Genomic DNA, 213,645 nt, shown 5'->3' with positions numbered 1-213,645 from the left:
AACCCAAGTAGCTGCCCAGGTCATGTTTTCAGAGACTGTGGCATCATGCTGGGCACTCGCCATCTCCAGCCTGAGGGAGGATGCATAGATGGCGTAAATATCACACCTGATCAAGAGCAAAATGGATGCTTCCTTCTTTATGACCTCTTTGTCCATAGAACCCAACTCAATTGACTTCCTTTTTTGGTTGGGTACAAGTATTTCTTAATTTAGTAGAAACATAATAAATTATTACAGAGAACGAAATTTTATTTTACATGTATTGTACCTATACTCTCAACTTAGACTTTCTACAATACATCCTACCAAAAATTTTAGAAGCCTTACACCAATTTCTTTAGGCTGAATTGTAGCCTGGAGCTGTAGAGTGCACGGGTCGCAGAAATGGGAAACATTCCAGCTGATTTCTCATGTTCTGCTCTCCTTTTCTAGCTTGGATGACCTTGAATTTGAGCTGCTTCTGTGTTGCGCTAGGAGCCCCTGCAACTAAGGAGCAAGGTACATCAAAACTGTGAGATTAAGACCAGCTTGTCAAACCCTGAAGGTGGACTGTTAGATTAACCAGGACTTTCTCTTTTGCTGTTTGAGATTTGGTGAACCAGCTAACCCTTGGAAACGTTGGGTTTTAGAACATGAGAAACATTCAACTACGTATAGTAGCAGAAGTGAGATTTCTACCCGAGTGGCCCAATTAAACACTCTGAGAATATTTGATATCTACACAATTCCAAAAGAGTTGCCACTAGCCAGAAGTTCATAGCGAGACTTTGGAATTGGACTACTATGATTGAGGAGCTAAAGTTTTAATTTTAATGAATTCTAGCTTACATTTAAATAACATGATATGGACTCCTAGTTTAGCTTAAGTAGCCACACTTAACTAACAGATCCTAAGAACATAGATAAAAATCAACTCTCTGCATGTGTATACTCTTAGGTAAATCACTGACATTCTTAAAGCACAATCGAGTCACATAGATTTATTTTGTCACATTAAGATGCAGCAACATGGAGGCAGTTCAATGAAAGCTGTAGGTCTGACCGTTGGCAGAACTCTTGGTTAGATCTTGTGCTTTAAGTTGTCTTCATTGTGATTTTTTATTGGCAGGAAGAATGGGGACAGGATGAGTTTGACGTATTCATATCAGAGTAATTCCTAGGAAACGATGCAATTTGTTGAGACTCTCCTAAACTAAAACATATATATTCTTTTGCACCTGAGGTTTATACTCACTATCTTTCACATGTCTCTGGTTTTGGTACTGGTTTGTATAATTGGACTATGGTGACTTGAGCGTTGCTGTGATGTTAGAAGCTATACCATCAGAATTCCACAGCTCGCTAGGGTAACCCGCGGTGGACAAATTTCAGCATCACTTCCAGGAAGAAGGAACTGATGATCTATTAACAAAACTGAAGTTTTATGACCATTTCCCAACATATGAAGGGGCTTCAAAACTTGATGGAAATTTTCATTTTAATTTCAATTTAATTTATATTTTAATTTCATTTTCCGAAGGATTTTTAAAGACCTCCGTAGTACCAGAAGATGACCCCATACAGGTGGGAAGATGCTCAAAGCACAACTGGAGAGGAGCGCTTACTGACAGCAAGTCGATGCTGGCTCGTAGGGAATCCCTGTGAGGTTCCCAGGTTGTAACAGTTTATGGGAATACAAAGTTCAGTCTTTCTTCTCAGGAGCTGCTGGTGGTTTTGAATTGCTGGACAGGAGCTTCATTGTTCAATGAATAACCACTACACCAGGGCTCCAAAATAGAGTTGACTTGATGCTATGGGTGGAGTAACGTTTTCAGAACCCTTATTTGATGATGTTTCATTGCTTAAAATGATAAGAGGCAGCTGTAAACACACGTTAATGATCACAACGTGGAATGTAAAAGCATGAATCTAGAACAATTTGAATGTCTCAACAATGTAATGCAATGCTTGTACATGGATATCCTAGCACTGCTGAACTAAAATGGACAGGTATTGGCCAGTTTGAATAAGACAATAATATGGTCTCCTGTCCCAGCAATGACAAATTGAAGACTAACGGTGTCACATTCATGGCCAAAGAAAACATCCGAAAGTGCAATGTTGTCATTAAAGGGATAAAGTCCGTACACTGATAAGGAAGACCAGATAATATGATTACATTCAAACATAGGCAGCAATCATCACTTGTGCCAAAGATGAAGAAAATGAAGATTTTGACCAACTTCTGCAGTCTGAAATTTATCAAACATTTCATCAAGTTGTACTGAAAATTATTGGTGAACGGAATAGAAAAGTTGGTAACAAAAAAGATGACCAGTAGTTGGAAAATATGGTCATAGTGATAGAAATGCAGCTGGAGACTTCATAATAGAATTTTGCAAGACAAACAGCTTATTCATTGAAAATACCTTTTCCCAACCATATAACCTATGACTATCCATGTGGACTTCACCAGTGGCAACCTGCAGCAATCAAATTAGCCATCTATGAGGAACGAGATGTTGGACAACACAATATTAGCAGTCAGAAGAAGTCTAGGGGCTAATTATGGACTACAACATCAATTGTTCACATGCAAGTTCAAGTAGAAATGGAAGAAAATTAAAACAAGTCCACAATATCCAAAATATGGCCTTGAGTAAATACTTCCTGAATTTAGAGACCATATCAAATGTATATCTGATGCATGGAACACTCATGACAGAAGATTAGATAAGGTTATGGGGTGACATTAAAACATGATATATGAAGAAATAAATCAAAAGTGCATGAAACATGTAGGAAAGAAAATAAAGGCTGAAGTGGATGTCAGAAGGGTCTCTGAAACTTGCTCTGGGATACAGCGTAGCTAAAGCAAATGGAGGAAAAGATGAAGTTAAAAAGCTGCACAGCTGATTTCAAAGGGTGGCTTGAGAAGACAGTAAAGGATTACAATGAAATGTTCCCAGACCCTGAACTTAGAAAACGAGAAGGAAAGAGGATGCTCAGCATCCCGCACGCTGCAGGAACTCAAGGGGAAAAAATATCCAAGGCTCCATTGCAATACTTGAAGATTCTCTGGACACAATATTGAGTGACTCTGTAGGAATTCGAAGAGTGAGGTGGCATATAGAGTCACTGTATCAAAAATGGTCATTATTCAGCCATTTCAGCAGGTAGCATATGCTCAAAACTCTACAGCGTGGAAGAAAGAAACCCTAGCTGCACTGAGGGCATTGGTGAAAACCAACTGAGATGTGTCGACAAGTGAGTCCAACGTGAGAAGGGCTTATTTATATATGTTGAGCATTTGAAAAATAGCTGGCCATATTGGTGACCATTCCAAAGAAAGGTGATCTAACAGAATGTAGAACTTATCAAACAATAGCACACACAAGTAAAATTTCGCTTGTGAATTAAAGATGATTAAAACATGGTTGCAGCAGTATATTGACAGCTGACAGAAAGCAAGTGAGATTCAGATGATGTAGAATAAGGGTTGTCATGGTTGATGTCAAAGGAAATTTACTTGAATGAAGATAATACCAAAAAGATGTTCACATGTTAAATTGGATACCCAAAATTGGGGGGATAAAGGCATGAAGTGGCTTACAAACTTTCATGGGGGGGGCATAGTCACAGTATTATAGGATTAAGGTGTAGGTGTTACTTAATTGTGATCGTGAGGCTAAAGAATTACATACACCTGCCAAGTTGGCAAGGGGTGGATTGAGGTAGTTGGTTTATTGTGCCGACCTGGCCAATAAACACTTGTAGGGTTAATTAAAGGGTGGAGGGATAAATGGCTTGGTGAGCCTTGCCTTTTTAGTTCTTGGGTCTCTTGCTTTCTGATGGTTGGACCAGGATGCCGCTGCCTGAGCCAGTTCCCTGTTTCAACTGGCAAGGCTCACTTCCTGCAAGACATCCCCGAGGAGAAGCCATATGGACCTACCCCGATGCAGCCCTGGGTGCTGGAGCAGCCGTGTGGAGACCCCTGCCAATGCTTACACATTCATTGACTCAGCTTTCCTCCTGAAGTCAGCATCATAGTGTGTGTTTTGTGAGATGGAGGAGGATTTTGTGGATTGGTGTTGAATATATGGGCTAATGTTGAACTTGTGGGCTTGGGAAGCACTGGTTTTGGATGTTTTCTTGATGTGCACTTACCCTTTATATAAAACTCTGTCTTATATATATGTGTTTCTGTGGATTTGTTTCTCTAATGTACCCACTAACATACATGTGTTTTATTGATTATGTACAAGCATTCACCCATGTGGATGATAAGGAATTATGGATAACACTGGAAAGTACATACCCTTCATTGTGCTTACATGGACCCTGTGCAAAAGAGACAGTCTTTTGAACAGAACACAGGGATAGTTGGTGTAAGATCAATAAAAGTGTGCATTAGGGTTGTATCCTTTCATCGTACTTAGCCAATGTATATTCTGATCCTAGATAGTGGACTTTATGAAAGAGAACACGTCAGTTCTAGAAGAAGACTCATGAAGTACCTGTGATATGCAGTTAGTACAACCTTGCTTGCTAAAAGCAAAGAAGATTTAAAGCACTTATTGATGAAGATCAAAAAGCTACACCATAGATGATACCTCAATACAAAGAAATAAAAAATCTTGACAAACCGTATCTGTAAGCAACATCAGGATACATGGAGAAAAGTTTCAAGCTGGCGAGTTCATTGTACTTGGGACTGATCTCTAAAGAAAGACATTGTGCTTGGCAAAGTAGAGGGTCATTACCCTGAATGGCATGAATGGACAGATTGGTTACGACAATAGGTTTACTCGTAGCAATGATGTTAGGATCTTGCAGGAGTGGGCAGTGTTTCATTCTGTTGTATTTGGATTTGCTATGAATGGGATCCAACTGGATGGCACCCAAGAACAACAGGTATAACACATGCCATTATTATGTTAGATGAATTTCCCCCAAAAGGTTTTATAGAGAAAATAAATTTCTCATAGTTATAGTTGTTTAAATAAAAGAAAGATATTTCCATTTTGAGTTACATAGAAATTCTATGTGAGCCATCAGGACATTGCTTCAAATATTTCTGCTCACACTTCTGGGTGCATTGTGATTCCAAGTCCCATTGTGGTTGGGTGGAGCCGCGTGACTCTTCAGGCGAATGAGGTGCAAGAAGTGGTGTAGGCCACTTTCAGGTCAAGCATTTAATTATTGGTATGAGATCCTGCAAATCTCTTTTTTTCTCTGGCCCAGAAGCTGACATTTTTGATGAGGGTGCCTCGTCCCTCAACCTGAAAGAAATGAGCAGAGACCACCTAGTACCTTGCAGTGAGTGTACAGTAGGGAAAAGAAAGATACACTAAGTATCTGCAGTCATCAGACAGCCCCCTGTCTGTGTGTTGAACACATGTAAAGGTGTGGAAAGAAGATAGGAGTAACTCAAAATGTCAGTGGAGCTCAGAAAGAGATGGAGTATCTCATGCTGAATTGACCAGATCTCATGATAATCAACAACTTACACGATATGGACTGAGGACATCGAGAACACTTGGAAACTTTGGTGACTCAAGGAATTTGTAGATCCCTGATGGAACAAAGATCAGGGCAGCTTTTATTTAGAGAGGAAAATGGACTGAGTGCCAATGATGGGGCTCAACTGACTCAGAATCAATTGTCCTCGTGGCAGAGAATCCCTTCATATATGGCCAAAGATCAGTTGGAAAAGGGACTGTTAGACCAGCGTAGTTATCTTTGATGTGCATTTCTGATTCTTTAAAAGGGAACTTGAGCAATGAAAAAGAGATAAACAGCTGGAGGTTGGCAGAGATACATATTTAATTTCATGCGACTCCCATTTGTTATCCTGAAAACTGGCTTGAAATTTCTGTAGCAATTCCCATAATGGGAGACCTCGTAGATGCTAAAGCATATGGTGATATCAGACTCTTTTTATGTTAATCCTAACCTCATGAATATGACCTCCTAAAGGCATCACATAAATTATTCTTTTCATTAAGAAAACTCATAAAAAACCCTGTTGTTCTAGAGTCATTCCTTTAGGTCCAATATACTCTTTGTGATTCATTAGAATCATAATGTGAATTTATAATAGTTAATTTCAAATACTAATTACTAGAACACCATTATTAGTAGTGTCAATAATAATAATAGTAACAATTAATAGCTCCACCTTTATGCTCTCTATATTCCTCTGGTGCTGTAAGCAATGTTTTATTTACAGGTTTTCATTTAATCTTAACAATAATTGATTCCTATTTAAAAGACAAAACATCATCTTGGAGAACTTAGGGCAGGTCCCAGCACTGGCAGTGGTAGAGCCACTGAGGTTAAAGTCCAAGATGGCGTTCTTATTGTTACGCTACATGTTGTCTCTAAGACTAAGGTTTAAAACATCAACTTTAATAGAGTCTACACTTTGATGATTACATTTAGTTCAACATTTATATAAGGGCATCTCGTTTTTTAAATTGATATATTAATTTAAAAGAAAAAAATGTGCGTTTCTTTTGCAGCTTATTGTCAAGTAGATTGTGTCTTGGTCCGTTTTCTTGAAAAAGCGCCATACTTCAGGAAAATGTGAATGGCAAAATAAAAGTGGCAACTGCAGGTGATGCAGTATTGTTTTTAAAGGAGAAGTCTTGTCAAGGCCGCAAAGCTTGTGATATGTTCATGCCTGCAGCCTTCAAAGAGGGCTTTCTCCATTTCCTGGTAGTGGAAGAGCTGACAGGCAGGCTACTTTCTTGTAGTGTCTTTGGCCAACTAGGAAACCTGGAATACGTTTCTAAACCTTCCTGGATCTAGTTCTTCCTCATCTGTAAGTAGCAACATGGGATGAGAGAGCGGTAAGGTCACCTCAGTGGTCATATTCTATCATGCTTCTCCTTCTATGCAGAAATCTCAGAACGTATAGCTGGATTCACAGATGGGCCAGTCATGGATGGAGTGGAGGTATATTGCACCAATTTGGCTACTCTGAAACGATTGCTTCCTGAACTTCTTCCTGGGTAGAGTGTGAGCCACCAAGACATTTCGAATTTTCTCTGGAAGGTTGGGAGTGGAGACATAATGCTCCTCCTTCTTACCAACATGAGGGTGCAGCTCCCGCGGTGGTTGCAGTTCTTGCACTCCCTCTACTTTTGGCTGCCTCACTTGGGTGGCATAGGACAGTGATTAGCCTGCAGCACTTCCGAATCCCGCCAGACTCCCTCATTCAGCTTTCCCGACTGCTGGGTCAGGGGCAAGTTTAATTCTAGGAGTGCGGGTCCCATCTTCTTCATCCCACCCCCATCATCCCAGGTGGGAAGGCTCAGATACTCTGAGAATCTGATGGAGGTAGGTGCAGGTCCAACTTCCTAGGTTCTGCCCATTCCTGAAAGAACCTCTGGGAACTCACTTCTCTTGGCTCACCTCCACCTTCCAGGCTCTGCTGCCAGCCCTGCTGAGCTTCTCCGGATTCACTAGAGCCCATGACACACAAGTGCCTAAAAGCAAATTCCTATAATAAGTCCCCAATGATATAAATCTCCTAGTGGTTCTGCTTCTCAAATCCAACCCAGAGGGCACTAAACCAGCTCTGGAAAGGTAATTAGGTGGGAGAAATGGAATCTGGCAGAATTATTGCCAGGAAAATAGGAGATTGGAAGAAATTTTGGAAAAGCCATTTAGTGTGGCTGTTTAATGGGCTGACTGTGGAAACAATCCCTATGGACTAAGTTGCCTTCTAATAATTGGGGCTTCTAGTTGTGTTCAGGGCTCCTGGTTTTCTCCTGTGTGGGGAATGCTATTTAGGGGCCCAAACAAAATTGCTTGCAGGTAACAGAATGAGAATGCTGACAAGCGGAATTACCAATGTCCACTTTCCCTAAGCAGAATGCAGAATCATCTCTAAATACACGTTAAGACTTATTTTAAGAGGATCAACTTGAAGGACTTCCAAATTATTAGTCGGCCCCGGGCAACTTCATGTCTCTGTGTGGCGCTGAGGAGTATCTGCTGTTTCTAGTCTACTGATGCCCTAAGGTATGTGCTGACTTTTCAAAACTGGCACCTTCTACAATCCCCAAGGAAGCGGGCTTTCTTCTGCTGTGGGAAGGTTACAGCCCTCTTCAAACACCATTCTAAAGCAACATCTGCTCTTTCGGAGGAATGGCATACAGCTTCTTCGATGGTTCATTAAGTCACGTGTGTGGCCCATCGTTTGCTTCCCTCTCGGCTTGAGGAAGCTTCCAAAATGTCAAATTCCCAGAAACTAACTTGGGATGTGTGAGGCTCAGAAATCTCCAATTGCACGGGGCTGTCTCATTCTACCTCTTGGTATTCTGGATGGTCAACACCCGAGTATAAAAGAAAGGCCGAACGGTGGTGGGAGAAGGAGATTCACCCATAGATCCAAGCAGCGCGTGTTAAAACCAAACAGCAAGTTGGTGAGTCACACCAGACACCTGGGTCCTCCTGGTCCCTTGTGATGGAAGTGTGCGGGGAAGGGCGGTCCCAGGGACAGCTCAGCTGGTCAGGTTCCTCAAACACTTGTCACCTGCACACTCTGTTTGGCAGACATTTGGTGTTGACCAAGAAGGACACCCACTCTCTTCCTGGTCCCTCACTTCTCTTCCTGCAGCGAGTTTGCATCCGCTGTCTCGCTGAAAACCACTTGGTCCGAAAGAAAGTTTGCACAGCAAGACGGTGTGTGCGGAAACAAACGTTAAAGTCAAAAGTTCTGGCACCGTGAAACTTAGGACCTTTGGGGACTTTTATTTACATTTCAGCTTTTCTAGTGTTCATTGTCCACAGCCATAAAATAGAACAATAAAAATAGCACTCCTTGCGCTTCTCAGTACGGGCCAGACCCTGTCCTCAAGGGCGGGCACTCGCCAGTCAATCTCATCTTCACGGCACCTGTGGGCAGCAGGCAGATGGCACGGCCACGCGTGCCTTCAATCCAGCGACTCTGCCCCATGAAGACTGGCTGCAGGAGGCTCGGGGGGGAGGGGGGGGTAGGGGGGAGATAGGGGGCGGGGACGCACAGTTGCAAAAGGCAATTGGGAGACCCAAGTGGGAGAAGCCGAGGCTGCTGCCCCTGCCCAGCGTGTTCTCACCCCCGCAGCTTTGCAGGCAAGCACTTTCTCCTGATTGCTCCCTGAACTGGATTCTAGCCCTGCTTCAAAGAGTTACCTGCGCTTATAAGCCAGGTCGGGGTTACCGAGGCAAACAGAAAATGCACCTTGTTCCCTTTCCCCGGAAACTAGACCGGGCAAGCCACATTCCTCACCCTGCCTTCGATGCTGACCACCAGCGAACCTATAGGACAGGATAGAACTGCCCGTGTGGGTTTGCCCCTGTTGAGTGGAGGAGACAGCCCGTCTTCTCTGAGACCACACGATGGAGTGAATGGTCCCTCTCACCAAGGGTGTGCACGGATCCCATTTATATGGAACAAAGCTTCCTCTTTTCCCCCACCCGCCCTAGAATCAAGGTTTGTTTGCCTGTGAAAATGCGAACTGACAATCTAAAGCCAAGCCAAGTGTTGTTTATGTCTCTGAATGGAAACAGAAACCTCTCTCTCGCCACTGCAAAGGCATCCATTTCTTTGGCGCGTTCTCAGGGAGTTGAAGACTACGAATCTCCCAGCTCTCACAGGCACCGTGAAATCAAGCTGCTGCTCTTCTTTGGGGCCAGTATTTGAAAACCCAAAGGGTGTGGGCAGAAAAATTAGCGAGAATTTTCAAAAGTTGAAAGTGAGCCCCGTTTCATCATTGATAAAGGGTGATGCTTGTTTTATTAGCTTACATTTGGGGCACCCGGTGTTTTCCTGTGTGAGAAAGACTGAGCTTGGGTGATGGGTAAATGTAATTAGACGGTGCATGCACGCTTTCATTCATTCACTAGATGTTAAGTAGTTAAGACCACACTGGGCAGGCAGTGTCCAACAGGACAGCAAGGCTCCTGTCCTCAGAGATGCTACAAGAGGGAACAAGGAAAACGGGGCATAAAATAAGTCAAGGGTAAGATGATAGCCAATAGTGATAGGTGATAGGAAGCAGAGGGAACAGGGGCGGATTTAGATGCATGGTTGTGTCTGGGAGACTCATGGAGGCAAAGCAGTGCTGATCACCAGAGGGGCGGGAGGCCAAGGAGCTGGCCACGTGAGACTCTGTGGTCCTGCCTAGCAGCCAGCAAATCCACACTCCGAAGTAGTAGCAAGCTTGGAGAAAAGGAAAAGTAGAAAGAAAGTCAGAGTCACTGGAAGGAAATGAATGAGGGAAAGAGAGAAAGACAGCCGCACTGAAGGCTAGACAGCAGGACAGAAGGATGTGCAGAGCCTGCTGTGGAGTTCAGGTGTCATCGTTCGGGAAGCCTCTAGGAGTTTATCTCTTAGAGACCACCGACAACTGAATGGCCGATGACTTCAGAGGGGGAGTCAGCATGGAAATGGAGCATGGAGCAGACTGTGGTGGGGCTCACGGGGAGGACCGGTATGGACTGGGTGACACTGGTCGCTGGGGCGATGGAGAGATTGAGGCCAAATTGCAACAGCAGTATAGTTTGAAGTGGGCTGCCAAGGCACAGAGATGGATGGGAATCGGCGGAGCGAAGCCATCAAGTTTGCAAGGATGGTTCAATGCACTTGGGGCTGGAACAACCAGTCGGATGTGATGCTACTGACTAAGAGGAGAAGCCCAGAGGAACTCCAGGTGTGAGGACATGGGAGAAGTGATGTTTATATAAGTAGAAGATCGGACTTCTTATTCTAGACCTTCAGATTTATATTGGGAATTTCTCCTGGTTCCCAGGATCATTCCGGAAGCAAATCTGCGTGGGTTCACAGCGACAGTGAGCGCTTTCCTCTTCCAGAGCGTTGCCTCTGCAGTGAATGAGGTCCTTTCTCTTGGTTCCGTTTCCTTCCACCCCCAGGGGTGTTCTTTAGGGGGAATTCTTTGCTGCGGGCTCTCTATTCACAATTAAACAAGGCCCCATTCTTTGCTGTGGAAATAAGTGGTAACACCCACAAAGGTCTGCAATAGGAACTTGGATGTGCTTCCGGTGAATCGTGAAGTTCTTCGAATCTTGAAATTAAAGTGAGAAAAGGAAAAAACAAACAAACTGAGCAGAAATGGCCCCATGTCAAGGGTGAGGCTGTGTAAACATTTCTTGAGCATGCGTCTGGAACCTGGTGTGTATAGTAAGAATGGTAAAAAAAAAATCTCATCCTCCAAATACCAGTGCATATGCTTACGCTAATTAACAGCATCTCAAAGAAGACGCTTCAACCTGTTCTTGGTTCTCAGCCCTAACAGGCAGGCCTCGCAGGAGAAGAGCTCACTGCCTGCGAGAGTCAGTGAGGTTTGGCCTCACTGCTGACGATAATAGGTTTTGCTGTGGTAACGAGGTTAGTAACTGATAACCCTATTTCTTCACTGTCTTTAGAACTTGGAAGTCTGCCATAAACCAGTTCTCTTCTCTTTTTTTAGCCTTTCCAACATGCAGATTGTGTGTGTGCATATGTATATGCTCACACACACCAACCATGGACGAGATTTGTGAAGCAAATTGCTCCTTCATGTCTCCTGACAAAGTGCCTTTGATTACTTTTGCCACCAAGCTAGCAATGCACGCGGTCTCACCTGTAATGACAGTGCCACGCCAGCAGATGGCAGTCACATCACACTGCGCTTTGGCAGGAGGTAATAGCTTCCTGGCATGGGCAATTGCCCAGTTCATAGAGGGAGGGTCTGGGGCCCTCTATATACCCTGTCAGAAGGGGGACCTTGTTTGGAAACTAATTCAGGAGAACCCACCACATGAGTCTATGAATGTTGGCTTCAAACTGAAGATAGTCTTAGCTGAAAAGGGAAACACAACAGAGTACAAAATCCTCTTAAATAAATCTGTCAGAATGAGCTATGAGGTGATCATTTCAAGGTCTCAGGTTTATTCTGGGCTTAGTTTCACTGATAGGCAGATCAATAAAATCATAGCCAAAGAGCTGCATGAAGGCATGTTGGGAGCAGCTGCAAAAGTGTTTTATTTTCAGGTGTACTGAGCTCTAGGGCCTGGGCTGAGTAGAGAAAATCTAGAAATAACGCAGAGGAAAAGAAGTGGTTGAAATTTAAAATCTTCGAAAAGCTTTTGTTCTTCCATGGAGATGATTTAGGCAAAGGAGTTGTCGTTTTCTCTTGAAAATATACACAATAAGTGTGTTAGTCCGTGTAGACTAGAGAAACAAATTCATAGACACATGTAGGAAAGCTTTTTATACAAGAGCAATTGAACATTAAGAAAACATCCCAGCCCAGTCCAGGTCAAGTCCACAAGTCTGATATTAGCCCATATGGCCATTACCAATCTGAAAAGTCTTCTTCCAACTCACGAAACACATGCAAGGATGCCGAATGCAGGATGATCACATGCCAGTGGGGGAAGTCTTATGGATCCAGTGGTGGTGTAGGCATTTAAGCACTGGCAGGGGTCTCCATGTAGCTTCTCCAGCTCAGGGCAGTGCAGTTCCATGTGTCTTGTCAGTTGTAATGTCTTCCAGAGAGTGTACAGAGAGAGAGAGAGTCTCCCGCCTCTAAGAAGGAATACAGGAGTTCCCAGAATCCTCAGGAGATGGCCATGCCCACACAAAGGCCTCATTGGCTATGACCTCATTGACAGACTAGACTCCACCCCTACACTCTTAATCCTCTCAAACTGACAAATGACTATGTAACTACCACAACAAGACAGACACCATTCCAATGATTTCCACATATAAGATTCAGGGACGTTGATTGCATTTTCAATTTTTGCAACTGTTATTACAATGAAAAAGTTGCACTAACACAGGAATTTTGTGTTTGTTTGTTTGTTTCCTAAAGTGAAGGTTTTCACCAGCTAGCGAGGAGATTTCACTGTTATTGCTTTTATCTTGGCTGCTGCTTCATCTTGCTTTCCTTAGTGGCGGCCTCCACAACCCTGCTGGCTCTGGGTGCTCTTCACTGGCACACAGGAAGTGGCTGCTTTGCTCTTCGCAAAGGGGAAAACGACTTTGGAACAGGTGGAAGGGCTAAATGACATTCAGAACGCAGTCTTTCGCTATCCATGCAGTTTTGGTGTCTGAGAAAGAGGCATGCTTTCTCTCTTTTTACGTCTGAGCTGCTCCTCTGGGTGTGTCTCACCAGGAATAGTAGAGCAATAGGAAAGGGATTCAGGAAAACATCCATAATCCGCTGTGAGGGAGAAGTCTGAAATATCACGAAAATGAAACATACTGAAGGAATTTCCAGACAACTATTAAACTTAAGACTAGTGTCCACTCTCTCTCTAGGTCTATATCTATATAGTTATATCATCTATATCTATCTATCTATAATCTTGAAGAAACCCCAAACTTATTTTCTCCAAGTTTTAGGAGGGTAGCAGACAGAGCCCCAGGGAGCCCTCATGGAGTAGTTCATTACACGTGGACTGCTAACCCAAAGACCAGCCGTTGGAAACACCCAGCTGCTCTGGTTGTTAGGGGAGTGGTGGGGAGATGAGGCTTTCTACTCCAATAAAGAAGTCACTGTCTTCAAAGCACACAGGGGCAGTTCGGTTCTGCCCTCAAGGGTCTCCATGAGTTAGAATGCAATCAATGGAAGTGAAAAAGGAAGACTGAAAGCAGGTGCCAGCTCAGAGAGGCGCTAATCTTTCTCTGGCTGTTTTCAAAGAAGATCCTTGTCTCTTTGAGCCTCCTCTCCAGGCACATCCTCATGTGGCCTTACCTTCCTCTTCATCCATCTTTGTGATGGCCCTGCTTAGCTCATCACTTGCTCTAGGGGACATTTGACTGCTGGGTCTCATAAAACGGATTCATTTAAGGGAACACAACATTCCTGGGTGATATTGTGGATGAGTTCATGATACTATGGTGGCTTACATGCTGTGATCCTGGAAGCGATGCCATAGTTATTTCAAATACCAATAGGACTGCCCAGTATGGACAGGTCAGTGGAGCTTCCACAAGAAGAAAGACTAGGAAGAGGGATGGGGAAATCTACTTTGCGGATGTTGGGGGGGGGGGGGAAGGCCACTGAAAAGCTCATGAATATTAGTAGAACGTTGTCTGATAGTGCCAGAAGATGAGTCCCTCAAACTGAAATTCAAAATATTAATGGGGAGGAGCTGTCTCCTCAAAGTAGAGTTGATCTTAATGAAGTGGTTGAAGTAAAGCTTTCAAGCCCTTCCTTTGTTCATGGGACATGACTCACAATGAGAGTAAAAAAGCTATAAAGTTGCATTAATAATCATAGCATGGGATGCATAAAGTATAAATCTAGACAAGGTGGAAGTCATCAAAAACAAAATGGAATGCATAAAGACCACTATCCTAGGCATTGATGAGCTGAAATTGGTTGGTAATGGCCATTATTGAAACAGGCACTCATATGTCACTGTGGTGGTAATGATAAATTGAAGAATGGTGTCCCGTTGATCATCCAAAAGAAATTTTCAAGATCTATTCTGAAGTATGATTCTGTCAGTGATAGGATGATACTCATGTGCAATATGGGTTTCTTAATTTCTTAAAATTTCACATGAATCAGGAAAGTCAAACTAAGCAAACATGCCTTCTAGAGACCCTGGTGATTAGAATGTGACAGTTGGAAGCAAAGAAGTAGAATCAGAGTTAGAAACTATTTCCCTGTTGAGAGAAATGAGGCGGAGGTTGCATGATAGAATTTACAAGACAAATTATTTCTTTGTTGCAAATACTTCTTCTCAACAACATAAGGGGCCACTATACACATGGCCCTTGCCAGATGGAACATATAGGAATCCAATCAATTACATCTGTGCAAAGAGGCAATAGAGAAGCTCAGGCGTGGAGTAGACTATCAACTACTCACAGGCCACTTCAAGTGGAAGCCGAAGAAAATTAAAACAAATCTAGTGAGTCAAAATATGACCTTGAGTCCACTCTACCTGAATTCAGAATATATTTGATGCTTTCACAACTAAGGAATAAAAGTCAGATGAGTTAGAAAGCAAACAGCCATTAAACAGTGAGCAAAGAAAGAGGAGACTAAAATGGGTGTCATCAGAGACTCTGGTCATAACTTGCTATAGAATTTGGACAAGCTAAAGCAAAAGGAAGAATGATAAAGTTAAGGACTCAGCAGACATTTCAAAGGGTAGTTCAAGCAGACAAAATATTATAATGAAATATACAAAGATTTAGAGTTAAAGATCCAAAAGGGAAGTGCGTGCTCCACTTGACATCTCTTGAGTTGAAAGAACTAGAGAACAAAAAGAAACAAAACAAGGCTTACATTGTAATATTGAAGGGTTTGACAAACTATTGAACGATGCAGAGTCACTGTGCCAAAAAGAACTGGCTGATGTCCAAACAAACCAGGAAGGAGCCTCCAAACATCAATAACGAATGGTCCCAATGGGAAAAGTCAAAACTGCACCAAAGGTATTGGAGAAAATGAAGGCTCCAGAAATGGATGGAATTCCAAGGGACATATCCCAACAAACAGATGCAACACTGCAGGCGCTCACTCAACTGGGACAAGAAATGTGGAAGACAGCAGCCTAGCCAACTGATGGGAAGAGAAGTGCATTTGCCCCATTCCTAAGAAAGGTGATTCAACATCATTAGTTTCACACACACGGAAAATTTTGCTGAAAATAATTATATAGTAAATAGATTATATAGTATATAGACAGGGAACTGCAGAAGATTCTAGTTAGATTCAGAAAAGAATGCGAAACTGAGATATGATTGCTGATGTCAACTAGATATTGATTGAATGCAGAGAACACAAGAAACCTGTCTTATTGACTATACAAAGGCATTTGATTGTATAGAGCAGAACAAATTATGGTATACCATTTCCAAAATATGGGCATTCTGGAATATTTAATCGTGATCATGCAGAACCTGTACAGAGACCAAGAGGGAGTTGTTTGAACAAAACGAAGTAAACGGAATAGTTTAAAATCAGGAAAAAGTTGCATCTTCTCACCACACTTATTTGATTTTTATGCCAACCACATAATCTGAGAAGCACATAAACTGTATTATAGGAACTACAACATGGTGTCATGATTAGAGGAGGACTATTATCAACCTTCAAAGAACAGACGACACAACTTTGCTTGCAGAATTTGGAGAGGACTTGAAACACTTACTGATGAAGGTCAAAGTCTTTAGTACAGATTACACCTCAATACAAAGAAAACAAAAATCATCATTTGAGGACCTGATGCAAGGGGCTTAAGTGGAGAGCAAATGCCTTGAGAATGATTGGGGCAGGGAATGTATGGATGTGCTTTATACAATTGATGTATGTATATGTATGGATTGTGGTAAGAGTTGTTTGAGTCCCTAATAAAATGTAAAAGAAGAAAAGAGAAAAAAATGATTTAAAAAAATCATCATTAATAAGCAACGCCGAGATAAATGGAGAAAAATGTGAAGTTATCAAGAACTTCATTATACTTGGATCAATAGTTAATGCTCATAGAAGCATCAAACAAGAAATCAAATGACACATTGATTTGGGTAAATCTGTCACAAAATGCCTCTTTAAAGTGTTACAAGACAAGACCTTAGTTTGAGGATTGAGTGTACAATGGCATCATATGCACACGACAGCTGAATAGTGAAAAAGGAGAGTAAAGGAAGGCAACACCCAAGGGATCAATCATTCCGTAAAACTAATGACACCAGAGAACTGTAACCTCTTTTAGCCCAAGACCAGTAGAAATTGGTCTAATTGGTCTAAACGGTCTAATAAAACCAACAGTTAAGACCAAGACATATACAGCAAAACTCAAATTCTTTTAAAAGTTCTTGGACCAATAGAAACTAACGGAACAAAAAAACAGTCTTTGAACTTGGAACGAAAGCCATGCCCAGTGGTCACCTTTTATCTAAACAATAGATTGGCTTGTAAAACAGTAACAATGTTACTGTTGTGTTCTGTTGGTCCCAACTCTTAGGGACCCAATGGACAGCAGACCAAAACAACGCTCTGTCTTTTGCTATCCGCAGAGTCGCATCAATGTTTGAGCCCATTATTGTATCCAGTGTGTCAATGTATCTAATTGAGGGTCTTACTATTTTTTCCCTGACCCTCTACTTTACCAAGAACCACCAGTCCCCTTAACAAACAAAGGACTGATCCCTCCTGATAATATGTCCAGAGTAAGTGAGATGAAGTGTTCTTGCTCTCCTGGGATCTAAGGAACATTCCGACTATACTTTTGTGGTAGTTACATAATCTATTATCAATGTGAGTTTAAGAGTGAAGGCATGGAGTTTAGCCTGTCAATCAGGTCGCAGCTTGATGACCAAATTTGGAGGTGCTACGAAGATAAATAGCTCATTCGAGGCAGGACACACGGACACTCCCTGTGAGACATTATGGAGTTATGCTGATGCAGCCAGAACCCTGAGAGCTGGAGGAGCCATGTGGAGACCCCTGCTAGCACTGAGATGCTTCCACCACCACTGGATCCACAAGACCACAGGCCTGCAATCTTCCTGCTTTCAGCATTAATGTATGGCTGCATGAGTCTAAAAAGGTATTATTGGACATATGGACTAATATTGGACTTATGGACTTGTTCTAGACTGGGTTTGGATGTTCTAAATATACAATTGCTTTTTAATATAAAGCTCTTTCTTATACACATGAGTCTCCCTAGATTTATTTCTCTAGTCCACCAAGACTAACACAACTTCTTTCAAGACAGATTTTTTTTTACTGTTGTTTGTTCTTATAGCAGCCCATGGTATAATCAATATTATTTGTCAATACCATTCTTCAAAGACATCAGTTCTTTGGTTTTCATTGTCTGTGTTTTGCCTACATATGATGCACTTGAAAATAGCATGGCTTTGGTCAGATGCACCTTAAATCTCAAAGTGATATCTTTGCTTTGAAATACGCTAAAGCAGTGGTCCTCAACCTGTGGGTTGCGACCCCTTTGGGGGCCGAATGACCCTTTCACAGGTGCCACCCAATTCATAACAGTAGCAAAATTACAATTATGAAGTAGCAACAAAAATAATTTTATAGTGGGCGGGCATCACAACATGAGGAAGGGTCGCGGCATTAGAAAGGTTGAGACCTACTTCTCTAAAGGGTTGTTTCATATTTTGTAGAGTTAGTTAATACTCTAAAAAGTTATTTTACAGCATATTTGCCCCATGTTGTTGTGAGGTGCTGTCTAATCGGTTCTGACTCATAGCAACCCTGTGCACAACAAAAGAAAAGACTGCCCGGGGCAGTACCATCCTCACAATTGTTCTTATAATTGAGCCCATTGCTGCAGCCAACGTACTGTGTCAAACCCTCCCTGGAGGCAGGGATGGAGAGATCTCGTCTCATGTGCTTTGGACATATTGTGAGCAGAGAGCATTCCCTAAAGAAAGACATGGGCTTGGTAGAGTAGGGCAGCACAGAAAAAGGAGATCGACAGAGGGGTCCAACAAATGACCTATTGCAGCGATTATATGATTTCTTTTGACTGCTGCTTCCATGGTTGTTGACAAAAATAAACACAGAATTGAATACACAAAATGATTTTAACAATGGGAAAAGAACCTCTTCCTTTTCATGCAAATCATAACCCTTTGTGTGGGTGCAAGACCCATCACCAACAAGTAAGCCAATACCAAATCGGTTGCTATGGAGATACTTCTGATTCATGTATGCCAGAGTACAACCCAGGACTGTTAGTGGCTGAGTTTTTGGTCATCATCTCTAGAACTTCCTTCTGAGTGCCGTGGGTGAACTTGAACCTACAACCTTTCAGCTAGCAGGCAAGTGTGTTAAATGTTCATATCACTCTGGAACGCCTATCAAGGTAATTGTCCGCCTTAAGTGCTCAGCCCACCAAAGTCATCATACCATGAGAAGGAATTTTCTCCCAATTCTGGAATTTCCTCCTATGTAGGAAAAAAACCTCCGGGAACTCAGGAATGACAACATGGCTTCATGCGTGGCTTATTTGTGAGGACTGGCACAAGCACGATTTCCAACTCAAGATTCAGTCCAGGCGATTTCACTTTGGCGCTTCCCTCACTTAACCTCTTCTTCGCCACCTCCAATCAGAACTGGGGAATGCATGGGCGGTTCCACCCAGTTTCCTGTTGAGTTTTCTTCTTAATGTAATAACTGAGTGGTGCAAATGGTCATGTGCTCCACTCCTGAGAGGTTAATGGTTCAAATTCATCAAGCGATACTTCAGAATAAAAACATGGCAATCTACTGCTGAAAGATCACCGCTGTTGAAACCCTATGGCATATTTGTAGTTGCCACGTGCCATTGAGCCACTTACAACCCAAAGCCACACTACGCTTAACAGCAGGGAATACTACATGGTCCTGCAGTTCTACTCAAAACACGTCGGCTCGCCAGGAATCAGAATCGACTGAATGGCAATCAGTTTGGCTTAGTTTTCTTCTCATACCATCGGCACTGGAAGGTGTCTAACCAAGGCTTGGAACAAGCTATTCCCTGTTCACTTATCGCTGATCCCGCAAAATGGAACAGACTCAAATTTGTAAAATGGAGTGTGCTGCCCCAGCCTGTCCCGACAAGATCACGTAAGACAAAGTAGGTGCATAAGCAAATGTGGTGAAGAGAACTGATGGTGCCCGGCTATCAAAAGATATAGAGCCTGGGGTACTATAGACTGGAAGGTAAACAAGTGGCCATCTAACTGAGAAACAATAAAGCCCACATGGAAGAAGCACACCAGCCTGGGAGATCCCAAGGCATAGAAGGGATCAGGTATCAGGCATCAAAGACCAAAAAAAACCAAACAAAAATTCATAGCATTGTGAATAAGGAGGAGTGCGGAGTGGGGATCCAGAGCCCATCTGTGGGAAATTGGGCATTCCCTTGCCAAAGGACCACAGGGAGAAGATGAGCCAATCAGGGTGCAGTGTAGCAATGATATAACACAATTTTCCTCTAGTTCTTGAATGCTTCTCCCTCCCCACTCCCCCATCCCGGCCACTCTCATGATCCCAATTCTACCTTAAAAATCTAGCTGGAACGGAGGATGTACACTGGTGCAGATAGGAATTGGAAACACAGGGAATCCAAGACAGATAACCCCTCAGGACCAGTGGTTAGAGTGGTGATACCTGGAGGGTGGAGGGAAGGTGAGGGAGAAAGGGGGAACAGCTTACAAGGATTTACATATAACCTCCTCCCTGGGGGATGGACAGCAGAGAAGTGGGTGAAGAGAGACATTGGACGGTATAATATATGACAAAATAATAATAATTCCTAAATTATCAAGGATTAATGATGGAGGGGGGAATAGGAAGGGAGGGGAAAATGAGGAGCTGATACCAAGGGCTCAAGTAGAAAGCAAATGTTTTGAGAATGATGAGGGCAACAAATATACAAATGTGCTTGACACAATTGATGGATGTATGGATTGTGATAAGAGTTGTAGGAGCCCCAATAAAATGATTTTTTTAAAAAGGAGTGTGCTGGACTTCTCCCTGGAACAGAAAAATGTACAGGAGGAAACCCTGGAATGGAACACATGGGAAAGGCCTACGGAGCCCTTTTAAGAGATGACATTATGAGCAGGACTGTGGAGAGCAACAGATACTCAAAACACAGCCACCAGCCACCAGCTTTGTGGCAGACACTGCTGTGTCTGACTCTGCTAAGCTAATATCACCACCACCCCTCCCCCATGAGGGAGGTTAACTCTCCAGTAGGGCACCCACCATCCATAGCTTTTCCTGTTCTGATTGTCATTCCTTTGCACCCACTTTTACCTATTCGGGCTCATTGTGGCTTGAAATCTTTATCAGCCATGGTGCTTGAGCAGAGCCAGCACAGTTCTATCCTTTTAGACATTTTGCCCCGTTTGGCCGGGACCAAAAAGATTTCTAGCTTATCCCAGTCCTATAATTCTAGGAATGTCATACTAGTTCTTGAAACAATTCACACCTACTGTAGTTCCACTCTTTCCAACCTTGCATTTTCATTTCCTTGAAATTATTTTCACCTAGAGCAAGATTGTACTGGCTAAATCAGTCATGACATATACTTTCCATCGATCTCCACAAACCAGACAACACCATTGTTAGAACTCACAAATCACTGCCATCGAGTCAGTGCTGACTCATAGCAACTCCCTGTGTGTTTCTGAGATGGTAACTGTTCAAAGAAGTAGAAATCCAGTCTTTCATCTTCAGAGCATCTGGTGGATTTGAACTGCCAACTATGTGGATTGTAGTCCAACGCATGACCACTACACCACTGGGGCTTCTTTTTGTTAGGATTAGGAATGGTCCAAAATTCTTGTGTAAACATGAATTTTCACGAATGCCATTTTCTGCCTACCAAAAAAATCCTGTGCTTTGTCTTCTTTATTCTGCTAAGGTGGTGAATGTATTGCCTGACTTTCCCAGCACCAATGTGGCTTGATTTGGCTGTATCATTGTTATATGTCTTCTATCTCTCGTAGGAGCTAATAAGTAAAATTGTCTAAGTTCATTTCCCCTTGGAATAGTCTGCCTGGTTTGTTTTCAAGGTTAGGCTGATCTCATAAAAGGAACTGAGTAATTGTTTCTTGTTTGCTGTAAGATTTTTATGTAAGATTGGTGTAATTTCTTGCTTGAATGTTTCATATAATTCTCAATGATTCCATTTAGTCCTGGAAGATTTTCTTTGTGTGTGTCTTGGTGTGGGAACATTTTTAATGATGGTTTCAATTTCTGTAACAGTTATAAAAACATTCTGATCTCTGTCAGAAAACAAGAGATAGTTTGTGACATAGTTATTTATACTAAAAAGTCATGGTTTATCTGAAATTCAAATTTAACTAAGGATCTTGGATTTTATCTGGCAACCCTACAATGTCCTCATTTTATTTTTAATATCTGAAAGAGCAATGAGTGTCCCCTTTGATCTCTGTTAGTCATCTTTTATACCTCCTTTATTTCTTTCCTTGTTTTTCTCACTCAGTCTCATAGAGGCTTATCAATTTCATCAGTCTTTTTAAACAGCTAACTCTGGGTAGCTACAGCAAACAGCATGAGTGTGTGTGTGTGTGTGTGTGTGTGTGTGTGTGTGTGTGTCCCTATCTAACCTCCTCTGGTGTCTCAATTGCTAGTAGGTAGAGGTCAGACATGTCTCTCCCTTCCACCCTTCCCTACCCAATTCGACAGCAACCCTTTCTCCCAGAGTGCTCACCTTCTATACTTACAGACCATACAGAACTCACAGATAATACTCATGATTAGGAATGTGTGCTAGAGAATCTAACAAGTCAGAACTAGGCCACGTTAAGGATACAGTCATTGATTCACAGAAGCCTTCCCCAACCAGCAGCCAAGTTTTTCTCTGGTCTCCAGCCTCTCAGCCATATGGTCCGTTGGCCTCTGCCTCTTTGGACAGGAAGCCCTGCCTGCCTCAAATGCCCTCCTCTCCTCTCTGTGCTACATCTCTATTTGTCTCCCTGTCACAGTCTCTGTGTGTCAGAAAGAGCTCTTGAATGCACTTTTCTGATGGCCCTGGGAATCCTTTCTCTGCTGCTGCTTCAAAGACAGCTCATCCTTATAGCCAGGCAGGTGGTAATAAAACTGACCAACCCTCTATCAGTGTTACACATGGTTTGAATGGTTCTACCCAATCATATGGTGAGAGTTACAGAGACAAATGGATCAGAGAGCCATATTAAGAAATTTCACTCCACCACAGAAGCTTACTTCTGTACATGTTCTTTCTCGTTGTTTTCTACTCTTGTTTATTTGTTTGCTTTTCCTTGTTTAACTTTTATTTTACATCTCCAACTTCTTAGGATGGACAATCTGATCTATGGTTTTCAGCCATTCTTCCCCTCTTTCCCACAGTACATAAATGTGAATTTCCCAGTAAGCATGACTTTAACCAGTTCACTGAGAGTCTAGCTCAAGGCCTGCATTTTCCTTTTAAAGTGATAAGGGGCTATTTGTTTGATGCAGAATGGGGACAACTTTGGTGTTGAGTTTTTTAATGGGGTCCATTCACTGGGGAAAGAGGAAATTTGGAGAGGACAGAAGACTAAGTAGAAGGAGAAGCGAAGATGACTGAGAACAGACTATCGAGGGACAGCCGTCAAGAAGGTTTGTATGCTGGACCAAAATATGAACCCAAATTCACTGCCACCAAGTTGATGCTGACCCAAAACAATTCAACAGGACAGGGCAGAACTACCCATGTGAATTTCTGAGACTGTAACTCTTTGCAGCACTACTTCTGTCAAGTAGTGGCTGGTGGTCTTGAACTGCTGATCTTGTGGTTACTAAAGTAGCCCAATGAGGTTGCTGTACTAAGGACAGAGTTATTCTTACAGAGGATAGATAGTCAGAGAAAAAATAGCTTCTGGTTTATACTGTGTGGCAGGGTTCTCTGTAGAGAAATAAAACTAGGACACTTGTGATTTTATGGATAGATAGATAGATAGATAGATAGTTTTATACAGCTAATTAGTCCACACAGCAGTATATAGGGTTCAATTAAGCTATTTTTTGTGGAACAGTTAATACATTGGAACTCCTTCTACTCACCCACAGGGGCCAAGGTCAAGGAAGCAGTCAGCAGATTCCTTCCTGAGGCAAGGCAAGCAAAGTCTGCCCACACGCAACAAGCATCAGGTGGGTCACCAACAAGTCAGTAGCCTGGGAGCTTCTCAAAGCAGAACCAGATGGGATGTCGAATGCAAGCATTGCAATGCAAAAGAATTCACCAGCTTTAAGTTCAAGCGATGAACAATGTACTACGCACCAGCAGCGCGGTGAAGAAGCCTCAAGATCTAGCAACAGGATCCATGGGTTGGCCTGTCTCACAGGTGGTGTAGCTCACAGGTTGAAGCAGAAAACTAGCGACAGCAGCAGCACTAACACTCCGGCACTCTCAAATTGCCAAAGAGCAAGAGAGAGAGGGCTGGCAAGCCATTTACCTCTTTGCCCTCCATTCAACCTTCGCCTGATTAACCCTACATGTTCCTATTGGCCAGATTGCCACAATAAACCTACCTATCACAAACTGCATCACAGAAGTCAGAGCCAGGTGGCAGAAGCTTCTTAAAGGTTGATATTTTATAGCCATGCTTTCTGGCTAAAATTCTTTTGGTTAGATTTTGCATGTAGGGTTGTCCCTGGGTATGTATGCATACATGAGAGGATTTCAAAAAGGTCAAATAATTTTTTTTAGAGAATGTGATTTTTCTTTCTTTTTTTTTTTTAGAGAATGTGATTTTTCAATAAACTTTTTAAAAGCAAATTTTCTTTTTGTATTTGTTTTTTTTAAGTATGTTGTTGTATGCCCTTCTATTTCCCCACAGTGACTCCATGGAATTTAGAACTGCCCCATAGAATTTCCAAGGCTGCAAAACATGGAAGCAGTCGAGACTGCCCAGGAGTAACATCTTAATTGTCTGCTGATGGAAGTGTCATGGTAAATTTCTAAGGTGGACTAAGTATTTTTTCACCAAAAAAGAATAATAACTCCAAGTATGTTTACTGAACAGCCATCTTTAGAAACCCAGCCATGTTTAAGACGTCAAGAGGAACTCAACCTGGTGAGTATCCAAGGAGGAATTGCTCTTTTAAGTGGCTCATTGTTCTACCCAAATCCAATGTCTTAAGTCTGTCTCTTGCCTGGTGTGTTGGGAGAAAGCCAAGGAATTGTTACTGTTCTCTCAAGGAAATTTTTGTGGCTGCACAATTGGTGTGTTGGGTAGACATTAGCCAATTCCTTCTAAAATTTGAAATCTTCCTTCAAATTGCCATCATTATATTAATTCACGAGAAGACAGGTTTGAAAATCTGTGGTGGAAACAAATCACTTTAAAACCACATAACTCCATTCTATGGAGACACACCATGTGAGTCATGTTTTAATGACAGGAGATAACTTCACTATGTTTAATGCTGAAGTGTGGGTTGGGGGATGATGATGTTGCTGTTCACGGCCGCCACGGAACACGGCAACCCCGTGTGGCACAGAGGTTAACTGCCCCATAGGGTTTTCTTGGCTGAAATCTTTATGCATAAGCTGTTGAAACTCCTTACACAAACAAACAAACAAACCTGTGGTGTGTTGGACCTTGGCCTTTGCTCAGATTGTCAGCTGTCATGCCAAAGACTCACTAAAGAAAATCACAATTGAGGAGGGATTATGGAGCTTCTTGTCATGACTTGTGTACCGATTGACTCTTTCTTCTCCATCTCTGTCTGGGAATGGATCCTTGAAGATTTGGTCACCAATGAGCCATCCCAGGGACTGGAGAGGGTTGGAGACCTCGTTCATCTGAAATATATTGATGTTTGGATAGAGCTCGAGATGAGTCATACCTGCCCTCAAGGAGCCTTTGATGAGTAAGTGGATTAGGAATTAATTTAATATGTGCTTATAACAGAGCCAGGCATGGTAGGAATGGATTCAAAGACACAACTAGCACAGGTGAACTAAGGAGAGTCTGGCCAGTGTGGTAGCAGCAGAGATGACGCTGATGAGAGGAACGAAAGTGATCTACGGAGAAGAAAGGCATTACAGTTTAGAGTTCGGCTTGGAATGCCGGCACTGCTATTTTCTAGTTTATTAGTTAGGTCACCCATGCGGGGTATGTTTAAATTCTTTGTAACTGGGTTTCCTCATTTGTAAAACGAGGTAATGTTCCTTGCCTCAGAGGTTTGGGGGTAAATTGAGATCATTTGTGAAAAATTCTTAGTATACAGTGCTGCCTGGTAGTAAATGCGATACACATAGACTATACTTAATATTAGCGGTACTTTGACGTGGCTGAGAAGCTGCGTAGTATGGCTGAAACGCGTGCTGGTTTGAGACTGCCTGTCATTTGAATTCTAATGCCGCCTTATTTAGAAGAATACTCTGGAGGTGCTGGATTGACATGGTGATTGCAACAGTGGGCTCAGTCACACTTCCTCTTCCATGGACGGCACCTGGATGGACAATCGTTGTAGATCCCCCCCCCCCTGCTTTTTTATAACATTTTATTAGGGGCTCATACAACTCTTATCACAATCCGTACATATACATACATCAATTGTATAAAGCACATCTGTACATTCTTTGCCCAAATCATTTGCTCTCCACTTAAGCCCTTTGCATCAGGTCCTCTTTTTTCCCTTCCCTCCTCGCTCCCCCCTCCCTCATGAACCCTTGATAATTTATGGATTATTATTTTGTCATATCTTGCCCTATCCAGCGTCTCCCTTCACCCCCTTCTCTGTTGTCCGTCCCCCAGGGAGGAGGTCACATGTAGATCCTTGTAATCGATTCCCCCTTTCCAACCCACTCACCCTCTACTCTTCCAGTATCGCCCCTCACATCCATGGTCCTGAAGGTATCATCCGCCCTGGATTCCCTGTGCCTCCAGCTCCTATCTGCACCAGTGTACAACCTTTGCTCTATCCAGTCTTACAAGGTAGAATTCGGATCATGGTAGTTGGTGGGGAGGAAGCATCCAGGATCTGGGGGAAAGCTATATTTATTCTTCATCGGTGCTACATCACACCCTGACTGACTCATCTCCTCCCCTAGGCCCCTCTGTGAGGGGATATCCAGTGGCCGAAAAATGGGCTTTGGGTCTCCACTCTGCACTTCCCCCTTCATTCACTATGGTATTTTTTTTTGATGATTCCTTATACTTGATCCCTTTGGCACCTCATGATTGCACAGGCTGGTGTGCTTCTTCCATGTGGGCTTTGTTGCTTATAATTAAATTCTTTAGGGAAGAGGGGAGAAGGTCCATGTCCAGAATATTGGCGCCTTTAAAGGAGCAGGAGGGAGCAAAAGAAATACATTGAAACAGAGCTGAATCAGCAGCATTACAAAGAAAACTGGTTTTCAAGTGCTCAGAGAACTGCGCATTTTGTTCACAAAGACGTAGAGTGACAAAAGGAGAGGTAGCAAGCAGAGCCTGCTAGATCGGACAGCATACCTGCTGACATTCACCGTCTCAGTTTGTGTGGGGCAGTGTGGTCTCGGAGTGGATTGTAAGGGTTCAAAAGAAGAGAGAGTAGGGAGATGAAGAGGTGGGGTGGTCAAGACTATCCTAAAGCAGATACCCACCTGTCCATGCCATATAATATGGCTTGGCCTGATTGAAGAACCTAGAAAGGTCAAAAGTTTGCTGGTGTTTATGACACAGGGGGCAGCGATGTTTAAAGAATTCCATCTGGCACATAGACTGCACATTGCTCATTGTAGGGCACTCAATGCTGTGTGCTGTCAAACTGATTCTGACTCAGGGTGACCCTACAGATCAAAGTAGAACGCCCCCTGGGCCTTCCTCCACTATTGTCATTGTGGGAGGAGTTCACCAGGTCTTTTTTCTCAGAGCAGGGGCATGGGTTCCCACCCCTGACCTTTCAGTTAGCATATAAGCTTAACCTAGGGTTCCATAAGCCAATGTTAGCTATCGGTATTATTAACTTTCAGAGTCCTTAGCCACCCACTCTGCTGCCTTTTCAGAGTATTCTCTGAACCATTGTGGGTGACATTTGATTACACAGATAGGATAGGGATGGTAAGAAAGAGGACACTGGTCAAATTATTGATATACGCACATCAAATCAGAGAAATTCACAGGAAGCTTGCTTGTCAAAGAGCACATCCTTTCTCTTTCTACTTCTCTCTTGAGGTTGAAGTCTTCTGTTCTCGGAGGTCTACCTCTCCTTTCACATCTAGGGAGCTTTTTCCTCGGTGCGATTTCTAACCACCTTTATTCTGTGTGAAAATGTTAGTTGATATCTCTAAAGAGAGTCCCAGAAAACACTGCTTTCATTATTTCTACATTAGGCCCATCCTTTTACGTGGTTCACTGCATCAGACATAAAGCCACGTAGTCAGATTGTTTGATTCTAGCACAGGTAGTGAAATATCTTAATACAAAATTATAGGATCATAGAGCTACTCACAACATGGGCACTGGAAGTTGGTGATCTACAAGATGAAGAAGGGAAATAAGCAGGCAGGGAGGCATCAGCAGGTGGGGGATGGATTGGTAGTCTATATTGTGGAATACAAAGTTCACAGTCTGAAATGTAAACCCCCACCTATGTTACACTGAAAAAGAAAAGAAAATTGCTCAATTTCTTCATCACTAGCTTTAGTAGTTGCTAGATAAATTTGAATAATAGTTATACTGACTGACTCTCCCTGTGTCTGCATAGATATCATTCCTCACTGATAAGATTGTCCTTCAAGATAGATCTTGAGATGTCCTTTGTGAGGATGAATGCAACTCCATTTGTCTTGCATCTGTCATCCCCAACTTAGTAAGCCAGATGATTGTCTCATTCGAAACGGCCAGCCCCACTCCATTTCAGCTCACTCATGCCCAAGATAGCTATCTTCTTGTTATCCATTTTACTTTTGACAACTTCCAACTTTCCTAAATTCATTCTTTGTACATTCCAAGTTCCAACTGGGAATAGGGTTTGCAGCAGCGTCCTTCTCCTGTGGAGTCTGAAGGTCCCAGCAGCTTTGCTCCATCATTGGCCCGGGTTGACTCGGCACTGAGAAGGCAACTCTCCCTCAGTTGTATTTTGCATGCCCGCCCACCTGAGAGGCTCACGTTTCAGAACATTATCTGATAATGTTCTGCTACTACCTTGAGATTTTCTTTGCAGATTATGCCATGACAACAAACTGTTGTCCATTGAGAGGATGGTCCCAAACCCAGTCATTCATATCCTCAAGGTATTTGGTTATTTCTAAGATATTTTGATAATTTTTCCTCCTGTACACTCACCATATTCATGAATATGTTTGCAGTAGAGATAGATATACATATGCAGTTCACTTTAAAATTCATATATATATATATATATATACATAATCACCATCCTCTGTCCCCGCCCCCCCAACATACCTCTTCAGTCATGTGTCTGCCCAAGCATCCACTTACAGACCACAGTTACTGCAGGACTGTGTGTGTAACAGTGATTTCCTGTTCTTTTGACAGCTTCCCAGTGTCTTCCTCTGCCTCAATCATTTTCTGCCAATCCCTTTCTTAATGTATATTGCCTTCCCCTTTGCACAAGTTAACTCATATCTACTCTGTAACCTATGATTTCCCCTCCCTGCCATCCCTTCTCACTCCTGTTCATGTTGTGTGGTGCTGTCAAGTCAACCCTAACTCATAACAACCCTGTGTATAACACTGGCCCCCCAAAAAAGTCCTGCCCCATCCTCACAATTGTTCTCATGCTTGAGCCAATTGCTGCAGCCACTGCGTCCATCCATCTCATTGAGAGCCTTCCTCTTTTGTGCTGCCCCTCTACGTCACCAAGCATGCTGTCCTTCTCCAGGGACTGGTCTCTCCTGACGACATGTCCAAAGTAGGTCAGATGAAGTCTCTCCTGCATTTCCTCTAAGGAACATTCTGCCTGTCATTTTTCTAAGTCAGATCTGTTTGTTCTTTTGGCAGTCCACGGGACCCTCCCTACTAGTAACCATCAAATAACATTTCTTTTTCTGTGAAAACCTTTTTATGACTTTATATTAGTCATCCACATAATATTTGTCCTCTTGTGATTATCCAGAATGGCTGTTGGAATTTGTCACATGCTTTCTCAATGTCACTTGGTATGACCATGTAGTTCTTTTCCTTTGCTTTGCTCTTGGGTTGGAGTATATTGATTGTTTTCTTTCCAATGTTGAATAATCCTTGCACTTCAAATATGAGTTTCACTTGGTCATAACTTGGTCATAATGTTTATGTATGTCTGTGCGCATATACATTTAGTTAGTTATTTAGATTATATTGGATAAGATTTTGTTGAAAAGTTTTGCATCTCTGGTCAAATTATGGTTATTTTTGATTAGTGCACATGTATGTGAACATTAGATAATAAAGAATATGGTAGAAGTGATGTGTATGAATGACGGTGTTTATAAATATTATTGAGTATACTGTGGATTGCCTGATAAACAAATACATCTGTTTTGGAAGAAGTATGGTCAGAATACTCCTTAAAGCTAAGATGCTGACATTAGAAGAGTGAATTTAAAAAACTCTGGTACATACACACAAAGGAATACTCTGCATCCCTGAAAAACAGCGATGAAACAATAAAACACCTCAACTCGTGGAGGGATCTGGAAGACATTACGCTGAGTGAAGTTAGTCAAACACAAAAGGACAAATAGTGTATGAGTCCACTGCGGTAGGAACAAGCAGCAGGACTGGCATAGGCTTAAGCTTGAAGGCTCTCCAGTCTTCTGGCTTGGGTACCAGACAGCATAGTAAAAAGGGGGACCAATGCCAATGATCCATACAGCATCCATTTTAGGTAAGTATAGTGCAGGTCACTTGACCGAAGGGCACTTCAAGACAGCTTCAAATGGTTAGGGGAGAGAGGAAGGATGCTGTCTGTTGAGTGGTAGCCATGTGGATCTGGGGGAAGGTAGTCCAGAGAGGAAGGGCACTCTGTCAGAGGGAGGAGGTTTACTGATGGGACAGGTAGCAAGAAGTAGGGAGAGGGAATGGCCAAGTTTTGGGGAATGTAGGTGCATGTTTGTTGATGGGAACGAAGGGAGGGTTGGCTTCTAGGTTAGGGGAGGAGACTGAGGATGCTCTTGGGAACAATAGGTGTGGAGTGTCTTCAGTGGTGTGCAGCGAGTGGGCAGCCTTGACCTAGGGCAGTGGTACTCAACCTGTGGGTCATGACCCCGTGGAAGGTTGAATGACCCTTTTGCAGGGGTTGCCTAAGACCATCAGAAAACACATAAATATTTCACAATACATAATTATATATTGTTTTGTATTTAATCACCATGCCTTAATTATATTTAATTAAGTTCAATTTGTAACAATGAAAATATATCCTGCACATCAGATATTTATATTATGATTCATAACAGTAGCAAAATTGCAGTTATGAAATAACAATGAAAATAATTTTATGCTTGGGGGTCACTACAGCATGAGGAACTGTAGTAAAGGGTGGCAGCATTAGGAAGGCAGGGCATCTTGGGATATCTCAGAATTCAGGCTGGGTGTGTAGATCACTGGGACATTGAATCCTGCATCTTCAGGGCATACAGCAGACTCCAGAAGCTGCAAAGGTGAGACTCCAGGAGGGAACCCCACTGGGTAAACTAGACAGCTACCTCAGATACACTTGTAACCTAAGAACTCAAGCTGGAAAACACATGGTATCAGAGGAAGCAGAAGACAACTGTGCCAAGAGTGTTGTATTGTTGGTTGTGGACAAACATGGTCTTGCTATATCAATACCCTGCATGCTGTATTAAGATGCATACTGTTCCAGCAATCCTGTGATGGCTAATCTGTTATAGTTTTCTTATGCTAATGCATATTAGGGTGTATCTCAGAGGTGTGCCTCCAATGGGGCACATATCTTGAAGCTGTATTATTTGTTTCTCTGTGTTTTAGGAAATGACACCCAGCGATGTTGAGCCTTTAAGGAAAGAGAACATAAGAAGGGTGTGGGAGGAGGAGCAATATAGTGGGGTGGGAGCGATAAGAAAGAGATTACATCAGGAAACCCAGGAAGGAAAAGTATGTTTGGAGACTGATTATGGAAGAAATTGTACAAGTATGTTTGACATGATTGGACTGTGAATGAGAAGACATGTGTATTAATTCCCAAGTTACAGCAAATTAAAAATATATATTTAAAAAAGCATAGGTCCAGGAATGAGTTCTGAACTCACACTAAGTCCTAGCTCTAATTTAGGAACATTTAGTTCTTACACCGTGTCTCTGCTCGATACTCACCTTCATGAAATGATCACTGAAGATAAGGGTACAACAGCAAAGTGTGGTGAAGAAAGCAGATGATGCCCGGCTATTAATCGGAATAGTGTCTGGGGTCTTAAGAGCTTGTATTCAAAGAAGCAGTCATCTAAGTGAGGAGTCAACTAAGTCCACATGGAAGAAGCACACCAGCTTGTGTTATCCAACGGTGACCCTAACAAAATTCAAATATATGATGAAAATAAAACATCAGAGCTAAAATTATGAACACCCAATTTAGAGAAAGCTATGGAGGACAGTGGGAGCCCCAAACCCGTCTGCAGAGTGTCTAGTAAGACCAAGCCACTGGCAGTCTGCCCTGGCCAAGGCAAGAGTCCCAAACTGCCTTACTATCAGGCAGAGACCATTGTAATCTTGATTATGCTGGATCGAACTTGAAACCTGGCCAGTTGACCTCCCTGTAAACACCACCTGAATTTGTACTGGGTGAAAGTTCGTGCTTCTTAGTTGGTCCATGACAGAAATATCTTCCCTGACTTTCTGAATGTTGATGGAGTCTTCTCCCTCTTACATGTTATTTTTGTCTTTATACTAATACTAATATGATCTTATCCTTTATCATCTTAGTGTGATTGGCTTTTCATTGTTTTCTGTGGGGTTTCTCAGCTGTGGAGCACAGCTGAGGAGTGGATGTATAATAATAATAATACCTGACACAGTGTGTTATAGGGAATGCAGGGAGATAGGGAGGGAAAGGGGGTTGTAGTAGGTAAATAGTGAAGGCAGGAGGAGGGAGGGAGCACTGGAACCAACTGTGATTGCACAACTCATTCTAAAGGTGATCGTACAATTCCCCTCAATACGATTGAACGATTGAACTATTCGATTGTATGCTATGTAAATTATGTACCAATAAAACTGTTGGGGGCTGGGGGGAAGGCTAAGACGGCGAGACTTCATTTTGTGTACTTTGGACATGCTATCAGGAGGAATCAGTCCCTGGAAAAGGACGTCATACTCAGCAACATAGTTAACAAAAAATGTGGAAGACTCTCAAGGAGGTGGATTAACACAGCAGCTGCAGCAATGGGTTCAAATAGCAACGGTGGACCAGGAGTGGGTGGCGCTTCGTTCTTTGCATAGAGGGTCACGATGGGTTAGAACCACCTGATGGCACCTAACAATAACAACACGTCTGTGAGAAATATTGGTCTATAATTTTGTATTCTAGTGATGTCTCTGCCTGATTTTGGTATCATAGTTATGCTCAATTCACAAAATAAACTCAAAATATGTCCATTCTTTTCTATCTTCAGGAATAGTTTGAGTAGAATTGGTGTCAGATCTTCTCTAATTTTTTTTTGTAAAATTGACCAGTGATGGCATCTAGGCCCAGAATTTTATTATTGTTATTCAGAGTTTTAAAATGGTCTGATTCATTTCTCCACTTTGTTGTTTTGGACCTGTTAAGCTTTGAAGGTTTTCTACTGTACTACATGTTAATCTAGGTAGGCAGGGTGTTTCTAGAAACTTGTCCGTTTCTGCTAGGTTTTTAATTTTGATTAGGAGCAGTTCTTCATAGCACTCGGTCATTGTCCTTTTTGTTTCCGTTGGTTGTGTTGTGACTTCTTCCACTTCACTTCTTATTCAGTGATGTGCATCTTCTTCTTCTCGTTTGCTAGATTTGCCAGTGGTTTCCTAGTCCTGCCAAAGAACCAACTTCTTGCGCTGTTATTCTTTCATTTATTTCTGCTTGAATCTTTATTATTTCCTTCCTTTCCATGGATGTCGGTTTGTATTGCTGTACTTTTCTAATTGCTAGAGATTTGGGGTTAAGGTGTTAATTTTGACTCTTTTTATGATGTTTGCATTTATTGCTATACATTGTTCTCTGAGCCTTACTTGCTGTGTCTCAAAGGTTTTGGTTGGCTATGTTTTCATTCTCATTTGATTCAAGAATATTTATTTTATTTTATCAAGAATACTTTTTATTTCACTTTACTACTTTCTTTAATTAACAAGTCATTTTTAGTAGCATGTTGTTCAGTTTCCATGTATATGATTTTTCTCCTTAATTTCTCTATTATTGATTTCTAGTTTTATAATACTGTAATTTGAGAAGAATGTTTTGTAAGATCGTGAAGATTTTAAATTTGTTGAGGCTTGTTTTGAAGCCTAATACGTGCACTGGAGAAACAAGTATATTGTGTTTTATTGGGTGGAGTGTTCTGCATATGTCATATCTATAAGGTTGATTGTATTGTCGAGTCTTTGATAAGTTTTTTCTAGTTATTCTAGCCTTCATTGAAAGCAGCATATTAAAGTCCCCTACTAGTATTGTAGATTTGTATATTTCTTTCTTGAATTCTGTAAGAGTTTGATTAATGTATTTTGAGGCCCTTTTATTTGGGTGCACAGATATATATTATGGTTATATACGCTTGTTTAATTGATCCTTTAATCATGATATAATGCCCTTTTTGTCTCATCTACTGGACTTTGACTTGAAGTCTATTTTTAAAAGTATTTCCACCCTATCATTAAAAAAACACTTTAGTATTTCCTCCCTGTTATTAAAAAAACTTTATGAGCATAGAATTCACATATCCTATATTTCAATAGTTCAATCATATTAAAAAGAGCTGTGTAATTCTCATGACAATCCGTTTTAGTACATATATCTTCTTCCTTGTGCTCATTATTGTAAGTTCCCTTTTCTATCAACCTCCCCTGCCTTGCCCCTAGAAAACGTTTTTTAATTGATAGCTATTTAATTGAGTGCTTAATTGCCCAGCAGATCTTATGCAGGCAAACACTTTATGTGCCTTATTTCATAGGATTGGCCCATGTGTAAGTACTGATTTTGTAAATTGATCAAATCATATTTAGTTTTCTCTATCATAGCATAAAGTCTTCATAATCATCCTTTTTGAGGAATTATACTTTCCCATCCAGTGGAATCTTATTTCCAAATCATAAAGTTTTAAAGTTTTTTACCAGTTTGTCATTTGTCACCTATAGATTTACCTATCCTGGAATCTACATACAGAAAAAAAACATATAAAATCAAAACAAAAGAAATCCAACCTAACAACAATGATAGGATAAAACAACAAAAAAATCTTCAATCAATCAAAAGACAGAAAATATTGAAAACTGGAACAAAGACTAATTGTATCAAAAAGGAGACCACTAGCTAAGGTGTCACATTTTAACCTAACCACAACTGCAGTCATCTACTCTACAATGCACTCAATCTGATATCAAGTCTATTCCCATTCCTAGTCCATAATCAGAGGGGTTCACTGGAGGCTTAATCCATGTAGGGGGCCTTTCACTGTCATCCTTAGCCTTCTGCAAAGCCTGCTGTTCAGCATTTAAGCTCTAATACTGCTCTCTCCTCCAGATTTAGATTTTATTGTTCACAATCCTTGGATCACACAAGTTGGTATGAACTTAGTTGAGCCACCTGTGTTTTCTTATGGGGAATTCTGCTAGCACAGTAGGTTAAATGCTGGGCTGTACCCACAAGGTCAATGATTCAAAACCCCCATTTACCACTTGGTAGAATCAGGAAGCTTTCTACTCCCATAGAGATGTATGGTCTTGGAAACAGATCGGGGCATTTCTACTCTGCCCTATAAACTATCAATGAGTTGGAATTGATTCAATGACAGTGACTTTTAGTTTTTGCTCTTTTATGATTGCTCTTAGCTGGAAATGATTTTCCTATTGTTTAAATTTTAGACAAAATTTTGGAATTTTGCCTTTGTGTCTAAAATGTATCTCTTTCAGATAGCTTATTGATGAAGCCTGTTTTCTTATCCATTTTGCAGACTCTGACTCTTAGCTGTTGCATTTAATATTTTTACATTCCATATAATTATTAAGTGTTGTGAATTTATTGCCATCATTTTGATGTGTGTGTGCTTTGTGGTGTTGCATTTTTAAATTTTCACATAATTTTATCTTTTGAGTTAATTTTGTTCATGAATTTTCTTGTCATTTTCTTCATTGCTCTTGTTTTCATATTTCCTAAATCCTTGCAATTTTCCTCCTTTTTATTTTGATGAAATTTATCCATTTTCTAAGTTGCCCTATAATTTAGTAGTGCCTTCCCAAGTGTAAAGGTTTATTCTCTCTTAAAATCTACTTGAGTTCCTCTCCATATCAAAGTTCTGTAACTGCACTATTTCCTCTCTTTACCTTCTAATTGTGTTTGTTACAAATTGATACCTCTGGTTCCCTATTTTCAGTTTTATGGGTTTGTTTTACCTGAATATGTCTATATCCGTGTTGACTTCAGGGTGATTTTGTCATGTATGTTAGGCTCAGGTTGCTGTCTACTGTTGTTGATTGACTGTCCAAAGAACACCTTTTAGTATTTCTTGTAACATTGATCTGATTTTTACAAATTTAAAAAATTTCTGTCTATCTGGATATGTTCTAATTTTACTATTGTATTTGAGAGACAATTTTGCTGGTTATATGATTCTTGAGAAATCAGAGCTTAGTCTTTTTGCTTCCCCTTTTTATAGGTAATTTTTCTTTTACCCTGAGCTGTCAGAATTCTTTCCTTGTTTTGGAAAGCTTGATTATAATATGTCTTATTGATTTTCTTTTGGGGTCTATCCTGTATGGGGTTTGTTCAGCTTGTTGAATTCAAACTCTCATGATGATATGGACGTTTTCTCTTACAAATTCTTTGACAATTTTCTTTGGATTTTTGTTATTCCTTCCTGTTCTGGTATTCTGATTACACATAAATCATTACTCTTGATGATGTCCCACATACTTCTTAGACTTCCCTCAGATTTTTCAATTGTTTTAAAAAATTGTTCTCTGGTGGATTAGTATTGAGAGGTTTTTCTTCAAGTTCCCTTATTCTGTGTTCCATTGATGCAACTGTACTCCTTTGCTCTTTCAATGCATGATATATTTCTGAGACAGTTATATTAATCTTCTGGATTTCTACATGTATGGTTTCTAATTTTTCATTTATTTTTATAGTGTTTCGTTGGATTCTTCTAAAGTCCCTCCCCCCTTTTTTTTCTTGTGATTTTCTTGCTTTCATAGTTATCTCAACCTGTTGAAGAAGTCTAAATACTATTTTTCTGAAATTCCTATAAGGTAGTTCCCATACCTTTTTCCCCCTGAAAAGGGCCTTTTGACTCTATACAGTGTTCCCATGTGTGTTTCTTTGTATGCATCTCTGGGAGATTGTGGTGGTATTGTATTTGTAGTTAATTGATGATTGCATGTTGGTGGGACTTTAGTCAACCATCACTTGTTTAGTAGTGCGCATAATGGAGAATGTGGTTGTGTATGCTGTTTCGTTTTGCTGTTTATATAGCACAGTTGAGGCAAGGTTTTGCTGATGTTTTGGGATATCTATTAATGATCAGGTGATGCACAAGGGCTTTTACTCAGTAGACGTGGCTACATAAAGTATGGGCAAGACTGGACCATGTGCACATTGTTGCCTTCTTATGATCATACACTAGTGTGGACACTTGTGCTGGTCCTGAGAATGTGGAGGTGACTACGGCCATTCTGCATCAGACCAGCTGACAATTCACTCATATGTTTCCTCTCTGTCTGCTTTTGTTCAGCTTCTTCTCCTAGTTAGTATCCAATCTACCTCTCTATCCTTTCCTGTGAAGCTTAGAATTCATGATTATCATCCATATCTGTTTCATCTAGTCTCTTGTGTCTTTTTTGTAGAGAGTCTGTGTAGCCTGTCTGCATATTCTGCCATCTTGCCTAAAATAATGTGTTTTATGTATATATAGTTATGTGTATATCTATGTGGGACATATGTGTTTATTTTGAATATATATGACCACATGTTGAATATAATTAGTATATACATATAAAATCTTAGAGAATGGGGACAGCGTAATTTGTAATGGGGAAAGATTGTTATTTTTTTCTATACTTATCTCTGTGTTCTTACATCTAATTATTTAATAAGCATAGGTTACTTTTCAAACTAAAATAAATCTATAAACCAAAAAGAAAAACTAAATTTTAAATATGATCTTATGAAATGATAAGCTACATATAGCTTGAGAAATAAGCTAAAATGTACTCAGTGAAGAATTTAATGATAATTAGTCGACTTTGATGAATAAACTTAGCCTTGAAGTTAAAGGTTGCCAACAATAATTAGTCCCTATGCTGGGACTGGAGGAAGTAGCATTGCTATCTGTCTTTAAATAGAGTCAATCCCAAAGGAGATCTTCAGGGCACATGTGCCCTTGAATTTGATTACTGCATGGGGTCACACATTAGGAAGCTTATATATTGACAGGAATTAATTAATTATTGAGTTCATTAACCTGGAGGAGCAGGATTTGAGGAATGGCATTAATATAGCTAAGTGTTGTGAGGTGTAATGATGGAGGAGGGAGAGTATTACAAAGTTCCAAATATTATTGCAAGCTCCATTCATAGAATTCTGTGGGAAATAGATTTCCGGAAGAATTAGGACTCTGAATGTATAGAAAAGGCAGGGGGCCATCTGGAAACAAACTATAGAAATGCCCAAACCTTGAGGCAGATCATCAGTTTACAGAATGAGAATTCAGAGAAAGGATGAAGGTAGATGCTACTGGAGCGGAAATGAAGGAAGCTCTTGCAGTGTGTACTGGGGAAGCCAACAGAGTGAGCAGAGAGGACAAGTGCTAGGAGATGAGAACAGGACAGAGTTACTCATGGAATACCATCCCAAATAGAAATGCCTAATTTAAAGTTTACCTAATATTTGTCCTTGGTTATATTTAGTCACATCCCCCAGCTGATTGGACTCTTATGGGTACTTTATAAAGGGAGAAAGTCCAGATTGACATCTTGCATTTACATAATAACCCTTCATAACCAGGATGTTTTGCATCCAAAAGATTTAATGCATCTGATAAGTGCACAATAGCTTCAGATGATATTCCAAGGGTTTTAAAGTTCGTGGGAAAATGGAAGTAAAAGACGATGGAGTTTTTCCATAAACTTTTTGTAGCCCCATTGCATTTTAAGCTGTTCCTCTGAGATGTTTCCTTCTCCTTCGCAAAACAGAGCTTCTTGAGTGAAGGAAAAGATTTACTGCTCAAAAACCCCCCAATGTAAAACTATAAGTGATACAGCCAGACAGCAGTAAGAACAGGAGATCATTCAGAAGACAAGACTTCTTAGTTTGATTCTAAATTATATGGAAGTGCTTTGACACCTTACTTAAGTCATTTAAATTTTACAGGTCTTATTTACATCATCTGGAACGATGAAATCTGTGCTTTCTGTGGTATTTTCTAATATCCAATTCTACTAGTCAGGGGATTCCTTTGAAATTGACCCACATGGTTGTAGTTGGAAAGAGCTGGGGGAAATGAGCACAGAGAACTGAATGTCATGTAATAGAAGGACAGCGACCGAGAGTTCAGAGTTTGACTGACCTGGGTTCAAATCTGACTTTACTATGAACCAGCAGATGACTTTTGGAAAGCTTTTTCTCAGCCTATTTCCTCAAAAATAAAACTAAGAATAATGATAGGCATCTATTTGTGGAAGTGGTGAGTATTAAATGAGTTAACATGTATTAAAACGCCTGTCAACCTGGAAATACTGAAAATATGGTAGAAAATAATGCATGTATGAACCATTTTATAATTTTCTTTCTTTTATAATTATGTTTTCAGTCGTGGGGGAGGAAGTTGTAAACATGTCGGCAGTAAAAACACAAGTAAATTTGGCTGTGATTTAGTAACACATAAGGTGCCCTAATGGTACTGTGGGTTAGTCATTGGGTTGCTAACTGCAAGGCCAGCAGTTCAAATCCCACAGCCACACTGTGGGAGAAAGACAACACACTCTGCTTCCTAAAGATAGGGTCTTGAGAGACTCATACATTTCAAGAACGGTTTACATTCTGATATCCACATGGAAGCATATGAACACATGATTTTTACACATAAATAAGAACTATTCATCATATTTTGCCAAACTGCCATCATTACAGTTATTTCTGAGCCTAAGTTAAATAGTTTCTATGTACTGATTTCAAATAAAAATAAAATGATTTGGTCTTAGAAATCATCTACAGAGTTTCTATGAGTTGGAATAAACTAGGTAGCAGTTAGTTCTTCTTTTAAAGTAATAACCATTGCACAGCAGGGAATGCGGAAGGAAGCAATAATATTTGAGCAATGGGCAGAGGAATAGTTTGCAGACAGGGAATGATGACACTCCATAGCTAGACCCGTGGCTAACAATACTGTGAAGTTGTCAAAGAGCAAGGCATCGAGTTAGCCTTGGATGGGAACCTTGTGATTTGTCCATCCGCACCGCTCCCCTCAGTGACTGTTCTGTAGAGCCTCATGATCCCTTTTCTTCAGTAAGTGTCCTACGTTTCTAGCCACACCGGCACTCCCGAGAGAGTTCTGCAGAGGGCTTTCTGAAAGTGTCGAGTGAAAAACAATTTTGATCATCATTATTACCAAATGTGCATATTCATAGCCCACAGCTGAGCTGACACCAAGAGGTAATGAAATACTTACCACAGTGCTGGAAACAGCATGCAAGGCCTCCCTGTGGCCCAGAGGCAGGGGTCAGGCATGCCTGCCTGCTCCATCCTTCTTTATCTATTGTGGCACCCACCATTCTGCCCCTGGCACTCTACTTTTAGGCTGCACTTGATAATTCAGTGCAAAGGCCACACAACTCACAGACAATACTTACACTTTGGGCTGCTAACCACAAGGTCAGCTGTTCGAAACCACCAGGTGTTCCATGGGAGAAACTCTGGGTTTTATATGGAAGGAAACTCACAGGTGCAGTTCTCGGTCCTAGAGGTTTGATTTGAGTAGGAATTGACTCGATGGCGGTGAGTTTGGTTTTGATTTGTTTGTGGGAGTTAATAGGTAACTGTAACTCAGGATAAGTAAACAGTAAGAATAGTCACTGATCACAGCAATACCTGTCCTCAGTCAGCAACCAAGCCTCTCTCTGGTCCTCAGCCTCTTGGCTACATGGTCCCTTGCCTTTGTCTCCATGGATTAGGAAGCCCACCTGTCACTCTGTCTCCCAGGCACATTGACTTGGTGCTGTTCCTCATCTGTTTCATAGTCTCTGGTGCTCTGGTCTTGGCTTCCACAACTTCAGAGAAAGATAAGCAACATAATCTTTCCCTGGTCCTGAGTTTTCTCTTTCTATCCTACATGCTCTTCTACACAGAGGGTTTTTAAAAATTGGTACATATTTCACACATCACACAATTCAATAGTTCACTCCATTAAGAAAAGGTGTGCAATGGTCACACTCAACTTTAGAACATTTTCTTCTTTCTTACAGTAATTGTTGTTAGCTCCCCATTTTCCCGTCATGGATTGCACATACAGCAAAACATACAAAAATAAGAAATAAATAAAACCAATAAAACAGGGAAAAGTAAAATGGCAACACCTCAATTGAGAAGAAATATTAAAAACTGGAACAAATTTAAAATGAGTCAAAAGTGAGATCAAATGAGATAGTGTTACCTTTTAACCTACCCACACCTATCACCATCCACTTTGCAACAGGCTCTCTGTCTGGGAGCATGTCTATTCCTATCCCTGGCTATGATCAGGGGAATGTACCAGAGGCTTAATACATGGGGGGGGGGGACCCTGCAAATGGATGTTGGACTTCCACTACCATCCATACCCTTCTGCACCCTGAGTTCTTAGAATTTAAACTTTTATATTATTCCTTCTTCCAGACTTGGATTTTATTATTTATAATCACTAAAGCATACCAACTGATGTGCATCTTCCGTGTGGACATTGTTGATACCTCACTTCGATGGCTATCATGGTTTGGATGGAGCTGTGGTTGTTGTCCCCAAGGAAAACAAAAGATTGTGGCTTAAGTCACACCCTCCAGTAAAGATACATCCTACTTCAATCCTGTAACAGAAAGCAATCTCCAAATTAGGAGTGTAGCCATAGGCATGGAGCCTAGAATTATATCATATAAAAATTATGACTAGAGGTCCCATATTAATTAGTTACATCTTCCTCTGTAAGGCTTTATTTAATATGAAGAAATTAAGATCTTGCAAGAGGGAGCATGTACGAATGTGTGAGTTACCTAGCAATGCTGGAGCAGAAATAAGGCTTTTAGAAAGATACATCTAATTTCTTACAGTTAAGGAGGCTAGATGTCCAAATTCGGGATGTGGCTGTCATGGAATTTTCATTTGTATCTGTTTTCATTTCTAACAAGTGACAGCAATCCTTGGCATTTCTGATTTGTAGATGCAGCTTTCTGTCTGCCTCTTTCTTCATGTTTCCCTGTTCTTAGTCTGATCTTTTTATAAATCAGAAGTGACTAGGCTTAGGACTAACCCTAATCTGGTAGGACCTCATTAATATAATCAAAGAAAGCCCCTACTCCCCAAAGGAGTCATATTTACAAAGACAGGAGTGAGGATTTCAGCACATGTTTTGAGGGGATACTATTTAATTAATAACAGTATTGCTTGAACATAAATGTTGGGACTTGGCAATCTGTGACAAGCCAATGTTTGGGCCCAAATTAAACAGGCAACCCACATTTACTGACTGACTTCTATGTGCTGGAATGAGCTATGGTCCCTGCCCACGATGAACTTATGGGGCATCAATAAAGCACAAGAAGGAGAGTTTGAAAGGAAAACATGACCTCATGGTGATTGAGGAGCCCTCATGGGTTCAGTTAGCTTCAATAAGAGGTAGAGGCTTGAATCCACTCGGTGCTCCACAGGGGCAAAGACAAGCTCCATAAGGCTGGCAGGCCAGGAAAACTATGGATCAGGTTTACTCTGTCCAAGGGGGTTGCTATCAGTCACAACGGACTAGACGGTGTTCTTTCTGGAAACTCACAGCTGATGGGAGAGACCCGGGTGGAAGAAGAAGGACACTTTGTTGGAATGGTTATAAGTATTGGTGTCACTGGGCAGGAAGCAGGAGGAGGATATTTAAAAGTAACCTACTGCAGAGCTATAGTATGTGCTCTCAGAGAGCAGGTAGAGAAGGTCTAGGATAGTTATTTACAAAGATAATACAACAAAGCATTGCAGATGGTACATTCCTGGATTAATTCCAAAGAAGTCATATTTAAAACATGTCTCTGATCAGTGAGTGACAGCAGAAGTAATACACTTGTCTTAGCCTCAGTAGAGTTGCCTTCAAATAATTAAAATTTCAATTAAAAAAATGGCTTCTGAGGGAATCTGCTGGGCTGGTGAGATACAACGCTGAAAGGTCAGCTCAGAAAGTCATGGCGGCTGCTTTTTGAAATTTCAAAGGGAAATCTTCATAGGTTTTCTCAAGACACAAGACAATTATGGAAGCTAATTATGAAGAACTTTTAAGAACATTGAAAATTGCGTTGGTGAGGAAAAGCCAGGAATGTTAAGTCAAGGATTTCCCAGACCACGACAAGGTACCTGCTCATTCCTTGAGGGTCACAGGGTGTCCCTACAATCATTTTGTTGGGAAACCTTACCCCATGCTCCCCTCCAGGTGGGATCGGGCTCCTTCGGATTTCTTTGGTTCCCCAAACTCAAAGAGCATTAAAAGGGTTAGGCTTTGAGTCTGAGGTTGACCAAACTGCCACTTTGACTTGGCATATGGCAAAAAGCACAGGATTCTTTAGGAAAGGGTTAGAAAACAATGGAAGAAAGCTGCCATCAGAAGGATACAGACCTAAATATGGAGAGATTGAGAAACAAGGGTGTCTTCTCGTTTTGATATTTTAGTTTAAGAGCCCTGTAACTCTTTTTAACTCTCATATGGATATGCATATTTAATGAATTTTATTGTTTCTATTATTAAACTCCTCTCTATCAGCATATAATTCTGGATTCCTTATTGATGCAAAGAAACTAAAAATTTGGAGTACTGAGTCCACCCAGTGATGCCTTAACTGAGAGAGAGACTTGTGTATATATTTGTATGTATATAAACTCTATATTTGTTGTGATGGTGGTGGTGGTGCATGTTGTGTGTGCACAGGTCTCTGTTTGCTGACTCACTGTCATGAATGAATCTTGCTGAATACTTGTAGAAAATATTGGGGAGCCAGTAGGAGCCCAATGTCTTTCTCTCATTTCAATAACTAATTTACCGTTAGATTTCACATTAGGAACATAACCCAAGTCTTTTGTCCGAGTTCATCTAATACTTCTGTTACATTTTGGATTAGAATTGGTTCCCAGGAATGACATCCTAAAGGCCTGGTACAAACACATTTCGAACTGAACTGAAAATAGATCACAGAGAACTTCTATTTAACATGGTGGTTTCTCTGGTCACCTTCTTACCATCCTCACCCACTGTCTTGGCCTAAAAAGCCTCTTGTCTATCACCTTGATCTCATTCCCCACCAAGGATCAGAGGCATATGAGGGTGGCCCCATGTCAGGGTCATCCCTGGAAGAGCCATCATGTGTCAGCACACACGAGGAAGCAGGGGGAGAAAAGTCCTGCCTTTTCGGGAAAAGGCACATTTGATCTTTCCCGACCACAGCAGTGCAGGTTTCCTGGAAGCAGCTCAAGGGAGGGAAAAGGAAAATTAGAAGGCTTCATCTGAGAAGTTAGGGCTGAGCTTGAATTCCTAATTGCCAGAGGTCTTTTCCAAGAAGTGCATTTGTCTGTGGTGTACCAGCCTTCAGCTGGGTGGCTCCTGGATCACATCTCCTTTGTCAACCCAGCTGATGGCACCAGCGCCATTCATTCCCGGAAGGCAGTGCCCATTATCTCTGGTTTGCTGTTAAGCCAGTCTGGCCATACTTCAGAAGAAAATAATTAATATATTTTTCTCCTGTGTCAGGCAGCAATTTCCTTTGAGCCACCCTTCACATTGGGGACAGCTGACTGCAAAATAATGCAATAAGTTGTTTTTAAGCATTTCTTGATTTTTTTTTTCCTTTTGGGTGCCCATCTTTTACCCTATTCTCCTTACCTTGGGCCCCAGATGTACTGGGAGATTGTGTTTTCAGAATTGACTCCATGTTAGTGAGTGTGGTTTGGAGTTTGGTATTGTTTTTTCCTGGAGCTTTAATGGCATTGTGGCTTAAGCGCTGGGTTGCTGACTGCAAGGTCCGTTGTTAGAATCCACCAGTCACTCCTAGGGAAAAGATGAGGCTAGTTGTTCCTGTAAATATGTAGAGCTTCAGAATTCCTGGGAACAGGTCTTCTCTGTCTTATAGGGATACTGTAAGTTGGAATCAACTCCATGGCTGTGAATTTTTTTAATCTTTTCCCCCCTACGGCAGTCATGGGCATCTTCACTCTTATCATAGTAGTATCTACCCCACAGACAGGAGACATCCCTCATTTCGGAACAGTTCCCTTACTTTAAACATTGTCACTTCTGTGTTTCATTCTACTACATATCCCACGCTGTATTAGGTGCCCAACTATGACAATAAGCAAGGAATGGTTCCCACTGTTCACCCCACCAAAATCTGCTGTCAAGTTGATTCAGCTCAGAGCAACCCCAGAGAACAGAGGAGAATTGCCCTGGGGGGTTTCCCAGACTGTAATTCTTTACAGGAGTAGAAAGCCTCATCTTGTTGCTAAGGAGAAGCTGGTGGTTTCAAACTACTGACGTGTGGTTAGCAGCCCAGCAAGATCCCACTACACCACCAAGGGTCCTTTCCACCTTCGTGGGGCCCCTATTTTCATGAGACAAACAAGAAAATCCTATATCATAACAAAAATGCAAAGACAGCATAACAAAAATAAGCACAGAACCCTGGAGGAAATGATAATAGGTAGTGGTGTAAGGCCCCTGAAGAGGTGCGGGCCTTCGCTCAGGAATGAGCTGTGCTCTGTGTAAGACATGGAATGTGCTCCATCTAAGGAGGAGTAGTCCATTGGGGTCCAAACGATGAAACATTTTGTTATTAACTTACAGGTTGGCATCCTGAGTCCCCCCAAGGTCACCTTAGGAGAAAGGCTGGTGACCTACTTCTAAAATGGGAGAGCCATTGGAAACCTCCCAGAGGACAGCTCTATTCAGACACTCGTGGGGTCTCAATGCATCAGCATGGCCTGATGGCCCCTCGCTTGGCTTTGCTTGTGAGATCTGGATTAGTGTGAGTTTTAGCCCAAAGACTGTGAGGGAACCCAGAGAAAGTTATGCACAAAAATGGCAATTCAGTGTTGCAATTTGGAACCCCCCACTTTTTCAGCAGAGCCAGGGAATAAGACCACTTCCATTAAAGCAGAAAGTCCAATGAGTGCTGGAGGGGCCTAAACTGATGCAGTAGCGGTGTGGCTGGAGAGAAGGGGACTGATTTGAGATTTTGAAGTGACAGAAATGACACATTTTGGAGATTGCTTTAGGGATGATAGCGAAGGAGACTAAGGGGTCTAGAATGGCTGCGAGCAGTCTGTCCTGAAAGTTAGGGCTTCATGGTGCTTATACAACAATGCTGTGTGGTTAGTTACCATCTATTGAGTCACCTCTGATTCACCATGACCGGAGGTGTTTGGATAACAGTGAAGTGTTACCTGGTTCGGAGCCATCTTTGTGTCAATGTGCTTGAGCTTATTAATATACCACGGTGTAATGTTAATACTTTCCCACCTGAAGGGCTCGTCGCTAGCACTCTCCAAAACCCAACAAAATTCATGACCCTTGAGTCGATGTCGACAGGATAGACAATATGATGTTGTGATCCATAGAGTTTTGTAGGCTAATTTTGGAAGTAGATCACGGGTCTGTTCATCTCGGTCTTTCTGAAGGAAGTTCTGCAAAAACCTATCCACCATGGATGACCCCAGTGGTATTGGAATACTGGCTGAAGAGCGTCCAGCAACACAGCAAAATGGGAACCTCCATAGTGTGGGAAACTGGCCAGCAATATGCATGCTAGGAGGACTACAACACAGTTCAACCGATTAGGGACTCTCTCTCTCTCTCTTAATCACTTTTATTGTGAATTGGATGAAGGTTTACAAAGCAGAGCAATTTTCCATTCATGTGTTGTTTTCATGCCATTGATTGTATTTTTTGCAGAGTTATATCACTTATCACACTTTCTCCCTGTGTTTCCACTTTTTCTTTTCTAACCTTTGCTGTATTTTCTCCTTTGGTCAAGGCTGCCTAGTGGTTTTAAATGGTGGATTTAGATCAGAATTAAGGTGTGCTTATCTCACTCGTGTTATTGTTACCCGTAAAGACCTACCTGGCTAATACTGGAGTCACTGGGATAAGTTCAGTTCTAGTTATTACTGAAGGGTTACTAAGGGCCATGTTGTCAAGGATTCCACCCATCATTATCTGATCAGTACGCCTGATCTTCTCTATGATTTTGAGCTGTGTTCCTCATATTTCTCTCACTTTATGCAGAATCTTCTTACATGATGCATTTCAAAACAGTTGAGAGTTGTAGCTGGGCACCATGCAGTTCTTCAGGTCTCAGGGTTGTGGACACTGATTTTCATGTGACCCATTAGTCCATTATCATTGTTTCCATGTGTCGTTTATTTTCTTTAAAATTTTTAAATCATTTTATTTGGGGCTCTTACAGCCCTGTCACAATCCATCCATCCATCCATCCATCCATCCATTGTGTCAAGTACTTTTGCACATATGATGCATCTTCATTTTCAAAACATTTTCTTTCTACTTGAGCCCTTGCTATCAGCTTCTCATTTTCCCCCTCCCTCTCTCACTCTCCCTACCTTATGAACCCTTGGTAAATGATAAATTATTAGTATGTTCCTATCTCACATCATCTGCTGTCTTCCTTCACCCGCTGTTCTGTTGTTTGCCCTCCTTGGTGGAGGGTAATTTGTCGATCATTGTGCTGGGTCCATGTCTTTTGTTTACTTCGTTCCTCTTTCCTCTGCATTGGAAGAGACCAACAGTTGCATTTTAAATGGTCTTGCAGAGTTGTTAAGACCCAGAGTGATTCTCATTTTTATGATAATGAATATAGATAAGACAACCCAACCCGAACAGCTTATTAAATGAAACTGTGGCTTTCCTAACCAAATGGCATCATACTGCTTGATATTAAAATACACTTATCTTATTATTTATTTTTAAGTAGCATTGATAAGGCTGGTAGCACCAGAAGTAATAAATAAATGGAATAAATGTGCTTTCTGGGTTGGTGGGTAGGGCTGGCTGCTTATGGAGATATCTGGACTCTACAGACTGGGTCTCTGGCCCTTGTATTTACATTTGACCTAGCCCTTGATGTACACTGATTATTTTCACACTTTTTTAATCCCTAATTTTTATTCCTTCCTAATTTTCATTCATTCTTTCATCCCTCGTAACTGAATTTTACAAAAATACTCCTTTCTGTACAAACTGTGTTGATCATGGCGTGAGAGACCTCCTAGCTTTGAGTATTTATAACCTAAAAGGAAAAGCACATATGTTTATTCTTTGTGAAGCCAAGATTCTGAGAGAGTCTCTACCTCTACAGCAGAAGACAGGATGGGCTGAAGGCTTACTGAACCAAGTGAACATCCGTGATTCCTGCTCCTTACTAGACAGTTATACCCAACAGTATTGATGGCACTTAAGGAATATTGGGGGGAAATAAAACATTCTTAATATATTAATAAGCTCTGTGTTACCTGACTCCTATGCTTCTCTCAATGCAACTTTTCTGTGTTAATTTTCTCTGTATTTCTTCATCTAAGGTTATTAAGAAAAAGTCTTATTCTTCTCATTCTCCTAGTTCCACTGATGCATACATAATTCTATAAGCCTCCATGTTTTTGAAAATGGCGACAGCAACAAACTCTTCCGAGAGTCAAAGAAAGGATGGCAGAGAATGTGGTTATAGAGTGTTTATTAACTGGAGTAGGGAGCTATACAGCTTACAGTTTTGTGGTGCTGTTATAACGGATAGATGCACATTTTCACGATTCATATGATAAAGCGTCTAGCTACTAGTGCTCTTCATTCTGTTGTGAGAAAGAACAGATACTTGTTATGCAATGTGGACATAGGAAGTGGTTTGGGGTTGGTTTTGGCATCTTTGAGATGGTTTTGGATAAGATTTTGTTATGAAAGCTAAACTCAAGTATGATTGTATGCTGTAAGAATGCCCTGAATTCATTGGCTCCTAAACCCACACTGAAATCCTGCAGGCTAATTGATGTCAGAGGCAATTTAGAAAGAAAAGGTTAAGAGTGAGCTACTGAAAAGGATGGAATGGCTTTGATGACTGGTTCTGTGGATGTACAATTCAATTTTTATGCTAACAGGCAATGCTAAAGTCAGTTGACAGGGCCATGTGTCTCGGGTGACCCAAGAGGCATGCCAGGATTCCAACGCACCTTCGAAGGCAAGGGTAGGATGAAGAGGCCCCAAGACAATTACTCCGATAGGGTTAAGAATATGCTCACATTTGCTCATTCCATTCTAAATTGGGAAAAAGTGGATCAATTTACTGTTTTCTAGAAGGGTGAAATTCAATGACCGGGGGCAGCTGAGAATGGAGTAGCAGAATGGGAGGGAACACACATCTACTGGCCTTTCCCAATTCTACTGAGAGAGAACTGCTGGCCTTCCCCAATTCTACCAACATTAGAATAAGAAGATGGTGGTTTCTCTGAGAACATTAACCTGACCTTCTCACCTTGGCATCCTGAGGACTCACAACAGTTCCTGGCATATTGTAGTGCACAATGAATGTTTGTTGACTGAATGGTGATTGAAAAGCAACATTTATACGTAAGCCAAAAAGCCAAACACATGGTTGTTAAGTTTATTCTCACTTATAGTGATCCCAAGTGTAATATAATAGAACTGTTCGATTCAATAGAGTTTTCTTAACAGAAATCTTAAAAGAAGTGGACCACCAAGCCTTCCTTCGGTAGGGCCACTGAGCGTGTTTGAACTGCCCACTTTAGGTTAGTAGTCAGACCTAGACCATTTGCACCACCTCACGATCTATATTTACACTAGACATCCACATATCACCTTCATAATATTTACAATGACTCCTATAGCGAAACGAAGTTTGTCTCTCTGCCACTGATGTCAAAAGCCAGCAAGGTATTCTGTGAAGGATTAAAGAGTAAATATTTGAGGCTTTGTAAGCTAAAAGTAAAATTGAGATAGTGTGGAGCTACACAGCAATAACAAAAGAAACACATTTCTACAAAATGTAATTGATAAAGTTGAAAATATAATAATACCAATAATGACAATTGAGTATTCTTTTTGTAATGTAGTGAAAAGAATGGGTTTATTCTTTTGAGAATTTATTTTGCTTAACTGGGGTTTATAATTAGTGTTTCCTACCCTCAGATTCTATCACAATAGGTCATCTGTCAATGCTGATCTGTAGAGATTTTATGAATTTTTATTTTAAAATTGAATTTCATACACTTTTTGCTTATACAATATTATACTATTTTGATTTTAAAAAATGTTAAGCCTCCTATAAAAGCCATTCTTACCTTTCAGATTACACAAGATTTTGGCAGGATGAATTTGGCTGGTGGTTTATAACTTGCTGACCCCTGATCTACATGTTGTTTGGGGTTTTTTTTTATAAAGAATTTTATTTGTTTATATTTCTTAGTCTGTCCTGGGGAAGCTTTTGAAATTTTTATTTAATTGTACTCTTTGCAATAACTCACAAACCAGAGAAGCCCCTGACTTTGAGAATATTTCTTTGCTTTTAAAATGATGCTGTCCTGTGGGAATTGGTCTGAGAACCACCAAGGGATAAAGAGCCTCTTGGGATGCTCCTGGTTAAGTTGCTAGCTTCACCCCTAAACTGAGTATAGTTCTCAGCAAGACAGAGCCAGGGGACAGGGCTTCATATGGGCTTCCTCTTCCGGGGATAAAAATACAGTGACACGGACAGAATCCTCAGGAACTGCCCAGTGCACTGGATGCCCAAATTTGAAGTTATTTTCTTTCCCGCTGTCCCTTTGGTCGGAAATGCCTTCAATGCTTCTGGGTGTTGTCAGTGTCGCACCCTGTTGTCGTGCCCAGGCTGTCTCTCTTCCTTCCTCCCTCAGAACCCCAGATTCTTTGAAGTGCATGTCATCCACTTCAGTAGCCAGCCTCACTCCTTGTTGCTCTCCCAGCTCTCCCTTATGGTGACCTCAGCACTGGGTGTCATCCATTGCCCTGGCCTTCACCGCACAGGACACTGATTGAGAGCAGGACATCTAGAATCTGACTCAACTTAGAGTCTGGGTTGATCACTGACCAGCTGTGTGACCTTGCGGAAAGCATCGGGTCTCTCTGTGTGTCTGTCTTTTGAACTACGAAATGGCTGTAACAATAATAGCTATTTATAGGGTGGTTGTGAGGCATGAATGCAGGCTTTCTTTCTCTCTCTTGGCTCCTTTGGTTATTGTCTCCCCCCTGGTGAAGTCATCCAGTTTGTTAGCTTACAATGACACCCATTTGCTGAAATTAAAGACTCATTTTCAGACCTCCATCCTAAAAGTCTCCTTACTGAAGGCTGCATCAATACACAGATTCGCCCACATATCCCCACTTGGACATGTAATTGACATACTAATTGCAAAAAGAGAAGTATATTCCCCTTCACACATTGGCTCCGTTGTAAGGCTTCTCTGTAAATGACATGTCTAAGCTAGACAGTTAGAATTTGGGGTTCAATTACTTTATTTCCCTTAGATCCCATATACGACCTTACAGGCTTTTCCATCTGAATCCAACTGCTATTCACCATCCACACGCGTAAAAATTGAGTTTGGGCGGCTACTGTCTCATTTACGTTATTCTGCGATGGTTTCTTTCCTCACTCATTGAAATCCCCGTGTGTTTGTCCTTCCCTCACAGAGTCGTCATTCCAAGATATGCAAAAACACGATGTCACTTCCCAATTCCTTCTCATTAAAATGTCAAACTTTTAGCTTAGGTCTCCTAAGCTCCACAGACTCCAGATCTTGCTCACAGCTTACATCTCTTCTCATAGTGTTCAGCTTTACTAAGTCAGATTTCTCTCTGTTCCCTAAATAGCTTAAGCTTATCCCGTGTAAAGGTTTGCGGTTCCTCTTCTCATATAGACATATTCTTTGTCATACCCCTTTCCTACCTCTTACCTCCCTCTTCACGCAAGTCTCTACTTGGTTGTCTTTATCTTGTAACTCATGTCTACATAAAAACTTGTCCTAAAAGAGGTCTTCCCAGACAGCACTAAATAACTTGGTACCCAAACTGATGCATTGATGGATTTTCCTATTTTAAGGTCTTCATGATGCACTGATAACTGAAACAATGGCTTTGTTTGCTATGAAGTGCCTATCTTTTTACCCTATGAAGATGCCTAGAAGGCGAGAACTCCATTTGCTTCAACTCTATCCCTTTGGAATCTCAATACCGAACTCAAGCCCTTACTCTTAGTTTGGAGAACGCCGGCTCTGTGTGGATGTCATGTGCTCACCATGTGCTTTGCTCCCAGGGATCATTAGCTCAGTTGGGATCGAGGCAAACACAGGTGGTAGTCTTCTTACCATTTTTGTTTGAGAGAAACTCCATGTGCCCTTTTCCCACCACCTTCATCTCATTAAAGGCACAAGTGGTTTCCAAATCAAACACTGCTGTTGAGTTGATTTCAACTTATTGTAACCCTATAGATTTTCCTATAGGCTTTCCAAATAGATAAATGGTTAAGGAAGTAAGCTGCCGCATCTTTCTCTTGCAGAGTGACTGGTGAATCTGAGTTGACCGCCTTTTGGTTAGTAGCTGAACACGTAGCCACGGGACCAGCAGGGCTTCCACAACTTTTTTCGAAAGCTCCACACCTTGGAAGCTCCTTAGTTAGATGCCGGCTTTGATATCAACAGTGGATTTAGGCACATAGTTGTATCTGACCTCTGTTCGTGTCAGCTTCCTGTGTTATAAAATATTAATAGCCAGATCTAACTCTAAATTTTATTTTATGTAAAAACCACATCTCAGTACACAAATATAACCAATCATGATGGCTATTTTTTGGTTATTATTTCTTTATTATTATCTGTAATTATCTAAAGAGTACTGATGCCAGTGGAAATTAAACCTTTGATCTAACACGAGGACACCAAATTTCACTGGCATCTGCTAGTTGGGTCCTATCAGCTCTTTGGTGTTAGCTTTCTTTATATGGATGTCCTTGGGTGGTACAAATGGTTAAGAGTCTGTCTACTAGCTTGGCTAGTAAGGTTGGCAGTTTGAATCTACCCAGAGGCATCTTGAAACAAAGACAGCGATCGCTTCTGATACTCTCAGGAACACGGTGCTCTGAAACATGCTGGGTCATCATAAGTCGGCATTGACTGACAACTGGGTTGATTGTTGACTGTTTGGTTTTTCTTTGGTTTTCTATCTAAGGAGGGAACAAAACAAAACAAAGCAAAAATAAAGAAATAACAGTGGAATCAGAGTTCGTTCCAGCTCTGGGATGTATTGGATAAGATATTTAACTTTTAGTTTCTCTTAATTACTTAGCTTTTACATTCCTTAACTAAATGAGAGTAAAGTGTTTCAGGTCTTACCTCATGCTGTTTGTGCTCCGGTTGATTTCCATGAGCAGTGCCTCCAATTCTCCTGGGTCTTCTTGTCAACTATGTCCTGATCCTTGTTATCCATGTGGTTGTTTCAGGGATGGGAAGAGTTAATGGATCTAGGGGATGACACGGTCATCAGAACACTTCCCCCGGCATATTTAGAATTGATATTGTAAACAGCATCTTTCTAGGGCTAGTAATTGTAAGCTATAAGTCTTTGGAACTTCAGATAGTCTAGTTTCTTTCTAAATAGATAAAACTTGTCTTCAATAAGGGACATTGAACAATACCTGTGAAGACCACCCATAACAAAAACAGAACACAGTGGGCTTTGAACTGCTGGTTAACTATCTCTAAGGCTCTGATCGACTCCTGGCCTTCATATCTTCTGCCTGTTTAACCCTTCCTTGATTTTTAGTCAAATTTAGTCAAATTCCCCCCTCCCATTTTTTCTTAAATAAGTTTGGGTTCTATTTATGGCAATTACTACCATTGGATCCAAAATCAGTCCAGCTTTGTTGTGGCCTTTTGTAAGATACCTTCTCTGAGCCTCAGTTTCCTGAACTGTAAAGACAAAACAATGACTTAAAGCACCTGGCCAAGCATAGTGCAGGGTCAGTGATTCATACTCAGTTGCTGTTAATACCATTTCTCATGTACCCCTGCTAGTGATAGAATTGCTCAGACCTACTGATCTGAAGTGAATTGTGTTTCCCAAAGAAATGCATTGAATTCCTAACCTCTGAGCCTCTCAATGTGACCCTGTTTGGGTATAAAACCCCTGAAGATGCTAGGAATAGATTAGCCTCTAATCCAACCAGACTATTGTCCTTAGAAAAGAGGAAAATAAACACAGCCAGACAGAAGAACAAGCACGTGAAGACGATGTTGGGGATGTTGGGGATGATTAGAAATAGAGACATTCTGGAGGAAGAAGGTAAGACTATCTCCTGAGAAGATTGTTAAAGACCTTTGGTGGTGTGGTGGTTATGTATTGGGTTGCTAATGTTAACTCAGCAATTTAAAACTAACAGTTGTCCCTCAGGAGAAAGATGAGGCTTTCTATTCCCATAAAAATTTATAGTCTCAAAAAGGAACGGGGACAGTTTTACCCTGTCTCATCACGATTCAAAATTGGCTCAGGGGCAGTGAGTTTGATTTGGCTGGTGGTGTAGAGGGTCACATATTAGGTTTGTGAACACAAGGTCAGCCATTCCCACACATCAACCTCTCCATAGGAGAAAGATGAGATTTCCCATAAAGACTTATAGCACTGGAACCCAAAGAGATCGTTCTGCTCAGTACTATCGGGTTGACATGAGTTGGAATCCACTTGAAACCAGTGAGTTTGCAAGGGCTCAAGTAGAAAGAAGATGTTTTGAGAATGATGATGGCAATAAATGTACAAATGTGCTTGACATGATGGATGCATGTATGGATTGGGATAAGAGTTGTCCGAGCCCCCAATAAAATGATTTTTTTAAAAAGCAGTGGGTTTGGGTTTACTTTGGAGGCAGCATAACCAAGCTAGCTGACATACTGACTTTGATCTCTGACTCAGAACTGTGAGACAATATGTTTCTGCTCCTATAAGCCACGTCACCAATTTACTGCTGCAGCCTAAGGAAACTGACACCCCTCTCGTGTTCCTTCCATCAGTCTACCTTACAAACAACCTTTGTCAGGGAAACCCAACTGTCAATAGTACGCACCCACACAAAACAATGTCCCTTTGCTTCCACAGAGTTGCGTTGGCCCTCATTTAACCTATGCCAATAACAGAGAGGACGGGAAACAAAAAAGGTGGGGGGATATACTTTTAAAAAAGAGGGAGAGATTGCAAAGAGCCAACAGTTCTAGAGCTGAATACAATTACTAACACTCCTTGCCAACCCTCTACCCCACCCCCACTCACAAACCATAACTATAAGAAGAAGCAAGCTATGATAAAATAGTGTCATTTCAGTGTGGGAAAACAAAGCTCTGGGGGCATAAATGTTAGCGTTCTGCTGCTAGCCTAAAAGTTCAAGGTATGAAGCCATCCCGTGTCTTTGCAGCAGGAAGGCCTGGCAATCTGCTCCAGTAATGGGTGCATCCTAGAAAACCCTGTGGGGGTAGTTCTACATTGTCACCCAGGGTTGCTATGGGTCAAAAACAATGCAACAGTCCTTGCCAGTGCAGGCAAGCAATTCATGTGCTTGACGTTTCAGATTTAACCTTGCTTTCATGCACATGCATTGAAATGCCTGGGGTAAAGAACGTCTGAAGATCATTTGTAACCTTTGTTTTTGTGCCATCCTTTGCCTCTGACTCTAAGGACAAGAGCTGTCGATGGGCCAACATGCATGGGCTACAGTCAGCTCAGCAATCACGGTCTCTCTCAGACAACACACCTCCCAGAATTCGAGTAGGCAGAAAGAGTCATCTGAGGAGACCATCCAGGTGTGAAGTCAAACAGGACTGTGTTTTAGCACCTGTCTATGAATCTTTATCATGGGACATGTATGAAAACAGACTGACTTCCTCTCACATGGCGATGAGACATACAAACGTTGCCCTGCCTGTGCTGACTTCATAGTATTGTCCAGGCATAAACCTTCGAAGCAGGGTGGGCTGTGTCATCTTATTTCCATAGGGAACAACTCAGCATAAAATTCCAAAAAAGAAGCCGTCATTGTATTAGGGAGACTTTCCATCTTAACTATCCTCCAGCAACAAGTTAATCCATTACATAGGGCTTCAGTCGCTCTGACCACCAGTGGATTATTATGTTATTCAGGCACGCATTTTGCTCTTATTTCATCTTGATGACTCGGGCAGCATCTAGCTATTAAAATAGTTACTTCCTACTTTATATATTGATGTCCTTTTATAGATGAGATGCACAGCTGCGCACACACAGAGACACACACTCCCATGAAATAAAACAAATCTAATCTTTTTATTCCATCTAAGCAGGTCCTGACTTGTGGGGTTTCAAGCAAAGACACATGCTTGCAGGAAAAATCAACACTCTGTTCTAAAAAATAATAATGATAACTTTACCTTGAGGCCTCCCTGATGATCTACCTGTACTAATGACTATAATTAAAATTTAATGCTTGGTATATTTCCAGTTTTTGCCTCAGCTGCCAGGAAAGAGAATACCATTCATTGCCTGTGATAGAAATGGATTTTTTACTTGGCCCTAGCCTCTAGGCAAGCCTCAATTCCCTCTGTGTCATTTGGATAACTTTGTTTTCATTCCTATTTATTCCATTTTAGTGGTGTGTGTTTAGTTTTTCCAAACACTTTAAATGATTTTTAAAAGATGTTCCAATACATTTCAATAGTTCTGTTCAACCCCCCAAATTATTGAGTACTGTATCAAACATCGATTGGTTTGGCTATGTTGGGTTCTGCTAGTAAGGGGGCCAGTAGAGGGAGAATATTTTCTCCTTTCTTCCTCTTACCATGTGTTTCCTGCCTACTTTCTGCTCCTATTAGTATCATGCAAGCACTATTTCTTCCTTGAAGTACAGCAGAATTCCAAGTTCAATCCTTCCGAAAAGAACAGGGTCCATTTAAAACTAAGACTAGTTGGTTGGTAGCCCCACACCTACCAGGCCTACTGTGTTAGTCTGGGTACTTTAGGGAAACAAATCCACAGAAACTCATGTATAAGAGAGTTTTATATAAAGGGTAAGTGCACATCAAGAAAACATCCCAACCCAGTGCTGCCCAAGTCCACATGTCCAATATTAACCCATTCAACATATGTCCAACACCAATCCACAAAGTCTTCCTCAATCTCACAAAACAGATGCAAGGATGCCGACTGTAGGAGGAAAGCCAAATCAGTGAACGTGTAAGCATCTCAGCACTGGCAGGGGTCTCTACACGGTTGCTCCAGCACCCAGGGCTGCATCGGGGTAGGTCCATATGGCTTCTCCTTGGGGACGTCTTGCAGGAAGTGAGCCTTGCCAGCTGAAGCAGAGAACTGGCTAAGGCAGCTGCACCCTGGTCTGACCATCAGAAAGCAAGAGACCCGAGAACTCGAAACACAAGGCAAACTGAGCCATTTATACCTCTCCCTTTCAATTAATCCCACATGTGTTTATAGGCCGGGTTGGCACAATAAACTAATTATATCACCACCCCTCAGAGCCTCAGAAACACAGTTGTGGACAGTCTTAATCTCATAAATATAAATTACAGCTCTGGAAGGACCTTTCCCACCCTGGGTTCCTCAGAGTTATTAATCCCAACATCTTCCTTACTTCCTCTGACAAAAGGTGGCTGTTTTGTTGGAATTTCCACTTCTGGGATACTTGAGCATTCTCTTTGTAGCCTTTTAGGTTTGACCTTGACACTTTTCTAACTAATTGGTGCCTCTTTATATTAAGATCCCTCTTTATAAGTGAATGGTAAGGTTTTAGCTACCTGACTGACTCCTCATTGACACAGATACTGTGGAGCAGGCAAAAGTCTAAGAGCTAGGGGACAGGCGAACTTCAAACACGACTCCTGAGTGCCTATATCTATAGTATAGAGGTAGATAGGTAACACACACAAAGCTATGAACATTCCTTTCATGATAAAAACTCTTGGTTTAGAGAGACCATCACCTCTAGTATTAGCTTCGGTGCTCTTGGTTGGGGGGAAAATCAGGAAGGGTCTCTTAGGTCGCAAATACAAAAGAAGGATCCTCGAGACCATGGAGGGGTCACGTAGGCATCATTCCACCCAACTGAATATTTGGCTTATCCACCTCTCAGTGTGTATCTCTAGAAACGAGTGTACACTGATGAAGAGCAGTTGGATGAATCTCTATGTTCATTTTTGTTTCAAAATGGACTGTTTCAATATCATGGTCTAAATTTATTCATCTTTTTCTGAAATGTTGAATTTATTGTATTCATTATTTTAATGCACAGATTTTATTTTTTTTTCCTGAGGACACACAAGTGCTTAAGGCGGCATCTCACTATTCCTCGTAGGAAGAATTTTTGCTCCATCTATTAAAGCAAAATGCAAAAAGAAATCGCATGGCCATTTCCTGAAATATGGTATACATTTCTTTAGGTCTTGGAAATACTCCACATACATGAAATAGAGCTCTCCTGTCTGGTAAATTCCCCGAGATTACCACAGCAGACTTGTGAAGTCAGACTGAAAAGGTGTTTCTATTTTGGGAGAACGTGGCTTTTGGCAGCAGGTAGAGCCTACTGTAGACAGGTTTTTGAGAATGGGGTAGGAAAACTCATCTAAATTCATCATAGCCAGGAATAAAGGTTCTTGGAGCATTACTGGAAGGATAGTAAGCCTGGCTAAGTTTCCCTTGCAAAAATTATGTTTAGCACTCCCAAATGTGCCTAAAAATGCTTTCTTCACACTTGCTTTAATGTTTTCTGTTGTGCTTTTCACTCTTGATTTGAAGTCTACCTTCGACATGCTCAAAATAAGGTTGTTGTTAAACCAACCTGTATCTGAAATCCAGGAAATAGCTTGCACTTTGGCCCAAGTTAGAAACCACATCATGTATATTAATGCAATTTTTCTATTTGTTCCTCAGTTGTGGCCAGGCTTTTATTAAAAAATATGTGTAAGCCAGCAAATCATCATTTTTACTAAAGAGAGCAAATTATGTCCTGTAACGAAGAAGTCTGCACTTCCTTTGTCAGATTGATATTTGCCCAGAGTCATGCAGATGAAAGTGACCCAGCTTCAGGAAGAGGGCTCTCTTTTTTATAGAATTATGTCGAATGAGTTCTTTAAAGCTATTTTGTCACAAGTGATATTTTAAACAGCTTAATATGATAGGTTGTCCATCAGTTTGTCTTACTGTGGTGGCTTTTGTGTTGATGTGATGTTGAAAGCTATGCCAGTGGTATTTCAAATACCATCAGGGTCACACAACATGAATAAGGTTCAACAGACTATGAAGAAAGAATAAGCTGTCCAGAAGAATTAGCCATTGACAACCCCATGGACAATATCAAAACATTGTCAGCTACCAAACGCCTAATGAACAGAAGCACAATATTGTTAGAGATACTGCCAGATGAACCCTCAGGTTGAAAGTCACTTAAAATATGACCGAGGAAGAACTAGTGTCCCAAAGTAGACCATAATGAGGAGATGGAGGAAAGCCTGTAAGAGTAAACACTTTGGTGGGTTGTTATTGTTAGGTAACATCGAATCAGTTAGAACCCATAGCAACCTTGTGCACAACAGAACAGAACACTGCCTAGTCCTCCACTATCCTCACAATTGTTACTATGTCTAAGCCCATTATTGAGGTCACTGTTTCAATCCATTTCCTCAATGGTCTTTCTCTCTTTCACTGACCCTTCACTTACCAAGGATGATGTCCTTCTGCAGGCATTAGTCTCTCCTGACAACATGTCCAATGTATGTAAGACAAAGTATGAAACACAATTGAAAATGAGAAGAAACAGCTGAAATCAATTAACACCTGGAACATGTTGTGGACCATGTAAGAACATAGGAAACCTGAAAGCCTTTAAAAATGAAATGGACTGCATAAGAATCGATATTCTAAGCATTAGTGAGCTGCAGTGGACTGGTATTGGTCACTTGGAATCAGAAACAGATTCAAGAGACATGGCATTGCATTCATAATATACAAAGGAAATTGTAAGATCTATCTTGAAATATGAGGCCTTCTGTGATAGGATTATATCTATATGTAATATATTCAAGGAAATCATATCAATACAACTATTATCCAAATTTATGAAACAACCACTAAAGCTGTCGATGCAGAATTTTACCCATGTTTACAGTCTGAAATCAATCAAGCATGCAATTGAGATGTACTGATAATTTGGGGCCATTGGAATGCAAAAGTTGGAAACAAAAAGGAAGGAGTAGTGATTGGGAAATATGGTCCTGGTGATAGAAATGAAGCTGGAGATTGCATGGTTAAATTTTGTAAGACCAACTTCATCTCAAATACCTTTTATTCAACAACACAAAAGGCAAATATATACTTAAACATGTATGCACCCACCTAGAAACCTGTGAAATTTGTCAAACACTCCACAAGATGAAAAAGGCTCAACAATTATAGTAGGTGATTTTAATACACTGCTCACTAAGAAAGAAACATCACAGGGAAAGAAGCTCAACAAGGAAGCGACAGAAGAACTAAATTACATTGTAGGCAAATTGACCTGATAGATACTTTCAGAGCTCTCCATCCAAATGCAAAAAAATCACATTCTTTACAAGCCGAGTGGCATACACTTGAAGATTGACCACATGCTGGGATATAAGTCAAGCCTGTGTAAATTCAAGCACATAGACGTCACTCAGACTTCCCTCTCAGACCACTATGCCATAAGGCTGGAAATCAACAAAAGGAGGATAAGGAAAACAAGGGCAACCCATTGGAGGATGAATAACTCTCTACTGCAAAATGAATGGTTATTGACTGAAATCAGAGACAAAATCAGGAAGTTTTTAGAAACCAATGAGAGTGAGAATAGGAAATACCAAAATCTTTGGGACACCGCTAAAGCAATTTTCAGAGGAAGTTTGATAACGATAAATGCACACATGAAAATAGAAGACTTATGATTGATATGCTAGCACAAAGCCTCCAGTAATTAGTGCAGAGTCAACAGATCAATCCTACTAATAGCAAAAGAAAAGATATAATAAAAATTAGGACAGAAATAAATGAGTGGGAAAACAAGAAAAGTATACAAAAAAATCAATGCAGCAAAAAGTTGGTTCTTTGAAATGATTAACAGAACTGATAGACAGCTGGCAAACTTAACCAAAGAAAGGAAGGAACAGATATCAATAATCAGGATGAGGAATTAAACAGGGGAAATTACAACTGACCCTAGTGAAATTAAAATTAAAAGGCTAATTACACAGTACTACAAAGGCCTGTGTACTCCCATGAATTCAACAACTTGGAAGACATGGACAAATACTTAGAATAATAATCCCTCCCTAGACTATCACAAATGAACTTCAAGAACCTCAACAGACCCATGGCAATGGAGGAAATGGACAAGGTTATCAAGGAAATACCAACTAAAAATATCCCTCAGGCTAGACAGCTTCAAAAGAGAATTCTACCAAGCATTGAGGGAAGAATTAACGCCAATCCTATACAAACTCTTCCATAGCATAGAAAAAGACGGTAAACTTCCAAACTCTTTCTATGAAGCTAGCATAAACTGATACCTACGGTGGGCAAGGATCCCACAAGAATTGAGAACTACAGACCGATATCTCTAATGAACATTGATGTAAAAATTCTTAACAAAATATTGGCCAATAGACTACAAAATGTTTATAAAAAGAATAATTCACCATAACCAAAGGGGATTCATTCCAGGGATGCAGCGATGGCTCAACACCTGAAAGTCCATCAGCCTTATTCATCACATTGATAAAAAAAGGATAAAAACTATCTAATAATATCAATAAAAAGAAAAATCACTCTACAACAGCCAACACCCATTCCTGTTTAAGACACTCTAGAAGATAGGAATGGAAGGAAAATTCTTCAATAGAATACAAGGTATATATGAAAAGCATACAGCCAACATGGTAGTCATTGAGGAAAGAATGAAAACAATCCCACTGAAAAAGGGAACCAGAAAAGGATCCCCCGCTTCTATTTAACATTGTACTGGAGGGCCTAACTAATAACATAAGGTAAAGGAAAGCCACCAAGGATACTCATCTGGGGGAAGAAGAGACGAAATTATCGTTATTTGAAGATAATAAGATTGTATATATGGAAAATCCCAAAAGTTCCATAAGAGGAGTACTGGAAGTAATAGAGGAATGTGCTAGAGTGGTAGGATACAAGATTAATTAACAGAACTCTATTGAACTTCTATATACATCACACGAGTCCACAGAAGAGGAGATTAAAAAAGTAGTACCCTTTACACTAGCCAAGCACAAATGGAAATAGCTAGAGATATACCTAACAAAAAGAGCCCAAAAGATTTGTGTGAGGAGAACTATTACAAGAAACCAAGAGTGACTTCCATAAATGGAATCATATCCCAGGCTCATGGATCAGAAGACTTAATATAGTAAAGATGTCAGTCCTGCCCAAGGCACTATATAAATTTAATGCTATCCTGATACAAATACCAATGTCCTTCTTCAAAGAATTGGAAAAGCTGACTACCAACTTCATATGGAGAGGGAAGAAGCCCAGAATTAACAGAGAATAACTCAAGAAGGACGGAGTGGGAGGGCTTGCTTTACTTGACTTTAGCACCTACTACGCAGACACCGTGGTCAAGACAGCATAGGACTGGTATAATGATAGACATTCAGACTGATGGGGGAAAGATGAAAACCCAGAAATGAAATAATCAGCATACAGACAATTGATAATTGATAAGAGCCCCCAAAATATCAAATGGGAAGTGGATGCCCTCTTCAACAAATGATGCTGGAAAAAATGGGTATCTACCTGCAAAAAATGAAGCAAAATCCTTAGCACTCCATGCACTAGAATAAACTCAAGGGGATCACGGACCTTGAGGTAAACCCCCAAACTATTAGGGCCATCAATGAGGGAATTGGGGAAAATTTAAGAACTTTGGCCCACGGCATTCATAGCTATCAAGAATAGGGAAGGACACAAACACAAAGGAAGTGCAAATTAACAAGTGGGATATACTAAAGATAAAACACCTTTGTATATTGAAAGCCTTCACCAAGAAAGTAATAAGAGAGCCCACAAACTAGGAAAACATCTTTAACAATGACACATTAGACAAAGGCCATATTACTAAAATCTAACTACTCTGCTATCCTACAATTTAAAAAAAACCCAAATAACCCATTGAGGAGATGAGCAAAACACCTGAACAGAAGTTTTACAAGGTTGGAAATCCAAATGGCCAACAAACATGAGAAAATGTTCCCGGTCATCAACCATAAGGGAAATGCAAGTTACAACAATTATGAGATACCACCTAACACCCTCAAAGATAGTCCAATTCAAAAAAGGAAAAAAGCAACAAGTGTTGGAGGGGATGTAGTGAGATAGGAACTCTCATCCACTCCTGGTGGTCATGTAGTTATGTGCAGCCATTATGGAAATCAATATGGTGATACTTAAAACAAATGGAAATTGAGCTACCAGACAATCCATCAATCCCCCTACTGGGCATATACCCAGAAGAAGTAAAAAAAAAAAAAAAAACAGACTATGAGCACACATCTGTGCTCCAATGTTCATCGCCGCCCAGTTCAAAATCGCAAAGAATTGGGAACAGCCTAAATTTTCATCAACTGATGAATGGATTAAAAAGCTCTGGTATATACATACAATGGAGTACTACACATCCTTAAAAACAGTGATTAGCATATGAAGCACATCAATACATGGGAAGAGTTGGAAGAAATTATGCTAAACTAAGTAAGCTGTGGTAGTTATATAATCTGGTGACAATTTGAGAGGATTATGAGAGGAGTAGAGTCTGGCCTATCAATCAAGATATACCCAATGAGGCCTCTGTGTGGGCATGGCCTTCTCCTGAAAACTCTGGGATCTCCTGTATTTAACTCCTTGGTAGCAGGAGACACTTCTCTCTACTCACTCCCTACGAGCCATCCCTGAGAAGCCACATGGACCCACCCTGATGCAGCCAGGACCCTGGACCTGGAGAAGCCACTTGGAGATTCCTGCCAGCACTGAAATGTTTACAATGCTACTGGATCTACAAGACTTCCCACCCGTTGGCCTGTGATCTCCCTGCATTCAGCATCATTGCATGTGTTTCAGAAGTCCAAAGAGGACCTTATTGATTGGTGTTGGACATATGGGCTAATATCCGTCTTATGGACTAGATCTGGACTGGGCTGGGATGTTTTCTGAAAGTTCAACTGCTTTTGTGTATAAACCTCTTTCTAATATACATATGCATGTCTATGAATTTCTCTAGCCTACTCAGACTAACACACAAGCTAAGCACAGAAGGATAAGTGCAACATAAGTCCAATGAGGTAAGTTTAAAGAAGCACAAAGGGTATAAGGGAAAAGGCACCAGATGCATAAATTCCCATGACAAGGTCCAGGCACTCTGGCAGGATTCAGCCCCAACTCAGAGATGTGAAAAGTAGCCAATTGAAAAAGAGGGGGACAGGGGGTGGGAAAGGATGTAGATAATGGGGGAACAGGGACTAACCCACACACAGGAAGGGTAAGATTTATGTCTTCACAGGAAAGCAAGAAAGGCCTTGAAGACAACATACCAGCATGAAGCAGCGAACTAAGAGAAAGGTCTGTTGGGCTGCCCCAGTCCCAGCTATGTCTACTCCATCCATTACAGAGGATTCACTAGAGAGGAAGACAGCACTGAAGATACAGCCTGGAGAGAGTGATGGATCTGTGCAGACCAGAGGGAGAGAGAGAGAGAGAAAGAGAGAGAGAAAAGAGAGAGAACCACACCCTGGCCTCGAGGACAACATTCTTGCTTGGAGCAGCCAGTGCACAGAGAGGACCATGTGGCTGGCCCCACCATGAGACATAATGCCCCCTCACTGACACAGTGCTAAGGGGGACAGCACTGGAGACACCGTGAAGGTATTGTGCCTGGTCTGGCCACCCCATACCAGAGCGACACATGAAGGGAGCACAATGAAGTAACAAGGGAAGCAAAGCAATGAAGTCCCTGAGGAATCCTGAAAATGGACTTTGGAATTGGTGGGCAGGGTGTGTCACTTCACTAGATCTGATTGGAAAACAACTAGAGGGGTCAGCAGACAGACCTGGAACTATTTATAGGCTCTTTTTCTTTTTTTTTTCTCATGTCTATCCATATAAGATAGGCAGGATAACCAATCCCACGGAGAAAATAATGGGGCCAATGGCTCCTGAGGGGACACGGGAGAGGAGCAGGTGAGAGAAAGGGAGGGGGAAGTCAACAAACCGAGGGACAAGGGAACAGTAAGAGATCTAAAATAGATGGCAAGGAGGGGTAGAATGCCTAGTGGGTGTTGATCAAGTGCAATGCAGCTGAGAGAAAGTACGGAGAGTGGAGGAATGGATGGTGGAAATGATAGCAGGGCAGGGGGAAAGTGAAAAGAAACAGAGGAAAGAACTAGGAGGCAAAAGACATTTATAGAGGTACAAATAGGGTCATGCACATGTATAAACAAAGAAATATATTAATAGGGATATAGGTCTATGTACATTTAAATGTTAAGTATTAAGGTAGCAGATGGGAATTGGGTCTCCACTCAAGTCCTCCCTCAATGCAAGAACACTTCGTTTTAATAGCCTGGCATTTTGTGATGCTCACCTTCCCAACATGATCACCTAAGTAAAAATGGGTGCATAAGCAAATGTGGTGAAGAAAGCGGATGGTTCCCAGCTATCAAAAGATACAGCACCTGCAGTCTTAAGGGCTTGAAGTTAAACAAGCAGACATCTAGCAGAGAAGCAACAAGCCCACATGGAAGAAGTACACCAGCCTGTGTGATAATGAGGCATTGGTGGGATCAGACCCAAACAAACCAATATATTGATGCAAATGATGCGGTCAGACAGGATATCCAAAGCCTATCTGTAGACAATTGGGCATTCCCTCACAGAAGGGTCACAAGGAAGGAACAAGTCAGCCAGGATGCAGCATAGTACCAATGGAACACAACATTCCTCTAGTTCTTTAATGCTTCCTCCCTGCCACTATCATAACTCCAGTTCTACTTCACAACTCTGGCTAGAGAGAAGCATGTGCCCTGGTACAGATAAGGGCCCTCTACACATGGAACCCAAGACAGATAAACCCCCAGGAATAGCAGTGGGAGTAGCCATACCATGAGGGTAGATGGGGGGAGAAAAGAGAGAAATGGGGAACCAATTACCATGATAGACATATTACTCACTCAGCTCAGGGGGACGAACAACAGAAACGTGGGTGAAGGGAGACAGTCGATGGTGTAAAATATCAAATAATAATAATTTATAATTTGTCAGGGGTCTGAGGGTGAGGGTGGGGGGAAGAGGAACTGATACCAAGGGCTCATGCAGAAAGAAAATGTTTTGAAAATCATGATGGTCATCCAGGGACGCCAAAAAAAAATAAGAAAAGAAAATGATGATGGCAACATATGTACGAATGTGTTTGATACAACTGATTTATTAATTTAAAAAGAAAAGAAAACCAAAATACAACCTTGAATATATCCTATCTGAATTTCAAGAATATCTCAAGAACAGATTTCATGCATTAAATACCAGTGACAGAAGACCTGATGAGCTATGGGATGACATCAAGAACATTATACATAAAGAAAACAAAAGGTCATTATAAATAAAAAAGAAAGAAAAGATAAAAGTGGATGTCAGAAGAGAATGTGGAACATGCTGTTAATCATATATTAGCTAAGAGAAATGAAATCAAAGGGTTTAACTGAACATTTCAATGAGAAACTGAGAAGACAAAGTAAAATATAATGATAAAATGTGCAAAGACTTAAAGTTAGCAAACCAAATAGGAAGAACATCCTCAGTATATCTTAAGCAGAGAATTCAAGAAAAAATTCAATCCTGGAGTTGCAATATTGCAACATTCTGTGGGCAAAATACTGAATATTCCAGGAAGCATCACACGAAGATGGACGGACACACAGTCACTGCACCAAAAAGAACTGGCTGACATCCAACCACTTCAAGAGGTAGCATATGTGCAAGAACCTATGGTACTGTAGGAAGAAGTCCAAGCCGCACTAAGAGCATTAGCCAAAAACAAAGCTCCAGGAAGTGAGAGACTACCAATTCAAATGTTTCAGGAATCTGAAGAAGTTCTGGAAGCACTCACTATTCTGTCAGGAAATTTGCAAAACAAGTACTTGGTCAACTGACTGGAAATGATCCATATTTGTACCCATACCAAAGACAATATCATTGACATCACATGGAAGTAAAATTTTGCTGAAGATCATCCAACAATGTTTGCAGTATTATATTGACAAGGAGCTGCCAGAAATTCAGATCAGATTTAGAAGAGGACTTGGAACAAGGGCTATCAATTCTGATGTCTGACGGATCTTGGCTGAAAGCAGAGAATGCCAGAAAGATGTTCACTTGTGTTTCATTGACTATGCAAAGGCAATTGGCTGTGTGGACCATAAACAAACCATGGATAGTGTTGGGTTCAGTGTGAATTCCAGAACCTGCACATGGATCAAGAGGATGTTGTGTGAACAGAACAAGGGAGGACTTCATGACTTAAAATCAGGTTAGGTGGGGGACAGGAATATATCCTTTCACCATACTTATTCAATCTGTATGATGAGAAAATAATCAGAGAAACGGCATTATATGAAGAAGAACATGGTAGCAGGCTTTGAGGATGACTTATTGACAACTTGAAATGTGCAGACACAACCTTGCTTGCTGAAAATGAGGAAGACTTAAAGCACTGGCTGATAAAGATCAAGGACTGTAGTCTTCAATATGGATTTGATTCAAGGTAAAGAAAACAAAAAGATCTCACAAGTGGACCGATAGAGACAAGATTGGAGTTGTCAAAGATGCACAAGAAATGCTCTTGGAAGCAGCAGTCAAGAGATCCACGGACACATTGCATTAGGTCAATCTGCTGTCCAAGACTCTTAAAGTATTGAAAATCAAGAATGTCACTTTGAGGACTAAGATGGCTTGGCTCAAAGCAGATGAGGAGACTGAAGCTTAAAGAGTTTTAGGAAACATGGTTTGAGCACTGGAAATCAGATATGTCTGCCTCAAGGGTCTGCTTCCTCTTTGCTGTATCTACCATACTGCATGGCAGTTTTCAACTCTGGTGTACTTTTAGTTCTTCCAAGGTTTTAAATTCTTTCTGATGGATAAGTCTTTCAGTTGTATTGTTGTGGACATATATTTTGGAGGGGAAAATATACAGGTATCCAGAGGGTTCTGAGAATTTTTAATAGATGTTCCCTTTGTTCTGAGTTTTCCTGTATTCAATATCCACCTGATTAGGCCTTTCTCTAGGTTATAGACCCTTGGTAGATGTTAAAGTAATTCACCTCCTATCATCATCCATTTATGTGGACTTTAGAAAGACAAAATTAGCAGTGTTAGACGATCACAGCACATGCATATCAGGAATATTGTGAGAATTTTGAGTATTCCTATATTGGATCAGAGATAAGGCTGCAAGAAATCTGAAATTTATGCCTGGGGGACCATGTAAGTTAATGCTGACCTTAGAAAATATTCTCATTCTAGATTATTCCAAAAGGAAGGGCATAGGAGTCTATGTCAAATGACCAAACATTACCCCAGATAAATAAATTTACCTTTCACAAAATGTTAAGTACTATCTTTTTATCCCTTGAAAGTTCTATGAACTGGCAGGCCAACTTCTAGATAACATTTTTAAAAAATAGCCTGTTTTAAACACAGCTAGAAAATAACCTATATCTGCTGCTACTGACTCAATTCTGACCCATAGAGATTCTGAGAGTCGAGCTGCGCCATGGGGTGACAATGGCTGTAACTCCATACAGACGCGCCTTTCTCCAACACAGCAACTGGCTTCCAACGGGCAACTTTTGGTTATAGGTCAAGCGCTTTAACCATTGTATCAGCAGACCTTCTGTAGAACAACAAAAACAAAATAGAAAAGCAAGAGTAGTGCCCATACTGAGTGACAGGTGGAATATTGGGGTCTCCACCCAATACCGTCAAGTCGGTATCTAGTGACCCCTATAAATGGTTTCTGAGGCTCGGTCAGGTAACCAGAGCAGACAGCCTTATCTTCTCCCCCCATGGAGCATCTGATGGATTTGAAGCACTTCCCCAAACAGCACCACTAGGTTTTCTATTCTGACAGTCAGTGTCATTGACCTAATTAGCTAGGCGGCCTTGGTGGCATGTTCGGAAAGGAACCTGAAATCCTCGGCCTGTAAATGTCTCCATTAGCTCACGGAGGGTGTTTTCATTGGCCTTCAGTGCCGACTCTAGGTCTATTATGGTTTTGTTGATGGCTCACAGCGTCCTTGGCGCCGGGTGAGATATAGAAGAAGGTACAGGATCTGCCCAAGGCACTTGCAACCTAAGTTAGCAAAACAAATAGCTTGCTATTAGTCTTGACCTTGCTCGAAACTGGGCTTAAATATCAGTGGTGCTAAATTCCAAAATGTTTGTATTTATGCCCCATTGGGATGGGCAGGAATGCCATTGGCGGAGCAACTGTGCTGCCTGACTTGCTCCTTTTCTTCCATTTTTAGTGTGTCTGTCTTTCTTCTTCCCTCCAGGGCTTTTTCCATGGCTGGATTAAACACAGACGTGGTCTCCCAACATCCATTTGGATGTGATGTTTGCCCTCACTTCAGTTCCGTAGAGTGGACGTGCATTGATCTCTACCAACTGTGGTGCTAGAACAAAGCCCAGATAAATCTTAAATATGTTCTTTTTCTGTAGAAACAAGTATTTTTCTTACCCATAATTGGGTGGAAATCTGTGACATTTCAAGTAAAATAATGAATCTTCTGAGTGAAGGCCCATTTAGTCATGGATTGAAAAAATGTCTAAGGTATTCTGTCCAATATCTGTTTTCCATGTTATTGGTCTAGAAGAAAAAATATCACACCTCAGACTCTGTAATGTTCATTTCTCTGTGGAGGTTGGATGGGGAGGAGGACGCAGAGGATGACTTGCGGGGCAGAACTCAGAAAAGGGAGGAAGAAATGCATAATTTATAAGCTCCTTTGGCTTTAGGGTGGAGACTTTTGCTGAGTGGAATCTTTTGTGAGAAACAATGAATACAGCTGTTTCTAAGTTAAACTATTTTTCAAAACCTTGCCTCCAGTCTCTGTATAGCTCCTGCTTATAAGCACCGGAAGGGTACTCGGTTTGTTACACTCATCTAAGGCTAATAGAAATCAGCTGAGTAGGACTAATCTATATCAATGAAAACAGATGAACTATTGCTATACACGATTGAATCTCGCAGCCATATGTTGAGCAGAAAAAGACAGACGTAAGAGATCATTTAAGTGAAGTTTGAAAGCTGTCAAGCTGATACATGCTGCTCACATTCTGGCGAGTGTTAGGCTTGGGGTGACTGGAAGAGGGTTGGATAGGGTAGTCTGGGATGTTGGGAGTACTCTACTTCTTGATGTTGGTGATGGTTGCAGGAGTGTGCACTAATTGTGAAAATTCATTTACCTGGGCACTTGTCATTTATGGTTTAATTTTTTCCTGGAAATATTTATACTTTTAAAATTACACAAATAGTTTGCAGTTGTCTATTAGAGAGATGTTTGCATGCACATACGTTGCTATGGAGCAAGTGAACACTATTAATAAATATCTGTATTTGCTTGCTTTCTAAATTAGTAGGTGAATGATATTTAAGGGGATGATTATTAAGTAAATAGTTTCTGGTTACAGTACAGGAGCTAGTATGTTCTGGCTATAAAGGGAGAGCTAATAGGTCTCGAGGAGTAGCCTGATGGGCACCTCAGTATTATGAGCTAATATGTACCCCGATCCCAAATCAAAAGTGGTCAAGCTAAGGATCAATATTTTTAGTGGACTGTCCATGAGTTGGGAAGTAGAGTGTGGAGGCCACATTATGGCAATTCCATGGTGACAGATGAATATTCTCTTGGTAATGGTGAAGGTGAGGATCACTGCCATCAAGTCAACTCCAACTCACAACGAACCTATAGGACAGAACCTGTAGAACTACTCCTGGGAATTACCAAACTTTAAATATTTGGGGGAATGGACCACCTCATCCTTCTTGCATGAAAGATGGTTAAAAAATGATCCTCACTGAAGGACTCCTCAGATATTGAGAAGTATGATAGCTACTATCCCTAGAACCTGTCACCCTTCCTCATTCCTGCTGGCCAGTATATGAAGAAGCCAAACCTGCCCATTCCTTCCCCAGAAAAAAACAATTATTTTTTCATCTCTCACAGAACTGGAGTACACCATTGAAAAACTGTGGTCAACCTCTGTATGCAAAAGTTCAGAGAGGAGAAATAGGAGAGATGAGGGTGAAAGGAGAGGAGAAGGGAATATGAGAGAGAAGCAGAAGCAACCTGGAGGCCATGAACCTCGAAGGACAACATGTGAGGTCTTCCCCTGTCCTATATGGAAGTGAAAGAAACTGACTACATGCTATGTGCCCTGTTGTTATTAGTGGCCATCAAGTGATTTCCAAATCATGGTAACCCCAGGGGCATTCCACAGGGTTTTCAAAACTGTGACCTTTTGAAAGCAGATCACCAGACCCGTCTTTTGGGGCAGATCTGAATGGATTCAAATTGTCAACCTTTTACATAGTGGTCATGGGTTTTGTGCTACCTAAAGATTCTTTCGTTATATGCCCTATATAATTCTATTTAACTTTCATTTTATAGATGTTAAATGGAGCAACTTGGAGGCTTTATAGCATAGAAACCAGACTCTAGTCTATACTCCTTCATTCAGTAAGTTAAACTTCTGATGCTGAGTTCAATGATTCTGATTCAATGATTGAGATTAATGTAAGGGGCTGAGTACTTACAATGTCTCACATGCCTTTAGTTTATCTGAAAGACTCCTCTCCATTTGATCAATGCATATATGTCCGAAGCTAGTGATCTGTGCTCACTTGCATCTGCTACTTGTTATTGGCTCTGACCTTATCATTTTGGGTTCCAAAGCAGGGATGACCTAGAGCTTGGCAGAGCCACAATGGAGTCACTCCCGGCCACACAGACCCTCTGGTCACTCTGGTCTGGACTCATTCCTACTGACCACCCATGTTTCCCCTGCCTGACTTATCTGGAGCTAAAGCAGTCCCCAAGAGTAAAGATGTCCATGCCCCTTCAACTCTTGACCCTGATTTGTGTGTACTGGCTTCCTGTGGGAATTCTTGTGGCTTCCTTTTACCCTGGGTTTATATTTGATCAACAATTAGATTTTCTGTACTCCCTTCACTGACACGCAAAAGGTTGGGCACACAGACTTTGATCATATCCCACAAAACCAGTGGGCGGTGGAAGGGGATGGGGACATGTGTAAGTGAGCCACTTGGTCATTTAGCTCATGCTGCTTTCCCACAGGAAAAGTGTCTTCAAAATCTTTGTAAACAACTTCATGAATATTCACAAGTCTTTGAGCACCCATGTTATGCAAGTCAATTTAGAGGCTATAAAGATATGGTACTAAACCCTGGAATAAGGTAGCAATTAAACACTGGCTGTCAGATTCTGAACCAAGAGCCATGTTGGCTGAAAGAAGACAATTAGATACATTTTAAAAAGAACTACAAAAAGCTCATATCGAGATGATGGAGATAGTCACCTCAATGCAGGCCAAATAATTTTCCATACATCTCTGGGAGTGGTTCCAATTGCGTTCACGCTGACTCATGGTGTATTTGAAAAGAAGTATGCTCCAAATGGTTTTCACCGGTTGCTTTCTTACAAAGAGATTGCCAAAGCTTGTGTCAGGTACCTGTGGATACCTTCGTGCTTTCTGCTCGAAGTCCCTGTGTGGGGAAAATGCCTCAGGTGCAGGGCTCTACATTACAGGATGATGCTCGAATCTACCTAGAGGTGCCTCCGAAGATAGGTCAAGTGATCTGCATAAGCGTCAGGCATTAAGGTCCCTGTGGCACACAGTCCTTCTCTGGTACACATGGCGCCTCCATGAGTTGAAACCAATTCAGTGGCAATCAAAAAAAAAGGAGGGAGAGCTCATTTCTCTACAATCCAGAGGCAATGGTAGCTGATGTTACATGTAAAGTTCATCGTCATTGGTCAAATAAGCTAGAAAATGATAGCTGTGTGTGTGTGTGTGTGTGTGTATTACGTGGAAACTTTCTGAGCTCTTCTTGAAGTTCCAAGAAAGAGAAGCATTTTCTGGTCTCCCATATTTGTTGAATCTTGAAATTATAGTCTCTTCTAGAGACTGCTGGAAAATATGGCCGACTTCGTTTCATTTCACATTCTCTTGTCATTCAGGCCTGAAGAGAAATCTGGGTAGCTCACTGCAGTGGAAAAGTACCCAGAGAGAGGCCTAACACCCGGGCTTATCACTCATGGCTACTTCAGTTTCTCCTTCTATTGAAAATGAGTCACCCTTCATTACTGTCAATTAAATGAGCCAACTTGAGAGCCAATAACCTAGAGACTACACTGGCCAAATGACTTCAGATTGCCTAAGAGCTAGGGAATAAATCCAGACATAAGTCCTTTATACTCACAGTCAATAGACATTTCCTGTAGCTTTTTCAGAACTCTCAGCTCTGTGCCTTTACCTCGTGGTTCATTTTGTGTTGGCTTAGAGCAACCCAAAGAAATGGAGTAGCTTAACACTGGAAAGACCCCACAGGAAACTTCAGTTCGACATTTCCACTTAACAGATGAAGAATCTGAACTTGGGAGTTAGACGTTTCCTTTGGTTATAGTGCTAGTTCGTGCGAGGGACAGTGAGAGACTTACGGTCCGTCCTTCTGCTGGCATACAGATCCCCTAGGAGCCTTCTGAGATGTGATTCCTTTAATAACCGGCTAAGTTATGGGGAATGCCCAGGGCAATCCCCAGTCTCCCCCAGATCCACTTACTATTTCCAGTACTCAAATGCTGTACTCATTGCAATACTCAATACAACCGATCTTATCTTTCAGGGGAGAAATATGCGAGATGAACAATATGGGCTCAGAACCCCCATTGGTCTATTAGGGAAATTCTTGGCTTTGTCCGAAAATGACACAAAACTCTTTTGATCAGCGCTACAAGCTGTGATCTTGAGGGTCCCGGGAAATGATTGAGTTTCTCATTTCAGGGTTTCAGAATAAGGCCTAGGGAAACGGCACGATGTCTTCAAACCTCAGGCAATTTACTGTGGCTGCCCAGGCTTCCACAGAAAGGGTTTTTCAATTGGTATATTTATACTTTCTTTACTTAGTATTGATTCTAAATAAGGAGAAAACCCATCCTTGATGGGAAGTCTCTGAGTAAGAACAGATGAATGAAAGTTTGTTTTATCTTCCCACTTCCCTTTTGCTATGGCCAAAAAAAGCCTTCCCTTGAGAGGGAAATGGGATGTGTTTTGTGGCAGCCACAGTGCTCTCAGAAGAACTACGTGATGACGTGCTGAGGCGCGCCAAGGGAACCCGCAGCTCAGTCCTGAATCGGAGCGAAGGCTCCTCCTGCCTCCTCATGCATTCCGCTGTGAAATGGGGGAACCAGACCGTCCTGGCAGCTCACATTATTCTAAGCTCCCCAACTAGATGCAGTGTACTTCCCTGCAGGTTTGCCATGTTTTAGACTGGAAACACCTGCTTTGGAGAGCCAGCGAGAGAATAACCTTGTTTGGTTGGGTCTCGCCACAGATTCAATTCAGTGTATTTGTTGATTGGCTGATTGTAGGGTTTCGAAGGATTTGTGGATCACTTGCCTTCTTGAAGAAAATGAGTGGACATCATGAGTGACCTCGACAGGGTTGTGTAGACATCAATTGGCCTTTTCTGGTGGGTGGGGGTAGGGCTGGATATGGAAGGACATTATTAATTCTGATTGACTCCTATAGGAATTGTCATGGACCTTCAACACTAAGTTTGGGCTGAAGTTGACCTTTGTTTTGTGAAGGTCCAGGGATATTGTAAGAGGATTATGTTTGCACCTTTAAAGAACAATCTCCCCAACGCTCTGGGAATTCCACCTCTATTTGTATCAACAATGACAACCTCTTCATAAAGGTCTGAACTTGCAGCATGTTTTCTGTCGTCTCCCATCAAACCGGGCCTATGCTGATTGGCTTTTACTTGATGAGCTTCCCTTGTCTCCCTTCTCCTCCTCTTTGCCCTCCGTAGAGCCACTCAGTCTACAGAGTTCCTTACAAATGTTAGGAACAAAGCATTCCTTAATTCTTCCCCTCCTAGATAAATTGTCCTCCTACTCTGCATTCTACCATCATTTAGTTCTACCTCCAATAGAGTGGTGATTTCAGGCTACCTGACATTGTTCTGAGTTGTGGAAGGAGGGTTAGTGAGAGAGTGGAAAGAGAACCAACTTTGGAAACACAGAGATGGTTTTATTTCTGAAATGTTCTTGTTGACAAAGTTAGGAAAAGTTAATGAATCTTTTCATGTCTAAGATTTTTTTTTCTCTTTGAAATAGACATAATAATTATATGCTGGGTTTTGTAAGGGCAAGGTGAACTACTACATATCAGGAACCTGACCCAATACCTGGTATAGTCTAAGAAATTAAGCTGTTATTCTCAATAAAAATTATAGTGGCTGTTTAAACTTTCTGTCACTTTATCAGCATTCTCACAGTGTCTGAGAAACTCTCCCTGTTCCAAAGTGATGGTTTAATACAGAAATGATTCCCTCCCCAGGGGCGGACGTCATGCGTTACACATTGGGTTGTTAACTGCAAGGTCGCAGGTTGAAAACACGAGTGGCTCTGCAGGAGGAAGACGAGGGTTTCTACTCCCATAAAGATTTTGACTCTTGGTGCAGTATAGCTTGATGAAACGTACAACTTTCCTCTAGTTCTTTAATGCTCCCCCCTCCCCTACTAGCATAACCCCAATTCTACCTTATAAATCTGGCCAGACCAGAGCATATAAATTAGTACAGATAAGAGCTCACAACACAGGGAATCCAGGACAGATAGATTCCTCAGGACCAATAATGAGAGTAGAGATACTAGGAGGGGAAGAAGGGAAGGTGGGGGTAGAAAGAGGGAACTGATCACAATGATCTACATAGAACCCCCTTCCTGGGGGATGGACAACAGAAAATGTTGAAGGGAGACAGTGGTTGGTAGAAGACAAGAAAAAAAATGTAAATTATCAAGAGTTCACGAGGGAGAGAGGGTGTTGGAGGGGGGAAAGGAGCTGATACCAAGGGCTCCATTAGAAAGAAAGGGTTTTGAAAATGATGATAGCAACATATACACAAATGTGCTTGACATAATGGATGTATGTATGGATTGCAATAAGAGCTGTCCAAGCCTCCAATAAAATGATGAAAAAAATTTATACTCTTGGAAACTCAACAGGGCAATTCTGCAGGGTTGCCATGAGTCAGAATTAACTGGATAGCAGTGAGTTTGATGTTTATTTGGTCATTCCTACGTAGCTGCCAGAAAGATTTCATGAAATATCACCAAAAGAATTAAAAAGAGATAACTGTTTGATAAGGTAAGAAGATTATATGATATGATAAAATTGTTCCAGAGTATCTAATTTATTCAGAAAACTCGCAGGCCCATGAGGCAATATTGGATTGAATTATTAAGCCATATCTTCATTGAGAATGTGCTATATGTTGGTTGCTATGCTTCCAGGATAACAACGATCCTTAAAAGCAGTTGATAAGCCAAGAGTTCCCGTATGTAACTGATGCTTCTTGGGTGGTGAAAACGGTTTGTCTTCAACTAATAGTCTAAACATGGACCATTGGAACCCACTCATTGGTGCTGCAGAAGAAAGGCCTGGCAGTTTGTTTTCCTAAAGGCTGAAGCCAAGAAAACACTATGGAGAACCTAGTGGTTGGCAAAGTTGGCATTTACTCAACAGCAATAGATTTAACATGCAATTAGCTCTGTGCATAGGACTCTACACGAATGATTCATTGCAACGTGATGCCAACAACTCTTCAGGGTAGGCAGTCTGACAGCCCCTACTTTACAAAAATGAAAATGAAGTCCAAGGTGATATAGATGTTAGACTCAGGTTCAGGCAGTCGGCTTCAGCAGCAGATCCATGGTCAGTACAGTGCCATGTGTGATTTCGTTCCCAGGGACCCATCAATGCTCTGTAATTCATGCTCCAAGGCAGGCACATTTTAGGCTATTAAAGGTTACATCTGCTGGGCTTTCTGCCTTTTTAACTTCCTCACTTGTGCTTGGAAATTTTTTGAGCCATTGATGGCGCTCCCCATTACTTTCACTTGGAACTCCTCGGATTCATTCAGTTGGAGTTTTCAATCGAGAGGGAAAGTACCATCGTTAGATCAGGTTACTCACTGGCTCTTTAGAGGAGTTACACTTGATCTTCCCAAGAAAGCAAACACTTGACTGCATTTGAACAGTGCTGTGATGGTTCTGAAAGAGGAACTAGATGCTCCTCCTGCTGTCTCTAGCTTCTCTGCTATAATTCTGCAAACAGCACACGGCCTTTGCTCATGTGTTCTGTGTAGACTTTGTTTCTTTTGAAGTTGGCTCTGGGAATCCCAAAGAAAGAAGACAACAATAATATAGCAGCAGTCAGGACACAGATGTACAACAGCTCCTACATGTACAGTAGCATTCCTTGGATGCCACTGGGATCCCGAGGAGAAGGAACAGTTGGAAACGTGTCTGTTTTCATTGACTATGACACAAAACCCCGGGTGTAACTCTATTGGAATGACCCATAATTAGAATCATTATGGGTTTCCTTTGGGTCAAGGTTTCTGATTTTCTATTACATTGATTAAAAATCAATACCTTCGCTTAGGTGCTGTTTATCTAATTAACCCATGTACACCTCATTGCCATTTAGCAATACAGAGAGAGGAGGGAAAGAGACTAAAGCATTGGATGGAGGAATCTAAAGTATTTAGGGCACAATAGTTCTGTGCTCCCCTGCCTGCTGACCTGAACACACTCAATGGTTCTGTAGGAAAAAACCCTGACATTCCATTCCTGTAAAGATTACAGCTCAGGGACACCGACGGGCACAGTTCTACTCTGTCCTGTAGGGGTTCCGAGAATTGGAATAGACCGAGTAGCACCCAACAACAAGGTGTTGGTAACCAAAGTGAAGGAACACTTTCCAAAGGTGACACCAAGGAATCCCACCAAGAATTAGGGGTGAGGAGAAGGCCATTTACCCTTTCTTTCTGTGATCCAATTGTCTTATTTACAAATATTGTTACCATTTATTCATTCCTTGTTTAGCATGAACTGTTTTGCATGTGCAGGGCCCCATGTGATTTAACAACAGCAACAGGGTGCTGCCATCACACTGAGTTCAATTCATAGTTGCCCTACCATCAACTCCTAGTTGCCAGATGGCATAGGGCTACCTTTTAGGGCTTTCAAGTTGTAAATCCGTTATGAGGGCACATTGTCACATCTCTCTCCCAGGAAGCTGCTCGTGGGAACTATTACTCATTTGCTTAGGGACTGAGTGCTTTAACTACTGTACCAGCGGGGATCCATACTTCATATTCACAGTTTAAATCACTCTGCCACTGGGTATGTACTACTCCAAAATCCTGCCGAGGCCCCATTGCAAGGAGCCCTATCGGCATACCAGGTGGGGGATCGAGGAGGATCTGCTCCATTGCAAGGAGCTCCATCGGCATACCAGGTGGGGGATCGAGGAGGATCTGCCCCATTGCAAGGAGCCCTATCGGCATACCAGGTGGGGGATCGAGGAGGATCTGCTATCAGGCTGCTGATCAGAAGGGAAAATATATGCCCTCTTGAGACAGACCTGTTTTGTTTTTATCTTTCTATTTCTTATTTTTTGTCCCAGTCACTGTGCTACTCTGTTTTTTTTGAGAAAGCAGCAGCCAAACTAAACAGACTGCAGTGGCTGGGAGCAGGTGTGTGATTATAGGGACTAAGAAATAGTATCTTTCCAGTGATCCAAGAAACTGAATTTCATATGCCCCCAAAGCTCTGCTTTGAAGGGGAAGGAGGACAATGATGTTCTTCACTGAGCATCAGATCTCTTGTTATCTGTTAGGCAGATGGGCATCGCTGCCATCTTTTAATGTTCAAACCCAACACTGGTATCAATTGAATAAGAAAAAAAGAGCCACTTTTTCTCAATGGATAACTGTAAACCAATATTTTTGTTTTGTCTGTGGGAAACTATAATAAAATGAAACAGGCCTTCGAAACACAGGTTGTGCTATATAATTAGGAAGATACACATGGTTGTAGAAGTCAGAACTGCATGAGCCTTTAACCAACGACACACAAGAGAATATTATAGCCATCTATTGGTGAGGATATAATTCCAACCACGGCCGAAGGAACACTGTGCCCTTGATGATAGCCTGACTCTCATGTTTTGGTGGATATGTAACTTTGCCTGCTGCTGTGACGTGTTTTTAAAGTGCTCTCAGATGAAGATAGTCAGTATTCATTTCAGCTTCTGACATCAGTACACGGACATATCATGTAAAGGTCTTACTTATTTAACTTTGCTACAATACCAGCTTGACTATTTCGACACAAACGTGGTAAAACGAAGGTATAGAAGAGATGGTGGTGGTGGCGTGGTTCTGACTACTGGGTGAACCATGTTGGAGGCTTGTGTCTGAAACAATGTAGCCCCTCAATATGCTATATTTCCGCCAACCTATTTAGTAAGGTGAGTTAAAGAATATCTATTTGGAACAGGTTTCCCCTTGGCTATTTTTGCCATTTTAAAAAATGCTTATAGGTATCCCATCAATTTTTAGACAGCTGGAATATGCTACAAAGCCTGAAAATGCACACGTGGCAATTGCCACTGGGGCTCTGATTAAAACTACATATTACAGGCCAATCTATTAGAGACGTAAGAATCATCTTTCCAACTAAGAATGTCAGCTCACAGGATGTGTCTGCCAGTACATAGTGTAATCAAGAATTGGTTCTTGGAAAAGGTTTGTCTTAGTCAATGAGCGCCCAGAGTCTACAATGAAGAAACAAACAGACAAACAGTTTACCATCTTGTAATGAAAGTCAAGTCTGTCCCCACAGCCCATTTTATCGATGTTATGGTTGTTAGGTAGGTAGCCTCTAGTCAATTCCAGATGGAAAAACTACTCAGTCCTGTGTCATGCTCACAGTCACTCTTGACTTTGAGCCACTGTCTATCCCTCTTGCTGAGGACCTTCCTCTTTCATTCTGCCCCGTCTGCTTTACCAAGGATGATGTCCTTCTCCAGGGACTGGTCTCTCCTAGCAACCCGTTCAAAGTGCACGAGGTGAAGTCTCGCCATCCTTGCCTCTGAGGAAGGAGCAGTATGGCTGTATTTCTTCTAAGACAGATTGGTTTTTTCTTTTGATAGTTTATGTGATTTTCAGTATTCTTCACCAACATCATAATTCAAATGCATCGATTCTTCTTTGCTCTTCCTTGTTCAGTGTCTAACTTTCATGGGCACAGGAAGCAATTGAGAGCACTGTGGCTTGGATGAGGTACAACTTTGTCTTCAAAGTAAGCTCCTTGCTCTAATGCAGCAGATTTACCCCAAGTAATGTGTCCTTTGATCTCTTGACTGCTCCTTTCATGAGCATTGCTTATGGATCCAAACAAGATTACATCCTTGTCTTCAATGTTTTCTCCATGTATCATGACATTACCTATTGGTTTAATTGTGAAAATTTTTGTGTGCTTCACATTGAGTTATAATCCACATTTAAGGGTTTAATCCTTGACTTTCATCAGTAAGTGCATCAAGTTCTCCTTACTTTCAGCAAGCAAGGTTGTGTCATCTGAACAGCACAGGTTGTTAGGTCTTGTTTGTAAGAGGACTCACATTAGATCTTGGAGTACCTGCCAACTGAATCTGCTGACATTAAATTGGAGAGCCTTGTAGACTGGCTCTAGGTGGCAGGGCAGATTTGGAGAAGTAGCCGAGAGAACGGATTTGCCATGGCATTTCTGCAGGACATCAGAGTGTTAGAAAAATTCCAGAATCCTGAGACTCCATTTATTAGATTCTATTTGACACAGATTTGAAGATCAATTCTGTTGAGATGTGTAGCTTCCAGCTGAGGTTATGCAGAAAATGATTCCACGATTGCCATCCTATTTCACCAATTCTCATTCAGGAACATTTTCAGTAAATTGGGCCCCCAAATCTTGCAAGTGTTTTCTTTGACACCACATCTGAAGTAATACACTTTGTATTTTTTCTGAAATCCTTTTTCTTTCCTCTTCTTTCTTATAATGATGGTTTAATTTATTTTTGAAAGATTGGAAAAATATGTTCTATTATCAAAGGGTAGTTTAAAAGAAAGCAGAAAGATGCTTGTTCATGTTGTGTTAACAGTACGAAGGCGTTTGACTGTGCCCATCATAACTATGAATGACATCATCATACTCATCTAAAGTCTGTTCATGGACCGTCGCTTTTATATATTGTAGCATGGTATCTCTTACCAATGATGGGTAATCTAAGCATTCAAAATGTGCTTATTAAGCTACTGAAATAAAGTGAAAATTAATTAGAAAGCACACATTCTATTATAGCTGTGTGTTATTTATCTCTCATCCGTGATCAGCAGCTCAGCAGTGTGTTATTGTTGTTTGGTGCTATTGGCTTGGGTCCCCCTCACGGTGACCCCTTGCTACAGATTAGACGTGCCTATTGAGTGCCTGCTTTGGCGGCACATATCCTAGAAGTTTCTACTGAGTTTTCTAGGCTGTAACCTTCAGTAGAGCACTGCCATATCTTTCTCCCATGGAAACTTTGGATGAGTTCTAACTGCTACCCTCTCAGATAGCAACCAAGTGCTTAAACTGTGCTTAAGAGCATAAACAGGTTAAAAAAAATCAAATCCAAAACAGAAAACTGTACAATACATTAGAGTAAAACTTTTCACATATCTGGTGGGAAAATTAGAAAACTTTATGTATTATATTGAAACATGAAGTAAACTCATGAAAGGTCATGGCTGTAGTGGATTCTAACTTTTAAGAGCCCTTACTGGACTTGAGTAAAACTGCCCAGTCGGGTTCCCAGGCTGTAAGATCTACAGATGCTGCTGGGTTCCAATGGGGGAGCTTTTCATTGGCAACTGGGCAGTAAAGTGCATTTTAAGCAAATGAACGCACCCCTCGTGGCTACATTTTAAACCAACCAATAGGGGGAGAAAAATATGAGTGATGTTCATAATTCTTAGAACAATAATCTATTTGAGACCAAAATGACAGAATTTACCCACAAATAAATTTTAGAAGCGTAAGAAAGAAGGGTGGAAGGAAGTAGGAAACAGGGGGGAGCGTGTTTCATTATGTGGATTGTAATCGGTGATATGAGACAAAATGTGTATGGATTGTTAACATACAGACAACCAAGGGAAACCATTGTTGGGTAAAGCCAACCATCATGATTCTCTCTCTTTGGGTAGTACCATCTCCTTCCTTAAGGTAGAGGATCATGAGGTGGTATGTCCTTACCACAGGCACACTACAATTGTGTGGCAAAGGCCGTTGACATTTAATTTTGAGCATCTTATTCATACTGTAGTCTTCCCCTTGATGGACTTTAAATGACTACTTGGAAGAAACGGTGTGATTTTAGATTAATCTGTCAGGCTTTGAGAACTGAAACAATTTAATTTTCTCATAGTCATTGCATACAAGCATTGGGGGCAAATAGAAACGTCTCACTTGGGCCCAATGAATTTCGGAGGCAGTGCTCCTGTCTTCGAAACAACCACTGTCAGGACCGTATATTTATTTATTGGTTTTCATAGACTAGAGTGACATAGAAAATAACATTTTTGTCCTTGGTTTCATAAAACCGATTTTGTTCCACAGTGAGCCTAGGTGACAAAGGCGAACTCCTCCAAAGGGTTTCCTAGGCTTGAATTTTTGCATAAGCTAACGATCAGTCTTTTTCCAGCAGAGCTGCTGCTGGGTTTAGGCTAGTAGTTTTCCGCTAGGAGCCACAGACATGATCCTTATATCATCAGGGTTCCTGTGCTCAGATAAAAATATTTTCAACCACGGAATTTTCTCTAGCTAGATACAGCCTGGTTACAAGACTCAGCTCTGGCCAATGCGACAGAAGGTGAAATCTGCTAGAACGAGTGTGTAAGAGTGCTTGCGTTTTATGTTTTGCTTTGGTTAAAGGAATAATCTCACCCTGTGAATTCTCGTTGTCACGGTTGTAAGAAAGTTGCTCTACCTGATGGTTAATGTTAGTTATCAATTTGGCTAGGCCATGCTTGTCAGGGCTTGGCAGTTTTTATGTAATGATATAATCATCCTCTGTGATATGATCTGATGTGCTTAGGCAGTGCTGTAAGAGCAATTTCCTCACGAGTGTGGCCTGCATCAATATAGATGGATGTTCTGGCAAACCTCAAACACTTTGCTTTCAATCCTGCTTCCAGTTTGTCGTTATCAAGCTTTGGTTCTTAGAACTTGAGCTAGCAGACTGCCGTATTGTCTGCTGACCTTGGGATTCAGTAGTCCCTAAAACATGTGAGACAGCAGCTTGCCATCTGACCTGCTAATCTTGTGTCCATCAGCCCTGCAGCTCCATGAGTCAGGAGAAGTCTCCAAACCGGTGCCTGATCCACAGACCGGATACTTTCTTGTCTCTACAATTGCATGTGTCACTTCTTTGAGATAATAAATACTCTTTCTGTACACACATGCATGCATGCATGCACATGTACACACACACACACATACACACCAAACGTACAGTCATTGAGTTGATTCTGAATCATAGCTAGCCTACACAGGATTTTATAGGCTATAAATCTTTCCAGGAGCAACTAATTTCATCATTCTCCCTGGGAGTGGCTAGAACTGCCAACCTTGGGGATTAACAGTCTAATACTTCTCCAACATTGCCACTGGAGTTCTCTCTCTGTTTAATATTTATATATAACTATATAATAATATATATTAATAATTAAAATATATTATATATATTTCATTTTCTTTCTCTCAAGAACCCAGCCTGATAATGTACCTCCTATGAGCTCTAGACAGAAAGACAAGATGAAAACAAAAGATACCATGTAGCTGCATCTAATACAGCATTTCTCAACCTGTGGGTCATGATGCCTTTGCAGGTCAAATGACCCCTTCACAGAAGTCGCCTGATTCATAACAGTAGCAAAATGACAGTTATGAATAGCAACAAAAATAATTTTATGGTTGCAGGGTCCCCACAATATGAGGGACTATATGAAAGGGTCGCAGCATCAGGAAGGTTGAGAACCACTGCTCTAATAGAGCTTTAAAGAGTCTTGGTATTTAAGAACTTTCTTGAGCAGCTGCACCAGCCCTGAACTATCCAACTACAGAGTTTCGAATGTTAGAGTTAGAAACTTCTAACTTTGGTTAATCCCCTGTAATCCAACCTTTGACACAAAGAGAGACATGGGTATCCAAATGACATGGTGCTACCTAATCTGAAAGTTCTTCTGTTCTGTTGCTCCCGGGTGTTAGTTTCAGCCATGGGGATGCACTGGAAGAGTGGCTACTGTCATGGATTCCAATAGGACAGCAATGGTGACAGGCCCTCAGGGCACCCACCCCTCAGCAAACACTCTGGGAATCTGTGGACTTCACACATCCTGTCAGTGCTGTAGTGTCTCCCACCTATTTTCATCAGTCTCTAGTCAGATACTATCCACTATACAGAGATCAGCTCCGGCTAATTTTTTGCTGTTCTTGAAAATGTTTAGGATGCGTTTTCCTCTTGGAGTTGGAGAACATAGAACTCTTTGAAACACAAAAGTCTTGAAAAGAAAATCTCTCTTACGGCGCTCCCTCAGACCTCTCTAAAATTGTGCAACTCCATCTGATATCACAGTGGTGGATTTGAACCAGTTACCGTGGGGTCAGCAGTTCAGTATTTATCCAATGTCATCATGCCTCTTTCTCATAGCTGCTACTGACACATACGTTCTCTATAACATTAATCATTTAGTAATTAGCAGATCTGCAAGAACCAAGTTTATTCCTTATAGATATTTCTTGAAACATAAGGAAAAGAAAATAAGAGTTTTAGGACAGCATTCATAGATTTCTAAATTAGATGAATACAATTCATACATCAGGTGTTCGCATGCATTTTCATTTTTAAAAACAGTGCACTTTGCTCTTATTTCTTTAGAAATTCTGTTTATCCCTCTTTAAGTTGCCTTCAAAGAACTACTTTTATGAGTTTAACTTAACCCCAACTTTTTAAATGGTGACATTTTGTGACATATGACAACCTTCATTATCGTCCCCTTTTGCCCTACTCTTATGCTTTCACCTGCTTTAGCTTAGCCAAAACCTTGGCCTGGTACCCGGCTTGTGTCCACTACTCTCCCTTAAGTAGGATCTTTTAACCTCGGCATGGGAACATTCAGAGCTGCGTAATTCTTTGCTGTCGTTGGAGCTTTCTTATGCATTTTTGCATGGTTAAGAGAATGGTTTTCCCATATGTACATGTCAGTAGCACAACCCATATGTGAAAACCAAAAATACTGCCAAATATCCCCCCATTTGAAACAAAAAACAGGGTTTTATTCCATTTTGTAACATTTAAAACAATGTTTAATTGTAAGCCTGGATTACACAACAATAATAGAAAGAGCTAGTGGGTGCAAACACTTTTGTCGCCTTTATCCAGGGCAGTGCAGACTGTGTGTGATAGGGCGTAATCAGAGAAGAGAGCCGTTTCCTCCAACCAAGAAGAATGGTGTCCCGTCAATGGTCTGATGCTAATGTCAAACCTCTGTTGACTAACGAAACGCAAATTCGAGTATTCTAGCATTGGACATTTTGCACACCTAAACACCTGTCTTGATATTTCACATTATTTGATAAACACTGAGTCTATGACTCACCGCAAGAAAAAACCTTTTTAAAAGATAAATATTTGGGCCAAGGGTCCTCCTGTCTTCTGTTTCAGACGTGCGAGGTTGGTTGGCTCTCTCTAGGGGTCCAGGAAATGGACTGAGGAGGAATTTCACTGTGTGTCTCCATGACAGCATTTCCCCTGGAAGGAAAGCGCCAACGGGAGAGCAAACACAGGAGGATGCTAAGGCAACACAGGGTTCCTCACATTGGCTTGTTTCAATGGGACTCTTTGTAGTCCTTTGTTGATGTGTGTGTGTGTGTGTGTGTGTGTGTAATGTTCTACCATTCATTACTTCTCTTCTAGGGAGTGTCCTTGTTTTCAAAGAACATTGTGAACATTCTCTATTTTAGTTTAAAAAGAAAAAAATATATATTCATGTCTAATCCAAGGACTAGTGAAGTAGGAGAAAGATGTCTTTTAATTCTTGAATGAATCTCCCCTTTCTGTTCCTTTAACCCTTACTCCACCAGTCTCTCATGCTTCCTCATTTGTTGACCCGTGAGGAAAAGTGAAGATAAAATCACCAGTCAATAAAAGAAATGTTTTCTAAAAGGTGTTTCATCCCTTTAAAAATAATAATATATATCCACAACAATACATCCAGCTAAAAGTCAGCCTCAGTAGAAGATATATGGCCAATGCATATAAAGTTATTTCAGAAGAGAGAGGCACTTTATGAAAACACCAGTGGCAGCTAGCTCACTGGATGATACTCCTTTACCATCGACTGAAGAATTTAGCAGGCATTCCCCAGCCTTTAGAGTGGCTTATGAAAATGCCTTATAACTTTTAAGGAGCCCTGGCATTGTAGTGGGTTGTTAATCATAAAGTCAGTAGTTTAAAACCACCAGCCATTTCAAGGGAGAAAGATGAAGCTTTCTACTCTTGTGATGATTTGCAGTCTTAGAAAGTCACACGATGGTTCTTCTAAATTCTAACGGGTTATTCTAAGTCAGAATCAATTCAATGGCAGTGAGCGGTTGTTTTTTTTTTCCTTTTTCTAATTTTATAACTTTAATACCTGGATAGCATGGGCATTAATCAGTCTGGATAGTTTGGCATTAATGTCTTTAAAAATGAATCTCTCTTCCAAATTAGTACAGATTGAAATACATTTGCAGTAGTATTTGAAAGCTTCAAGACAGGGAGTCTATTAGGATTTCAAAGCCAAAACTGGCTCCCAGTGGCATACCTCCAGTAAGGTGCTCGCAAACCCCGTCTAAGTGGAAATTGTCACATTATTGATTTGGAACACTAACTTAGTGACCCTTAATGTGGTTAGAGGGAGTTCAAGGGAACTTTAGGAGCATTTAAAGGAAAATAAGTTGGATGTTCAACTATACCTTGGTAAAATCATGATTGAAGTCTTCACCAAGTCCAAAGTGTTAACCTGATATACGAATTATTTTCAAAAGACAGCAAGCTTTTAAAGTAGGTTGGTGGGATTAAAAAAAGAACTCTGGAAGAATTGTTCTTTCTGCCATCCTCATATATGCACTTGGAGAGCCTCCTGACCCCCCAGCAAGTCTCCCCTTTTGAGTAGAAACAGTTCATAAGGCAGGGGGGAAAAAGAAGGGGAAAAAAACTCAGAAAGAAAGAGATGAAATCTTTTGCCAAAGGCATGAGTCAACTTGGTTATTAACTCTACATTAGTTTGATTCATGAAAGCTAGAGGTGTTTATGAGATTGGAAGTACAGTTGGCATTTAATTTAGAGATTCAGAAAATAATACTCATTGGTTGAAAGAAACAAGCTCTGTGGATTTTATACTTTCCAAAGACTATCCAGGGATACATTCTCACCAACTATGGAAATAAGGCTAATTTGGATACCATGGATCAAAATTCCAAATGCATTGTGAGGTTACTTTGGAACAAGGTAATTGGCACAATTATGTTGATTTTATTATTATGCCAGAATAATATGCTTTTTTAAACCATCTGTTATCAGCATAATCCTATCCATGAGAAAGAGAGGCTTGACCAAGAAGAGTTATAGTTTAATCAATATTTAGGTTCTAATTTTGATTAGGTACATGTCCTTGGAAAAATCATTAAATTTTAGGTTCCTTCCTCCCACCACCACCCCACCATTGATAAAATGCAGCAATAACACCAGTTCTATGTGTTAGTTATATATCATGTTTGTCAATTTGAGGATTAAGAGTGGAAGGGTGGGATCTAGCCTATCAATCAGATCATAGCCAATGAGGCCTCTGTGTGGCCTTTGCCTTAGAATTCTGAGAAATCCGGTAGTTCCTCCTTGGAGGCAGGAGATGCTTCTCTTTCTCCTTGCACTCCCTTGAAGACTCTCTAATGACATGCTGACTTCCTACGAGACATCCCTGAGGAGAAGCCACATGGACCTACCCTGATGCAGCCCTGGGAACTGGAGGAGCCACCTGAGACCCCTGCCAGCTCTGAGATGCTTACAAGGCCACTAGAGCCAAAGGCTTTCTACCCACTGGTCTGTGATCATCCTGCATTCAGCATCATTGCTGTGTTTCGTGAGTTAGAAAAGGACTTTATATGCTGGTATCAGACATATGGGCTAATGTTGGACTTATGGACTAGATCTGGACTGGGCTGGGATGTTTTCTTAATGTAAAATTACCCTTTATATGAACTCTCTTATACACATATGAGTTTCTCTGGATTGGTTTCTCTAGTGTACCCAAACTAACATCCTATCAAACTCTTTTTCCAGCATGCTACTGGTATCCCTCAGATAATTTTCAATTTAGCAAAGATGTAAGGACAGACATCCTCAAGAGATTAAAAACCTCACTACCATGGAGTCCATACTGAATCACAGTGACCCGATAGGACAGGGAAGAACTGTCGCTGAGAATTTCTGAAACTGTCATTTTTTTTTTTACAGGAGTAGAAAACCTTGTCTTTCTCAAAGCAACTGATAGTTTCAAACTGCTGACTTTGCAGTTTGCAGCCCAGCACATAACTACTATGCCACCAAGGACAGACATTTAAAGAAAGAAAGCCAACCAACCAACTAAACCAACCAACCAACTAAACCAACCAACCAACTAAACCAACCAACCAACTAAACCAACCAACCAACTAAACCAACCAACCAACCAACCAACCAACCAACCAACCAACCAGCCAACTAAACCAACCAACCAACCAACCAACTAAACCAACCAACCAACCAACCAACCAACTAAACCAACCAACCAACCAACTAAACCAACCAACCAACTAAACCAACCAATAAGCAAAACAAGCTCATGGCCATCGAGCTGATGCTGACTCATAGTGACCCTGTAGGTCATGGTAGAACTGACTCTGAGAGTTTTTGAAACTGTAACTCTTGATGGGAATAGAAAGCCTCATCTTTTCCCCACAAAGTGGCTGGCAGTTTTGAACCGCTGACCCTATAGGTAGCAGCCTCACTTGTAACCACTATAGCAGTAGGGCTCCTAGGATAGCAGGTAAGAAGGGATGATGTAGTCATTGAGCGGCACAGAAAGTAAGCATTCACAAAAAACCAATGGCGGCGACGGCATGGATGGATGGCTACGAGACTTAGGGGAAAGGAGACCTAAACAGAACTTGCCTTTCAGTCAGTGCAACAACTATTTCCCAGGCCTCGTGCTGGCTACTAGATAGTCAGAGACAAAGGAGCAGAGTGGCTGCTTTCGTTACACTGACAATATAAAGAAAATACGGAGATCCTGAGAACCTCTGGTGCTGTATCGTGTTACACATTGGGCTGCTAACCACAAGGTCTGTAGTTCAAAACCACCAGATGCTCCTCAGGAGAAAAAGGAGGCTTTCTGCTCCCATAAAAAGCCAGTCTTGGAAACCCACAGGGGCGATTCTATCTTGTGCCATAGGGTTACTCTGAGGCGGAATTGACTTGAAGGCAGTGAGTTGGTTTTATTTTTAAAATAATTTTAATGGAAGTTCAAGGACAGATGCATTTGCAGAGGCTCTGGAATTCAAGGGAGGGGGCACACAAACTGGTGGGAGAACCTCAGGGAAGAAGTACTCTGGAAGAAAGGCATTGGATAAGCAGCAAGGAGGGGAGAATAATCAAAGAGCCCTGGTGTGTAGTCATAAAACATTTGTACGGGATGCACATCTCTCCAGTCTCTTCATCCACCGAGGGCTACTTTCTTTCATCTGGATTTGAAGAGAAATTTTTTTAAATGATGTCATTAAAGTGAACTTCCTTCACAGCCAGTGCAATAGCCTAGTGAAAGTGGCCATAACTCTACTGTTCGTCTCGGAGTTCCACATCCTGACCTACCGTGAGCGGGACCACTTTTGTGAATGGACTACCTCTGCTTGTTGTGGAGGGAAACTTCAGACACTATCTCAGCTTATTTAGCTCATATCTCTCTACAAACTACATAACTGCCACATGGCACCGTGATCATTTGTTTGTTTTTAACTGTAACTCTAAGGCTAGAAACAAGACCTTGATTCTCCTGGACTTTGACTGTCATGTAAAGAAATTGTCACCACCTAGCATCGTTAAAACATTTTACATAAAGGTCCTGCAATATCATGAATATCCTTCATCATAAACTCGATCTTATGTTTGGAAATTCGTGGGAAACAACAATGAAGAACAGGACTATCGTTTGGTATTTTGTGGCTTAGAATTTAGTATTTTTATGTTGACTTCTTTATATTAGCTGGATTTCCATGACTCTATTCCCTGGCTGGCACTTGTAATTATGTAGCAGTTAACAACTTCCCTGGGCCCAGCACATCCCATAATTAGCTGTGTCCTCTCCACAGCATATGACTCAACCCCCTGTGGTTCTTCTATATCAAAGGCCGGGTGGCCAGATTTTTTTAACCACACTATTTGAGCATGTAGTGGCAGATGGCTGCAAAACCCAAGTGCATCAGATTCTTTTGAAGAGCAGCCTCACCAAAAACAAGCAAACAAACAAACAAAACCAGACCCTGAGATTTATTTTTGAAAAAAGGAAAGAACTTTTTGGGGGGTATGTTTCCAAACCCTGCATCATTGTAAAATAAAAGTCTCCTTTACTTTTTTCCTCTCCCTTTTTTTTTGTTTGTTTTTATTCCTGGACAAACTAAAATAGAAATAATTGAGTTAGAACTTTGAGGGCAGTCTTGATGCAGAAGGCAGGCACTTGCTGGTCTCTAATCAGAGGTCTGTGGAGATCTGTTTGGTTGAGCGAAGGCACTGAGCTCACGGTAGAGTATCAAGGAAAGGGCATAGCAGTAGGACCAGGAAATTTATGTTTTTTTCCCCTCTTTTCCCTGCAGCTAATTAGGTCCTTAAAGCTTCCTGAGATTTGGTGTACCCAAGTACTATCTGGGATCATTTATGCAAAACCCCTATTATAAGTTTAAGATCTTATATTATTAAACCAGCCACAAAGTGGAGAAAGCCAAGGTCCCTTCTGTACATGCACATTAATCAACATCAACTTCGGAATAACCCTGGAGAAGGGAAAGACTCTGTGGATGGTCTGGTAAACTTATTACAGGCTTAGGGAAATTCTCCATCAGAGAGCTCCTTATTATATTTGTAATAACATACCAGAATGGAGAATGTTTTATTCACCAGGATTCCATAGAGGAAAACAACTATATTTGTTGAAGAAAATACTTGGAATGGAAAGTTGGATCCAACAGACAGAAATATGAGCTTTATTGTTCTGTGCTAAGTAGTGAGGTCGATTTGCTGGTGATGCTTCAACAGAAAAGGGCGAGAGAAGAAATGGAGCCAGCCTGAAACTGAGAGTTTTCCCTATTGCAAATTAATCCTCTTAGCCCTCAGATACTGAGCAGTCTCATAAATGTGTAATCGCTTGTGTGTGTGTGTGTGTGTGAGAGAGAGAGAGAGAGAGAGAAAGAGAGAGAGAGAGAAAGGTTTGTTGGAGAAGTGGTGCAGCCTGCTGCCCACTAAAGGTAATGTTGAATGGGTGTGAGGACTCAAGTCTGATCCTAGTTGTTGTGGTCAAATTAGGTGCCTCGGCTGATATTCGGGTCAGCTTATACTCGAGTCCATATGGTAATGTTACAGTTCACAAAAGAGTTCAAAATCATGGTAGATTCAGAGGAATTAAGGATCAGATCCTACCACTGCCACTGCTACCACCTTTGTTGGTACAGTACAAGTCCTCTTGATTCCCTTGTGGCACTGAAGAACAGTGCATCGTCTTCTGAGCATGACTCCAGGCCAAATATTCTCTTGCCCAGTGATAGCCACATGACAAGGTGTTGACCATTCCCATTTGTTTCAAGACTTGTGACATTCGATTCCAAATACTTAAAGTCACAGAGTGCAGTCATCTCAGAAAGCAGACTGCATGTCATCTTTCCCATTCCCCATCCGACTGTTCTCCTGTGAATTCCCTCCTAGCATTCTGTCTTTCTCTTCTCCCCAGCCATTCTTCCTCCTCTTCTCCTGGGGAACATCTCTACCGCCCCCTGGCTATTACTTGCACAACTCTCCTGCCAAATCCCCTCCTGGAGAGATTTTAATAAAATACAAACAGGCATCTCGGAGATTTCTAATTTTGTGTCTAAGCAAACATTCATTTCCTTTTCATAGGAGCCTTATAGTCTTCTCCTCCGCAATTGACCCTTACTTCCTAAGGCTTCTTTGGCATCTCCATCCTGTAACCATCTCTTCCTGGATCTTAACCATTTTGGTCTTCCACTACTTGAGGTGGATGGATGGCACAGGAAATTCAAATCAGCTAATTATATCACAAACAATTTTCATTTTAGAAATGGAGAGAGAAGCTGGGAAATGTGGCTCTTGCTTGATGCATCACTGTGATATCAGAAATGAAATTTAATGTGATGGAGTCAGTACTGGCCATTAAGTCAGAGGGGCTATATAAATCCCATTCCTACATGTCACGGCTCTCTGACTCTGAGCAGGTTCCCTACTTAATCACTCTGAACCTCAATGTGATAGTTATATAATCAGGTCAATTTGGGACTTGAGAGGATTAAGAGTGAAGGGGTGGATTCTAATCTGTCAACTGGGTCATAGCCAATGAGGCCTCTTTGTGATCACGGCCTTCCCCTGAGGATACTAGGAATTCCTCTATTTCCTTTCTTGGAGGTGAGTCTGTCTCTCTCAGCTCATTTCCTGAGAGACGCTCTACTGACAAGACACATGGCACTATGCCGACAGACCCAGTGCTCTGGGAACTGGATGAGCCATGGGAAGACCCCTACCAGTGCTGAGATGCTTGTATTGCCACTTGATCCCACTTTGCTGTGATCTTCCTGCATTTGGGATCATTGCATGAGTTTCATGAGTCTGAAGAGGACTTTATAGATTGGTATCGGACATATGGGCTAATTGCAGACTTATGAGCTTGATCTGGACTGAGCTGGGATGTTTTCTCAATATTCAACAGCTCTTGTGTAGAAACCTCTTTCTTATATGACACCAAATTATGTCATCACCACACTCAGTTTCTTAATCTGTAAATCAGGACAATAACACTGTACTAACTTCATAAAGTTGCTGTGTCAAATAAGATAAATACATATGTGGAACCGAATAGGTGCCCAGTAAATGGAGGCATTCGTGATACCAGGAATCTAAAATATGTGCACTGGGGAAAACAACCCTTGCAGAAACATATAGATAATTCTCTAAGACATTTTCTTTAAATGTTCTAAAATTAATTGTGGCAATTATTTCACAACTCTTCTTGACATGATTGAACTATTGAATTGTATGATATGTGAAATAAGTCCCAATAAAGTATACAGTAACTTCTTCCCTATGCCCCTTTTGGATTTTTTGAGCTTACCTCAGCAGACTTGTGTTGTACTTATCCTTTTGTGTTTGGCTTACTTTGCTTAGCATAATTTCCTCCAGTTTTTCACATGTGGTGACATGCTTCATGCATTCATCACTACTTTTTAGGGATGCGTAGTACTCCATGGTACGTATGTACCACAGTTTTTTAATCCATTCATCTGTTGATAGAAATTTGGGTTGTTTCCAACTTCTTGTAATTGTGAATTGCACTGTGATGAACACTGGAGCACAGATGTCTGACTGTGGTTTGCTTCTTGCCTCTTCTGGGTATATGCACAGTAGGGGGAACTGCTGGATCGTATGATAGCTCAATTTCCATCCATTTTAGATATTGTCAAATTGATTTCCATAATGGATCTATATAACTACAGGTCCACGAGCAGTGGACAAGAGTTCCTATCTCCCCAAGGCAACTTCAACACTTGTTAAGCTCTTATTTTTGAACTGGGCTCTCTTTGAGGGTGTCAGCTTGTATCTCATAGTTGTTTTAATTCACATTTCCTTATGGTTGGAGATCTGGAACATTTTGTCATATATTTATCACCAATTTGCATTTCTGCCCTTGAGAAACTTCCGTTCATGTCCTTTGCCAATCTCCTCAGTGCACAACTGGATTTTTTTCTTGTAAGTTAGCAGAGTAGTGTAGATTTTAGTAATAAGGCCTTTGTCTGATTTGTCATTACTAATGATATTTTCCCATTCTGTGGTCTCTCTTGGTGGATTATTTCTATGTGCACAAGTGTTTTATCTTTAGTATATCCCACCTGTCAATTTGTGCCTCCTCTGTGTGTCTTTCCTATTTCTGATAGCCTATTTATTCTCTGAGTCAAAGTTTTCAGATTTGTTCCAATTCCATCATTGATAGTACTAATAGTTTTGGATTTTACCTCTAGGTCTGTGATCCACCTTGAGTTTATTCTTGTGCATGGAGTGAGGTAAGGATCTTGCTTCTTTTTTCTGAAGATATGTATCCATTTTTCCAGGACTATGCATTGAAGAGGGCATCCACTTCTCATTTGATATTTGTCGGGCTCCTTATTGAAGATCAGTTTTCTGTATGCTGATGGCTTTATTTCTGGGGTTTCAATCCTTTTCCATTGGTCTGAATATCTATCATTATACCAGTACCACAATCTTTTGACCACTGTGGCTGCATTGTAGGTGCTAAAGTCGGGTAAAGAAAGCCCTCCAACTTTGTCCTTCTTTTTGTGGTGTTCTCTGCTAATACTGGGCTTCTTCCTTCTCCATATGAAGTTAGTAATCTTTCTTTTAAACAATTCTTTGAAGTAAGATGATGGTATTTGGATCGTGACAGCATTGAACTTATATAGTGCCTTGGGTAGAACTGACATCTTTACTATATTGAGTCTTCGGATCCATGAGCATTGGATGTCCTTCCATTTGTTGAGGTCACCCTTAGTTTCTTTTAATACTATTTTGTAGTTTTCCTAATACAGATCTTTTATTTTTTGTAGTCTGATATATCCCTAGATATTTCCATTTGTGCTTGGCTATTGTGAAGGACACTGCCTTTTTAATCCTCTCTTCTGCGGCCTTGTCCAATGTATATAGTAGTCTGATTGACTTCTGTTTGTTGATCTTGTAACCAGCCACTCTATCATATTCCTCTATTGCTTCCAGTACTCCTCTCGTGGAACTTTTGGGATTTTTCAAATATAAAATCATATTATCAGCGAATAACAGTAGTTTCAGTTCTTCCTTCCCCAGATGAATACATTTGATTTCCTTTCTTTGCCTTATACTGTTAGCTAGGACCTCCAGTGCAATGTTAAATAGGAGTGGGCACAGGGGAATCCTTGTCTAGTCCCCTTTTCCAGAAGAATTGGTCTCATCTTTTCTCCACTGACTACCATGTTGGCTGTTGGTTTTCATATGTAGCTTGTATTATCTTGAGGAATTTTTCTTCCATTCCTATATTCTTGCATGTCTTAAATAGGAATTGGTGTTGGATGTTGTTGAATGCTTTTTCCACATCTATCAATATCGTTATGTGATTCTTATAGTTTTTCATGTCAATGTGGTGAATGATACTAATGGTCTTTTGTATGTTGAACCATCCCTGCATCCCTGGTATGAACCCCACATGGTCATGGTGAATTATTTGTTTTATATACTTTTGTATTCTGTAGGCCATTATTTTGTAAGGGATTTTTGCATCGATGTGCATTAGGGAAATTGGTCTGTATTTCTCGATTCTTTTGGGATCCTTTCCCAGTAGGTATCAGAGTCATACTAGATTCATAGAAAGAATTTGGGAGTTTGCCATCTTTTTCTATGTTCTGGAAGAGTTTGTGTAGGATTGGTGTCAGTTCTTTCCTGAATGCTTGATAGAATTCTCCTGTAAAGCCATCTGGTCCAGGGGAATTTTTTGTTGGTAATTCCTTGATAACCTTGTCTATTTTGTCTATTGATATGGGTCTATTGAGATTCCTGACGTTCATTGGGGATAGTCTAAGGAGAGATTGTTTTTCCAAGAATTTGTCCATGTCTTCCAGGGTTTTGAATTCTTTAGAGTACAGTCCTTCATAGTACTGTGTAATTAGCCTTTTGATTTCACTAGGGTCTGTTGTAATGTCCTCGCTTTCATCCCTCATCCTTGCTATTGAAATCTGTTCCTTCCTTTCTTTGGTTAAGTTCACCAGCAGGTCTGTCAGTTCCTTTTATCCTTTCAAAGAACCAACTTTTAGCAACATTAATATCTTTCATAGTTTTCTTATTTTCCCTTCCCTGAATATCAGTCCTAGTTATTATTTCTTTCTTTTTGCTCTTAGTTGGAGTGTCTTGTTGACTCTGCCCTAGTTGCTGTAAATTTTGTGCCAGCATATCAATCATAAGTCTCTCTTAACTTTTTTGTGTGCATGTATTGGTATGGAACTTCTTTTGATGACTGCCTTTGCTGTGTCATAAGTTTTAGTATGTCATGTTCTCATTCTCATTGGTTTCTAGAAATTTCCCAATTTCATCTCTGATATGGGCCAGTACGCACACCTTTTCCAATAGAGAGCTATTCATCCTCCAATTGTTTGCCCTTGTTTTCTTCATCTTCCTTTTGTTGATTTCCAGCCTTATGGGACAGTGGTCATAGAGAGAAGTCTATATTATATCATTGTGCTTGAATTTATGCAGATTGGATTTATGCCCTAGCATGTGGTCTATCTTCAAATATGTACTGTGTGGGCTTGAAAATAATGTGAATTTTTTGTATTTGGACTAAGGGCTCTGTAGATATCTATCAGGTCAAATTGACTAATTGTTGTGTTTATATCTTTAGACTTCTTGTCGTGTTTCTTTCCCGGTGATCTATCTTTCTCTGAGAGCAATGTATTGAATTCACCTACTATGAATTTTGAGGCTGTGATTTCTTTTTTCATCTTCTGGAATGTTTGATTGACATATTCCGTTGAATGCTTGTTCGTGGAGTAAATGTTTAGAATGCTTAATGGTTCTTGGTCTATGGTTGCCTTGAGCATTATATAGTGTCCCTCCTTATCTCTTTTTGTGGTTTGCACTTTGATATCAATTTTATCTGAGATTAGGATTGCAACCTCTGCTTTCTTTTTGACTTGCTGTTTGCTTGGTATATTTTTCTCCAGCCTTTGATTCTCATTCTATTTTTGTCTGTAATTTTGAGATATGTCTCTTGTAGGCAGTAGATCGAGGGGTTGTGTTTTCTAAGCCAGTCTGTTAGTATCTGTTTCTTAAAGCCCAAGTTCATTCCATTAATATTCAGGATTATTGCATCTATCTGTGGACTCTGTGATATCATTTTATCCCTCTTGGTTGGGTGTCTTCCTACCTCTACTTGTTTTCCATGGGTTGTGTGTATGTGTGTTTGTGGTTCATTCTTGCCTTCTTTCCACGGTTGAGCCAATGCTATCTTGGAGGCTGTTTCCCCTTTGATGGTCTCTGGGTGGAGGTTGTGTGTATGCCTCTGCTTTCATAACTCTAGGATATATACCTAGGAGTGGAGTTGTTGGATCATAGGTATATCTGTATAAAGCTTTGCTGTTTTCAAAATCATTTTATGGGGAGCTAATACAGATGCCATATCATTTTATAGTTCAATCACATCAAGTAGTATTGTACAATTGATATCACAATCAAATTCAATAATTCTCTTCTTTCTTGATATAATTCCCCCTTTATCACCTCTCCCCCATTGCTGTCCTCCCCCACCCCTCAGGGGTCACTACTCTACTTGTCCTCTCTATACAGTCATCAATCCTGGGTTTCATATACTGTAACACAAAAAGCATGCAAAAAATTCTTTAAATGATCAAATACATCAAAAATAAACCCCAATAAAAAAACTATATAAAGCTTTTAGAAGAAGGATCATACTTTTTTTCCATACTGATTGTACTGTTTTACATTTCTAACAACAATGTCACCAAGATCTCACAAGAATTTGTTATTTTATGTTTTTCAGTCATTGCCATTTCACAGGAGTGAGAAAGTACCTCAATGTAGGAACTAGAATTGAGGACACCTTCTTGTGTAATAAATCAGCATCTGCTGTCCAATGGGGTCTTGTGAGGGGCTGTTTGAGTGCACCTCAGTGTTTTAGAAGTACTGCTTAGAAGTTATGACCCACTGATTCTCACCAATTTTTCTAAGTGGGTCCAACTGAATCTTACCATTTTGAATAGATTTCTTTGAATTCTTTATAATGAAAAATATTTGGACTATTATGACTTCTGTCAAGAATGTGGCAGAAGATAAAACATGTGTGCAGTGGAGTCATCCTCTAATGTATTCTGCCAGATCACTTTTACATGATCAGTGCTGAGGAAATGAAGCCTCAATAGGACAGTTTCTCACCGGAGGCATTGACATTTGCCATCTCTCCTGTAGGAGGGGAAGCATTTATGCCTGGACACAGCTATTATGCATTCTGAGAGTGAGGTGGCAAGCTTTCATGAGCTGCCCCAGAGCAAATTAAGAAGAGTTCTGTGTTAATTTTTTAATGTCTTTTTAATTAAAAGTGTCAAGCCTTAGTCCCAGAGCTTCAGTGAGAGAAATGAATTCTTCTCTGTTATCCTCTTTGAAATGAAAACCAATTTAAGGCAGCATTTGTTTTTATTACCCTCTGTTGCATTTTGTTGTTACCAGTTTTTCTATTTTGGAGTTTGTTGCAAGGTGAAACCCAGGCAGTGTCATGTTTGACCATTCAGATTTGCATCTGAAGTCAGAGAGGGACAAAGAGTGGACATTCTCTTCTATCAGGTAACTGAAGCCCAATAACACTGCATAATAATGCAGTGCACCCAGGCCAATCAACAACATACATTTATTTCTCACACATTTAAAAATTAGAGGGTTGGCTCATCTAGATGGACCTTGATTAGGGCAATTTCCTGCAATGGTGCTGATCTACCTGTCTCATCTTGATACCTGATGGTGAGTGATTCTTCTCATGTCGACGACAGAGGTGCAAGACCAGACAGAACTATACAAGGTCAGTGGCCACTGGTACAGATATGATCTGGACTTAGAACAGATACACTGTCCTTAACTACCCTATTTTTTTCAGCTGAAGGAAGTCACATGGCAAAACCAAAGTCAAAGAGCAAGAACATTTTATCTATCATTATTATTGGAAGAACTACAAAGTCGCATAGCAAAAATGTGGATAGAAGATGAGGTAACAAATTGAGACCATAAATATAATCAACAGAGCTGACCACATGGCCAACTGTTTTTGGTTTCTTGTGTTTTCTTTAATTCGAAGGTCTCTAGCCTTATGTTTCTGATAACAACAGAGCATCTGATGTGTGAAATATGATTGATTGATCTTTTTCTTATATGTGTGCTGAAAAGGGATCTACTTGACACTTTGATCTCAGATATAGCTCAGATATACATCTTTTATCATGTTCATGGATAATGAACACCACATTATACTAATTACAAAAAGCATTTCAGTTACCCAATATTATGGATTTTTCCCTTGCCTAATTAAATAGCCTTTCAAAATTGCTGAATGTAAATTCCAAAACCAAGCCAAACCCATTGCTGTTGATTCTAACTCATAGGCCAGAGATGCTAGTTCAGTGGGGCTTGATAGACCTAAGAATTTGCATTTCTTACCAGTTCCAAGCTGAGACTGCTAATCCAGAGACCACACTTTGAGAACTACAATGGAACTCTGTCACCATGCAGGGAGCAAAGAAAGGCAAACATGGAAAGAGGTTTAAAAAAAAAAAAAAAGCTTCACTTATGCAAGATGCTACACCTTAAGGCGCACATATTCCTCCAACAACGTTAGGATGTCCAATTATTAGAGAGGCTAGTCTGGGCTATGCTGCTAATAACAAATTAACCATGAACTCTTGGGGCTAAACACACATACACACACAAAATTTTTTATTTTACCTCTGTACATATTCTATGCAGGCTTATTGGGACTCTGCATTACATAGTCAGTCGGGGCCAGTAGTGGATGCTATGGTGTGCTATCTACACCCACCCTGTTAGCTGCTGGGATTGGCTCCCAGTTGAAGAGACCTTGTACATAGGAGCACGCGAACTCCTTACATGCAGCCAATATCCACTGACTAGACAATGTGGGGTACAAAAACCTGGTCCCTTTACCAAAGGAGGGGATAATTGTGAAAGGCCATCCTAGACCTAAAGTTTAATTGGGTTATCATCTTGTTTTAAAGGAGTCTCCTCAGGAAAACAGAGTCTGATTTTTTGGTCTAGTAAATTTATTGGCGAGTGCACTCAGATTCAATGTCTAGAGGGAGTGAAGAAACTGAGATACAGTAGAAGTTATGAAGGCCTGGAGAGTCTGGGGCTCAGATGAGTGCACATACCTAGTGGGGTTGCTCATAGCAGGAGCATCGCTGAAGCAGTGGAAACCCATCACTGGCATGCAAAAACATATCCGCTCTAGCCACAGGAAAGAGTCTCCATCAGCCTTATTACCAGGCAAAGACCATTGCAATCCTGATTATGCTGGATCAAACTTGACACGACCATTTGACCACTCTATAGACGTGACTTGAATTTGTTCTGGGTGCAAGTATTTCTGACTGGTTCCATGACAGAAATGTCTTCCCTGGCTTTTGGATTATTGTGGCTGGTCTTTTCCTTCTTATGCATTATTAGTATTTTCATCTGTATACTATTGCCTTTTACCCTTACCACCTTAGTTCAATTTTGTTTTTTACTGTTTGTTGCTGGGTCTCCCAGCTCAGAAGCAGAGTAGATCTATAATGATAATAAAGGACACAGGGGATATTGGGAACAAAGGGGCTGGGGAGGGCAGGGGTTAGATAGGGAGGGAAAGAGGATTTCGGGAGTAACTAATGGAGAGGACTAGAATGGATTGTGATTGCATGAGTCAGCTTTAAATAGCTTTAACTAGGGGGGAGGGCTCTAAAGTTGATGTGAGGCTGATTGTACAACTCTCTGTGATATGATTGAATAATAGAACTATTTAATCATATGATATGTAATTTACTTGCCAATCAAATTGTTGAAAAATACAAAAACATAGCATCAGTGGGTAGTTCTGATTCAGCTGGTTGAATCTTCTAAAAGCCACATTGGCATTCTCCTTGGGTTCACAATGCCCTTTCCACTCATCAGACACCTTGTAGAGGTCCCACATTAATCAGAACATCATTGTCATGTGGGGAAATGTTTAGCAGTGTGCTAATCCATTCTATCAGGTAAGTCAATAAAAATGTCTCAGAATCACTGGACTTAGGATTTTACTTCTAGGAAACACAGTGTCCTGATGACTTCTGAGAAACAGAATTGGGGTGGAGGGTAGGGTGATGAGATCTGGGAAACCAGGAGAAGACGTGCACGCTGTATACCCAGAACAAAGGACACAACTTGAGGGAAGCCAATGACACCCTCAAATTTTAAGACACTGTCATAGGAGAGAGGATATCAACTCAGCATGTTCACTTCTAGAATTATCCTAAACGAAAAGTGTGATCTATAAGAGGGAGGGATTGCTCCTGCTGCACTCCTGACGGTATCCCTAGAGCGTAGCATCGTACCTGAAAGTAGATGCCTAGAATATGTTTGACTGACTAGAACCAGTGGACAAAGAAGTGGAAAAAGAGAGATACAGGACTATCTTACGTTCTTACCAACCTCGTTATTGCTCAACGAGTGAAGTCCTTCCTGCTGGTCAAGTCCTGGCCAGGGAGTCCATTTCAAGTCCTAGTGTGCCTGCGTTGGAACAGAAGGCCTCATAAAGCCTCCAACTCTGTACACTTTTGCAGAAGCAGACTGCTGGGGTTCTTTTTCCCGAAGAGGAAGAGGGGCTGATGGGCTCAAACTCCAGACTTAGCAGGTAGCTCCAAAGTGTTCTGATCATGGCTCCTTCTTTCTACTCTCCAGCCCTAAACTACACTCCCTCCCACTGAGTTGATGCTGACTCCTACTCTAGTTGGGGATGGTTGGGCAGGAACAGAAAATATGCTGCCAGCTCGATAGGCTAAGAGAGTGTGATGTACAGATTTAGGAAGAAAGCTTGTATTAACTCTGTGAAGGAAATGTATATTCAAATGACATTTCACAGTAATCTCAGAAGGCAGCGTGGGCCTTTCTGAATCCACTTATGAATTGAGTAAATAATCCTTGGGATCCTGATGGTGATTTTTAGAGATCTCTATGCCTTCTAAGTAATCTTCTTTGGGTATAAAAAGCCAGTCTCATCCCTGATGCCATATGAGGAAATGATGTATAGAAATAGGACTGAATTAGTGAAGTGAAAGGAGAAAAGAGTACCAGTTTCAGGGTCAGGGAAATTGAGCAGGAAGCTGATATGTTACTTCTGATGCTAGTTATATTCAAGCAAGTCAGGCTTTATCTTATGATTATAAGGCCTCACCATAAGTGGCATTGATTTGCCCTTGGCCTTAGGAATGCTTTTCTGTTGGAGTTATATATCAAGCCCTCCTGGATGTGTCCTTTCACATAGGTCCTCCAATATCATGCCTACTTGACATGATTACTGAGCACTTATGGGTCTGCCTATTGGAAGATGTGTCAAGCCAAATGGTATGCATATCTGAAATGGCTATTATGATGACCTGCCTTTAAGGAATTCATAGATGCATATACTTTTCAGAAGAGAAGGCAAATTGTGACTTAGGAAGCTCTGTGGCAAAGTTAAAAATGACAAAGGCCTGGAGATAGAAAGAGTGGGAGTTGAATTCAGTGTCACCATTTGTGAAGCACATGATGTCAGGCCAGTTATTTATCCTGAGTCTCAAGTACTTTATCTGTAGAATGGGACTGAGAGTACCCTTTTCATGGGGCTCTTGTGATAATGTATGTAAGGCACTTAGCTTAAGTGTAGTACAAAAAAAGATTCATTTTTTCCCTTCCTGTCACAGAGAACACTTTAAAAAATATATCACCTATTTCTTTTTTTAAAAAACACTTTATTAGGGGCTCATACAACTCTTATCACAATCCGTACGTACATCAATTGTGTAAAGCACATTGGTACATTCATTGCCCTCATCATTCTCAAAGCATTTGCTCTCCACTTAAGCCCTTTGCATCAGGTGCTCTTTTTTATTCCCCTCCCTCCCCGCTCCCCCTTCCCTCATGAGCCCTTGATAATTTATAGATTATTATTTTGTCATATCTTTCCCTGTCTGATGTCTCCCTTCACCCACTTTTCTGTTGTCCATCCCCCCAGGGAGGAGGTTATATGTAGATCCTTGTAATCGGTTCCCTCTTTCCAACTCACTCTCCCTCTACCCTCCCAGTATTGCCACTCACACCCCTGGTCCTGAAGGTATCATCCGCCCTGGATTCCCTGTGCCTCCAGCTCCTATCTGCACCAGTGTACAACCTCTGGTCTAGATAGACTTGCAAGGGAGAATTTGGATCATGGTAGTGGGTGGGGGGGCGGGGGGCGTAGGCAGGGGTGTAGGAGAGGAAGCATTTAGAAACTAGAGGAAATCTGTATTCTTCATCAGTGCTACATCGCGCCCTGACCGACTCATCTCCTCCCCTAGACCCCTCTGCAAGGGATCTCCAGTGGCCAACAAAGGGGCTTTGGGTCTCCACTCTGTACGTCCTCCTTCATTCATTATGGTAAGATTTTTTTGTTGTTGTTCTGATGATGCCATATACCTGATCCCTTCGACACCTCGTGATTGCACAGGCTGGCGTACTTCTTCCATGTGGGCTTTGTTGCTTCTGAGCTAGATGGCCACTTGTTTACCTTCAAGCCTTTAAGACCCCAGATGCTATCTCTTTTGATAGCTCGGCTTTCTTTGCCACATTTGCGTATGCCCCTGTTTGTTCTCAGCTATCATATCATGGAGGTGTGCACACAATGATATGATTTTTTGTTCTTTGATGCCTGATAACTGATCCCTTTGGAATCACGTGATCATACAGGCTGGTGTGTCCTTCCATGTGGACTTTGTTGCTTGTGAGCTAGATGGCTGCTTGTTTATCTTCAAGTCTTTAAGATCCCAGACACTGTAGCTTTTGATAGCCGGCCATCATCAGCTTCCTTCACCACATTTGCTTATTCACCTTTGTCACCTATTTTTTAGACCTAGGACTGTGGTAACAAAATATTACAAACTAAGTAGAGAAGTGGTTGAAGTTGTCAAGGATTTTTGTCTTTCTTGGATCCACAATCGATGCTAATGGAAGCAACAGGCAAAAGATCAAAAGATACAGTGCATTCGGTAAGTCTGCTGCACAAGATTTCTTTAGAATATTGATGAGCAAGGATGTTCCTTTGATGACTAAGGTGTGCCTAACTCAAGCCATGGTATTCTCTATTGAATCATGTGTGTGAATATTGAATATTCACTAAGGAGGATAGTAGAAGAAACCATGCATTTGAATTGTGGTGCGGGAGAAGAATATCGAAAGGATCCTGGACTGCTAAAAGGACAAGCCATTCTGTATTGGGAAAAGGCCAGAGTGCTCTTTAGAGGCAAGGATGGGGAAACTTTGTCATGCTTACACTGGTCAGTAGGAGGGCAGTGGAGAAGAGGAAGGCCCAATGAGGTGGATTGACACAGTGACTACATCAATGCGCTCGGGCATAGGAATATTTGGGGGATGGTGCAGTGTTTAGTTCTGTTGTGCGTTGGGTCACAGTGGGTTAGAGCTGCCTCAGTAGTACCCAACAACAACAAGTGGCTTTAAAGAGGAACAGTATACTGTCTTACAATGCTGGGCGTTGGGAGTGTTCTAGATCAGGGTGTCCACCACAGGGATTCCCTCGGAAGCTTGGAGGGACCCTCTGTTCCAAGCTTCTCCAAGCCCGAGTTCTTCGCAGTTCACAGCTACAGCATCACATGGTATTTCTCCTGTCTCCTCTTGTCTCTGGTAATCTTCTTGTATCAGGATATCAGTAATTCAGGGATAGGATTTATTCCACTGCAGGCAGACCTCATGTGAACCCAATACCTTCAAGAACCTTGCTCTCAAACAAGGTCACGTTACCAGTACGAGGGTTAGAGTCCCAAGCATCTTTCTGAGGAGCACGATCTGCTGTATAGAATGCAATCATAAGTTCCTTTGTTAGCGTTAAACAGAAAAACAAAACAACTCACTGTCATCAATGCTGACTCATAGTGACCCGATAGGACATGGTAGAACTGCTTCTGTGAATTTTTTTCATTATTATTGATCATTTTCTTATACATATGTCAATTGTATCAAGTATACTTGGGTTTATGTTACAATCATCATTTCAGAAACCTTTTATTTCTGTTTGAACCCTTAGTATCAGCTCTTCTTGTATCCCCTTCCTCTTCCACCCTCCCTTCCTCATGAATCCTCGATCAACTATATATTATTATTATTTCATATCGTACACCATCTGTCGTCTCCCTTTACCCACATTTCTATTATTCTTCACCCTGGGGGGGGTTAATATATCCAATTTTGTGATCATTTCCCCAATTTTCCCATTTTCTCCTATCTGTGACTTATTATTTAATTGTTTTTCTTTATTTGTTCTAAAAATCTTTTTATTGGGGGCTTTTACAGCTCATATCACTCTCCATCCATCCACCCATTCTGTCAAGAACTTTTTGCATGTATGTTGCCATCATAATTTTCAAAATATTTTCTTTCTATTTGAGCCCTTGGTATTAGCAATTACCCCCTCCCTCCCCCACCCTCCCTCCCTCATGAATCCTTGATAATTTATATAGATATATATATATTCATGTCTTACACTGACTGCTGTCTCTCTTCACCTACTTTTCTGTTGTCCATCCCCCTGGGAGGGGGTTATATGGCGATTCTTGTGACTGATTCCCCCTTCATGCCCCATCTTCCCCTTCCCCTCCTGGTATCACTACACCTGGGAATTTTTGAGACTGTAGCTGTTTATGAGAGTAGAAAGCCCCATCTTTCTCACTCAGTGTGTCTGGTGATTTTGAACTGCAGGTCTTGTGGATTGCAGTCCAGCCTGCAACCTCTATACCCTCTTTACACAAGGTTTGGAAACACCAAAAACGCAGCATTAGACAGACTCTGAAAGGCTGCCAGGTCTGTGGCTTGAGTATGGGGATATGTGCCTGAAGGAGAAAGTATCAGGACCAAATGAAATTGGTGACAAACGGAGGGGACAGGAAGACAAGCTCCATCTCTCTAATGCATGTTTTCTGGGGAAAGTCCTAATATTTATTTTCATCTCTTGTAGATCTATTTATTTCCACTTTAGTGTTCAACCAGACACATCCTTTGTCCTAAACTTTATCACAACAAAAACTCGCCATAAACTTTGGAAAGACATAATTCCATTGATACCAGGGGTCAAAATGCAAGTATAGCTACAGAATCAATACAAACAAATATGCCTTGTGAAGACACTCATTGGAGGCTTTGTGACAAGTGGTTTCTGGAGGAGTCTGAGGCCAACAATGGTTTTATTCTGTTCTGCAAAGTAATTTGGAAACTATGTTTTTCTCTAGAGTGGCAGAATGGATCAACAATGGAGACCCAACATTGTAGAAGTTAGCCAGTCTGGGTTGTCTAGAATGATATTTAATACAGAGTTCAAAGCCAGCCCAGGCTGAAATGTTCCACAGCTTTGTTGTAATTTCCTTAAGCCAATAGATACCTCTTCTTCCTCATCTCTTGTGTTTGGAACTGTGAGACTAGTTAGTGGGATCATGTTTGTGAGTACTGCTTTGATTCAATTTTTGAAAATTATTCAAATAAGTAATGTAATAATCTGATTTATACTATCTAGAGGCGTTAACTGAAGAGAAAAATTAAATGATTATAGGCCTGAGTAGATGATTTATGAGTAAGGCCTTCAAAATGTAAAAGTTCTAATGGGGGGGGGAAATTTCTATAAAGGTTGAGATGGGAGAAAAAAATTATGTGGGCTGGTAAATGGTTCCTAGGTAAGATTAACAGGCTGAAAAAAGAAAACAATTTTGTCCCCCATTACAAGTATCAAGACATTCAGATTAATGATTTACTGCAAACTTCTCCAAAGAAACTTTATTCCCTCCATTCCCACATGGCCTGAAAACAAGATGTGGCAACGTGCAAACTGTTGTGAGGTAAAGGGGGTGGGAGATAGTGGTGAGATACAATGATGGTTGCTTTGGGGATTTTCAGAGGCAGACAAGGTCATTGGCTGCTGAGGTGAATGGCAAATAGTTTCTGTGATTCTATTGTCCACACTTGAATACACTAAAGCTTCCCTTAGGAGTTATACTGCCTCCTTCAGACTACCTAAGATTTATAGACACACACATTAGCAATTTATAATCTTACATAGAGGAGATAAAAAATTTCCATGATTTCAAACTGTACTCAGTGTGGGCAGTTCCACACCCGTGTTCAGAGAAGGTATGAGCTGTGTTATTCTCTTCGGGGGAATAGGAAGCTTCCCTGGACAGAAATTATTCGGTAAGGTCGTGATGCAGCAAGTACTTTAGAGTAAATATACAAAATGCCCCAAATCTTGACCAGTATTTCTGCTCTACATGAGCTCTGATGCCAAAAATGTACAAGGGAAAAAGGAGGAAAAACGCGAGTTTTGAATGTAGAATTCGAAGATTGCCCTTGTGTCAAAGTGAGAAGAATGACAGAAAAAAAGAGTGGTTTTCATCCAGCTGCTAAGCTAAGGGTTGGTAGTTCAAAGCCACCCTGCTGCTCTGTGGAAGACGGGCCTGGAGAACTGCTTCCGTCAAGATTACAGCCAAGGAAACGCTATGGTGCAAATCTAGTCACATTGAGAGTCACCCATGAGCAGCCAACAACCACCTCCCTTGTTCTTTTGGGTCAAGAACTGAGCTTATTCCAGTGCAGCAGCTCTCTACTGAGAAGCAGCCGAATGCAGAGCGTGATCCTAGGAATGAGACGTTCCTATGGTGAGTATCTTCAGGGGGGAGCTTCCACTGTGCTGGTAAAACACACAATGATTGTCTAGAAAAGACAAAATAGAACAACAGTAAAAAGAAAACCTCATAGAAGAATGAGAATGAGAAAGAAATCCCTTGAAATGAGATAATGGGTTTAGTTTTTAATTCCCTCGGGCGGTGAGTGATTATTGCAAGATTAATTTTCAAAAATAGGTGGCAATTATTATGAGAGGAGTACTTCTTTTCAAACTTATTTTTGGCATTGTTTCAATACAAATATAGGCATGACTGCGCAAGTTTAAGTGAATATATGAAATATTGTTCATTCTAGAGTAGTGACTAAATTTAGAGACGTGACTAGCTTTAAGTATGATATTGTACTTAAAATCACATGCATCTAAATATATGTAGAATTTGGGGGTCAGAAAGATGTGGGTCTGAGGTCCAGATATGCTGCTTTCCATGTGGGTTTGTATATATAATGTTTTAAAATTTTATTTCCTTCTTTATGTTGTTGTTGTTAGGTGCCTTTGAGTTGGTTCTGACTCACAACCACCTTATGCGCAACAGAACGAAACACTCCCTAGTCCTGTGCCATCTTCACAATCTTTCCTGTGTTGGAGCTCAATGCTGTAGCCACTGTGTCATTCCATCTCATTGAAGGTCTTCCCCTTTTTACTGACCTTTCACCTCACCAAGCATGATGTCTTTTACCAGGGACTGGTCTCTCCTTACGTGTCTAAAATATATGAAATCTCATCATCCTTCTAAGGAAAATTCTGACGGCACTTCTTCCAAGGGAGATTTGTTCATTCCTCTTGTAGGGCATGGCACATTCAATATTCTTTGGCAACACCATAATTCAAATACATCACTTCTTCCTTGTTTATTGTCCACCTGTTGGATACATATAAGATCATGGAAAGTATCATGACTCGAGCCAGACATTTAACACTTTCAAGAGGTTATTTGTAGCAGATGTGTCCAACACAAATTTTTAGCTCATTTTCTTGACTGCTGTTTCAATTGGGTGTTATTGCAGATCCAAGAAAAATTAAATTCTTTACAACTTTAGTCTTTTCTCAGTTTCTTATGATGCGGTTTATTGGTTCAGTTGTGAGGAATTTTGTTTTCTTTACTTTGAGGTGTAATCCATGCTGCAAGCTGTATTCTTGGCTTTACACCAATAAATGCATTGAGTTCTTTTGACTTTCAGGACTCAAGATCGTGTCATCTGCATCAGGCAGGGTGTTAATGATTCTTTCTCTAATCCTGATGCCACTTATTCCAGTTTGTTGGATGCTTTGCTCAGCATACAGACTGAGCAAATATTATCAAAAGATACATTATGAGACTTGATGCTTGATAAAACACTGTGTGAAAGATATTGGGTAAGATTGTTGTTGTTGATATTGTTGTTGTTGTTAGGTGCCATCACGCCGGTTCCACTTATAACAACCCTGTGTGCAACAGAATGAGCCACTGCCCAAACCTTCAGCATCCTCACCTTTGCTCCTCAGGTTGAGCTCACCTTCGCAGCTGCTGTGCCAGTCCATTTCATCAAGGGCCTTCCTTCTTGTCACTGCCCTTCCATTTTATCAAGAGTGCTATCCTCTAGGGTCTAGTCTCTCCTGATAACATGTCTCTCACAGAAGCCATTCTGCCTATACTTCTTCCAAGACAGATCTATTTGTTCTTTTGGAAGTCCAGGATACTCTCAGTATTCTTTCTCAGTACCATAGTCCAAATGCATCAGTTCTTCCTCATTCATTCTTACTCAGTGTTCAACTTTCACATGCATGCATATGAGGCCATTGAAAATGCTATAGTTTGAACTGGGTACACCTTAGTCCTCAAAGTAATGTCCTTACTTTTCAGTATTTGAAAGAGGTCTTCTGCAGCAGATTTACACAATGTAATACATCCTTTGATCTCTTGACTGCTGCTTCCATGAGCATTGCTTGTGAAACAAACAAGATGAGATCATTGACAACTTTGATCTTTCCCCCACTTATCCTGATACTGCCTATTGGTGCAGTTGTGAGGATTTGATCTTCTTTAGAGTTGTAATTAATGCTTAAGGCTGCAATCCTCGATCTTCATCAAGGCAAGTGTTTCACATCTTCCCCACTTTCAACAAGCAAGATTGTGTCCTCTGCATATCACAAGTTAATATCCCCCCAATATTAGCACCAGATTCTTCGTCACATAATGCAAATTCTCTGATAATTTGCCCAGCACACAAACTGAATCAGTATGATGAGTGGCTAAAACCCGGTTATATACCTTTTCTGATATTGAACCAGGCAGTATCCATTTGCTCTGGCTGCACAACTGCATTTTTATGGGTTCCAAATGAGGACAATTAAGTGTCCTGGAATACACAGAAAGCACATTGACTGCACCTGTGGGAAGAGATAATGGATAATCTCAATACTGGCAGCTAAAAGCAGGCCAGGGGCTGATTGTCGCGCGGGTGATTAATTGCTCATATGTAAGTTAAGGTTGAGGTTGAAGAAAATAAAAACAAGTCCACAAGAGCCAAAATACCACCTTGAGAATATTCCAGCTGAAGTTTGAGAACTTCTTAGGAACAGATTTGATGTCTTCAACAGTATGACAGAAGAACTAACGAGATGTGGTATGACTTCAAAAACATCATCAATTAAGAAAGCACAGATCATTAAAAAGACAAGGAAGAAAGAAGAGATCAAAGTGGATGTCGAAAGAGGCCCTGAAACTCGCTCTTCATCACAGATTGGCTAAGGATCATGGAAGAACTAATGAAGTAAAAGAAGTGAACAGAGAATGTCAAGGAGCATGTCAGCAAGACAAATAAAATGTACAAAGACCTGGCATTGGAACATCAAAAAGGAGGAATATGAGTGAGTACCCAAAAAACCTGGAATCTCCCCCACACCCCCAAAAACTATGTGTTTAAATTCTTTTACAAAACAACCTTATTACCTTCAAAGTACTTTCCATTACACTTAATACATTCATCAAATCTGCTATTCCATTCTTGAAAACATTTTTCAAACTTATGTTTGGATGGCTGACAGCAGCTCCCCTGATTTTTTGCCCTTCACTTTTCTTATGCTGTCGAATTGCTGTCCTTTCATGGCCCTCTGCATTCGTGGAAAGCAAAAGAAGTCACAAGGAGTGAGGTGAGGTGAGTTAGGTGTGAGGGGCAAGAGAGGAATGCTGGTTTTGGGAGGGATTTTTATTTTTGCCAAAACCTGGTGCACTGAGATGGCTGCATGAGCAAGTGCATTGTCGTGCTGGCAAACACAGCCTCCCGACTGTTAGGCAATCTTTTCAGAACCTGTAAATAGAAAGCTTAATTAACAGTCTGACCTGGTGGAACAAACTCCAAATGCACTATGAGTTGACATTTTTGTTTGTCAGATGTCTTGAATAAGGTTTGTCATCAATCGACATTTCAATTTTTTAAAACAGGAAAACTCCTCGTACACGTGAGTTTCTCCCAGAGCACTGTCCTTGTAAGCTGTGTTCAACAGCAAAACGGTTTCTGCAGCATTTTTCCTGAGCAGGAAACAAAATTTCTTGACTGCACAGTATTACCTTAAATTGGCAATCACAAAAAAAATGAGGTTTGAGTGAATCTGCTTTTACAAAAAAGTCACTGTGACCAGGGAGAACCTTACCAGGTGATGCCACTGGGTGCACTAACTCAAAGTGAGTTGCTTGATGCTCTCTCAGCATGAAAAATGGGTACTACAAAAGCTCTGCCCAGAGAAGCTTTTTTCCATTTTGTTTGTTTGGTAACCCCTTCTGAACTCAGTGTATCTTAAACTGAAAGATCTAAAAAAAAAAAAAAAGTCAAGTCCTGAGTTTCAACATTGAAAAATTCTATGAGCCAAATATTGACTGATACAGGAAGCTTCAAAGGAAGATGGAAAGAATATGCAGAGTCACCTTGATAGAGTCTATGGATAAGATGAAGTGCATTGAAATCACTAACAGTGGTTGGCTGGCAAATGTTTGAAGACTTGTTCCGGGGAATAAGAGCCCTTGGTTATAATATTTATCATTTTTCAGATGTAAATACTGACTGTTGATTTCAAGCTGCCAATGTATTATTGATTGTAGAGTTTGGAAATCATGTGGAAATCTGGCTCCCACAAACTCATGTGAATGAGTACCATTAAACCACTGGGTGCTAATGTCCCAACATAATGGCATTTAAAACTAACAAGCCTTATCTGGGAAAATAAACCGTTGGCAATTGTGATTGTCTTCTGTGGATTATTATGAGATATTACAGGGACTGCCATCTTCTCCTGGGGAAAAGTTAACCAGGAACAGGAGAGATGTGTCAGGCCTGCTATTGTGGGAAGGAAGAAATTCTTGTCTCTAACATGTTCATCAAATTGACTCAGCACTAAAAAGGTTAGATGCCTGGTGCACTGCAGATAGTATTGCTACATTGGACCAGGTGACATGGAAGCAGGCTTCAAAAGAAGATGGAAAGAATATGCAGAGTCACACTGAAAGATTCTAAGGGTAAGATGAAGTACAATGAATTCAAAACTAAAAAGTCAACAGTGGTTGGCTGGCAAATGTTAGAAGACTAGCTCTGGGGGATAATATATATAATATAATAATAATAATAATAATAATGATGATGGAGGGAATTATACCTGTTGGTTTAGTTCTTTGAAATTGGCTTGTGCACTGGGGCTTTTAAAAATATCATTTTATAAGGGGCTCATACAACTCTTATCACAATCCATCCATACATCAATTGTGTAAAGCACATTTGGACATTCATTGCCCTCATCATTCTCAAAACTTTTGCTCTCCACCTAAGCCCCTGGCATCAACTCCTCATTTTCCCCTCCCTCCCCACTTCCCCCCCACCCATGAACCCTTCATAATTTATAAATTATTATTTTGTCATATCTTGCCTTATCTGACATCTCCCTTCACCCACTTTTCTGTTGTCTGTCCTCCCAGGGAGGAAATCACACATAGATCCTTGTAATCAGTTCCCCCTTTCCAACCCACCCTCCCAGTATCGCCACTCACACCACTGGTCCTGAAGGGATCATCTGCCCTGGATTCCCAGTTCCTATCTGTACTAGTGTATGTCTTCTTGTCTAGCCATAATTGTAAGGTAGAATTGGGATCATGATTATGAGGGAAGATGAACCATTTAGGAACTAGAGGAAAATTGTATGTTTCATTGTTGTTATAACGCACCCTGATTGACTCATCTCCTCCATGAGACACTTCTGTAAGGGGATGTCCAGTGGCCTACAAATAGGCTTTGGGTCTCCACTCTGAACTTCCCACCTCATTCACTGTGATATGATTTTTTGTTCTGATGATGCCTGGTACCTGATCCCTTCGACACCTCATGGTCACACAGGCTGACATGCTTCTTCCATGTGGGCTTTGTTTCTTCTGAGCTAGATGGCCGCTTGTTTACCTTCAAGCCTTTAAGACCCCAGATGCTATATCTTTTGATAGCCAGGCACCATCAACATTCTTTGCCACATTTGCTTATGCACCCATTTGTCTTCAGCTATCATTTCATGGAGGTGTACACCCAATGATATGGTTCTTTGATGCCTGATAACTGATCCTTTCAGTACCTCGTGATCACACATGCTTCTTCCATGTGGGCTTTATTGCTTCTGAGCTAGATGGCCGCTTGTTTACCTTCAAGCTTTTAACACCCCAGAAGCTATATCATTTGATAGCCGAGCACCATCAGCTTTCTTCACCATATTTTCTTATTCACCGGCTTTGTCTTCAGCAGTTGATTTGGGAAGGTAAGCATCATAGAATGCGAATTTAATAGAAGAAAGTATTCTTGCATTGAGGGAGTACTTCAGTAGAGGCCCAATGTCTTCAGCTACCTAATACTAAACCTATAAATATAGGCACATAGATCTATTTCCCCATCCTCATTAATAAATATATTTGCATATATACATGTCTTTATCTAGACCTCTATAAATGCCCCTTGCCTCCCAGCTCTTTCCTCTATTTACCTTGACTTTCCTTTTGTCCTACTATCATGCTCAGTCTCCACCAGGGTTTCTGCAATTCCTCTTTGTTACATTACCCTTAATCATGCCCTACCAGGCCTCCTACACCTTCCTCACCACCGATTTGGATCACTTGTTGTTCCCTTGACCCTGGGTTTGTTAACACCACTACTTTCCCCCAGCTCCCCCTCTCCCATGTTCCCCCAGAACTGTCGGTCCAGTTGTTTTCTCCTCCATATAGTTCATCCAGCCTATGTTATTTAGACAGACCTGTGGAGATAATAACATGCACAAAAACAAGACAGAGCAAAAGCAAGCAACAATATAAAACAAAACAACAACAAACCAATGACAAAAAACAAAACACAACAAGAAAGAAAATCTTGTAGTTAGTTCAAGGACTGTTTGTTGGCTTTTAGGAGTTTTTTCCAGTCCAGATGTTGGGGCACCACACCCTGGCTCCAAAGTCCACCTTCAGCATTCCCTGAGGACCTCACCACTCCATTCCCTTGCTGTTCTGTTGCACGCCCCCTTAGTGTTTTGCCTTGGTGTGGCGGGATTAGATCAGGCACAATTTCCACACTGTGTCTCCGTTGTTGTCCCCTGAAGGGCTATGGGTCAGTGAAGAACATCATGTCTCATAGTGTGGCCGGCCATATGGTCCTCTCTGTGGACTGGCTGCTCTACTTGGGAAATTGTCCTCACAGCTTAGTGGGTCAGGATGTACTCTACTCTCTCTTCCTCCCCATTCATCTGCTCCTGTGTAGTCTGATCAGATATGTCCCTCTCCCGGAGCTGCAGATTCAATGACATCCTTTGAAATAAATTATTCTGGGGGTAGGGGCAGGTATCCACACAGTAGTTGGGATTGGGGCCAGCACCTGAGACCTCTCCACTGATTCCCTACTCCATGCTGGCATGTTGCATTCACATCTTGGAGCACTGGGTGGAAGTCTGGTCCCTCTTTCCCTGTGGAGATATAATCAATACCCTCCCCTTGGGTGGTTTAGTGCCCCTGCTACCCATTTCTTTTTTATTATTATTTTTATTTTTTTTCCTTTCCTCATCTCCTTTTTAGTTGGCTACCATATGTATACCTGTATTTGGTCTGGTCCCTCCATACCTGGTCCTCTCCCCAGGAATGTTTGCATACAGTAGTAGCTTTTACCCTATGCCCCTTTTGCATTTTTTTAGAGCTTACCTCAGCGGACTCATGTTGTACTTGTCCTTTTGTACTTGGCTTACTTCGCTTAGCATGATTTCCTCCAGTTCCTCCCATGCGGTGATGTGCTTCATATGTTCATCACTGCTTTTTAGCGATGCATAGTATGTATGTGCAATGAACACTGGAGCACAGATGTCTGGCCTTGGTTTGCTTCTTGCCTCTTCTGTGTATATGCCTAGTAGGGGGATTGCTGGGTCGTATTCTAACTCGATTTCCATCTGTTTTAAATATCACCAGATCAATTTCCATAGTGGTCGTACATACTTACAGGTCCACCAGCAGTGGATGAGAGTTCCTGTCTCCCCACAGCCCCTCCAACACTTGTTGTTTTCTGATTTTTTGAATTCGGCTATCTTTGAGGGTGTTGGGTGGTACCTCATTGTTATTTTAATTTGCATTTCTCTTATGGCTAAGGATCAGGAACATTTTCTCATATGTTTGTTTGCCATTCAGATTTCTGCCCCTGTGAAACTTCTGTTCAATTCCTTTGCCCACCTCCTCAGTGGGCAATTAGCTTTTTTCTTTTTTGGAAATTAGCAGAGTGTTGTAGATTTTAGTAAAAAGGTCTTTGTCTGATGTGTCCTTGCTAAAAATGTTTTCCCAGTCCGTGGACTCTCTTATTACTCTCTTGGTGAATTCTTTCAATGTACACAGATGTTTTGTCTTCAGTATATCCCATATGTCAATTTGTGCCTCCTCTGTGTTTGTGTCCTTCTCTATTTCTGATAGCCTCTGTATTCCCTGTGCCAAAGTTCTCAAGTTGGTCCCAATTCCCTCATTGATGGCCCAAATAGTTTGGGGTTTAACTTCAAGGCCTGTGATCTACCTTGAGTTTATTCTTGTGCATGGAGTGAGATAAGGGTCTTGCTTCATTTTTCTGCAGGTAAATATCCATTTTTTCCAGCACTACCTGTTGAAGAGGGCATCTGCTTCCCATTGTATATTTTTTGGACCTTTATCAAAGATCAGTTGTCTGTATGCTGATGATTTTATTTCTGGGTTTTCGGTTATTTTCCATTGGTTTGAGTATCTGTCACTGTACCAATACCATGCGGTTTTGACAACTGTGTCTGTATAGTATGTGCTAAACTCAGGTAAAGCAAGCCCTCCCAATGTGTCCTTCTTCTGTTAATTCTGGGCTTCATTCCTCTCCATATGAAGTTGATAATCAGTTTTTCCATTTCTGTGAAGAAAGATGAGGGTAATTGTATCGAGATTGCATTAAACTTATATAGTGCCTGAGACAGTTAGTTTATTGTGCCAGCCTGGCCGATAAACACAAGTGGGATTGATTGAAGGGCAGAGAGATAAATGGCTTGGTGAGTCTCATCTTTCTTGTGTCTCGCTCTTTGTTCATCGGACCAGTGTGCGGCTGCCTTGCTTCTTCTGTGCCTCAATTTACAGGCTACACTACCTGTGGGACGCCTCTCCAGTGGACTGTGTCACTGTAATGTGAGGTCCCTTTAAGCCCACATGACTGGAATGTACATCTCTGGAACTGGGGACTGCCTTTTGGTGACAGTTGATGACCTGCCTTGCTATTTGCTGGCTGTATATATATAGCTCAGCTCTCTCTAAAGAGGGCTAACTGGTGGCCCTCAAGACTTAAAGGACTGCCAGTGCCTGACAACGCTCTCACGGGAGTGAGTTGCATTTGTACTGAGCCATTTGTACTGCTTTATTGTTTAACTGTTCATTTCTTGTATTATATATCTATGTGTATATAATTTAACAGTTCATTTCTTGTGTTACTATCTATCTATTATATATATATATTTACTAGCAATCTGGTATTGTCTCTCTAGAGAACCCTGTCTAACACAGTGCCTTAGGCAGAACTAGCATTTTTACTATATTGTCTTCCAATCCATGAGCGTGGGATAATTTTCCATTTGTTGATGTCATTCTTGGTTTCGTGTAATAGTGTTCTGTAGTTCTTCCCATATAGGTCTTTTGTTATTTTAGTCAGGTATATCCCTAGATATTTCCATTTGTATTTCGCTAGTGTGAAAGGTACCAACTTTTTGATCTCCTCTTCTGTGGTCTTATCTGATGTTTATAGCAGTCTGATGGCCTTCTATTTGTTGATCTTGTATCCTGCCACTCTGTCAAACTCCTCTTTTGTTTCCAGTACTCCCCTTGTGGAGCTTTTTGGATTTTCCATATATAAAATCAGATCATCTGCAAATAACGATAGTTTCACATCTTCCTTCCCCAGACGAATATTTTTCATGTCTTTTCTTTGCCTTGTGCTGTTACCGAAAAGCTCTAGCACGATATTAAATAAGAGTGGGGACAAGACAAGGGGCCTCCTTGTCTGGTCCCCATTTTCAATGGGATTGTGTTAGATTTTTCTCCATTGACTATCACGTTGACTGTTGGTTTTTCATATACAGCTTGTATTGTCTTGAGGAATTTACCTTCCATTTCTATCTTCTCAACTGTCTTTAACAGGAATTGGTGTTGGATGTTGTCAAATGCTTTTTCTGCATCTATCGATATTACCATGTGGTTCTTATAGTTTTTTATGTTAATGTAGAAAATGATACATATGGTCTTTCATATGTTGAACCTTCCTTGCATCCCTGGTATAAATCCCACTTGGTCATGGTGAATTATGTTTTATATACTTTTGTATTCTATTGGCCAATATTTTGTTAAGGATTTTTGCATTGATATTCATTAGGGATATTGGTTTGTAGGTCTCGATTCTTGTAGGATTCTTGCCCGGTTTGAGTATCAGTTATACTAGCTTCATAGAAGGAGTTCAGGAGTTTGCCATCTTTTTTTATGTTCTGGAAGAGTTTGTGTAGGAGTGGTGTTAGTTTTTCCCTAAATGCTTGGTAGAATTCTCCTGTGAAGCCATCTGGTCCAGGAAATTTTTGTTGGTGATCCCTTGATAACCTTGCTTATTTCTACTATTGCTAAGGGTCTGCTGAGATTCTTGACATCCATCGAGGATAGTCTAGGGAGGGATAATTTTCCAAGAATTTTCCCATATCATCCAAGTTTTTGAATTCATTGGGGTACAATCCTTGGTAGTACTGTACAATTATCCTTTGATTTCATTAGGGTCTGTTGTAATGAACATATTCTTGCTATGAAATTTGTTCCCTCCTTTCTTTGGTTAGGTTTGCCAGTGGTCTGTCGATTCTGTTTATCCTTCCAAAGAACCAATCTTAAACAGCATTAATTTTTCCATAATTTTCTTATTTTCCCTCACCTGAATCTCAGCCTTGACTTTTATGATTTCTTTGCTTTCACTATTAGTAGGATTGTCCTGCTGACTCTGCTCTAGTTGTTGTAAATTTTTTGCCAGTATATCAATCATGAGTCTCTCTTCCTTTCTCAGGTGTGCATGTATTGCTATGAAACTTCCTCTGATAACTGCCTTTGCTGTGTCCCATAAGTTTTGGTATGTTGTGTTCTCATTCTCATTGGTTTCTAGAAATTTCCTAATTTCATCTCTGATCTGTGCCAGTACTCTCATTTTTGAGTAGAAAGTTATTCATCCTCCAATTGTTTGCTCTTGTTTTCTTCGTCTTCCTTTTTTTTTTTTCCATCCTTATGACACAGCGGTCAGAGAGAGAGGTATAGATGATATCATGTGCTTAAGCTTATATAGATTTGCCTTATGCCCCAGCATGTGGTCTATCTTAGAATATGTGCCATATGGGCTTGAAAAGAATGTGAATTATTTGTATTTGGATGAAAAGTATGTAAATGTCGATCAGGTCAAATTGTCTAATTGTAGTGTTTCGATCTCTAGCCTTGTTGAGTTTCTTTTCCTGTGATCTATCTTTCTCAGAGAGCGGTGTATTGCAGTCACCAACTTTAACTGTCGAGGGGTGTGATTTCCTTTTTCATCTTTTAGAATTTTGGGTTGACGTATTCAGCGGGCCTCTAATTGGGCGAATGTATGTTTACAATGCTTAGTGGTTCTTTGTCTATCATTCACTTGAGCTTTATATAGTGTCCCTCCTTATCTCTTTATGGTTTACACTTTGAGGTCAATTTGATTCCAGATTGGGATTGTAATCCCTGAATTTTTTTGATTTGCTGTTTGCTTTGGTATGGCTTTCTCCAGGCTTTGATTCTCAGCCTATGTTTGTCTGTAGCCTTGAGATGTGTCTCCTGTAGGCAACAGATTGATGGATTGTGTTTTCTAAGCCCGTCTGTTAGTTTCATTCTTTTAATGCCTGAGTTTAGGCAATTGATATTCAGGGTTATTATCTCCATCTGCGGACTCTTTGATGTCATCTTGTAACTTTTGTGTTGCGTGTTTTCCTACTTTTCTTTCTCATTAGTGTGTTGTACATGTGTGTGTGTATCAATCTTGACTTCTTTCCATCCCTAAGCCAATGTTATCTTGAGTGCTGTTTTCTCTTTGTTGCCCTCTGGGTGAGGTTTTTCTCTGTGGCAGTCTCTTATTTATGCTTGGTGACTATTTTTCTGCCCATACTCGGTCAGCAAGGATCTTTTGTAGGGCTGGGTTTCTTCTAATGTATTCTTTGAGTTTTTCCTTGTCTAGGAAGACTCTTACTTCTCCATCTTTCTTGATCGATAATTTGTCTGGGTTTGTGTTGTTTTCCTTCAATGTTTAGAATATGTTACTCCACTTCTCTTCTTCATAGTTTCTGCTGATAGGTAAGAGCATATTCTTATTTGGGAAACTTTATATGTGATTGCTTGTTTTTCCCTAGCTGCTCTCATGATTTTCTCCTTTTCCTCAAAATTGGATAGTTTAGTTATTATGTGCCTTGGTGACATCCTCTTGGGGTTCAATCTAGCTGGTGTTCTTTCAGCCTTCTGAATGGTGGCCTGGTTTTCATTCATTAAGCTGGGAAAGTTGTCCTCCAAGAATTCTCTCACTATTCTTGCAGATGACCTCTTTGTTGTGTCTTCCTCCGGTAAGCCAATAATTCTAATGTTGTTCCACTTCATAGCATCAGACATAGCTCTTAAGTTTTCTTCGGCATCTTTGATGATCTTATTAGATTTTTGTTTGCATTTGTTAAAGTCTGCTTGGCTGTCCTCCAAGTCACTAGTGCAGTTATCTGCTTCATCCAGTTGTTTCTCAAGGTCTGTATATCTGCTACTGGTTTTTGTTATCTCCTCTCTCATCTCTTGTATTTCCCTTTGGTATATGGACTTTATCTCCTCTATCATTTCATCCTTTTTTCTGTATTGTTTCCTTCATATCCTGTATGACTCCAAGCAGCATTCTGAAAATTTCTTTCTGTGACAACTCAATGTCTGCTTCTTCTATGCATGTTGTTATGTTCAGGACATCTTCTGCCATTGCCTTTTGTCTCTCCTCTTTTTTCATTGCGGTTGTTGGGGCTGATGGCTGTTTGCGTTGTGTTGCTTTAGATGAGTCAGGTGCCATTTTCCAGGGAGTCGAAGAGCACTGGCTCTCTCTGGACAACTTGTAGGAATGTTTCTTCGAACTGCCTACATCTTATTTCACTAGGGAATTAACTTACCGCTTTATCCTTCTGTGGCTTCCCTCTTAGGGAAGTACCCTAGAAGGCTCATGGGTTGCCTGCTTTGATGTTGCAGAGGTTGGGCAGAGGTTCCCCATCCATATCACAAGACACACACTATGATGCCGACTGCATGAGGAAAGCCAAATCAGTGAATGTGTAAGCATCTCAGTGCTGCCAGGGGTCTCCACACATATGTTCCAGCACCCAGGGCTGCATCGGGGTAGGTCTATGTGACTTCTTCCTGGGGATCTCTTGCAGGAAGTCAGCCTTGCAAGCTGAAGCAGGGAACTGTTAAGGCAGCTGTACCCTGGTGTGACCATCACAAAGCAAGAGACATGAGAACTAGAAAGGTGAAGCTCACTGAGCCATTTATCCTTCTGCCCTTCAGTTAACCCCACATGTGTTTATCGGCCAGGTAGGCACAATAAACTACCTCAATCCACCCCTTGCCAGCCTGGCACCTGTACATAATTCTTTAGCTTCACGATTGCAACTAAGTAACACTTCCACCTTAAACTGATAATTCTGTGAATATGTTCCATCACCTAGAAAGTTTGTAAACCAACCACTTCATACCTTTATTCCCCCAATTTTGAGGATCCAATTTATATACTGCCCACTTACATCAACCCAGTTCTCTGAGAAGACAATCATATTTTTCGACATGAAGAGTTCTCATTCCAGTTGGAATCTTGATAATTCTACATCCATAAGCAAAGTCAAATCCGGACAGACCATCCATAAAGTCAGCAACTATATGCACCAGTTCACAGGCTCAAAAATCTCCACCTGGCCGGTTTCTGGTCAACTCAATGTAGGCTGCTTCTCTCATCCTCTACAGGGTGCCCATTGGTCGCCTTGTCTTAAGACCATGGACTCTCACCAATACTCAACAAGCCTAATCCTCTCTTGCTAGGTTATGGACCTTAGGCCAGTCAACCCACTTTCATCTTCTCTTTTTCCTGTAAACCAAGTCCACAGGTGTCAGTGGCCACACTCAACCTGACTCTTTATTTCTGCATTTCTCCCACTTACACTCAACAAGTAGATACAGGTGGTCATTTCAGCAAGCATTTTAACCTACTCTCAGTCTCCCTTTAACATTCAGTCCAGAGAGGGGGTTTCTTCATGGTTCCAGATTTTTTTCCAGCTTCTGACAAAGACTACTGGTTCCTGAGTACTCCAAAGCACTGAGTGGGGCATATATTTTCAAAACTTTCTTTGCAGGCATGGCCTAAACCCATATAAAGATCAAATTTTAATGGTTGAAAGCAAGTGGACTTACAAATTTTCTATTTTTATATTCTCATATTTTTCCCAGAAAACAACCAAGTAAAGTGTGGTTTATCTGACCTCTGGCTATACAAAGAAAAACTACCATGAGGGAGAGGTCAAACAAACATCTACTCTCCTTCTTCTGATTTGTTTCTCCAGTACCCACTCCCAAAATACCATAATATGTTAGTCTAGGTACCTTAGAGAAACAAATCCACAGAAACTCATGTATAAGAGAGTTTTATATAGAGGTTAACTGGTCATCAAGAAAACATCCCAACCCCAATTCAGCCCTGGGTGCTGGAGCAGCCATGTGGGGACCCCTGCCAGCACTGAGATGCTTACACATTCACTGACGAGGCTTTCTTCCTGCAGCCGGCATCAGTACATCTGTTTTGGAAGATGGAGGAGAACTTTGTGGATTGGTATTGCACATATAGGTTAATGGGTTAATGTTGAACTTGCGGGCTTGGGCAGCACTGGGTTGGGATGTTTTCTTGATGCGCACTTAACCTTTATATAAAACTCTCTCTTATACATGAGTTTCTGTGGATTTGTTTCTCTAAAGTACCTAGACTAGCACACATGGGTTTTCAGAAATCTAAACATCCTTTACATAATTAGAATATCCCTGCTGGGCAATTCCAAACCAAATACAATACATAATTTCTGCATTCATTGGATCCCATGTAAAACAAATTAGGGTCTCCATTTCTTTCATATCAGACACTGTTAGCATAAGCCCTTTACTTCCATATGCTTCTCAAGGGGATCCATAGCCCCGAATGATTATGAACTATTTATATAAAAATTATTTCTGTATGTCATTTTGTTTTCGCTTTTTAAATTATATTTATGACATTGTACTCTTTTACTATTAGCCATCCCAAATACTCTTTGGAAAAAGTTATAACTGATGGGAAAATGTAAACAAACAGTGTAGGGTGATGACGGTTTAATTGACTTAAAATTACATGTCAAATTAAAAGAAAACCCTCTCTGATCTTCCTCCCACAAGTCCATAGTGGTGACCTCATGAGTAATAAAACACCAGGCTTCTCATACAGAATCCAACACAGAATCATCTTGCACAATACCTGACCAACACTCCTAAAAATCCTCAAGGTCATTAGAGATACGATGAGTCTGAGAAACTGTCACAGCTAAGAGATGCCTAAGGAAGCACAGCTAGATGTGATATCCTATCTTGAGAGGGTTCCCTGTACAGAAAATGAACATTCAGTTCAAAATGAAGAGATCGTATGCTAACATTTGGGGGTAGGGAGCTACATTTATATATGTGAGTGTATTATTATGGAAAACCTAACCATGACTTATGATGTGGATACGTTCTTAAAATGTGGAAGAAAGACTTAATTTTAGTTCATTTCACCTTGCTTTCCCAGGGAAGTTAGCCAGACTTTTGAGACCAGAAGCCACAAATACTCTCATTCTAACTGCAAATGTCATTTGGAGATGTAGCCTCAGTATTCAAACTTAAGTGTACACTTTCAGGCCTGATCAATGGACATCAATAAATTAATATGCTTACACTGAGGAGCAGCCATAGACCAATTCCAATTACAAGATAATTCCAATGACATAAAATTATCTAACTATGTTTGTGGAGTGGAGTCTAAGCTCAAATAATGTAGACAGCCTGTTTCATCCAGTGATACAGCTCACTCGTTATTGTCAGTGCTGGCTGTACCAGACATGTTCAATCATGTTGGGTCAGTGAATTAATGAACTACAGAAGAAGGAGGCTTTATAACTCATGATTGATTATAGCTTTTGAACCACCTGAGTGCCAATATTTACCTCCATTCTAGCATCCCTTGCATGCCTACTAGATTAAAAAAATCACCTTTGAAGACTAAGTTAATTTAACTTTAATTTAGTCAGGGGCTACCCTTATATATGCAGTGCACTTGGCTCTTGAGTACACCAACTGTTGAGCAGCTGGTGAGAAATGTGTTGATTCATTCTTATTAAACACAGGTTTGAAAATGTTCAAAGAAACCTTAGCAAGAGACAAAGATAAGATACAAGGAAATTAATGAAATATTTATCTTCCTGGCTGAGGTACAGTCTTTAAGCAGTGAAATTGAAGTTCAATCTATTTCTCGATTGTTCTTGAGAGTTATATTTTGCCTACCCATATTTGAGTCGATAATTCTAAGGGAAAAGATTATCTGTGTTTGTCATGTTTATTTTCTTAATTATCTGTATGAAGTTGTAATTCTCACTCCTAATCTAAGTGTTTATCTTTACAGACTAGTTCAAATTTCCGTGAATAATATTTTATAAGTCTACTTCTTCATTTATCAATGTTAGATAGTACCTATTGGTTTTAGAACATGAAAGATGAGAATCAGTTTGTGTAGTATTTGAGTTTTAATTGTAGGTAAGATAGCATGAAATATCATTAGCTAAATATAGAATTTTTCATAGAGATTCATTGCTATTTGTCTGACTACAGAAGGCAAACATATTTAATATTCTGGGTGTACTTCCCTGCTCCCTTCTTCTCAGGCAATAACCCATTTTTCAGATGTTGTAGGACCTGTTTACTATTGGCCCAGGCCTTTCCCAGAATTATATTTTCATCCCAGAACTCTGGGGTGAGAATAAAAGTGATTGATATCAAGACTCAAACCAAACCCACTTCCATCAATTTGATTCCAACTCATAACGACCATTTACATTGTACTAAAGACCGACTCCTTACCACAAGCAATGCTTACTGGAAGGGGGGATTCACATTGTACTTCTCCCTCAGGATAACAAAGTAAAGCTAAACTGCAGCTGAAAGACATCCTTACAGGCAATTTTCCCTTCCCTGTTTTGCTACTCTTACTTCTTTAATTTGTCTTCCTGAGGGGAGTGATTCCCATAAAGCATTTGCAAAAGAACCACTTTCTCAGGAACTGCTTTTAGGGAATCAAAGCTCAAGAGAGCTGAGGGTCCTAAAACAGGATTATGGAACTGGATATGAGCAACCAGCTGCTCATCAGCTCTCCATCACTGACCATAGCAACAATAACATAGCCTCTGATCTGCTATAGATGTGCAATTGTTATAACTCTCACTTGTGGACAACAGTCATGGGCTATCTGTGGAAGGGTGGCCTTGTTTACACGATATTCCTGGTGTTTGAATGGCACAGATAAAGTGTTCATTGAAAGGACCATGGAATTTAGCCATTGCTGCTGAGTGTCACTATGCATCAAAGAAAGAAAATGATAAGCAGATTGGTTAACCGGTAGTTTAAAATAAAAGTGTGAAAGCTGAGGGCTTCCTTGACTACCTTTCAAGAGGCTCTAAGCATCTGTATTCAGAGAACAGATTGCTCAAGAAGGACTATGCCTACACTGCTGAGTCTGATTCTGACACATCACGACCCTGTAGGATGGAGTTGCAATGTCCCAAGGGGTTTCCAAGGCAGCTGTCTTCACAGACACGCACTCCCATCTGTCTCCTCTGTGAAACGGCTAGTGAGTTTGAACCATCAACCTTTTGGTTACCAGCTGAATGCTTACCCACTGCATTACCAGGACTCCTTAAAGACTGCATGGTATTCGGCAATTAACAGTAAGAATGAGAAAACTCAGCCAGAGCAGACTGTATTCCACGTACTCTTGGGCTGAATCTGAAGCTAAGCATCCCTGTTTGGCTTTTGCTCTTTCCCAGTCTGCTCTTTATTTCCTTCCAAGGTCATTCTGAGAGTTTCCCCTCAGTAAAGCACTTGCACAAGATTTCCTGCCTCCAGCTCAGCTTCTTTAAAAGTCAAAACAAGATACTGGCTTACTGCCACTAGTCAATGATGCAGAAACATATTTTATAATCATCCCTAATCCTTCTTTATAATGCTTACTATTGACGATAGTATGTAGACTTCCAGAAATTTCTTACTGAAATATTTATATAAAAAGGAATCCCGTATGTTGTGTGTGTGTTCATACACAGATGCTTTGTGATGGATGTCCAAGTTAGTAAAAATACAAACACATCACTGTTTTAAACATATCCTCTGTCTGAATATAGAAATATTTCTTTGTTTCTAATATTAGTTCTAACAGTTGGCTCTATAAAGGTCATAAGTAAAATCATTAAGACACACTCATATGTCTTTGATCACTTATCAGAGTAGTGGAAAGGAAGTATGTATTAAGTCCTGTTCGCATCGTATTTAATCAAAAGTTATCTCTTTCTTTCTAGCAGTTTCTCTCTTCTTTCCGAGAAGCTGAGAAGCGTTGGCACTCAGATCAATGACTTCGGACAGCTAAGCCCACATAGCCAAACGAGGTGGATAATACATATTAGTTTCATAAAGGGGAAAATGATATTAAAGTTCTCAGAACAATAAAACAGAAGTCTCCTTTAAATGGAGCCGCCGGGAATTATTCATAAAAGGCTTCAAAGATCCAGAGGATTTCAGGCACAAATGGAGATTTAGAGGGCAGCTGAACTCTCTCCTCTTTCCATTTTCTTCCACTTCTGCCTCTATGGATAAAAGGAACATTGTGAACCGGCAGGTGTCAATGAGATTCTCAGGCAATAACTAGTTTATTCACAATTTTAAGACTCCAAAGAGAATTGCAAAAAAGCTAAGACATCCCTTTATTCAGGGAGAAAACTTTCCGAAGAAATGGAAAATCAAAACTCTATTCGAAGAAATTGGCTTTGAGGATGAAAAGTAAAAGTGGGCAGGCTTTTGCTCAGAGGCAGGTGGTCTCAGTGAGCACGCTGTGAGCGGGGCCAGAGCACCGGGGAGGATTTAATTTGCAGGTCACAGCCCCACGAGAAGTGTCTGTCTGGGATGACATCTCCCCTGCTACTTTTCAACATACTCACTCATTTCATTGGGCCCTAAACTGCGAGGACACCCAAGGCAGAGAGAGATGAAGCACTTTTAACTGAGTCTGACCCTCTCCACTTCGGTTGAACATGGCCCTGTCTCCTTTGTACCTCCACGGTTTCAGAGTCTTTTCTGTGACTTTTACAAATCCCGATTACTGTTGTGCCCACAAGACCAATTATCGCTGATATTGGGACCCAGTTATCAGAACTTCCAGCACCCCACCTGCCAGCTTGTCGTACAGTGGCGGCTTGCTGGGTGCTATCGTGCTAGAGCCATGTCCCTGGGATTTCAGATACCAGTAAGGTGACCAGCGGTGAACACATTTCCATGAAGCTCTCAGACAAAGACAGAGTAAGAAGAAAAGCTTAAATCAACCCACGGAAATCACGGGGCTCACCAAAGAACAGTGTCTGATGGAGTGCTTGATGAGCCCTGTGTTGCGAGGCACAGAAAGTACACATTACTCGCAGAAGTCGGCTTGAGTGTAGCAACTGCTGGGAAGCTGGCTGAGGACCAGGAGATTGTTGTTGTTGTTTGACACAGGGTTGCCATGAGCTGGAGATTATATGATCTCAACTAACAAGAATCGCTTTGGTCAATATTATTGCAGCCTTCTAGAATACCAGGCTAGAATCATTACCCACTGTGTTAGTTACCACCGAATCTGCTATCAGTTTGGGAGTTGAAAGGATGAAGAGTGAAGGGGTGGGGCCAAAAAAAAAGAGTGAAGGGGTGGAGTCTAGCCTGTCAATCAGGGCTTAGCCAATGAGGCCTCTGTGTTGGCATGGCCTTCTCCTGAGGATTCTGGGAACTCCTGTATTTCCTCCTTGGAGGTGGAAGACGCAGTCTCTTTGCTCACTTCCTGAGAGATGCTCTATTGACAAGACACATGGTTCTACGCTCTGGGAGTCAGAGAAGTTACATCGACCAACCCTGATGCAATCAGACCTCTGGAGCCAGAGAAGCCACATAGAGACCCCTGCCAGTGCTGAGATGCTTACAACGCCACTGGCTCCAGAAGACTTCAAACCAACTGATCTGTGATCTTTTGGTATTCAGCATTGTTGCATACGTTTCTTGAGTCTGAAGAGCACTTTATAGATTGGTATCAGACATCTGGCCTGATATCTGACTTATGGACTTGATCTGTACTGGGCTGGGATGTTTTCTCAATATTCAATTGCTTTTGTATATAAACCTCATTCTTATTCACGTATGAGTCTCTATGAATTTGTTTCTCTAGTCTACCGGACTAATACACCAACTATTCAGTGATCTTCACTAGGTATCTACATGGTCATTATTTGAAGAATAAGAGGGAAAAAAACATAATGAGAGGCAATATAGAAATATATGGGTTAATTATATTCATCGTAGTTGTGTGTACTGATTTTATAGCTCAGGTGAAACCAGCCAGGTGTTTTCTAACTAAGCGCAGTGCTGCCTTCATGCCCTTTTACCTATAGTTTATTCACCAGCTGGCTCAGACTTGCTGTGAAAGGATGAAACTCAGCTCCCCCAGAATGCAGTGGATTGTGGCTCTAGGGGGCATCAATGGTTTGGACTTGACTGCCCACTTAAAGGTGGACCATTCAAACCTAAGTGGTGCATGTGGAAGGAACGTTGCCAATGTGCTTCCATGAAGATTACCACCAAGAAAACCTTGTGGAGAAGTTTTCTGCAACATGGAGTTTCCATGAACCAGAATCACCTCCACAGCTAACAGTAGCTTATGCCTTCACACACCCAGAGATAGGGTTCATCTCTGTTTCCAACGTCTGAAGCTGTACATTGGTACACCCATTAGGTGCCACCCTTCTGTCTCTCTAGGTTCCTCATTTGCTGAGCCCCTGAGGCTTGCTTCCTTACCCAAAGGACAGATCTCCTTCCTTAGATCACATGAAGAGTTGGACCCCGTGGCGGGTTTTCTCTGGATGACTAGACTTCTGGGGCTCCAAGAGCTATTTCCCTCAGCTTCCTACCAACGGTTTGGGGTATGAAAACTATAGCAAACATTTCTGCCCAGGAGTAGGGAAATCACTAGTACAAGCACACCTTGTTTTGTTGTATTTTATATTAATATACTTCAGAGATACTTAATTTACTTTTTTTCATTAAAAGTTTGTGGGAACTGTACCTTGGTCAAGTTTCTTGGTGCCAGCTTCCCTACTGCATATCCTCACTTCCTATCTCTTACATTTTGGAAATTCTACCATAGTCCAAACTTTATCATAATGCACACTTAGGAGACTGTACCATAGTGTAAACAGAACTTTGTATGTGCTGGAAAACCAAAAATTTCATGTGACCCACTTAGTGGTGATAATCGCTTTGTGTGGTGATCTGGAAGGGAGTCATCAATCTACAAGGGATGGCTGCTGTTGGCATATGTTTTGCATAATTAACTCCATTGTACCTGGATTTCAGTATTAAAATATATTCACTATGGAAAGTTTTTTTTTTATTCACCTCCCCCTTTGCTGCATTAGAAAGGAAGGGGGGAAAACAACAAAAAAAAATTATTCCCTTATTCCGTTAAAGGTTTAAGCTCTTGCTGCCCTCAAGGAAAAAAGAAACACATATTTTTCATTTGCTAATAATCCCAGCTTTGGGTTTAATGGGCCATAAAGTTGTAATGTGGAAAACAAAACTAGTCAAAAAAAATCTGAGACAAATGAGGAGGGCAAGAAGAGGAGAAAGGGAGTGTCCCTGTAATACTTGAAATGAGAAAAAGTCTTATTCTCAGATAATAAAGAGAGAGAGAGAGAGGAGGGAGAGGATTGTAGGGAAGTGGCTGAGGAGCCACGTGAGCTGAGGGCCCTCCCCAGGAAGTTTCATGTCATCAAAAATCAAAACGAAGAAACCAGAGCCTGCTGCCGTCCAGATGGTCCCAACTCACAGCTCCCCAGTGTACCACTGGCTGTTTCTGCGCCTTCCTCGGATTGGTTATGATTGAGCCATTATTGAAGTCGCTGTCTAGTCATCTCTGTGAGGTACTGCCTCGTTTTTGCAGTCTTTTCACTTTCCCAAGATGATGTCCGGTCCCAGGGATTTGTCTCTTCTGGGAATGGTAACATGCCCAAAGTATGTGAGACAATTTCATCATCCTTATTTCTTTTTCTTGCCATCCTTATTTCTAAGGAGCATTCTGGCTGTACTTCTTCCAAGACAGATAAGTTTGTTCTTTTGGCAGCCCATGGCACTTTCAATATTCTTCTCTGATCCCTGTGGGCATAGTGGGTTACGTGTTGAAGAAAAATGGGGCTTACGACTTCCATATATGGGTTACAGCCCCGGAAACCCACAGGAGCAGGTGTACCCTGTCCTGTGGATCTGTGTGGGTCAGAAGCAACTCTATGGCGGTGAGCTGGAGTCAATTTTACTGCTACTATTTTTACCCTATATAGGATTTCCAAGTGTATGAATCTTTACAGGAGCAGACAGCCTCATCTTTCCCCCATGGAGCAGTTGCTGGGTTTGAACCTTAATCCAGTACCTAATCCAGGACTCCCTATCATGCTACTCCCCAAACCAATCCACTGCCATTGAGTCAATTAAAGTCATAGTGACCTAAGAGTCATGCCACCCAAGATGCCTAAAATGAAGAAGGCATGGGAAAGGTTACACCTATACTTTGTGATAGGAGGTTGGGCTGAACTAACTCAAGGGCTGGGAAGGTTTATGACCCATCACCTGGCATTTCACACTCATGAGTTCTTATGGTAAACAGTAGCCTTTAATGATTAGAGTGGATGAAGGCCCATTCTTTTATATCCTACTTTTTGCTACCAGTGTTACAATGTGTTATATGTTATAATAAAAACCAAACATGCAAATAGTGGGAAGAAAGCACAATTGATATCACTCAGTCTCAGATTGTTAATTCTATAAAGCCATAGATAGTATCAGCCTGGCCAGGCTTGAAGTAATATGATCAGATCAATATGATAACCACCGTGCTGGCAACTCCAAACACCTAAATACTAAGGCAGATACACAGTCAATTTCCTCACCATCTCCCATGCTATAATTAACATTTCTTGCCTGGGCTATTATTTCAATTTTCCTCAGTTGCAAGCTTGGTTTTTTTTTATGCCCTTGCTAGTCTCAGGAATTGGCGAGTTTGTGTAAGAAACGGGCATGATTCTCTGAGCGCCTTTCTGTCCTAATTCCTTTGGAAGGCAGCCTGCCACCAGAAAGCACATTGCTCTGTTCCTCTGTGCTTTTTAGTTCATTGGGGGTGGCACCCACCTTTGGAAAGAGCTCTGATGGCACTGGTGTTGGGATGGTTGCCAATCACCAGGCCAACAGTTCAGACCCACCAGTCATTCTACAGGAGAAAGATGAGCCGATCTGCTCCGGTGAAGACTGACAGTGTCAGAGACCCTTCATAGATCACTCTGACTTGGAGCTGACTGACTGACGGCAGTGAGACTGGGGGTTCTGCATCGATGAGGAGATGTGGTATCTAGGGCTCTCTGTGGCACAGTCCGAAAGCAAAAGCGTATTGCTACTGCATTCTTTTCCCAGTAATGCTTTGCTCTGTGACAAATAGCACAATCGAATGGGAAGGCACAGCAACCATGATAACGAAACCCAATATTTTGTGGGTGAGAAATCCGGGCAGCACATAGCAAGAATGTCCCTAAACCTGCATCGTAAGGAGTGAACGTTCACCAGGTTCTCTAAAGAGCTCAAGATCAAGGCGATCATTGCAGTGACACATCTACAAGGGGATCTCAAAATGTTTGTGGGAAAATGGAATTAAAAGGGTAGGAAATTTCCCACACATTCTGAGGCCCTCTCGTATCTGCAGCCTTGATTCTGCACATCAACTGGATTCCTCAATGTTTGCCATGTCACACCAGTGAAGGTCAGCATGTTTAAGACGGCTTTTTCACAAGTTAATCTTTACTTGGGCTGACAAAGCCGGAACACCTAGGACTAGAGGAATATGCCTTTCCCGCTTGACATGGCCACTCCACAAGGCTAGTGTGGGCTACGTCATATGACAGTGGTCTCAGGGTAGTTGGATTTAGCGTTGCTTCAAGACTCAAAAAGGCCACCGCCTGTCACTTCCTGTTCTCGTGTTGGTAACAAGTGAACAATGGAGCCCGCCAAGATTTCATAGGACCGTGCACAAAGATGTCAGTATCAAGAGGCAGCCAGAGGGGGAGAGGCGGGTTTTCCTAGGAACTAGCTATAACAACATGCCCTGTTTGTTTTTACATGGTAATGAAGGCATTCTTATCATCTCCATCTGCTCTGGTATTTTGTTCTATGTTTCATTTGATTCAAAACTGATACCAGGAAAAGTTGGGCATTTTGTATTGATCCCCTCATTCATCAGTAACAGCTATCATCTGTCTTATAATCATAAATACTCTATAGACAATATGAAAAATTCCCTGCCTGTAGTGGATAAGAAGATATAAAAATATGCTTGATGTTTGGGTGTTGTCTCTGACTGGGTGTTAGATAGAGATGAATACGCACCTTAGACAGAGAATAGATTAAAGGGTAGAAAAGGATTCTAAGCCGAAGGGCCGAAAACACTCTTCTGTTCCTCCACTTCCAAGTTCAACTTCCGTCCTTCCTTTAGATGAGCCAGTGACTGTTGGGCCTTCAATGAGTGAAGGCAGCCAGTGCCTGGAGAACTTGACTGAGAAGGCTCTTGTAGGAGCTCTCCCCATGTGAACAGCATGGGAATCTAGGGAGGGATAAACACAGAAGAGGCCTAGGGTGGAGATTTGAAATAGGCTTTACTGGGTAGAAGTCAACCCAGGCCCTGTATACCAGGGTAGATTGATATTGGTCCATCATTTATCTGCAACTGAGAAAGAAACTGAGCAGGTTTGCTGAGTTCTCCTCACTACTGAGACTAGAACGTTTGGAAAGGCCAAAGAACAGAGACATTTTATCTGGTCAAAGCCTAAACAATCTGCTTGGCTACATCTATATTCCTACAGAACAGAATCTAACATATCATTGAGGCAGCTCAGAGGCTGGTGCCAAATGGACAGACAAAATAAATAACACAGCCCCTCGGGCCCATTGCCCAGAGAGAAAGAACAGGACAAGGGAAGTAAACTCACCCACATGAGAGCTGCTGGACCATGTGGAGAGCCAATGGAACGATAACAGATAAGAGCAGATAAGGGGATTCAATGGCAGCACAGAAGTAACTCTGGGACCTAAACAACACGATTGCAGAATTGAAACATCAATAGATGAATTGAAGCAGGAAATGGTCCTTAAAGAAGCCCAGTTGAGAGACCAAGAAAGTCAATTAGAAGAAAGTCAGAGACTACTTTGGTCAAACTGCTAAGAAAGAGAGAAACCCTAGGGGGAAAGATGGGGCATAAAAAAATTAACAGGCCGTGCCTTACCTCCAAAGTCTATTTTTGGCACTCCCTCGGGACTTCCTTGCTCTGCTCCCCTTGCTGTTCTGTAGCATGCCTTTAGTGTTTTGCCTCGGTGATGTGGAGTCAGCTCGGGCACAAATTCTATACTATGTCTCCACTCTTGTTCCATGTAGGGCTATGGGTCCACAGAGAATCCAGGACAGATGATCCCTTCAGGACCAGTGGTGAGAGTAGCAATACCCGGAGGGTGGAGGGAAGGTGGGGTAGAAAGGGGGAACTGATTACAAGGATCTACATGTGACCTCTTCCTTGGGGGACGGACAACAGAAAAGTGGGTGAAGGGAGACATCAGCAGTGTAAGATATGATAAAATAATAATAATTTACAAATTATCAAGGGTTCATGAGGGAGAGGGGAACGGGGAGGGAGGGGCAAAAATGAGGAGCCAATACCAAGGGCTCAAGTAGAAAGCAAATGTTTTCAAAATGATGAGGATAACAAATGCACAAATGTGCTTGACACAATGGATGTACATATGGATTGTGGTGAGAGTTGTATGAGCCCCTAATAAAATGATTTAAATTAAAAAAGGAAAAAATTAACAGGCAATAAGAAGAGCTCCAGAGGTAAAAACAGGAATATTTGGCAGAAAAGAGGCAATAACTAAATCAATAATAGAAGAAAAAATTCCTAAACCAAAAAGAGACCCGAAGGGGCGATTGAAACACTCCCGGATTTTGCTATGGAGAGAAGAGCAGGGAGAGGAGAGGGGAAGAGAGGAAAGAAGAGGAGAGGGGAGGGCAGGGGAGGGGAGGGGAGGGGAGGTAAGAGGAGAGACATACTGAGGCAAGTTCCAATAAAGTTCCTTAATAGCAAGGGAAGAGGAAATCATTTATAATTTCCATTTAGGAAGAGCAAACTAGTTTTAAATTTTCTTTTAAGATCTAGGTTGATGTTGGACTTCTCATTTGTGGAACCAAGAGCTAATCCATCATAGCATGACATCTGTCAACTACTTAGAGGAAAGAAGTGTAACCATGAACTTGGTGAGCAGTCAAAATGCCATTTAAGTAGCAGAATGAAAGAAAAATATTTGTAAATGTATAAGGATGCCAAGTATGCAGCATTCTACAGAGAGGGAATTCTGGAATTGAGAACACAATTAACAACACACTGGTGTGAAGAGCTATGAGCGGGAGTTAGATGAGGAGTGGTCCAGGTGAGGCCTAATCAGGGAATGGAGGTAGAAAGAATGAGAAAATATAAGTCATCTAAGTAATATAAGTCATGTAGGTCCTTTCCCCAGAAGTGCTCAGTCGAGCGGGGAAAGCGGTGGGGCATCCTGCTGAAGGCTTTGGGAATTAAAATTAATATTAGTTAACAGAAAAATAATGGACTTAATTACATCCACAATGAAAAAAGAGTGAACCCTTAGTAGACTAACTAAATACTAAATAGAAAAGTAGACATCCAAAATTAATAAGTAGTTCTATTTATAAATAAGCTTCCAATCCAAAGTAAGGAAGAAAAAACACCAAGTTAAAGTACTCACTAAAAAGTAAAATGAAAAAAGTGAAAACAAATATATCATGATTAAATATTGTGGTATTTAATGCAGTTTATTTATAGCTGCATAACAAATAAAATTTTATGATATAAAATATCATGTTGCCTCATAAACAGGAATTTGGGACTACTCAGTGGAATACTTATTGTTCAGAATTTTTTCACAGGGTCAGGATATCGGAAGCAGGTACAATCATTTTAAAGCTTGAGTGGGGGCAGTGCATTGGACTTTAGGATGCAGGCTGTCAGGAAGCCTCATTTCTTCACTTAACATCTTCAGATACACTCCTATGTCTTTAAGTCTGTGCTTCCTGCCTGATGGAAGATGAGCTAATCCTACCACCAGAATATTTCTTCCATTTGTGTAGTGGTAAAATTTTGATACAAGATCCTCTTAGGAGTCTTAAAAGTTGAGCAGATGCTAGAACTTAAGAGTTTCAAAAGATTGACTTTTTGAATAATTGGGTTCCTGCTTCCTAAGAAATTATTGCATGATTATTTTTAATCATTTTATTAGGGGTTCATTTAGCTCTTATCACAATCCATACATACATCAATTGTGTAAAGCACATTTGTACATTCATTGCCTTCATCATCCTCAAAACATTTGCTCTCCACTTAAGCCTCTGGCATCACGTCCTCATTTTTCCCCCTCCCTCCCCACTCCCCCTTCCCTCATGAGCCCTTGATAATTTATAAATTATTATTTTGTCATATCTTACACTGTCCAACATCTCCCTTCACCCACTTTTCTGTTTCCGTCCCCCAGGGAAGATGTCACATGTAGATCCTTGTAATTGGTTCCCCCTTTCCAACCACCCTCCCTCTACCCTCCCAGTATCGCCACTCACACCACTGGTCCTGAAGAAATCATCAGCTCTGAATTCCCTTTGTTTCTGGTTCCTATCTGTATCAGTGTACATCCTCTGGTTTAGCCAGACTTGCAAGGAAGAATTGGGATCTTGATATTGCAGGGGAGGAAGCATTTAGGAACTAGAGGAAAGTTGTAGTTTTCATCATTGCTGCATTGCACCCTGGGTGGCTCATCTCCTCCCCAAGACCCCTCTGCAAGGGGATATCCAGTGGCCTACAAATGGGCTTTGGGTCTCCACACCGTACTCCCCCCACCTCATTCACTATGATAAGATTGATTTTTTCTTCTTCTAATGATGCTTGATACCTGATCCCTTGAACAACTCGTGATCGCACAGGCTGGTGTGCTTCTTCCATGTGGGCTTTGTTTCTTCTGAGCTAGATGGCCGCTTGTTTACCTTCAAGCCTTTAAGACCCCAGATGCTATATCTTTTGATAGCTGGGCACCATCATCTTTTTTCACCACATTTGCTTATTCACCCGCTTTGTCTTCAGAGGTTGTGTCGGGAAGGTGAGCATCATGGAATACCAATTTAATAGAAGAAAGTATTCTTGCATTGAGGGAGTACTTGAGTGGAGGCCCAATGTCCTTCTGTGACCTTAATACTAAACCTATAAATATAGGCACATAGATCTATTTCCCCATCCTCATATACAAATATATTTGCACATATACATGTCTTTATCTAGACCTCTATAAATGTTCTTTGCCTCCCAGCTCTTTTCTCTATTTCCTTTGACTTTTCTTCTGTCCCACTATCATGCTCAGTCCTGACCAGGGTTTCAGCAACTCCTCTTTGTTACATTACTCTTGATCATGCCCTATCAGGCCTCCCACCCCCTCCTCACCACCAATTTGGATCACTTGTTGTTCCCTTGTCTCTGGGTTTTTGTAACATATGGTTTGGTATCAAGATTGGGAAGAAGTAGAAATTTAAAAACTTCCTTACACTACATGTTGGAGACTATCAATAATAATACAAGTGAAATGTTCAAATCTCTTAGGAAATTTCAAACATTTATCCTTAAATACAATTGAATGTCTTTGCATAACCAACAAAACACAAATAAATGCCTTTCTGGTATCCTGTGTTTGTAGCCAAGATCCATCTGACATCGGCAATGATATCCCTGATTGTAAGTCCTTTCCTGAATCCTGCCTGAGCCTCTGGCAGGCCTCTGTCCATGTACTGTTGCAACTGTGGCTGGGTGACCTTTAGCAAAGTTTACAATATGATTGATATTTTTATATAAGTTGAGCATTATGTTAGACCACTTCTCTTTGGAATTGGGCACAGATATGAATCCCTTCCAGTCAGTTGACCAAGTAGCTATCTTCAAGTTTCTTGGCTTGGATGAGTGAGTGCTTTCTGTGCTTCATCAGTTTACGGAAGCATTTCAATGGATATTCCATCAATTCCTGGAGCTTTGGTTTTGGCAACACATTCAGTGCAACTTGCACTTCTTCTCCCAGCACCATTGATTCTTGCTTACATGCTACCTCCTGAAATGGTGCAATGTTCACTTGTGCTCTGTGGCACAGTGACCCTGTGCATGCCTCCTGTTTTCTCTTGATGCTTCCTCCATTATTTAATATTTTATCCACAGAATCTTTCCAGATTGCAACTTGAGGCTTGAATTTTTTCTTGCCTTCTTTCAGTTAAGATATGTTGACCGTCTTCTTTCTTTATGTTTTTCCAATTCTAGGTCTTTGCGCCCTACTTGTTCAATCTGTATGCTAAGCAAGTCATCAGAGAAGGGGATTATGATAAATAATATGGCATCCAGGTAAGAGAAAGACTTATTAACAGGAACATCTGCAGCAGGGAACTGCAGAGATTCAGTCTAGATTCAGAAGAGGATGTGGAACAAGGGATACCATTGCTGACATCAGAGGAATCTTGGCTGAAAACAAGGAATACCAGAAAGATGTTGTGTTTTATTAACTATGAAAAGGCATTAGACTGTGTGGATCATAACAAACTATGGATAGTCTTGAGTTCAGTGTGAATTCCAGAACACTTAATTGCACTCACATGAAACCTGGATCTGAATTAAGATGCAGTTGTCTGAACAAGGCAAGGGAATAGAGCATGTTTAAAATCAGGGAAGGTGTGTATGCTGTAACCATACTGATTCAATCTGTATGCTGAGTGAATAATCAGAGAAACTGGCTTACATGAAGGAGAATGTGAAATCATGATTGGAGGACAGTTTCTTAACAACTTTGATTTGTGGACATCATAACTTTGCTTGATGAACAAGAGGAGGACTTGAAACACTTGCTGATGAAGATCAAGGATTTCAGTCTTCAGTATGAGTTACACCTCAAGGTAAAGAAAACCCAAGCCCCACCACTGGATCAATAAGTAATGTCATGATGAATGGAGAAAAGTTTGAAGTTGTCAAGGACTTAGTCTTGCTCTGATCCACAATCAAGACCCACGGAAGCAGCAGTCAAGAGATCAAATGAAACACTGCATTGGTGAAATCTACTGCACAAGACTTAAATGTTGAAGAGCAAAGAAGTTACCTAAAGGACAAAGGTGCACCTGACTCAAGCCATGGTATTTTCAATTGCCTCATATACATGTGAAAGTTAAACATTAAATAAGGGAGATCAAAGAAGAGCTGATGCATTTGAATTATGGTGCTAGCAAGGAATCTTGAAAGTCCCATGGACTGCCAACAGAGCAAACAGAGCTGTCTAGGAAGAAGTACAACCCAAATGGTCCACACAGGCAAGAATGGCACAACTTCATCTCATGTACTTTGGACTTGTCCGCAAAGACCAGTCGCTGGAGAAGGACACCGTGCATGGGAAAGTATCAAGACAGTGAAAAAGAGGAAGGACTTAGACAAGACGAATTGACCGAGCGACTTCGACAAGGGTCTCAAACATAAGAACAATTGTGAAGATGTTACAGGACAGGGCAGTGCTTTGTTTGATTGAACACAGGACCCCGATGGGGTGAAATGGACTGGCATCTAACAACAGCAGCCACGCCATGTTCAAGAGAAAGCTTCTGAGACTCTTCTGCCATTCCTCTGGGTCTCTACTTTCTTGCTCGTGTTTTTAATGACCTTTATCCTTCTTCCTCTATGATGCCCTTGATCCCACGTGTTCAATGCAGCATATCTATATATCGATTTATGCCATGGTGTCTACATTCAGGTGGGACAGATTCAAGGCCATATTTAACGCTTGTGAGTGAGTTTTAATTTTCCTCAGCTTCAACTTGAACTTGCATTAAAGCAGTTGCTGGCCTGTTGTACCGTGAACCTCTTGTCTTTTTGAGTGATGATATTGAGTTTGTGCATTATCTTTTCCCACAGACATTATATTTGATTCATACATATTCCATCTGGTAAATTCAACGTGCATAAACACAGCTTTCCCCGCAAAAAAACAACAACAACCAACCAAACAAACAATACTGCTGCCATTGAGTCGATTTCAACTCAGAGCAACCCTATAAGATCGCGTAAAATTACTCCTTAAGGATTCTGAGGCCGAAATCTCTCTCGGAGCAGAGTGCCGCACCTTTCCCCCCAGAAACAGTTGCGGAGTTCACATGCGGCACTTTCTGTGAGCAACCCAAGGCATCACCCACGTTGCCACCACACGTAACTGACATTTATGTTTCTGAGAAAAGGGGGCTGCAATGAATTTGTCACTGGTCTTGCAAGATTTTATTATGAGATCTCTAGCATCATTTCTGTCACAAGCGCTTTGTTTGCCAGCTATTGGCCTTTCTCCTTGTTTCCAACTCTCACTTTCCAATCACGGGGAATCATCAGTGCATTTGATTTATGGTTGGGGTGTGTACTGACAGCTTTCAGTTATCCAAAGAAGCTTTACATTTGGACATTAGATATTCTACAGAACTCTACCCATAACCCTCTGGACTCCGATACCAAAAAAAAAAAAAAAAAGTCAGAACTAATTAGGAAAATTGTCCAACTATGGAGGAAACATCCTGATTCAGAGAAAATATATATGAAGATGCTTACAGGGCACACTGTCTGCATTAAACGAAGAGATACACCAAGTTTGAAAACAGCTAACTGCAAGTCAGATTGTATCTGTGGAAAAGGAAATCATGCAAAAAAATGTTTCAAAGCAAACATTAATAAAAACGTGAAAGCATTTATAAGGCTAAGGAGACTGAAAAGACCTTGCTCAGCGTATAACATTTTTATATCTGAAAGCGCAAAAAGCTAAGGATGCTTTATCAAAGGCTAAGCTGAAAACTGTAAATGAAAACTGGTCGAGTCCGTGTAGCTCTCAAAAGTATGTATGCATGTATTCAACTTGCTAAAGATGATAAAGCCTGTTACGCTAATGAAATGAAATGGGGGGAAGCACAAACGATGGAAGTTGGCAGCAATGAACTTTCACGTTGCAAAAGGAAGCGACAAACAAAAGACGGGACTGAGGAGTGTGAAAAGAGGAGACTGGGCTGTGCTCCTCGTGCGCAACTCAAGAAGCCCATTAGGTCTCAATACATGAAGCTGCCGTAAAGTTAGAAACGATAGAGGTGGCAAGCATTTGATATTCAAATCCTTTTTCTTTTTGTTCAGAAACTTTCCCAATTTAATAATTGTTGAAGGCATGCCTTGCTTTGGAAACCAAATGCATATGCATTTATGCTCAGCATATTTTGTGTGTAGAAACTACTGAGGAGATAATAATTCATGCAAATACAAGAACGTGCCATTTTGCCTTAATCAAAATAAATCACCATGAACTTTTAAAATCTATATTGAATGAGGAGTATGGAAAGATTCTTGCCTTTTTATAATATGGAAACAGGAGTTTGCTTTTGAAAACTGTCCCAAGTTATAGAAGCCATAGTCTCCTACAACATAACTGAATGTGTTGTTTTTTTAAGTATTCAGCACTGCTCTAAAGTAATTTCTAATTCCTTCGTATAATTCATGTAATATCAAGAATTAATGACTGCACATGAAGTGGTCTCTTGTTTGAGTTCCAACTTTTATCCAAGGCACTGAGACCTTTTGAAACTTTTTCCTCATTATCTTTTCTTTTTCCTAAAGTTAAAACTAAAAAAATATGCACCAAGTATATGTGCACTATTTTATACACACAAATAAAAATAGAATGAATAGTCTAATCTTTATTTAAGTTATAGAAACCTTATATGGGAAGTGTATACATACACTGGGCATAGAAACCTGTAAGGTCACTTTTGAACATTAACATTTGTGCATGGAACCTTGTAAGCTTGAATCAAGGAAGGAACAAAGGAAAATACCTTTGCAGGTGTCTGGCCATGCAGCCTTCTCCCCTAACATAGCCACCAAAATCCTGGGCATGAGAAAGGGTAAGTGTAGAATTCTCATATGTTCCTGCTTATCTGTGGAATGTTCTCTAACTCTGGTTTAATATTTATAAAGCCACGATGCACTTGTTCATTGTAAGTAGAAAAAGAAGTATGGTAGAGTCTAAACAAGTTCTCTTGCTATCAGATGGAATCCTATTCACAGAGAACCTAGAGAACAGAGAGGAATTGTTCCAGAGGGTCGCCAAGGCTGTAAGTATGCGTGGTGACATGTTGCCATGTCACTCTTCCTGCCAACATTTAGGTTCACAGCCTAACATTTTAGCCTAACTTGCCTACATGTTAGGCTTAATTAGATCATCAGTTAGGTTGGAGCTGCAATTCAATAGACATAACTGTCCACATCATGTAACATATAAACCCTACAGGAGTCGTGACCCTGGTGGTATAGTGGGTTGTGTTGGACTAATAACTGCAAAGTCAGTGGTTTGAATCTACCAGCACCTTTTAGGGTGAGAAAGATGGAGCTTTCTGCTCCTGTAAGTATTTAGAGCCTTGGAAACCCACAACAACATTTCTACCCTGTCCTGCCGGGTAGCCATGAGTTGGAATAGACTCAATGGAAGTGATTTTGGTTTGGTTTAGGTACGTGTTGGATCGTTGAATTCAAACCACATTTTTCATAGTAGGAGGTCCATTCAGAGGCTTTAAGTGACCTTCCCCAGGACTGAGAGGCAATAAGCAACATTAAACCAAGGGAATTTGAATTCATACTAGCTGAGCCTGTTTACGTCTATACTCGGCAGTGGGGAGGTTGAGAAAAACCTGCAGCAACTCACAAGCCCACCAGCCAGTAGTTCACAGAGAAGACAGAGGCTTACCTTTGAGTGTCTGGAGATCCTGTAGTCTGACAGTGGGGTGTGCATGTAAGAGGCGAGAGGAAACTGACAGGCCAGGGAAATCTAATTGACTTGAGGGTGAGAATTGTGGGTGACTTAAAAACTGCCACAGACTCCAACCAGTAATTTGCACTCCATCCTACCTTTATTCCTTGTCCAAGGGGAAGGGAAAAAAATGGTCTTGGCCTTGAAGAACAGGAGTAGGAGGGAGAAGAAAGGAAGTCCAGGTGGGAGGTTAGGCCGAGACTTGGTTTCCTTCCTGGCCCCACCCATGTTCTCCCACGCTTCCTGTCTGCTCTCAGCTGCTGCAGGGGGGGAGGGGGGAAACGTGGTGCAGGTTGAGGGGCAGAGGAGAAGGAGACTTCAGGTGGAGCTAACGCACTGGGATTCTGCGTATGGAATTTACTGCAGAGCCGTTGACCCTCCTAGCCATCTCCCTTTGAGTTATAGGGCCACCCACAGGCCCTCCTACAGGGTAGGTATCTCATAAGCATGGAGTGAATGAATGAGTCACAATAGAACAGCCCTCCTCTTTTATTTGGTTCCATATATATATATATATATATATATATTTGTGGGAGGTAGGAATGGGGAAATCTTTGCTATGGTAGACTGTGTCATCTGGCCACTCTAGAAATGAGTTGACATTTCACCTAATGTGCTAGTGACTGTAATTTTCAACAAAAGCTTCCACCCTGATGAAAGGCTAGCATACGTCTTGCTAAGAGTTTGACCACTTAATGTGAGAAGAATCCCCTTTCTGGAATCTGTCACTTACTGTGATGGTGCAGGGAAAGAACCAGGATTTTGTGTGCGGAGGTGTAAATGGGAGCTTGTCTGGAAGGGCTACAGATAAGGATGAAGAGAGGAGAGGAAATATGACCAGCAGTGTCTTCACACTGTAGAGTAATTTGAAAGTGGGATTTCTTTCCAAGGGCACCCTCAAAGATGAATCAGAAGAAGAGCCGTAGCAAGACATGGTTTTACCCACCCCCCTAACACTTGCATTATTAACAATACTCGCAGAGTTGTAATACTTGCATGGTTCCATCTAAGTGTCCAGTGGTGAATAGACTGTCATCATGAAGCCACTAAGTGGCGGGAGAGGTATATAGCCTCTGACCTGCTACTATCAAGCTGTCCTCCACACAAGTACCCCCCATGGCCCTTTGCCAAGCTTTAATAAGAAATTATTTCCAACCCTTGGGCCGCCTGTCCCTCTGAGGACAATCTTTAATATGTAACATGGCGATTCAAAACATGATTCAGAGAGTAATACTCTTACTTGTATCTACTCTTAAATATGCTATTTATTCTGACTTATATACAACAGAGCAGAATTGCCCCGTAGTTTTACAAGTCTGTTGGTCTTCACAGAAACAGATTGTCATATTGTTCTCCTGCTGAGGAGGAGGGGGTTGGAACCATACCTCTTTGGGTTAGCAGTCAAGCACTTAATGTGTTACACCCAGGGCTGGCTCTCTGACATTGACTTTGACAATTGTGAATTGACGTTAATGTAAGGCAACTGCATGGGCTTATCTTCTTCCAATCGCCATTCCTTTCATGTTCTGCAAAAGTACAGTGTTGTCATATTTATTGGGGAAATGTATAAACTTAATATTCTAAGTATGTGTCCATTTTAACATTAAATTATGATTTTGACTTTAACAAACAGAAAGTTATTCTTGCAGAGTTTAGGGGGCTACAAGGTCAAACTCAAAGTGCTAGTATTATGGGAAGGTTCTCGGTCTCTCTGTAGTCTGGAGAAAGGCATTAGGGTCTTTTCAACAGTTACAAATCTTGGAAACATTCCTGTGTGTTAGCACCAATCTTCCCTGGTCTAGGAGTTTCTCAGTGCAGACTGCGAGGTCCAGAGGACACACTCCACTCTCAGCCTTTTTCTTGGTGGTATGAAGTTCTGTTCTGATCTTAAGTATTTTAATATGCCACTTAAACTAGGGAAAGGATTACCGTCCAAGAATTTGCATTTGTTTTGGGAGCCGTGGTGGCATAATGTTGTATTGTGGAGCTGCTAAGGTCAAGTTCAGCAGTCTGAGCCCACCAGCTGCTCTGGGTGGGGTGTGGGGAGGGGTGTGTGTGTGGGGTAAGATGAATCTTTCTGCTCCTGCAAAGATTCACAGCTTTGGAAATCTCTGGGGAAGTTCTATCCTGTCCTGTATGGGTCCCTAAGAGTCAGCATGGACTTCATGACAGTGAGTTTCTTTTTTGTTTTTCGAGTTTGGGAAAGGAATGAAGGAAAATGCAGAGAACTCAGGAGAGGACTGTAACTGCTTTGTTATCTTTTATTATCCAGAAATGTTAAAGCACCAGCAGTTAAGTTAAATATGTATTAGCACAAATCGTGTGCCTCGGAAAGCCCTGGTGGTGTAGTGGTCCCAAGTCGGGCAGTGATCAACATGGTTGGCAGTTTGAAACAAGCAGCTGCAGGAAAAAGACTGGGCTTTCTACTCCCACACACAGTGACCATCTTGGAAACCCACAGGAGTCACCAAGAGCCACCAGGGACTCGATGGCAGTGAGTTTTGAGTATACCTAGGTGCCGTCATAGGATAGTGGACGACACACCACAGTGTCAATGGTTCAAAACAACCAGCCACCAGGAGAAAGATGAGAGTGTCGGTTCCGTTAAACATTTAAAGTCTCAAAAACCCAAAGGGTTAGTTCTGCTCTGTCCTCTGGGGTCCTTTGACTCTATCCGTCAGAATCAACTCCACGGCAGTGAGTCCTTTTTGATTGAGCGTATGTATGCCTTGTGAGGAGTTTGCATGTTGCCCTGATTAACGTGGTTAAAGCGACTACTAATTGGAGTGTCCGCAGTTCAATCCCACCAACTGATCGGAGGGACAAAAGTGTTTCATTCTGTTTCTATAAGGATTTTCAGCCTTGAAAAGCCCACGGTGCAGCTCTGCTCTTCCCTATAGGGTCATTGCGAGTCGACTCAGAGGCAGCTCATCAACCTTGCACTATACACATCACTGACTGCGACTGTCTGGAAGGAAAGAGGAGAACAAACTTTCATGCTTTTAAAATCTTGTCAAACCTACTCCTTTCAGGGCATATTCTCATTGCAATGAATCTGGGGAAAGGTGGCTTATTATGCTGACGTCTCATGTTTATGGGGGAAGGTATCAGATAAACGCATGTTCTGTGTCTAGCTGGCTAGATATGCAGTCGGGAATCACAGCCCAGGGGCAGCCAGAGAGCATGGTATTGGGCAGTCCACCAAATAGAGGCATTTATAAGTTTATCTTTGCTCATGAGCAGAACTGAACGTTAGGAATGGATTCTCTTGGTGAAACTGATGCTATCCATATGGGTGAATTGGCAAAAATATTTTAAGACTATTCTTCACTTTGGCTCAAAATTGGGATGATCCATAATGATCTCTGAAGCCTGGCTGGACTGGATGAGTTTTGATTCTTAAAATGACCTCATTTATTAGGTTTCTGGGGGTGAGGCTAATATTGTTTAAAGTTAACTTTCGAGCCAACAGATGCAGGCACATAACTTAAAAAGCTATATCATAGTAGAACTATTTTCAGAGCAACGCCTTCATTGCGTCCCTCTCGTTTCCTCCTCCCACTGTCAGCGTTTTCACTTTTGCCGCTTTGTTCCCCTGAGTGCTGTCATGTACAGTTCAGCCTCTTTTCACTGCTATGATTGTGACTGCTCTCTCCTGACAGTCCTGGGGTCTCTAGCTTCACTCATAGATGTGAATGGAAACTCCATTCGATTGTGGTTGCAATGCTTAGGTGCTATTAAGTCATTTCCAACTCGTAGTGACCCTAGATGCAGCAGAAGAAGGGCCACCCGGTCTGTGCCATCCAAACACTAATGATTCTCATGTTGAGTCCACTATTGCAGCCTCGGTGGCAATCCACGGTGGCGTAGACCTTCCTCGCTTTCACTGCCTCCCCACTGAATGATGCATGATGTGCATGTCCAGGGACAGATCTCTCCTGATATCATTTCCAAGGCATCTAAGATCAAGTCTCCAGATCTTTGCCTCTTAGGAACCTTCTGACTGTACTTCCTTCTAGACAGATTCGTTCACGCTGTCAAGATTCTTTGTCAAGTGGCTCAATTTTCCTGCAGTGATCCTTATTCAATATCGAACTTTCACAGGAGTAGGAGTCAAGTGAAAATACCATGGCTTGGGTCAGGTTCACCTTTCTCATGAAAGCATTCTTGGTTTTCAATACTTTGAAGAGGTCATGGGCAGCAGATTTACGTAATGCAGTCTGTCCTCTCGTCTCCTGACTATTGCTCCCATGAGCATTGGTTGTGGATTTAAGCAAGATGAAATACTTGACAACTGCAATCTTTTCTCCATTTATCATGGCATTACCAACTGGCCCACTTGTGAGGATTTGGGTTTTCTTTACATTGAGCTGTCATCCACACTGAAGGCTGCACTCCTTGATCTTCATCAACCAGTGCTTCAAGTCCTCCTCACTTTCTGAAAATAAGGTTATGTCATCAGTATATCATAGGTTGTTGGTAAGTTTTCTTCTGATTTTAATGCAGCATGCTTCTTCATGTAACGCGCTTGTCTAACTATTTGCTCAGTATATGGATTGAATAAGTATGGTGAGAGAGTGCAGCTCGGATGCACACCTTTCCTGATTTTCAACTCGGCTACACTCCTTTGTCCTGTTCACACTACTGCGTATATGCAGCTTCTCCAGTGACGTGCTCTGGAATTCCCATTCTTCTCAAGGCTATCCATAGTTTGTTATAATCCATTTCATCCTCAACAAACCAGAAGTAAACATATTTCTGGTACTCTCTGCTCTCTACCAAGATCGATCCATATCATTTTTTGAATGAAGCCTGGCCCTCTGGCAGCTCCTGGTCAGTATACTTCTTCAACTGTTGGATGATATTTGCAATTTTTTACTTGTCTGTGATGATACTGATATTGTTCAAAAGTCATGCATTACGTTGGGTCACCTTTCTTTGGAATGGGTACAGATATGGATCTTTTTCAGTCAGTTGGCTAAGTAACTGCCTTGGCATAGAAAAGCATTTCTATTGGTATTATGTCACATCCTGAAGCCTTGATTTTGGCTAATGCTTTCAATGCACCTTGGACTTCTTGCTACCTCTTGAAGTGGTTGAGTAGTGACTAGTTCTTTTAGGTTCAGTGACCCTGTATTTTGTCCATTTTATATTTATTCATGCTGCATCATTCGATATTTTTCCCAAAGAATCTCTCAGTGTTGCCACATGTAGGTTACAATTTTATTGTGCTTTCAGTTTAAGATATGCTGTGCATTTCCTCACATTTTGCACATATTTGTTATAATAATTTGCTTATCTTCTCAGACTGCCGTTTGAATTTTTCTGTTCTGTTTTTCTAACTTCATTTCTTCCATTTGCTTTAGCTGCTCTAAATTAAAAAGCAAGCTTCAGAGTCTTGTCTGCCATTCACTTTGATCTCTTTTTGTTTTCCTTATGTCTGAAGTTCCTCCTGCCTTCCATACGTCATCAGGTTTCTGTCATGAGTGTTGAATGCGCCAAATCTGTCCTTCAGATGTTGTAGATGTTCAGGTAGGATCGAATCAAGCTCTTCTTGGGGCTCTCATGGAGTTATTTTCATTTTCTTCAACTTAAACCCAAACTTGCAGATGATCAACTGATAGTCTGTCCCACCGTTGGCCCTCTGCCAGGTAAATGATAATGTTGAGTTTATGATCTTTTCCCCATAGACTTGGTCGATTTGATTTCTGTTGTTGAAGAAAGGTATTTGTGATGAAGGAATCATTGGTTGGTCTTGCAAACTTCCATTATGTGATCTCCAGTTTTGTATCGATCCCCAAGACATGTTTCTTGTGAGGAGCAGTCGATGGATTTGAGTCCCTGACCTTATTTTCCAACCTGCTGTTCTTTCTTCTTTGTTTCCAATTTCTTTATTCCAATCACCAATAATTACCAATTTATCTTGATTGCATGTTTGATAAATTTCAAACTGAAGACATGGGTGGAACTAGCCTTAGTGGGTGTATAAAGTTAAATTATAGTTGTATCGATACATTTTCCTGTATGAGGATATGTGTTATCCTATCATAGATGACACTGGACTTCAAGATAGGTCTTGAACTGTCCTTCGATGATGACTCCAATCCCATTTCTCTTGACTCTGCCATTCCCAGGATAGAAAACCGTATGATTCTGTGGTTCAAAATGGCCAATACCAGTCCATTTCAGCTCATTAATGCCTACAATATTGATCCTTATGTTTTGCATTTCATTTGTAATGACTTTCATTCCCAGATTCATACTTTATACATTCTGAGTTCCAATAATTAATTGATGTTTGCATCTATTTCTTCTCCAGTTGAGCCACGCCCCATTAGCAAATGAATGGCCTGAAGGCTTTACTCCTTCTGCGTCATTATGGTCAACTGTACTTTGAGACGGCAACCCTTCTTTAGTTAAGCTATTTGGTGCTAATTTTTTATCATAATTTTTGTGCATTGCAATATTTTGCTTTCTTGTGGATATTCTGAGGTCGACGTTTGTTCCCTTTTGATCTCCCTGCTATTCCTTGTAGCTTGTTTCCTTTAAAGAAATTTTAAAGGAATTAAATTAAATTGCGGTAAAATTTACCTAACACGAGATGGATGATTTTAAAATGCCAAATAGCCATAGCATTGATCACTGTGAATGAACAAAATAGACTTATGCACAAGTTCATCCTGACAGAAGAGAGAAAGGCATGCTGTAACCCTAACAGCAGTCTATTGGATATCTATGTGTAAGGCTAGTGTCCTGGTAGAGAAGTGGTTACGTGCTCTGCCACCGTATTAAAGGTCAGTGACTCAAACCCATCAAGGACTCCTCAAGAGCAATAGGTGGCAGCTTATTTCCATAAATTTACACCCTGGGATGTAAATAGTTTATTTACATCCTGGGAAACCTTGTCGGGGAATGGGTCTGACTCACAGTATTGCTATGAGTCAGAGTTGACTTCATCACCATGGGTTACATTGCAAGTCGCTTAAAATATTTTAATTAAAAGATGTTTATTATCTCATTTAATTCTCATCCTCCAAAAATCATGAGGTATTAATTATTAACCTAATAATATTAAGTATTTAGAAAGCCCATAACTAAGGAAACAGGTACTGCTATCATCTCCACTTGATAAATAGGAAAATGAGGCATAAAAACAAGAAGATACTTGAGTGTCTTCGGTGAGTAAGAGCGTATTAGATGGAGTGCTTGGCTGACGCCCAGGATGATCTCTACCTCTAGTGCCAGGTTTCTTACCCACAGTGTCACTCAATATGCGGTATCTTCTGTTGATCATAATTGTGAATAATATAAACACCACTGGTACAGACCCCACTGCCCCTAAATAACCAAAACCCAATGCCATTGAGTCAATTTCTACTCTGGGTGAGCTGTTTAGCACTTCAAAGCTGTAAATCTTTATCTTTCTCTGGTCGAATGCCTGGTTGTTTTGATGTGGTTACTCATCCAACCCTACTCAGAGGACACCACAACCTCCTTGTATCATTTGCCTGGAGGAAGCCATACTTTGAACATCTTCTCCGAGTGCCTGGAGCACCGTGTGTGCTTTTCAATGTTTACTTTAGTTATTGAGCGCTATTTGAATAGGGAAATGAATCCGTCTGAAATCCAACATTTTTCCTCTGCTCGGTTTGGCTATAGAGCAATAGTTTTCAGGTCCCTGGACAAGTGTAATGAATAGTTTTAAAAGAAAATATTATCCCGAAGCTACCTGGGTCTATTATGTGTGGTAAGTTTCCACATTTATTTTCTCCTGTTTTTCCATTTATCTGAGAGTTTGGCCCATCTGCATTGGTTTGCTGCTCAGAAGAAAATCTTTGCCTCTCTCCTTTGTCTTCTTTTTTGTAAAAGACGTCATGGTGTTAAGAGGTGGGATACAATGGGAGTTGTGGGCAATACTTAATGATTTTCAGAAGATGGATCATCTAGGATCATCATGTGTACCACAGGGAAGTGACCCTAGTAAAATGGGTCTATAGAGCAACATGGCTCTTCCTTTTTATTGTCCATCAAAGGCAGGTGTAGCTTTGGCTAAACACTAGAGGAATTGCAGGTTGGGGCCTACTGCTCATTTTTGCAAAGATTGTTGGTGGAGGGATGGAGATTCGAAGTCTGATGCCTTAGTGGGTTTGGTTTTCCAGCAAAGTAGCAGCTGGGATGTTCTTCACAAACCAGGTGTAAATTTATGTCAACAAAGAACTGTGTCCTATTGATTATTTAACACCTGGATTTGAAGAGTAGCTCACCATTGCCTTTCTTCCAAGGCACTTCCAGAGGGTCTCAACCCTCCAACTACTCTCTTAGCAGCCAAACATGTTCACCGTTTGCATCATCCAGATCTTCTCCACCAGTTTAGCAGAACCTGGGAATGCCAACAAGGCTGAGTGTAGAAGCACTGGGTTCTGGTGGCATGTGAACTGAAATACTTAAGAAAAAAATACTTCATAATGGCCCTCTAGGACAGGATAGAGTTGCCTCTGTATATTTCTCATAATTTTTTCTGAGAATAGAATGCTTCCTTTTTGTCTGCAATTAGCAGCCCAACATGTAACCCAATATGCCACCAGGGATGCCTTGTGAACCCAAATAGACCAGCTAATTCGATCTTCTAACAGAATGAATCTTAAAGGAACCATGAGACACTGACATTCCAGAGGTGGCTATGGGAAGAGACTATTCTTCACTTTCACAAGAGCTCTAGGTCTAAGCTCTGGGCAGTAGAACCAAGTGAGCTCATGTGTGCTTATCTCAACTTGAGGGTGCGACAAATCTGGGTGAATGGAACCAACAAGACTATTGGAAATAAAGGGAGTGGAAGCAGAGTTCAATTGTCAGCGAAACGCTTGGGCTGCACAGAGCACAAACCAGATGAGTCCTAGAGAAAACTCTGTACACAATGCTCAGTGTTGTCATGAGTTCTCGTCCAGTATCAGGGCCTATCTAAATGATGGCACTTTTTTAATGAAGTAAAATAGTTCTATGTTATAAATTTCCAGATGTGCTTGCACTTGCTTTGTCTTCAAATGATGCCGTGCAATATATGACCTATGCAATATATAACGAAGAGTAATCGTATAATGTGAAGAAGCATAAGAGCCAATCTATCCTCAAGTATCAAAACAGTGTGTGGATTAAAGAAGTACCATGGAAACCTTTGAGAGAGGTGAAATCTGATTTTAGCGAAAGATCAGTGCCAGCAATGGTGGGGATCAGAGGGAGGGTTGCTACGTCATAGTCTTCCAGGTCCACCAGACTTACTTCTAATTTGGTAGAGGGTCATTGGAGAAGAGGAAGATGCTCAAGGAGATGGGTTGGCCCAGGGGCTTCATCAATGGGCTCCAACATCAGAATACGTGTGAGGTTGGCTGAGAGCCAGCAGGGTTTTGTTCTGTTGTACATAAGGTTGCTTTGAGTGGGAACTAGCTCCTGGTAACCATTTGTATATCTGGACAACAGTCAACAACAATGAATTCTAATTCATTGACTTTATCTATGAATTATCTCAAAGTGACTTTATCTCTATGACTTTATCTCAAAGTGACAGGCCATCAGGTGGTCTGTGGAACTGTCCTTTGAAGACCACTCAATTTGTATTCCTCTAGGCACTTTCTCTCTCTCAAAGGTCCCTAGAACACTTTGCTTTATTTCTATTTCTTAGTCTATTAATGCAAAAATGAAATATCATGTCTATGGAATATCATCAGGCTGCTCAGTTTAGGATAATTTTATTTCTCTGCTATTGCTTTAGAAGCCCTGGTGGAATAGTGGTTACAAATTGAGCTGGGATCCACAAGATTAGCAGTTCAAAGCCACCTGATGCTCTATGGGAGAAAGACAGGGCTTTCCCCTCCTGTTAACAATTGTATTCTTAGAAACTCACAGGGAAAGTTCTACCAGGCCGTATAGGGTCACTATGCATCAACATTGACACAATGGCAATGAGTTTGGTTTTTTTAGTAATTGATATAGATACCCCATGCAAATATTTCCCACTGCATTATCTTCTGATTTTCAATTACCACTATCAAGGTCTAATTGTCTACTTGTGTGTTTACCTCTTCACCTACTCTGTGCTTATTCTGCTATGAACAAAGGGGGAAGGGAATGAAAAGTTTTAGAAACCCCCGGACTGAAATAAGTCCTCTTTTCTGAGCAGGATTGATTTTAGATAAACTAGCAGATGATCACATACATGACTCGTACTAATCTTCTGGAGTTCCGGGGTGGAACAAGCCATTAAGTAATCAACAACAAATGGAAAGATTGGTCACCACACAGAGGTCCCTGGGAAGAAAGGACTGGAGAGATCCTACCCATATAACACTGATGGCACAGAGTTCAGCTCAGCACACGTAAGAGTCCTGATGAATCCAAATTTATTCAACAGCAACTGTTTTTTTTCCATTAAATTTTCTAACACATGTTAAAAGTCATATGCGTTATTAAGATTTCTAGTGAGAATGTCAGGGCTTCTTTTGCCACACTGATTCTGGATCCTCGATCTTTTAAGATGCTCTAAGACATTAGCCTACACTCTAGAGTAGAGTTTTCTTCTCTGGCAAAGGCCTCATCATGAAGGAAAAAGAGAGAGGGGGTTTCCATGTAAAGAAAGTAGGATGAAATAACATCGGGCCTAGGTAAAACTACGTACCAGGCAGGACCAGGGACTGATTCCCCTCCTGCTTACACATAAAAAGTTTAATTTACCAGGTTATTAAACTGCTTTGCTCTCTCTTCCCCCCAAAATGATCAGATGTACAAAGTGAAAGCAATAATATTTTAAATCCCTTAGACAGAGACAAAGCTATAGGTTAAGCAGACCAGGATTTTGCTTCTCTTTGCTGGGCACACCAATTATATTCCCAGGCTCTGTTGTAGTTGGAGCTGGGTAACTGTGTCCTGATTAAGGGGAGTGATACACCCGTTCCCAAGGCTGACAGTGCAGTATCTGTGCAGCTGTCCATGCTGCGTGAGTGACATGGAGGAATCTCGGTCCTTGCATCAGTACCTGGAGCGGAGTTACCTTTTTTTTTGTATCAAGGTTCTGAAATTCAAGTTAAATTTGTCATCTCAGGAGAATCCCTCCTATGATAACTATTTATTTCAAAATAAATTTATTCAACAGTTCTACTTTTTTCCCCACCCAATTAGTATGAAATATTTTCATTTCATGTCTGTCTCTATTCCTTTTAGGTAGATTTCAGATGTAGTTTGAGTAACACACTGTTATGAATTTAATTATGTGTTATAACTATGTGTTGTAAAACCTAATCCTACGCAGCTGTGAATAATTCCATCTGGGACTTGGGTTTTCTTTGTTACAAGTTTTCATCTTGTAGGTTCTGTCGTTAAGTCAACCACTTTCAAGATACCGAAAACAAAAAACAAACTCACTGCCATTGAGTCAATGCTGACTCAAAGTGAACCGATAGGACAGGGTAGAACTATCTCTATCAGTTTCTGAGACTGTAACTCTTTATGGGAGTAGAAAGGCCGATCTTTCTCCCTCAGGATGGCTGGTGGTTTTGAACTGTCGACCTTGACAATCACAGCTTAACTTGTAACCACTACGCCATCAGGGCTCCCAGGAAACTTCGAAATTTTCATAGAAAAATGAAAAGGTAGTGTATCTTTTTCCTGCTAGCCTTTTGAAGCCTCCCCCCCACCCCCATGGAAAAGGAGATGTTTAGGTACAGAAGCAAGTGTGGATATGCAGGGGAAGATTGCTACCACGTGGGATTCCTTGCCAAGGAACTAGGGAAGAGAAGCTGAAAAGAGACAAGGATGTTACCCTAGAAATCTCCCTGCCCTGAACTGGTAGTCCCCTAACTGTGTGAGAAAGTACATTTCTGTTCATTAAAGCACCCACTTGTGGTATATCCGGTATGAGAGCTCAGGGACATGAAGATGCCCACTTACTGCTCTGAAGTCATTTCCTTTCTTAAACCAAGCTGGGAAGGGGTCCTGATTTCCTTGCCAGGCATTCGTGTGATGCAATTCTGACCAAAGGAAGTGTGGCAGAAGGTCTTGGGAAGATGTTTCCATTGGTACAGCAAACAAACAAAGATGGCCATCCTTGTTGTGCTCAGATCTTGGTGTGAAGTCTGGATTTATGGTACCACATTAGGTCTCTGAGAGGAGTGATTGTAAGCAAAAGTTCACATGTCACACAGAGAAATGAAGACGGCAGTAACAGATGTGCTTCATTGTGTCCTTAATAAACGAAATAGCCAACACTCAAAGAGCTCTTCCAATGAAATCTTCACACGTGAGATAATAAAATGTGTTTTTAAAAAAGCTATTAAAATGTTTTTAATGCTATTTGAGGCTAAAAATGCCCTAGGAAATTAATATTTAAATTTATTCTAATTTTAATATTGTAGCAAGTACACTTGTCTATTTGTCATTGGATGTGCCCATAATCCTTTCTGTAGTAGTATTTTAAGAATATAAGCAAGGTTGATAATACTATATTCTTCTACAAAACATTTTCTCCCTTTTGACAGCTAAAACACCCAGTCCTGGCATTTGTTTATTTATTTTTCCAGTCTGATAGGGAAAATCATACCTCATTGTTTATTTTGTATTTCTTTTGCTATTAATGAAAATCATTTCATATGGATAATAACTATTTACAGGGCTTTTATAAATTGTTCAAATCTTTTTATCCTTTTTGTTGACTTTAAGACATTTTATCATTATTTAGACCTTTTGGTAAAGTAGAACTATTAACTCTTGAATTGTAAATATTTAGTTTCAGTCTATTATCTTCAACTTATTCATGACATCTCTCCCACATAAGATTGAAAAATTATATCTTATCACTTTCATTAGTTTTAACTTGAATGGCTTCCAGATTTTCTATCTAAAAATTCCAGGTGTTGTTCTTCTCGGTAATATATTCAATGACCAAGAAATTATATGAATCCACATATTCTAAGCTTCTTCTTGTTACTTGTCATTGAGTTGTCTGTCTCACGACAACCTTATGAGGTTACACCATCTCACAATCATTGGGGAGCTTGAGGCTGTTTTGCCCGCTGTGTATTTTGAGTCCCTCTTAATAGAAGAGGTGCATCTTCCAGCGTGACACTGGACAAACTCTGTTATGATCCATAGTTTTCATTGGCCAATTTTTGGAATTATATCATGAGGCCTTTCTTCCTAGTTTGTTTTAGTCTGGATGCTACCCTGAAACCTGTCCACTGTGTGTGAGCTTTCTCCTGTTTGAAATACTGGTTGCTAGGCTTCCGGCATCAGAGGAATCTGGAAGCCCCCACTACATGCCAAACTGACAGATGGGTGGTGACTTAGCTTCTTAACACTGCCTTTAACCAAGATATGATGCGGTCTCTGAAAGACACAGATCATAGATAAAGACAGAAACCAAATAAAATTTGTGTTTTCCCATCTCACAATTCTTTTGTCAGATTACCCTTTTCTGTATATTGGGGCTAAGAATTTCAAAATCAAACAAAACAAAATGAAACAAAAAAGCAGTGTCATATGATTCTGAACTCCATTCCCTTTTCATTGCACTATAATACTGTCCTTCAGTTAAAAAAGAAGAAGAAAATTAAGTGGGACGTGTTTTATCTTTCTTAGCTGTTTTTATCAAACACTATTCTTCCACAAAGCTGAATCAATCACCAACCGTATCAGGAAACCTTTCATAATGTTTGTGGGTTAGACCCATCTGTTTGGGAGACATTGACAAATACGGCCATGGCTCTCTGCCCCATTTGTCACCAGGGCTTATTTGTTAGGGACTTACCCTGCCGAGTCCCTCCTTGTTTGAACAACACTTCCTCCTGACTCAGCTGGCTGTCTTGGATGTCTAGTACTGTCTGGTATTATTTTTAAGATGAGAGTGTGGGAAGACAAGAGAAAATGTGTCTGCATATTGCACCACTCTCTGATGCAGAAGCACTTTTCTGCTCTTAAATATCTAGTTCTTACAAATTTTATGACGATCCATCATTCAATAGTATTTTAAGCACACTTGTACATATGTTGCCATCAACATTTCCTAAATAATTTCTTTCTACTAAGAAGATTTATATTTATACTATAAGACTTGTAAGACCCCCCAATAAAATTATTAATTTAATAAACAAAACTATATATATATATATATCAAGATGTTCCTAATGAAGGTAAAAGTATCTTTGCTTCCTAATCCTCACGTAAACCACCCAGCTGATGATTCTCTCTGTCTCTTTTCTCTCTCTCTCTCTCTCTCTCTCCCTCTCTGCCGCTCTCTCTCTTAAATCAACATTTGGACAAGCCAGGAGAAAAGAACACTAAAGTACCTTGCAAAGAAGAGCTGGAGACCCCGAGCCAAAGATCCCAATTTAGAGGTGAGCCTCCACGCTCCCCCTTTCAGTTTAGCAGAATGAGTAAAGTCAGGAATCTAAATTTCTACTCCTTAGTCTGCCACTCACTCGTTAACTGGATTTGGGGACGTCACTCCATGATCTAGTCCTGGTTTCCGTATACAGGACACAGAGGCGCTGAGGAAGGGAATCCCCAAGGCCCCTCACTGTTGTGCATTCCTAGTCTAGAAGCAACGCTGGAGAAGCCCTCGGAGATGTGGAGAGTCGTCTCCGGGTCTCTGAAGCTCCCTTCCCATTCCCTTTTGTCTGCTGAGCACTCCACCCTCTAAGTGTTCTTATCTTACCCCATGAACACTTTCTGATCTTTGATTCCGGATTCTCTTACTCCAGTGTTCTCAAACAGCTATCTCCCTCTCTAAAATCTACCTTCGAAAGTAATCTCAGCAGTAAGACCTGTTCTCTCCAGCACAAAAATGCTCCATTCATCCATGCTAATCAGCTAAGGGATTCCTGCTTCTTGATAACTTGCTTGCATTTTAACAACCCTACCCTACTTCATTTTAACAAGGACTTTCAATAAACATATTCACAACTAATAAATGAGACCAAAGTGGAAATTTGAATCACTTTGGTCGAACCAGTGGGAAAGATCTAGGTGGGGTGGGTATAGGAACATTTTCAGAAATCGCTAGAAGGCAGTAGCTTGTCTTGCTTTACTGAAATGTACATGTATGTATTACTTCTGGGAATATCTCATCATCTCGAGGAGACTAAATGATTTTGGCATTCTTTTACCTTTTCATTTTTTAAACTCCAAGAGGGGAGCCCCAATAGCATAGTGATTACCAGTTAGGCTGCTAACCGCAAGGCCAGCAGTTCAAAACCACTGCAGTTCAAAATCCAGAGCTCTGAGGCAGAAGGATGGGCACAGAGTTTCAGTCTTGGAAACCCACAGGGGCAGTTCTACTCTGCTCAATAGTGTTGCTGCGAGTCAGCATGGACTTGACGGCAACAAGTGAGAAGAGATTAAAATAGAAAGAAAAACACCTTGAGTTTATATAATTTCAAGTGGGAAATCAGGACAAAGGCAAATATTAGAAATGGCTTCCTACTAATTCAGAGAAGCTTGAAACCCAGTCGATATTAACCAATGGCTCCTCAGAGACGAACCTGTGTTTAGTTTTAAGGCCCTTAACCTTTAGTCGTTGCTATGGAGATTCCGTCTTTTCTGGAGCAGAATCATGAGGTCTTCGAGGTCAGAACCTGGGTATCTTACTTCTTTTTATGTTCAGTTGTGCATAATCAAGACTGAGGATGTAGAATGGCTTAATGAATACTTATTGGCATATTGTGGTAGTTACATAACTTCATGGCAACTTGCAGATGTATAAAAATGTAGGGGGGTAGGTGTTTAACCTGTCAATAAGGCCACAGCTTAACGACGCCTCCTTGTGGGCATGGCCTTCTTATAACAAGGGCCCTGGAAACCTCCCCTTATCTCCCTCTGCCTTCACCTTCCTGCTGGCTGACCTTGATGGCTGCCAGAGCTCTGTGATGTTACCACCGCCATTGGATCCACATGACTTTGCACCCACCAACCTGTGATCTTCATGCATTCTGCATCATTGCATGTGGCTGTGTGAGTCAGAAGAGGGACGTATGGACTAGAATCAGACTTATGGACTTGAGCTGGACTGGCCTGGGATGTTTTCTTGATGTATAATTACTTCTTGATAAAAAAAAAACCCTCTTTCTTATACATATATGAGTGTCATTAGATTTGCTTCTTTTCATGGCCTAACACACTTATTAAGTTACTGTCAAAGAGACCAAGACAGGTACACATTTATTCCCTCAATTTTTTGCGTGGGACACAGTTGGCTTTGAAACCATCAATAACACCAGTGTCTATGCTTTGCAGACAGAGGAAAAGAAGAGGATTAATTGGCTCCTCATATGCCATGACTGGACAGACTTGCAGCATATGAAGTAGAGCTGACTTTGGATAAGTAACTCCAGTGGGAGGAACATCTCTTCTGTGGTCACTTTGTCATCCTTTACTTTCAGGACAGGAGGCCATAGAATTTGGGTCGGATTTTCAGTATTTAAATCCAACAGATGGATCATATTTTATCTCTCCTGGTTGTGAAAACAGTTGAAGAGATAAGTTGGGTGGGTCTTTGTGGTGGTACTGAAGGATGACAGCCAGCCCTTATCTAAGAAAGCCTCTTTATGTGTCATCATCTTTAGTACTGACGTGGAAGATTCAAGTTGATACCCAAATCTGCCACTAGCTGAGACATATCATGCAAGGTATGAGTAAGGATTCCATGTCTTTTTTATTGCCCACAAGACAGTATCGGTCTCTTCGATACCTCTCCAGTTCTTGCATGGTATGAGCAGTTAGTACACTTGGCGGATAACCCAAAGTTTAGAGATTCTTCTCCACTTTGAGACTCTTCGGAAGAAAGATGTGGTGATCTCCTTCCATAAAACAAACCATTGCGTCTGCTATGGAGCACAGTTCTACTCTGACACACATGGGGTTTTCATGAGTCAGAACTGACTCAATGGCAAACAGTTGGTTTGGGTGACGCCTTCTGCATCACTCCTGTGGGCCGTCAAGATAATTATTGACACATCAAGCATGTACTTGTCACATGGGCTTTGCCCTTGCCCTGTCTCTACACGAATCCTCTTCCTTCAGACAGATGCACAGTTTGTTCCCCTAGGTGTTTGCTGTGTCTCCTTATCAATGAGGACTTCCCTCATAGTTCAATCTAGCATCCCCCCTATGAAGTTTTAGCTCCTATTCTGCTCGAATGTGCTACATAGACTGTGAGCTCTTAATAGAATATAAGGGAGTGAGGTAGACATACTGTCTGTAATGTCAGCTGGTATAACTCAACTCTGGGTCCCTGTATATAATCATTTGGTAACTATTTGTTCAACTATTCTCATTATTCAACGAGAAAATGTAGCTTTTCAATTTCCTTGTCTGTGTTAGTATAGGTAAAAAGAGAACAATTATCTTACTTTCTGTTCCTGGTAATTTAATATATGTGAAAGATCTTGGTAAATTTTAAGATGTTATGCAACTATTTATAACTTTAAGTCTCTGAATGACTGGTCCAAAGCTTACGAAGGTCTTTAAAATAAAAGCTAGTCTTCTCCTTTTGGTAAATTGAATGAACATTTTGAAAAATGTTCCCTGAAGTTTGGGGCGTTGGTTTTCTTTTTTTTTTTTTTTCACATTTAGGGATTATGGCTCTTCCATATATGATGACATACATGATCAAGTGTATATCTGGGGAAACCTAGGGCCCTGTTTATTGGTTCAGTTGTGCTTTCAAATTGCCTTAGTCTTTTACAGGATCAGGTTACAGTCATGATTATAGCTACCAGTGGGAAGGAGGTTTGGTCTTTTTCCTTCAGTTTAAAAACTAGATAATAAACCAGGAGGAACTTTTTAAAGCAGAAAATTCTCATCCTACTTCAGACGCTTCTGTTATGGTGCATTGTAATTGAGAATTCCAGGTGAGCAGTTAGATGTTAAGGAGATAACAATAAGGCTGAAACTGGGTTTTATCAGAATGGAGATTTTAGGATCAAATAAGATAATTGGCTGCTGCCAACCAGCAGTTCCATGTCAAAACACCAACTTCAAAGTACTCAGTCGTGTTAACCATGCTTTGTGTTTCCTGTGCATTATTTCCTTTAAGTCCCAAATCACCTTTTGAGTGAGTGCTAATACTCAATTGTATCTCAACTTTCCATTTGAGGTAACTATTGTTAGGTGCCACTGAGTCCATTTATGATGCACAGGGACACCATTGGAGAGAGTAGAACCACTCCGTGGAGTTTTCTAGGCTGTCATTTGAACAGTAGCTGATTCCCAGGCTTTTCTCTGACCAAGATGCTGGGTGGGTTTGTACCGCCAACCTTTCCACTAAGGGTGTAGGGCACACCAATTTTGCACCACCAGGTGAGTAAGCTTTAATAAAATCAAGTAGTTTGCAAATGCTTACAGAGTTGACAGGTAAAGGAGCTAGAATTCGATCCCAGGACTGTCCGATTTAAGAGTGGCAGTCCTTGATGAGAATATTATCCTGCATAACGTGGAATTTACATGCCAAAGAATCAAACACATTGCATGCCCATCAGGAAACCAGCCACGTCCACGTCATAGGACATCACAGAAGAAATTGGAATGGCCCTAGTCTTTTGAGTTCTAAGCTCCCCAGCCTCTCTCTGCTTTCCATTTCTTTTGATGGGAGATTTCATAGTTCCTGTGTATCCACTGGGTATTCATAACATGTCCTTTAGGAAAACACTATTCCTCTTTTTTTTAGAGGCCAATGCGATTGAGTTTGACATAGCTATTTGTGAAGGGTTCACTTATATCTTTGCAAGTATAGGGATATGTATTATGTGAATTTTGTAGTTCATCGAAGTAAATATAATGTGCATATTATAGCTAAACTGAAATAGCTCCTGGCATGAAGGAAAGCAAAGAATGATGAAAGAAACTGAGTGTGATTTGCCCATAATTGTCCTCCTCTGTGCCTGCCTTATGTCCTCCCTGTTATTTCATTCCAAACAGGTCTAACACAGAACAAATAGCCCTGCTAAATCACACTAAATAATTCAATACGGCACTTTCAGATGCTTGCAAGGTATGTATATTAAAGATGATGGTAGTCTTAGCAGGGGGAGAAATCAGAGAGCTTCCCAGCATTCAGGAAATGTGTTTAGACATGCATTTATTTCCTTAGTTTTATTTCTTTTAAAGATTTTGCTTCTTCCTAGATTTTATGGCTGTATTGTGGAGGAGTTGCCATAAGATCAGGGATTTTTTGGTATTTTAAATTTTTTCCATTATATACAAAATATACAGGCCCAAAGAGTAGAGTATGGTGAAAGTGGTGTGGGTAGAAAGTAACACTAGGGGTCCAGAAGGAAAACACAGACAGAGAGAGAAAGAGAGAGAGAGAGAGAGAGAGAGAGAGAGAGAGAGAGAGAGAGAGAGAGCGAGAGAGAGAGAGAGAGAGAACTATCTAGAAGGAAGATACTTTAAGGAGTGGTGCTATAAATTCAGACAGGTCAGCTGCAACAGCCAGGGAAATTACCTGATAGCAGCCCCTCTATTTGGCTGGGATTCATGGTCAAGTAACTCATTCTTGGCAGCTGGAACTGTAAAAATAAACAACCTTTTGTAATGAGGTAGGTTATGATAAGAGGTGAACAAAGACACAAGAAAATAAAAACAGGCACAAAGGAGTGCAGTTCTCAGAATCAGAGCAGAAGGGTAGGGCTGAGATATGCAAGCTCTGAATTCCTGGCATTGGGGTGGAGTCGCTTAAATAGTCCCGGCCTTTGTCAGGACTAGTGGAAAAATTAAGAGAACACTTTGGTAGATGGAGTCAATTAGATCTAGACAAAAAGCAAGATCTTTTATCCTGTGGTTGGCATTTTGCTACACCTTTAGTGACCATTCCAGACACAAAGACATTGAATTGATCAACAGTGGGTATTACCACGAGAATTTCGGATTTAATAAACACATGGGGCTTCTAAAATTTTGTGAAAAAATTGAATGAAACTGTAATGGACTTTCCCCATGAACTTTTGGCTGCCCCTTTGTATATACTCATGAAAAAATGTTTATCTAACTATTATCATAATAGATTTTTAATTAGAAATACATGGAACACCTCACAGATATAATTGAAGAGTTTAATAAAGAAACTATTTATGAGGGTCTAAGAAAGGGGTTGTTAATAAGTCTAGCCTGAGATTCATAGACAACACATCTCAGGATAGGCTTGCTTGCAGCAAGGAGACTTGAAGCAATTACAGATGAACATTAAAGACTGCAGGCTTCAGTATGAAGTGTAACTCAATGTAAAGAAAGCCCAGATCCTCACAAGTGGACTCACAAACAACATCATGATAAACAGAGAAGATTGAAACTGGCAAGGATTTCATTTTGCTTAGGTCCACTGTCAAATTTCATGGAAGCAACAATGAAGAAATCAAAGGACTTAGTGCATTGAGCAAATCTATTTGCACAAGATCTCTTTAAAGTGTCAAGAAGCCAAGATGTTACTTTGAGGACTAAGGTGTGCCTCACCCAACCCATCATAGTTTCAATTGCCTCCTATGCACCTGAAGTTTGGAAAATAACTAAAGAGACTAGAAGAACTGATGCATGTGAACTATGATGCCGCTGAAGAATACTGAAAACATCACGGACAACCAGAGGACAACCTGTCTTGGGAGAAGTACAACCAGAATGCTCCTTAGAAGCTAGCTAGGTAAGAACTCGTCTCACGTATTATGGACATGTTATCAAGGGAAAGCAGTACTTGAAACAGGACATCATGCTCGCTAAAGTAGAACACCAGCGAAAATGAGGAAGACCAACAAGGAAATGGAATGACATGGTAGCTGTCACAATGCAGGTAAACGTAAACATGCTGTGAGGACGGTGCTGGACTTGGCAGTGTTTCATTCCGTTGGACAAAGGGTCTCTATGAATGGGGACCAACTTGATGCCACACACCCACACCAGCAATAAAGCATGGGGTAGTTGTGGATAGTGAAAATATTTAAGCACTTCATTACTACCTGGGAGATTGGAAGTTCATTCACACCAAGAATGTGTTGGTGATTTGCTTTCAATGATCACAAACACTGAAAGCCTAGGAACCAAATCAACTCTGCAACTGGCTTGGGGCTGGTTCTCAACTGGATATGGCTGAGCACTCTGACTTGTTGGTCGTTTAAAGACGTCTTTCAATTAGGTAGAGTACCACAGTGGCTGCAATAATAGTCTCAACATAGCACAATTATGAGGATGGTGCAGGGTCAGGCAATATTTTGTTTGGTTCTACAGAGGTTGCCATGAGTGGGAACCCATTTGAGAGCACCAAACAACAAGTTTTCTTCTTCGACTGTCAGATCTGTAGACCCATCTGTCGGCCCTTGATCCATGATGCTCATTTGGATCAACTATCACCCGGTTTCACCATTATACAGGGAAATTGTCATTTTTATACGTGGACATTTATGAAGAAATATTTTGAGAAGGAGTTAATGACTTATTTTTCATCAGCCCACCTCATCCCCCCCCCTTTGTGAATTCTTTCATTTCTTCATGGACAATTGCTTTCCAATGTTTGGGAGTATCTTTGGCAGGAGTCTGGTGAATCACCGAAACTCTTGGGTTCATTTTCATTTGGGGCAAAGCTGATCGAATGTATGCAAATGAAATGCGGTTCTGTTGAAACTCCACTGTAATAAACATAAAAGGAAATGCCTATGGGTAGAAGCTACAATCAGTCACATCTGATATGGGCAAAATGACTGACCAAAACATCAGATGTTCAGCATACAGTTGATAGAAAAATGATCCCAGTGAAAAGAATTTCAGGCAAGTGAACATGAAAATGTTTTAAATATGCTGAATGGAAAATTCAATAATATGTTAAACTGGCCTAATTATATTTACTCTGAAGAATACTTGCTTGACAAAAACAAATTCAGTGGTGTTCATTTAATTATGGATAAAATTGTTGCCCAGATGTCCTCGGCATCAGAAATTGAGATACCAATTACACAGTAAGGCTGTGTAGAGCCCAATCTCATCCCTAGCTATAACCATAGGAAGGCTATTTAATCTTCATTTAAATTCTTAAATCTATAATATGGAAAATAAAAAGAATAGACTACCTTATATTGTTGCTGTGGGGGATTAGGAGTTAATCATGTGAACTGCACAGACGGGGCAAGCACAGAGTTAACCTCACACAGAGAAGTTGGTGGTCATCCTCGTCATCCTCTCTCTCCTGCTATAACTTTCTAGGATGCAGAGATCGTGTATGTCAACACTGGGACCCTCACCCGACCTTCACCTCGTTGAGAGTCAGGGAAGCCTCTAAGATGCTGTTGTGTCATCCCTTGATCATAATAATAACATTGGAGAGATTTTAAAATTGAGCAAAGTAGCTCTATGGTCTTTCCTGTGCACAAGTCACTGAAAGCATTATTTTGAAAGTTTAGATTGCATCGTTCAGTTGTGGCTTTATTGATGAAAAATTATTGTTATGCTTTCCCTTACAATAACTCAGTTTTGATGTCTATGGCAGTGGTTCTCAACCTTCCCAATGCCACGGCCCTTTCATACAGTTCCTCATGAGCTGGTGACCCTCCAACCATAAAATTATTTTCGTTGCTACTTCCTGACTGTAATTTTGCTACTGTTATGAATCTGGTGACCCCTGTGAAAGGGTCATTTGACCCCCAAAGGGGTCACAACCCACAGGTTGAGAGCCGCTGGTCTATGTCATGCCAAGAGCTTAAATAAAATTATCCCTTTTATTATCAGTGACCCAATATGAGGGATATTATGATTAGTCTCATCTTATGAGGAAATTAATGGGTTTGGGGAAGCTACAAGACAGATCAACTTCTGTGAAGAGGTCGAACTAGGATCTGAATTCTGATAGCAAAATCACGCCCCGATTTACTCTGCTATTCTTCTTCCTAGCAATAACCCCCCTTGTTTGTGGGAGTGTTGTCACTGTACTTGGCATTGACACATTCCTGAGCACTGCATTTCTTCGGATTTGGGGTTGCTCCAAACAGATCCTTATCAATGTCACTCATCAGCGTGCGGGACAGAAAGGAGATGCTGTACATATAAAAGTACTGTCACAGGGGGTTGTGATCCACAGGGCCAGAAGTTCAAAGTCAGCACTTCATGGGAAGAAGATGAAGCTTTCCACTCCTATAAAGAATTACGGTCTAGGAAACCCAAAGGAGCAGTTGGACCTTGGCTTATAGTGTTGCTGCTATGAGTTGGGATAGACTTGATGGCAGTGAGGGTTTTTTGGTTTTGTTTTTTAATTCTAAGACAATGGAGCCCTGGTGATATAGGAGCTATTCTTTGGACTGCAAACCATGAGGTCAGGATTTAGTAAAATCCAGTCTCAGAAACTCACAGGGGCAGCTCTACTCTGTTGTAGGGTTCCATAAACCAGAATGGGCTTGATGGCAGCGAGAGATACCAAGGTACAAGTGGAGGGGAGGAGAATCAATTATAGTTGGCAACGTGCTTGAGACTAGCGATGACAGAAAGCTGCCATACTCTTTGGCCCATTTGGGCAAGAGGAGACTTCTGCTGGAACCTGGAAGGAGCTTCAGCTGTAAGAGAAGATTCCTCTTGAGGAAGACCACCTCTGCTAACCTTTCACCTAGCTGGGAAAGGATCTCCTCCCACTATCGAATCTTAGTCTGCAAGCTCTCTTTGGTCAAACCCAACTGGAATTGAAAGGGCCTTCAAGGAGGCAATTCTTTCTGGGCATAGGTGGGTGGATCATGGTGACTTTCCATCCCACTAAGCTTATCTACAATTATTCTAGTATTACAGCAAACTATCAGAAAATATTATAGGAAAATATCAGTGGAAAAAGTTTTATGACTAAATGCATAAATTAACACCCAATAAAAAATGACAAAAAGCCCCGAGGTGGTAGAACGGGTAAACTCATGGAACTGCTAATTTTGTGGTTGACAATTTGAATTCACTCAGAGGCCTTTTGGAGGAATGACCTGATGGTCTATTTCTGAAAAGGCATATGCACAGCTACGGCTTTGAAATGATACTCATGCCTACAGGTGTTTATTTGGTCAGCTTGTTTACTGGTTTCCTATTGCATGTCATCTGTCAAAGGAGCATGCTGCTATCCATTCTCCTGATGTGTCCTACAGACTCATGCTTTTCTTGAAGGGATTCTATGTCATGAGCTTGCCTATGTGAAGGAAGTCAAAGGTGAGTATTAACTAACTTCGTTTTCTTACTTTCAATAGCTTCCATGTGCCTTTACTTTGCTGTGACGATTGCTAGTGCACTATGTTAGTTGTGGACTTCGAAGTCCACTTCTGCATTGAGATGCTCTTCTGTTCTTGCTTATCCATGAATCCTGTACATCTTTGATCATGCTCTACCAGTAACTGAGACTAAGCCTAACCCAGAGAAAGCCCCAATGTCTGCAGAATTTCATCCTTCCTAATCTTGAGCCAACCAGTGTAGCCTGGGCACTAGCTAGTTACTTCCCACAATGCCTTTCATGCACATCAGATTCTGAAACAGGTGGAATCCTTAGAGCTAATTTAGAGCAATGAGAACTTAAAATAAAATTTTATAAGGTTGCCGAGGCCAAGGAAGACAAAGGAAAGCCTGGGGTTTTCTCTTTGTGGAAATACCTTTTGTCAGAATTCCCCTGTTTTCAGTTCCCCTTATTTTAATTTCTCCAATGATTGAAACAATTAGTTTGAGGAAAGAAAAAAAATTCAATCAATACTGCCTTACTTAAGCAGGAAAGGCAAATCAATAGCAACTTCTATATACAGGAACTTTTTGGCCTAAAATATTTTGCAATATGCTATTTGTTCTTAAAGCACAACTTGCCTATGCTATAGCTTGCAGTCATTCTCATTGCATGCTGAAGCACAGTACAATAAACTTCCGTTTGTCTCGGGGTGCGGAAACCTGGCACTTTTTTCAGGCCTTCTCTATGCTAATGAAGATAACCAAGGAAACACTTGGGATTGGAGAGGCGGTCAAGAGGAGAGTCCCTAGAATGTGCGAATGCCGCTTTGACCCGAATGTCCTGTATTTTCCATAATTAAATCTCTAGGGAGAATTGATGCACACAATGATCAGGCCGAGGCACTGAAAGAAAGTGAAGGAACATTTGAATGAAAAAAAAAATCAAGATTAGTTTGCCTCTGTTTTTTTTTTCGGTATCCTGACAATTTTCTCTGAGAAGAAAACAAAAATGCTGAGGCAAGAAAGTTAAAGACATTTGGAGCTGCTGCCCCTTGTAGAGAAAAGAGCAATGTTCTGTGATGAACCATGAGCCCACCACTAATAGCTGCTCAGTACGGAGCAAGTCATTTTGTACTTGTGTTCTGTCTTTCCAATTTCTTCTTGGGGGCCATGACTCTCTTGCTCTGCCCCGATGTCCATGGCTGCTCCCTTGTGGAGACCCTCTTTCAAAAGCTAAAACCAAATTCATGCTAATTCTGTCTCATAGCGACCCTATAGGAGAGGATACACCTGCCCCCGTGGGTTTCCAAGGCTAGCCCTTTATAGGAGTAGAAAGCCCCATCTTCCTCCTGTGGAGCTGTTGCTAGTTTCGAACTGCTGACGTTGGGGTTAGCATCCGAATGTGTAACCCACTACACCACCACAGTAACTCATTTGGACCCAAGATGGACAAATTACAGTTCCTAAATTTCTGAGTTCCTCCAGAGAGAACACCTCTGTAGTGGTTTATACATAGGATGTATAATCTACGAACATGTTTTCCCTTCACTTTATAAAGGTGTCAGTCCATAACTTGATTGTAATTCAATCTATTCCAACGATTAACCACCCTAAAGGGCAGATAGCTTCTGTCATCTCCAGAAATTGGCACTTGCTACATTTTTCTTCCACAGAGAGCTGATGTCTTAAACTCTGACCTTCTGGTTAGCAGCCAAATGCTTAAACCCCTGTGCCACCATGACTCCAGATAGAGAAACAGGAAAAAACTTTCCTGAGAAGTCTTTCATCTCCTCTTCTGCTTCCCTGAACTTCCATTGTTGGGGCTGTTCACTCCTGTCTCAGACTCCATGTGTTCACGTTGGCTTTGTCTCCTTCAGCTTCTAAAAGACGACAAAGCAGAAGGAGATTTATCCTGAAGTTTACTAAAGGGTAGTGGTTCTGCCCACAATACACAACAGGATGGCTGCCAACTGGATAGGGAGGTGTTTAAGCCCGCCCCAAAGAATCTTAGAAGAAAGCACTGGTGATAGGCTTCTCACAAATCAGCCATGGAAAGCCACCGCGCAGCACCATTGAGTCAATGGCGACCCAGAGTGCTCCTGTAGGACTTCTCGTGGGCCTCTACCTGGAGGAGCCTTTAATAATTAATGCCTCCGGCTGAAGCCCCAGCCCTCCCCGCGTTCTTGCTGCGTTTGGCCAACATGGTGTTCCTTGTCAGGACCCCCAAAGCTGTGATGGGGGACCTCCACCCACCTCGAAAGCATTCCCAGTCACCCACACAGCGGTCACAGAGGGAACCTCGTGCTACATCCCTGCTGCCTTGCCTTACGTACTGACCCTACTATATTTATTTAACGGTCACTCTGCAGAGACACCACCCCAACACACACACACAAGGGCGCTGTCCAAAGCAAACCCGATACTGTAGTCTTCCCTGGAGGGGACACCTTTGGTTCGGACGAAAATGTTCTTTGTTAGGAGACTTGTTTTTTACAAAATGCCTTGTGCCCTTGTGACAGCCCATTGCGGAGATTGGCGTTAACTCTGTCAGAGCAATTCTGAAATCCTCTTTCTGGCGCTCTAGTTTATAAACCGCCTGATTGTACAAATTTTATGCATATTATGTATTTTTTAAGCTTGATGATGTTACCTAAGTTGAACGGCATATTTTTGTACCTCCTGTACCGTTTCATAATTCTGCTGACCCATGATGACATCATGTTGAGCCAATCACAAATAAAAGTAATTTGACATTTGGGGGAGGGGAGGGAAGACCAAGACTAACTCTTTACAGGAGTGGAAAGCCTTGTCTTTCTCCCTCAGAGCAGTTGGTGGTTTCAAACTGCTGACCGTGTGGTTGGCACTGACCCCACGACACCACTAGGGCTCCTCTGAAGACCACGGAGCCTCGTTTTACTGACACACTCAGGCATCCCTGCGTAGAATCCTCCCCAAGGCCTCTCAACTGGCTGGATCCAGCCGACACTTGAAGACCTCTCAGGTTTATGCTTCCCACTCAAAGTCCTTTACCTAGTTTGTTATTTTCAATATTATGGATTGGTTTTTAAAGATGGTGACCAGTTTGTTGATTATAAAGCCCCCAAAGCCTGGTTCTACTTTTGATTCTAATTAAAACAACTTAACTTCTCTGGTTTCCAGTTAATTTGTTTGTACAAGATAGGAAATCGATCTTGACGCTCCCTGGAAGTCTATGACGCTCTGACTGTCTGGTTCTGACCATTATTGGTCTTTACAACCACCGGAAAGTGGCTTCTTTTGTTCCAACTCACTCGGAGGACAAACGAGGCCATGATCAGAAGCAGCAGGAAGACTTTTAAGGAGGAAGTGAAAAGGAGGCTTGGAAACCTGAGGGGATTCCAGGTAAAATTGTCCCTATCATTGCCCCTCTGGAACAGACAAAAGGTCTCAAGACTGAAAGGCCAATTGCTAAAGTGAAAATTCTAGGTATTATACGTTGGGGACTTTTAAAAGTAAAATATGGTACTTTTCCCCTTGCCCTTGGCTGATGCTTGACATTTGTGGTCTAGCACTGAGACGGTCCTTGAAGATGTTTTGGTCTGATGCTTGATTCTTTCTTGTGCATCTCTCTCCTTTGTATTCATTTTACTCCTTTGAATGTATTAAAATGTAGCATCTCTTAGATGTATGTTATGTACCATTTACCATTTGTGAACAGAAAAAAAATACTTAGTTTAAAAAGGTGACCATTTTCACCGATGTCCTTTGGTGCTGCTGCCCTGCGGACAGACACTGAATACTCCCATCTCTTTCTGGTTACTTCTCCTATTTTAACTTTTCTTAGGATATAATTTACCTCAAACTTTACTGGTTCTAAAAGTCTTTGCAGTTTTCCCATTGACATGAGTCTGGTTTCATTTATTTTTAAGAAAGAAATTAGAGTCAAAGGATGAGCAATATATATAGGTAATGAGTAGAGTAAAAAGTATAGCTTTAATTGGATATAATTCCTTTATTATTTTAATTGTCCATTCTAGCATCAAAAATTAAAATTTAAGACCAGTACTATAAGTCATAATGGAAACTAATTAGGGCTAATATGTGTGTGTGTCCCAAGTTCATGATGAACGATAAAACTGGTGACTAAGAATCCAAAGTCAGTGAAGGAAAATGTCTGCCTAATTCTTGGTACCATGATTTGCACCTACTGGTGCTCAAGAGAAACAAATTTTAAAAAATGATTAGAATCCAGAAGCCAACAACATTTCAAAGGGAACCAAAGGTAATCATATCCGCTCAAGCAATAGTTTATACAGCACTTTGGGTAGGAAGGCAAGATTTGACTCATGCATCTGGCGGTGAATGATAGGTAGAGAATCCAAATGACAGTAGAGCCAAGCGTCCATTTCAGGAAGGAGGACCCTGACTTTCAGGAAGGAAATACTTCGGGGTCCTGGTAGTCTGTTCTAGCTCAAACTCTCATACTTGAAAAGCAGGATGGAGCAGCGGGAAGCCACTGGGAGATTATCTTCACCCTTTTTCCAGTTCATTCCTCACATACAAGTGTCAGGCTTGAAAATCCAACCCTACTCCTTTCAAGTTTAACCATATTTATGACCTCTATTGCCCTCAGGATAACAGTCCAAATTCCTTAGCATGTCGAAATGTGTCTTTCTTGAAATGCCTTCTGCTTTCGGAGCCCCCTGGCCCTCCTATTCTCCACTTGCCAACAAATGAACTTGATATAATTCTGAAGGGGTTTGTTCTATTTTGTGCTACATATTATATTATCCTTGACTGCAAAACACAAGAAAAATCTGGCCATCCTTCAAAACTTAACTCAAGCCATGCTTTGTTGATGACGGCTGCCTTTGTCCTGGCCTTACTTGAGTTGATCCTACTGTCCTTGTGAATTCTCAAATTTTAGCAGCAGTGTGCCTTGCTAACATTTTATTTTACATGGTTATCACTTTTAGTGCCACCATCATGTAATTGTGGGTCGATTCCCTGTTTAATTCACTTTAATCATAACATTTTATATTTTTCTCACCAATGTGAAGCCCTCCATGCTTATCGAGTGAATGACTAGACAGATTTTTAATAAATGGATCTGGGGCACAAAACAAAACAAACTCACTGACATTGAGTCAATGCTTAGAAATAGCAACCCGATAGGACTGGATCGACCTGCCCCTGTGAGTTTCCATGACTGTAACTCTTTGGGGAATATAAAGCCCCATCTTTCTCCCTGAGAGCAGTTTGCAGTTTCAAACTGTGGACCTTGCAAATTGAGGCCCAATGTGGAACCACTACACCGTGGTAGAAAAATGGTTATAGAAAACAGAACAAAACAGTATCCCAAATATCAGAGAAAACTTCGGTATATTTACTCAAGTTAAAAAGAGACTTAGTTCCAGGGACAGAGGAAGGACTACACCTTTTATGTAACAGCAAAACTAAGTTTAAGCCATGTAAAACCAGAACTCTATAAATTTAATTATCTAATCAAAGAGTGCTGGAGCACAGTGGTTAAACACTCAACTCTTAATGGAAGGGTCAGTGGTTCGAGCCACCAGCTGCTTCATAGGGACTCGGTGTGGCAGTCTGCTTCTTAAACATCTACACGTTTGGAAGCCAGATGGGGCAGCTCCATTCTGTCTGGCTAGGTTGCTATGAACCAGTTTGTCATTGAGTGAAACTACCAGGCCTTCTGAAATTCAGCACACAGAGTAAAAAGAATCTGGGCTTCAGCTATTACTAAACTTATTTCACAGTCATTTACTAAGTGTGAGATGTTGAATAACCAATTGTAGCTCTTTGGGCTTCAATTTCCCCAATTTGAAAATGAGGATAATATTTCTAATCTAAGAGGGTTTGTAAGATTTAGCTGAAAGTAGACTTTCAGGAGACAGTAAGGTTGTCTGTTACACATTAAGCCCTCCTGAGTCAGGGCTGACACAATGGCAACTGACTCCGACATGCTTCTAAACTGCAGGTGTTATAGCATGTGATGTTAATGATCTCATTATAAACCCTAACAATTGCTCACTCTTTACGATCTGTCAGAACGCTTTGAGAAAAAATCAGGTCATAGAGACAAATACACATTAAAATGAATGTGTAAACAAATAAATAAAAATAAATATTGAACATCAGATACTGGTATTTAACATTTAATATTAAATCTGTTTGCAATGTTAGCCAATATCCATTAAAATATTATACATATTATAAATATAATATTATGTATATAATAAAAATATTATACATGGCATCAAACTTTCATTATGAAGTCAGAGGAGCTGAAGAAGGAGTTGCGAGATCCCAAGGTGAGGCTGCTACCCCAGAGTGGGGAACCCGCTAGAAGGACAAAGAGTACCAGTTACCAGGGCCTCTTGACCCTTTGAATGCCAAAAGAATATTGATGATCCTTGATGCTAACCGAGAGCTACGCCAGGAAAGGAATCTCAAGAAACAGTTCCAGCTAAACTTAATTGACATAATGCAAACCCACCACACCCTGGAAGATTCTGTAAAATTCCATCCCTCTCCTTCTTTTTCTTAACCTAACTTGTTCTCATAGTCCCTGGATAAACTTCTCCCAGATACCCTAATTCTTCTCGCCAATGTTTAGCTGGATTTGCTATTCAGTAAATAAATGCATTCAACTCAGTGTGTCACTTTTCCAGGGTAATGTTTAACTTTTATGTATTTCATAATTGATTCCCAGAACCAGTAATTGCCCTCAACCCGCACAGTCCGGCAGCAACTTGTTTAAAATGAACCCTGGGTTTAATGGTTTTTCCACGCCACTCTGAAAGGCAGTTTTTGCCTTTTCCTCATTCCTCCTGCAGAGATGGTTTGTGTTTTGCAAATGCAGACAGATGTGCATAGCACTGAAAACCTGTCCTGGATTAGCAAGAAATCCTGGATCTTGGAAAATGAATGTAATGTCTCAAATGAAAGCAGTTTGTGTTGGTTCAGCTTTCAGGATGGAATGCTATGCCACCAGCAATAATTTATCCAGCGGGATTTCGGGTGCGGGTTTAATAAGTCTTTCCTTTGTTAGTGGTTTTCATATGGAAATTATAAAGTGCTTTGTCAGACTTGAAAGTAAAGGTCAAAAGCTTTAAAGATGACCACCACAACACACCACTGATTACACTCCTTCTCTGATAACCGCTTCAGGATGGAAGCAGAAGCCAAGCATATCCACCTCTTGACTGATCGAAGAGTATTTCTGGTAACATGATGAGGGACAAGAAAGGTAAGATAACAGGGAGGAGGACCCGGAAGAAGATAGATTTGAGGCTCACGCCGAGAGCTTGTTAATCTTACTCTTGATTGAATAAAGAATGTTTGTGGTGACATTAGGAAAATTTAAAAAGAGGCAGGAAACAAATGACAAGCTGTGAGATGTTAGTGATGTCAGTGTAAAACATCACATGGTTCAATGCATTTCTAAAATCGTGTCACGGCTACTGCCATATTTATCATAAAAAAATTTTCCTATGAGAGTGTTCATTCTACCAATGTTTACTGAACACCTGCTATGTGACCGCGGCAGCCATTTGAGCAGAACAAAGAAGTACTCCATGGGTTAAAGTCAGGAAAGATATGTGTCAGGTTGTATCCTTTCACAACGCTTACTCATGTATGCTGAGGCAATAACCCACCACGCTAGACTGTGGGAAAAACTCATCAAGCCTAGAAAAAAGTGCATAAATAACCTATGATATTCAGATAGTATAAACTTGGTTACTAAAAGAGAAAGGGCATGAAACACTGATGAAGATCAAAGGCTACTGCCTTCAGTACAAATTCCAACTCAATGTAAAGAAGATAAAAATCCTCATGAATAGACCAATAGACAACATCGTGATAAATGAGGAAAGAATCGAAGCTGTCAGGAATTGCATCACGGGGATCCACTGTCAGTGCTCCTGGAAGTAGCAGTCAGGAAATGGAACAATGCATTGCATTCAGCAAGTCTGCTGCATAAAAACTAGTCAAAATTCCATTTTGAGGGCTAAAATATGCTTGTCTCAAGCCACGATATATTCAGTCACCTCATGTAAATGCTACAGGAAAATGAGTAAGAAAGAATGGGGAAGACTTGCATTTGAATTATGGTGTTGGTGAGAAATATTGAAAGTACCCCAACCTGCCAAAAGAACAAACAAATGAGTCTTGGAAGAAGTACAGTCAGAATGCTCCTTAGACATGAGTATCACCAAACTTTGTCTGAAGTACTTGGATTATGCTCTCAAGAGAGGCCAGTCCTTGGAAAATAGCATTATGCTTGGTAAAGTAGAAGGCCATCAAAAAAGAGGAAGACTATGAGATGGTTGAGGAGCTCAGGTGGTGCAGTTGTTACGTTAACCTGCGATCAATTAAAACCACCACCCACTCTGAGGCTTGGAAATCCATTTGGGGTCACTATGAGTCAGCATTGACTCTAGGGCAGTGAGCACAGTCTGAGATGGATTGCTACAGTAGCCGCATCAATGGTCTCAAACAATTGTGAGCATGAATTAGGCCCTAGGAATGTTTGTTCTATTGTACCTTGTATCACTATGAGTTGGAGAGGGCTCCATGGCACCTAACAACAAACAACAACTATGCTCCAAACACCACAGACACACAAAACAGACGATCTTTTATTTCATGGACCGCTACTAACCCTGTCACCTGCTAATCCTTTTCTTATTCCCCAAAACAATGAATTCAAAACTATTTAATGCCTACAATTCTGCTCAACTCTCCATCTTTGTTTCACCCCTTCACTCTTAGTAGATGACTTTACTCCCCACTTTACAAAGAAAACAGAGAACAACAGCCCAAGTTTCTCCCCATTTCTTTCTAGAAAAGTATGCTGCTCTTCCAATCCCATTCCTTCTCTCAAAGAATTCACTGTCATAAAGTCAATTCCTGCTCATAGCCACCCTATCGAGTAGTTCTTCTACTCTGACCTACAGAGTTACCAGAGAAACCTGGTGGTGTGGTAGGCTGCATATTGGGCTACAAATCAAAAGGTCATCAGTTTGAAACCACCAGCTACCCCACAGGAGAAAGATGAGACTTTCTACTCCCATAAAGAGCTACCGTCTCAGAAACCCACGGTGGCATTCTATTCTGTTTTATAGGGCTACTACGACAGAGAACCAGACAATAGTGTTGGAACCTCTCCAGGGCTTGACAGTTATAAACGTGGCCATGCCTTGACTGCTAAGAAGAAGGATATTGGAGTCTACTCAGTTGCCTCTGAAGACGGGTCTGGTGGTCAACTTCTGAAAAACCAGCCATAGTAAACCCAGATGAAACACAGTTCAGTTCTGACCCACATGGTCTCAACTCACTGGCAGCTGAAATATCTGAGAAGTGGTTTGCTTACTCCAAGACTTTCTTCTGCTGATGATATTTAAAGCTTTAGCATGTACTGAAAGTAACCCCCACATCTTGCTACTTTGGGGGGAGAACTGTAAGAAAGGATTGCACCTATGAGACAGAGTTGTGTTTTAGAACAAATCTTTTTTTTTTCTTTTTAATACTAATGAATGTAAAAAGGAAGAGAGTGTTCGTAAACCTTTTCTTTTGCTTCTGGGTCACAGATATGACAAGACTTTGGAGCTCAGCCAAAAACAAACCCTCCGTAAATGCTAGCTATCCTAATAATAAGAGATAGAACAAAAATTGAGAGATTTTGAAGCATGTTTCAAGTCAGAGTGCTTTGAATTCAAACTCTACTACTTACTATTGATGTGACCTTGTAAAATCTGTGAATCTATCAAACTAGGCTCACTTATGAATAAAAGTCCAACCTGGTGGTGCAATGGGGCATGGCTACCAACTGAAAGATCAGAAGTTTGCATCGGCCAGCAGCTCTGTGGGAGAAACGACCTGGTGACCTGTCCCCGAGAGAACTGCATCAAGGAAACTCTATGGGGTAACTCTGCTCTGTTGATACAGTTCCTGTGAATTGGAATCAACTCCAAGGTACATTACAAAAAGCAGATGAAATAATATGCCCAACACTTGTCGATAGCGAACATTGAGTATATTCTTGCTGATGGATGCAGAGTAGAGCTCCATTTCCCAAGAGTTTTAAGGCTATGACTTTGCAGAAGCAGATATCTAGTTCTTAATTCTGAGCTGCCTCTGGAAGGACTTGAACTACCTGCTTTTGGTTAGTCGTCAAGTGCTTAACCATTAGCAACCTCCCAAGGGCTCCATATCCCCACAGCAACATGCTCTAGTTAAATCGCAGCTAGTTTAATATTAAATGGGAGTTTTCTTAGGGATTCCTCCATGTCTCCTTGTCCCAATCTTGTCCTATACCTAACTCCATAATTTATATACAATGGGTGGTTGGAATTTCTCAAAGTAGATGACCACGCACAAATGTTCCCAAACAGTTCATCAGTTTTGGATCATGGAGGGATGGACCTTGCGTAGTTGACATGATTTTGAGTAATAGAAACTTAATGAGCCTTTTCTCATCAAAAGCCATCTCAAACCCCAAACAGAATGTATTTGTGAATAGTCTATTATCTTTACGCTTTCTTAGCCAAATGTTGGAATGATCAGCTAGTAACAGGAATTATAATTAGAAAACTGACAGTATGATTCCATTTTCTACTCCTGGAAATCCTGCTATTTTATTAGTACGACATAGACCCAAACAGAAGCTCTGATCGAGAACCTGGGCCTTCAGATTAATTTAGATATATCTGCCTGCTGTTGATTAATGTGAGGGCTCCTGTCCTTTTAGATGGACTTGTTAATTTATTTAGTGTAATCTTATCTATCTTCCTTTTGGAAGAGAAATAGGATCCTTTGCAAAGGCTACAATAGAGACCAGAGCCCTACATTTGTTTTAATCTCCGGTGATATACTGTGCTGCATCTGAGAAATTGCCCCATCTTTACTTCCTAGGGTTGGTTTGATATTTGCCAACCTAATGGTGAGTTAATATGGAAGTCAGAGGAAAGTGCGCAATGGGAAATGTTCTCAAAAGTGGCGGGAAAGTAATTAGTTTGCATTTTTCTTTTTGGTACATGGTCTTTAGCTACTAGTGCTAATGAAGCTATCCAATAGGTGATAAGCCATGGCTTAATTATCTGCATTAAAAAAAGATGGGGAAGGAAATTCTCTATCCGTATCCCTCATTACTTCAATGCTTCTTAAATCCATCCCAAATTCATATTCTTTTGATCTTGGAGAACTATTGGTTCAAATGATAATGAAAATGACAATTTTTAGATCTATTTCTATTCCAAAAATGTATCTCTTCAGTCCTGGATGAGGATAAGGTCAGTACACTCACCTAGTAACTCAAATGTACAAGTACTAGTGAGGGTTTACTGAATTAGGCAGTTGATATGAGGAAATGTGGAAGTCATTACTCCTTTGCTCTTGAATCTCAGAATAAACAAGAGAGATAGACCATTTGTCACAGAGATCTCTGACATGTTAGAGTTGTACCTTAGTCAAATTTCCCCAAGGTAAAGCTTAAAATGGAGTTCTTATGCAGGTGATTTATTGATGGTGGATTTTAAGATAGAAAGTGTGCAGTAGATAAGCACAGGTGTGGCTTCTGCCAAGTACAACCTCACCGCACTCTGAAGGGGAGCATGGAGTGTGAACAACACCACAGACGAATCGCAACCTGACGCAGAGGACTGGGCTCTTGGGCAGACTCCCTGGTGTTGGAGTGGATTACAACTTGGGCTGCTAACCCAAGTGAGCAGTTGGACGCTCCCAGCCGTTTTGCAGAGGAAAGATGGGCTGTCGACTCCCATAGAGTCTCTGAAACCCACGAGGCACTTCTATGCTGTCCTCTGGGGTCCCTATTTGATGCCATTCACTTCATGGCAGTGAATTTGGGGTGGGGGGTATTTGTTTTGAGATCTATTGACCAGAGAGAATTCTGTGGAGAAAGATTTAGTGTGGGTTCCTAGGAGTGAAGACTCCCAGTATCTGGGGGACTAGTAAACGGGCTTAATAAGGAAACTCCAGTCAGGTTTTTGTGTCACCAGGGCTCCTTAGCAGAGGGAGACTGGTGGTAGGGAGACCCGCCAGGATATCTCTGCCATCATCTAGGTAGAACTGCAAAGGTGAGAACACTCAAGATACTAAATGTTAAAGGTGGGCTATCGATTCTGGTATCCATGAACCCTCAACAGAGAGCATTAGGAGTGCTGTGGGCTAAGGATTGAGCCATTGTTTGTAAGGTGAGAGGTTCAGAACCACTAGCTGTTCACCTGTAAAAAGATGAGGCTGTCTGTCCCCATAAAGATTTATTAGACTACATAGGGTCATTGTGAGATGGAATCAATTCAATAGAAGTAGGAAGTAAGGAAACATCTACTAACAAATGTAAAAATGAATATACCATAACTGTTTGCCAAAGTCACTTAAAATCTCTACTGTCATAGACTGATAGTAATCAATCACCTATAATTTACTATGACAAGTATAATCATAGAAGTTTACACTAGGCAGCATGAGAGAGAGGGTGATTACGTGATTACACACATTCATTGGTGCTTTATCTCATCACACCAAATACTGGAGGTGCCATAGGTAGCATTTTCTGTCTGGTGGTAGTCAGTGTCCTCACAGAATAACCCACCCAGGTAGAAGGGGTAGGGTCTGTGAATAGACCAGTGAACGTTGTTGTTGTTAGGTACGATCGAGTCAGCTCCAACCCACAGTGGCCCCATACACAACAGAACGAAACACCTCCTGGTGCGGTGCCATCCTCACAATTAAAATTGTTCCTGTGCTTGATTCCATTGTTGCAGCTCCTGAGACAACCCAGCCCCTCAGGGGCCTCTTCCTCTTTCGCTGCACCTCCATTTTACCAGCCTGATGTCCTTCTCCACGGAGCGACAGGGAATCTTCAAGAGTGCAATGACTAATCCATGATGTCACAGGAAATCTCCATGGGAAAGCCAGCCAACTCTACTGCCAGTCTATCTCACGACAGCATGTGCAAACCTTCAATTCCATACGGACTGTTTTTAATAACAAATAAATCTTTGAGGAAGGAGTAAAATCCATCTTTAAAGAAACAGGCTGCTTGCAGTCTAATGGTAAAAGCTTTTGTAGGATAAAACTTATCTGATGGTCTCTTCTCTTGGAACCAGAAACTATCAGCATGAATCAAGAGCTACCAGGATGACTCAAGATTTGTAGCTATAGATACATATTTTTTCTAAGATAATAGGTTTGGCCTGTCAAGTTCAATGATTGAGATGTGCTTTCATAAAGCACTTTTCCAAGGTTATTCTATGATGCACAATGATATTTTCTTTTAATGCTGAATTGTTTGATCTGATATGAGTTGGTAGTAATATTGGCTGCAGGCTCATAAAACCTCCAGGGAACACAGACCTATCCCAGAACTTGGAAAATCCCTAATTTGTTCCAGGTTTTCATTTCTTAACATATGCTTCTCCAGAAATTATTTAGTTCTGATAGTAACAAATAAAAATTATCTGTCAGGGTACTTATCTGATCTTCCGCACACTCAAATATCCATGTTGTAAGAACATGATTGAATTAGGCAAGGTTTCTTTCAATATGTAGCTTGGTATCTATTTCTATGGTCTCCTTATTCAGTTTAAATCCTGGCAGATGGCCTTTGGCTTTGAGGCTGAGAGAAGGGCTGGTCATTTATTTAATTGTTTTCATTTTTTATTATGGGAGTCTTTCATATTTCATATTCTATTTCAATGGTCTTTCCAATGTTTTCCCCAAATGTTCTTTTAATTTGTGCCCTAAGAAGGTATGTTTCATTTTAAAACAATAGACGAGAAAGGAAATCTTCTGTGATCTCTATAATTGCCTTCCACATTTGCTTAGTCTTTCTTTTCTACGAACAATTTTTTTTACAGCTTGCTTGTATATCTGACATTCTATTTAAGAAACAAAATTGCATTGTCTAAGTGTGTGCTATGTTCATTCCTCTGTGTTTGATGACTTAGGCTGGTAAATGCCTATTGAGGAAGAAAATTTCGCATAAAAAGCATTAGAGGATAGAATAAGGCAACACACACACACACACACACACACACACACACAAACGTCCTGCCACTTAATGGATACTGCTCCTCATGGCCCTATACCAAAGCCAAGACCCCTTTCCATGGAGTCATTTCTGACGCATATCTCCCCTGTGTGGTTGCTAGAACCTTCACTCTTCACAGGAGCACACAGCCTCTTATTTCTCTTTGTAAGTAGCTAGGGAGTTTGAACTACCAGCTGTGTGGTGAGCGGAACAAGGCTTATCACAAAGAACCACCAGGGTTTCTTCTCCAAACAGAACAGCAACAACAAAAGGCCCCAATGCAATTTGCATGGCGTAGAGTCTGGCTCACAGGGGGTTTCAAGGCTGAAATACGTGGAGAAAGAGACCACTACCTCTTCCTGCAGTGGAGCAGCTGGTGGTCTCTAAAGGCTAGCAGTTTAGTTAGTGCCAGATGCTTAGCCAGTGCCCTCCCAGGCACTGCACACACACAGTGCGCGGTCAATGGCTCTTAGGCAAGTGCCCCTGTTTAAGCCATATTTGCAATTGACCATCACCACAATGCTTGAAGGCTTGTGAATCAAACGCATTAGAACAACAGTTCTCAACCTGTGGGTTGCAACCCCTTTGGGGCTTAAAGGACCCTTTCACAGGGGTCGCCCAATTCATAGCAGTAGCAAAATTACAGTTATGAAGTAGCAATGAAAATAATTTTATGGATGGGGTGTCACCCCAACATGAGGAACTGTATTAAAGGGTCATGGCATTAGGAAGGTTGAGAACCACTGCATTAGAAAGCATTGGAAATTAAGTCTTTGGGTGTTTAAGATTATCCATACGCATTCTTTCCTGAAACAAGAGTTCAGAAGAGGTCTTAGTTAAATGGAATATAGACCAACCAAACCAAACTCATTGCCATCGTCAATTTATATTCAGAGTGACCCTATAGGAAAATCAATCCCAGGTACTGACATAACTTCTATCTTGTTGTCTGCATACTTCTTACAGGGGTAAGTGAACAGTCTATATTTTGGAAGCTATATTTTTCAAAGAAGGAGCCCTGGTGGTTTTGTGGTCCAGGCAACGAGCTGCGAGGGAGGGCTGCAGCCATTCTAGTGTCTTCTCTGGGAGATTCGCAGGGTCCCAAGCCCTAGGGGGTCACTCGAAGTTGGAATGAACAGCAGCAGGTTTGTATCTCTAAAGGCAAAATGGAAAGTGTGGAGGAGGCAACTAGATATGTAAGGTGGGAAGATAGAAAGAATTCTTAAAAAAGAAATTCTCGGTAATTTATTCATTGTTAAATTACCAAGGGCACATGAGGGAGGGTGGAGCGGGGAGGGAGGGGGAAAAAGAAGAGGACCTGATGCAAAGGGCTTAAGTGGAGAGCAAATGCCTTGAGAATGATTGGGGTAGGGAATGTGCGGATGTGCTTTATACAATTGATGTATGTATATGTATGGATTGTGATAAGAGTTGTATGAGCCCCTAATAAAATGTAAAAACAGAAAAGAAGAGAAAATGATTAGGGCAAAGAATGTACAGATGTGCTTTATACAATTGATGTATGTATATGTATGGATTGTGATAAGAGTTGTATGAGCCCCTAATAAATTGTTTTTTAGAAAAAGAAATTCTCTTTTAACCTAATTAGTTAGCTATCCAAAAAAATGGTTCTCCTACCTGGGTATTTGCTTATGTCCATTTTACCGATCATGTTTACACCCAACTTTGTGACCTCTAGAATAATAAGTATGCCTTTGTTTCTCCAATGAAATTCAGTCATAATAGGCTTAGATTGGTCTGTTTCTCTTATCTCCATAGCTTGCTTCTGACTAGGAGAAAGCAGGCTCTTAGAGGACCATGTCTTTGCCTTGATAAATAATGCCTTGCTCTGCTAGTTGAGTGGTCTTCCTGGATGATACAATTATTAACTTGTTATCTGTCAACCAGAAGATTGGCTGTTTAAACCCTCTGGTAGGAAAAACCTGGCATTGAAAATGCTAGAAAGCACAGCTCTACTCTGACACCCATAAGGGCCCTCAACATGAGTCAGCATCAGTTCAGTGACAACTCTGTACTTGGGGTTGGTGCTGATTATCTGTGCTTGGTTTGGTTCCTTGACAGATTGTTAGCAGTTCATAAAGCTCTTCTTGACAATAGCACTGTGATTTTCCATTCCCCAATTTTTCCTCCATCACTCCTAGATCAGCTAGTGTGGGGAAGGTTAAATGCTCACAGACCCTCCACACACCCCTCCTGCACCAACCTTTGAGCAATTCATAAGTAGCTATAAACTGAACAGCCTAATAAAATTATTTTTTCTCACCCTCATTCTATTAAAATAATACTGCATCAGGAACTAGTCTTACTACATTTAATTCACCATCTAATAAAACCTCCACAAGTTTCTGAAGTAGGTACTTTTATTATCCACATTTTGCACACAAGAACCAGAGACAGATAAAGGAGCTCTTGGAAGGGAGCGTGCCAATAAATCAGGAGTTAATCTGGTTTTGACCTAGTTAGCCTGATCTTAAATTTACTAGGCTTTTAAACACTACATCTATTTTTGTGGCGGGAAGGAGGGTGGTGTCACTCTAGAACAGAAGGAAAACCTATGTATAACATTCTTGAAAAGCTTGGAGTAAACTCTGTTCAGAAGGGAGAAATGGAGGTGAAGTGGGGGAAGAACGCAATGGAGCATCACAGAGACAGATAGTCTTGGGCCATTAACTGCTGCAAGTCCTAACGCTGTGCATGTGGAATCATGATGGGTCCAGATGGGAATGTTCAGGGCTGGTTAACAATCAACTAAACAAAATCCTCATTAAGTACCTGCCAAGCTCAGTCTACAATATGAGTCAATCTCAGGGAGTGTATGGGGCACAGTATCACCTTCAGTTTGAAAGCTATATTCTCAAGGGTTCTGAAGTTTGCTAGAACTGAGTAATGAGTCTGGATGGGTGCCACGTCGGTTCCTGTATTTGCTCAATTATTCACTCACTTATTAGTTCATTCAATTATTATGACCTTTGTTGGGTACTAAGGATTAAATATATCAAAATATCCCCTTTCAAAAAAACTCCCCATCTACCACAGAGACAAATGAGTTAAAAAAGAAATGATCACAGAGTAGATTTGGTGGCTGGGCATATGTTGCATTGGATCCTATACAAAGTTGCTTCAAAAATTGGTGGAGAGTGGAATGAAAATGATAGCTCAAGCAGAAAATGTTTGAGAAATGACGATGGTTAGACATGTTCAAATATGCTTGATACAACTGATGTATGCAATGTTATAAGAGCTATAAGAGCACCCAATAAAATGATTTAAAATAATTCAATTTTTCCATGAATTTTTTGCCAACCTTTCATAGAGTTGAGCTAAGGAAAGCACATCTAAAATTCAGGATTATTATTTTCCCATACTTAATTATGAGTACATTTTTATTCTAAGATGTTTCGTGATGCCTTCCCCTGCTAAGGATTGCAAGAGTTTTAGAAATCGCCACCTTTCCCTCTGAGCTGGCAGGAAGCCACCTGATGTCTGCAGTACCTCTTCTAGAAGCTACACCGAAAGGGTTTTCTGCCGAGGTTGTGTGACATCGTTGAGGGAAATATATGGAATCAGCAGCACTTTCTTTCAAAATTCAACTTAACTACTATTGAGTGTATGACACTGAACAAATTATTTAATGTCTCTGGGCCTAAATTTCAGTAACTCTACTATGGAAATGGGTATTTGTAAAGTTTAAATGAGATTATAAATAGGAAATATACCACACATGAGTTTTGGCTTACTGGTAATTAACAAATCACTTCCTTGGTTTTTCAGTTTCCATTTTCTCATTTATCAAACAGGGTTACTCACACTTATTTGTAGGACAGGTCATTCACATGAAAAACTTGTTATTATGATTAGGTGCCATTCTGCCTGATCTGACTCATGGTGACCCTATTCTCTAGCAGGGGAACCACTTTGAGGACAGGACCTGACAATGTTTTGCTCTATTGTGACTAAGGTCTGTTGTGGCTCTGAGCTGACTCCAGGGAACAGAACAACAACATTTGTTGAAGCCATGGTGTTAATCCATGTACGGGATGGCCTTCCTCTCTTTTGCTGCCCCTTTAATTTTCCAAACATGATGTCCTTTTCCAGGGACTGGTCTTTCCTGAAATGTCCCACGTATGTAAGGCAAGGTCTTGCCATCCTTGCCTCTAAAGAGCACATCGTTTGTACTCCTTACAAGACAGACTTGTTTGTCCTCTTAGCAGTCCATGATTTGCATGTTCTCACCACAATTCACGTGCATCCATTCTTCTTCGGTCTTTATTCACTTTCAAAATTTCACATGCATATGAGGCCATGGAAAACACCATGGCTTGGGTCAGGCACATCTTAGTCCTCAAAGTAACATCCTTGCTTTTCAATCCTCTACAGAGGTTTCAAGCAACAGACTTCCTTAATGAAATTCTCCTTATGATCTCTTAAATGCTGCTTCCATGAGCGTTGACTGCGAATCCAAGCAAGATAAAATCCATAACTTCAGTCTTTTCTCCATCTGTCATGATGTTATTTACTAGTCCAGTTCTGAGGATTTGGGTCTTCGTGACATTGAATTGTAATTCATACTGCAGTGCTTGGAACACAGTAAATGCTCAGTAATTTTCAGGTCCTTTCCCTTTTTACTTGGATTCCTAAAAATACAAATGACTTCTTAGCTTCCTTAGCAAAACTGTTTGACAAAATTTTAAAAGAGAAATCCCTGCACCTGTATCTGAATAATTACATTCTAGACTCAGAGTCAATTATAGCTTCTTTACTTTGTCTTAAAGGTCCAACAGAGATTTAGAAACCAAGGAAAAGGTATCTGATAAAACCATATTGTGCCTCATGGAACTAATCAAGACTTTGAGATAATCTAAACATATAAGAACAAGTGAAATGGTTAACGATGTGGAATATTGTCCACTTGATAGTAAGACCATGGAGACATAGAAATGATAAAGCAAGACCAGGTGACTTTTTTGTGCTTGGAACGAGGGAGTGAGATATACATTTTTAATTAAATTGTCACATATGTTTGTCATGTTGGGCCCATAATTGTGGTTGATAGTCTGTCTATATGCGACCCTTCTCTCTGTTAAAAATTAGTTTTTTATTCTAAGTCCATTCAACTTTCATTAATGCTGGGAGGATGAATAATGAAGTGTGCTACTGCTTTTTGATGGTTTAATGCTGCTTAGGAACTCCTCTAGAATAATATCCAATTAAAATTCACCGTGGCAGATGTGGGCTGTGGACCTGGTCAAAAAGCATAAACTCCCAACCCACCCTGGGATTGTTTTAGCAGTGGATTGTCAGGAGTTACTTGGAATGATCTCAGCCACGCGTAGCAGGTAATGAGGGAAGCACGGTTTCACACCCAGCTTTTTAACTCCTTGACTGCTGCTGAATATGACTTTATTTTCCATTTGATGAACCAGAACATCCTCTCAGATTAGAGAGAAGGCAGCTCTTTGCAGTTGATAAACCCAGCTCTGTTAGAAATGAGTAATAATACATGGGTTCTGATTTTTTATAGTCAATTTCATTTCTACTTTAAGGAATAATTTCTTCCTCATATTTGGAAGCAGAGGCAGAATGGCTCTTGGTAAAAGCCAAAGCATGAATAGTACCAGCAAGAACAATTGAAATCGCTGCATTAAAACCTCTTTCACTTTGAAACTTTTTCCAACAGATTTTAAGCATCTGCTATGTGCAAAGAGTATATATATATATATATATATATATATATATACACTTTTGCATTAACGGTGTCATATCCATTTGTGAAATTCCTCTATAAACATGACACATTGTTTCTCAATTTCATCTCGTACTGCAATTCAGTTTGGTTGTTAAATAACTTATCATGTGTGATGCAGTTCGGAACACCATGCTTCTTATTTTATATACCAGATTGATTCTGCTTCCTCCCCTATCTTTCTCTGGACCATAAATAGTTGACCCTTCAGTCTGCATCCATGGAACTCCCTTGACTTCTAGCTTCTAGATGTCTTTGACCAATGGAAGAAAGCACTGCTAACAGATCAGGGTAGAGTTACTAAGAAGTTAGGATATTTATTTCTTGTGTTTCCTTCAGTCTTCCTGTGAACCAGGCAGAAACCACGACCTCAAACTCCAAGGCTCTAGATATAACACAGTTCGGATCAACATTGTTTCCCTGTGTCTTTTCAGACTAAGGAGTAGTATGTCTGTCAGCATCCCAATGGGAAATCGATGGAACATTTATTAAATCAGTCAATAAACAGGTAGATGCACAGATTCATAGACAAAAGGCATATTTGCAAAAGGATGGGGTTTAGGGTATACACAAAAATGGGATGGCAGGAGAGGCTACTTACAGTAGTCTGGTTGCCACTGTACTGAAGGAATGTGGAAGGAGAACGTTATGTAGAGGAGACAATTTAAGATACGCAGTGAAATATATTCAGGAGAAAACATCAAGCATGTCCACAAAGAGGGATCAAAACAAGAATGTCCTAAACTCCCCACTGGCCGTATCCAACAGGAAGTCTGGAGGCAGTTTGCTGTACCAGGAAATCCGGGAAGGAAAATCTCACGTAGGAGAGGACAGCTTCCTGCCGTCGTCAGTGCCAGGGTGCACACTGTTCATGCTCGAAGAGGTCCCGGTGTGTTGGAAATGCCTCCATGTCGGTGGTTTGGCATTCTAAATCATGTTCACTGTTCTCTACAGTCTTTTACTAACTCCCCTTGCTTGTTTTCGAATCCTTTCTTTCCCTCCATCATTCTTCTCCTCCTCTGCTCCTCTCTTTCTGGTCAGGATCCTGATGTTATTAAAATCAGAGACCAACACAATTTGACTCACAGAATCAGTTAAGGAGGATTTGGCTCAGTCTGTGATAGAAGAGGAAGCGTTAGGGGAGACAGCTTGTGGTGGGTTAACAGTAGCGATCCTGTTAACCAGACTCAACTCACCAGACCGGTCATGCAGAAGCCTCCTTCTCGCCGGCACCAGAGATAGGTTTGGGGAACGAACATACACCACACTAGTTAGAAGGTTCATCTTCTATTGTAACTGTTAAATTAATTAAATGTCAGCTGGGAGCTGCCGGGAGGCCTATTTTGCTACCACATGGCAAACGAAGGAAGCCAACACAGGGCTCAGAAATGAGCCTGAAATGTGATACAGAGTGTTTAAAACAGTGGTTCTCAAACTGCGGGTGGTGACCCCCTTGAAGGTCGAACAACTATTTCACAGGGGTTGCCCGATTCAGAACAGTAGCAAAATTATAGTTATGAAGTAGCAATGAAAATAATTTTGTGGTTGGGAGTGGTCACCATAACACGAGGAATTGTATTAAAGGGTCGAGGCATTAGCAAGGTTGAGACCCACTGCTTTAAAGTCTTGCAGTTCCCTATGCCTGAAATCTGACTGCCCTCTCCGTGACGTTGCCAGACACATGAATCGCTTCAGCTTAAACCAGTTTAAACGAGTTAGATGCAAGCTTGTATCACCCATAAAATTCTATTTTCTCATCTTCGAAAAAGAAGTTAATGTGAAAATGTAGGTTGAGGTTGGGAGGTTCGTTTGCTAGCATGTCATGCCTGACTTCTCTTGAAAGACACTCTCATTTCTTCATAGGATGCCATTCACTTGGATGAGAAGGAACATCTCTCTTGATTTCTAGGCACTCGGGACAAAGAGCAATCACATGAGGAAGGGGAAAATATGTTGGTTTTTAAGTATTTAGGGATGTTGGGTGGGTGGGTGGTGTATGGTCACATGATTTAGTTGCCTTGCCGGAGAATGAGCTTGGGAGCCAGAGGGCCCCGTTTTGAATGGTGGCCTCACGACTCGTTTGGCTGTGGAGTCTCGGTCAGAGTGATTTACTGGAGTTTCCGGTGCTTTATCTGAAAAATGCAGACACCAGTACTGCCTCCCTGGATTGCTTTCAGATTAGACAAACTAAAAGGCAATGCCTGCCACGTAGTCAGTGCACAAAGAATGCTAAATTCCTCCCTTCCTTCCCATTTGTGAACACCCTGCGCTGTTCACACGGATACTCCGGAGCTTCACAAGGGGCCTGCTTTTGAGGAAAGTTAAGATTTAGAAGTTGAACGGCTCCAACACAACCCTTTCAGAGGGCCTGGCTAAGTCCCGAACATCTAAACCTTTGAACAAATTTCTGATGGGATCTCTTTAATCTTTCGTCCAGCTGCAAAATAAACACATGCTCAATTTCCTCTTGTTTTCCCTGAAAAGGAGAGAAAGGAGGGGGACGAGGGAAAGAAGGAGCCTCCTCTCCTGAACTCTTGCTATGTTTGGGGCACTGTACCTTCATCCACTCACGGAAGGGTCTCCGCAAACACTAACTTCTCAGGATGTTTTTATATTTACAGACTGCAAGTCTACCAATGACAGCAACAACATCAAAATAAATGGCTAAGATCAGTTCTCTTCTTTCTCTTCCACTTACTCCCTACAAGCCGCATAGCTCAGTTTCCCCTAGAGGGTTAGAATCATTTCAAGAGAAGTTTTGAGTTCCTAAATATGGGAACGGAGAGTGATTCCTATTGCAACAAAACTCTACCCTCATTTAAATCTAGGGGGTTGTTGTTGTTAGGCGCCATCTGTTGGCTCCAGCCCATAGCGACCCTCAGCACAACAGAAGAACACACTGCACGGTCCTGCGCAATCCTCACAGTTGTTCCTGTGCCTGAGCCCATTGATGCAGCCACTGTGCCAGTCCATCTTGTTGAAGGCCTTTCCATCCTCCACTGCCCTTTCATTTACCAAGTAAGATGTCCTTCTCTAGGGACTGGTCTCTCCTGACAACATGTCCAAAGTACGTGAGATGAAGCCTCACTACCCGTGTCTTGAAGGAGCACTCTGGCCTCACTCCTGCCAACAGAGACATATCAGCTAGTTCTTTTAGCAACCTGTGGTCCTTTCAATATTCTTCTCCAGCACCACAATTCAAATGCACTGATTCTTCTACCGGCTTACCTTACTCCACGTAAAGAAATCTAGTGGGGGGTCCACCGTAACTACCCATCATACAGGAGCGTTTGCCTTATTGTCCTCTGAGGCAATATTCAGTATTTTGTCCATGGAACCCAGCAATATAACAACTCAAGGTTTGGGTGTTTGTTTTCCTCTAGATCTTTCAGCACGAACAATGCTGAGCTTACTCTTTTCTTGCGGCTTTCTACTCCAAATGTTTCCACGTATCATTGTCATACTTTGTCTTTTCCAGCTGCCCATCGGAATCCTCTTGTCATCTCTTTTACTTTGTTATTTCTTCCTTTAGTTGTAAGCAAAACGTGACCCCTATGTTCAAGAGCAAGCTTCAGAGGTTCTTGTGATATTCAGATTGCTCTTTGCTCTCGTTGTAATGACCTTTCACTTTCTTCATGTGTGATGTTCTTGATGCCATCCCATAATTCTTTAGGTCTTTGGTTACTAGTGTTCAATGCCTTCAATATAGTCTTTCTTTTTCTTAAGGTCATTTTATTGGAGGCTCTTACTGCCCTTATAACAATCCATACATCAATTGTATCAAGCATATTTGTACATATGTTACCATTATTATTTTCTAAACATTTACTTTCTATTTGAATCCTTGGTATCAGCTCCTCTTTTTACCCTCCCACCCTCATGACCCATTGATAAATCATAAGTTATTATTATTTTCATAACTTACACTGACCACTGTCTCCCTTCCCACATGGTTTTTCCACCCCTCCTCTCCCCACCTTCCCCCTACCCACCTGGTATTGCTACTCCCATTTCTGTTCCCGAGGGGTTTATCTGACCTGGATTCCATGCATCCTGAGCTCTTATCTGTTCAGTGAAAGGCAGGATTGGGATCATGAGATTGGGGGGTGTGGAGGCCTCATGAAACCAGAGGAATATTGTGTGTTTCATTGGTGCTAAACTTCACCCTGGTTGACTCTTCCCTTCCTTGCACCCTTCTGTGAGGGGATGTCCCATTGTCTACAGATGGGTTTTGGGTCCCTGCTCTGATGCCCCTTATTCTCGATGATGTTTTTTGGATGGTTTGTTTGTTTGTTTTGGGTCTTCTGATGCCTGTTACTTGATCCTGTCTAATACCTCATGATTGCACAGGCTGGTGTGCTTCTTCTGTGTGGGCTGTTGCTTCGCTACTAGATGGCTGCTTGTTTAACTTCAAGCCTTTCAGACCTCAGACTCTCTATCTTTTGATAGTTGGACACCATCAGCTTTCTTCACCACATTTGCTTGTGCACCTATTTTGTCTTCAGCAATCATGCCAGGATATGACCAGGTGTTTAGAACAGAGTGTTCTTGCATTGAGGGAGGGCTTTAGCAGATGTCCAAAGTTCGTCCAATTCCGCAATGTGTTTCTATATACCAATACCTCTCTTTTTATGAATTAATATATTTATAAAAGTGAACACCTATGTTTATACCTCTACCCATAGCTTTGCTTTCTAGATCATTCTGTTTCCTTTTATCTTCCTTCTGCCTCACCATCATGTTCCCCCATCCTCTGCCTCTTGGTAATTCTTCTCAGTTAGATTGCTGTTGTTCCAATAGCCCCAGGATCCTTACGTCTGCCTTGTTATTTTATTTCCCTAGTTGTTCCCCTGTCTATGGTGTTGTTTGTTCACTGCTCCCTTGCCCTGCCTCCTCCAGTTGGTCTCTAAATTTAAGGTGACTCAAGATCATATTTAGGCTCTGTGGCCTTGTTTTGAACTTGTATATGAGTAATTGATGGCCTGTTCAACAGTTGATCCCTGATCTTGATCTGACTGATGAGATTGAGTTTCTCCATTGTCGCTTTCAAAAAAGGTAGTCAATTTCATTACCATGTATTCCTTCCAGTAAGTTCCAGGTGCACAGTCACCATGAGTGTTGTTTAAAAGGCATTTGCAATGAATAAGTGGTTGGTCTTGCAAAAGTATATCATGTGAACTTTGGTTCTGTTTCTATCATCAAGGCCATATTTTCCAACTACTGATCCTTCTGTTTTGTTTCCAACTTTTGCTTCCCAATCACCAGTAAGTATAAAGTGTTTTGGTCGCAAGTTTGTTTCATTTCAGGCTCCACAATTTGCATTAGCAGTCACACTAGCCCTGTTATTTTTTAGATTATTTATCCCCTTTAGTCACTATATTCCGCATCACTCTCCTACTCCCACCAATGGTTATCATACATTTAATGTGGGGTTTGATGTTTTGAGTTGTAGATATTAGTGCAAATATATGTATTTCATAGGGGAGTTATTTGTACACAGTATTCATTTACATAGATGGTTCTTTACTATGTATCTCACTGATTTGGGGGTTCTTAAGATCCAATCAGATTGCCATGTGAAAATCTGAGATTCATCTTCTACTGAAATATCATTCTTCTTGAGTTATATACATCATATTTCTCCTAACCAAATTCCAACTAATGAATATCCAGGCTGGTTCTACTCCTGTCCAAATCCTCTGGCCCTTGTACAGATCGTGTCAGAATTTCTCTGGGATGTTTTCTCAGGATCTTGAATTATATGACATGCATGTATGCCCAGTAGTGCCAGATGGCTCTTCAGACTGACTTTGCCAGGAGGTGTGCCTTTCAGCAGAGCATGAGAATTCTTATGCTTCTGTTCCTCCACCAATGTTGGTGAATATTTTTCTACATGTGGACTCCTCTAGTTGTAATACCTCTTGTGAAATAATTGTTCATAACCTTTTTTTCTATCTATTTAGATCCTTAGTTTTTAATGAATCACATTCTTTATCACAATATCAGGCCCTGACCGCGCAGTGAGTTATGCATGCAGACGCTAGTTGCATGGTCAGAGCTGTTCAGCGGGAGAAGGATGAGGTTGTCTACTCCCATTAAAAAAAAAAGGTACAGCCTGGGAAACTTTAGGGGACAGTTCTGCTTTGTCCTATAGGGTCACTATGAGTTTGAACTGCCTTGATGGCAGTGGGTTCAAATGTCATATGAAGGAGGCTTTGTGACACAGTGGTTAAACACTCAGTTGCTAATTTGAAAGTTGGTGATTCCAACCCACCAGCTGCTCCGCAGATGAATGATGTGACAGTGTGCTTCTATAAAGGTGAGTCTTGGAAACCCTATGGAGCTATTTTGTTCTTGAATCAATGACAACAGGTCATGTCATATTATTAATTGCTTTGGATCCTTCAAGCTATAACTTTAAAATGTTGCTTATTGGGGTCAGGGTTCTTGGACTTTTTACAAGGAGTAACTTTGGATTTTCCCCTATTATATTCAGGCTGTCTGTTTTGGTATAATAGAGAAGTAGCTAAATGTTCTAAATGAAACAGGATTGGCAGGAGGAGGGAGTAGGAAGCCGATGCCAGGACAGCAGTCATTTCAGAGATATATTTACTCACTCCCTCATTTAATAAATATTTACTGAACAGACTGGGTGCCAGCTTCTATAATAGATCCTGGTGATACAGAGATGAGTAAGGCCCAGTCATCTCCCTTCAAAAACAGTCATCTAGGGGAAGCGAGGATGACATGCAATAAACAAATGAATCCCATGGATAACTACCAAAACATTTGCAAAGGACAGATGACAGAAGTCTCTTTTGGCTTGGAATTTCCAATGTCGAACAAATGTTTTGTATTATATTGATGACACATTCCCAGAATCATGTGAGTGGATAAAAGAAGAAAATAATACAAAATTATTGATGCTGAATGAATCCCCTTAACCAATATTGACTGAGTGACCCACTTGGTAGCAATGTTGAGTGTTAGGGAAGCAAAAGTGAGTGAGGGCTACCTAGTACCCTTCAAAGGACAAAAAAAGAGGTCACACCACTTCTTCAAGCAATAGCTCATGATGGCCACAGAGCCCAGTAATCCAGAATGTGAAACAAAATGCTTCGTCGTCCATGCTAAATGTCCCAGGTCGCAGTGGATGTACCTATCTGAGAGTACACACATTGAGTTTGGTTTTGTGGTCTGGTTACATAGTCCCCAATTTATTCAACTTGGCTTACGGTGAATGGAGACTCAATAGAAAGAAGACATTTTTTTCTTCACAGGTGTCTGGGCATGCACCGATTGAATGGCACCTGACAACAAAGCAGAAGCTGATTGTGGAAACGTTTGGAAGAATCTTGCAAATTAGTGGTGATGTACATTTTAAAAGTAGAAGCAGTCTTTTATTTTTTCCAAGAAAGTAATGGTTCCTTAAAGTCCAAGATTCTGTGGGAGAACTATTTTGGACAGTCCTTTCTTTAAATTCCTACCAGGAAGCATATTGGACATTGCAGTTACCTAGCATCTATTCTACTCCTCTTCTGATTCAGAAGCCAATGTTTCAGGGGACTCCCATAAATCAATTATAATAAAATTATCTATCCTCTTTGCCACAGTGATTGCATGATTGGTGGCCAAAGAGGTCTTTATGGAGGAGGACTTTGAGTGGACTGTGCACACATAGCAGGACTTAATAAGTAAAGAGCAAAGCATGTGAAAAATCGAAGAAGCTAGAAAATGCAAGGCTCACTCAGGGACTGTAAGCAAACCCGCTTTAACTAGAGCAATACATAATTCTGTCTTTATCTCCCAGACCTGTCCAGGTGATTAAGCTCAATTCTTACGTTCAGCAAGCAATTATTGAACAGTGCACACAACTGCACTAAGTTATAGACAGGCTTCAAAGATCGTTGCCTTAAGGTCTAGAGATCCCGCTGCAAACATAAACCCATCGATTTTGAAACTGAAAGGGCCTAAGCAATAATCTAACAGGATCCATTTATTTAAAAAATATATATAACAACTGAGGCCCAGCGATCTTAAGTGAAAGGCGGCAGCACTGCATGCAGGAAAAGAGGAAATGCTGTGAGACCCATTTACCCTTTCTCAACTTCATTTCCGTTCCCTACAAAGCTGCAGTGATATCCAAAGGAACTCTTGCTGGAAGGTCTTTTATAAAACCACCAGTTTCCTAATAGACTCTAAGAAAATATTCCCTTCCATTCGCTTTCTCTCCTTTAGCCAATAGTAACATTGTAACTATATGGCAGAGTTAGGCATGAGAACCTTCTGCCACAATTCCTAGGAGAGCATTTCCCTCCATTGTTAGAAACGCTATGAGAATCAACTCTCAAGGGCTTTCAACCTTCTCCAAAGAGAAGCAGCCCTCTTCACAGACTCTTACCTTTCTGTCCTTAGCAGATACAACACTTACTTTCTTCCAGTCTGTTAGATACCTTGTCTTCGTCCCCCCTGAGCATACTTTTCTTCCTCTTCTTTAGCTTTCCAAATGCTCTAATTCATTTATTTCCTCAGATAGTTAAAGTTTATTGTGCCAACCTGGCTGATCAACACATGTGAGGTTAATTGAAGGGCAGAGAGAAAACTGGCTCAGTGAGTCTTGCTTAAGTTCTCCGGTCTCTTGCTTTGTGATGGTCGGACCAGGGTGCAGCTGCCTTAGCCAGTTCCCTGCTTCAGCTGGCAAGACTCACTTCCTGCAAGACATCCGCAAGGAGAAGCCGCATGGTCCTACCCTGATGCAGCCCTGGGTGCTGGAGTAGCTGTGTGGAGACCCCAGCCAGCACTGAAATGCTTACGCGCTCACTGATTCAGCTTTCCTCCTGCAGGCTGTGTCATTGCGTGTGCTTTGTGAGATGGAGGAGGACTTTGTGGATTGTGTTGCACATCTGGGATAATGTTGGACTTGTGGGCTTGGACAGCACTGGGTTGGGATATTTTCTCGATGTGCACTTACCCTTTATGTAAAGCTCTCGCTTATACATATGAGATTTTTTGGATTTATTTATCTAATATACCCAGACTAACATACTTCTTAATTATTTCTTCATTGTCAAACTTTTGTTGAATACTTTCTATGTTGTCAAACACAGCTTGAGATTCAAGTACAAACAATAATAATAGTCTTTGCCTTCAAGGAAGCCAGCTGGACCATAGACATGCTCATTCTATAACTCACTGCCATCCAGTCAGTTGTGGCTTGCAGTGACCCATAGGACAGAGTAGAACTGCCCTTCTAGATTTCTGAACCTGTAAATCTTAACAGGACCAGAAAGCCTCATCTTTCTCCCTGGGAGCCGCTGGTGGATTTGATCAACCTGCCTTATGGGTAACAGACCAGTACATAACCTACTACACCCCTAGGACAGTCTGGAGGAGAATTCCATCATCAACAACACGAAGTGCCCGACTGCAGTATATCTGAGTCTTGGTTGCACATCAACACTATCTCGGTAGCAATGGAGGGAACAGAGATGACTAGACCCTATCCAGAATTTAGGAAACCAAATGCAAGAATATGGATTTTTAAATCTCACAAACTTGATTCTGATGATTCATGAGCAGGACCAGGAAGTGCTGGTGTGTGTAGGGTGAGGACTTTGAGATGGAAACATAAATATGACACAGCCACATCTGCCTTAGGGGAGACACTGAAGGAAAGGATAAGGGGCACAGAGTGATTGATCATCACGTGAGTGAGACAGGTAGTGAATGACACACAGTTCAAAAGTAACATTGGAACAGAAATCTGGGAATGACCCAGATGCCTGGGGGAAGGAGGGAAATCTTCTAAGAGGATGTGGCATTTAAGATGAGATGTAAGGATACTTTGGAATCTTCCAAATAAAGAGAGTACTCCATTTGCTCACACTGGCCTAGCTCAGCAGGTCAGACAATTCCTGAGTGAAGATACTCAGACAGCTGCCAGGATGGGGTATAATTTGAAGGGTGGAAGGGATGCTCATTGGTTATATCACTAATTTCTATTTATTTTTACTTAACACACCAGGCATACATTTACTGGGTGCCTGTTATGTACTTGGGTATCTCTGGGTAATGCAAATGGTTAGGGTGCTCAATGGCTCATTGAAAGACTGGCAGTTTAATTCCACCCAGAGGGACCTTGCAAGAAAGGCCTGGCAGTCTCCTTCTCCCAAATCAGCTATTGAAAAACTCAATGGAACACAGTTCTACTCTGAACTACATGAGGTCTCCAGGGGTCGAAATGGACTTACCTGCAATTTGTCTCATGTACCAAAGGGACGACCATGAAGAGTTCTGCAATGGGAACTCGCAAGAGGGGCGATTGTCCTTTAAATTTTAATCCTAAGATATGTTTCCTGAGAAAGACTACACTAAAGTCAGATTTGAGAATTAATTGGAGTCACTATAAAATAGTTATGCCCAGGGTGATAGGATGGAAAAGGGAGAAAGGAGTATCATTATTCTGCAAGTGAAAGGCAAGGAGTTGAGAGAGAGTCCTGTAATTTCAAGACCCTTGGGGTCCAGTGAGCCTGGAACAAAGCGTTGGGGAGAGAGACAGTGGCCAAGCATAATCTCAGGAGGACCTTGTAACAATAGGTCAGGTTGTTAAAAAGCCGGTTATGCTTTAGAGCAGTGGTTCTCAACCTGTGGGTCATGACCCCTTTGGGGGTTGAAGATCCTTTCACAGGGGTCGCCATTTCATAACCGTAGCAAAATTACAGTCATGAAGTAGCAACAAAAATAATTTTATGATTGGGGGGTCACCACAACATGAGGAACTGTCTGAAAGGGTCGTGGCATTAGGAAGGTTGAGAACCAGTGCTTTAGAGATATCTAGACTTCATCCAGTCATCAATGGGGAGGGAGTGTGATTCTTTGATATAGCACAGTAATAGAGTTTGGTTTATTTTTCTCAAGGGTCATTCTGAGCATTGTGTTTCTCAAACAGAATTAAAAGGCTCCTCTCAACAGGTGTCACATCTTAAGTCCAAGGCTGCTTAGCAGAGTACCAGGTACACATGGAGAAGTCAGGAGTGGATTTATTACATGACTAAGAGCCACAGACCAGTGTATGACCTCATGCAGTCCTATGGAACTGTGTTGGGCCTTCATCTCTTCAGAGCTCAAGCAACCTTAAACTGGGATACAGTTTTAGTTTTATCACAAATCACCTAGGGAATCTTATTGAAAGGTAGATTCAGGTTGATATGTCTGGGGTGGCATCGTGCGCCACTCACTGGGTTGCTGCCCACACGTCAGTTGTTTGCCCACACCAGCTGCTCCTCAGTGGAAAGATGAGGCATTCTGCTTTTCTACAGCCGAGAACACCCACAGGGGCAGCTCTACTCTGCCCGACCCTCACAATGAGCGTAGAGGTCACAAAGAGTCAGAATGGGCTCCGTGACAGTGAGCTTGGGTTTTGGGGTGGAGGGCTGGAGGATGGGACCCAAGGTTCTCTATTTATAGTAAAAGTTCCCAGATGCGGCGCTGCTATTGTTTCAGATTTACACAGTTTGAGTAGCAAGGATGGCAAAACTTCAGTTGCCTTTTTTGGAAATGTTCTGAGAATGAGGTCATTACCGGGCAGTAGAAACCTTCTCCAGAGATTGTCGAAATGGGAGAACTTTCCCCATGAGCGGTTCTTCCTTGGCTATGCAGTTAGGACAACTCCTTCGGGACTGATTCCCAAAACAATGGCACATCGTTGACGCCCTTTGTGTAGGCATTGATCTGATTTGCCTTTCAGGGAATTTCTGACGACGCTGCTGCCAGTTTCTTTCTCATACTGCCAAGCGTTGAGTCCCACAGAAAATCTATCAGTAACAGCAGAGCTGACAATGGAATCGCAGATAAAGTTAGAGGGCTCTCTAAACAGCATGCTGGCAGCATGTAATTCGTTGAGGCCAATACAGAATATAAAGCCTTTCATAGGAATTTTCAAGTTTGAAATTTGATTAGGGCCCAGTTTGTGATTTCTTGATATTTTCCTCTGCTCATGTTCACAAATTCACTGTCATGGAATGGTCATCAGGATATGCCTGGGGCCTCACCCCTATGTCAGCATAAAGACAATCACGGAAATCTTGTGACTTGGTGCCTGTCATCAGCATAAGCAAAGACTCAATGATCTTCATTTTGAGATACCTTGTCTTCTCTAGTGGAGTCCGTGGCTGGTCCACAGCTAATGTGCTTAACCATTAACTGATGAGTTGGAGATTTGTGTCCACCTGGAGTTGTTTCCAAAGAAAGTCCCATGTCAGAGGGGATTCGCTGAAGGCTTAATCCATGTGTGGACCCTGCAAATCCCACTGTCATCCACGGCCTTCTGTAAGCCAGGTGTTTACAATTTAATCTCCAACACAATTCCCTCCTTGAGATTTGGATCTTATTGTTTACAAACCTTGGATCACACAGGCTCCTGTGCTTCTTCTATTTGGACTTAGTTGATGCCTCACTTAGATTGCTATCCATTTGAATACAAGCCTGTAAGATCTCAGACACTATTCTTTCTGATAGTCAGGAACCATGAGGTTTCTTCACCGTATTTTGGTATAGCACCCATATCTTCGATTTCTTTGCATGAGAGCGAGCTTTGAGTAGGACCATATCATAAGAACGAGTTGTTCTTAGATTGGGGTTAGTGCAAGTCACAAATCCACTCACATAGCAATGGTATACACAGTTCACTTTAAACACATCATTATTATTTTATGATAGAGGACATTATTTTTTTAATCCTGAAGATCTGTTTGTAACAACTGGCATGGAAAAAACATGGATCATAGTTCTACTCTGGCACAGAAAGGGGTGTTGTGAGTCGATGGACACCAGTCGGTCCTCACTGGTGACTCCCAGGGAAGCAGTGCACCAAGCTTCCTCTCCCTCCCCATGTTGATGTGGGTTTTTGCTGTTGTTGGGTGCCATGGAGCTGGTGCCTACGTATAGTGACCAAGGTGGTTAGCTCCTTGCACTTCTTCCATCAGTCAGCAATGGACCAACTGCCCATTGTGGAGAGCTACCCTGCAAACACTGCCCCTCGGTCTTAATAACCCATCTTCACTTTATGTAAGAAGCTGGTCATTCTGGCTGTTCTTGTAGACCAGAGCTGCCACCACTGTGGGGCTATGCGGGGAGGAAGTCTGCTTAGGGAATTGCCTCTCAATGTCACAGATTCACAGACCACCTCCATCGCTGAAGCAAGTTCTTGAACCGCTCTAAGCCCTAGATGCTTTATCTGTGAGACTGGCATTCTAGGATCTCATGATTGTTTACAAATACAAAACAATTTTTCAGTTTTTAAGACATCACTCCTGATACACAGGAATTTCTTAGTAACTGCTAACTAATATTCTCAATGCCCCCCACCCTTAAAAAATTTCTGTATAGCAACAGCGTGGTCAGGTCTCATTCTTGATTTTGCCAGAGCATAGCCCAGGTCAATGGGTGATGTGATAGAGCTGATGGCTCAGAAATTAGAACCAAAAAAGAACCAGACTCATTGCCATCAAGTAAATTCCAACTCAGCGTGACCCTACAGGACAGGGTAGAACTGGCTCTATGGGTGTCTGAGACTCTATCTCTTTACAAGAGTCATGGAAACCCTCACTGTTCTCTGCAGGGATAAAAGGAGGGGCCAAAACCAAAGGGAAACACAAGTGTTCGATGATAAGGGGATTTTCTGATGCAATAGGCCAACGTGTATTATCCTGGGGTCCCTTTTAGAGCCTTGTCTGATTACAACATGGCCTTCCTCCCTCAGAAGTCATCTTCCTGAACCTCTGAAGAGCGTCCTCGCTGTGGTTACCTGCATTCCTGCAAGTGCAGGCTCAGAGGCGAAGTGTTACCACGCAGGGTCGAATTTAAGCTCTTTCTCGGGGTTATTGCCATAGGAATTCCCATTCCCTTCGTAGAAGAGTTTTCCGCCTACTCAAGGCGTGTCCCTTGACCCTGGAACGAAGGCCAATTGTTCCTTTCCTTTTCCAAGTTTTTCTCCAGGATTCATTCCCTGTTCTCTTAGCCGAGGATAACTGACCTCTTGGCGAATTTACGCACAATCTCTCTCTCTAGCATAAATTTTTCCCGAGGCTCGCAGGAAAGCTAGACACTTATAAGAATATGAGCAACCACAAAAATACAATGCTATCTTGCTTTCCCTGCTCCATTGCCTCTGAAATAATCTGCCTGAAATGCGTTGCTTGTTATCTCACTTCCTGCGTGGAGCCCCTCACCCTATGTGGCAAAGCGAATCTTAACCTTGTGGGGGGAGCTGGTTGTATGTGCTGAGCTTTCTTTCTGAGGGGCCCTCTTCTAATTTGCTGTTTCAGAAATGTCCACTCAAAGGCCCAGGTCAAACCTGACTTCCTCTGTGGAACCTTTCTGGGTCCAGGCTGCCCCCGCCAAATACTCCAGTCTCCCATGATGCTCTGTATATTATTCCACTCGCATTTCAACACATAATAACTTGCTTTCCCATGAGATCCACGATCTTTGAGAGCAGATGCTACACCTTGTTCATTATTACACTGGGCACAGCACTGTCATAGGGGTGCCAGGGAATGAACTGAATATTTGCTTTATCTTTTATGAAGTTCTTTTTCATCTGATCTCTTCTTTAATCCTTACTGTAGGCCTGTGGGGGGGGGGGAATAAGGCAGAGACTACTGTGCTTCCCATTGCGTGCATGGGCATACAGAGGTGAGGCAAATCAGATGACTTCTTCAAAGCCATTTCACGATCTAGTTAAGTGAAGGAAGTAAAAGTTAGACTCACATTTTTGACTCTTCAATGCCTAGCCAAAGGAAGCAAACATATTTTGGTAGACACTAATCTCTACTAACCCGACCCCCTCTTTCGGGAAAGAGTAATATCTCCAGGAAGGGAAGGCATGAGGTCAAGGAACAGTCAGGGAGACAAACTCACAGACCACAGCTGCAAGCCTGCTAGAACTCCCAGGTAAGGCTCCGTGTGTGACGAGAACCCTGCAGGGGACTGTGGGGTGAGTAGAACTTGAACTTGAAGGAAGATGCCTTCTGATTGACACAAATAAACACCAGGGAAAAGACGCCTATACAGTCAGAGGACACTTGAACTTTGGTCTCCGGTGCCAACTCTCAGAGCCTTATTCCTCTTCAACAGCCTTCTGGATTGCTCTAAATCGTGACGGCTACTTTTACAAGAGCCTTCACTTGCTGCCAGGAGTATCTTTTTAAACGATAAGCAAAACAAACCAGCACGAAGTTCTAAGGAGCCGAGAATACGCTCTGGAGTGGGTGAAGGCTTGGAGATAGTTACTGGATGCCGAAGAGGGTCACAATGGACCTTGGTCAAGCCTCTTGAGCACTGTCACCTCCCCCATTCGCAAGTCTTGTGAGTAGTCTGAGCTTGTCTGAGGGTGGGGCCCACGAGAGGCTAGGACCGGAGGGCTCAGAGAGATTTCAGGCTTGACGCTCAACATCCACTAAGACCTTGAGTGACGTCACCCAACTGTCTGGACTCTCAGCCTCTTATGCCAAGTGTGGTTTCCATAAAAAGGATCCTCTGCATATTTGGAAGCCCATCAACCAAACGTCGTCTCATCACTTTCATACATAAGTTCTTTTCATTTGCGAAGAGCATATTATTTTGCTTAATTATGGGCTTTAAGGGGATGGCATGGAACAGCGGAAAAAGCTCAGGCTCTGGAGTCAGAGAGGCCCGGGTCTGAATCATAACTCTGCCAACCACCCGTTCTGGGACACTGACCTCGGAGGCCTCAGAACCCTGGCCCATGGACTGAGAACCAAACACATCTGATGATATCATGATACATTAAAAAGATATGTAAATGAAAGTTATAATGTGATTTTGTTTTGGCTATTGTGGCAGCAGCCAGGAAAGTTCTTGGTGCTGTGGCCACCTGCTCCGGGTGCTGACTCACTTGTGTAAGATGCCTGGGAGCCACCATGAGGTTACATGGGGCTTCTGTTCACCACCCCATGGAAGGAAATTGGGAAACTTTTTTGAGTAATTGTCTCCTCTGACTCATGTTCCTTGTAGTCCCATATGTGACCTATGAGCAAATTAGGATGAGCAAGGGCTTTCCTCTCTGGTTTTGGTTAAGGATCATTCCAAACTTAAAGCTTAATCTTTTGTTACATCTCTTCCAATGCTGTTTCCTTGAGAATGGTTTCTAGTACCTGCTAGAATCAGAGCTGCTACAATACAGTTTGAATCCCTGCTCTGTGAAGGGCACAGAGTTCTATGTGTCTAATGGGATTACAGATTTATTGGCTGACCAGGCATAGTTAATGCATGGCACAAATGCCAATAGGTAGTCGTGACTACCTAGCCGCAGGTGACTTTCTTTAATTTCCCCTTGATCTATTGTTTTCTCCTTTAATAGCTTTTCTCTTTCCTTACTTTGAGGCTCTCTGGAGGTATAATGGTTGCAAGTTGGGCTGATAACCTCAAGGTCAGCAGTTCAAAATCACCCGCTCCTTTGAGGGAGGAAGATGAGGCTTCCTGCTCCCATAAAGAGTAACCGTTTTAAAACCCAACATTGGTAGTTTCCCCTGTGCAATATGGTCACTGTGAGTCTGAATTGACTCAGTAGAGCAGCCGTTCTCAACCTTCCTCATGCCGCGACCCTGTAATACAGTTCCTCATGTGGTGGTGACCCCCCAACCATAAAATTATTTTCATTGCTACTTCATCACTGTCATTTTGCTACTGTTATAAATCAGGCAACCCCTGTGAAAGGATCGTTCATCGCCAAAGGGGTCATGACCCACAGGTTGAGAACCACTGCAATAGAAGTGTGGGGTTTCGCTCTGGTTTTTTTGTTGTTGTTTGTTTGTTTGCTTGCTTTGCCTCGCCTCACTTTCCTTTTACTACTCTCTCCACAAAACATAAAGCTGTAATGGTAAGCCCAGGTATCAATTATTAATGTGATTAGAAGCACTCAGAACACAATAATTCTAACCAGCCTAGGTCTGAGACTCCCCAGTTACTGTGCTTGGCAATTACCTGGAAACTTAGCGGTCTCTGGTGTGTGACTCAGCCCGTGTCCTTGGGGGCTGGGCCTTGAGTCTCATCTGTATATATTTTAAGCTTCCAAAATTGATGCTAGTATACAAATGAAGGAATCATTGATCTAACGGAAGACACTGGAGAAGCAAAAATGTGACTAGACTACCCAAAATATGAGATTTTTAGACTCAAAGGGCTGCAATCATGTGGCTTGGCCACATTTTCTGTTCCTGCGCCATCAAATAACAAATGTTCTTGGAGAACCACAGAGAGGACTTGATCCTGCCAGGCAGACCTTCTCCACGGGCACAAATAAGATGAAACTACAAAAATCTTACTCTACTGGTAGTTTTCAATCTTGGCTGCATATGAGAATCACTAAGAAAGTTATTTTTAAAATGTTTTTTCAATTATTTTGTTGTTGATGAGAACATAAAGAGCAGAGCACACACCCATCCAGAAACCTCCATACGGACCATCCGGGATGCTTAGGGTATTCGTTAAGCTGTACAGCCAGGTGTGCTTTCCTTTGACGAGTTCTTCCTCCCATTTCCCTACTCGTACCCCACTGCACCCTCGCTGTCTACCTGTTTTCTCAAATTGCTGCTCACTTTTACCACAGAGAAAGCCCTTAAAAGAGAAAAATTCCCAAAGGAGACATTCTTTGCTGGTTAAGTGAGATTTTGTTTTGCTTTAAGAAGACTTCAGAGGATGTTTTTGAGTTAGGGTCGAAAGATTACCCCAGGGGAATAGTTTCACAGGATCAGCCAGTCCAAGGGGGCAAAAACCAGCTTTTTGGAAGTTTGCATTCTGTTCTTCAGGTTAACTCTCTGAAGCAGGAATGTGCTATAGAATCTCTACAATGCATCCTAACAGGGAGAACATCTCTACCACTAGTTGGTGCGACACTTCTCACAGAATACCTAAGCCTGGGCCATTGGGCCCATCCTTTCAATGCCACCGTCGACAGGTGCGCTGTAGCTGAAGTGAGGTGGGAAGAGAGATCCAGCAGCCCTGGGCCCGGACAGAAAGCCAGGGCTGCAGGTCCACCTTCTTGTATCCTCCATTGTTTCACACGTTGGCCTCGCTTTCATTTTGTGGGAAAGTGCTTACAGCTTGGGACCTAAAGATCCACGTAGACTTCTGGATGACTTCTCCTTTATTGTTACCTTCAAACTAATCTCATGCAATGGCTGTGTTCCATCCTTCATACTAATTATCTCATAAGAAATAGGTTTTAAAAAAACACAGTGCCAAATACTCTGAAAAAGCTTGTCAGGAGAGACCAGTCCCTGGAGAAGGTCATCATGCTCGGTAAAGTGGAGAGACAGCAGACAAGAGGAAAGCCTTCTACGAGATGGATTGAAACAGTGGCAGCAACAATGGGCTCAAACAAGAACAATTGTGGGCAGTGCTTAGCTCTGTTGTACGTGGGATCACTATGCACATTGTGGATGTGCTTCCAAGATGGATTTGGTTGCTCTTCTGGCAGCCCGTGGTACTTCCAATAATCTTAGTCCATACCATAGTCAAAATATACCATTTAATCTGTGACCTTCCTTGTTCATTGTCCAACTTTCACATGCATATGGCAGGCTCTTGAAAATGTCTTGTTCTGGGCCAGGTGTGTCCTCAAAGTGGCACTTTTACAGCCGTCTTGGACAGCATCATGCATGAATTTCAAAATAAACTCCCATAGTGTTATTCTTTTTATTTGAAGATTGGGAGGCTGATCCCCAAAGCAATAGAAATCACTCACCTGAAGGTGCCCACGTAAAGAGGAGGGCCGGGGTTTTATGCCAGGCTTGTCTCACTCCAAAACCTTCTTTCTTTTACTAACTGGTAATCTACGCCCAGGGCCTGCTTTGGAAAAAGAATACTTTTTAGAGTGCTGTTCATTTCTACAAGGCATCTGCTCTCATTTTCTATTTATTGCCAAACTTATCCATTTTTGTTTTTCCAAAAGCTATATTATTACATCCCCTACTCTTTAAATGTGGCTGAGTCAACAGGATCTATTTTCAAATGATTGGGAAATGATATCGTGCCAGTTACACCCAAGTGCCAGTCTGCTGGCTTTAATAATTTATATATTTTAATACCCTGTTTCAAGTTCAGGGTTTGGATTTAAGCAGAAACCCTACACCGAAAGCTTTAGCAAAAGCTACTTCTTTTGCCATCTCCTCCTAGTAAGGAAAACCTCCATGCTTTCCCTGCCACACGGACTCGGTGGCAGGACACATCGTGTTGCTGTCCAAGGCCGATCCTTTGAGAGACATATTCTTCCGGCTAAAGGAGAAAGTCTGAATCAGACCTCGCAACTAGCAGGTGGAGTTTTCCAGGTGAAATCTTTACTGTTGGACGCCAGGCTAGTGGATTTTTATTTCCCAGGATCGTGTTATTCTTTTTTTCTCTGTTGTCTCTTTGTGTCATCATATCTCAGGAATGAAGTTTACTTCTGGACTTTAAATCAAAGGGCCTAGAAATGATTGTGGGAGAATGGATCGGTAACACTTGGGAATGTTGAAACTGGGAGATCAGATAAACCTACAACTTTCCTTTATTTCTGAAATGCTTCTTCCCCCACTATCATGATCCCAATTCTACCTCACAAATCTGGCTAGACCAGAACGTGTACACTGGTACAAACAGGAACTGTAAATACAGGCAGTCCAGGACAGATGAACCCTCAGGACCAGTGATGAGAGTGGCAATACCAGGAGGGTGGAGGGAAGGTGGGGTAGAAAGGGGGGACTGATTACAAGAATCTACATATAACCTCCTCCCTGGGGTATGGACAACAGAAAAGTGGGTGAAGGGAGACATGAGACAGTGTAATACATGACAAAATAATAATAATTTATAAATTATCCAAAGTTCATGAGGGAGGGGGTCCATGGAGGGAGGGAAAAAATGAGGAGTTGATATCAAGGGCTCAAGTAGAAAGTAAATGTTTTGAGAATGATGATGGCAACAGATGTACAAATGTGCTGAACACAATGGATGGATGGATAGATGGATGGATGGATTGTGATAAGAGTTGTACAAGCCCCCAATAAAATGATTTTTTTAAAAATGAGCCTGTAAGAATGTTAAGCTTAATAAAATAATGGAGCTTTAATAAGTGACTACAGGAGGTCAGGCAGAGTCAGCTAATCAGGTGACTGGGATATAATGAGATGATTTTTATAATGGACTAAGTACAGTTCTGTACTCCTAGCAAATACTCAATAAATAGCCTTTATGACAAGCATGAGTGTTAACTTAGGAGTATGTCGATGGAAGATAAATAAGTGACATCCCTTGCTCTTAGATTTATGGAACTTTCTAGGACCCTAAATGGCCCCAGTGTCTGGAGAGAACAGGAAATATTTAATAGATGATTGTAGTTATTTTGCTATTTTTATTATTTTTAGCAACACATCAGAGGAGACAGACAAATTGATGATTATAAGATAAGGCGGTAAGTGTATTAATAGACGCCTGTGTGGTCTGATCAATGTATCCAAAGAGGGGAGACTAGCTCTTCTCCATTTTCATTAAAGGAATCACAAAGCTATATCACAAGAACGTTGCTAAGAATGAAGAATTCTGAGTCATGCTGCCATTTCTACATCTTAATCCTTTCTGGCCTCATTTGGCTTGATAAAGTTAGATTAGACTTGTCATGTCATATTTGCCCAATACAAATTCCAGTTGTTGGCTGATAGCTGCTCTCGGTGATGCATGGACTCGAAACTGACTTAGAATAACGCGAGGTACGCGGGTTGCAGCAAACATCCCCAGTGATTCTCATGAGCAGATGGGCTTGGTGAACTCTGAGCAGTCCCTAAAGGCTCTTGTCCTGAATTTCCAAGAGCAACAGACATTACTTCTATTCAGTCTCAGTTTTAGAGGGATACCTAGTGTATCTTGGAATTGGATTCTACCAGGTGTGTGTGTGTGAGAGAGGGACAGGGAGAGAGAGGGCGGCGGGGGGGGGGGGGGGGAGAGAGAGAGAGAGAGAGAGAGAGAGAGAGAGAGAGAGAGAGAGAGAGAGAGAGAGATGGAGTGGGGAGATTTTAGAAGACCACCGTAGTTATAAGATTAAAATTGGTTAAATTACAAGTCTCTAAGATGATCTAGGTATAGCCAGACCAAAAGCAAGAGTGATGAATTGATCACCTCATGGCATCCTTAGAAACCTACGATTCTAGGACAATGATACAGATTTTATGCATGATTCAACCTATTTATCATCTCTGTCTGAAGTCAGTGAGTCCTAAATATTAAAATCCTCAAGAAATGACCATTTAGAATGACATTTCTTTTAGTTAGAAGATGTGTGTGTGTGTGTAACTCTGACTTAATCTTTTTTTTTTTTAATCCAAAGATGAGGTGGATTTCCCTGGGTAAACACTTTTGAAAAGCCAAGGAAATGGGAGATTTATTTGAATTAAGTACTTGAAAAACACAGATTTTTCAATCCATTAGTCATAACTGAATGCTGGGTGGTGGAGCTTCTCCTCTGATGACTGGTCATGGAAGATTCCTGGTTGCTTACTTTGATTCTGTTTTTCCACTCAGCTCTTAGACCTCCACTCAGTGCTGCCTGCCACCTTATTGCTAGACTGTTCTAATAGATAACCGACTCGTTTAATTGTCTATAGCCTATTTCTGATCCAATCCATTTTATCTACCCCTGTCAGAATATGCTTCATGAATCACTATTTTGTAAACGTCGAGACTTCTGTTAAAACTCTAATAGTGCCCATGGCACTTAAGGGTAAATGCTATAAAACGAAAGATTCTCAGGTTGATGGCACCTCAACTTGCCACACGTAGGCCCCAAATAAAAAACACCTTTGCCTGCCATTCAGGACCCTCTGATTTCTCTCCCAAGTATTATTCAGGATGCTTACTTGCAAGTGAGAGAAACACAACAGAAATGGGATTAGGTGAAAAAGAAGACATAATGGTTTACAAAATGAGCCACCAAGAAGAAGATCTTGAAGATCATGGGAAATCATTGTCTGTCACTTCTTTCATTTTGACTCGATGTCATTCCATCTCAGGCATTTTCTAGGAAAGAAAATAACCCTCTTCCAGTAATTCCAAATACAAATAACCGAGGGAAGGTCTGATGAAACGAACTGGGTTAAAGGGGGTGGGACTGAAATAGGCAGAAAAGGAGACGATTGTCACCAGCCCCTATAGAGCATCTCCTAAAGAAGTGGGTGAAGACGTGGGTGCTATGGAAGGTGTCGTATGGGAACTAGATGGTGCACTGCCATCGGAAGGAATAGCATCTGGGGTCTTTGAGGCTTGTCTTCAAACACTTAGTGAGGCATCAACTAAGTTCACACGGAAGAAGCACACTAGCCTGTGCGATTCAAGAACTGTAAATCACAATATCTAAATCTGAAGGAGAAAACTGTATCAGAGCACAAACTGTGAATAGCCAATTTTCAGTGAAAGCTCAAAATCTATTTGCAGAGTTGCCACGTGGATTTGCCTCCCAGGGAATGCCCTCTGACCACAGCCAAGAGAAGTACATAGCCTTGCTATCAGGTTGAAAGATTTGCAAACTCAATTAAGGAAGATGTAGTTAACGTAGACTACTTTATCATTTGACCACCTTTTTACTCCATTTTCAAGTTGTTCCAGTTTTTAATATTTTCTATTTTATTTTTGATTGATGCTTTCCTATACTTTATCTAGTTATTGCTGCTGGTTTTCTGTTTGCTTTCTTCCTATTTGCATTTTGTGTGATTTACTATATAGGAAATCTATAGATCTATAGGGACAGTAACTGGATATATAATTGCCTATGGACACGGGCACAGATACAGAGTTAAAACAATGAGGATGAGAATAAAACATTCTGAAGTTGATTGTGGTGATGATTATACAAATCTTGTAGAATTCAAAAGTTGTATGATATATGAAATAGATGCCAATAAAAATAAATCCTGAGTACAAAAAATAAGTCATTGTATCTATTACAACCTGTAGTCTGTTAGAAATCAACTCCTACAACCTTATTTTATACCACTTTTAGAATTTTATGGAAAGTCATATAGCATATGACTCTAATCAATCTTTCCTCAAAACATTAGGCATATTTCAGCCTCTACACTTTTTGCAATGCATTTTCTTATGTCTAACATACCTCGTGGGCCTAGTGAACATCTCCTAAGAGATCTAGGTAAAATCTGTCCTTCTTGCTTGGTCTTCTCCAGGGGTTCGTAGGGGGTGTTTGATGACCATGGTGCTTGTGTTCACTCTATCATGTCTATATCTGATTCCTCCAACTACTATCTTCAGAACAAATATATTGAGATTCAGCTACAGAGAGACTTTAAAAAGGAGACAGTGGATAGGATACAGAGGTCATTTTTCACTCTCATCAAACCTTTCCCATAAAGTTTTCAAACAACCAGATTAACTAGGTGCTTGCTCTGTCCTGAGATCTATAGACATGGAGGATTTAGAGGCTGGAAGTAGTGATATTTTCACACTTAAAAAAAAAAACCCGGATCAAATTAAGTTTAAATGTATGCCTTTTTTTTTTCAAACCTATTGAAAATCTGATATCAGAGCAAATAACTGGGTCAGAATCTAAGGTGAGATGGACATCCAAGTGCATTTTTATTTGGGATAGAGACAATTAGGCCCCGCTAAAAAGAACCTAGGTAGCAGGTGAGCTGGTCGAACAGTGTGAAAGCCTAGTGGCTACATCAAGCCTTTGATAGAGGAACAGATGATTTGTTGGGAGGATGAGTGTGGAGGCCAACCCCACAGTCAAACGGGCCCAAGGGGCGAAGTGTACAATTAAAGAAGACAGAAAAGGGGGGGGGTGCAGGAGACTCCATTCCATTCTCAAGAGAAGCAAGAAGAGGGAGAAGACCCCAGAGCTAATTCAACAATGGGTGTTTGTAGCTCCTGAGGCATGAAGTCTTCTTAACCATATACATCCAACAAATGGGCAATATACTAATCTTGGTAGTCCAAATATTCAAAGGGAATACAAAGCCTACAAGGATGAGAGGAACAAACTCTCCTTAAGATAAGTGGAAAGGGGAGCCAATGTTCTTTGAGATGAATGTACTTTCAATGTGTATGTGCCGAGTCAAGCATCCATAGGCCACAACTTTGAGCACTGTGGGAGGCAGATGTGCTGTGGTACATCCTCCCTGGGATTTTGTGTATTGAAGTTTCTCCTGCCTCCCACTAGAGATGCTGTGTCAAGTTCTGGGAGCAGACCAAGTACACTTTCTTCCAGGTCCTGAGACAAGAAATTCTATATTCAGGATTGTGGTTACACCATCCTTGCTTTGGACTCTTGATTTCATTTTATCTCAGAAATTTCATAGGACAGAAAGACCCCTCTTTCAGTAACTCCAAATGAAAATGTACTAGGGTAGGTCTTTGATTAAAATAATCAGATTGGGGTGGTAGGTTGGAATAAGTATAAAATGAGACTACAGTAGAACACAGGACCTCGAAGCTCATCCATTCTAAAAGGAGCATCGACATGTGATGCAGTCAGGTTCCGAATCATTTTTTCCCATACGAAATAACTGAAAATGGATTAATCTGTTCTCAATCACCAAGTTTTTAACCTTAACCTTGCCTGTTATCCAAAAAATTACACAGAATGTTTAAGTAAGTAAATTCAGAATTCAATAATATAATTTAAATAAGAAACACAACTTTTAGAAGTTTTCGACAACTTCAGTATGGCCCATACCTAGAGATGAATGAGGATCTGCATCTGTGGACATCGATATGGAGAGGAGGTTTAGAGAGCGAGTCATTGTTTGGAAGGGAAATCCCCTTCCATAAAATCAACTGAGAGCTGCTTTTCAGGAGTTTTCAGTTCTAGCTGAAGAAAAGCCTTGCTTATTTCCACAGACACACATTATTTACCTTAATTATTCTATTTTTACATAGCCTACTTGGATTTTCTGCAAAAAATTATGAGGCATACAAAAAGTCAAGAAAAACACAACACACTCCCAAGTGACAGAGAAAATTTCAGAACCAGACATTCGACTAGCCGACATAAAATTGAAAAAAGCTAGATTTCATATGTTACATGCTCTAATAGAAATGGTGGACAGCATGCAAATTCATGTGGATAATTTCAGCAAAAAGATGGGACGAATTATGGTGGGAATGGTAGGAATGTAAATCACAGAGAAAAGACATGGGAAGAATAAGTAAACATGAAGATAAGCTGATGTAAATTATCCAGATTTAAACATGAATCGGTGGGGGGGGTGTGTGTGCTAGAAACTAGATCAGTATAGTTAAGAGCTGTGTACTAATATTAAATTTTCTAACGTATGTGTAAGTGGAATCACAGATGGAGAAGAGAAAGCATGAGGCAGTAGAAATGCCTATATGAAGAAATAACAACCAAGACAATCCCCAAATTAATGATCGTAGACAAAGGACAAAGAGAACATCTTGAAGGCAGTCAGAGAGAGATACCAGATACAGAGGTAAAAATGGTAGCAGACTTCTCATCAGAGACTGTATTTTCTAGAAGACACTGTTTTAAGGACCCTGGTGGTGTAGTGGTCATGGACTGGGCTGCATTCTCCTTGGCTGGCCATTCCAAACCAACAGCAGCTCCTCAGGAGAAAGACTGGACTTTCTACTTCCGTAAACATTTACCGTCTCAGAAACCCACAGGGGAGTCAGCGTTGACTTGATCGCAATGAGTGAGTTGCTGTAACTGAAATACTACAAAGCGTGGCTTTAACAAATATGTTTATTTTCTCTAGTAGTATATATTCAGGGTACCAGGATTCAGGGAAGGTTTCATATTCTGTTGGCTCTGGGGAAATGGCCCTGAAGGCCTGGTGTTCCTGGAAGACCTTCATGTTTCTTAGCATCAATCATTCCCTGTATCTACGTGGTACTCAGCACAGAAACCCCAGCTCCAAAGAACACCCTCTGCTCCTGGCTCTTCTTTCTTCAGAATACTGAACTCTTACCTTCTTGGTTTACTTCTTGCTCCTTTTAGCTTTTGTAAGATAAAAGGTGATTTAGGTATTACCCAAGGGAAAATCCACTTACAATAGATCAAAGCTGTGACCTGAGGAAGGGTGTTGGATTCTACCCTAATCTCCTAACAGCTGTTTGACTGCTCACATCAAATCACATCCTGGGGAATAATTACATCATACACAACTACCAAACCACTGAGATCCATGGTCCTGCCAGGTTGATACATAACTATAACCACCACAGACATTTTAGTGTTGAAAGAACAATAACAAAAGAAGTCAACACAGATCTCTCTCTATCCAATGAAAATCTTTTGAAAGCATAGGCAATAGCAATCAAAATTTAGATAATCTATTGTCCTGCACACCTCTTATTGAAAGAAAAGTTAAAACAATTGTGATAGGTAGGTTTATTGTGTCAACCCGGTCAACAGAAATACATGAGATTAATCAGGTCGCAGTTTGATTGGAAGGCAGAGATAAATGGCTCAGCAAGGGCTGTCCCTCTTTCTCTTGCTCTCTGGTGATGGGACCAGCTTGTGGCTGCTTTGGTGAGTTATCTCCCTCAGCTTGTGAGTTACACTACTTGTGGGAAAACCAACCCATAGATCATGTAGCTAGAGCTTTAGGTTCCTTTGAGATCTGCTTTGCCAAGCTGCTGGTGGATACATTGCTGCTAGTGTGTATATCTCTTGAACTTGAGGGTGGTGGATCCTGTCATCTTGCATTGCTGGAGTTCAATATCCCATTATCCCATCTGGGCCTGGTTCACTAAGCTCTTGAGCTCCTGATTGTTGGTGACCGGCCCTGCTATTTGTGCCTGTGGGTGGACTGCCTGAATTGCCTGAGGAAAGACTCAGCTGTCTGCTTCATTGACCTTGGACCCAGCAGCCCTCATGAGTTGAAGGACTTCCAGTATATAAATTCTTCCATGGAAGTGAGTTGCACTGAGCACTCTATACTGCTGTGTGGACTAATTAGCTGTTATATTCCTTCATGCTATTAAATCTATATTTATAATCATGTGTCCTGGTTTTGTTTCTCTTCATATCCCTGCCTAACAGCAAATTTTCAGGCAAATAGAATATAATCTTCAGCTCAATAGTAGGTCTATACAAACAAACGAAGCTCTAACTAGAAAAAGTGAAGATAAAATTAATTTTTCTTTCTTTATTTTTATTGCTCTTAATGATAGATGGCTAGATACATAACAAAAGCAATGTGATATGTTTATAGAACAAATTAATATAGGTTATAACAAAAAATAGTATAAAAAAGTTGTGAAAGGACTTGGAAATATCTGTGATCTTTACATATAAATCACTATATGATTCTTATTTGTGTTTTTATACTATTTGACTCACAACTGGACCAATAGGTAACATCGTATTAACCTTATTAGCGACATTTTCGTAACATTTAATTAAAACATATCTGGAACCGAAATTATGAAGCTTTTGGAGCCGACGATGATGGCAACGAAATCATCACACTTTATTAGTGCAAACGCACACCGCTAGTCACGCATCTTAGTGGCAAAACGCTTGAATAGTGACCCATGTTTTGACCGATTGTGCGTTTGGGGTTAAGTGGTTGTTAGTGTTCAGTGCATTTTACGATAATTTTCAATCTAGTGAAGTTTTAGTGTTGATATGTTCATGAAACCAGTTTTTATGTCAAAGATATAATACTCATGACAAACATATTTAATATATATTTCTGTTT

General features: G+C 41.2%; 1 pseudogene; it reads left to right on the top strand.

Moving 5' to 3' along the window:
• The first annotated feature begins 11,515 nt into the window (after positions 1-11,515).
• Positions 11,516-140,182, top strand: LOC142448599 (transcription factor A, mitochondrial pseudogene; annotated as a pseudogene).
• Positions 140,183-213,645: the final 73,463 nt, after the last annotated feature.

The sequence above is a fragment of the Tenrec ecaudatus genome, chromosome 5 (genome assembly GCF_050624435.1).
Source record: "Tenrec ecaudatus isolate mTenEca1 chromosome 5, mTenEca1.hap1, whole genome shotgun sequence".
Classification (NCBI taxonomy): domain Eukaryota; kingdom Metazoa; phylum Chordata; class Mammalia; order Afrosoricida; family Tenrecidae; genus Tenrec; species Tenrec ecaudatus.
Note: the sequence above shows the minus strand (reverse complement) of the source record. Positions and strands in the feature narration are given on the sequence as shown.